General features: G+C 43.3%; 1 protein-coding gene and 1 pseudogene across 2 annotated transcripts; both read right to left on the bottom strand.

Moving 5' to 3' along the window:
* Positions 1-33,285: 33,285 nt before the first annotated feature.
* On the bottom strand, positions 33,286-65,160 carry LOC127191104 (60S ribosomal protein L28-like; annotated as a pseudogene).
* An 8,154-nt stretch (positions 65,161-73,314) lies between these two features.
* Tnr (tenascin R) lies at positions 73,315-263,203 on the bottom strand. 2 transcript variants are annotated; one of them, XM_051147658.1, is made up of 22 exons: positions 263,106-263,203; positions 147,205-147,764; positions 144,957-145,433; positions 138,918-139,181; positions 135,953-136,068; positions 133,405-133,555; positions 129,012-129,281; positions 123,084-123,269; positions 111,982-112,071; positions 110,517-110,780; positions 109,716-109,985; positions 107,957-108,076; positions 106,948-107,094; positions 104,170-104,289; positions 101,302-101,445; positions 100,559-100,689; positions 99,603-99,735; positions 85,322-85,473; positions 83,406-83,502; positions 78,680-78,841; positions 74,387-74,550; positions 73,315-73,710 (listed from the first exon to the last, which is right to left on the bottom strand). In XM_051147658.1, the coding sequence occupies exons 2-22, from the start codon at positions 147,701-147,703 to the stop codon at positions 73,591-73,593; spliced, it is 4,077 nt and encodes a 1,358-aa protein (XP_051003615.1). In that variant the 5' UTR covers positions 147,704-147,764; positions 263,106-263,203; the 3' UTR covers positions 73,315-73,590. The 2 variants fall into 2 exon arrangements, with proteins under 2 accessions (XP_051003615.1, XP_051003616.1); XM_051147659.1 differs by lacking the exons at positions 147,205-147,764; positions 263,106-263,203 and having other exon boundaries at positions 138,918-139,077; positions 144,957-145,037.
* Between the last annotated feature and the right edge of the window lie 25,155 nt (positions 263,204-288,358).

The following is a 288,358-nucleotide window of genomic DNA, read 5'->3' as shown; positions in this document are numbered from 1 at the left end:
CCTGTGTAGACAATGATTTAATTAACAAATGGAGGCAGTTTTATTTCACACTTCATCATTTTTCTCTCTGCTTGCCTTTTATTTCTTTTGTCTTATCATTACTCTCATACTTTCAACAGTCTATTGAATTATCATCGTGGGAAGCCATACCAGTCTTACTTGAGATCTTAAAGGGAGAACAGCTGGATTTTTTTTTTTTTTTTTTTTTTTTTTTTTTTTTTTTGCCACTGAGTACAGTGTTAGCTATAGAGTTTTTTGCAAGTGCTCTTATCAAGTGGGAATAGTGATTCTCTCTTCCCATTTTCCCAAGAATATTGATCATGGTATATGATTTTCTGTGGTCAACAGATGGGTAGATTTTATTGATTATTTTTAAAATTAAAACATAATTATGTACTTTTATTCTAGTCTTTATCATCTTCCAATCTATCCCATGCCACTCTCACTCCCCCCATTGTTCCTGGCATCTTCTTTAATTGTTATTATTACACATGCGCGCGCACACACACACACTCACACACATATGCACAGAAGCACACATGCGCACACACATCATACACAGACACACACACACACACACACACATATATTTAAATAATGCAATAGTATATAAATACAGCCCACTGAGTTAGGTCACTGTTGCTTGCATGCACATGATTTCAGGGATGACCACCTGCTATTGGATAACCAATTTTGAGGACTCCTTCCTGGAGGAAGACTACTTTTCATGTACCCAGGATTCTTTAGATCTTGTAGTTCTTTGTCTAGGAGTGGGGTCCAGTGAGATTTCCCCCTCCAGTGATGGCATGTCTGTGGTACTGTCTTTGTCCTGGTCTTGCTTAGGCAGCCATATTGTTTAAGGACCATGACCATAGGTTCCCTGTCATTTCTAGGAAACACAAAGGCACAATAAGTTTCCTGGTGTTCTGTCTCTTCAAAATTTTCTGCTCTATTTTCCACAATCTTCTCTAACCCTTAGGTGCAGAAGTTGTGCTGTTGACTCCACCATCAGTTTTTCTCCATATTTTGACCGGTTGCGGTTTTCTGTTAACACTCTCGGTTGCAAAGAGAAGTTTCTTCAGTGGGGGTTGGGAGTTACACTTATCTGTAGGTATGAAAATAAATGTTTAGAAGGCAGTTAGGAATTACAGGAGGGCTAAATAAAATGGTAGTTTTATTATTTTTTTAAATGTGGAAGACAGCTTGCTCCCCTGGAATAGTCTACTTGGTTACAGTGTACAGTGGGTTGTTATCTATTTTTGAATTCTATTTTTCCAAGGGCTCTCTGTTTGTATTCATGAGGGACAGTGGTTTGCAGTTTCCCTTTTCTCAGTATTCGTGCTACCTTTATCTGGTGTTGGAATCAGGCTGCAGTGACTTCAGGGAATGAGTTGGGAAAGACTTGCTTCTCTTCTATTTTCTGTGTAGAATTGGTATTGATCTGTTATCAAACACCTGGCACAATTCTCCTGTGAAGTGATATGGACTTGGAAATTTCTCTTTTAGAAAATTTAAAATTACCAACTCAACGTGTTATAATTCCACAGATATGAAACGATCTGCTTAGTGTGGGGTTGGATTTGAAGAGTTGGCTTATTTGTTAAATTTAAGCAGATAGAATTATTTATGAGATTTACTTATGATTTTTAATGTCTAGTGTATCTGTAACAATATTTATTCTATAGTGTCTGGCACTGGCAGTTCATGTCTTTTTTCATTTTTACTTTTGTTGTTGTTGGTACTGGTTTTACTAGAGTTTTGACAGTTTGAAAGAACTAGAATTTTTATTGACTTTTCTATTTTGGTTCCATTAATTTCTGCTGTTAGTCTGATCATGTCCTTCTTCCTCCTCACCTTAGGCTATTTTACCTTTTTTTAAATGGAGTTGTAGAGGTATGACTGAGATTATTGATTTTTTTTAACCTCTTCCCCTTTCCAATGTGTTATCTGTGGTACATAGTACTTGTCAACACTCCTCTTTATGTTTTGATATGTTATATTACATCGTTCATTCATATAAATGCATTAAAACTTTTCCCTTCATTGACCCACCAATTATTTAAAAGGATCTGATTTAAGTTCGTCTGAGTGTTCAGAAAAAAATTTTCCATTACTTTTTCTGTTATTAAAGTTCACTTAGAGACCACTGTGCTAAGAAATTCTGTGTGACTTTAATTCTTTGAAATTTGTTGGGGTTTGCTTTATGGCTCAGGACATAACCTGTATTGTTGTATGTTCTGTACACACTAGGAAAGAGTTTATATTCTGCTTTTGTTGGGTAAAGTGTTTGATCATTGTCAATTAAATTCTGTTGGTTGGTGGTCTAGACGAGCTTATATGTGTTTGGTGATTTTCTGTGAGTTATTTAAACACTATTGAGAGGGATGAATGAACTATATAATTGTAATTACAGGCTTGTCTTTTTTTCCTTAGTCCTATTAGTTTTTGTTTCACATATTTTGTGGCTCTCTTGTTTAGTGAATATATATTTAGGATTGTTCTGTCTTTTCTAGAGAAATCAATCTTTTTTATAACTATGCAGTGCCCTCCTTTGCATCTGAAATTGTTTTTTTTACTCTGTAATCTACTTTATGGGGTATTAACACCACTACCCCGATTTCCAGTTGGTTGATATTAGCAAACCAGACCTTTCCCTATCTTTTACATTTCTTCCAGTGTTGTGAAATTTGGAGTGAGTGTGATTCACTCAGCCCATACTTGAGTTACACTTTCAGTTATCTTTTCCAATATTTGTCTTTTTACTTATGTATTTTGGCTGTTTACACTTAATATAGTTACTGTTAGTGCCTAAGTATGATATTACATTTCTCTTTCTCTCTGTTCTGCTGTAGGGATTTTTCTGTTTTCTTTTCCCTGCCTTCCTGTGAGTTAGTTGAATAGTTTTAGAATTCAATTTTATTTATTTGTTTATCGTTTATTTGAGTACATCACTCTGTTTAGCTATAAAAAAAATAGTTGCTCTAAGAGTCACATTATATACACATCCTCTTATTCACACTTTTATTTTTTGATATTTCATTTATTTGCAATCAACCATATTTGAAAATGCCACATGGAAAAATTCCAGAAATAAATACTTCATACGTTTTAAATTGTATGTTCTTTCCTATATCATGGTGAGATCCTGTGTGTCTTTCTTTGCCATACTCAGAATATGGTATCCTTTCATCTAGTATATTTATGTGGTGTGTGCTTCCTGCTAGTTACTTAGGAGGCTATCAGATTGACTGTTGCTGTACTTTTATGCTTGTAGTCAAGTAACCTTTATCTTGCTCAACATTGGCCCCCAACGCAAGAGTAACGATGCTGACAGTTGCGATGTAATGTCTTCAATGAAAATTATTGACTTAGTAAGGGTATAAAAAAGGTGGCGAGGTAAAGATCTGCAGTAAGAACAAATATTCTGTGAAATATTAAAGAGGGGAAATTTTTGTGCTATCTTTGCTGTTGTGCCTTGAGTTATAAAAGTTATGGCTGAAACACTGCAGAGCTTGGACAAGATGGAGAAGTCGCAGAAGTGTGATCCGATTGTTGGCAATGTGTTTCACCCAAACCCATCATACAAAAACTTCAGAAATGGATTTTCTGAAATGAGGGATACCAAACCACTTAAGGCTTATATGGAATAGTTACACAGAGTCAGAAATAACTTTGGACTGAAAAATGAAAATTAGTGGGAAGCTGTAACTGCCAATGAAAGAGCTGCTGCCATTTCTGGCAATGTTGAAATTAATTAAGGAGAACGACATCATCCAAAGCTAGTCTTTAATTATGATTAAGCTGGATTTCTCCAAAAGAAGATACCCAATAGATCTAAATTCATTAACCTGCAAAAGAGGCACCAGGGAACTGAACTTGGAGGGACAGACTGACAGGGGGTATGTAGCAACACTTCTGGACACAACAAAACCAGATATAGCATGTGGAGGACATCACACACACACACACACACACACACACACACACACACACACACAAGCAAAACAAAGCAAAAAACCCACCAAAGTTATCTTTATGTGGCTTCATAACCAGATGATGTGGGTGATAGACATTTGGCTTATAGGATGATTCTAAAAGTGCTTCATTCTATGGAAAACTACCTAGAAGTCCTTGGAGGAACTGGAGTTTATATTCTTCCTCATAATGGACGCTGCTCTGGGACAGTCTGAATCTGTGCTGTGGAAATGAAAATGCAGAGGTTGTATTTTGCATCTCCAAGCAGAACCTCGTGGATCCATCCCTTAGGTGGGGCACCACTTGGTTATGTCAAGGCTATATATGTCTGCCACAGGAACTTGGGGACATTTGAAACAGACCCCTTGTCTGGACATATTCAGGTCTGGAAAATCATTGACTATTTCCCAACCAATCATGTTCATCAACTTACAATGATCCCAAACCATTGTCATCCTCTTTCTTGACTTCGCACTGTCAGCGTCATCTTGGCTCAGTGATGAAGGACCATTAGGAGCAGATGGACCTCCTTTTGATAAACCATCAGGAGCTCAGCATAGCCTGACACTGCATCACAGCATAGACAACACTACCCACCTTTAAGTCACAGTGGAGCTGTTGTACCATCTCACACCATCACAAGCAGGAGGAGGACAGTACCATAAGGTATCTGGGGAGAGATCACACATACGCAGATTTCCAGAATACTGTGGTAACTGTTCTATTTCATTGTGATTGTTCTTACATTCCTACCATATCTAACTCATAAGTAAAAGTAGATATGTCCCTATAGAGGAAAAATGTGTTGTAAATGGTGCTCAGTCCTATTCACAGTTTCAGACACTGCAGGTCAGAATGGGTCTAGTATTCACACAGTTTACCCAAGCCAGTTAGCTCACCAGTTCGAAGGAAGCATGCATGCGTCACCTTCTCCTTACCCCCTTGCTGATCCCCATGTGGCAATGGTCATCAGCGTCCCCTCCCCCTCCTTCATTTAGAGTCATATCAGAGCAATAATGCTTACTACGACCAACAAAAATAATTTAGAAAATCAACAATGGCAAGAGTGCTTATTCTATTTTTATGTTTTCTGGAAACTTTGAACAGTTCCCCTGCCTTCAGTTATCAGCCCAGTCCCTTGTCTTCAGTTATCAGAGCTTGGTTACCATGGAGCCCTTTGGGTGTGGCCTGTTTGAGGCTACTCAGCTGCTTTTGTCTGTAGGTTTATGTCTCCTTCTGAATTTAAGACATGGCCAGCCAGTATATGTAGTTTTTTTTTATACTCCCTTAGGATCATCATATTTCTCCTTTCTAGTTCCATTGATAAAGAATATTAGCCCTTAGCTGGACATAGTGGCATGTTTTGAACTTGAAAGCTGGTAGATCTCTGTGAGTTTAAGGCCTGCGCAGTGAGTACCAGGTCATCCAAGACTACAAAGTGAGACATTTTTCAAAGAAACAAGCAAATTAAAAATAAATTGCATTTTTTGTTTTAGTCCCACAGGTCTCTACACAATTACTTTTCCTCCCTACTTAATTTTTTTCTATTGCTCAGTTTGAGTAATTTTTGTTGTTCTGTCTTTTCCTTTAATATTTGTTCATTTATTGAACATTTAATTTGACTTATTGTGTTTTTTTCCAAACGTTTATTTGTTTGTTTTGTCTGAGAGGGAGGGGCACAGATGCCGCAGCATATACATAGAAGTCAGGGAACAACCCAATGACTTGGTTCTCTCCTTTGAACCTAGATCACCCGGTTTGACAAGGACCCAATTTAAGTTTTAAGTTCTATGATTTGTTTGATGATTCTTTTTTGATCTTTTATTTCTCTACAGATACTTCCAGGATATTTGTTTGTTCTACGTGTGCTCGTAGTGCCCAAGAGCATTTTCATCGTAGCTATTTTAAAATCCTTGTCAGGCCATTGCAATCTCGCTTTCATCCCAGTGTCAACTTCTACTGATGGTCACTTTTCATTCAGTAGATCTTCTCAGTTGTATGATGAGTGGTTTTTCTATCCAAACCTTAACATTTTCATGGTTTGTTCATTTTTGTTTACTTTGTTTGAATTTTTTTGTTTGCCATTTTTGGTACCAGTGTGGTACCCGCAATAGGGAAACAAAATTATTTTTTGTTGCTACTTTGTAACTGTAATTTTGCTACTGTTATGAATCATAATGTAAATATTTGTGTTTTCTGATCTTAGGTGACCCCTGTGAAAGAATCGTTCAACCCTCAAAGGGTCTTGACCCACAGGTGGAGAACCACTGCCCTGGGGCATTCTCTACTCTCTTACTCCTTGAGTTTTGGGTTCTTCAACAACTCTGCTTTCTTCTCTTCACTTTTTAGTGTGTTATCTTTATTTATGTATGGTCCCCAAGGTCTTTAAGTTGCACTAGATGGGGAAAAGAAGTGTAGGCACATCACCATCACCCTGGAAGGAGAAGGATTGAGTGCAAATGTCTTATTCTAGATCCTAGCCTTTACCTGCAAGTATTTAAAATAAAATTCTTGCATCTAGTTGAATTTCATCTAAAATTTAATTAACATATTTGAGCATTTTGATAAAAATAAAATGATCTTTGGTTTCAGTTCTAGCAGTCAAGTTATCAATAAAAAGTGAGTACCCCTCAAAAAATGGGCACCCCTTAAAATGGGCACCCCTCAAAAATGGGTACCCCTCACTTTACTCATACAAATGTAATGATAATAGGAACTACTTAATGTTGCACAATGTTCTTAACTGCTATCTTTATCTCTTGCAAACATTAAGGTAGCGGTGACTCTTCCTGGGACCTCACCTTAGACTAGAAAGAGAAGAAAACGACACTTCCAAATTCCCTGGGAAACAGTAATCTAGAATGCAAAAACTGTTGCATTTACAAGACAAGGAAGGACTGGACAAGTTAATTTGTCTTTTCCTTACAGCTGACTGCTTCCTTGCGCAGCTTCTCCCCATGGCTAAATGTCAGTGGGCCAGAACCTTCAAACCTTCATGGCATTCAGATGTAGCAGTCTTCTTTTTCAAAGATGTGAGCAAAAGAAGTGAAATGTTTCCCAGGGAGTGTGGAAGAGATTTAGAAGCAAGAGCAGGTCGTCTGACATGAGCACAGTCCTGGGTGGCAGAGGAGGTGTTTGTGAAATGTGTGAGACCTTCTAGTGAATTGGCCCAAGACAGGGTCCCTCTTGCCTGGAGTCTCAAGGTGTTGTTGTTGTTGTTGAGGTTTTTTTTTTTTTTTTTTTTTACTGTTTGAGTTATTCAGCATATTTTTAAAAAGACCTTTCTCATTTATTTTCTTGTAATCTGCTATAAAACCATTAACAATGTAAATGAGGCAAAACTAAATATTTCCACATTTAATCGAGAATTAATACGAGGTAAACACAGCCCAGAGGATGCCGAGAAATGCTTCTGTACAATTTATGATAGGCTCTGAATGGCTGTGCACCACCGGATCTTTGTGTAGGGATTACCATGTGGCAGAAGGGTATTTTTCCCTCTGAATTATTGAGAGAAGTAGACTTTTTTTTTCCTTCATGGTCAATTTCATTTTTCTAACTAGAGTCAAATGCTTGATATGATAATTAAAAATACATCAACTCACCCAGAGCAGTGCAGTTTTGTGTTTAGTTAGATGACAGGATAATTGCCAACCCTTATCTTCAATTTTCAGACTTAAATCTCTTTCCCATTTAGTTTTAATTGACTCTGGGCTTCCATCCATACTTAACTTCGAGTTCATTTGCCGCAATTGTTTTATATGAACGAAATCCTTCTTCCAGTGGATTCAATAAATCTAGGTATCTGATTCATCTATGTTTTTATGGTTAATATTTTAAAATTATAAAGCCAAGCTCTTTGGAATGTGAAGCCTGGGCATAAATGTCTGTTTCAGAATGACGTCACCAGCGACTATGCATTAGCTCCTAGGCATCCATCAACTTATCTAGTCACATTTAAAAATCGCTCCTCGCTTTGAAAAGATTTATAGTTTTATTTTCTGTGCTCTTAAAACTCCTGTTGATTTTTCACAACTCTCATAGCAGTTATTTTTGAACATTTAGGTCTTATCACAATGATTTCTTCTGTTTCCCAAACTGCCAATTAATCGATTTTGGCTTAAGGCTAACTTGCCACCTTTGGCAGTGATGTTGATACAGAGCTAAGCACGGCCGTGTCCATTGGCTACCGAACAGTGATTACAACATTTTCAGGGGTCAGGATAGGGGGTTGGGGAGGAAGTTAGAGACGGCTATAAAAGTTGTATATGAACCGTAGGCTTTTTCAGAGAAATGCAGAGATGCTGGTAGTTTGGTGAGATTGAGAGCTTGCCGTGGTGTGTAGCTTCTTTATGCCTACGACCCCAGGTTAAAACTACCTGGGTTAGACCACGTGGTGGCAGAGGCTTCGAACAGCTATTATGTGGTCACAGTCTGAATTACCTGCATGGTGGTAGTACTGCCATTGTTGCACTTCTGCAGGGAGGGTCCAGATGAGGTCATTGGCCTGTTAACCAGGAATGTAAACCGAGTCTTAGTGCTCAAAAGACAGCAAGGCAGAGCATTCGACCAATGAGTGAGTGGCCTTATAAAGATAAATAAAGGTTTCTTCCTCTGTTTCCTGATGATTAAGAACTAAAGTTATATATATAATAGCAACGTTGAAATAGATGCAACGGGCTGCGTTTAATGTGTATGTCTTTGACAGCTCATGCCAGAGGACTCTGGTCCCATTGCACACCTAGATATGTAAAGCAGGAGAGGAAGGTAAGTGCTGTGAGGGAGGAGTGCAAAGAATTCCTGGGGGAGAACGGGAGACAGAAGCTTTGCTGTTGCACATTAAGGCATGGCCAGCGAGAAATCCCCAGAGTATGTTCTAGAAATGGGACAGCTAGTGTCAGATGTTAGCTTGTTCTCTCTGGGTGAGAAAATGTAACCCATCCTTCATGACCTAAAAACCATCAGTAAAAATTCTGCTAACGTGCAATGCTTGTAAAAATGGTTGCTCTTAGGGGAAGGGGGGAGGGCCAGGTGAAGAAAGCACAACATTATGGAGAGCAGAGAGCAAGAGTTCAGCAAAAGAGGGCAGGAAACTGGAGCCAGAGGTGAGAAAAGAATTCAGGTTCCCTAGCAATTCTCAGAAATCTCAAGGCAGGCATTTGACTTTTTTTTTTCTTTAGGTAATAAAAAGGGGGGTTGTGCCAAAGAGACGCACATTTCGAGGTGCACAATGACCTCCACTAATCCCCAGAGCAACTTTAGTCTGAAGCATCTATCTTTCCAGAGCATTTGTACTCTGCCCCCATGGTTTGTTCTCCTTTGACCCTGAGCACATTGGCACTGACCTTCAGAGCTGGAGAGTGCTGGCCTTCCCTTAGGCTTCTGAGACAGTGACTGCCAGGCATGGAGGGTAGGGGTGAGAGAGTGGACGGTAGGTTGTGAGAGGTGGAGGAGTAGGGTAGTGAGGGGAAAGTGGGAGGGTGGGGGGTAGCGTTGCAGAGCATGCTTTAAATAAAGGTGAGGAGGGAAGAAATTATTGCAACTCTAAGAGTACCATGGAGTCACCTGAAAAGTGTTTATGAAACTTCATTGTAAGTCTCTGACTTGGTCACATCTCATTCCTATGTATAACAATACTGCTTTTATCTGGCAGAGAAGATCTTATTATAGGATGTGGGGGTGGGGATTTGGGATGGGGAGTGAGAGACAGGGGGGAAGGGTTGATCCATGGGTGCTAAGCTGTAGTTCCATGAGAATGGAGAGTCCTTGTGTGTACTGGGGACCATGTGGGTATAGGTAGCAGAAATGTACCTTACATTTCAAAAAGCTAGAAGTGAGGGCTGGAGATTGGTATCTATCTATAAGCTGTTTGAAATATCACACACATACACACACATACACACAAACACACACACAGGCACAGGCACATGCACACACACACAGTAGGCACACATCAGTATAAGACATGATAATTCCCCGTTTTTGTACAATTTTCATTTGTATGTATCAAGTAAAGATAAAGTTAAAAATAATTTATAATCTCAGCACTCAGGAGTCTCAGACAGGAGCATCAGTGAGTTTGAGACCAGCTCAGGCTATGCTGTGAGGCCCTATCTTGAAAGCCAATTAATTTTAATTAATTAAATTAAATTAATTAAATATTCTTAAAATAAAGACTATCCTGAGCTGCGCTGAGCCCTTGCCTCTCACAGGGATGTGGGCTCTGACTGTCAAAGAATATGAAACATGCTTTTGCCCAGCAATGAGATTGGGTGGGGATGGGGGAAGGGAGTGGCACTCTGATGCTTTCTTCTCTCACTTGGTGGCTAGCTGCCCTTGGCCATGTGATTTAGTGTGTGGACTTGCACTGTTTTCATTGAGAATAGGCTGAGCACACCAAAGCTCCCCTGCTTGCTAAGTGTGCCTTATGTGTCTTTAACTCTGCACAGAAATTCCTTCCTGAGGAACTCTTTGGTGCCTATTAAAGGGCCTCTGTGGGAGGTGAGCAGAGAAGGATGATGCAGAGCCACAAAGGGTGGGGCCGGAGGTAGGGCCTATAGACAAATAGACTCACTACTAGTTTAATTTGATCATCTAGACCGACACTCCGAGTCATTTTCTCTAAGAATTTGCTATGAAGTGGACTCTGGAGGTATGGTGGTGTCTCTCTGCAAGGTGAGAAAAGACATACCTTTGACGGATGACCACATCAAGTCTTATGTCTCACTACAGGTCCCTCGAGGGCTGGAGGCATCTGTGGGAGTGTTGGAAAGGGGAAACAGTGTCTGAAGGTGACGGCTGCGTGTTGGGGCATCCTCAGGGAGCCTTTCACCCATAGTGATTCATCTACCCAGCATTTACAGGGTGTACGTGGTGCACTAGGTGTTATGAACACAGATGGAAGAATGCAGACCCCTCAGGGACGGTGTGCACCCCAATCTCTGCCCTGAGTGCTGGTAGATCACGAGTTCTGGCAATGGCTTTTGAAGTTCACATGACTTGGCTCAGTTGCCTCTTCAGTTCATCACCTACTTTGTCCTGTGCTCCTCAGACAGCCTAAGACATGCTGGCCTCTTGGCTGCCATCAGAACCCACCTCCACATGCTCCCTTCAGGGATTTTTGCCAAGAATGGTCTTCCTCATGATCTTCATTTACTCAACTGTTACTTCATTCTGTTCTCTCTAGTTAAGGTGGCAACTGGCCCCCTTCGAATATGCCTCATCTTTATCTTACACTACACTTTCTATCCTATCTTCGCTATCACCTGGTAAAATATAAGAAACATTTCAATCACATGAGGCCCCACTGGAGCACCAGTGACAATGACACTGAATGCATGAATTGGCTGCAGCCAGGTTTTGCAGAGCCATCCCACCGAGCCCCATGTTTCTACAACAGGCCTTCTTTGTCAGCCTGTCCTTGAGCTGAACTATCCCACCCAGCCTTGTATCAGGAAGAGCTGTCAGGTCCTCTAAGTGACCCTGCAGCATAAAGACTTCCCTTCCAGTGTCTGCAGGAAGACCAGAGCAGCCAAGCAGGAGAGGGGACACACGAGCTTGGTGACAGATGTTTCAGGAATGTGATTGTCGCAGCTTTGTCATAACTAAGCAAAGGGACGTTCTTAAGAGGAGTCTGCGTCTTTTGTCTGGGATCCTGTTTGTAGTCTTCTAGATGTGTGACCTGAATCCCACCCATCCATTTCATTTTACTTCTCTTCATTTCTAGACAGATGTGGCCACCATCTGGAATTTCCAGCTATCTGGTTTCCTCGTCTTAATGGCTCAGTAATTCTGCTTCTTCCCTGGGTATCTCTGAAAGTCCCCCTGAACTCCAGACCCTCCCCCAGGCCTTCCCCTGTCAGGTTTAACTCAAACTGCTCTGCTGGCCACCTCTGGCCTTGTTCTAACCATTTCTTTAGAATTCCCTTCAGTTGCTTGGAGAAACCATGGTCTGGGTTTCCCTCAAACAGCTAATTCAGGAACATGTGCATGTGACAATTTTACTGAGGACCTGATGTAACCACAAGAAACTTACAACCTAAAAAAGAAGAGTTTAATCCTTTAGGTTCATCATCCATAAGACATACTCCTTCATGGGGTGGTATTTCTAGTTGGTCACCTCTTTTCTGAGGCCCAGCCTGCTCCATTACTCCAGGACCAGCTTATCTGATCTATTTTCTTCTCATATTGTATTACTGTCTGAAAGGATCTTGTATTATTACTTTGGTTATCACCAATTTCTATCTAGTTACACATATCCATGCCTCCAACAAGACTGCTTCAATCTCTCCAACATATTATAGTTCTAGAGGCTATAATATTATTGTTGACATGTAACAGTTTACTAGTAGACACTGCAGAATGTGTTCGCAAATTCGTTCAAAGGGCCTGATTTGTATGAGTTTTAAGAATCTAAACCAGGTATGGTGATGCATTTCTTTAATCTTAGCACTCAAGAGGCAGAGGCAGGTGGATCTCTGTGAGTTTGGGGCCAGCCTGGTCTACATAGAAAATTTCAGGACATCTAAGACTATATAAAGAGACTGTCTAAGGAAAAAAACAAAACAAAACAAAACAAAAATCCCATACAGAACAATAGCAGCAACAACAAGAACAACAACAACAAAAAAACAGGAATCAAAGCCAACCAAAATAAAAACACACAAAACCTGACATTTTAAAGAACATTTCTCAATGTGTCAACTAATTTAATTCTCCTAATGTTGTATTGGCTATACAAACCATATCTGTAGGATTATGTGTGCTCAGCCAGCCTGGGGTCACCACTGTTGCTTCATTTCAGATACTATGCTAAGCATCTTGGCAGTAGAGAGAAAGAAAGAAAAACCTTTGAGGGGAAAATGGTGCCACAGTCCATCACAGAGCTCCCCTCCATGATAATGCCTTGGGAGACTCACCAATATTTTGGGAACAGATTGGGCACCTAGGAAGTCAGAACCCTAAGCTCCAGGGGACTGGGGCTATCATCCCCTGTAATGCAACAAGTTGTTTCAGAAAGGTTAGACCCAAGGGAACCTGTGGAAGCACAGTGCAGAAAGCAGGTACAGGCTAGAGGGGCCCTGGTAAATATTTGGGGCAGCATAAGCCCCTCCATATCCCTAAGGAAAGGGTGTGCGGTGATGACTGGATGAGGGAGGGGACTCATGGTCAGATTATAACGGAAGTGTGTAAAGGTGTGTTCAATTGTACTGCTCTTTAGGAGTTTGCAGCCACAGCACTTGGCACATACATTCTAGCATCAGGATGAAGCTAAGATGTCAGAGGCCTCCATGGCCCGATGAGGGATTATCAGCGCCAACCTGATAGCCCCTCAGCTGTGACCTCAATACTAACAATGCTTGAAGGGTGATTCCCAAGATCTGGGCCACAGCATGTGACCTTTTTCTCAGTCTTCCTGCCTTCGTGCCCTCCCCGGGGAGGAGGAAACCAGCTGGGTCAAGCCAGCAGACAGTTGAGCCTTTCATGAAGAGACCAGCTCACAAACAGCAGCCACGAGCTACATGTGGGTCACTGCTGCTGTCTAGGAGAGGTTTCTGGAGGGCTAGAGGAGCAGCTGTAAACGCACCAGCCTTCGCGCTTGCTCTCCAGTCTTCTAGTCATAACCATAGAAATTCTGACTAGGTATGGGTGCGATTGCTCCATGATGGAATATTGTCCCTTTTCCCAGGGGAGGTGAACGCACACACATGCACACACAGGCAGGCAGACAGGCACACATGCACAAAACAAAAGGAAACACCAGGCTACAAACAAAAAGTTCCTACATTGTCTTGGAACTAGCAAAATATAAGCCACATTGTCTACTTGAGCCATGGATGGGAAAACAATGCTAGCTCTTGCTCGTCCCTTCTTGCACATTTCACCATGCTCACCTCACATGCTCTTGTGAGGCCTTCTTTTTTGAGAACACCCATCTTATGAAGACTTGAGACCTGATCATGCTAATCATTGTTTTCAATGGAAGGTGTACTCCAATTCAGATGCTTCTGGGCCTCTCCTGCTTATTGGCCCCATGAGTTAGACAGGGACTCCCTAGAAGGTACCTCCTAAGGGAACAGGAAGCAAGTACCACCATCTTGGTCTGAAAGCCAGGCCAAGATGTTGGAGTGAAAGAAGGATGCTACAAGGCCAGTGTCTATAACATAGGTCTGCCTTTGTCCTGGCCTGGTGACCCAGAAGGAGAAGGACTACAAAAATGCATGTGAACTCCACAGGACATCAGGTCTATGGCTTTCTGCCTTAGCCATCCAGAAACACCTCACAATACCGGGTAGGGAAGGAGGCTTCCTCCATCTTTTGTCATAGATACCTAAGTGCCTGGTTGGGGAGGGTGTTGGATGGTGCTGGAAGGAGTAGCTGGTACTAATTCTGGTGTTGGGTAGCACAGGTAGGACTACTTGGGAGGACTCTCAGTCCTCCACTTGGTGGATTTTTGTCAGGTGTGCTTCTCTGACCCTCTATCCACTGGCTTACCACAACTATGCTGGGATGGACTTCACAGAAAATTTGCTGTACATGTTCTTATTTGCTCCTCATAACCTCCCTCAAACTAGAAGGCAGCACAGTGATGCTTTTCAGCACCAAGAGGGATTACATTTGCCAGCTTCAAGGCCACTTCAGTTCTGTCATCCCAGGTTTGGGGGCTTAAAGGCCCACTGTGGGCCATTATGTGGATCTGTTTCTGAAACTGGGAAGTCAAGATGCATACCTGGCCCAGGGGCTCTTCCCTACCCATGGTTTGAAATAGGAAAAAAGACAGACAGTAAATATGGAGAAGAAAATCACCTTTATTACTTCCAGGTACAAAGTCCGAGACACAGCTTATGGTGGAGGAAAAATGGTCCTATTTTATGAGCACAGCATTGGGTAAACCTGCCTGCCTACCTCAAGGTAACATGGCTGGAAATTTTTCCAAGTAAAACTTAGAGTATAAAAATGCAAAAGAAAAACAAAACAAAACAAAACAAAAAGCAAAGGGAAGAAGCAAAACCTGGATGACTGTTTCCAACCAGGAGAGGGCTCAATAGGCAGGATCTTATCTGTAACAACATACTTGAGATGAGCTAATGTCTAAGTGTGTGTGTGTATGTGTGTGTGTGTGTGTGTGACTCTGGCGAGGCCTCCCTCTTAGTCACATCACCTCATGGTGGACTGCAACAGCTGGGTTACGTGTGCAAATGAGAAAGCAAATCATGATGTAGACAGAAAGGCAGAGAAAGACTTGTGTCTCTCTCAGTTAATGGGTAAAGCCACCATGACCAAGGTAGAATATAAAAGAAATAATTTAATTTGAGAGTTCATGGTTCCAGGGAGTTAGAATCCATGACCATCATGGCAGCAGGCAGGAGGCAGCAGGCAGGAGGCAGCAGGCAGGAGGCAGCAGGCAGGAGGCAGCAGGCAGGAGGCAGCAGGTAACAGGCATGGTGGTGGCATTGTACCTGAGAATCTATCTGATCCTCAAGGCCAAGGCAGAGAGAAGGGGAGGGAAGATGGAGAGACAGGGGGAGAGTGGGAATGGTTTGGGCTTTTGAAACTTTGAAGCCCAACTCCCTGTGACTCCTGCAATAAGACCACACCACCTAATTCTTCTCAAACCATTCTATCAATGACAGAACAAGACTTGAAATATGTGAGCCTTTAGGGCCACTCTCCTTCAAACCACCACAGGCTCATAATTCCTTTGGAGGACATGCACACAACAATCCTAAGACCTAACTTGTCAGACATTAGAGACCCACCACCTCAGCAATGCAACACTGAGGACCATGTCTCTAAAAGTCAGACTCTTGGTGACCCAAGAGTTATACAAGGTGTACAGCAGTTTCCCAGAGCCACAGTTTTGCCTTCCATAATTTCAGTTATACACAGTCAGCTGATATATAAAAAATGTTAAATGGAAAATGTCTAAAATAAACAACTCATCAACTAGAAATAACTTATATTTCAGTGTAACTCTCTACTTTATTATTAGCTAGTGTTGTTACTCTCTTACTGTGCCCGATTTGTCAATGCAATGTTTTTGTGGATGTTTATGGTATATGAAAAACATAGTATATGTAGCTATGCTTAGTTTCAGGCATCACTGAGGGTCTAGGAATGGTATTTCCTGCAGATATGGGGGAATGCTGTACAAAAATGTGAGGAGGGAGAAAAAGGAGAGAGGGAGAGAGAGAGAGAGAGAGAGAGAGAGAGAGAGAGAGAGAGAGAGAGAGAGAGAGAGAGAGAGAGAGAAGGAGAGAGGGAGGATTAGTGTAAATAAGTTATCTGAACAAAACTAAATTACACATTTTCATCGTGATGTCAGTCTTTGGATCAGATAGTACTTCATAGGCATATGAAAGCAGCTGTGAACCATTCTCTGAGCTCTGATGCTCCCTAAACATGTAATGTGTGTGTGTGTGTGTGTGTGTGTGTGTGTGTGTGTGTGTGTGTGTGTGTGTGTGTGTGTGTGTGTGTGTGTGTGTGTTGAAACCAAGCCAAAGCTAACACCTGACATTGGTTCTTGATTTAGTAATAAACAAATATCCACCACCATGTGTAGTGACCGGTGTGGTAGGGTACACACAGGAAGTAAAGTGCGGCACTTGTTTTCTGGGAGCTCTAGGTTTGTCTACAGGACTGCAAAGCATAGCGTGATGAGTGCATTCAAGAAGATGTAATCAAAGTGCTCTGATGTTTGCACAGGGCTCTATTCTGGCTGCTCCTTGAGGTTCAGTTTAAATACATTGAGTGAATAGAATTTTGACAAGCAGAGATTTAGAGAAAGATATTCTAGGCTGCATTATATTTGAGATACGTTGGTAAGTCTGGCCTCCCTAACGTTCTCTCTCTCCCTTCCTCCTCCCTCCCTCCCTCTCTCCCATCCCCTCTCTTTTCCCCTCACTCCCTCCCCTCCCTTCTTTTTTCTCTTTGTGAATGTATGTGTGTCAGAGAGTGGTGTGTGTGTGTGTGTTTGTGTGTGTGTGTGTGTGTGTGTGTGTGCGCGCGTGTGCGTGCGCGTGTGTGTTAGGAATAGCAGAAGCCTGTAGGGGCTTTCTGAGGGCTCAAAGGAAAGAAATAAAGAAAGAAAGAAAAAGAGACAGCTCAATTGAGCAAGATAGATTATGGTCACCTTGGGAAAGGCATCTTAGTGCCAGGCTATGGAGTTAGGCCTTCACACAGGAGACAATGGTGGATAACTAACTGCTTTTAAAGAAGGGAGGGGAAGCTTAGATTTTGAGAAATAGTTCTGGCAGTGCATGAAGAATGAACTGAAAGGCAGTCAGAGGCTTGTGAAAGAATCTTGGTTATAGCTGGATGAGGACTGAACCGTTGCAGAGGAGCTGCAAAGGAATGTGAGAGGATTCACTTAGGAGAGGCAGAACCTGATTGCCAGTAACAGGAGTCATTTTGGCTAGGAAGGGAGAAGTCAATTGTGCGTTTACTCACACACCTCTGTTTCAACAGTAACTTCTCTGCTGTGTCGGATGCTGCTTCTGTCTTCTGCTCCCCTCTCGTTTGTTGAAGGCTGAGAGTCGGAGCTTTCATCTCTGTGGGCCTGCAGAGTCAGCTCGACCACGCCAGGATAGTACTTAAATGTCTGTGACAAAGAAGTGACCCCTAGAGCATAGGCTGTGTTATGCAAACTGCAGGAGAGAGGGACTGTTGCTATGTGGTTCTGCCTCACATAGAAGTGAAACTGTGAAGGACATGCCTGAGGCTAGAGAACCCATGTGGGAACCCATGGGAACATGAGAGCAAGATATGGGCAAGCGCCTCACCAGTGCCACCTACCTGCAGATGGAGCCCCACGTGGCCCTGCGGCTGAGGAGGACAGGGAGATGCTCTCTAATCAAGGAGACAGGCAGTTCAGGATTCAGGGTAGTGCAGACTTCACCTGTCACCTAGCCAGGACTTCTGCTTCCTACTGTCATCCCAGTAGTATGCAGAACTTATCATAGGCTATAGGTTTCTATGGTAACCAACAGGGGCACTCCGTTTGACAGAGTGAGGGGCATGGGCTGAGTATTCTTTGCTTTTGTATTTGAGATAGCTCTTCCTTCTTGAAAAGGGAATTCCACATTAAAACTAAAGAGGGTTTAAAAATCCGTACGATTGTCCTACCAACCAAAGCAGCTGGTGACATATTTTTCCCGATTGAAAGGCAGACTGTCCTTTGCATATATGTGTAAGGTGTATCTCTTGCTTATCATGGGAGTGCCACTCTAGACACCATACCATGCTGCACCAATTGCCAAACACATGGTACTTGGTGTTCCATCGGGTTGTTGGAATTCCTGTCTGTATTAATTTGTAGAAGCTTGGATTTTTCCCCAAGCTCTGTCATCTTCCACCAGACCAGGACCCATAGGGAGCCAGATCTATCTCTAACATAGCAGGTGACAAAGAAGGACCTCTACAATCCGGGTACCTATTTCTCCAGTGGCCACACAGTGCCGCTTTGCTGGTCTAGACTGTCTTTACTTCCCTTAAAAAACAAACAAACAAAATAAGACAAAACCCATCAGGCGCGGGCTCCAAGGGAGCAGATCTCCCTAGTCACATGCTCATCCCCAAGCATTGGTGCGGTGGCCCTGCTGTGGTTCCTGTGGCTGTACCGTGAGGCCGTGAGGCTGTTGCTGCTTCATCCCTGAGCTGTCTCAGAACCGGTCCAGCTGTGCAAGCCTCAGGCTCAGTGAGGACCTAGGGCCTTTCTCACAGCTGGTGACTTTGGAATAGTCTGTGGCAGCAGAATACGACCAGGCAGAGTCTTTATTTCCTCAGATGCTTTGTTTCATCGGCTTAATTGGATGAAGGACTCCTGTAACATTAACGAGCTGCACCTTTGCATACGTCTGAGATGGTGTTTCCAGAGACAATTGAGGGACGAAGACCTGTCCTTCAAGCGGGGTGTGTGTGTGTGTGTGTGTGTGTGTGTGTGTGTGTGCTAATCTCCTGTACTGGAATCCTAGTTTTGATGAAGGGGAGTGGGAGCAAGAGCTGAATACCATGTTCCCCTTCTTTGATTATTGATCCGTCATGATGTAAGTACATAAGCCCCTGCTGCCGTGGTCAAGAGCTGGCCACTGGCCCAACTGGTGTGACTTCCCTGCCGATATGAACTGTATGCCGTAAGCTGTTAGACAAAGAAAACCTTTTCTTTCTTCTTTCTTTCTTTTCTCGTTTGTTTTGTTTTTTTTTTTTTTGAAGGTCTTTGGTCATGGTATCAAGAAAAGTAAATAATATGTCTTAGTTACTTTTTGGTTGCTGTGACAAAACACCATGCAAGGCAACTCACAAAAGAAACTAGTTAGCTCGGAGCACACAGTTAGGGTCTATGGCCTTCATGGTGGGAGCATGGCGGCAGGCAGGCATGGTGCTGGAGCAGTATCTGAGAGCTCACGTCTCCATCCACAAGCCCAAGGCAGAGAGCCAGTGTGGCCTTTCTAAAACCTCAAAGCACGACACACACACACACACACACACACACACACACACACACACACACAAACACACACACACAAACACATACACACACAAACACACACACACACAAACACACACCACCCCAGTGATCACACCTCCTAATCATTCTCATTCAGTTTCAATAGCTAAGGAGACCGAGCATTCAAATATGTGAGCTTATAGGGAGCACTTTCATTCAGACCGCTGCATAATCCATGTTCCTTCATTTGCATATTGGGAGAGAACGTATAGAATTCTATGTCCTACTTCCTCCCCAGGCGATTCTGGCTTCCTTCCATGTATTAGTTCTACTTCCTAATCTTTAGAAAGCAGATCTCATAGCAAGTGCTGTGTGTCAGGCTACAGAAAGCTTGATTCCGTTGCTCCTCAAGGAACAAATCAGAAAACCAGCTCTTACGCAAGATGGCGGAGAGGGACCAACCCTGCAGAGAGCTGTACGGATAACTAAAGTTATTGTGTCTGTCCACCTAGGCGGAGACATGGGAGGCAGATTTGAAATGTCAAACACTGCCTCTTGGGGAACTGATGAAGACCCCTGCTTAGCTCTTTGAATCATCCTTTTAAAAAGTGAAATGCTTCCAATTCTCAGAGTGGAGGGCTGGATCAGAATAATGATTTTGTTTATGCAGTTGAGATATTTTCCTTTCAAATACATCCCTCAGCTTATCACTTCTTACCACCCAGGCCCAGGTCACTAGCATCACTCAGCTGGACAATTGCAATTGCCTCTCAGCTATTTTCTCTGCTTCCACACCTTCTCCTCCAGAGAGCCTCATCCTCACACAGCATCCACAGCTAATCAATCACAGTATTTTAGTACCTTTCAGCAGCACACCACAACAAAACTCATGCTCCTTTCTGTGGGTAGGAGGTTCCCTGCATTGACCCTGTGCATGTCTCCAATCTCACCCTCCTCCTCCTTACTCCAACCACACTATTGCTCTTGGTCCTCCCAGATGGTCCTCTTCTCCCTCAGGATCTTTCTACAAGCTTTCCCCTCTGTGTAGAATGTCTCTCCTCCATTTATTTACAGTTTCATCTAGATTTCCCCCCAAAGCCATGATTTTAGAAAGAACTTAAGAAATAGACACTGCTTGCTGCCTTCTATACCCCATCATAATTTACCCTCAGATCTTGCTAATTTCTTCCATTACATTAAACATTTTATACATTATTTTTGGAGACTGAATCTCACTGTACAGTGAAGCTGGCTTTGAACTCTCAATCCTCTTGCCACAACTTTCCAGGGGTTATAGATATGTGTCATCACTCCTGACCCAAATTTTTATATATTGTTGAGTTGTTCCTTTGCATGCTGTTTCTCTTCTGAACATCATCATGTGAGCATGGATGCATATTCTTTTTCTGTGGCAGAGTCCACAGGATTTGTAATGGTGTCTGGGAATGCAGCAAGTGCATTTTGCAAGTATGAATGAACAAATGAATAAGAAAATAAATGAATGAATAGGAGGCTGGTTCCCAAATTTATGGAGATGGAACAAAAGAAGTAAAATTGCCTTTTGTGTTATAGAGTTGGATCTTTCTACTACAGGGCATTTCTAGCATTGTCTGTAGAGAAGACATTAGGTATAAGTATACACACACACACACACACACACACACCAGCAAGGGCATGGGTAAAGAAAGACAGGTAGAATTTTTTGCTATTGAAAGTCATGGACTGGACCCATTCATGGCCAGAATCTCCTCCACCTTTCAATGTTTGCCTTCCTGAAGGGCTAGGTCACTTGTTACCATAGTTTAAGGCAAGTTCTTCAGGAGTAATTTGTTAGTGAGAAACTCATCTGGTGTTCCAATGATCTGTCTCCTTAGGGGAGTTCACCCAGAGCCTCTAACCTTTTAGATTTGAAAATAGAAACAGTTAGCAATCCTAGGAGAGTTTGACAAGATGGCTCTGTTCCCTGTGATATGGACTGGGTTTGTTCTCTCACTCACACTCAGCTGGTACCTATGAGAGGCTGAGATAGCCACAGCTTCACTCACATGGCTGGTTCCTTGTTGCCTTCCGTAAAGCATTCCCACTCCATAGAGCTGAGTGAGCTTCCTCACAGCATGGTAGCCTAAAGGTGGATGAACTTCCTGTGTGGAAGCAGGCTTCTGAGAGGGTCCATTAGCCCAAGCCCTGAGTTCTAATCTTGGCACTACAATTCATTATTTTGGTGACACTGGTCTAATGACATTAGTTCCTGAGGCCAGCCTTTACCCCCACCTCCACCATTAAACAGTGACAATGGCATACAGCCCACAATGTCACCATTTAAAGTGACTCCTGTTTGAGCAGAGAATGAAATCCCAGCTCATTTTGTGCTAGGGTCAGGGACAGGGTACAGTAACTTTTATCCCACTTTCAATGGAGAAGGATATCTGAAATATCTGAAGAAGAATGTGATCTGGGAAAGGTGCTGGGGGAAAAATCACCTTAACATTTCCTAATCCATTTTGTATTGCTTAGGGTGGAATCCACACTAGAAAGTCAAAGAGATCTGAAAGTGTCCCGCATAATGAAGTAATAAAGAAGGATTTTCTTTAGCCCCCGGATCTTTGGGAAAACAGCAGAAGAAAAGCTGTAGAGTGAGAGTGTACAACACCAGGTACACAGCAGCTGTGGGCTAGGACCTAGAAGAAGGGGAGCGGATGTTCTTTATGTGACAGTAAACGTGAGTCTGTTTCCTTCTCTGTTGTCACCATACCTCTAGGAAGAGGTTTTATGTTGGTGATACACGGCGGCCTAAAGAGAAAGGAGCTGCATTTAACCTTTAGCAGAAGAGGAAAGATGGCATTTCAGGAAGAAGGCAGAGAATGGGGCTAAGCCTTGAGAGGACCACAGGAACTTGAAGAACATTTGAACCTACCTTAAAAACACAACTTGCTAGAGAGGTTGGAGAGATGGCTCAGTGGTTAAAGACATTTGTTCTTGCAGAGGATTTGAGTACAATACCCAGCACAGGACAGTGGCTCATTACCATCTGTTTCAGGAGACCCATCACCCTTTTTGGATCTCAGCAGGCATCAGGCACACACGTGGTACACATGTGTACATGTGCGCAACGCACTCATACACATAAAATAAAATTTAAAATCTAAAACAAACCACTTTTTAATTTACTATGTTAGGTTGGCACTCCAATTATTTTGGTGGGGGAAGCTGTCCCCAGGAGGCTGGCAGAATTGGGGCTTTTCCAGAGATATAACTAAAGAAATCTACTTATTTACAGCTGCAAATGTTACTATCTACTGTCATTATTCAGAGTGTAAGTAACTTGTCAAGGGGAATTAATCTTAGCATGGCAACTAGTTTTGGAGCTCGGATTTGCCACACTATGTCTTAAGGTCTCTGCTTTCCCACTACACCACATTTCCTTCAAGTATGGAGTACGTGGTACTAAGAGTTTGTTTAGAGTGTTAAAGTCAACCTGGTGGCAGCTTGCAGCCAAAACAAATGATGACCCACCTTAGGTCAGTCAAAGCAAAGCAGGGGTAATTTTAGGGCTAGCTAAGGATTGACCAAATGTCTTTTTCCTTGATTGTTTTGGGGTCAAGTCTCTAGGCATTAGCAGGCTGTAAAGTCTTTTTCTGTTCCAGTTCTTTAAAAAACCTGTTTATATGCTAATTGTACTCCACCCTCAACCGAGGGTCTATCATCTCTCAAGTAAATAGTGACCATAATGAGAAAAGAAAGCAGAAATGCAAATGAGACACAGCCAGGTACGGGTGAGCAGGAGCCAGCTGAGCAGAACCGTGAATTCCTGCTCAGAGCCACGTTGCCTCAGATTGGAATTCGCACCTTTATTTTTATTTGCACTGGCACAGGAAGCTTTCCGTGCATTAGTAATGACACTGTTAATGTTTTATCAAGTGGAGAAGTCATGGTCACTTTGAAACTCTTCCCTTGGTAGATAGAAGACTTAGAAAGATAGCAGCATGCTCTGAGTTTGAGACAGGCTGTCATCTGTCCTTGTCAAATGTGTTGAGAGTCCCTTGGGGGTGTTAATAAGTTGGTTGGTAAGGCTCAGTCATCTGTGTCCTCAGACAGCAGAACACTTTCAATTCCTCCTCTGCTGTCCCCACCAAACTGCTGGCCCATGTCACACATCCCGTGTGACACCTGCCCAGGAAAACATTACTGTTGTTCTGACTCCCAACTCCACAACCCTCATAGCAGAGCTTTTGTCCCTCCAAGCCACATGGCCCACTTACCCCATGTGTTTTCCTTCTGGTCACTGACATCTGCCCATTTCCTGGTTGTTCCCCTCCCTTCCTTGTTGATTTTGAGACCACCTATGTCAGTTACCATCTTCTTTTATTTAAGACACAATACTGGGGTTTCTTAGCATTTGTCAGACAAGCTCCAACAATGTAATATTCAAATTCTTGGGCAGTGCACTTCCTTTTTGCCCTCTTCCTTTCAGCCCCTGGTTGGGCCTCTCTCCAGATCACAGATTTCTGTCTTTTTTGTCACATCTCTCACAACACTTTGACCTCGTTTGCATTTCTGACTCTTGATCACTCCATTTTCAAAATCCCCTCCTAGAACAATGGTGCTGCTCTTTGCCATCTTTCTGTCCTGAAGACAGGAATGCACTAGAAAAACAGATTCTACAGATTGGCATGTGGAGGAGTTTATGGTCCCCTGTCCTAGCTTGTTCCTTATGCTAGTCAACACGTTTAGAGGTCTATTATGGCCTCAAACGTATGTTCCTCTTGCTTCTGTCTCCCAAGTACATGTGCCACTGTGCCCATCTCTGACAGCTCTTCCTTTTATTTTATTTTTTCAGTGACTCTCAATTCTTGTCTGTTTCTCCAACTTCATGCTCAATCCCTGTTCCATTTCAAGATGTAATAAAGGAAATTAAGTCGATTTTCTTTCCCTGTTTATAAAGTATAAGTAACTGGGGTTATCACTTTTAGTTGCTTACTTGACAGCCAATTACGAAGCTTGTAGGCTCTTGCCTATGCCATCAGGTGTATCACCATTTTTCCAACCTACATGTAGCTGCTTTGTTTCCTTGTCAGGACTTGACTTAAGCTTCTGAGGAAATCTTGACTTCTATTGAAGAACCTGAGAAAAGTGTTTTACTTGCCAAAACAGAGTCCTAAAAAGCTTTGTACTCTTAATCTTTTCTTTTTTTTTTTTTTTCCCCCTTCGAGCCAGGGTTTCTTCGTATAGCCTTGGCTGTCCTGGACTCTCTTTGTAGACCAGGCTGGCCTCAGACTCACAAAGGTCCACCTGCCTCTGCTTCTGGAGTGTTGGAATTAAAGGCGTGCACTGCCACCATGCCCCCATTACTCTTATTCTCTTGATGCTGTTCTGTGTCAACTAGAGCTTCTAGTCTTGATGGGAGTAGATTTGTTGAGGGCATCAGGCATTATGTAATGACCTCTAGTCTTAGCGTTGTAGTTAAGGCTTTGGATTACCCAGTCCCTGTCTATAATCTTTCCATTCTGACTACTTGATATGCTAAAGGACATAGTCTCATTGTTTCACTTCTTTAAGTTATGTTTTATGTTGCTTATGACAAATAGCATTCTAAATGTTGCTGTTCCTCTAGACCCTGATGGAATCCCTCTTCTTCCAGCTCTAGATCTCACTGCTTCCTACCTTCCTGGAGCTTGTTTCATATTCATCTTTCTACATTCTATGTTTTCTACCTCTCCTCCTCTAAGTCTTTGAACTTACTCAACTTGCCTTCACTATTGAAAGCTTCCCTTGAGCTTTACATTTCTAGTTTTCAACAAATGTCTCCTCTCCATTCACTGAGTAAACTTTTCGAGTGGACCTGCTTTCTGACTCTATTTCTTCATTTCATTTTTTTAAAAGTCACCTCAGTTCAGCTTCTCTGGCCAGTGATTATTTTTTAAACCACTACATGAATCAGGATATTTAAATTTTATGTCACTGTACCTCTGCTCCATATGATGCAAATCACCTGACATCTCCAGTCAGCAAACTTTCATGCAGCGACCGTATTCTCGGTTATCCTCAGTGTCTGCAATTCTTCTTTAGGTCTGTTGCAGATAGACATCCTGTCTGCTTTTCTTGTCTCTTAAATTTTGGGGCTGTTCCAGGTGACACTCTTGGTCAAGTTTGCTTCTCATTCTGGTATTCACTTCCCTGGTTTAAATTGCCTCTGCCTGGCTGATTGTGATTTCCAAATTGCAGGCCTTTGGCCTGACTTGCAGGCACTCCGTGGAATGATGTGCAGAAACCTTACAAGAGGGAGTCACTCAGTTTTCTCAAACCTAGCATGGCTTCTGCATCTCTCCCCCAAACCTTTCTTTCTCATAATCCTTAGTTATGTCTGTGGCCCTATTATCTATTAATCACTGCAGAAGACACTTAAGTGAGCGAGGGTCATCCTGAATTTTACCTTTCTTCCTAGTTTCTCATTCAATTTATACCACATGTGATTGGTTTCTCCTCAGAGTTTTCAGTTCTATTCACATCTCTTCATTCCAAAAGCCTCAAAGCTGCCTCTGTGGGCCTTATTACTTGTCTCTTAACCACATAACTTCATTGTCAATTTCTCTATCTCCAGTCTTAAATGTCTCCAGTGCATATTCCATGTAAACAGGGGAATGCTGCTTCTTCATAAGCAAGTTTGATAATGATATATCTTTGACTGAACTATGTCAATCGCTTTCACAGTTCTCTTTCCTGAGGGAGCGAGTGTATATTAATACAGCATGAGTTTTTTGTTTTTGTTTGTTTGTTTGTTTACCAACACAACCCTTTTCCTCTAGTTTGAATATTTGTCTCACAATTCATGTGTTGGAAGTTTAATTCTCAAATTCACACTGCTAGTATTCAGAGGTGGGACCATTGGGAATTAGTTGAAACAAAAGATATTTGTCCTCCTAAATTGATTAATTATTGCATTAGTGGGATATTGTGAAAGTGGGTATCTTATAAAAATGAGTTCTCTCTGGCTTACTTTGTCTGTTTCACTATGAAATGACTTCTGCCATGCTAGAGTAGAGTAATACGGCCCTAGCCAGGTGCTAAACAAATTCTAGCACCATGCAAGAGAGATTATCAGCCTTCAGAATGTCATTGTCCATTTAGCTGAGACCAAATGCAGAACTACGAACTAAATAAAGCCCTATTCTTTATAAATGATTAACTCAGTGGCATTCAGTACAACAATGAAGGAAGACACCTTGCTTGCTTATCCGTGTTCATCTGCTATAACCTTGTCTCATAGTTCATTCTTCAGCAAAAGTAGGTTCTTTTGTTCCCTATGCTTTCCATCTAATTCATTTATCAACACACACACACACACACACACACACACACACACACACACACACACACTACTTGGCCAGTCTAATTCTCCAAGTTGGATGGTGTTTCTTAATTCTATCACAGTTCTCTATTTTTTTTTTTTTTTTTTTTTTTTTTTTTTGAGAGATGTGTTATTACCATCTGGCTGCCAGTTACTAGTCAGGATATATATATAAAATTTAAGTGTGTGTGTGTGTGTGTGTGTGTGTGTGTGTGTGTGTGTGTGTGTGTGTTGGGGGGGTGCATATGAGTTAAGTGTGCATGTGAGTATGTGTATGTGTGTCTTTGAGTGCACGTGCCTGAGGAGGCCAGCAGAGGGCACTAATTCTTCTGGAGCTGAAGTTTCAGAGGGTTCTGAGCTGTCTGATCCGAAAACAGGTCTCAGGTCTTCTGCAAGAGCGACGAGGTAACTTCTAACCACTGACCCATCGCTAGCCTCTCCCTAAGATCTGTGAAGGAATGAGTGGATAGATAAAAATTTCCTCGAGAGAATTCAGGGTCCTGAAATCATCTGTAGTTTGGGTCTTTTTAACCTATGACCTATGGCATGCCTATACAGCTCTGATCCTGTATCAGATACTATATCACATGCTGCCATCACTCATCACTTGGGTTTTGTCCCTTTTCTCATGTGAATGAAAGTTCCTGGTCAAAACATCACTTCACACTGACCCTTCTGCAAGGCTGGTCTACTGCTCATAACATTGATGATTGTGGAGCATTTGTCAAGGACTGCGTTATATTGAATCACCTTTGATTCCCTTCTGAGCTGTTTATTGTCCTCCTCTGTGTAAACACTAACATCTTCGTGACTGTTAGGCAAATCTTTTGAAATGCACAAACATAGCTCCCACCCGAAGAGCTACACGTGCATCCGAGACTACAGCTGAGGTTTCCGTGGTCTTCAGGAACCCACTTATCTGATGTTTCCACCAATGTACTTGAAAGGTGTCTTGAGTTGTTGTCGTTCTGTTATGTTAGAAACTTGATGAAACTGTTAATAAGTTGGAACATGAAATGTAAGATAACTCAAATACGTATTCCCAGACCATGGTCATATCTGGCTTTATGCTGCTTGAGGTAAAAGTGTGTTTTTGTGTTGACATTGCCTTGGGAGCCTAGACAGATTTCTTCACATAGTAGAGATAGCACAAGCAATTGCAATTCTAAAGCTATTTTAGAAAACCAAATGTGTATAAAGAAATTGCTCTATTTATTTTCAGGCCACCTTGGATGTTGTTTTTGGTTGTCTTTTGACTCACTCTCTCTCTCTCTCTCTCTCTCTCTCTCTCTCTCTCTCTCTCTCTCATTACTTATGATTGCAGGATGAGAAGCAATCACTCATTAACAAAGAGAAAATTTTGGATTTGCACAAGACTGCGAGACAAAGCAGTCACTGTAAACTTTGCTTCTTCCTGGACTTCAGGACTTCAGAGTCCCACATTAGGACAGGGTCTTTTCTAGTCTGAGATGGTCCTCCCTCTGTGCTAGTTCCCTTTACCACATACAGCCCCAGAGCTTGCAACACCCAACTGGGACCCTTTCTATACTTCTAAATACATGTGAAAATTTGAGAGTAAATTTAGTTCTGGGCAAAGTGTAGTGCATGGATTCACGTGCCTTGCCTCATGACTCCTCCCATCCTACCTGCCATAAGAAAGAGGAGGATACCTCTTCCAGTAAACCAGTGTCAGAATTTCAGGTAAAGAAGTGGGGAATATATGGGAAAGGGGCCTTTTGTTGGTAAATGACTTCAGGCTACATTAGAAAGCAATTTTCTACTTTTGCATTTATTAGGACAGGGCCATATAAATAGACCATGCATAGAAATTTGTCTCTGAGAAGTAAATATTAAGAGTCTTCTGACTTCTTGCCTATTTCTTAGATTTTCCTAATCATGAAAATTTCTCAAAGCAAACAGAGGTGGGGAAAAAACAGGGGTTTTGTTTGGTTGGTTCAGAAACTTTCAAATGTAGCTGCTCACAAAGTTAAGGCATAGTTTTAAGCTGGAATTGTCAGTGTGTGAGGACAGAGACATGAGGGACACTTGCTAACCAGGGGCAGATGTCTCTTCCCTTTGTTTGTTACAGACACATGCATCACAGCCATGTCTTTGAGGGAGGGCCTCAGAGTCACCCGCTAATGTTTCCATGTGTGCTTTGTCAGGTGGCCTGAGTGTCCCCGTGAGCTGCCCATCTCCTACTCTCTGACACCAAAGTGGAAATGGCCAAGAAGGTACTGCTGTAGGCTCTAGGGCTCCTGGGCCAGGTCCCCTTAGCTACAGGTTAAAAGAGTCAGAAAAAACACTAATGGAGACTTCATAGGTAGAGGCAACAGGTAGAAGAACAGCATCCAAGATACAAAAGGCTGTAGACTTCAGAATGGTGCAATGGGGGAGGGAGCTGGGGTCTGAAAGAGATCTTTCTCTTCCTACACTTATTTCTTTGTCTCATTCCTCTCAAGCAGCATTAGAAATTTCAAAGGTGAAAACATGATGTATTTTGTCTAAGAAATTATTTTGTCTTTGGATATAGGAAGTTATGATGATATAAATGGTCAAAATCTGGATGAGTCATAGGTAATAAACTCCTATATTCCTTATTTATGAGATCCGTGGCCTCTAAAATCGATCATCAAACTCCCCAACTTGTAAAGCAATTGTAATTTAAATCTCAATATTTTAGCTAAGAACTAAAATAAAATCAAGTTGAGACTATTTTAATTCATTCCATTCATGTATTCTAAATAAAATATTAGTACAAAGTGAGCCTAGTTAATAATTAGCCAAGGGCATCTTAAAAGGAAAATGAGACACTAAAGTCAAGCTCTACTGAATTTATTACTTGGAGTTCCTAGTGAGAAAACTGAATCAGGACAAGAAAGGGAATAAAGCTGCAGAAAAAAAAATATGAAGCTATGTTAATAGATTGAGTTTGGCATAGTGGAGTCCTGCTCTCAATCCTAGTGCTTGGAAAACCAAGACAGGAGTATCACAAGTTTCAGGCCAGCCTGGCCTATGCATGAGGCCATAATTTAAAAAATGGCACAGTACATGAGACATGTGAACTTGAAAACCAGATACTGGCATTCTTTGTGTTGGCATAGACCCAGTTACATGAAGTGAAAGCTTGACAAACTAGCTAAGCATGAAAAAAAAAAAAAAAAAAAAAGCCAAGGCTATTTAAGAGTTAAAGTTGTTTAGAGTTCACTAGTCAAGAGACCTGGGGTCTAGTCCATCCTATCCACTCACTGTAGATAAGCTGAGAAATGAGAAGTGAAGTGGCATTTCTGTGACGTCTACTTTCAAGTTTTAAAATCATGTGCATCACCATAGGGCTCTGTTGAATTGTGGATCTTCATCTAGTGGGGCTGTGGATGGCTTGAGGGACTCGAGGGACAGATTCCTAACAGGTCCTTGAGGCTATGCCAGTGTCATTAATCTGTCAATTGTACTGTGGTAGTTACTTTCTGTTGCCATGACTAAAAACACAAGAAAGGCAACTTAAAAGAAGAGATTTATTTTGGCTCCTAGTTTCAGAGGTCATGGTCATGTGGCTACATTGCTTCTTGAGCCAAGGGGGAGGCTGAACATCATGGTGCAAGTGGGTGATAGAGCAGGACAGCTCAGATCACAGTGCATAGGAAAGCACAACAGACAAGATAAACTCCTACTAGGGCATGGTCCCAGTGATCTCCTCTGTCTGAGAGCCTAATGGCCCCTTCAGCTATAACTCCTCAATGTATTAACTCCCTGATCTTCATGTCCCAATCACCTTTCAATGGCACCACCATCCAGGGACAAAGCCTTCAACACATGAGCATGTTTTGAGGATGCTCTACATCCAAACTATACTACACACACTTGGGGTAATAAGGATCCAGATCAGCAGTTCTCAGCCTGTGGGTCCCAACATCTTGGGTGAAGGGATGGTGTGTCGAACAACCCTTTCACAGGAGTCACCCAAGACCATCAGAAAACACACATGTTTACATTTTGATTCATAGCAGTAGCAAAATTACAGTTATGAAGTAACTAAGTAATTTTATGATTGGGGGTCAGCACAACACGAGGAATTGTATTAAAGGGCCACAGCCTTAGGAAGGTAGAGAACCACTGGTCTAGATGATTTCTGTGCTTCTTCCATTTCAATAGTATTTGGTTTAATAGACAAGTAGATAAAACATCGCCCTGTAAGAATGAAGGTAAAGCAATTACAAGAGCGTTGTAGTAATTAAGAAAAAATTAACAGAGATTGAGCATTCCATAAAACAAACCTAACAGTGCCACACCGAGTAAGAGATGTACAACCAAGTCGAAATCAGGGAGCGCATGTTAGTCCAAAGATGTGTCCAGGGAGAGGAAGGCTTAGGGGTGGGGGGTGGGGGTTATTGGGGAGGTGGGAGGAAGATGAACAGTGACTCTGTGAGAACAGCAGTACTTACTGAAGCATCCCTTATACTACAAAGGGACAAAAGAGGCCAGTACACCGTTGTCCCCTTTAGGTTTCCTCAGCTATCCCTGCCTTCATTGTGAGAATACGCTGTCACTGTGTCCTATACCCCTTCCTTCACCATTTGCATCTACAATGCAAAGATAGGTAGGGGTTCCTGGACCTCAGCTATGGTTCCATTTGAAGAGCCACTCGGAGACTGACTCATAGACATCCCAGTGCTGAGTTTAGGATGAGGCACAGAGAGGAGAAGATGTACAACCCAGGCAGTAGTCATATATATATATATATATATATATATATATATATATATATATATAAAACTGAGGGGAGGAAGGAAATGATGAGGGGACCCAGCTAGGTGAGCACTCAGATGGTTTTTAAAACCAGTGATCGTCCCACTTATTGAATGGAATGCTGATTTCAGTTTCATGCCAGTAACTACCTAGTAAGCCAGTTGACGTTAAGGAAAAGCTATGACAAGCATCACTAGCCAATGGGATGAGCTGGCTGAGGTCACCTAGTTGGAGGTGAGTGAGGACTCAGTTCTCCCCATGCTCAGCCACCAGAGCCCCTGTTCTAGTGGCGTGTTCCTAGCACAGCACATGTTTAACCAGACTGAACCGTGCCCCTTTAAATCACACTTTTCATATTTTGTCATGTAATTATTAGATGCTATACTTTACTATTTCATAGTAAGATGCTTAAAAGATAAATGACCTGCTGAATTGGCTGTAGTGACAGTTGTCACTACTGCTAGCACACTTATCCTTTCTTATTTTGTGGTGGATTTTATTTTCCTTCTTCTTGGAATCCATGCTTTTGGTCTTTGTTTTCCCAGGGGCTGGGACCTTTTTTCAGACTCTGTCATGGATCTTGATGATTGGGCTAAAGAAACCGAGACCTGCCAGTAGTTGCTAAGATGAGAGTATGTGGGTAAGTGGGTCTCACAGGACAGGAGGAGACGTTGCTTTACATTTTACAGCATATGTGTTACACAGATAATACCATTTCTTCCACTAGACCTTGTCAACTATAGGTGAGCTAAAGCTGGAAACAGTGGTGACATCTTAGAGTGATGAACAGATGACATTTGACACAATGAGAGTAGCAGAGAAGGGAAGGGGACGGAACCTCAACACGTGAAGATGCCATTGGGGTCGAGCAAGCTCTTCCTCTGAACCTTTATCTAGGGTATCACTTAGAAACGTTTCAGTGATACAGAGCAGTTGGGATTCATTCTGTCACATCAGCATCAAGGATCCAGGGTTGGAATCAATCTCAACTGGAGTCCCAGCTGGCACTGTAACCGCAGGAATGTCATTTGTCTCTGAAAGCTCACTTTTTTAGAAAAGTGGAGATAATGAAATATCCATTTCTCAGGGTGACGTTCCAACACAAATGATATGCCTCAAAGTGTTATCATTCCTGTCATATTTGTCCATGTTATATGCTATGTGAGTAGAGGTGCCACCATCAGGCTCCATAAGCGCTGAGAATACTAGGAAATCTTCCTGGACTTCCAGGAAAATCCCTACATCCCAAGACTTTTGCATTTCCCTTTTTCCTTAGGAGCATGTATGGAAAAGCAAGATGGGTTATACTTTGGTGTGGAGAGTTCCTTAGTAGAATACAAAAGGAATGTCTTTTGATAAGCAAATAGGAATTTGTCAAGTTGCTCCCAGGGCTAGCATTCCAGGGCCTATGTGACTACAAGCAACATGTACTGGCGACAACTCCACTGTCCTTTGCGTAGCTGTGGAGCACTCTACGGACTTCAGGTGAAGGGTCATGGTTCTGAAGTGTGTAAGAGAAACACATCTACGAGGTAGACTTGCACTGTAATATGACAGCCTTAGTTCCCCAAGCAGACCTCTATAAGGCACCTTTATCTATTCCACAGTGTTCATCCTCCCTGGCGCCTTGCATAGGCAACTGTCTTACTTTGAGTTGCTGTGAGAAGTATTATGGGCTGTGTGATTTCTATACAATAGGGATTTTTTTTTTTTTTTTTTTTTTTTTTTGAGGTGATTGAAAGGTCAGCAGACTATAGCTTCTGGGATGTGAGCCTCAGGAGCTCTTGGCAGGGTGGGTCCGTTTCCTCTTCACCACAGGCTTTTGGCTTCGCAGGATGGCCCTGTCCCTGCAGATGACTGCCATTCGCAGATCAGGGCGGTCTTTGTTCTTCCGGACCATGTGCCTGATGCTGCTGAGTGTGGCCTGAGCATCCTTGTTGATGGTGGTCCTCACATAAGAAGTAGCAGGTTTTTGCTGACCAGATCTGTGTTTCATGACCATGATGACTCCTTTGCCATAGGCCGCAGGCTCCACTCCCATAGTCTTGTGGTGAATCAGCCCATTATAGCGGAAGGAGTTGAGGGGCCTTCAGATTATTGGGCTCAGTGCTATAGGTCTGCTTGTTGCTCTTGATCAGGAAAGTGGAGCAGTTCCAAATGACCATCCATTGCAGGTGTGCAGACACGAAGGTGGCTCCTCTCCCTGTGGTGACCAGAGATGGAAAGGGGACACAATAGGGATTTTTATTTGCTTCTTTGTAATTACGCCTAACCTTTGCAAGGTATAATCAGTGAGGAGAGAATGGTTGAGAGATTTTTTTTCCCACCATTTTTCATGCAAACTCAAATTTAAGTTCTTTGGAATAATATAGGTAGTAAATCTATCTTCATTTTCCTTGTATTCTTCTATTCAATCTTGGCAGCCACAGTCAGCAAGAAATCATTAAGACACTTCTCTCGCTCCTTGACATACCTACAGTGGCAACCTTCGCACCCGATGGGTGTCAGATACATCAGACATTCACTTTTTATGGTTTTTAACCATGGCGTCTTCTACATGGAGACACTCCTTCCAGTTAACTGGGATACAGCTATTTTCCTCCCAAAGGGTGCATTTCACAGTATCACCACATGGGGGGGGGGGTTAGAGTTTCAGAGTATGTCTTCAGAGACACTCAAACATTTAGTCCTGTGCAACCACTTCTTCAGTCTCCCCTAAATATGGCGAGGCTTGCTTGGTTTACAGTCACAGTCAGTTTATACCCCTTTCCCATTTTGTTGTAAGAGTGAGGGCCAGAGGAGCAAGGGCCAGAGTTCTATATTTGCATGCATTTGTAGTAGACGTGCGGAATATAAAGATGTTGTGATCCTGAGGAATATGACACCTCCGGAGTCTCTCCTGCCTGTGTGTTGTGAAGGCTCTGGAGAGGACAGCATCCGGCTTAGACTACATAAGGAGGAGGAGAAACCCAGGGGACTCTTGCTTGGCCCAGTTCCATCCCAGAGCTCACTAATTTTATGGAAGGTCAGGAAAGGAGGAGCTGAGCCCATGGACATCTGCCTGAAGTAATATTTTCAAATTGGTCTTTCTCCTCTAGAGAGGTTCATTTTCAAATTTAATTAGCTGGCTAATGATGGTAAATTATCAAAATTAATTGATGAATGCTAAAGTGCTTTGACTATACAAAAAAAAAAAAAAAAAACAAAAAAAAACCACTATACATAATTTCCAGGGTAGTTAATGTCTGATCTAACTTTAAAGGCTAATCTAGGAAAAGATTTTTACAGTAGCAATAATAATACTGTTTTTTTAAAAAAAAATGGTTTGAACAGAAGTCTTCGATTGGCCAGGAACGTTGCCAGAGGGAAGCATCTCAGAGAGCCTCTAGATTCCCACTTAGTGGAAAACTTCTCCTTTTGCCAGAGGCATCCCTGGAGGAAGAAGTCCAGTGAGAAAACTGTTAAGTGTGTCTTTATAATCCAAAAAGTAAGACAGAAAAATAAACAAGCATCTATGGTTATCCAGAAAGATGGGTGCTGTGCTTGGGAGATGCTGAGGGAGACAGATCCAGACGGTAGAGGGAGAACCGCTGGTGAAAGAGGAAGGAGAGTTCCTCAGGCAGAGATGGGCACGGGGGAGATAAGGGAAGTCTGGGCAGATGGAGGACAGGAACACACTATATGTGTGAGCTTTGGCAGTAAAAGAGACAGGGAGACACCAGTGCATTTGGAGAGTATATATTTGTGAGCATTGTTGGGTCACAGGAGGTGTAATTAAAACACTAGGGTGCTGTTCTTTAAAGGAGAAAAAGTGTCTATTAATCTATCTGTTCCCTTTCAAACTCTATCAAAAGGATTATAATGAGAATTTTATGAAGATGTAAGCCATAAGAACAAACAAGCAGAATATAAAACTAATGGTAAGATTTTTAGAAGCTACACACTGGGTTGAAGATGAGAAATTGGCTTAGCAGACTAAAGAAAGCACAGGTCTAATCTTAACATTTTTTTTATTGATTAATTTTCTTCTTTGACAACTTCATACATGTATATAAATGTACTTTCTCCATACACCCTGTCTTGTCTTTCTCCCAACCCTATCAATACTCCCTTGCACATTCCTACAATCTCTTTCCAAAATTCATGACTTTGGTTTTGTTTTGTGACCCATTTAGTAACACTGACTTGAAACAAACCATTGGCGGTCACCAGATGGTATACAACTGAAGAAACTGACTTCTCTCCTTGAACCTATCAAAAAAATAGTTCAGCTGTGTGTATGTATGTGTGTGCATGTGTGTGTGTATGTGTGTGTATGTGTGTATGTGTTTGTGTGTGTGTGTGCGTGTGTGTATGTGTGTATGTGTATATGTGTGTGTATGTGTGTGTGTATGTATGTATGTGTGTACGTGTGTGTATGTGTGTGTGTATGTGTGTATATGTGTGTATGTGTTTGTGTGTGTGTGTGCGTGTGTGTGTATGTGTGTGTTGAGGGGTAGGGTTTCTTGATCCCCTCCTCCATCTCTCTCTGACTACTGAGTAGGCCGAGAGCAGGTATCTGGGGCTGCTTTGAGCTCAAGATCTCCTTGGCTATGTTTTGTCCAGAAGATGGCATTTCCCAGCCATTCTCCCTATCTTCTGACTCTTACATTTTGTCTTTCCCTTCTTCTGCAGTGCTCCTTGAGTGGTCGAAGAGGTGGTATAAATGTCTTGATTAGGGCTGGATACTCATTTCTTACTTTTTTTCAGTACCTCATGCAGCCATGAGTCTCCCCATTAACCACTGTCCAGTGGAATGAGAGGCTTCTCTGACTGAGGCTGAGAGTAGCGTTTGTCTGTGAATATGTACATAAAATATTAGAAGGCAGTTTAGTATTTTGTCATCTTAATTAAAGAACAGTATTACTCCCTGCCCCAGGCTAATGACTTCCTTCAGGTTGGGTGTTTGACCAGGTTTACAGTACCCGGTATGGACTCCTTTCTGAGTGGGTGTCAACTTCAGTCACAGAGTACTTGGTTACCACCCTCATTAAAACAGTAGTGCCACTGTTGCAAAGTAGGCACACATTTCCTGACAGGTTAGTCTTATAGCTTGAAGATTCATTACTTAACCACAAGTTATCTCTTTAAAGATATGCTTATCATCATAGAGGTTGCAAGTTTTAAGGATCCTTATGTTTAAGGACCAAATATACACTTTATAATATCTCCCTACTGATAACAGAATTATTAGGCTACATGGGTAAAGTGATATTTCCCTTTGCTGGATGTTCCAACAGTGCATCAATTTGAGGAAGAGGCCTTAACTTTTGTGACTCAAAGGTCTGTATTTACTTGTTTGTAGACATCAAAATGAATTGGATTTACAGTAATATTCCATCTAGGCATCAAGGCTTAGAGCTTATTCATCTTTGACAAGCAAGAGTCCCTTTGTCTTCTAGGAGTTTCTCCCCTCAAATATTTCTAGGCCTTGCCTCACAGATTTTGTTTGTACATTTCAAATGTTCTCTTGGTCTTTGGGGCTCACCCTAGGGAGGCAGCAGTTTCTCATAGTTGTATTCAGGGCCTCTGCCAGCAGTTCTGTCAGGCAGGGTCATTAGCCAATGTACAACACTGTGCATTCCTCCAGCTGGCCCGTGGCCTCTGGCAGGCTGCTCCCTGAGAATGCCTTTCTCTTCTGACCAGATCTACTGAACTGTTTTTGCATGGCTGAGCCACTGAGTCTCTCCTTTGCCCTATTCCCCATGCCTTCCAGAGTGGTTATCACATCAAGGACCGGTTGCTGGGTGATGTCACATACTACATTCCACTCCTCTGAAACCTTTGCATCTCTGAATCCTAGGCTTTTTTCTAACACCAAGCTCTGTGGATGGGCTCTCAACACACCAGTATTTCACTAGACAGTTTTAAGAACTCTTCTGAGGAGAATCCCTGTCACCTGAATCCTCTCATGATTTATATAGAAGACCCTCCACAAGAATGCTCCCAAACCTTTTAATAGTTTCCAAACAAGTTTCCTGAGTAACTCAGCATACCAAGAACTTTTGAATGAACCTGTGGCCAGCTTGGCCAGTATAGGCAGCAGTTCCTGTTAGTGAGAGGCCAGGATAGGGGGATACATGTACTTAAATGTTGATTGATATAAATAGACTATTTAAAAAAAAAGATTTCTTTATTCTAACATACTGTCTGAGATGAGATGGAATCCATACCCAGCATGGCTGAAATGGCCAAGAACTTGAGACCATATGGGGAAACCGACTACCATTATTCTGCTAAAGCAACATAGCAATAAAGTGTTACTTTTTACAACATACATTTATCTCATAGACTGGTACCTCGCTTGACCCTCATCAGAGGATGACAATGGTAATTAACACAGAACCCACAGCTGGACAACATGAGAGACTTTGGAGCACTCACTCCTACATCAGATGTCTTCATCAAGCCCCTCCCTTCAAGGCCCAGGGACCTAGGCAAAAGAGGAGGCAGAAAGATGATGGCAAGAGCCAGAGGTGGTGGATGATTCCAAGGAAACAATGCCTTCCAGACACAATAGAATGGATACATATATAAACTCATGGAGCCCATAACAGCATGCACAAGACCCACATTGATTCAAACCAAACAAAGTCCCAGTCCTGAAAAGGAGGGGTGGACACAAAGCCCCACCCCTAAGCAGGAAGCTATTTGCAGTTAATGGTTGCTGGAGAGTAGAAAATCATTTGTTCCCAATAAAGTGTTGCTGAGTGTATGAACCACAGTGTGTGTGTATGTGTGTGTGTGTGTGTGTGTATGTGTGTGTGTTTATGTTGGGAGGGATTTATTTTTGTTTGGTTTGTTTTGGTAGTTTTTGTTATACTAGTTTTTTAAAATGTTCCTTTGCTTTGAATTTGTTTTTGTCTTGAGAGACAAAGAACGTGCAGTTGGGTGGATAGGGACATGAGGAGAAGCTGGCAGGAGCTGGGAAGAGCTGGGAGAGGGCAAATAATATCATCAAAATGATATTGTATACATAAAAACTTTTTTGAACAAAATATATTTTAAAAGATTGATTTATGTTTGGCTATATGAATATGTGTCTGTGTGAGTATTCTGCACATGAGTCTGTGGGTGCACATGCTTGTGTGTATTGTACAGAGAGACCAGAGAGGCGTTGGCATTCTCTATTACCCACCCACCCCCTTTTTTTTTTCTTTTTGATCTCCACGTTGAGGCAGGATCTTATCCTTGAACCTAGGGCTTGGATTTTCTTGGGTTGGCTAGAAGCCAGCAAGGCCCAGCGGTCCTCTTGTCTGTCCTCTTTGGAGCTGGACTTATTTACAGGTATTTGCAGGGATGTTCAACTTGTTATATTGGCTCCAAGATCTGGACCCTGGTCTTCATGACTGTGGAGCAAACATTCTCAGCCTCTGAGCTTTCTCTCCAACCCAGATGGTTTTCTCTTAGAATGCTAATGTGCACAGTGTTGCCCAGACATTTGGGGCAGAGGTTTGTGGAAAAGAGTTACAGAAAAACATAGAAAGTTAGTGTCAGAACTTTTCAACTTGATCCATCATCAGTGGTGGCACCACGGCAGATTCTCATGAGCTTGGATTATTAAGTCGCATGCCACTTCATCTGGCTGGAGAGCCTCAGCCATGTGTGGATTTATGTCTGAAATGTTTTGTTCTGCTTCAAGATGTGTACTACACAGACGAGAGAGGTGTATGTCCAGGGGTTGAAGAAACACAGTACAATGTAGTGTGAAATAAAGAAGTTGGGAGGTGAAAACCTATTTCGGAGAAGAGGACATAGGGCACTATTTTGGCTTTCTACACAACTCCGTCTTTGGGACTTTGAGACTCCCTTGTTTTGGTACAGAGCAGTCTCCTTTGTAAGGCCTCAGCATTCCAGCCTTTCTCACAGTTGGACCACAGACATAGGACGCTTGCTGAATCTAGTCCATCGGGTGAATTTTAACTCAGAACATCAGAGTAAATCACAGCTAAGGCTAGCAGACTCCATCTTGGTGAAGGTCCAGGTGACAGTGGTAGCTAGAACTATTTCAGCTTCACTCTGGTCCCCATGAACAAAAAAATACAGTCCCTCATATTGTGTCTCAGAACCCAGACACAAAAACAAGCAAGCAAGCAAGCAAACAAACAAAACAAGAACAACTTAGTACAACGTGCTTGGAAAGGGAGGGAATTCATAATACTCTCATTTCAACAACAACAACAACCAAAAAACAATGACCCTGTTTCCTTGATGGCTCAATCCTGAAAGCATTTCCACTGAACTCTAGATGTCATGTGGACAGAAGAAAAAAATATCATTTATCAAATGATTTTAGAAATTTGGGAAATGTCCTGGGGGAAAAATATGAAGATGGTTTTCATTACTACACAACTTCTGAAGAGTCTTTTGAATGTTAACGCACTCAAAGAGCTTCAAGACAGAGATAAACAAATATATCTTCTCTACTCTGGGAGCACTTCCAGGCATCTCGAGGCACACACGATGCTGCAAAGCGCTGCTTATGCTCTGTCTATCCAAGGCCTCTCCCTAATGGTAAGCACAGAGCCCATGTAGTCTTCTGCCCTGTATTGACTTTGCACAGAAGAATTTCCTCTCCTCTGGGTCCCAATATGTTAATGACTTATTCTCGTCAGGTAGTAGTCCCTACCTGAGCCAGCGGACCATACTTGATACTCCGTCTTTGCTCATGTATAGTCTGATAGATGCTGAGTGTCAAAGCTTAAAATTAAGGTCAGGACCTCCAAATCCTGAAGCGAACTTAATTTATTTGGACATTTCCAACTTACTACACACTCTATTCAACTTTCTATCCACTCCCTAGCTTAAGGGTGAGACCCCTCAGTGTGAATTGACATAGACGCTAAAGAAAGAAAGAAAACCCAATTTTCTTCAAAGGAAGAAGCTGAAACCTGGCCAACTGCAGCAGGGCTCCTCATGCAAATGCAGACCGAGTAGCCTTGCTGCTACCAATTATGCCCAGTGTGGAAGGCCAGGGATTTAGAAAGGCTTAACTCAAGGGAAAGAAAAAGAATGGGTCCTCCATGGAGCATTGGCTGTTAAGGGAGAAATAAAACCTTTTCACTCGATTATTATTTTCCACCTGCTGAGCTGGCCCCGGGAAATATGACACTTACTGATAGCTGTGTTCCAATTGTGCTACGGACCTCTCTGTTGATTGGAACATGGTACTGAAAATGCATTGATAGGAATCTCTGCACGGTATTTACATTTATATTATCAATAGACGATGTTCATATTCAATGAGAACAGGGACTTTTGCTCACTGCTGTACCTTCAGGATGTACAATAGTTACATTATAAATGTTGGCTGAATTAATGAAATCTGTCTGTAGAGAAGAGCTAGTGTGGCTGGGCCCCAGACCGAGGCCGAGTCCCTCTAACCTCCACCAGTCTTCAGTCTGTTTTTGTAGGTGCATGCATGTAAAGGCAGTTCCTGTCCTGTGTTCTTACACTTCCTGGGAAAAGTCAGGCACTGATTTCTGCCTACTTTTACTAAGTAGAGAATCACTCGGACTCTTCTTCAAATTCAGGAAACGGACAGCTCTGTTTTGAGCACTGCAATGGCCAGGCACCTGGAACAACTCTCCTATCAAAACAGCAAAAAAGCTGGTGAATGCATAGGCTTCAAAGTCTTGAGACACGCGTGGATTGGTAAAATATGGCAACAAATGTTTACCAGCTCTTATCTAAGAGAGGACAGGAGCCAAGGCGGGTAAACTGAGGGAGGTTGCTGACACCTTAGACTTATCTTTGATTTTATTTCTTTCTTTTATTCCTCCCTCCCTCTCTCTCCCTCCCTCCCTTCCTCGCTCCCTCTCTTCTTCCTTCCTTCTTTCTTTCTTTTCAGGATAACAACTTTGTGTGGGCAAAAGAAGACACACATACATACACATCACACACACACACACACACACACACACACACACACACACACACGGGGATCCAATGCCTGTTCTAAATGTAAATATGCCCCAGAACTAACACTACTCTTTATCCATTCCAAGCACAAAGTCTGGAGTGGTGGGTTTAAGTGCAAGGCAAATTGTGGGTTAAAAACTGAAAAGCAAGTCTTCTGATAATTAAAAACATCCTCTGGCCTTCATGTGGACATTTAAATCAAGTTCATGTGGCCTGGGCAGTCCAAAATACTTCAAGTCAAGTTTTAAAGTACTCCCAGAATGGCACTATGCTAAACATCTGGTGAAAATAAGCTTATGTTCACCCAAGGCCTTGAAGACTTCTTCTAAGAAGGGGAGCAGTTAACATGCCTTGTTACACCTATAGACAGAAGAAACAAATCTGCACAGACTTTAGGTACCATAATGACCAAGTTTATAACCCAAAATAAATATCATTACCATGTTTAAAGAGGAGCTTAAAATTTCTGTAGGGAACATAAAATTATAATGAGGGACTAAGCAGATTTGAAGAAGAACCAAGTGAAATTTCTAGGAATGAAATTATAATAAAAATTAAAAACTCAAGAGTGCAAATAGACTGAATGTCAGTCAGAGAGAAGTGAGGAGAGGATGGGTGGCTGGGGGGAGTTAGTACAGTAGACTATCCAGAGGCAGCACAGAGACACAAAAAGTCCAAAAACAGAGTGACATGGGACACATAGGAAGAACGCACATCTCCCTGGAGTTCAGTATAGGTGAGAAGGCCACAGGAAAATGTATGAAGAGGTAAGAACTGGGAATTTTTGATAACTGTTGAAGAATAAAATCTTCAGGTTCCAACTTTCTAACACCCTCTAGAAAAGTAATGCATGCACATCCAGGCACATTGTAATGAAATTGTAGGGTGTGGACAACAAAGGAAGTCATAAAAGTCATAGCAAAGGGGTGGGGGTGCAAGACAGATTAGAGGATAAAGCATTCGGATAGAAAGTGGGCTTTCAAAGTTTTAAAATAGAAAATACTGTATTTATTTATTTTGCTGAGAATTTTATATATGAATTACATATGGTACTCCAATCATTTTCCTTCCCTCTCCTCCTTCCAACTTCTCTCATCTCTCACTTCCCTCCTCAAACGCATGGCCTCTTTGTCTTTAATTAATGTTGTTAAACACATGCACATACATTTCATAAATGCAACCTATTGAGTTTATTTACTTTTGCTCCTATGTTTATATGCCAAAGGTTGATCATGTGGGTTTGGATCACCTACCAGGGGGCTTGTCACTGGAGAAGGCGGACTGCAGTTCTTCATCTAGGGGTGGAGTCCTGTGCAATGTCCCCCATCCATTGGCAGCCAAATAGCATTGTCATTGTTCAGGTCTTGCGTTGACTCCCTTCACGTTTCCCAGGTTTGTTTTTTCAGTTTCCCTCTTCATGATGCCTGGGCTCTGCTTCTCTCCCTCACACCCAGCATGTCTCTTTTCAGTCCTAATATCTTCAGTTACACCTAAAGGTGCAGAGCTGGGCTCCGCAAATAAGAAGAAACGTTGGGTATTTGTCTTTCTGGGTCTGTGTTACTTCATTCAATATAATATTTTCTAGTTCTATCCATTTTCCTGCAAATCTCTTGGTTTTATCTTTTCTTAGAGCTGAATAATGTTCCGTTCTGCATATGGAGCCCATTTGTATTATCCGTTCACTGGAGGACATTTAAGTGGTTTCCATTTCCTTGTTCTTGTGAATAGAGCAGCAACAAACAGGAAGTGTGGCTTTGCTGGAGGAAGTGTGTCACTGGAGGTGGGCCTTAAGAGTCTAAAGCCTTAAACTACTTCCAGTCTACCATTTCTGTTTTCTGTTGCAGCCACCATGCCTGCCACTTGATGCTGCTGTGCCTTCCTGTTGTGAGGGACTCTTATCTCTCTGGACTCATAAGCCAAAACAAACTCTGTCTTTTACAAGTTGCTTTGATCAGTGTGTTTTGATCAGAAAACAGTTTTAGCAGAAAAGTAACCAATACAGGGAAATAATGGCTGTTCTGTGCTTCATAGTCAGACTCTGTCTTAATCAAATCAAATCAAATCAAATCAAGTGAAATACAATAGAATTTTAAAATAATGTAAGTTTGGAGAAAGATGAGAATTTGAGTATTAAGAAGTCTGTGTGTTGTCCAGACAAAGGGAGTTCTTTAAATTTATACTTTGATTATTAGTAACATGTAACTAAAAGGAGAAATAAGAACTAGTTATAATTTCCAAAGGAGTAGAAGAGAAAAAAAAAAAAAAACAGTACTAAAAAAATTCTCATTCATTTACAACAAGGTAAAAAACTTGGAGAGAAGGAAACAGAACAAGTAGAACAGAAACAGAAAGCACAAAATAAGTGAGGCTGGAGAGCTTAGTGGTTAAGAACTTGTGCTGTTTATGCTGAGAAGCTGAGTTCATCTGCCAGCACTCAAGTGGAGCAGCTTGCAACCACCTATAGGGCCAGCTTCAGGGCATAAAGGCACTCTCTTCTGGCCCCTGTTGGTGCCTGCACTTGCACGTGTGTGTGTGTGCACATGCAAGCTCACACACGCACACGCACATGCACATGCATGTGCACACACACACACAAAGACATATAGGCATATCATTAAAAATAAATGGATATGCAAATGTAGAATTATGTCAGTAATTTTATTAAATTTAAAATATTAAATGAAGTTATTTAAAAGAGCCAGAACATTTAACAATAAAATACCAAATGAACAAAAAAATACCAAATGAACCTTTGGGTTATATATCCTGAATAATAAAACAGTAATAATAACAATAATAATAATACAAAAGTATGAAATTAACTGAAAATGGACAAGATATATTAATTATTTTTCTCATTTCTATGTCAAAGTACCAGATAAAAAATAACTTAGGGATGAAGGGCCTATTTTTTCTCATAGTTCCAGAGGACAGAGCGCTCACTGGTGGGGAAGGCATGGAGCACAGGCAGCTGGCCACATTGTCAGGAAGCAGACAGTCTCGGATGCTCCTACTCAGCCAGGCTTCTTTCTTCTAGGCCAACAGTTCTCAACCTGTGTGTGGTGACCCCACTGCGGGTTGATGAATGACCCTTTCACAGGGGTCACCTAAGACCATTGGAAAACATAGATATTTACATTATGGTTCATAGCAGTAGCGACATTACAATCATAAAGTAGCAACTAAATAATTTTATGGTTGGGTCACCACAATGTGAAAAACTGTATTAAAGGGTCTCAGCATTAAGAAGGTTGAGAACCACAGCTCTCGGCAGTGTGATCGCCCAGATCACACACACCGGTGCCTCCTACACTTTGAACGGGTCTCCCCACCTTAATTAACCTCACTTAGATAATTTCTCAAAGACATGTCCAGAGACATGGTGGTCCTAGGTGCCACCAAGCTGACGGTCAATATTAACCTCCCCAGATATGGAGAGACACCTCACCGAAGAAAACAAGTAGATGATAAACGATACTTAGCATCCTTGGTCATTAAAGAGCTGCAGATCACAACAAGGTGATTCTACCAGACTCATATTGGCATGTCAAAAATTAGAGAAAACGCCACCGACAAAAAGCTTCTCAGGGTCTCCCCCCAAAAAGAACAAAATAAAACGATGCCCACAATATCGAATGTAGCTAAGACTCAGAGCGACCAGATTCTCGTGTCATGAACTACTGGTTAAAGTAAAACGGTACAGTCATATAGGAGACTAAGGAACCGTTCACGACAGTGTTCTCTATAGTCACCTCACACGAGACAGAGCCAAGATGCCCCCTCAGTAGCGAAGTGGCAAGCAAACTGGTAACCCATGCAGTGGCATGTTAAAATCCGTGATAAAAAGGAGCGAGTTCCCCAGCCATGAAAAGCCAGGGAGAGACTTTACAAACATACTTTGAAGTGAAAGAGGCCAGTCTTAAAAGCCTTTGTACTCTCTTATTACAATTATAGGAAACTCCTATAAAACACAAAACTAGAGACAGTAAGACCAGTGATTCCCGTGGAGGGAAGAGAGGTGACAGAGGAAACACAGAGGGTTTCCCAGGCCAGGGTGACACTCCTGGCGTGATAACTGTGATGGTGGATATGTGACTTGATGGTTTGATTTTTCTTTTTTTAAATCACAAGTCACAGAACATTGCAGCACGGTGAATCTTAGTGCATGCAAATTAAGAAAAAAATCATTTAGGTAATTGGGTGACTCCTAGGGAAACATGCAGACTATGACAACAGGATCTCGGGTTACATCACAATTGTATTTCATTTCATTTGCTTATTAACGGCGGTTTTTGAAACATGTTCTCATGTATCCCAGGCTGATGTCAAACTGATTATGAAGCCAAGGGTGATCTTTAATTTCTGAGTCTCCTGCCCCCATCTCCAAATGCTGAGATTGCAGGGATGTGCTGCCACACCTGCTTTTATGTGGCACTGGGAGTTTAAGTGTTTTTAATTGTTTGACAGTTTCATACATTTATAAAATGAATTTTAGTATTTTTCAATCCTCTCTGTTTCTTTGTCTCCCTCCGGAGTCCTTCATCACACCAAGTGCTCCTCCTAGTTTCATGTATTTGTGTGTGTGTGTGTGTGTGTGTGTGTGTGTGTGTGTGTGTGTGTGTATGCATGTATGTGTGTCTGTGTGTTCCACTGAGTTTAATTAGAGTTCCTTGCCAGATCATGGGTGGAAGGCTACTTTCTGGAGTAAGGGAAACATCTCAGTTGCTAAGCCACGGAAGAAGGTGACACTTCCTTCCCTAACAACCACTAGCTGCCATTAGTCCTCAGGAAGGGCAGGGCCTCACGGGTCCCTCCTTCATCCATCCTGGTGTATTGATGGCACCTGAACCTTTTGTAGAGAATCCGTGAGTGCACTGGCTGTGTCATGCTAAGAAGACATCATTGCTCTTGCTGGTAATGGAAATTAAACCGAGTGCTTTCTGCATACCGGGCAAAACCTTATCGAGTGATACTCTGAGCTCTCATGAATGTATTCCAAGAGGCTTCACTTCAGTGTGTGGTCAAAAAGGTGCAGAGGCAGGCCTAGTTGCTTTGGAAGTGATAATGGCTGTCCAGGCAAATGTAATCGAACACAGGCAATATATACTAGTTAAAAATGCTACCATGCAGGTACAAAGTAGTAATGCACTGTGCGCATACTCTAGAGCAGACTGAGTGCATGGTAGGTGGTAGAGATAAGGTTCTCAGTACTGGAGTTGGGAATTACACTTAAGCAAGGCAAGGAGAATGAGGTGATTCATTAGGAATAGATTGGAGTTAGAAGCATTAGTAGAAATAGACATCTGGCTGAAACTAGATAAAAATGTAAAAATGATACAAGTATTACGGCTGGGAGATGGCTCACCACATAAGAACATGCGCTACTCTTCCACAGGACATGAGTTCAGTTCCAAGCACCAGTGTTAAGTGGTTCACAACTTAACTACAACGCCAGCTTTTGGGCACCCAAGGCCTCTGGTCTCTGTGGGCACCTGAACTCATGTACATAGGTTAGTTCACAAGCTAATCTGCTAGCCTGCTAGCCAATCTGACCTGCCTCTATGTTGCTTAGCAACCTCTGACATCATCATTTGCCACCGGCCACCAGGTGTGTGCCAAAGACACCAGATATAAAAGGACAAACCCCGCCACCTACTCTCTTACCTCTCTCTCTTGCACTCTCTCCAAGGAGTGCCCCCTTTCCCTTTCTCTTTCTCTCTCCTACTGTCTCCTACACTCATGGTCCACTCTGGTCCTAACTCCTCTCCCCTTCCCCCAGATAAACCTGTCTATAATGTATTTGTTGCATGGCATCTCATTCTTAATGCTAGCACATATGTCCCTCTACACACACATACACACACACACAATGAGAGGGAGAGAGATACACATTATATAACTTAAAAGAACTCTTAAAGTGATTACTAATGTGTTACTAAAACATACATGTATTTCTTTGTTAGCTGAAAGTACCAAGAAGAGACACCCCACTAACAATGGAAAAATCTTAGCTTGTTAGTACTATTATCCTAGAGTAGCCATCAAACAATTTGGACAAATGGCTGGTTCTGAGGCTAGGGTAGGAAATATGTAAGATGAGTGTGGAATACCTCCTAGGTCCAGAAAGTGCTCAGAACGTGCTAAACAGGTGGCAAGTGCTCAAACAGCAAAGACACACAAATGAAAGCTCCTCAGCCACATAAGCAGATCAAACTGGTGCAGAGATGAGGGAGAACTCCCAACACCCAAAGATAGAGCAATTTGAGTAAGAAAGTTAAAAGTAATATTGGTTGATAACCCAAAGTACAAAATAAATGCCCACAAGCTTGTAAACATATAAATAAATTATTGAATGAATAAATAGATGAGAGATAAAGGCAATTTTCTCATGCAGAAACATTTCAAATAATTTATATAGCATTTTTCCTTCAGGGAGGTGAGCCATAAATCTTTATTGCCTAAATGCAGTCTGCACACAATGGCTTCCTTTCAAAAAATGTGGTGTGGGTATCGGGGTGGGGGGAAAAGAGTATTGGGAAAACCTGAAGAACACATTTCAGCCAACTGAGTAAGGTCAACATCAATGAATGAAAAAGAACATTTTGCTTCTGTGGTTTTCTGTTTCCAAACAAGCGATCTGATTTTAATTATGAGAAAAGCAGCAGGTAAATCCTGACTCTGAGATACCTTAAAAAGTACATGACTCTTAATCCTGAAAATTGTAAAGACAATCAAAAACAAAGAAAACTAAAAAATTACTACAGCCAACAGGAACCAGAGAAGACATTATGACTCGGTGGGGAGTTGGTTCAGTCGTTAAAGCACTGCTCTGAAATGTAAAGACCTGAGTTCAAGTCATCCTGAATGTATGTTAAAAGCTAGACAAAAGCCAGATGCAGTGCCAGTGTCAAGGAGGGTATGGGGCAGATCCTTGGAGCTCACTGGCCAGACAGTCTAGTATACTTTGGGAGTTCCAGGAAAGTGAGAGAACCTTGTCTCAAAAAGAAAGAAAGAAAGAAACAAACAAACAAAAAACAAAAAAACCAAGGTGACTCGGTTCCTAAGAAACAACACCCAAAGTTGTCCTTTGGCCTCCTCCTCCTACACACACACACACACACACACACACACACACACACACACACACACACACACTGATACACACCCATAGACAGATACAGACAGACACACACAGACAGACACATAGACACAGAGGCACACACATACACACACACACATATACATACAGACAGACAGACACACACACACACATACACACATATACACCCTGAGACACACACAGATAGACAGATACAGACACACAGACAAATACACAGACAGACACACACACTCTCACACACATACAAACTTGCACATGAGTGTGCACTGACAGGATTTGTTGCTGTTGTTGAAAGAGGTGGACACTATTATTAAATGTAATGTGATATTCCAGTTAGTATCTTTTTGTAGAAAATGGAAATCAGGTAAAAACTAAGCCAACATGACATTAATAAATAACAAGAAAGCATCCACATGGCATCAATAATTACAGTAAACATAGTAAGTTCATGTAAGACATTAATAAGGGAAACTGGGTGTGAGACATGTGGAGGCTTTACCACATTTGCAACTTTTCTCTAAACCTAAAGCTTTCAAAATAAAATATACTAATACATTTTCCAAAAGGAAGGAATGTTACAAATGATACAGATAAAAAAAAAAAAAAAAAAAAAGATAGTCCATTTGGAAAAAGTACAAAACCCCAAATATATTTTAGCTACAAAAGAAACATCTAAAATATAATAGTATTGCAAAGGTGAAAAAAAAAAACAACCAAAAAATGAAATATCAGGCAAAATCTAATCAAAAGGAAACTGGTGCATTCATTTTTAAAAATAGAATAGAAAAGCTGAAATTCTGACTGGAGATAAAGGGCTTCACTTCATAAAAACAAACAGTTTTGGGTGGTGGGGAGGGAGAGAGAGAATAGAATTATGCATACCTTAGTAAGAGATTTCTAAATAGTCAAGAAAATGGAATTTCAAGGGGAAATAGACATAACTATAAGTTAAGTTGGTCATTTAATAGCTATTGCCATAATTTACTTACAAGCTGATAATATCAGCAATGGAATATAGGGTTTTTGAACAACATGATGGAAACATTTAAATTTATAGATATATATCATCTTGACCAGAATAGTGTATGCAGTTTAAAAAAATAGAACATTCACCAATAGCAGTTATGGTATAAGCTGTAAAAGCAGGCCTTAAGAAAATTGTTGAGGACAGTCTTTTTTTTTTTTTTTTTTTAAGATAGGGTCTCATTGCACAGGCCTCGACTCACAGAGACCCATCTGACTCCCCTTCTGGAGCACTGGGATTAAAGGCCTGTGCCACCATGCCTGATTAACAAAATCTTAAAAAATATAGAGTGACTCTTTTGAGTGCTCATCAGATAAGACAGAAATCAATAATAAAGGTGATAACCAAAGCATTTGTCATCTAGTTAGAATCAGAAAGTGCTTCTGCCTAATCCAGGTCCTTGTAGAAAGTAGAAAACACTTAGATGAATTGTAATAAAAATACTACAACCCAAAATGTGTGAGGATTGTGTAGCTAAACTTTTTACATAATTAAAAAGAAAGGCTAATCATATAAAATGCCAGCACGCCATTGCGATTTCGTCTCAAGAATACAATACTTTAATGTAGAGAATGTATTGTATTTTTGCTTTGCTAGATGCATGGAGGGAAATTATGTAGTAATCTCAATGGAAGCAGAAAAATATTACCACTTACTTGAACTTTTAGCAATCTACTAGTAAAAAGGAACTTTTAAAATAAAATAAAGAAAATCTTCAACAAGGAAAGAGGCAGAAAAAATATCACTCACAAGAGTCTAACTTCAAAAACTTTTTCTCTGAAGTCAATGATGGGATAAGAGTCAGGTACTGTGCTACACACCAGTAATCCCAGCACTTGGGAGGCAGAGGCAAGTAAGTGGATCGCTGTGAGTTCGAGGCCAGCCTGGTCTACAAAGTGAGTCCAGGACAGCGAAAGGTACACAGAAAAACTCTGTCTCAAAAAACCAAAACTAAAACTAAAAACAAAAAAACAAAAACAAAAAAAAAAAAAAGAAAGAAAGAAAGAAAAAGAAAAACAATAACAAAACAGTGAGATAAGAAGAAACAATGGGAAAGGTCAGTATACATAAAGTAGAATGATGCATACTTATTGACATGTCATAATCAAACCATTTCTGTATATGCTGATCCCAACTAGTGAAAAATGAAATAGCGTAGCAAGTTTTTAACTTTACCCTAAAGCCTAAAAGACTCAGCCAATGAAATATGTGTATATATTTATGTTTGTGTTTGACTTTATATATATATATATACATATACACACACATATATATACATACATATATTATTGATTATATATGTGTGTATGTGACATATAGATAAGGTTAACCAAAACCTAACACTACATTATTCCAAAATATAAATAATATAGAAAGCTCTATAGACTTTCAGCATAAATTGATAAATCAATGAGCTTAGTAACATTGCTAAATAGAAAATTAATATAAAAGGTTCTACTATATTTCTGTATGCCAGCAAGTTAGGAAATAAAAAATTGCACACTAGATTATGTGAAGTACTTTTTAAATAATTTACAATATTATGAAGCACTATGTAAAAGGGAGGAATCCATAAGGCTGTGGGAAATAATAAGTCTGTCATCCAGGGGAAGGATCAAAAATTCAAGGCCTTGAGAAGTCTTCGCATGGGCCATGTCTTAGGGCTGCATTTTTTGCCATGAAACCTTAGATGACATGCCTTCCTCTGGGAAAGGCTTCGCTTGCGGTGGAATGGTGGGTTTCCCAAGATTGTTGTTCCTGGGCTGGAAAGTAAACCCACTCTGTGTGTAGCACCCACCAGGCCAACCGGGCTGAGGAGAGCCAATGTGCAGGCAGCTGCTATGCACGAGTAACAGTGCTGTCATCTCTGCAGGAGCCTTGTGTCTCCTGCCAGCATCGTAGAGCAGAAACACCAAAACTTATTAGCTTGTAAGTAGTGTAAAATCAAATCTCAATCCCAAAAAGTACCCAGCAGTTAATCTAATAAAAGATGTGTAAAATCCCTTAGAAGAAAACTATAACCCTGCACTGGGAGACATTAAAGAAGATAGAATAAGCTGAGAGACGTTTATTGATGGCTGGATCCAACATGGTAAGGAGACCTGTAATTCTTGAGTTAGTGTATAGATTCTATACAATTCCATTACAAATTTTTACAGATAGTTGGTAGATTAGATAACTAATTTGGAAATACACAGTCATAAACAGTCAAACTTATATGAAGAAAAGAATAAGGTGAGAGGTTCTGTCATGTAGCAATTAGTAGTTTTCTTAAAGCCACAATAGTTACAAGGTGTGTTCCTGAGACCAAGGTTGGCAGAAGGGCCACATGAGGAAGGTGACACTGATGGCTTTCCAAATAACTCATAAGAGAATATTGTCCTCAACATATGAGAAGGAATAATGAAGCTATGCTTTATATTTTATGTTGCACTATATGGAATTGTATGCTTCTGTAGGTTAAAACAGGCAAATAGAAGTGATATGTAAGTATTCTCAAAAACAAAAACACAAAACCACAGAAACAACAAAACAAAACAAAACCCCAGGTAGATTAAAAATCCAAAAATGTGACAGGCAAAGCCACAAAGCTGCAGAAGGAGAGTAGATTCATGCTTCATGTTTAAAGCAGGACCAACAAACAATTACTACTTGACTACCCTGAAACGAAGAAATTGTTTTTACTAAAGACACCATAAGGAAGAAAGGCAAACACAAACCACACTGTGAACCTCTGCAATGCACAGGACTGGTAAGCGCTTCTATGCAGATGTACAAAAATAACTTACGTCAACAGCAAGCGACAAGCAACTCAGTAGAAGATGCCTTAATGACTTACTCAGATCTTCCAAATTTGACATATTTTATTATACAGTATCAAGAAGGCACATTCTTAACATCACACTGATCTCATCAGAAAAATTCTTAAGTATTAGGAAGCTGCCAAGCTTACTGTGGCAGATATATGGTTTTCAACATTCTAATTTTCTCCAGAGAGCTCAAATTTTATCACTGGCGACAAAATCAAATACTGTTGATTATTCTCCTTGAAGTGACAGGCTCAGTTGGCTCATTTTTTTTTTTTTTTTACAAAGAAATGTCTGCCCAATACCCAATCTAAAACACCATAGTTTGCCTGTCATTCGTCCCTTCAAGTGAAAATGGTGTTTATTTCAGAAAACACAACTAGCGCAGCTGGCTATTCAGACAATGGCACAGGATTTTCCCCCTGAGATGATTGTTCTGCTTGGGCAGGCCGTAAAGTGCGCTAACAGTCTTCCCATTTGCTCATGCCAAGGGTAAAAGAAGCCTTCTGGGTTCCAGTGCAATAATTTTACTTCTTCATTAAGGTGATTCCCTTTTATTTTCTGTTCAAGACAGGTTCTCTCTAGTATGTAGCTTTCACAGTCCTGAAACTCACTATGTAGAGGTGAACTCACAGAGATCTGCCTGCCTCTGCCTCCAGAGTGCTGGGATTAGAGGCATGCACCACCATGCCAGGCTCAAGGTCATTTAAATAAAACTAATATTTGTATTTTTTTCTTCAAGTAAAGAACACAATCATTTTAAGTTTGTTGTCATTGCCTTGATGCATGCTGAGAGTTCTGCTATTTGACTCACTGTTGCTACAAATGTCAAAGCAGTGACACAGTATCTTAAATTGTTCTAAACATGGTTTGTGGCTTCCTGAAGATGTGGATCTGTGGGGCCTGACAACTGCTGCTTTAGGCAGGTGATTTCCCCAGCATCCACAACATGGTGGTAAGAAAAGGCCCTGCAATCCAAGTGGTTTGTTGTTGTTGTTTTGTTTTGGCTCAATTTTCTGCAGTGGAACGACCCAGAACCATTCTGGTTGACCTGGTAATGTGGACACTTTATTTTTTCAGACAGGGTCTTCTTTTTGAGGCTTGTGAAGTTTAGAACTTGCTTTGTTGACCAGGCTGACCTGGAACAAACAGAGATCTATTTGCCTTTGCCTCTTAAGTGCTGGGATTAAAGGTACCCACTGCCTGGGTAATGCGAGCCTTTTAATGGCACTCTCTTAACAGATCCTATTTGAATATGTGATAGACAGAACTTTAGGGATAAATGTAGTGAGACGAAAAAAATGAGGGGGTGGGTGGGAAGCCATGTTTTAATGTTTCCTTGGCCTCCCTCCTTCCTCTCTTAAAGACTGTGTTAAAATTTTTCCTGGCCAAACGTCATTGGCCTACTTACTATACTACATACTACATTTTATGGGTTAAAATGCTTTTGGTGTTTTAAACTAAATTTGGCCTGAAGATGCCTCAGAATTTTGATTCCTTTTTCAATAAACTGTACCTTAATTTAGAACATGAACTAATCAAATGCTTTCTTCAGAAGGATTCTCCTGCAGGAAGCCTCAGCATTAGCCAATCTGTGCAGTGGAGATTTAGTCAGGCACAGGTGGCTGACTGACCAGACTGCGTCAGAACTCAGCAGAGTCAGACCGCTGCCGGACCAAGCTGTTTCTGATACTCCCTTCTGGTTTGTGCCCAGAAGTCATGCCGCCTGTGTGCAGCGAAGTTCTCGGCACCACATCTGGCTCTGAGAGCTGCCTAATTTGTGAAGTCATTCTTTATCCTAACTCCGTTAAAATAATGTATCTGAACTTCTTCATTTAAAAGTTCCAAATAACAAAATGCCGCAGAAACCGGCTTTAACAAGCAACCAGTAACAACAACAGCAACAACAACAAAAGGTGGGAATGCATTCAAAATCTAGGTCAGAGTTGACGCAGCCATTTAACAAAATAATCTGAGCTCAGCATCTTTCGTGGTTATCTGTTTAGCCTCATGTCATGGTACCAGCTTTGTACGCCTTTGGTTCTAAGGGTTTCCTCAACACACCATAAAATTCACAGGTAACTAGACTTTCATATCTTGAGGCCAACCAAAAGTGTTTGGTGTAATATTCTTGGACCGAATTGGGATATGTGGTCACCACTGAACTGGTAACTGTGGTCCAGAATGGAATTTTGTAGATTGGTGTAGGCTTGGGCAACTGTGCCCCTAGGCCATGTTTGTAAAGGAGGTATGGTCTTTCCTCAAGGGGATTTCTTGGTTTTTAACTGAGGGGGAGGGGGGGATTGCTGCTGGCATCTAGTTGGTAGAACCCAGAGATAATATGAAACATCCTACTGTGCCCAGTACTGCCCATCCTGCTGTCAATAACATTGTGTAGTAACCTCTGTACCATCACAGAGAAACATCTTGTTCAGACTGTCAATAGTGCCAAGAGCGAAAAATGCAATCCCAAAGGAAGATGTGGTATCCATAGAAAAACTGGATAATCCAGAAAAAGGAAGTGGACATGGGGAGGCAAGTACCAAGTCTTCACATGTGTATTTGCCCAGTTCTGGGCCACGGGAAATTCTTTCCTCTGGAAATCCAAGGATCATTTATGTCGTCTCAAATCCCACTTGGGAAAGCATAAATCATTTTTTTTCCTTTTCATTAGAAATATGAAGGGGATTGAATTATTGTTGATTGCCTCTGAATAAATATGACATTATCTAAAGTAAAAGTTTACATAAATGTACCTTAGGCAGACACCAAAGAATTATCATTTCCCCAACTTGGTGTGTATTCTCCAGTTGCCTTGCCTCCCAGTTCTCCACCTAGATATGTAGTAAGCCCACTTCATACACCAAATTTTCTTATAATGCTAGATTATGTGAGATGGAGTGCTCAAAAGATTTTCAGAGGCCTGCATGATACTTTCTAGACAAGGGCGGAAGGGTCCAGACTGCTGGAAATAGCCTCCCAAGCCTCCCAATCCATCCTGTTCTAGACATGGTTATAATATGATCTGAATTCTTGGGTTAAAAAAAGAGGCAAGGACCTTAAAAAAACCTTTTCCTTTTTTTATTTTGACTTCTTTTTGAGTTCTCTTGAACATAGACTCCATTTTCTCTCCCTCCTCACAGACATTGCACTATGAGTTTCACCCACTCTACTTAGATCCCCACATCAGGGTCTCATATGTAGGCCTAGCTGCCTAGGATCTCACTGTGTAGACTGGCTAGCCTTGAACTCATTGAGATCTGCCTGCCTTTCCTTCAGTGCTAGGATTAGAGACCCCAAACTGTCCTTCCTACAGCCCTGAGTGAGCGCCTCGCCTCACCTCTCTCAGCAGCGTTCAACACAGCTTATCTCTTTCTCTGCCTTGGTTCTGTCTCTTCCTGGTTTTCAGACCATCACCTTCCTCTGGATTTCTTCTCGCTTCCCTACCTGTCCCTTTCACATTTTCTTTTTCTCTCCTCAATCTTTTCTTAATGTTGGAGTTCTCGGCCACTAATTTTAATCCCCAGGGTGGCCAGGAAGAAAATATCCCAAAATGCAATAACAGAAACAACAAGCCAATGAAAATGATACATTCATTATTGGAGTGTAGTTCTTCATAGGTGATGGCTTTTGGCAGGTTGGGGGGCCGAGGAGTCAGCTTTACTGAAGGGACAGGCCATGATAGTTTCACACTTCAGAGAGTATATAGATGACACAGATTGAACATTTTCTTTCTTTTCTTTTCCTTTTTGTGTTGTGGGGAAGATCACAAGGTCAGGGGGCAGACATGGGAAGTGAGTGTAATTGGGATGTATGATGTGAAATTCCCAAGGAATCAATAAAAATATCATGTTGGAAAAAAGGAATGAATTAAAAATTTGCTGAGGAAAAAAAGGAAGAGTAAATTAAATGTTTTTCTGAGAAACAAAAAAGAAAGAAATAAAAAGAAAATAATTGTCACAAAGGAAATCAGTAATGAAAACAATGTAAAAGAAGCCAGACTTGGTGGTCCACTACGTCAGTCCTAGAACTTGGGAGGCAAAGGCAGAGGCAGGTGAATTGGTGTGAGTTCAAGGCCAGCCTGGTCTACAGCAGGTGGATTGGTGTGAGTTCAAGGCCAGCCTGGTCTACATAGTGAGTTCCAGGGCAGCCAAGGCTATGTAGAAAGACCCTGTCTCAAAAAAACAAAACAAAAAACAAAGAAACAAAAACCTCAAAAACCCCCCAAAACAAAAACAAACAGAAATGTAAAGAAAAGATGTACAGAAATGTTCATAGGTGATTTCTACCTTACCAGTAGTTTCATTAATTATAAAGAGATAAAACCCTCTAATCAAAGTGAAGAAATGTTATACAACTTTGCTGTTTGTAAAAAAACCAGGTTGAAATTTAAAACATGATCAAAACTAGACTGTGAAAATAATAATGAAGACAGCTGGTATCACTATTCAGCTTTACGATAAGAATTGATATTTTGTATAAAATTTCAGACAAAGAGAAATATTTTATGAGATCAAAAGGTCATTCTATCAAAAAAGTAGAACAACCATAAACACAAATGCAATTATAGTGAGAAATAAAACATCAACAATAGTAGCTGTAGAACTCAGTGCCCTATTTTCAATAGTGGACAGAGCAATGGCAAGAGGATGAAAATGGGAAGAGAAAGCTCTCAAGCATCAAACATGACATGTCTCTATCAGACCTCTATAGAGCAGTCCACCTCACATTAGAAAATTACTCACTAACCTCAAGTGCACATCAGTGGTCTTCAGGTTAGACTACACAACAGCCCCAAGCAATCTTAATGGCTTTAAAGATAATTTGTGTCATAAAACACATTCTCTGTCTGCAGTGTAAGTCAATAACTGTAGAAAATTTAGACGTGTACAGACACTTTAAAGAAACAGGCACAAAGGAAATGAGAAAATACTTTTAATTTGATGACAATGAAGGCACACCATGCCAGAACTTAAGGGATGCAGCGAAATCTATGTGTAGAGGGAAATTTATAGCTGTAAGAAGCAAAGGACTGTGAGGTCCCTTATTCAAAACTGTTAGCACGGTATTGAACCAAGCCCAGGTCTTAGTGAAGCACAAGGCCCTTTTGTGATGTTACAGGTCACAGGCTGGCCCTGCATGTGATGCCTTCACATAGCTGCCTCAGACCTCTCCTTTCAGTTTCATTCCCATACTTGCCGCTGCCATTTGGCCTCTTTCTGGCGTTGTTGAGGCTTGAACCCAGACCCTTACACAAGCTAGGCAAGCACTCTGCCTCTGAGCTGTGTTCCCAGGCACTGCCACACTATCTCTTGCTTATGTAACTAAAGGTGTCTATAGTTGATAATCAAAATGAATTCTTCCTCACCTTATTCCTCCTCCTAGGCTAGGTGGTCAGTGTCTGTTCACTTATGCCCATTTATCTTCTAAACATCCCCTGGGGGAAAAATCTATCTTGCAACTGTACTAAAACCATGAGTCCATGCTATCTAATTTCACAGCTGCACCACGGGAGCATTTCCTCCTGAATCTGTTTATCCCCCACCATTCATGTATCAGAAGAAAATATTTGCATTTGTACCGTGGTCATCTCATTCTCCTGTGTAGGACCCTACTGTGGCTCTCCACCCTTTCAAAAATTGATCAAAATCCATAGCTGGTTGGCAGGGTTCTCTCTGAGTAGCTAGTATCCTCTGTTTCAGATGCATCTCTGCACCCGTCCTCAGCATCAGTGTTCCTGTTTGATTGGCTTTCTACCTATTTTCCCATGCAGTACAATAGACAGGGAGCGTTTCCAGGGTCTTTGCTGATGAGCGAGCGGATGACTACATGGACAGTGGAGGGGGCGGAGGATGAACATTCCAGCCTAGGAGAGTTTAGCTCAGACAAGATGCTGCGCCTGGAGGACATGATTTTCTTTCTTGCCTTGACAGCGCTTTCCTTGGGCACATGTTCTCCGTGAGGCAGCACTCTCTCACGTTCAGTATGTATATCTCAATAGGGAGAACGAAGGCAGAGAGCCTCTATGAGAGCCTCCATGCGTCTGTGTGTCTGTTACAGTGCATGAGAGACCAGCAGAGTGAAAACAATGGACACAGTAAGCCCAAACTGCATCCGTGCCACCTGGATAGGTTCTGTTCTCTCTCTCTCTTTCTCTCTCTCTCGTGTGTGTGTGTGTGTGTGTGTGTGTGTGTGTGTGTATACATACACATATATATGTTAGCACTTAGAGCAGGTAAGTATTTATAGATGATGGTCAAAGATACAGATGAGAAGTGAACCATTACCAAGAAGCAAACCTTGATTTTCAGTGGCTGCTAGCCTTGGACTTCTTTGCAGCACCAGACAGAGTGAGGACTCAGGGTTGGGGTATGTGATAATTGTCTCCTGATCCTAGCCCACTGGAGCAAAGAGAAGGCGAAAGGTGAGTGCCCAGCTCCTGGATCACCCACCGTGAGGTAGAGATGAGAGTGAGGTTCAAGTGTTCTCAGACAGTGTTTGCTTCTACAGGTGGGAAGTTTTGGGTTCATTCAGGTGGGGGGGGCGAGTTGGGAGGGAGTTGGAACACATGTTTTTCCTATGTGAGATTTCTGTGAAAACTGAGGGCAAGACTCTGCTGAGACAGTGGGGCTGGGACCAAGAATGACTTTGTAATTGAAGGTTCTTAAATTTCTGGTCACACTTATGAAGAAGAGGGACTAAAACTCTAAGCTTAGGTCGTGGGATAGGCAGGATGGTACTATCTGTCACTTGAGCAATACAGACATAACTCTAGATGCTCCACCCTGCATGCCAGAAACCCACAGCACCTCAGAAGCCAGCCGGAACCCCTTCCCTAGAAGCTCACAGTTGTGCTAAAGAAGCAAGCACTTTAATAGCTTTCTAATATTGGACCTATCAGGTCTTTCTTATCTGTGAATTTTCGTAAATGCAGAATCACATCTTTGTATGACGAACTATGTTACTGAAGTTTCAGACCATTGCACCACTGTGACAGTGAGAGGGTATTTGTGATTTAAGGCTGATTTTCTCAATTCATGATGACTATGACATCTTTTAATTTCTACTGAATCATCATGTTCTCAGTTATAATAAATGGCTTTTGTAAAATGCTTCCTATAGATTACAATGCTTGCCCTAGCTAAAAGTCTGCAGAGTGTGGGATGGGTGCCTTCATTCATTTTACATGGAGGATACTGTCTCTATTTCAGAGGGTCAGGAGGACCTGCCCCAAACATACAAGTCTGAAGCAGCAGGGGTTTAGCCAGATACTTTTTGACCTTAAGTCCAGTGCTCTTTCCTCTGATGCTCAGGGAATCTCAAGCTAAGCATTTCCGGAATACTTTAGGAATCTACCCTATTTGTTAGCAAAGTTTAAGTTAAGTGTCTTTTAGAAGTCTAAGAAACGATTGATTCAACGCAGTTTATGTAGACTTTTCTGCAATTGGCACAGAGCTCTAGGCTAGATATTGAGATTAGAAGTGGAAGAGTCCAAGGGTTGCCTTCATAGAGTTCACACACGAGAGAACTTTTCTTCCCAACGATTTCTTCCCAACCCTTTCCCAATGCTCTGCAGCCCTTTAAAAATAAAACAAATAATTTCTTTTGCCAAGCTTGTGGTCTTGCCTCTTCAGACTGGCTTGCTCTGGAAAGAAAAAATAAAAAACGTTCTGGAAATCTGGGATCGAGCCTCTGCCAGACCCTGACAGGAGCTGTCCTTCAGCAGCTGTCCGTCTGGACCAAGATACTATGGTAACAGAGAGTAGGGTGAAAGACAGCATACCTATCTCTCATAGCACCAAGATGTGGACCCCCAATTTTCCATGCCTTTAGCTCTGTGGTTATACACACTTCAGCAGAAAAAGACACCATCAGATTCTCTTGGGGCCCCTGTCTGAGTAATTAAGAGAAATTATGGCTATTGCCTTCAGTTCCACTAGCATATCAGTTGTCTCCCAATCACATAAAACCTTTACAGCTAGCTCAATATCATGAAGAGCTGACGTCATAGAGCAAACCTGTAATCCCAGCTGTGGTAGAGGCAGGAGGATCGGCAGTTCAAAGCCAGCCTTGTATACATTGTAGGGTCAAGGCTAGGCTAAGCCTTGTAGTACCTTGTATGAAAACAGATTAGATAGATACATAGATAGATATGGAGGAGGAAAGAAAGAAAGAAAGAAAGAAAGAAAGAAAGAAAGAAAGAAAGAAAGAAAGAAAAACTATGAGAGTTGCTATGGTAACAACTATTTTCCAAAACATATCACTGGACCCAAGTAACCCTGAAGGAATAGCTGGGTCAATGCGAAAGAAAATATCTTAAATTTCTGAAAAATCTGCAAATGAAAATGGTGCCCCTATTCCAGGCCCTACAGTAGTTGCTGAGAGGCTGAGTTGGGAAAAGGGATCAGTGTGGGGAAGAGTCTCTGCCCAAGGCTAAGGGGCAGTGGATTTTCTACCCGAGGCTTAGGGGCAGTGGGTTTTCTGCCCGGGGCTCAGGGACAATGGGTTTTCTGCCTGAGGCTCAGGGGCAGTGGGTTTAAGGGGCAGTGGGTTTTCTGCATGGGCAATGACTTTATTACCCCCTCTCTGATCCATCTCCAAGGGAGATATGGATCCCTCTTCAGGGCCTGCTGCTGGGATACAGACTGTCTTGGGCATCAGAGGCAGGGGATGCACTGGCTTTCCTGGCTAAGCTGAGCAGAAACATAGGTCCCATTCTTAGATAAAACTTTTGAGATTTTAAGAGAGACAGGCAATCTTCCCTTGTAACTTTAGCGCTGAACTTACCACTCATTTTCTTCTTTTAAAGAAACTGCACATTGGAGACTGTGAGTTGTTTGAGAACCTTAAACAATCTCTGCCATTTATTGTTGTCCATCAGGTAAAGCAACGGAGCCAAAGGTCTAATTTACAAGCTACTCTGGGCTTGAAAACCAGTTGATGTCAGGAAAACCACGGTAACTAGAAGGAGCCCAAGTCAAACTCCCTCTGTAGGCACTCCCTTCTAGATCCTGTTCCCAGCCCTGGAATCTAAGCTTGAAGCATAAAAATACCCAGAGTAATCCCCCCCAAAAGGGAGTAAACCAAACCAAACAAAACACAGCTATATACTTTTCAAACATTTATAAGCTATATAAAACAAATTTGATAGAAAGCTAGCAACGTTCCATTGGGGATTGCCCTTTGGGTTCTATGGTGAAATAGCCTGGCTGATGTTTCCTAACATGTTACGTCCACAGAGTCCGGAGTGAAGTTATTTTCTTTCCTTGGTAAATTTTCCTCTTATCAGTGTCTCCCAGTAGAGGGTGATCTGGGGACATTTGGCCATGGCAGATTTTGTTGTTACTACTTAGTGGGATGGTGATGGTCCTGTTGGAGCTTGCTGAGTAGATGCCTGGGATGCTGCTAAACGTCTCACAATGTACAGGACAGTTCCTCATGCCATCCATTCACACACACACACACACACACACACACACATGAACATATATGCATATAAATATGTATATGTGTATATATGTAATGTATGCATGTATGTATATATGTGCACGTGTGTGGATGTATATATATCTGTGGGTATATATGTATATGTATATGTATGATCCATGTGTCAATAGCACTGTTCTATTGAATACCAATTCTCTGATAAGTATGGGCATTTTAAACAGTTATTATTTGAATCTTGTTTTTTTTTTTTTTTTGGAGGGGAGAGGTATGAGTTGCAAATATATCTACTCAAACATTCCAGATTTTAAGTGATTTGTAATGGGGTCTGGGAATGGGCTAGGAAGGCCGAAGTAGCTCTCTGTGGACTTCCTTAACAGTTCCTCCTGGCAATAGGCCCACCCAGTTGCCTTTAAAAACCTGGATTGCTGTTGTTGCCAAGAGTTTCAGGGTAGCTACTCTATGAGTTTTAAGTCATAAACTGTGTTGTGCATGTGTGAGTCCCAGATCAAGCAAGGAACTGCCTGAATCTATATGTCCTGCCCACATTGTCCCCAAGTTCTGTTGTTGTTGTTTTAATCATAGCATTTCCTGTACAGCTAGCAAATTCAATTTTCATAATTGCTACTACCTTTCTGGTAATTTCCATTGTTTCCCAGAAGCCCCCACAGAGCTGATCGTCATAAAGAGCAGACCCAAAGACTTCACACAGCTATGGAGGGACCCTCAGCAGTAATCTCTGATGACAGCAGTTTTTTTTTTTTAATTTAAAGCTTTAAAAGCCATCAACATTAACAAAGTGCCATCGCCTTTCAGGCTCCCTCTTTTCCCTCAGGAGGATGTGGGAATAATCAGTCCTTCGAGAAGGTTCTGTTGGCTTGCAGAGACAAGGACTTCCTTAATTGCCACTTTTCTTAGTGTTTGAAATGTTTGAAATGTGTCTGAGTTTTTAAAAAAGAAATTTCAATATTGAAATGACAACGCTTATCCTAATTAGTTAACTTCTTTCACTGTGTGTCTCTTTCCAGTTCCTCGTGAACACATAAACATAAGTTTGGAGCCTTTGCTCTATTTTATTTGACAAGCTTTGAGTGAGAGGACTTATGTATGTATGGGAGATCTGGATCAGAAAGCGGGGCTCTCAGTAAAAATTAGCAGAAAAGGCAAAAAGAGAGCAAATGTTCAACCTGTAAACCAGTCTGCGAAAACTTTAGACTGTACTATGATGTCCCCATCAGAGGGACATCTATGCCGAGGGAGCCATTCCTGTGTGGTTTGCTACCTGATAACAGTGTGATGCCTGATAGCTTGGCCACACCATGCAGGCTAAACCTTATTTCCACACGTGCATCTATGAGGGTGCAACTGCAGAGCACAGACATGGGTTGGCAGGTTGGGTAGATAGACTGTGTTCTCGCTGTGGGTACCATCTCATCAGCTGAGGATAGGGATGGGACAGAAAAGCTGCAAGAGAAGGACTTTACTTCATGTTTCTTCCTGTTTGTCTGCTGAGCTGAGACCTTGGTGTTTCCCTGACCTTATGCTGGGATTGTCATTGGCGTTCTTGGTTCTTTGGTCGTTAGGCTTGAACTGAACGACACCACTGGCTTTCCTGGGATTCCAGCCTGTAAACAGCAGATCATGAGACTTCTTGACTTCCATGGTCATGTAGACCAGTTCTTGTCTGTTCAGGTCTGTCTGTCTTCCTGTCTTCTATCATCATCACCACAATCTATCACTTGTTAGTTTGGTTTCTTAGGAGAACTCTAACACACTGGTACCAAAGTCTCAACACCTAATATGGACTTAATTGGTATATGGTAAGGGGATAAATGAAAGAATATCTCTTCACTGGAAAAAGAGGGAGAGAGAAAGAGAGGAAGAGACAGAGAGATAGAGAGACAGACACAGAGAGAGAGAGAGAGAGAGAGAGAGAGAGAGAGAGAGAGAGAGAGAGAGAGAGAGAAAAGAAGAAGAAGAAGAAGAAAAAGAAGAAGAAGAAGGAGAGAGAGAGTCTTCAAGAAGGGAAGGATGGTGGATGGGAGGCCTCTTAAAGTCACCAGGAAGTCTCTTGTTTAAGACATGATTTGTTTTTAATTACATGTGTGTGCTTGTGCATGTATACATGTGTGCCTCTGTAGCCCATGGTCTCCATCTATTTAAGGTTAGCATTGGGTTTGCTGTGTAATAGGTATTCATTGAATGTGGATGATGAGTGAAAAAGACCAAGAGACACATTAATTTATATGTTAAAGAGTGCAATGCATATTCATTTTATAATTCCTCGCAAACCTAGGCAACAGGACACATTCTACATATTACAGGAAAGGAGAGACATAGGCCTGGAGGCCTCTCATGTTGTGATGATGTCTTATTGCTGACTGGCAGAAGGACCACTGCTGAAGCACAGGTCCCCAGGGCCACTCAGGGCATTATGGTAGAGAAGATGTTATGGGGTAATTGCACTGATTACTAATGCTGTGAACATTTCTCTTGCTTAATAATCCACTTTTAATTTTACCCGTGGCCGTTTGTAGTTCCCACAACACAGCAATAATTAAATCTGTGTTCAGATGGTTGTAAATGTACCCAGAGGTCTTAAGCAATGGGTGAATTATACCCATTTAAGTTAGAACATAATGCTAGCATTCAGCCCTCTCAGAATAAATACTAATTACTGGAGTTCCTTTAAGTTCCGCTAGATCCCTTTAGAGCCTACTTCTGTTTCCAGACAGCAAGAGAGATGAGGTTCAGATGGCAGACTTTCATCTCAGTGTTGTAGTAACCATTCCTTTGGTATAAAAATCTGAGGCTGGGGTGTCCAGGTGGTGTATTCAAAGCAGAGCCGGGAAACACGGCTGTTTTTAAAGGCCTTCAGTGAATGGCATTCCAGGATTTGGACTGGAGGAAGGATGAGTAGTGTTGCCGAAGTGGTCCACAGGGAAAGGGCTAAGAAAGTGCCCCTACCCCACGTCTGTTCACACAGGGCTCCTGCAGCGGGCTCAGAGGATGGCCCAGAGACGAGAAGAAGCCTGTGACACCAGGGGGAAAAATGGAAGTAATGAACCCTTTTTTCATGGCTTATCTTCTGGAATGTAATTTAATCTCTACTTTCGAGTACTCACTATCTCTCCACTTTAACAAGGGACATGGGGAAAGTTAGCTCTTCCTCGGTGTGGGGATTTTACAATGCTTGGCCTGTGCTATGGCCTTACGCGTTCTCACGTGGTCCCAGGGAGTTAGCTGATATTCGCACTGAGCCTCTCCTGGCTTATCCTCTGCATGCTGCCTCATGCCCCTTGATGTCCCCTCCCCACCCCCTTTGATGACTTGTATTACCTTGGGACCTGGCCATTTTGCCCTCCTGTAGCCTGGCTTCTAAAAATCTTTTCTCTCAAGGGGGCAGAGTTCTTTTGGTTTACTTCCTTTAGCGCAATCTGCTGGTCAGTTACCTTGAGACTTTCTGACTTTGTGGAACTGGATAGGATGAACATCTCTCTTGTTATTCTCTATTTGGGGCTAGTCCCCAGGCTAAGGTCTTGCCTAGTATAAACCAGAGGTTAGAGTTGGTCTTATATGGTACAGTAACAGAAAAATAAAGGGAGAAGACCTTCATGGCCATCAAGTTGAGGAACACTTGGCATGAGAGCCACCATGAGACTGGCTGGTGCTAAGGTGGCTGAACTAGTTCCTACCTGGGGCGATAAGGCCTGGCCAGGGCCTGGCACAGGAGTCTCATCCAGTACCAATAGGTGGCGCCAAAGATTTGGAGATGCGGTTGCCACTCGGTAATCCAGGGCTGATGGAGCAAAGAAGCAGGAAGGTGGCAGGGAGGCAGGCTGGACCACTGTCATGGTGGCTGATCCAGAACACCGAACCATAAATAAAACCAGAGCCTGCCATTCGCCAGTGACTTTTTTCTAAAACAAAGGGTGGGATTAAGAATTCTGAGAAGATGGAGAGAGCAGGTGAGAAAGGGAGAGGGGTGGAAAAAAAAAAAAGGAGGAGGCACAATAGAGAGGAAAGATGGGGCGGTGCAGTGCGAGATGGTAAGGCAGGAGTGGAGTGGACCTGGGACATAGAAAAGGGAGCAGGGACACTAGGAACAAGTACAGCTCACTCAAAAGGGTGATGCAGAGGAAACCTGTGGGTAAACATGAGCTGGTAACTGCTGAAGAGAGAGGACCCAGAGAAAGCAAAAAGGGCCACGCCTTTATAATTACCCAAAAAGATGGAGAAGACACATATCTTTCCTTCAGGATCTTTTATTAACGTATAGAAAATGTGTTTAAAAAAGGAACTATACAGAGGCTAAAAGCAACTGGGACTAAAAATACTAGTTAACAATGGTTAACAAGCAGGTTCCAGTCTTTGAGCTACAGTGCCATGAAAGGATGGGGCAAGCTGGCTTTCCCTGTTCCTCTCTAGCTTTTTATTTTAGTTCATCAGCGTGTACATCGCCTGATGAGCATATGCCGTATAACACTTCTCTTCATCTTTTTCTTCCTTTTGGCCTTTCTTTTAAGTAAGGTCCTTTTCAAGCACAGTGTAGCTACAAAGTCAGTAAATTGGTCTTTGTTATTTTACCTGAAAAGGCTATTAAAGGTTAAAACCACAAATTGAAATTCAGAAGGACTGGAGGATTTGGTGCTTATGATTTTTGAGGGTGACGAGTGAGAGACCACCAGGATAAGCTTCATCTGCTGAGAGCCCCAAGTAGTAAAACCCCTCAGAGTCACAGTGACTTGTTTAGAGCATCCAGGAATTCCTATAGGCTTGAGGGTACGTGTGTGTGTGTGTGTGTGTGTGTGTGTGTGTGTGTGTGTGTGTAAATAAAAGAGGGAAGAGCACGTGTGTCTTAGAAGGAGCAGAGGGCAGGGTGGGAGGATAGACTCTTACAGATTCTGACCCTTGTCTGTAAGTCCCTGCAGTGGCCCTAGACCTTGAAGGGGAATAAGGAAGACAGGAACTAGAATAGAATTACTCCACAGGAGGATGTTTTTGCAGGACAGCAGTGCTTGCTGTATCTACTGTATGGTTGAGGCGCTGCCCAGGAGTTCCCACCGTAAGAGGACCTGAATTCCTACTTGGTGAGTCCTTGTCATTTTAACATAAACTTTCAAGGAGGGGAGAGGGATTCAGTGTTTGAGTTTTTGCCTGAGTTTCTGATATCTTTCTAAATCCTCCGAAGCAGCAAAGTTAGTGAGGATTGTAGCAAATTGTTCTCCCAGGCTTCTTTTTCACAGGGGTGAGAGGGGTAAGGAGCTGGTGAAGGAGGGACTAACTACACAGAAGGTCTCTCCTGCCTTCCTGTAGCTCTAGTCTTTACAAATGTCCTCTGATGTATTCTTTCAGGGCACCCTGGGAGTCTGGGAGGGGGTGTGTGCGAATTTTTCCCTGCACCCTGCTGACTTGATCCTAGAAATTCATAGGATGTTTGCATTTGCTGCTATTTGTAGTTACTTGAACACATGAATAATTCTTCCTCTGCGAAGTTTTACCCTACACATTTAACCCTGTGTTTAATCCTGTGGGTTCTCTTTCCTTGATCCTGGTTCTGTCTCTTGCTCTAGTTTGAGAAAGGGTAGTCTACGTGAGAAAAGAGAGGTTGCTGTGTTGCTCCAGGACTGGGCGGGAGAGTGAGTTTGTTTTCTGGCCCCATTTTCAAAACGTTAAACAGAAAAAAAGAGAGAATTGCTAATAGGGTCCCCTGGAGTATGTAGCAAGAAAAAAAAAAAAAAAAAAGCAAAAATTCACATTTGTTAAAAGAAAAAGAAGAGAATGACAGCGTTAGAAATGCTGTCATGAGAATATTAGCGAGATTCAAGATGGTGGCTACCTGGCCAATGTGACAGTGGCTCTGTGAGCTGGAAAAATCAACGACGCTTATCTTAGACAGAGCCAAGGTGCTCCTCACAAACTGTGTGGCTCCAGACGTGCTACTCAACAACCTGTGCTTCTGCTTCCCTCTTCTGTAAAGTGGTTAAAACATACTCCGGAGTGTGGGGAGGATTCAGTAAAGCAATTGATGTGAAGCGTGAAGCCCTTTGCACAGAATCTGATCAATAGGTGTACACTAAGTACTGGGGTTTTTTTTTTTTTTTTTCAGTCTCCATTAAAAGAGAGACAAAATAAAAAATAATTGTACCGGGCCTACCCTCATTTCTATGTCTAATTGGCCATGTGAATTAGGGCAAGCTGCCTGCCTTTTTCAGCCTTGCTTTTCTTAAGTATGACGTGTCAGGGTCATGTCAGGTCATCTCCAGAATTTTCTTCCACTCCAAAAGGCGTGTTTTTCAGTGTTTGCCTAGGAGACAGGTTTGAGCATATTAGTGTTCAGTGACAAATTGTTTAAAGGCTACATACAGGTTTCTCTGCGGGTTGTAAAGCCACTGACAACAAGAACACAGTTCTTACCACCCCCCCCCCCCATCCACCACCCCTGAGCCCTGATGTGGCCCGGGCTTCCCAAGTATGGTGTGCCTACATCTCGGAGATTCTTGTATATTCTCTTCAGAGACCATGGCAGCAACTAACCAATGACTGTACTCGGGAGAGTGTCCATTATGGGGGCTTTGAAAGGACTAAGTATTTCCAAACCAGAAATTGAGTGTTAGCCCAGCCTCACTGCTCAGATTATAGAGAGATGCTCTATTAAGTTAACAGAGGAGATCTTCCCAACCAGCGCTGTGTTTAATGGAGACTACTGCAACAGACTTTCTACACTGTGAAAGGAAGGAGGATTTCCTGTTTGGAAACAAAGTAACACTGGCCAAAGAATGTAAGGTTTGCCAAGGACATTTGGCCAACAATGTGCTGCAGGTGCAATGAAGTCATGTTTCAGGCGAGGAATGACCTTGGAAAAAGAAATAAGAGATGTTTGAGACGACAAACCAGGCTGTGCTAGGTGGGAAAGGAAAAGTAAGGTTGAGGCAAGATTGGCTGAGCAGCAAAAACAGCCCTTCCGCTTTTTGCTTCTGGGCAATAAGGCCACCATTCTGAGAGGTGGATGTTGGTGCCTTAACTATTAACACTCATGCTGTTTCTGTGTTTCCACCTTGGGGCCGTCTCTAAGGTTTGCTTTTATTTTATAAGACTCCATCAGCTTATTTTATTTAACTTACATTTTTTTCCCTTCTTCCTAGCTATTTTCTCAGAGCTTGAAAAAGACAAAACTGGCTTAACTAAATCCATACTGGATTTGGTTAGGATGAGCCAAAGCCACTCTTTCCAAAGGGACCCAAATCTGCACCGAAACACATAGCCTCTGAAAACAGAAGCCTCCCCTGATCCCAGTGACATCTCTTCCTATCGGAGCTGGAGGAATTTTCATTTGTTCTGCGAGTTCTCATTTTGCCTGGCAGTGCCAAAACGCTGCAATATTATCGGGAGAGATGCATATTGGGAGAGCTGGGCTAGGGAAGAAGCAAAGGCTTAGGGAATCAGTTAGTCAAAGAACTTCAAAAATGTGTTCTGAGGACCCAGCAGTACAATAAAGAGAAGCTACAAGCCACAGCCTAGAAGGCAGCTCTGTCCCCTTTTCCCTAGAAGTGGGGTGGTGGTGGGGAAACCTTTGCTGCTCTGTTATCTGAAGGGAAGTAGACTACCTGGGGAGGATGGATGATAAGCTAAGCTGCAGACCTTAAGGGTCCACCCCAGTCTCTGGGGATCCTAAGCATCTTTGTGTAGCCTGGGCATCATCACTATCCCACCTCCTCTAGGACTGAAACGGAATTATTTGAGCCTTTCAGAGTCCCCTTATGGACATTCTCAGAGTGGACAGTGGGATGTAAGTAGAGGTGGAAAATAATCTCCCTTCTCCCTCTTTAGAGGGAAAGAGAGCAATTCGACTGAATAGGAGTTGGGTGATTAGGAAGCATGGGCTAGAGAAGCCTGCATCCTGGGGAAGCTGCCTCCACCCTTCTGGAAATCATGGGTGAAAGAAAAAGAGAAGCCCGTTCCTCAGGAGCATTTTCAAATGTGGTCGCTGACTGCTCTTTTTCAACCCCTCGGCTGGGTTCATCCACTCTTCTCATAGGTCTCGTTTTTTTTCCTTCTTTAGAGAAAAGGACAAAGAGGAACTCATCACACCCTTCTCAATGGATGCTTTGAAAGTGCTCTTTGAAAAGAGTCTGTAATGACCTCTTGTCCCGCAGTCTAAAGCTCTGTCCTGCTACTAGAGCTCAAGGGTAAAAATGTGTTTAGGACAGTTTGTTTAGGCACCGGGCTCACTGGCAAGGCAACCTTGAGGGCTTCAAGTTTGCCTTTGAAATGAACGTTTGCCTTAGTAGTTTTCTATCTACCAGGAGCTGATCGGCTCTCCAGTAGAAGGCAGTGGAGAGGAGCGAGGCTCACCTCCTTAGAGATAGGGTGTTGGAATGTCTGTGGAAATTTGCTCCGTATTTTTCTGCTGCCATGTTGCTGTTCTTTTACAAAGCAGTCTCCTGTATAAATGGGCTGTGGGTCTTGGTTTGACCTGAGTTTGCTGGAAGCAGGAGAACTAGTCTGTTTCCCGCCCCACTTCCCATAAGCCATTCAGTGCACATCTGGGGGCTGGAGCACCACCTTGTCCCCCTTTATTCATAGGTTGGGTCCAAAGGCCAACACTTTCTACAGTGTTGTCATCCCTAACAGAGCCTTCAAAATTCTACCTTGTGGAAGCAGCCCTAGGAAAAAAGTACATTCAATATGGAAACAATTTTTCTCTGACAGGCCATGCGAAGGAGAAGAGTGGCCTGGCTCTCAACTCTAGGTGCAGCATATCCATGGCAGGTCTCTGGTGAGTGGTGGTTGTTGTGGCGGTTGCTTGAGTTTGCATGTAAGTGTACTTTCTAATTGTCTGCAGTTATACCATCTTCTTGACAGGGCTCACTTCCAGTCACTCCGAGGCTCTTATGGGAATCTCGGGTGATTAGGATGTGTGCTAAGGCTTGCTGCCTGCCTGCCTTCTCAGGGACAAAATTAAGTATGGGAAGGAGCAGATAAAAAAGGAATCAGTTAAGAAGCCCAGTGAAGAACTTAAGTCAGGCAAGTTCAAGATCTTGGGAAGACAGCAGGATACATAGTCTCTTCAAAACATAGAGTTTGGGCGGGGGGTGGGGGGGGTGGGGGGCTCACTGTACTTAACAAAGGGGATCTATAAACCTGTCCACAGAAGGTTGGATCAGCTGATCTTTGAAGTCACTTCCTTACTTTAAAATTCCTTTAAACGAATCTAGGTGCCGCCGCTGATACTATTTATAAAAAATGGTCCACGGGATAAAATAGTTCCTATGAAAGGTGGGTTTGGATTTCCACTGATGTTTCTTGATTTTTCCTGGAACTGATGACATGCAATCTTGTTTCATTTCAGTTCCCTTGATGAGGTGGGCTGTATGGGCACACCCAGGTCCTTGGCGCTGCTTTCACAGACATAATGGCTTCAGCGTCTTTTGGCACTGTTCCCCTCTCTCTCTCTCTCTCTCTCTCTCTCTCTCTCTCTCTCTCTCTCTCTGTGTGTGTGTGTGTGTGTGTGTGTATGTGTCTCTCTGTGTGTATTTGTGTGTAGGGGAAGAATTCTAAATCAATCTCCTTCTTCCTTTCCTTCTTTCCATCCCTTCCCCTAGCTCCTTCACAAGGATTCTGGGTTTTTTTTTTTTTTTTTTTTTTTTTTTTTTTTTTTTTTTTTTCCCTTAATTTCTATGGCCCTCTGAGGCCAACTTTGATTCTGACTTTTCCATCAGAGATTAGCATTATTGGCTATTACCCTGAAGGGCCATTAGGAACCCTCTTGATCTAAACTCTGATTCAGTGGGTGAGGGAACTGAGGTCAAGAGATGTGAACAGCCCATCAGGGCCTTGTGGCTGGCATGGTGGCAGAGGTGGCCCTATGTCACGACTCTCAAATTCCTCACTGAGTGTGCTGACCTCCAATTCTTCATCTTTGGCCTATGTATAGCGAGGCTCCTTCTTTTAGCTGTTTGAAGTCCATGTCAGATTAAGAGATGAAAACTCCACCTGTACTTTCTGGCCTCGAGTGTGTCCATGGATGTGCATCACAAAGATGGAGAAGGCTACAGAAAGTAGCAAGCTAGCTCCATCATCACAACGCTAGGCATGTGATCATCAGCCCAAGGAGACTGTTGCTTCTGGTCCAAAGCTTGGTTACATGGTGTCTGTTTCTGTTACAAGATGCCAGCTCATCTAGTAACTGGTTGGCAAAGGTACAAGATGCCCCAGATGGTAGCCATGGGCCCTGTGGCAGACATACTAGGGCCTTGGGGAAGAGTGAGGACAGGGAGCAAGTGGCTGAGAAACTTGGCACAGTTTGGGCAGATGCTGCAGGGAAGGCTAGTTGGCTTTTGACTTGAGGAGGAAGCTAAAGGTCGTGGCTCCTATAGCCTCTAGTTCTCCGGGGCTTAAAAATCAAATCATGTAGGGTGGAGAGTTCCCTCCTCTTGCCTTTGGAGTTATAAATGTAATTTCCTCTGGCTCTTCTCATTTTTCTTCTTCTCAAAGCAGAATAATAAAGGTAGATGGAAAATGTTTCTCATGATCTCACCTCATTGAGGGGGGTCAGTTCTGTTTACCACAGGACCAAAACAAACAAACAAAAGACCAGATCAAACACTCTATCTCTGTCCAGGGTCATCAGGCAGAGGGTCTTGGAAGGGGTGGCCCATGCAGCCTCTTCCCAGATTCTTATTAAGTCACCTGCACTGAGTAAAGCCTGGCTGGAGACAGAACTAGAGACCTTTACCTAAGACACTGGGGGAAGGAATCTGTGGTAAATCAGACCATAAATGCAAAAGGCAGTACTAAACAAGATCAGTTTCCAGTGGGAACTACAGACTCCCTGTAGGTGCCCTGATTTCCACTCCAGTGCTCTATCAATGCCTGATGCAAACATGCTAGAAACAAAACTTTTCTCCCAGTCTCATCACCAAAGAAAAGTTATTCCATGACAGTGGCTTATGACACGCAGGGGCACAGCTATTGTATGACCCAGGACCAGGAGCAAACAGCTTTGTAACTAGAGTTCTGGTAACTAGAGTTCTGAACAATGCTCGGGTTTGTAGGTGTATTCCATCTAGGGGCTAGAACTAGGGAGGGGGTGGGGCCAGAAGAGAGGCCACTCCTCCTGAAAGTTAAGTGTCAGAATGTGAGACTCTTTAGCCCACTGCAACGAAAGTGGGCTGTTGCATCTGGGTGTGGTGGTGCCTTCCCTCTTGAGAGGTGATTGGCCAAGCTTTCTCGTTGAGGCTTCTCTGGGCTGGTGTGGTCACCTGGCCGTGGTCAGCTGTGACCAGTTCACTATTTATTACTTAGAAGTTGGAAGGTGTCTAGAAGAAGGGTGGAGAAAGGTGTGTGTGTGTGTGTGTGTGTGTGTGTGTGTGTGTGTGTGTGTGTGTGTGTATGTATGTGTGTGTGCGCCCACTGCCATAACAATGTGTATTTCATGGTCTGTTTCTGAATCGTATTTTAAACTCCCCAGTTTTCCTCCTCTGTAGGAAAGGAGGGGGCAATCATGGAGGTCTGGTTAGCAGGGAGCATGGAGGCCGAGGGTCAGGCTCCAAGGCAGCAGAAACTATGAGCAGATGGTACTGGACTGATCCCTGCTTCCTTCAGAGACTCTGAATATGTTGTGAAGCACATTATTGTTGCCCCTCCCCCCTTTGTCTCAGATTATAAAATACAAACAAATGACAGAAAAGATCTTTAGGCTAGTGGCTGGCTGCCCAGTGCTCAGAATTTCAAGGCTCGCCGTTTCCTCCCGGCTGTGAGACGGTGACTGTAGGGCCTCATCTTCATTTCTACAAAGGGGATGGAGAATTCATGGCCTTTCCAATGGTACCAGTTGATCCCCTAAAGTGTGAGAAAGGTGAACATGTCAGATCGCCCCTCCCCCTCAGCAGAGTGCCCAACTTGAAAAGAAAAGAATGATTGGATTGAGAGATCTACTTATGAACTTGACTGTTCTCAGTCAACAGGGAGCTTATGACAGAGTTCCCAGTGTGATGGAGAGTTTGGGTCTCCTTCCAGTGTCCCCTTTACATGGGCTTTGGTCTTTATAAAAGACATGTCATGGGTCATTTCTTATTGCCAGTTTTGCCTTCAGGAGCTTGCCATACTTGGGGACTGTGGTGAATGCCACAATCCCAAATAGGTGGAAGTATTTTGAATAGTGGACTTGTGGACAGCTCATTCATGTTGTAGGGACACAGGTGGTGGTCACCTGGAACAAGTGACCTCTGGGGTTTGCCTGAGTGTGTTCCAGCTGCTTCCCTGTCACCTTGCCCAGACTGTAGACTTGAAGTCTTTTGGGGGAAATAACCCAAATTACTTAGGTTTTTGATCTCTTCCTTTCTGGGCCCCTTGCTAGAGTGTCATTAAGCCTATGGTGAGTTGATGAGCTCCTCCCACAAAAAGCTCCTTGCACGGTCTTTTCTCAGCCTCAGAGTACTTCTTTATTAAAATGTAGAACTAAAGGCCTGACTTCTGTGCTTTCTACCACACTGACCACAGCCAGAACATGGCCTACCTGGCTGTGCCTGGACTCCCCGTACTTCCCATTGAGGTTGGTCCGGTGGCAGTTCTTATACCACCAAGCACCCTTGTATGACATGGCACAGTTGGTGACAGCAACATCGTTGTCTCTATCCTCAGTGGAGAAAGGGCGTCCCTGGTGATAGCTGAGGGAGTCTCCTGCCAAAACAAAAGCAAAAAAAAAACAAAAAAAAAAAAAAAAAAAAAAAAAAATTCAGGAGGCTGACCCATTTGTTGGGGACATTTGGTTTCCACATGGAACTCTGGCTTACCTCCGGGTTCCTTCTGAGCCACAGGGTGGCTATGTTGAGCTTTTCTCTCCATCTTACCTCATGGGGGCTGGGCAGGGACAACTGCTTCCATGTTTCCCACTTTAATCACCATTGAGCTTTTGCTGAGAACTTTACTCAGGCAGCTCCATTTTAATGTTTCTGTCTCATCTAGGCCCGTTGTGTCCCCTGGAGACAGCAAGGAGCCATGATGACTCGGATCATTCCAGCTCTCCATTGGGTAAGTTCATCTTGGCTTTCCCATGTGCGTGCTGGCCCTGATCAGACTGCACCCAATACCCTACACGGAGAACCTGGTTCTGCCCAGGAAGAGGGGCAATAGCAGCCAGAGGGCCAGTCTACAAGAAACAGGGTGACAGGGATGTCATAACTACGTCAAAGGAGAAGTGGGTAGGAAAGCAGGCTGTGGCTTAGAGAGAAGCCATGTTAGATAAGGAGCACACTTCCGGCGCTTAGCGCCAAACCTGTGAGGAGCTCCTGAAAAAGAAGAACTGAGAAACAAGCTTTGTAGGCAAGGGTGAGGACGAACACAGAGAGGCGGTAAAGAGAAAAAAAAAATTAGCTAAATAGGAGAAGAGAGATTACCTGATACTACCAGCTAGGCTGCCTAACACTGTGGTGAGATTTTCCTTCTCAAAGACAAGTGGGGACTGAGTGTTCTGTCACCGGTGTTATGTGGTGGCTCAGGTGAGCTCAGCGTTCAAGGTGAGAGATCAGACCACCATTCACTTAGAACGATTGGTGAAGCTTTGGGTATGACTTGTGGCTAGGGATGCTGGGAAGGGAACTCGCATTGTTTACTGAATGGAAGTGATATTGGATATGGTTAAGGTTGCTTTCCCCTAAGAGAGACATGGTTCTGATTCTATGGTTTCCATGTTATGCCCCTGGTGTCCACTCAGCACCTCCATCCCTGCATCCACTGAACTCAGTCAGGGCCAGTCATCTTAATGGGAAGCCATCACCCCTCAGTCCCTGAGGCAACATGGCTATACTGTTCTTATCTTCCTATAATCTTGAAGGATGCAGATGTTGTACTCATCCAGAGCCAATCCCACCAGCTGAAACACTTTTGCTATCTATTCCTGCTTGAAGAGGGTGGAGAAGATGCTTTACTTCCCCCTCCTAAATATCCCTTTCATCTTCTTTATCCCAAGTCATGCTCATACCTATTACCTTAAAAATTCTCAGATCAACTTTAATCTTCAGCAACCCACTCTTTAGTCATCAGTTCATTGGCTACCTTGTGTCTGCTCATGTTCCTATCACCTCACCTTCTGCAAACTAGATTGTACCCTCCTTATTCTCCACACAATCCTTTCTGGTTTTTACTTTGATGTTGCCAACCAAATGTCTCCGGTATGGTCCCCTTGGCCTTTGTATCCTCCCTCCTCATTCCTGCCTCACATGTTGACCTCACGTATTCAAAACGTGAACTAAGTCCTGGTTTTCTCTCTTGAGCCTCTGTTGAGATTCTTCCTTTTGCAGAGCGCTGACGTTAGGGAGGGCTCTTGTTATCTCCCATCAGGGTTAATGTAGCAGCCACCAGCTGGCCCCTCTGTTCTTCATTCAGATTTCCTGCATCCCGCTTGGGGCTGTCCCAGAGATCATTCTAAAACCCAAATCCCTTGATGCCACTCAGGACTTACAAGGCCTTCCACCATGTAAAGACTAAGTTTCTCCTTCAGTGTCAAGACTTTCCAGAGTTAATCTTCTCTTTCTCCCTCTCCCTTTCCCTTTCTCTGCTCTTCTCTCTCTCCCTCCCTCCCTCCTTCCCTCCCTCCCTCCCTCCCTCCCTCCCTCTTTTCCTTCCTTCCTCCACCCTTTCCCTCCTTTTCTTGCTTTTCTACCCCCATTGCCTCTCTCCCTTTCTACTCCATCTTGCTATGTAGCCCAGGCTAGCTGCAATGCTCAATCCTTCCAACAACCAATTGGCCCAAAGTAGTAACCCATCCAGCATTCCCCTTCCACTGAAGCTAGTGATTTCAGTCAAATAGGCTGCTTTCGGTGATCCTTCTATAAGGATCCTTCTATGAGCATTCTTAACCTAAAAGAGTGCCTTTTGTTGTGCAGAGAGCTACTCCCAGTGTTTTCTTTTTTACACTAGGTGGCTACTCTTACAGAGACAATGTTTTGTGTTCTCTTAGAGGCCTCAAAGCCAGAACAGTGAGAGTGGTTCTGCCCATATTGATGACACAGATTAGAAGTCTCAGTTTGAATCTCAGTAGAGTTCTAATTCGATAGTCTTGGAGGTATTGGGTCTTCAGAGATTAGGGGTGGTCAGAGAAGGGCTGCACTTGGACTGAAGGCCCCGGAGTGGCTGGTCACCAGTGAGGCCAGGGGAAGTGGTAACATCTAGAAGAAATGCCAGGAAAAGGAGGGTGTGGTTTTCTGTCCAGTATGGACTGTATGCAGTTGCCTAGAGATAGGGTAGCTTAAATAAACCCAGGGTTTTACCTACTGAAGATGACCTGAATATGTAAGGAGATTGGTGGATCATCATTCATCTTTGTGACTAATGAATCATCATTAGTGTCTACAAATGACCAGCCAAGCTCTAGGCAGCACTGGCCTCTGCCACAGGGCAGACGTATGCAGTCTATCAGGTCTGCCCTCTGTGGGGTGCAGCAGAGAGACTGGGCTGAGGAAGAGGTTTCAATTAGAGAGGGAGAGATGAAGAGGGGATGCTGAGGGGTGATAGGAGCTGAGGGAGGTGAGCTTGTGTCTCTTCCCATAGGCGAAACATAAAAGGCTTTTCTCTACGCACACTTCTAATTTTAGGGAGTGAATAGTGTCCATTTAGTTTTTGAAATGATTTAGTCTGACATCTTGTTTAATGTCCGTTTCAACCGTGGTTTTGTGCTCAAAGTGTGGCAAATTGGCCCTTTTGTTGGGGCTCTTTGGGCTTCTCTGATTGTCACCATGAATGGATCAACTGTGAACAGTATCAAAGGTAAGTGTGTCTTCTCTTTAGAATGACAATATATGGCCGAGAAAGGAAATAATGGAGCAGATGCAGTAACTGCAAAGGTAACACCTTCATGTTCATTTCAGTTCCAAGAGTCATAGGAAATGCTGCTAAAATTAAACATCAGCATTTAGCTCTAAAATGGGGGAAATGAAATGTCTGCTAACTCCATGTACCAAACAGGAGCATGCCTGGCACAACAGGATTCACGAATGGTACTGTAACAGAGCACATGAGACAAAGGCTAAGGACTAGCTCAGGGGCTGTGTTCTTATGGAACTGGGGTACACAGAGCTAAAATGGGTGGTTGTTCTGCTTGGTAAAAATGTCATAAAAACCAACACTGAGAACCCAACCGCTTATACAGTTCACAGGAGAACAAGAGGTCACATGGCCAGTGAGAGACATTTAAGCAATGACCTCTGTTCTTTCATGGGGTGCTATGGTAATTGATGATGGCTGGGTGAGGGGGGACATCTCAAAGAATGGGGAATCTAGACTGTTTCATTAGTTCAAAGGTCATTTCCCTAGCTGCCATTGCACAGGCAAGGAGATGCCAACTAAGATGAGAAATAGTTCTGCCCTCTCTAAATGGGCATCCGTGCCGGCTAAGTCTACATAAAATGAGCCACCCTTTGCTCTCACATTGCATTCTATTCAAGTAAACTTTACAGACCTACTCATTGTGTTTATAGCAATTTTTCTGACTCCTCTGGAGATTGGGACAGACACCATTATAATCTACCAGATAACATCACTATTATAATTTTTCAGATGACATCACTATTATAATTTTTCAGATGACATCACTACTGTAATTTTACAGATGAGAGAAGCAAAGTCCTAAGAAACAGACCCCAGGTCCCCTGAGTGAACAGGAGGAATAAGAGCCAGGGACCCAGCTTGTCCAAGCCTCCTTCCTGGCTAGCAAACAGTTCATGAACTCCATGACTTCTGCTGCCTCGGCTCGCAGCTCAGGACTGGAACACACACCCACTGCCCATGGGGTCATCCTGGGTCCCACAAGTACCTGCAGTGCCATTGTAGCCTCCTATGCGGAGCTTGTACAGGCTTCTGCCATCCTCCACAGCAAACTTGTCATAGTAGGCAAAGACTGCCTCTTGTCCGTCCCGCATATCCACACGCAGCTCGTAATGGCCCTGGGCTGTTATCCTGTGGATGTTGTCCAGCCCTGTGGAGAAGTACAGACTGTGTACTGAGTGTTGGGCCAGCAGCTTTAGCAATGAGAGAGAAATACGTGCTACGCACAAAGGGTGGGTCACCCGTATTGTTCCGCCCACCACCCTTCTCAGGCGCATGTGGAGCACACCCTGCCAGACTCTGAATCTTCTTCTGTGAGAAGGCCACCCCAGGCTTGCTGAGGAGACCCACCTCAGACAACATTGGAGCCTAACATCTAGTCTTGACCTAGTAACTGTCAAGCTTCAAGGGTCAAGATTCTTGCCCCATTCCCCACAATCTTCTATACCCAGTAATGATAGCAAAAGCTCAAGACGCCTTCAACAGGTGTGATTGATTCTTTTGGTTTGAGTTTTAGGAAGCAACAGATAGAAGAAACATGGGTCAGAACATCCAAGATACCCAGACATAGTAGGATTTCCTAGCAGCCTGCAAAGAGTACTCAGTCCACCTTGCACTGTGCTGCCTTTCCCTTCTGTCCAGGGTTCCTGGGGCCCCCAGAGGTGGGTCAGAGAAATGCAGAGTCCTGGGTTTGCCATAATTGAACTTGCAAATTCCTCATCTTATGATGGTATGAAGCCATCAACATTTGTTAGACACTGCACTTTCCATTTGCGTCTTTCTCTAGGCCAGGGCTATACTTCACCCTACTCTCTCCTTAGGAGGGGGCGGGGCATCAGCTATGAGCACAGCTGCCAGTCAATCATGTGAACACAAGGACAAACAGCCACACTCTGTACGGTAGTGTCGCTAACCTGTAATGTTTGGTGTCTTAAAATACCTTTTTAGTTTATCAATAGTTTCCACCAAAGAAGCACTTATGGAGGAGGTGGACTCCCCTGTCATAAGTTGGGGAGCATCTCTGTTACTTTTTGCCTTTCAAGCCCCAGTCTTTTCTTGTGTCATCCACATGCCATATCTTTATTCACTCCTTTTGCCTCTGCACTGGCCTTCCTTATCTCTCACTCGCTCTATCTCTAAGCATCCCAGGCCTTGGGCCAGGAAATTCTTATAAGGTACAAAATCAAGGGTCCAGGTAGAGCCTAGATACATCTTGGTGATATTTTTTCATATCCATTTTCTCTGTTTTTGACATGTCGCTTAAACTGAGGACTCTGAGATCTCCTGATTTCTATTGTCCAGCAAAGCTAGAGCCTTTTGCTTTGATGTGATGTCATCGGCTATCTGTCTTGGTGTACCCTGACAGGTACAAGGAAATTTAGAGAGGACTCAAACCCCCTTCTTTGTTTTGTGTGGAGAGTTCAGAGAGGGAAGCGGGTGGCCAAGGGCCCAGCTCTTTAGTTTCTTTACCTGCTTAAGATGGAAAACTTTGACATGATTGCGAGCAGAAGGCTGTCAAATGCTCTTTGTGGAGCTGCTGACCTACAGCCTGCCCTTGACTTGTGAGGTTGTGCTGTTTGCCGGCGGTATTGTGCCTGGGTGCTCTTAAGCAGCTAGGGAACCCAGCCCCTTGCTAGAAATGTTGCGCCTCACTCACTAGGAGCCTTTTCAATGGTTAATTTCCCCTGACCGAATGAGAGTCACTCCTTCCTTCTCTTCACGCCTTGGTGCAGACTCTGTCAATGACTATGGTGGAGGTTCAGAAGTCTAGCCTCCATGCCCAATGGGGAATAGTTCAAAGGAGCAATTCATGTGCCAGACCGTCTCTTGGACTCAGTCTAAAGGGAGTCTTCAGTCAACATTCAGTGATATGATTTTCCTGGATCTCGCCTGGTTCTTTCAATTCTTGTCTCAGATATTTCAATTCAGTAACTCACATGAACAAGAATTTATCCCAGCAAATAACTGGAACGAGAGTCCCCATTTTAGGATCTGGTCCTAGATAACCTGACTTGGAACATGAGCGGTGGGGTCCTAAGGTTAATGGCCGTCAAGTATTGCTCACCAGCCGCACAGCCTCAGACCTTGCCTCTGGTAGCAAACCCTCATACCGCGGTTAGCCTTCATTCTCACTGTGACTGGATTTAGAGGCATCCTTGGACATACACCTCTGGATCGCTCTGTGATCTAGATCAGACTAACTGTGGTGGGAAGACCCACCCTGAGTGTGGGCTGGATACTCACTTGGGATGAGACACTGGACTGTATAGAGAGGAGAAGGGGGCTGGGTTCTAGCACTAGTCCCCCCTCTGCCTTCTGTTCCAGATGCGATGTGACCAACTGCTTCCTGATTCTGCTGCCATGATAGCCTGGGTCCTCACACTAGGAGCCAAAATAAACCCTCCTTTCTTTAAAGTTGCTTCTGTTGCTTGCTTTGTTGCAGCAGTAGGGAAAAGAACAACACACCTCATAGCTATTTACCTCACATCATGACTTTGCTTTCCAACCTTGAGTTCTAGAACCTGCTTCTCCATCAGCCTAGTGACCATACTTCCTCCCTCTCTCACTTGCTCCTCTTTGCTTGGAGGGGTTGCCGCCCTGTCCCTCCAGTCTGTATGCTTCAAAAGGATTCCTGCAGTCCTCCTGTCCATCCCTCCTTTTTTCCCTTCTCCTGATCTTTCAGTGTCTTGGCTCTCTTCCTTTTCTGATACCTGGGGCTTTCTCATCAGTTAGTCTGTGTGAAAGGGCATCGCTGATGATATGAGAACAAGGCACTAAATAACCTTGAACAGAGAAGGATAGTTCCACATTCTAGTTCAGCTTTTCTTAAAAGAGGAAAGGGAAACTGTATAGCCCTGACCCTGATCTTAACTCCCAGTCTCGGCTTCATTCTAGCATTTCACAGTCGGTTGAACACAGAACACTTTCTGATCATCACTTCCAGCAGCAGCAGCAATAGACTTGGTGTTCCTGAATGTAACTGTCATTTAATCATATTAATGTTGCTTTCTTTTCGCTTTTCATTTTTGAATGCTACTTTTACTTTTGAGGCATCTTTTTATTTATGGCACACAACAGCTAGCTTTCCATTTTGACAATGGATAAAGGTTCTTTAAGACATATATTTAATTAAATAGAAAGTGATATATAGAACACTTAAGTGCTGAATGGTTCATATGTTTCACAAAAGTGACAGAAGCTGTGAACCTGGCACACAGTGGCTTAGGTTTTTGTAGACATGAGTCTTGACTACTTATGTCTGCATTGATTCATGTGTATTACTGACTCCCAAGCTGTTTAAAAATGTTTGAAACTAAATCACATTTTCCTGCTTGTTTGAGTTCTCTCTCAAAGTGCTTATATGGCTCTTACCATACATTTTTATTTCCTATGTTGGCAAATAAAGGTCTGGGTATCTAATATAAACTCAATAAATTCTTATCAATAATTGATATCTACACTTGAGGTAAATATATCTGAGGCAGTCTTAGGTAGTGATGTTTAAAGATGAATGATGAGATCCTAACCCCCAAGAAACATATAATAAAGACTAGATAGATGAAGTAAAACAGATACCATGATTGAGGCCATATCGGAAAACACAGCCAATTATCCCACAGGCAGTGAATGAAAGAGTCAGTATGGCTTTTATGGCTTTTATGGAAGAAGAGGTGTTTAATGGGCCTTTGAATATAAGTAGGTAGACACCAAGGTGTCAGGAGAAGGAGTGTTTCTTGCAGAGGAAACCTCAGTGGTTTGAAGGTGGGTGCCGGGGAAGTGGGATGAAGGAAGGGACTTGGTGGTAGAGAGAAGGAACCAGAAGAAGAGTAGGAAGTTCATAAGGAGCCTGGCCTTTACTGGGTGGTGATGGGAGTCATTGAAAGGCTTTGCCAAGTTGTGTTACCCTTCACTCAGATTCAGGGTATGAGGAAGGTCATTCTTGTGGCCATTTGGACATGGGGTGGTACTGGAGGCAGGGATCCCATTTGAAAGGCTGTTGCTACCAAGGGAAGACAGTAAGGCTTGAACAAGAATGTGGCAGGAGAGGGGAAGATAAGAGTGCAAGTATCCGACACTATTATCTGTCTGATTCTCCCTTTGCCTCTCTTTATCAACCATTAGGAAAATCTTACAGAGAACTGTGGGCATTCACACACTGACGACCCAGCATCAGCACCATCAATCTGGCTTGGGCGTGTTTATCCTCCTATACCCGCCTAAACCTCCATTTAAACTCCCTGCTGTGTCACACCTAGGAAATCACCCTTAATGCCACTCTCATTTCCCCTTTTCTCTCCCAAGTCAGATAATAACACTCTCCCAAGAACCCAGCAGAGTCTCATTTCTCTCTTGACCTGCAGGCTGGCTAGCTGGTTGCTTAGCTTCCAAGGGGGAGCCAGCCTGCCCATTGCTTCCCATGCCCTATTCCCTACCAGGCAGATCCCTGCGTTTGTACTTGCCTCATGTCAAGATCCATCAGCATAAAAGACTATTAATGAGGATGGGAAGAGACAGAGCAAAGAGGAAAACACCACAGTCAGATAAAAACAGATCAATAGTGGAGCCAAACAGAGCAAGAGGCACAAAAGCAATTCGCAAGCTGTCAACTTCTCAATGGACACAGACTTCTGACAATGCTGGACAGACACAGAAAGGAGAGAGATGGACGGAAACTCAGGGCAGCCTGTCCAGAGAAAACATAAAGCGGATGTTACCTAGCCAAAACTCATCCTCCAGATTCCCAAAGCCAACACGGTAGTCAGCCCATTTCCGGAAAAAATCAGTTTGGCCATTTTGCCGCCTCTGGAACACCTGTGAAGAGAAGGAGAAAGAGAGAGGAGATACTCTGAACAACAAGAATAAATAAGTGATAAATGAGTGTCACTGGGTTCTGTATCGGCTAGGATCAGGACCACTTCAGAAGGGAGCTTAACATGTCCATGGCAGATTTTGCAGGGGATGCTCAGAGAGCCCTTTTTCTTGAAGTGCTGACGCCTCTGACAAACAGGCTGGGGGTGTGATATAGCAACACTAATTTGCACCCCTGCAGTACAGAAAAGATTCAGGATACATATCAAGCTCCAAATAGTCAGGGGAAATGGGCTAGATTCTCAAATTAATCTCTTCGCATCACAGACAGTTGTAGGAAGCGTTTCTCACCAAAGGATTGGGACCAACTTCAAATCATCTACTCACTGTCATCATCTTATTGCCTGCAAAGCAATTGCATATCATTCACTTTCCAAGCTGTTTAAGTGCTAATTTCATTTAACCTCCAATACATCAGCCTTGGCTTCAATTTCCAATTATGCTTTAAGAAGGAGGCACAAATATGTCAGAAACATAAAAGGAAATGTCTCCCAAGAGTGTTATGAGTGCAGTCACCATTTAACTCTTTAGAACCTTCCCGTTTTGGATCACAAATGCTCCAGTGCTCTACCTGAGCTGCGCTAGGAAGGGTGCATGCGGGAGGGTACGCGGGGCTGAGTTTCCATTCATGTTGGTTCAACCCCTGTTGCTTGCTTCAGAGCCAGCCTCAGGAGCTCACTCAAGTGCACAGTGGCGAGCACCTCCAGGCTACCCTATTTCTTCTGCTCTGTACTATCCTATCCGGTATGAGGGGAGGTGGTGTCAGCAAGCAGTGTCTCTCTCCCAACCACTGTTGTTTCCTGAAGGCTATGACAGTTCTGGGGAAGAACTAGGGGTCCAGGACAAGAGGGAGACACAAGCAGCTCCTGTGCACTAGAGGGCCAACCACATTCTGTCCCAGAGCTAATCAACTATATGCTGCTCTCTAAGATAAGGAAACTAAGTGCCTCATCCTGCGGAGCTCAAGGGCGCGCATAGGGTGGCTGCTTCCTCGTCTCTTCATTTTAGCTGCAGACCTTGGCAAGCAGGATCATCCACAAGCCTGCTTCCTTCTCCCACCCCCTCCCCCAGCACCTCTTGCATTCACTCTGTTTGCGGAAGGAGCCTGAGGCAAGGCAGTCATCTATCTCACAGCCCTTCTTTGGGCTAGGTCATTACTTCCTTCATGTCTGTCCTGGTTAGTTTTTACTGTCAACTTGACCCAACACACAGTCACCTTGGGTGAGGAAACCTCAACTGAAGAACTGCCTCCTCTAGACTGGCCTGTGGCCATGGCTATGAAGAATTGCTTTGACTGAAGTGGGAGGGCCCAGCTCAGTGAATACAGCATCCTAGGCCCAAGGGAGTGGGTCTGGGCTATATAAGGAAGGTGACTGAGCTTAACCCAGTGAGTGAGGCAGTAAGTAGGATCCCTCTATACTTTCTGCTTTAGTTTCTGTTTGAGTTCCAGCCCTGACATTCCTCAGCGATGCACTATGACCTGAAAGTATAAGCCAAACAAACAAACAAACAAACATATTTTCCTCCTCTATGTTGCTTTTGGTCATGGTGTTTATCATAGCAACAGGATGAAAGTAAAAATATGTGGCCAATCCTTTCTCTGCTTGGGAGTGGGCTACTGACTAAGGGCCTTGAAGGCAGTGAAGAGGCCAAGATCCAAATGAAAGAGGTTGATAAAAGGACAGCTCAAAGGATGGTGTCACTGCACTCCACAGGGGCCCTGTCAGGTAGCCTAGAAGATATGCCCACAGCATGTACTTACAATCCAGCCGCCCCCTTCTGTGGTCATGTCACAGTATACTTGCAACTTGCGCCTTAGCTCCCCATTGAGGAAGATGGTGTAAACTCCACTAAGAGTGTCTCCATTCATCAAATGCTGCGTGCAGTCTTGAGGATGAGAGAACACCCGGCCCCCTGCAAAAGAAGAGCAGTTGAAAATTTTATATTTATTTATTTACTATGTGCACGTGTGCACCACGTGCCAGCATTCAGGCCGTAGCATCCATCTGGAGTCAGAGGATAACCTGGGGGAGCCAGTTCTTTCTTTCCACCATTGGGTCCTGAAAATAAAACTCAGATTGCTAAGATTGGGCGGTAAGTGCCTTTTACCTGCTGGCCAGCTCATCAGCCCCAAAGCAATTTTTCATAATGGTTCTTTTTTTTTTTTTTCCTATTATGCACAAGAATTTTTGGGTCTGAGGAAGTTTTAAAGAGTCTCGTGGTTGGTCCTTCATCGTGAGGTGTTAGAGGTTCTCAGTGAATTCAGACAGTGTGTGGTTGTGAAACCTGAATTCACGTTGGACTCACGGGTCTGAGGACCAAGGGTCTGGATTCTCTGCTTACCTATTTGCTTGACTATAAGCTGAAGGCCTTGAGCAGCCACGTTTCTCATCAGTAAAATGGGGTAATAAGGACCCTCCCACCCCCTACCCTTGCAGCACGAAGGTGAGTTAATTTGTGGTAGTTTAGAGGTGGACCAATGAACCACTAAAGGGGCCTTTGAATGAAGCCGCAAGGCAGCCATTACGGAAGGTCCAAAGGAGCTGAGCTTTAGCACAGAGATGAATGTCTATCCCCTGTACAAAGCAATCTCTCGATTGCACTAAACAATCAAATGGCCATGTTTTACAGTTCAGTTTTAACTCAAGGAAAGGACAGGCGAAGTAAATTGCAGCTCATCTTTCAGAAGGAACAGCCCAATCTGTAAAACAATACCTAATTAGCTGTAGGAGAAGCTTAAATCCTGAAGCGCTTTGCTCTGAGATAAGTGTTGTGCTTATCAGGCAGCCTGCGAGCAGTCTACCAGAGAGACTTTGCTGAGAGGGCAAGTTAAAGGCACAGCCTGCCATGTGAGGTGAGGTGGCTGGAATGTTCTGGACAGGCTGGCTTCCGGGTCAATGAAGAACAAGATGAGATAATACAACCGAGCTGGACGCAAGGGAAGCAAGACCACAGGTGTTAGCTACCACAGCGCCTCCTGGTGGTAGTGCTCATACACCGCACACGTGACACCCAGCCACTTGGAAAGGCAGGACAGTGAACCATTTAGACAAAGAATGTCACAAAAGGAAGATGACACTTGAACATTGCTGAGAGCCCCCTTACATGTTATCTGTAACGCATTCCTTACTAGGAAGCAGCTTCTGAAGTGTTATAGTCTTCATTCAATGCTCCCACTCCCACCCCCCCACTCCCTCTCCCATCCTACCACCAGATCCAGAGATGTATTAACACTGAGGACTTTATTCTAGATTGCTGCCACAGATCTACCAAAGTGGTTTTGGTGAAACAAGACACTTCAAGCAGAGTCACACCAAAGATTTGTGGTGTTTCTATAAAACCCATACTTTACGAGGCATACTTGTGTTTCTACTTAATTTTTGTGCGAAACTTTAGTGGAAGGCAAGTCAGTATAGACCTGAGACTTATTATTAACAGAGAAAGAAAATGCTCAGAAAGATTACGTGACTAGCTTATTCGGGTGGCTTGAATTAAAGCTTTCAGCGCCCAGTTGAGTGTGCTCTAAAATCTAACAAAAGAAGAAATGCAAGCACGGGTGGGAAGATGACTCAGTGCTTAGGAGCATTTGCTGCTCTTGCAGAGGACCCAAGGGTGGGTTCCAGCACCCACAGCAGATGGCTCACAAAACGCTGTAATTCCAGCTCCAGGGGATCAGACACCCTCTTCTGATCTTTGTGGGCACTTGCATCCATGTGGTATACACACACAGACATAGACACATACACAAATAAAAATATGAAATCTTAAAAAAAAAAAGCCCAAACCTTAAAAACATACCCTATGCTCTAGTTTGTTGAGGGTCTTTATCTATCCAAGGAGCGATCGGTTTCTGCATTTAACATACAAGCATATAACCCTCCTGGTGTTAAGGTTAAGCCAGAAAGCACTATGTTCAAATTAAACATTTTCCCTTCAAAACTGACTTTTGTAGTAGCTTCAGAAAGGCTATTGCGTTTTATTTCCAGCATGTCCTAGACCTCCTGATAGCTCTCATCTCACCTATCCCTGAGTGTTAATTTCATTTCAGGGGACAGGTGTGAGTGACTTCTGTCCCCTCTCTGGGTTGCTTTGGGGACTCTGTTGTCTAGGCTGTTCTTGACCCTGGTCTCTGGAGCAGCTGGCGTGCCTGCCTGCCTTTCCTCTTCTCCCCTCTCACTGCCTGTGGTCTCCAGCTCAGTGCTGCTTTGTGCACTCTTTCTCCCAAAGGAAGAGATCTTTTTAAACCAGCCCAGCTTCTTAGGGAGCTAGAACTCTCCATTTCTCAGTACTCCATGGGTTCCCCCACAAAAATCTTTCCCCAAACTCAGCACACTAATCTCATTCAAATACACATATAAACCCAAACCGACCCTGAGAGTGGAAAAGTAAGCAATTTTATATAAGTTCATTCGCCTTCGTTGATAATAACGGAAGCTTATGTTGTAGATACTTTTAGAGGGTTCAGATCCATTCTTAGTTATTCCAAAGTTAGACATAATGTAAGCGCATGTAATAAGCTGAGATGACTTGCTCTGGGGATGGGGAATTTTAAGTTTCTAAGAAGCTGTCATAGAAGAGGCATTCACTTATTTTTAAAGTTGGAAGATAAGAATAAGACTAACTGAAGGGATAAGTGTCTAAGAAGTGTCAAAGATGGATGGGATAAAGGTCTCAGATGATGCGTGTGAGAGGGAGGACCATATGCCCCACTTTCTGAGCTCCCATTGTAAGCTGGCAGGTAGAGGCACTGTCCAAATGTGTAGAAGGCTGATGCATGTTTGCTGGGTGCACTTGCCTTACCCTTGACAAATTACAAGGCCATCTGGTTGTTAATAGATTCAATTTGATGTAATTTAGTCTATGGCATTAGTGCAAAGGCAATCAAGAAGCATCTTGCTTTTATAGACTATCAGAAGCAGCAACTTGGGCTTTTCCTTCCCCGGGAACTTGGAGAAGACATGGCAGGAAGCGTCTCTCCATCCTGCTCCAGCCTTCAAAGCATCTCAAGTTTGTCTCAGACTCACTAGTCCTTGAGCTACATACTAGCTCTTTTATTCTGATGAGAGAGAACAAGTCGAGAGTTCTCAAGTCACGGACTTTATTATCATTCAGATTCCTGTGTTCCATCCTAGATCTACCAGGGCACAATCTCGAGCAGGGAGACATGCTCAGGGGTCGGTATCTTACCAACGTGCTTCAGATAGAGCTCTTTGGAGTTTACATTTTTCTCTCCTCAGAAGCCAAGAGGTGGAAATGGTAAATGAGATGGTGCCTTCGAGGCCACTTGGCCAGCTCTCCCAGCTACTTTGGAAGTATTGGGTTTTGGCTCAGCTAACAATCATAAAAACTCTCCCGTGTTCTAATTGACTTGTTATATACAAGCTAAACTTCAAATGTTTTTAAGATCATGATCAGGGCCAGTCACAGGCACCCTCAACTATTAAATAGCATGGCATTTAATCTAACCAGAGATCTACCTTTACCCCCATAACTCATCATCCTAATAATTCTTCAGACCAAGCATATACCTAGGAGGCTCTTCTTCCTTTTTATGCAGTAACATGAGCCTGGCTGGATAAGGTAGCATTTTTACTTAAAAGCACAAGCTATGGTTATTGCCAAGTTAGAGGGAAAGCAGAGCCAAGTGATTGGTACACTGAAATGTCTCATGGTTAAGAATTTCTAGGTGTAATTGTGAGATCTGAAGGCCCAGGGCATTCACCGGAAGAATTGCTCAGAAATTGGTTTGTGTTGGGCATCAGAGGTTAAATGCTGAGTGGAGAGTAGCTCTCTTCATGACACACAGGGCAATCAGATGGCTCTGTGCCGGTGGCGAGTGAAAGAGGCTTCTCTGTCCCTTCTAGCCCTCACTTGATTTGTGTCCTTGGGGGAAGTCTTTAAAATGGTCATATTTAATAGCTCTAGAGAACCTCTGCCTGCTGTCCACTCTGATGGGCTCAGCATAATAGCTCTAGAGAGCCTCTGCCTGCTGTCCACTCTGATGGGCTCAGCATCCGAATGAAGGCTGTGACATCAGCGTGTTCCTCAGAGAACAGCCACAGCAGGCATCTGAGTAAAAGCAGAACAAAGTATGTTTCTCCACAGAACCGTTCGACATGTTAAAATTAATGCCCATATTTGCAAAGTAACTGATAAGACTTTAGGGTGCAGCCCGAATCTGTGGACAGAGTGTAGTCAGCAGTCAGCCCATGTGAGCTTAACCTATCACTTCAACTTCCTCAGAGAATCTTCAAGTTTGCCAGCTTGTTTTCTTGTTATTCACTTAACAAACATATGGGAAATGTCTCTTGATTTCTAAATCCCAGGCTAAGAGATGGGAATACACAGAAGGAGAAAAGACATGTTTCAGTTGCCTCGTGGTCTTGTGGGAGAAACAAACAAATGTGGTCTCAAGTGCTCAGTGCCCTGGGACAGAGGATAGAAGGGCATCAACATGGCTGTGCAGTGAAGCTGGGGCCTGGGAAGAGGGGTTCTAGAATGGAGTAGAGGTTGGCAAGTGCTAAACAGAAGAAAGCCTTCTCGCTTCAGGAACTGGCAGACGTCAGCCATGAGCTGGTAGAGAAGGCTATTCCAGGCACGTGGAACAGCCCAGGCCATTTGGCAAACTGAAGATTTAGCTAACAGACAAAATGAGCACTGGGTTGGATGGGTGTGACAACAGGGAGTGAATCGTGCTGTGTAAGAAAAGAGGCCTACCGAAGGCGACAGACGCCCTTCTCTATCTTTGCAGACATAGCATTTCTTGAAATGAATACATTTCTTTCGGGAGTGGAGGTGATGCATCCACCCTTTGAATGAAGTTTTTATATAAAGCCTCAACCCCTCCAGTGTGAGACAACCATTGTTGGAACTATCCAGATTGTATCATGTAAGCCAATATAATAAGTCTTTTGTTATTAAAAACCATAGGGACAGGCATCTGACTTGTTTTCCACCACTTTCTCCTTAGCTTTTAGAGCAGAGCCTGACACAAAGTAGGCACCCCATCAATGTTTGTTAGATGCTAGTACCATAGGGGATGCTAACATCCCTCCCCTATGATAATAACAGGGCACAAAATCAGATTTTCTGAAAACATTTGCGATGGCACAATTGAAAATGTGCCAAACAAATCCTCTGACTAGCGATATATAAGATCTTTCTGAAGCGTTTATAAGATCATCATAGAGCAGTGGTTCCCAACCTTCCTACCCAATGTGGCAATTCTTTAATACAAGTTCCTCATGTTGTATCGGATACCCCCCCCCCAACCATAAAATTGGTTTTGTTGATACTTAGTAACTGTGGTTTTGGTATCATGATGAATTATAATGCAAATATTGGGTAGGCAGAATATCTGATGGGTGACCCCTGTGAAAAGATCATACAACCCCGCAAGGGGTCACAACTTCAGGTTGAGAACCAATGTCCTATAACCTACAGTCTATAGCAGTGCTGTTCAATAAGACTCACTTCTTCCCAAAGCGGTGGCCACATATCTCCATCCTGGTCAGTGGTACAATAAATAGGTTTAGCAACCCATTTGAAAGGCACCATTCCTTGAACACTACCATCTCCTAGAGGTCACCCACAGTGAAGTAATGTAATACACCGAGCATAATGACTATTTTTCAAAGCTTACTGTGTAGCCAAACAAACAAACAAACAAACAAACAAACAAACAAAACCCCCAGACCCACGTCAAAAAGACTCCCCAGGCTCAGGTGGCTTCACTAGTGAGAACAGACTGGGAATTTGAAGACAGATTCTCCTCAGTTTTATACCATCTCTCTTTTAGGAAAGAGAAGAGGCAAAATCAAGTCAATTTGTCAAACTTCTCAGCAAGGCCAGAATTATTTTTATCAAAACAAACAATCAGACAAAAACAGTACAAAAAAAGATAGCACAGGCTGGATGATAGTTTTGAAATCTATTCTCCCTTCTCTGTTTTGCCACAGAGAACTCATCGCCTGGTACCAGTTTCATCTGTAGTTGGTCTTTCTTGACCACATGGACCAGAAGGAGGGTCTGATAACCCTAGGGGAGAATTGGCTTAAGGGATGGAGTGTCCTGTGCACTGACAAGCAAAAGCTATGAAAAAAGATCACTGATTATCTAGTACAGTTTATTAGGACAGAATTTTAATTAGATATGCTAACTTGATTTAAAGTTAGAAAAAATATCAACACCATGAGAAAAAATAAGAAATTAAAACCCAGCAGAAATATTAGACTTGGATAATAGGGTTTAAAGTAACAGTATAATAGATAAAACAGATAAGGGATTTAGGTATAGTTAAAAATATGAATAAGGAATTGGAGTATCTGACTGAGGCCATATTTTAGAAAATAAGAGGTAATAATGCAGAAAACTACTCTTAGTAGTTGGGGTACACTACACACTTTCTACCATCTAGTTAATGGAAGTCCTGAAAAGAAAAAAAGACACAAACAGGAAGAAATGCTTAAATGAATAATAAAGACAAATGCATAAGAAGTACAGATAAAATGCTGCCGATTTAAAAGCCTCATTGAGTGTCAAACTGGAGAAAAAAAAGATAAATGAACTCTTAGATAGAGTGAACCGTGGACTGTCAAAAGGAAATAAGAATACAAGACAGGGAAGATGGCTCAGTGGGTCAAGTGTGTGCCACGTAAGCACCAGGACGTAGCAACCATGTCTTCACATGTCTGTAATCTTGGCACTGCTGAGGCAGAGCCAGGCAGGTCCTGGAAGCTCACTGGCCAGCCTTCCCAGCCAAACTGGCAAGCTCTTCAGTGGGAAACCCTGTCTCAAAAAAAAAAAAAAAAAGGTTGGAGAGTAATTAAAGGAAACACCTCTGGCCTTGACATGAATATATGTGCATGTACACCTGTGTGCACATAGGTACACCCCCCCCACACACACAGAGAAAAATATTCTAGAGAATTCCAGACAGAAAACTTCAGTCACCTACAGAACAAAATCTGACTGATGCTTGACTTCTTGAAGGCAACACAGCATAGGAAAAGACAATAGAAGCATCCAGGAGGCAGAGGCAGGTAGATTTCTATGAGTTTGGAGTCAGCCATGGCTACACAGTGACTTCCAAGAGAGTCCGGCTATATAGTGAGAGCCTGTGTCTCAGAAAACAAATACAAAACAAAACAAAACAAAGCTGCAGTAAGACTAAATGCTGGCGAGAGTTTTGTTTGTTTGTTTTAAATGAAGTTGGTAGAACATTGAAACATAAAAATATAAACAAGAAAAATGTATAGGCTAATTTTTTTATGATTATAAATGTCAAATAGAGTCAACTAAGTCTCAATTATTAAAAACTCATATTCAAGTGAAATTTTTTCATCGATAGTAAATACACATACTTTTAAAAAGCCACCAATGTGAGTCATGCCCTCAGTAAGCAGAAGCAAAAAATCCCCCACAACTTACCAAACTACCACTTGATAAATTTCATTGCAAAAACTCCTAACTTGAATTAGAAGAAAATTCCATAACTTACATCTGTGCTATGAAACACACATTTTTGTTTGTTTATGGCTGACCAATAACATATTTTCTTTATTTTAGAAAACAATGACAGTGTTAAAGAGGGCTGTGAATGAGGAGTTGATGAGGGTTGTGCATTTAATTGTGTGCTCTTCAAGCATGTTCAAGCATGATCAAGCATGTTCAAGCATGCTCAAGGTTCACTAACCTCACCATCACCAACATCTTTGAAGGTTCTAGTTAGTGTGGAGTACAGAATTGAAACTGTTATTCATAAATGACACTGAAATACCCAACATATTTGAGTGTGTGTATTCATGGTCATGCCTGGGTATGCAGAAGCCGGAAGTCAGTGTCTGGTGTCTAACTCTGTTACTCTCCACCTTGTTTTTTGTGGTAGGGTCTTTCCCTGAACCTGAACTCCTCTCCTCAGCTACACTGCTGGCTGGGCAACACCCTGGGATGCTCCTTTGCTGCCTCCCTAGTGATGGGATACAGGCTTGGGTTGCCATTTTCTATGCCCACCAATGGCTTGGGTGCTTGGGATTAGAACTCAGATCGTCAGAGGTGCACAGCAAGCAGCACTTTACTTTCACTATTTTCCCAGCTCCATATTTACCTAAAATATTAATAGAAACAATAGATAATTACAATTAGTAGGAAAGTCAGCAGGATTGCCAGATACTGGATCAATATATAAAATCAATAGTATTTTTCTGCATCAGCAATAATCAACTAGAAAATATATTTTTAATTAGATACAAGTCACAAAGCAATAAAAATAATAAAACCTCCAGAAATCAACCATGCACACAGGAATGCTGCGGGCAAAATTTTAACATTGTGAGAAACATAAGGACTATTTAAATAAATGAAGATATAGTCTACACATTTTAGAAGGTTTAACTTACTATCATTAAAGATGTCAGTTCTTCTCAAATTAACTTATAAGTTCATTGCAATTCTAATCTAAATTTCATTTGGAGACTTCATCCCTAAATGGGATAATTCAGATGACATGACACCTATGGAAAATTAAATGTCATCAAGTAGCTAAGTGAACCTTGAAAACGGGAGCCAAGGAAACTTGTCTTACCATGTGTAAATGTATTAAAATTAACTCTAGATATAAACACACAATGTAGGCTTTGAGGGGGAAAACCAGATGATCAGAGATGGAGTAAAATAGATAACTCAGAGTTTAGAGACAGATTTTGTGAACTTAATATACAGGAAAGTGTCACAAATCAATGAACAGATGGCTTACTTAGTGCACGATGCTGGTGAAAATAGTTCACTATATAAAGAAAAATGAAACAGTATCCCAGCTGCATGCCACATATGAAACAGATGAGGTGTGATAATAAATCACAAAGTGACCAGAAGAATAGCTTTGGGTCTACTGATAGGAAAAGCCTTCTTAGTAATGATGTTAGAGGCTCAAGTAATGCTGGGTAATACTATCAGGAACACTGCCAGGAAAATAAGCAAATGTCATGAACAGGTAATTTACAACAACAACAACAACAACAACAACAACAAGAAACAACGCAAAAGTCTAACAAACAGGGGGAGAGATGTTTAAAAATTCAAACTTAATGTTACTTAACAGATTCATCAAAAGTAATGAGACACCAATTATACTTATCAGACTGTCAAAAATTTTAAGGCTGGACCAGGGGCATCCCCGTGTGTCCAGTAAGTACTTAAACCACACAAGCTCACCCCCTGTACCTGACACTTCTAGGTATGCAACCTTTGCATGCTTCACTGGTCCATAGAATGATGCATTGAGGGTACATAAAGGAGCAGCATTTGGGATTGCGAAAGGCTGGAGACAGTCCGATGCCTGTCTTTGAGGGAGTAGGCAGGCATATGTGATGGGCACACGTCAAGTAATATTTTACAGTAATTAGGTGTAAAAGACAGATGAATCTAAAAGTGCCCAAACATAAAAATTTGTAATGAGTTATATAATCCAAAACACCTTACACCCATTTAAATCATTCATAACCAAAACAATTCTTTATGAATACGTTTTTCAAAGGCAGGAACAAGAGCCTCCCCATGCGACATGTAGGAATGGTTGTACAGGAAAGACAGAAAAAGACCTGGAGTAAAGATGGCTATCTCCTTCCCCTGCCCCCCTGGTCTGTCTGTCTGTCTGTCTGTGTGCCTCTCCCAACCTCTCTCTCCTGCTTGCCATCCTTCTTTCATTTCTCAGAGAAACAAAACATCAAACTGCTTCTAAGTGGTGGAGCTGTGGGAATGCGCCCTCCTCCCCCGGCTTCCCTTTCCAACAGAAATCCTGGGAACCATGTGTTTTTGTCAAATCCACTATTCATTGCTTTGGAGTCTAGAATTTGCCAATTTTCATTCGTTATTTTTTTTTTTTTTTTAAACAGCCCCCAACACTGAATTTTATGTCAGAGGAGACCATAGTGTTTTCCTGGAGAGCATCACAGAACAGCCTGACCTGGAAGGGAGATAGCAGGAGGCAAAGGCAATAAAAAGAATAAAAATACAAAAACAAAATAAACAGAACAGCGACCTGTTCTCATTACTCATCTCTAGCTACCTCTTCGCTTAACCTCAAGGTCGAGACAACCGTTTTATAGCGTTCACTGTCTCTACGGCTGAGCTTTAGCATGAGTCTTGTTTGCCTTTTAGAGTATTAAAAGAGACAGTGAAACCTGCCTCTCCCCAGATCGTTTCACCAGGTCCCTGTGGCTCTGCGGGGAATATTTGTTTCCTCATTTAAATTCATGTCTCTAAAAGACAAGTAGACCTTGGATGAAATTTCAGGAGACAGCAAATTATAAATAATGTATCCATATTTTTTTCCTCTCCCATACCACTTGTATATGATTCCCCCCGGAGTCTTGTGCAAACACCAGAGACAGGAGGACAGGAAGCTATTACCATGATGGAAAGATTGGAGCGGGCTTGTGTTGTGTGCTATGAACATGAAAACAGGCATCTTCATCAAAGGAGGTTTCGAGGCCAGCTCTTTTCTTTTCTGTCTTTCTTTTTTTGTTTTATTTTCAAGACAGGGTTTCTCTGTGTTAGCCTTGGCTGTCCTGGAATTGCTTTGTAGGCCAGGCTGGCCTTGAACTCACAGCAATCCGCCTGCCTCTGCCTCCTGAATGCTGGGATTAAAGGCACGCACCATCATGCCCAGCCTGCTCTTTTCTATAATAATGATGTTGGGGATGAGCTGGGAGGAGTAGAGGAATGGAAAAATATAATCAGGATATATTATGTGAGAAAAAAAATCTATTTTCAATAAATAGAAAAATAAAAAGAATGTTATTATCACTATTATTATTACTAATTATTATTGGCATCTCAACTCTTTACCAGACAATTAAATAAACATTTGCTTGAGTGTGTCCTTTATCTTTGGTCATCCTAGAACAGGGTGAGTGTTTGTCACTCATGGTGACCACTTTGAAGCCAAACTATAAACTATTGTCCATCAGAGAAGGCACAGAAAACACTCACACCCTTAGTGTACACCCTCAGAGTAAGATGCTGGCAAGTGGAAAATGCAGATACTGTCAATTAAGTTGAAAGGGATGCTAGTGGCAAAAAGGGAATTAGCCTCTAACACCTTCAGCCTCGGTGTACCATCGTGTAACTCTCAGTGTTCCCCAGACTTCCTAAGCAGGATTAACTCATGCTCGTGGGGGCCAGACAGGCCACCTTTGAATCTTGAATCAGGTGAAGATATTCTACTTTTCATTTTGGCTGCTTTCCCTTCCCCAACCCCACCTTTAGGAAGTCAATGCCCTTGTTCTCTTCTTTGATAAAATGTCCTCTTGGCAGAGGCAGAAAGGATAGTGCACAGGGACTCTGGCAGGAAGTAAGCAATTAGTAACTGGACAGTGACAATGCAGCCCAGGAAGATTTATACTGCGGTGGCAGGCAGAACCTAAAATGAGAGAGAGAGAGAGACTTTGACTTTTACAGTCTGCAAGCTGCACCTCTTTGTAGCATCCCTTCATAGGATATTAAGACTCATCTTCCTCTTCTTTGGTTCGGTTTCGAGAGAGACCACCCCTTCTGCACTCTGGAGCTGAGATTTGACTCTCAGTTCATCTGTGAGGTCTGTATATAGCAGCCTTTGTACACGGGATTCTGGCAGGCATTATTTCTTGCCCCCGAAATTTTTACTCAGCATCTAGTTGTCTCAGTGGGTTCTGATAAATCTCCAAAACAAAGCCAGCAGGGCTTGGGATGCATCAGTGACTTAAATTTCAGCTTTCATTAAAAACTGCAACAACTCGCAAACGTGGATACTTCTTTGCTACATATCAGAGGCTGGTGGTGAGTCCCTTGCTGGTACCCTACCTAAACCCTGCATGGAGTGAGCACATCACGTGGTATCTGTATTCATTGCATAATTGTTGGGCTGTTCAGTTTCCTTCCTTCCTTCCTTCCTTCCTTCCTTCCTTCCTTCCTTCCTTCCTTCCTTCCTTCCTCCCTCTCTCTCTTCCTCCCTCCCTCCTTTCCTCCCTGCACTGCCCATCAAACCAAGCCCCTAGCCAGCCTCGTCTCCAGATTTCCATCTAAGTTGTTAGTTATCGTCGCATTTAACCTCCTAAAGCCCTGGCTTAGATCTGGAGTCCTACCTCCAAACTTTCGCATCTAAGACAAGGCAGTGATAGTCACAGAAACCATTGTACTTCTCTGTCCAGAGAGACCCAGAAAGGGGATGCGGCTGCATTAACCACAGAAGCTTCAGACATTTGACACACTACTCATTGCTGCCAGCTGTGACATCAGCAGGATGGGAATGAAACGCTCACACAACACAGAGCATTTTGGTGACGAGATGGTTCCTTTAGCCCTATAAACATGCAAAGCAAGAGCTCTGGGCGTCTGTTAGCTGTGTTCTTTCTACGGTGAAGAAGACTTAATTCAGCAGAAAACTCACCCCAACAGGTTTTTAAGTGCTGGCTTCATTATTGGACCCTTTAATTAGTGTATGAACGTGCAGGGCTGAGTTTTGAACAAGAGAAAACACCTTAGTGCTTAATAAAGTATCTTTGAAACAGCAAGATAAACTTCAGCCTCAGAAGAAACATCACGTGAGGCACGCCATGCATTCTTGTCTTGGCTGTGTGATCACAGTTTATTTTATTTTCCCATTAAATATTTGTTTTTGACTAATGAACTCGCTGAAGACCCTTTTTAAAGTATTGAAAAAGCTTTTTTTTTTTTTTTTTAAGAAAGGGACTCGTTCATTATTTCACTACACAGCAGGGACTTTGAAGTGTTTGATCAATGCTTTGTCATCCAGAGTGACTATATTGAGAGAAGGATGGGGGGGCAGGGCTTTCTGTTGCTGAAGGATATGGGGGGGTTCAGGGCTTTCTGTTGCTGAAGAATACGGGGGCAGGGCTTTCTATGTTGCTTCTTTTGAGGTGGGAGGGCAGTCTCTGGGACATGGAGGAGGACCCAGTCAATCTGATACTCTGAGGATGCAGGAAATCTGTGTTTAGAGGTGAAGGATATGCTCATATTAGCCCCATTGATAGACACGTTCTCATCACCAAAATGTGAAAGGCAAAATTTTGGGCTGGGTGGGTAACTGCGCATCACAAACTATGGCAAGATTCCATGGAGGTCCAGAAAGGACTATCAACAGTTCTGATTCTGGGCTGGCCTATCTGGGGTCAAATATCAGCGTTGTATTTAAAAGGTATAGGATCTTGGATGCGTTATCTCATTTCTATTGTACCGTACTTTCCTTGCCTGTAAAAAAAAAAAAAAAAAAATAGAGGTAGTAGTCTATAGAACAGAGGCTGTTGTGAGGGGAAAATTAAATACTGTTAAATAATGCATGCAATGTATTTAGGACAATGCTTGCCAAAAAGCCATGTAAATTTTTGATTTCCAAAAGTCTTCTCCTTTTAAAATGCATTCTATTAAGCCAAATTGCCTACATGCCATTTTTTTTATCTGTCTGTTAGTCTGTCTCCCTCCTTCCCTCCCTTCCTTCATTCTTTTGTGGTACTGAGGATTGAACCTGGGATCATATACATGCTAAGTAAATGCTCTGTAACTTAGCTATGTGATAGCCTTGTTTCCTGCCCTTTAAATCATATTATCAGTAGTTGTAAAGATTGAGTGAGATTCTGGATATACAAAAATACTTTGTGAGGGTCTATGAGGGTTTAGTACTGAAGGTCTCTTCTGCCACATGTGCTGGAGGTGTTGCTGAGGACAGGATCAGGGGAAGGAGAGAGGTTTTTTTTTTTTGTTTTGTTTTTCTTTTCTAGAAAATCACGAAGGAATTTGGAGTAAGAAGCAGCCTGATGTCTCTATTTGGTGCATTTAGTTGGTCCATATGGACCACGGATTTGGGTTGATGCTTCTATGATAACTGCAGTGATAGGGATTTCCTGGCAGGGCCTTGAGGAAGGGGAAGGAAGAGAAAGGAAGTTGAATGTTTCTATAGGTTCTTTGCAAGCCAAGGCTCAGCAGCAGTGCTGATGAGACAGGTGTCACACAGGGAGAAGAAGGCATCAAAGTGACTCCAAGTCCCTCACCTGTGGTGAAGACAGTGGAGGTGAGGCTGCTCCGTGTGGCATCCTGGGCTGCCTGCAGGAGCACTGTGTAGTCTGTGTTCTCCGACAGGCCCTCCAGTCGGATCCAGGTGTCCTCAGCATCCACAATCAGCTCCTGCAGAGAGCCAGAGTAAAGGAGGAGGGTGGAGGGAACAGCCAACTTGCAACATGGGACAGGTGGGAAGCTGGGTCAGCAATGCTGTCCTCTCCAACTGCCCAGAGGCAGGGAGGGCAGCTCCCATGCGAGGTTTAGACCAGCTCCTATCTCACAAATGCACACGGGATAAATTTAGGTACCAGGATTATTGAACCAGTCGCTTCTGACTGCACTGGGCTTGTTGTAGAGTAGAAGGAGCCGAGGAAGCAGAATCCTAGGCCTCCCTACCACCACCAAATAGAACCGTTTTAGTATGTTTGTCCTCTAGATTTGACTTCTGCATATGACTTTCTCTTTTAAAAAGGATCCCACAGCAAGGGAAGATTTGCTAACTAGCACTCTAGAGGATTGTTTAGACCGATGACATAAAACCACAATTTATCTCCATACTGTAGGCTATATAGATGCTGCTGCTATAATGCTTATCAAGGCATAAAAGCCTCTCAGGTTTACTATCTGGCTTGTGTTCGTTTGGCCCTGTGAGTGAGAAATCATTCTGATAGCACTGATAATACCAGAAACCCCACCACACCTAGTGATGCTGCAAGGTAGACTGCCCTCAGTGTGGGTAGAGAGCAATAGCAAAGCCTCAACTTGGATATTTACTGGCTTGCAAACCTGGGCCCTCTCCTTAATGGCAAGCTGTGTGTCCAGGATCTGAAGCCTCCCTGGTTGCCTGTGAATTGATCCCTTCTCCATCCCGGCAATTTCTGTGTGTCATTCCACTGGTCAGCTTACACATGGAAGAAATGGGTTTCCCCCCTTTACATCCAATTCTTACCTTGCGGCTTCCGTCTGTGGACTTGTATGTCAAGACATAGTTTTCGATCGCTGCTCTGGGCGGCTGCCAGGAGATCAGTGCGCTTTGCCTGGTGACTTCACTGGCTGTCAGGTTGGCAGGAGGGTCCAGGACTGCCAAGAAGAGAAAAATACAGGGGCGTCCTTACCTCTCCAGCGCTTCCTTGTTTCATTTTAGGCATGGTAATCTCGTTCACAGAGCAGCTCGCATGCTGGCTCTAGTTCTCGCTTGGATGGGTGCATAAAAGGTGCTATTATCCTCCTTCGAAGCTGCGCCCCCCCAAGCCAAACATGCTAGATCATGGCATATTGCAATATAATTCTTTATGCTTAAGGCCCTTAGAACTGGTTATTATTTAACCACTGTCTGCTTGAATTTGAAGCAGTCTTGTATCTTAACTCGTTTTAATGTTCCTCTGGTCACGATTTCACCCAGAAGCTCCCCACTGCCATACCTGGATTTCTAATATTGCTCAGCACTTCTTGTACCAGATACAGTTTTAGTACCAGACCTTCTTTCTTGTCTGGCTCTGCTATTGTCACATAGATCTCGGGTGTGGAAACCAAAGTGCTCATTAGTGGACCGATACAGGGACCACATTCAGCTGAACATGTTCAGATCACCGAAATCTGTAGCTCAGTATCTACTCCATTTATAAGAAAGCATCATGATTAGGTCCCACATAATCCTCCATGGAGGCCAGCCGTGCAGGAGCCTGTACTCACGGGTGGAGAAGTTGGTGGCGATGGTGCCACTCACAAGAGGGCCACTGGTGGCGTACATGGTAACTGTATAGTGGGTGCTAGGAAGCAGGTCAACGAGCTGGAATTCTTCGCTGACTCCATCAACCAGGATAGTCTCTCCAGCAACTGAAATTGGATACATACATAAGGAAAGAGCTACCACGTCTAAAGGCGGTCCACCTGGATTTGGTACCAGAGACTTCTGGGAAAACCACACAGGGTGGAATTTATCACTCTACACGAGGATCCTCTTTTATCTTTTCTTTTTATTCTTCAGAAAATGTATTCTGTATATGGAGGCTGACTAGTGTCCCTACTTTCTCCTCAGGCCTCTGTGATCAGAGTATGAGGGGTCCTTGCTCATCTGGCTGTTTCCTTCTGTCCACTCTTCTCCATCAAGTGTTCCCTCCCCGAGACGGAAAATTCAGCCTACTTCTCATTACATTTATATGACAGTTCTAAAGTTCCCATAGTCATAACTGCTTCTCCCTGGACCAGAAAGTTTGTCAGGATCTTTGCTGAAATGTAAAGCTTGAGAGAGAACTGAGAACAGGGATTGGTATCACCGATGACTACGATAAGCAGGGTCAGTCTGATTCCTCCACGCCTTAGGACAGCAATGTATCATTGCTATTGCGTGCTGAATTTACAAATAATCAGTGACTTTATCACCACCCCTTCGGTTGATTATTTTGTCCCATGAGCAGAATTTTGCCTTTATTTCTGTCATCTTTTGCCTTGGTTGAATTTTGGACCATAGTTTCAGTTCATTAAAAATATTTTTAATGTGGATTCAATCAATCACAGTTTTGTTTTATATACAAATTTTGTAAGCATGTCTTCTTGGGACTCATTCAAGCTGTTAGTAAAACTGTTCATTAGATCAGAGCCAAGCCCTCTTTTAGACAATTGGAATATTCCTGAATCATTCAGCGTTTAACAAAGTTTATTAGGCACATCTCCAAACTAGGTCAGACCTGATGTTTCCAGTTTGCTGGGATCTAAGGCAAATGTGACAAGATATCTGAGGATGTTAACACAATCTAAAACTCTTTGGGAGAGTATATAATGACTATATTTTTGCTATCCTACCTTGTGATATCGTGCCATCCATGACTGTTCTAGTGTACTAACCCATGGCAGTTCCCAAATGCTCATCTCTCTCCAAATGCAGAGAGGTTACAAGTTTTCCTTAGAATTTTGGCGTTTTTACTTTTTCTCAGATTTTTCTCTCTTTCCCCCCTCATTGTCCCAGTTCTAAGTTAGGGTGCCCCGTTGGGTGTGCCTCACTATGCTCTGCCTTTCATATTTCATGCCCCAGTTCATGCCAAGCTGTATCTCCTTCTCTGCCTCATCACCAGAAGTGAGTCCCACGAAGGTAAAAACTCATGCTTTGCTTTCTGAATTTCTCTAGGTTTAGCGAGGACATGGCCCATGGGAGGTTATCAAAAGCAGCTGCCGAATGAACGGGTGTGGATGGAAAGGATGGAGCTCTGTACCTTGGCACTGTGAGCAGGTGTGCATGGCTGCCTTAGGGGAACCAGCGAAACTTTGTCAAAAAAAAAAAAAAAAAATATATATATATGGCTGCAGCTAAGACCCAAAAGACAGGGTCTTTTCTAGGTTGACTCTTGGGAGAGAATTTCCTGGTGGAGAAAATGGCACATGGGAAATGCATAGAAGCTCTCAAGGCTTAAAAAAAAGCGTAACAAGGAATGCTGATTTGAGACATGCTGGATCACGATATACACACAGAGGGACAATAGGAGTTGAGATGGGCTGTGCAAGAACACTGAGGGGTTAGGATGTGTCCATAGTATTCTTCTTTCAGGAGGATTGTGCAATCAGCTATGCTCCTATCAATCCAAACTCATGGTTTATCAATGTACTTTTCCTTCCTAAGTAAAGATAAAATGATATTCAGTTTTCTAATGCCTATCTGAAATCCAAATGTGCTAACAGAGTTGCAAAACCAAACCAAACCAAAATCAACAAGGAGGCTTTGTGAACCTGCCGGTACATAGTCATGACTAATGCCTTTTCCATTTTGTTTGATAGCCTCTGTTAGTTTTCATTTCTCCAAACTTTTGATGATATGTTTTTCTTTGTGGCTTGCGGAATTGGCTTTCTCTTCCATCTCTGAAAGTTAAGACGTCTGCCTGCCTTCTGTTCTCTGGTATCTTTGTTCCCCAGATCCCTGAATATAACCCACACAAAAAATTCTGTGATCACATGTTTAATTTTGGCCAAGAAACAATCCCCCTAAGCCTAGATATTTGGAATATGCTTCTGTTTTGCTTTAAGCATCTCTATTCAACTTCAATAGTGTAAGGCAGATGAGCCTGCTGAGAACTGCACTGATATTCAGATCGTTGCATTGATTCAAACTTTGGGGCTGGATGTGGGTAGGGAAGACCAGTACAACAGAAACATTGCTTAACGGTCCTAAATCTGTGCTCACCTGTGATCTGCTCCAAGTTTGATCCTATGACGTTAGTAGTTTTCCTGCTTTGGAAATATCTAGAAAATTCTTCTTTCTTATCTGTAGCCCTTTGGTGAAAATCTTCACCCACTTTTGAGTTGTGTCTTTAGTGTTAGCTGTGATTTTACGTTTGTTCTTGGAGGCTCAATTTCCTTGAAACTTTCAGACTGAGCTTTTGCGATTCTCATCATCAGTTGTTTAGAGGAGTTGAGCGATAGCTTTAGGTCTTTATAGAGTTCAGGGGCTATATAACTTCCCCAACCTAAGGTAATTTCTGGTTTGATTTTTCAGATGGGGAAAAAAAATGAATCACTCCTTCACTTCCATGCTGGTTCCAGCTCCCACCACCCCAACCTACAGACACTCACTTGCAAAGTGTGTGAGGACAATGACATAGTTCTCCACTTCACCCAAGGGTGCTCGCCACTGCAGCAGGGCTTCTGTGGGGGTGATGTTGGTAGCAATCAGACCCACGGGGCTATCCATGGCTACAAAAGAACAGGTTAAAGAAAGCTGAACTGCAGGTACCACAAAACATCAGAATTTTCCCATGTGGTGCACGTATGTCACTGTGCTGGAATGAAGACTGATTGTTTTTCTACCTATTAGGTTCCATTGATCCCTTTCTTTCCTTCTGTCTTTCAAAATATCAGCTTTCCTCACAATTGTCCTAAGTACTTCTTTTAAATTAATTCATTAACTTATTTTGTGTAGAATTCTTTGACGGGTTCAATGGGAAGTGGAAAATTCAAAATACTCTGTTGTATTGTAGATATGCCAATGTAAATGGCATGAAGAACCTATAGGAAAAAAAATGTATGATTCTTTAGTTACTGAGATAATCCTACTTTCTGGCCCACACGTTGTATCACACATGCAAGCTTGAGCTTTGCAGAAATATCTCTGCTTGGGAACTTCAGGAAATATGGTGCAAGTGCAGGAGCCCCGGCACCAATAACTTGGCCCACAGAGTCATTTCCATTTTCTGAATTCTTACAGCACCACTCACATGCTTCCCTGTGGGCTGTGTTTGGGGCATCCTTTTTTGTTGCATAGAGAGACAAGGAGATTTGTACAAGTTTGGGGAAACCAAGATTGCCTGGCAAGGGAAGAAAGCTTGCTGGTGAATAGATTATGATTTTACTCGCCCATGCTGTAACTCTTAGATTTACTTATGTGCTTCCTTTTCGTAAAGTTGGAATTTATTTATAACATGGATGTTATTACAACAGTTTGAGATTTAGCTCATCCTGAGTTATATAATTCGTATTTGGGAACCAGGATCCACTGTTGGTCTATGCTTGTTCTTTAATTAAGTCAGCAGTATTTGGTGATTTTCTTTTCTCTAGCTCCTCTTTTTGCTTATATTCCTCATCCCAAAGTAACAATAATTAAAAAAAAATACCCTTTGCCATGTAATGTTTTGGACTTTATCTATAATCTGTGCTTTCAAAAAATGTCTTCAAATTCAGCTCTTATTAGAGTATGGTTGGTGGTTTCTGGGGTGTGTATGGACTCTTGGGGGAGTTCTCAGTTCCACACATTTTAATATTATTGTGATGACTTTAAAACAACAAATGAAGACACTTATAACACACCATAGTTGCTGAAAGTCATCAGAACTATTCTGGCTGACTTGTAGGGCAGCAGAGCGTCTTGGTGTGCTGCTGAATTTCTGCTTTTGAGATGTCTGCTGCCTGAGGCTGAGAATCCCGGGAGTTAGCTTTTGGCCTGAATCACAGCACTCTTGGCAACAAGATGTTCTTGAAATCCATTTTGTGATTTTTCAATGACAGAATGTGGCAGAATTTTCAGGAAGGCAGGAAAGGGCTCTCTTGGCTCAATGGGCATTATATTTATTAACCAGATGCTTTAATGATCACAGATAAATAGAGCCATTAGAGCCAGACTGACAAAACACAGCTAGTGCATCTACCCTCACAGAACCAGAGGGAAGGACACTAGGAGAGGTTAGAAATACCCTGTGCTGTCCTGTGAAAGGTACTTTTTTATGCTTCTGAAAGATGTTTTTGCCACGGTGTGAAGAGTTGCTGTTTTGGCTCCTGTGAGAATATCTACAAAGCAGCGAGGAATTCTTAGTCACATCTCCCTCCTTCCAGAAACACCATCTCCAGGGAATTTGAGCAGCATTTGGAAATCCAGGTGCTCTCTTAATGAGGCAGGCTGGATGTTTTCCTATGTGTAGTGGAAACTATGGTTTAACTAGAAGGTCTGCTCTCGAGGTTGAGGATAGAAACTAGTGGTTGTGCCTTCTAGTGACATCTATAGGAAATCTTTGCTAATTCTACAAGGTACACTTGCTTAAGGACCAGAGCGGGAAGGCTCGTGAAGCTGCTGAAATGAGAGTCCTATCTTTGGCCTTATCCAAAGAGCTGGTTTTCTGAAGAAGGCGTGGAAGGGGGAATTTCTCTTCTCCACCTCCCGTATTTCAAGCTCGTCTTTCTTCACCACCTCCCTTCCTTTTAGAGCTCCTTCTGTGAAGGGACTTGAGGACACAGAGGACATTCAAATCCAATTAGACGGCTGATAGGAGAAGCAGGACTACATGGTGTTTCTGCTGGCAGCTAGGGATGCTACGAGGGCTCAACCTCACCTCCACTACCTATGAGCAGGTGAAGGATTTGGGGGCCTTTTCCCTGGAGCAAAGGCCACAAAGCTATTGGGTGACCATGTATGATGAATAATCCCACCCCCCAGTTTCTCATAACTCAAATAACATCTCTTTCTGAGGTTCACTGACTCCCTCCACCGCCCCGCCCCACCCCAAGTCTTAAAGAGATCCTATGTTTCAAATGTTCAGGGTGGGATCTGTCTCTGTCATGTATCTTTGAAAGGGTACTCTTCACAGTGGAAGTTCCAGGAGAATTCCTAACCTGAACCAGCAAGACTCCCCAAATGTGACTCACTAAACTCCTATTATTAGACAGAACAGTCTGTGGGGAAAGAAACCACAAATTGTCCTGCAGGACACAGTGAGTCACAGGAGCCAAGGAATGGCATCTCAGGCCCTGGAACCAGTCAGTATCCACTGTATGTGCTGGAATGATTTCACCCTGCTTCCCGTGCTTGTGTCAAGCCCACTGCTCATGTCCTGACCTGGCACTCAACAAGGGAGCCATGTTTACCCGTGTGCACCAGGGTGCAGATGCGCTCACTCTCCTCCCTGCCCCGCACGCTGTTGAGGCTTATTTCATATTCAGTAGCTGGATACAGCCTGGAGATGATGAACTCTGTTACAGTGCTGGGTACCACGGAACTGTCCAGCCGTCCCACTGAGGAAGAACAAAGCCCATCATTAAAAGTTCAATAGCTCTCTCATCAGTAGGCCCATGGCTCAGTGTACACTGGGACAGTGGGTCATGAAGCACAGATGGATGTGGGATCAGCACGCAATAGGGAAGGGAGGGCAGCTAAATGACTCATAAAATGGTAATGGTGGGGCTTGAATAAATCTTATATGCTGGCCTCACGCTTTCATTTTATGGGCTTTTGAGAACAAAAGCAAACAAACTATGTATTGTGTAGGTTTCTGTCAGACTGGTATTCTCTGAGGTGACCATATCAAGGTATTATAATGGGCAGAGCTGCAAAAAGTGATCTATGCAGCCCAGAGAAAGGTAGCCTGGAAACTGTCCTGTCCCTGGCTGGAAGTGAGCATTCCCTCCACTTTGTTAACAGTGCCTCATGCACCAGCTAGAACTGGCAGTATGCAGGCAAGGTCTCAGCCAGCTTCTCTGACTCATACATTGGCTACAGTGGCAGAATTAGGATCACATCACTGTGGTTCCCTCCAGGGCTCCATCTGGCTCTGCTGGGTCATTGTCCATATCCTGGATTCTAGTCTTAGACTTTATGCTCAGGATAGTGTATGCAGCCCTGGCTCTTGGCAACGTCTCCTAGAGTTCACTGTTACTCATTGTGCAGCCTAGCTAATGGTGTCCAGTTGCTTCTACTGGTTTGAGAGGAGTTGGTGAATTCTTGGTTTCTCTGTTGTTCTTCATGGACATACTCTCATATTGAGAGAATATGCTACACAGAGGGGTCAATGCCCTGTAGTTGTGATAGTGCCTCCATAGTCATCTCTACCCAGCTTCAAATATCATTTATGTTTGAGAAATAAAATAATATCATTACCTTGTGTGGGTCGATATGATACTCGGTAGTAATCAAACGGTGCAACAGGAGGGCTCCAGGAAACCGTCAGTGAATCCTTAGTCACATTGCTAATGGTGATGTTTTTGGGGGGATCAATTCCTACAAAGGTCAGGGAGTTGGGGAGAAAAGACAGAAGCACAGTTTGAAAATTGAATATCTGTTCCTAGGTATTGTTGTTGTTGATCCATTAGTGTCCCATAGGCAGAATAATTAATTGGGCATCCCTAGGATGATGGGCAGTGTGATGTCACTGTAACACTGTAGCTATGGCCAAAGCCAGTTGTGAACATTCTAACAACAGGAAACTAAGTTGGCAAGAACTGTGCTTCTGTGCAACAATTACTACCTAGCTAGACCAACTAGAAACTTCCTTTTAAGTCCATGTATTTTGTTTCAAATAGAGAATTACGTAGTTATCTTCTCTAAGGGAAACTTCTTTTAGAAACACTCAACTTGGTTGAAGAGAGGGAATAGGACAGAGCCTACCATAGATGTCCTTTGAAAGACTCTACCCAGCAAGGGATTGTAGCAGATTCTGAGACTCAAAGCCAAACTTTAGGCAGAGCACAATGAGTCTCATAGAAGAGTGGGGATGGAAGATGGGCTAGAAGGACCCAACGGGATAGGAGCTCCACAAGGAGACCAATGGAGCCAATAAATCTGGGCCCAGGGGGACCTGTAGAGATGGATGTACCAAGGACCATACATAGAAGAGAACTAGACCTCCTGTTCAGATGTAGTCGATAGGTAGATCATTCTCCATGTGGGTCCCCTAATATGGGGATCAAAGGCTACCTCTTACATAGACTCTGGTGCTCACTCATTAGCACCAAGAAGATGCAGGCAGTCCTGATAAGACTTGATAGGCTGGGGTCAGTTGGTAGGGGAGAAAGGAGGGGGAAGAGGGAAGTAGGTTGGGACCGGGAGGCAACCAAGGAGGGGGCATAATTGGAATGTAAAGTGAATAAATAGAAATAACTAAATAAATTTATGTATAAAAAGACTCAACTCCACTACTGTCCCTTAGTTTTTAGCAGCCACCTTTGGTTTATTTTGGGGAAACTGGCTATTAACTGTGGAGAGATTTTAGAGCACAAATTTCAAACAAAAATCTTTGCTAAGTTATATTTTGTTTATGGTGCATACTTAAATTGTGGGGTTGAGTCAGTTGATTGTTTCGTGTACTTTTCCAGCTGTGAGTTCTTGTCAGTATGTAGGGAACTACCTAAACACAGGTATGCATGGGTCATATTTGGGATTGCGTTTGCAAATGATCAAGTGCAAATGACCCAATTCATCTCAGAGTGCTATGTTTTCCAAACAATGTGCAAACCAACTCTAGCCTCTGAGTGCCAGGTCACTATATGATTCATGCTAGCTCTGTGTTGGTTCTGAGAAAGAATATAGAGATGGCTCTCCAGAATAAAAACCTCATCTTTTCATCCAGAAGAATTTCCCTGGAGACAAGCTTTTTTCCAGGGCTTTTTTTCTAGACTGGTAGATCTAGAACCAATGCATTCAAGACTTGAGCTCTCAAACATTGGGTCTCTCCTATTTTTCAAATGGGAATTTCTCATCATATGTCTCTTATGCATCCCTGGCAGAAGTAGCTGCTTGAAATTAATTCACATTAGCCATGGACTCAGTGTGCTATTTGTTGAATGTTTCTCTTTTCAGATTGCATTGCTTTGTTAAAGGCTGCAGCGAGAACCCACTTCACCGACTTTTACATCCTCACCTGTAGTGATGGAACCCACTATGGGCTCAGAGGTTACTGTCCCATGGACAGCTACAAGGTTCACTATATATTCAGTGGCTGGCTGTAGACCCATCAGGACAGCATGCCTCTTGGTGGCATCCAAGCGGACCTCCATCATCTCCTCCTCCTCATCCCTGGGGCTGTAGTTCAGAATGAGTCTGTCTGCTGGGGGAGATGGGTCACTCCAGGTGATGTTGACACTGGAGGAGGTCACATGAGAGAAGTGCAAATGGGAGATAGGGCGGAAGCCTGCAAAATAGAGCAGATTGGTAACAGGCCGTTGGACAGAAGAGATCCTTGACTTCCTTCTATGCTAACAAGGGCTACACTTTCACCTGCTGGCTGACAGTCCTACCTCCTCACACTCCAGTCTGGCCTAATCTACTCTTTCCAAGCCATATACCGAACAGTCAAGTCTTATACAATTAGAATATCTGTGAAATATTCGTAATAGTGATCCAGGATTTAAAGACTTCTAACTTGGAAATGTGTGACCTAGAACTTTAGTGTTCTCACTGATTGAATGCAGGAAGAGCAAGATAGACAGATTGACTCCTGTGTTTAGCCTGTAAAAAATCCTACATAAAATTTCATATCCTAGCTCACGCCTTCTCTTTACTCCCAAACACTTTTGTTTTCATGCATATGTTAGTTTTTTCCTCTTTCCCCCTACATATCTCTTTTAGTTTTCTCTTTTGGAAGCTTGGGTCATCTGAAATATTTCTCACTTTAAGATCTATTTATTCCCGAGTATCACTGAGATGTCTGCTCCCCTGGTACCTGTGAAGGCATCCACCGTGGACTCCAGGCTCTGCTGTCGACCCCTCTCAGCAGTGATGGAGATGATGTATTCTGCTCCAGGCTCTAGATCTGTCAGTGTATGTGAAGTCCTGTCCCTAGGCACAGTGACTTCTGAAGAGATCCCAGAAGATGGGGTAAAAGTAATTCGGTAGTGATCAATGGGACCACTGGCCTTGGTCCAGATGAGAGAGATAGAGGTCTCTGAGGACGCTGTTACCATGAGATCTTGGGGACTGTCAAGTTCTGTGGATTAAAATAAGTTACAGGCATTCATTCATTCATTTTTTTTCATTGTCTTGTTAGACTAGACATGTCTTGAACTCATTATGTATGCAAGGGTGACATTGAAGATCCCCTCGCCTCTGTTTTCCAAGTGTGACATTACAGGCATGTACCATGTCACTTGGCCATTGGCCTCTTTCACACTGACTCCTTAGGATAGCCATCAGTTTTTGGACTACCCTGTGTGTCTCTAGGCTGGCAGTGTGTCATGAGCCTGTTGGCCACGAGCTTGTCATGGCTGATACTCTTCTTGCATTTTGTTAAGCAGCTTCCTTTTGAAAGAAGGCCAGTGATATGGTAAGCAGGTGGACAATCTGCAGGAAGGCGTTATTAGCAGCGACATCACTGGAATACACCCATCACTGGGATATATCTAGCTGCTGATACACTTGTTTTGCTCCTCCTCCCTCGGTAAACCAGTCAGGGAATAAGAGGAGCCAGTACCATGTAGATAAGGCGTTCATGGCAGCTGAGTTTCCCATCTTCCCCTCCCTTACTTGGAAATTATATGGCTTATCCTAACCACATGTGTACAGGTCTGAGGACTAATGGGGACTCTTGTTAATATGTGCCCTCAAGCAGTTTGTTTATGCTAGGTTGAACCTTAGGGACAGGCATTGATCCAACACCCACCCACCTCCAATCCCTGCCCAGCCCAACATGCTTATATCTAAGCTTTCTAGAGTGACTTTGAAACTTCCCAAGGACTTAGAACACAAACGGTTGGATCCAGAGCAGTAAGAACTGTATGTGGACTTTTTCTGCTGCCCTGGGATTGTATATGATGTTTCCAAGTCTAGACCTTCATTCCAGTGGCCCTTTTGAGTGCTTCTGTGATGTAGACAGAGGTAGACACTCTACCTGCTATGACACAGTTTAGATAGAAATGCAGTCTGCTATGGCATCAGCCTGTTGGGGAGTTTTAACATCTGCTCTACACAGTCCTTCAGACTGTGGATGAAATACAGCTCCGTGGTGAATAGGTTGGGACTTTAGATGCCAGGTCAGGCATATGGTAGATGCTGTCACTGGGCAGTAGTTAATCAATGGGGTCTTGTTCACTGGGAGGGTTGCCCAGTGGCGATGCTGATAATGCAAGCCTTCACACCTCCTCAATCTTACATGCTTGCAGCCTAGTCATCTACATCGTTCTTCTACTCACCAGTCCTGGCATTCATGGTAGCGGGAATGCTTTGTTTTGAGTTCATGACCGCAGATATTCCAACTCCATATTCTGTACCTGGCACCAGGTCTGTATGTAGATGCAGAAACAAACATTATTCTGTGTGTGCACGCATGCACACATGTATGTACACACGGGTGTATGAAATGAGGAAGATTGAAAGGAGAGAAGAAAATGATCACAGATTCCTGTTCCAGTTTTGTTTAGTCCCCCTTCGGTTTGCTCCTAACTTTACCTATTAGGAAATCCCAATTTTGCTACTTTGGAAAATCCATATGAAACCAGTAGGATGAACTGGCCAATGCCGTGTGGTTTCTTGTTATGGGCCTCAGAAAGGCAGTGAGAGAGGCCATCTCTCTCAGTATCCTCGGGAAGAATGGTCATGTCTATAATGTTTGCCTGTGGATGTTGTGTCTCAGGTTGGCTAAAACAGAGATGTGGTTCCATGCTTAAACTGTGAGGTGTGAAGAGAATACAATCAATAGGGCAGTGTCGCCATGAGCCTGAAAGAGTTTCTTGACCGTGTGTATGAGGGCTATATTACATATTTTACAAATAGGTCCTGAGGATTTTGGGGTTAGTTCTAGAAGGCCATACTGTGTAGACTTTTCCTTTGAACATGGAACTGTCAGGCTTTTTAACATAGATTTGTGCAGAAGTCCAGTAATTGGGAAGCCACCCTCCCCCCAAGCAAGGCAGTAATTCAGTCCAGGGTATTTAAACTATGGATCAATTTACAGTGGTTTCTGGTGGACTCTGAGAGTTTGGAGGAAATTCAAATTTAAAGGGTATAAGTCTCACAGGAAATCCCTTGGGAGTTCATTAAGGAGGCTCACTGACAGGTTCCTAGTACATCTAGAATCCTCTGGAGTCTTTCTCTCCAGTGTTCCACATTCATTCTCAGATCAGCTGGATTGATTGATGTAATAGTTTCCTGTTGCTGCTGTGACAAATTACCACAATTTAGTAGCTCACAACAATACAAATGAGTAATCCTCTAACTCTGGAGGTCTGGAATCTAAGGTGGCTCAGCAAGATTGCTGATTCCTTCTGTCGGTCCCAAGGGAGGACCTTTTTCTTCCTCTTTTTAGCTTCTAGAGGCTGCATGCATTTCTTGCCCCCTGTTTCTTAATTTACCATCAAAGCCTGAAGTTTAACATTACCAGGCCCCTTTCTCTCCCGTTTATCTTGCATTCCATTGTCATATCTACTTTGACTTTGACCTCCTTGCATCCAATGTATAGGAGTCAAGGTCAGCAAGTTAGACCCACCTGGGTAGGGCAGAACAATTTCCCCATCTCAATATCTTTAACCATGTGAGCAAAGCCCTTTTATTCAAAACTACAGAAGGCGACATATTCACAAATGCTAGGGACTAGAATGTGGATATCTTTGGGGACCGTTATACTTCTACTGTAACTGGCTTCAAACTTATCCTCACTTATTAAGAATTATATTATAGAAAAACACAACCATCTAATTGCCACCCCTGGGGGCCTCCTCCAATGCTCAGGCCAGGTCCTTCCAGCAGGCTTATTATGAGGCCTGCCTGAACTCCTGAGAGTTGTGGATTGTAGGACTGTCTTGCATTTGTGTAACATTGTGCTTTTTAAGCACCAGTGTTCTTGGAGCTTCATCACAGTCCCATGAAGGTGGGTGGGCAGTCTGCTATCCATCCTTATTAATTGCCTGTGGCTGCTGTCATCAACTCCTACAAACTGGAGGCTTAACACAACAGAAACATTCTTTCACAGTCCAGATGTCAAGAACAGGGCCATACTGCTTCCAAGGGCTTTAAGGGATCCTGCCTTGCCCCTTCCTGGCTTCTGGTGGCAATTCTCTTTCCCTGGCTTGCAACAGTGTGGCTACAATCTCTGCCTGTTCTGTCTTGTGACATTCCTTCTCTTTGTGTGTTTCCTAATCTTAAAAGGACACCAGTCACCCTATGAGCATATACAGGGGGAGGAGGTCACAGTCATAGGGGAAGGGAGTAAGAAGAAAATAGGAGGGAGGGAGAAATGGGAGGATATAAAGGATGGGATAACAATTGAGATGTAATATGAATAAATTAATAAAATATATTTTAAAAAGGACACTAGTCATGCTGGATTAGAGTTTAAGATGAACCCATTTTAAATATTGTATTTAATTTTTATTTATATGCATTGGTGTGAGGGTGTCAGATCTTGGAGTTACAAAGGGTTGTGAGCTGCCACGTGGGTGCTGGGAATTGAACCTGGGTCCTTTGAAAGAGTAGGCAGTGCTCTCAACCATTGAGCCATCTCTCCAGCCCCCATGAACCCATTTTAAACTGGTCACATAACTACAGACCCTTTCCCCAAATACCATCATTCAACCTAGTGTAACATGTATAAATAAATGAGAAGTCGAGGCAATGGGAATGAATCTGTGACCAGTTTCTCCTGCCCTGGATACCTCTGGTCCTCTGGGCTAGTGTGGCTTCCCTAGGGTAACACAAATGATTTTTATAGGGAATGCATTGAGTAGCCGCTCAATAAGCAAAGGCTCTCCTTAACCATGGGGGATGTTGGATGGAAAGCAGAAGGTTCCAGCCTGTTCCTAGCTTTAGTTTACTCCGTGATTATAGCAGCATCCACCTGGCCTTACCCATCGGTCTCCCTGGAAGGAATAGCATTGAGCCCTATCTGGGCATCATTTCCCCACCTCACATCAGCTCGTCCCTTCTCTAACCCTTACTTGGTTCTCTCCCAAGGCTGCCAACCTAAGACGATGTAAAGTATGGAGTACGGTAGGCTCTGGAGTATGGTGTACATGTGATGTCCAGGCCTGGCTGTCTTCCACGTGTGTAACTTTGATTCCTTGACATCTTTAAACCTCGGTTTCTGTCGAATGGGGACAATAGGTTTAGATGTCAGAGGGTCACTGTAAGGACACAATCAATGTTCTGTGTACACTCCCTTGTCTATCTTGATTGTGGTTAATATTAAATTACCAAGTACTGAGAAGTATGGGAGGATTTTTTTTTAAAAAATATCTTTCCTGTAGGTGGTCCTATCATTATCAAAAAGTGCCTGGACAGGCCCATGTTGGTTTTAGGTATACTTTTTGTTGATTTGATGAAGCTTGGCCCCTGCCTCTAATGCAAATGAATGATCCAGGACATTAGTGAGGATTTCCCCCTGGCTGGTCTCAGTAACCGTCTCTAGACTGAGTGGGTGATTTCAATGCACACAGACGTATTTAAAACACACATCTATCACCATCAATGTATCTCCTGGTTGGAGAAATCAGGTTACCTTTGGGGCACAAAGGCAATGGATGGAGACCTTCACTTGCCTGTAATGAAGTTTGAAATTTTCCCAACATAGGCAAAGGGTGACAGATCAAGGGAGTAAGGCAGAAATTATATGTTGCCAAATGGATCTAGTATGTAATGTTTCCATCCAAGTTTCTTATTTATGAAGCTTAAATGAAACGTTCAATAATTTACAACAGAATTGCTTTCTCCCAGAAAATAGCTGAAGTCAAGGCACTCTTCCCAGGCTTTCTGTCTAGGGGACAGGGATGTGGACTCTCACAGGCCTGTGCCTGCTGCTCCCTTTGATTTTCAGCAGTGTTCTTCCTGCATTACAAGTGAATGGTCGCTCATTGCCAGCAGGTAAAGAGCAATTCTGGGGGAGAAGAAAATGTGTATCTGAAGCATATCTGGTGCACTTCTCTCTCAGCACACAGAGCCTACTGATGAATTTTTCACTTTAAAGACCCTATTGCTCTCTATCAACGCTCCCTTTTATTTTTCCACCCAACCCTTGCAAGTGGGAACATATAAAGGGCTTTGTTCCTTTTCTTAACAAAAGCTCAGAAATGCATCCCATAGGACATCACTGCTCTCCATCCCTTATAGAGAGTCCTTTGTTCAGCTTGAGGGCTGACACTTCCCTAAACTCTTTCACTATATACCCATTCTTCTCTGAATCCCTAAAGCACACGGCTCATCCACTCTGCAGGTATTACCAAGGGTCCCCTTTGTGTTAGCCACAGGCTGTGGGGCCGTGGATACGAAGTGACATGACAAGACACCACCTTGTCCTTTTGAGGGTCACAAATGCATCTATCCTGGAAAAGTAAATTAATTACTTATTGAGTGCCTGTGCTATGCCAAACACTGAGTTGCAAGTAATAGGTGATATATAAAAATAATAAAAAGAAAGGAGAAAAAGAAGAAAGACAAGGTTAAAACAAGGACTTTGAGTGTGGTGGTGAAGAGGACAGTGCTATTGCATCTTTTATACGGACCCACTCGTGGCCTTATTAACTCCCATGCAGTTCGGCTCATGAACAAATATGGGCTCAGAGAAGTCTAACTCTTGAACACAAACCTAGCACAGGACAAAGCTAGGTTTAGAACCCAATTCTTGTGCTTTCTGGTATCTGTCCCTAAGAGTTATACAAGTTGGCTTTGGGGACTGGTGAGAACAAACTGGAATCTGAGAGTCATTTATGACAATGCTGTGTGCTGCTAACTAGAGTGGCTTCAGAGGGTGGACTCATCTTGGTCGTAGCAGACAGAGAAAGGGTGTGGGCTGGGCCTTGAAATCTGGAGAAAGATAGTGGAAAAAGGAGAGTAGAGCCTTCCTGTGGCTAGGAGTGGGCATGGAAAGCGCCAGTGGGGTTGTGAAGGCTGGAGGGTAGTGGGCGTGAGCCAGCGTTCTCAGCTGTGCTTTAAGGACTGCATGATGGTAGAGTAACTTGCTTGCCCCTGCTAAGGAAACCTACACTTGCAGCTACTAGTGGGGAATCACGGAGGTGATGGAGGAGGCCCAAGGAGCTGTCATCTGTCAGCAAAAAACATCAGCAAGTCTATGGCGTTTGTAAGCTTGATTGGCTTTGGGTGGACATGAGTTACTGTAGACCTTTTCCATCCCTAAATGCCTGGGTCTATCTCCCACAACAAGCCTGTGAGGCTCCAGGCTGCCCGACGGGACCAGGGGCTTAGTTAGTCCCAGTTCACTGATTGCTTTCAGAGAAAGCGACAAAGTAAAAACCCTTCCCTTAAGGGGCGTCCAGTCATTGTCTTACTTAATTTTGACAGCATTGTCAAGTCATATCTGGCCAAATAATGTATGAAAACAAAACCAGACGCCGTGTCCCAGCACAGCGGAATTCCTCAGTGGTAGAATTCTGAGGCAGAGATGTCACAGGTGGAGAGAGGCCTGGAGGTAGAGGACCTTCTGTATGTCCTGAAATCACACCTCTTGGGCACTGGCCTGCTTTTTAGCTAGATGGAGAGCCAAGCTCCCTGGCATCGCCCTCCCATATTGAGTCAGGCTTTCAAGGACCTCACTCTGCCTCAGGGGATATAGATGAGGTTAAAATGCTCCATCTTGACCTTAAAGCCATATTTAAAAAGAGAATAACAGTAAGCAGCATTCCATCAGATGAAACTTCCTTGTTGCCAGTGACGTTAATGGGAGCATGGCTCTCACCCCGGTCTTATAGTGATACCCGACTTCTGGTTCTCTGCTGTAAATAAGTGCTCCCTTTTGAAGGAGCCAAGGAAGAAGCAGGCATTCTGATCTCTCTTCTTCTGGCATCTCTTGCCCTGGACTTCTCGCACACGTTAAGTGGTCCGGATCTACAGTTCTCTGTGGAAGGAGGTGTGTGCTTCTGTTTCTGCAGCATATTCCATACCTTTTGGTTCCCTGACAGGTCACACTCTTTAAAGGGTGCTTTACCAAAGTGGCCACTTGGGGTCACTATGACCTTGCCCAAAGGAGTCTGAACTTTGTCTGGTCCAGGCCCCTAGAACCTTAGCCCATACCTCTCCCAATCAGAAGTGTCCAAGGCCTAGCACTGATGCTGGTGTTTGTACCAGCACTGCAGTGGGATGCAGTCAGGGTGGAGTGGACATAAATGCCCTGGTCAGTGTTGATTGATAGCCGTCCTCCCTTTGAAGTCTCATATTCCTTCATGGGAAGTCTCCCCGTGAGTAGTATATCTGCATATACTCTTGGAGAGCCTACTTTCCCATCTCTGGACCCACATCTGGTCCCCAAGAAAGAAATGATGGGGTAAGTAGATGTCCCCCATCCAATATTTCTCACCAGTCAGAAGCTGTGAAGGAGGCTAGCCATACCAATGGGGCATGCTTGCAGATGCCAGCTATATGTGTGCGCACATGTATGAATGTAAATGTGTGTTTGTGTATATATGTGCATATGTAGCATGAGTGTGTATGTGAGCCTATGTAGTTGTGTGTTATTTGTGTATATGAAGGTATGTGAGTGCAGATGGTGTGCCAATGGTATGTGAAGATACACATGTGAGTGTGTAACTGTGTGTACTTGTGTGAGCATGTGAGTTTGGATGTCTATGTATTGGTGAATGTTACTGCAGTTGAGAGTCTGAATGTGTAAGTGTGTATGTATACATATAAGCATCTGTGAGTGTTGCTGCTTGTGAGTATGAGTGTGAGTATATGCACAGTTATGTGAGTTCATCTGTGTATGTGTGGCATGTATGTGTATATTTGCATTTGAGTGTGTGTGAACACATATATGCATATGTGAGTTGTGGCATGTGTGGCTGGGTGTAACTCTACCTTTCCTACAGCTTATGTTATGGCACAATGTCTATAGGCTCTAGGTCTTCCTTATTGATAGATGCTCTGATTATCAGCTTGCCAATTGTAGATCGAAGTACAGGTATGGGGAAGCAGCTGACTAGGAAATAAATTGTGGGAAACCATGGAGACTAGCCCCTTTCACTTTGTCTCCTGGTCATAGGTATCCTCAAATGTCCAGGAGGAAGAGAGAAGGCTGGGGAGGATGTACAGATGGTCAGGAGCTTATTTCTTTGTGGCTGAGCGTGCATTTCTGGCCCTTCTGAGGATAGGGCAGAGAAGTCACCTCAGACACAATGATCAGAGCACTGATGATGATGGTGGTGGTGGTATTGTTGCATAGTCTCTACCAGGAAGATAGTCCTTTGACCTCATTCAGTTCAAAACCTAGAATCTCCTTCTGTTCCTCCCTTTACGAGGAGTCCTCCATATGGCTCACTGTCAGGGAGCAGAATTATGCCATCAGCCTTTGTTTTCATAGTACCAGGTTCTAGCCTGGAGGGGCCTTGACGCACTTGTAAATCCGTGGTGCTTTGGGACCCTGTGGAGGCTCCAGGCATGGAACAGTGACCAAGCAGACACCACAGAAACTCAGAGGCTGAGCTAAAAGAAATCTTAACATTTAAGATGCAGAAGCCACCCAAGCAAAGGAAAGCAAAAACCACTGCAGACACAGAGTCTGTTGTTTGGAAACAAATTTGTGCCCCAGATGGAATTCTTTGGGCATTGTTTTACAGAGAGTAATGTGGTAACGTCTGGGATTCTAGACCTGTGTCAAAATTTTGCATTGTAAAGAACAAAGCTTGTGGAAGAGGACTGGTTGGTGTGTGCTTGCTGTGGGCCTTTTAAATGACTCAGAATCCCCAAAGCCAAGAAGGGCCTATGTTTCACTGCAAGAGTCAATGGTAGCCTCAGAGACAAGAGCTTCTGTCAAGAATAGTAAGTACAGGAACCACTGCCTCTAATTGTACTAATTGCCTGTGAAAGTAAAGGTCTAAAGGTGTGCCATAGAAAGACGGGGCTGCAATTGGTCTAGGGCTGAACATTGTGGAGGGCAAAAGTGAAAATCCAATGGCTAACGTGCTGTCAGTGTGTCCCAGGCTCCAACTTCAGCACTTACACATGATGGTACATATGGCTTTATTTAGTCCTCTTGACAGCTCTGTGGTAGACAGTGAGAAACCGATGCACAGAAAACGTAGGAGACCTGGTCAAAGAGCAAACTTGTGAAGCTGAACGCCTTAACTCTTAGTGGGTGACATCAAAATCCATGCTCTAAAGGAGTGCTTTCTGTCTGCCACTGCGTGTGTCCATGGGTCTACAAACTTCCTAAAGCTCTGTAGGTGGTGACTCAGTGGGTCAGGCAGAAGGGGCCTCTAACATTTCCCCAGTGACACCTCTGCTACTGGGGCCCACATTCACTTAGGGTTGGTCAAAAGAGGTCAACCTAAATGAGCCATCAGTGGACAGACCTCTGCATCCCCTTTCTCCTCCACTATCATCACCTACTTACAGTCCCCTGTTGGCAGCCCAACCTCAAACTCATTAAATATGACTCTCTGTAAGAGCCAGAGGGGCCAGGGGATACCAAGATAACAAGGCCTTCTAAACCAACATGATCAAAGCTCATATGAACTCACAGAGACTGATGCAGCATGCACAGGGCCTACACATTTCCACACTAAGTCTCCGCATATATACTGGAACTTCCAGTTTAGTGTTTTTATGGGGTTCCTGAATGCCTTCTCTTGAGTTCTTTTGTGCCTTCTTTTGGGTTCTTTTCCACCTGTTTGTCTTGTCCAACTCTGGTGGGATAGTGTTTGTTTTATCTTATTCTGATATGTTATATTTTATTATTTAAAAATATATATATGACTCTCACAATGGCTTTATGAGGTGAGAACTGTCACTTACAAATCAAGAAATAGAGGCTTGGAAAGGGGTTCAACTGACCCAGGCACATGGAACGTGACCAGGCTGGGTCCAAGTCAAATAAGAGTTATCTGGAGACCCACCCAGGCCATAGAAGCTGGGAAAGCTTCTCTTCAGCGTCCAAGCAGGGCAATGAGTGAGAAGATATAATTATTTAGAACTCGGGCCAATCATTTCCCCATTTTCCCTTCTTTCCTTCCTGAGCCTTTCTTTCCCAAGAGACTGTAGTAAGAGAGCAGCGATCCTTGGAACCAGTTTCAGCAAAGGAATGTACCTCGTGTTTGGCTTTCTTACATGCCTATAATCCCTCCTTAAATCATGCAGTGGTTTGTCTTTATAAATCTCCCCAGCAGTAAACTTCCTAGGACAATTATGAGAGATTCATATTACACACACACACACACACACACACAAACAAGCATACATGTGTATAATACATATATATGTAATATATATGCATGACTCAAACACAAAATATATACCGATTTGAGTCCATTACTCAATAATAAGTGTCCCATTCCCTTGCAGGTCTTTGGTTACTTAAATTTGGACTGTCCTTTACATTTTACTTCTTTAGTGGCCACCCAGAAGCTGCTCTGAGTCACCATGTCTCAGACCATGCTAGTGTTGTGACCTTGTACAAGTTTCCAGCGCCTCTGAGCCTCAGCTTTCTCATCTATGCAATGGGGGAGTTCACAGCTACAGACATGTAAGACTGGAATCAATGAACACAGAGTCTTCTCTTTCTTTTCCTCCTGAAAGCGGTGAGTAAGGCCCAGGCTATGATTGCTTTTCTGTGCTTTTATAGTGTAGCTTCTATCCAAACAACTAGCCACCGTTTTAATAAAATTGTTACTTGCCGAATCAGCCTGTAGCTATAGGCAGAGAGGTGCTGTTTCCTCCCGTACCGCTTGGTTTTGTTCTTGCTGCTGTTGTTGAGGGGATTTTTTTTTTTTTTTAAATCAGTGTTACCATCTCTCTGAAAGGCCTTTGCACTCCCTTGCTGCTCCTTCCTTGTCCACTTCCCTCCTGTTATCTCCCAGCTCTTTGCTGTGTTTCCGGCTGTGTGTCTCTTAGAAAAGGGTGTTCTTTAATGTTTACCTTAACTTGCCTCACTTGGCAAGGAGGTCTGGGACTTCAGCTCAGGAGGAAAACAGCTTCCATCATGTGCTCTTGTTTACTATTCTAATTCTTGCTGAGTCCCTGGACTAGTAGGACAGCAAATGCTTTTGCAAACCAAGGCACAAGTTAAGTGAAGTCTGTGGGCTCATGGGCAGCCCCTGGCCCAAGAAGCACTTTGTGCCATTCACCCTTCGTATGAAACCCACATGGCACACTTCAGACACCCCCCTTTTGTGAGGTCCAGCAGGTATATTTTCTTGGATGGCTGTGCTGTGGGATCAGCCAGGAGTCACGACTGAGTTACCACCTCCACAACCCTAGGCAGGCACTATAGTGATCTAGGGTACTGCCTTAATCCATGATCCTTGTCTTCTTCTTTGACATCACTAACAGACTCCTGGCCAGTCTATCTTATCTCTGACGCTTGCCTGGACATACCTACTCATTGCACTGCCTTGCTTAAAATCCCTTACCCAGCATGATGCAGCTATGTACAGTTTATAATTCATGAAGCTGAAGCAGGAAGACCATGAGCTGGAGACCAGCATAGGCTATACAGGAAGACCCTGTTTCAGAAAGTAAGTAAGTAAATGCATACATACATAAAATCCCTCAATGGTGTATTTCTCTTCTCCAGCATAGCTCAAACTCTTTATAGGATATAGACTTTATAGGATATAGGCCAGACTTCCACTTTAAGTTTTTACAGCTTCATTCATTAACTTAGTCATTCATTTATCCAAAAAAGTAATAATCCAGGATCTAGAATGTTGGCAGGCATTTTGCTAAACCGTGAATTCAATGGTGAACAAAGACAAATGTGGGATGACTTTTATGGAGCTTCAGGTGTAGGGACACGTGTAGGAGGACAGTGCAGAAAGGTCTGTTGAACCTTGTTCCTCATCAGGTGACACATAAACTCTGGTGCTGAAAGAGAATTGGGCATGGGCTAAGCACTGAGAATGCCCTGGAGCAGGAAAAACAGTGTGTTTGAGGAAATGTGGGCTGCAGACCTGAGGGCCTGGAGCACAGGGACCACTGGGCATGAAGAGGAAGCAGCCTGGGGGAAGTAGAGGAAAACAGGCCAGGCTTGGGGGCTGTTCACCCTGAAGGCAATACTAGATGCCTAGAATGTTGGCATAATAAAATAATGTACCTTGAGAAATTATCCAATGTTGCAGGGAAGAAGAGTAGATTAAATTGGCCTTAAGAATGCAGGACTTGTTGCCATGGTTAAAGGACGATATGGCAGTGGTGTAGAATGGTCGATAGCTACAGTCTAAAGTTGAAGATGCGTTAGTTAGATACTTAACATATGAAATCAGTAGGATTTGTTGGTAGAATAGTCTGAAGTAAATAAGTTGAGGAGAGAGCTGTGAGCATATACATTCAACAACTAACCCAAGAGACCGGTCTTACTTACCTGTGAGGGTAGTCCTAGTGGTTGGACCAATGCCCTTGGGAACCAGCACTTCATGGTACTGCTCACCAGCGAGGGTGCTGTACACAACCTTGTACTCTTGGGCTTCTGCCTCGCTGTTATCCCATTCCAGGTCAAGACTAGTTGCTGTGCGGGAACCCACGCGCAAATTCTTGGGAGCATCAATCTCTAAAAATAAGCAAACATCACCATCATTGCATGTAATTCCATACATTTGTGGTGCGTCTTGAATTTAGTAATCTTTGAGGTGAGAGCCCACACCTCCTGACCCTCAGTCTCAAAGCTGAGTGAAGTTTGAAGATGCTGTTTCCCCTTTTGGTTCCACCATGACAGCTCCTTGGGTGGACCAAGTGATTTGGAGTTAGACTTCAAAGAGTTCTACGTTTCCTCTATATCATCTGAGAATTGAAGTAGCATTGTAGAGACTCGAAAAGGCTCTGATTAATATCAGAAGTTTAAGAGCAAGGCAAAAGATAATCAAGTTGGAGAAAAAAGGGGAGAAAACAAAGGATAACCCCAAGTGGTTAAATGGAATAGAAACGGCGGATTCAGTTTTCTTGCACATATACAGCTGAAAGGCATGCAAGCTGGATGTGAATATGGGTACAACACGATGGGAAGAGTGTGGGCTTCGGAGTCAGGCGTCAGGGTGAATCAATTCTGACACCCACAGTAATGGGGACACAGACAATTCTTTCAAGCTCTTAGGACTAAACGGCCTTCTCCTGGGAAGGGGAAAACAATCCAAGTTTTCGCACAGATCAGATGGTGCATGTGAAGTGCACCAGGTACACATGTAGGGGTCCACGCTTGCATGGATGGCTTATCTCTGATGGGTTTCCTCGACCCGGCGGTTCGGCACCTAAATGCATGCTGACTATTGGCATTTCCTCCTATAATCTCTGGGAGCTACTTCTCTCCCCCAGGACAGAGCACCTCCTTAGACTCATTTGAGGACTGGTATAAGATCTTGTAGTGTAAGAAAGTGTCATCTTGAAAATCTGTCACATAAAAAGACCAAAATAGTTTCAGTCCTTGGGACTTGAATTTAACATTGGAATGGTCCAGTTATTTGTTCAGAGTAGACTGGGGCAACCTGCCAATGCCAGGCAAGTAGCCCACCCTCTGTTTGTTCCTGGAAAAGAGGAGACTGCTGCGAAACCACTCGAAAACAGAGGCCTCTGTTTTGTGATGGAAACTGGGTGTAGGTGTTGGGGATCTCGAGCAGATGGGTGTCTTTGCAGCTTATTTATTTATTTTGAGAAATTGGTCCTCTTTCGGCATGTGTTATCATACTGGATAATGCTCACTCTTGATATATTGTACGTTATTTCTCCAGGAGTTGGATGGATGGAGGAGCATGAGGGGCAGACACGTGTGAGGCGGATCTCATACAGGAAGAAAGACCTGGCAAAGTCTGTGGCCTGAACAGAGTTGGGATTGTGTGAGTGAGTAACTTTTCTTTTTGCTGTGATAAAACACCTGACGAAAGCAACCAGGGGAAAGAAGGGGTTGGTCTGGGTCACAGTTGGTTCCTGGGTACAGAGTATGAGACAACTGGTTACTTTGTATCCATCTACAACCAGAAAGGAGAGAGAGATGAAGATGGATGCTGATGATCAGCTTGCTTTCTTCTTTTGATGCTTTCCACATGAGCACACAGAGTTTATCCCACCCCAGTTAACCCCATCGAGAAACTCCTTCATACGCTTGCCCGGAAGTGTGTCTCCTAGGTGGTTCTAAACTCTGTCAAGTTGACGAATATTAACCACTGCAGAGGTAAAGGCAATTAATCAGGTTAAGGTAAGGACTTTTGCCTATACTTGAGGAAATCACTAAGATAGCATTTCCTTTTTTATAAGGACATAGAGTGCAATCTAATGGTCATTGGCCCTGTACTCTATGGGAAGAGGACAGGGCTTGATCTGAAATGAATAGTGCTTCTAATCTCAATAATTATAGAAGAGCTCATTCCTAGAATGAGGGCTTGGACAGTGAGTCTCACAACTGGGCTGAGATGAAGGCAATGCTCTCTCTGGGTCTAGCAAGAACAGCTGGAGGACATCTGTGTAGGAGGGGGACTGTGTAGGTCTCTGAAACATGCCAGCAAGGACAGATGGCTAATGGAGCCTTTCTGCAGGGGCTTGGGCCTGTGAACTCTAGTACTAGCCTAGCTAGTCTCAAGAATATTAGATCAGATTTTTCTCTGTTTGAAACTTCCGGTTGCTCCATGCTAAATGCTCCTTAATTGCAACAGTGGGGGTCTGGCTGGGCACTGGGTGAGCAGACCTTTTTAAACACGTGTACTCTTTTAGTAATTCTTGAGACATACATCAAGCTAATTTGTATTACAGGGTCTTTGAACCAGCTGTTGTTTGCCTGGAATGTTCTCTAGCTCTCACATGACTTAGGTCATGCAGTTCTTAGAATGCCTCTTTCTCAGAGGGGTAAATTCAATCCAATGGGCCATTCCTTCTGCCTTACTCATTGCACTTCCTATCTCAGAACTCATGATTGAAATGATCTCTCATTTTTCTTTTCCCTTGGTCACCCAGTCCTTCACACACTAGGATGCCATTCATGTGAAATGGGCTTTTATCTGTTTCCTCTATAGCCTATGTGCCCAGAACAGTGCTTGTGGCCCCAGAGGGTGTTCAAAAAGTACATGGTAAGTAACTGAATGTGTATCATCCACGTCCCTCCAGGCCTTTCGAAATAGTTCATTAAATATGTTAGCTGTGGGAGTTGAGATTGCCTGAGGTGAGGTGGTGCGGGGAACGGAACAGCTGTGACAAAGGCAGCCAGCCTTGCAAATACGAGAAGCCACTCTGCTCTCCATACCAGCATCTTGGCTGAGGTGTCAAGGGGCTTCCAGGTCGAGCTTGTGAAATAACTTGTTGGAGAATCTGAGAATGGAGTCACCAGCGAGGAGGGGTCGGGGAATGAAACTTTTGCTCGGATGTTGGCTTTTGTTACCTGGGACAGCCCAGGCTGGGTTCTGAGCAAGAAAGCAATGCAGGTGCTTGACAGGGTGGTTTTCTTCTGAGAGCTGTGAGGGAGTCTGTGACATGTCTCTCAACATCTTGTGATATTTTAGTCATCTTGGGTAGCCCCTGACTCATTTCTGCTTTCATCTCCATATGACATTTTCCTGTGTGCATGGCTGTCTGTGTCCTGGTTGCCTCCTTTGACAAGGACACAGTTGTTGAATTAAGAGCCTGATTTGCCCATTTGCGAGGACCCTATTTCCAAATAAGGCCGAGTTCAAACATATGGGGGGGGGGCAGGGCTTTAGCATCTTTTCGAACCATATGAAGCACTAAGCACAGGTGTCAGTCATGCAGGTCAAAGGCACTGGTGCCTAAGTCCTTTAAGAAAGCTGCTCAGAGTGAAGTCCTCCATGGTGGGGAAACTGTCCCCAGAGTCTCCACGAGGCGGCTGAAGTGGGAGGTGACTCCAGGTTTTCTTGTCTGGCTTCCTTCTAATTACTGGCCTCTGTGCTTCTACCAGGCTTCTTCTTTTCAGGGCAGCTCTAAGACCCAGACTAACATCCTACTCACCATGCAGGATGCAAATCTCAGTTTTAATTGCCTGTGCAATTAGTGCGCTCCTAGTGTCGAAGCCATCACCTGGAAAAACACTTTGCTTAATTTGAATTTAAGCGGAATTCTGGAAATGACTCAGGGCCCTACCGTGAGGGTCTGCATATCCTTTCATCATTCACCTGGTATTTGCCAACTCTGAACTTGGAGAATCTGTCTGCAAAGCTATTTGTCTCTTTCCACCCCTACTTTTCTCTCTCCTCTGGGAGCCTAAGGAAGCAGGCATGGGTCTGAAGCACAGACTGAAGGCTGCTGCGTGGAAAAGCAGCCACCTAGCAGCTGCCAATTCACTAGGCAAGCTGAGAATCCTGCTGCAGTGAACTGAAACTCAGGGGGAGCTCCCTCAGAGGAGGCGGGAGGTAATTGTCTTGATTGGAATTTTCCTGGGCTACCAGCCAGCGCGGCTCCATGTTGCCGACTTGAGCATCAAGAACTCACTTTTCATCCTTCTGCTTGAGAGCCCCCTTCTTTTTTCTTGTGTCTTCAAACTCCTTATCGGAACAGAGCACAAAGAAACCACTTCCAAATACAAACTATCCTGAAATTAAGAGAATTGTGCCCAACATGGGGCCCACAGAAGATACCAACAGCCTGAGCAAGTCACGTTGTCTATGAGATGTGTATGCATGTGTGCGTGTACACAGGTATGTGTGTGGATTGGAGGTTGACTATGAGTTTCTCAGACCAAGAATGGCTAGTACAGGACCATGCTTCCTCATGTTCTTACATGAACATTTTTGCCTAAGTGGGAGAGAAAGGAAGAGAAGTGAAAATATTTGATTGCTTTTTCTAAGAAGATCACCTAGTCTTTGAGAGAATCTTAAGATGTGTTTAACTGAAAACAGCCCACTGGCTATACTCCAGGCAAGGCAGTGGAGTCTGGTACGAAGGATGAGAGGGGAACTTCAAGAGTGCCTGGCAGACTGTACCCTGCCTCCTGAAGCTTACCAGAACACATCCTTGTTTTTTTGTAAAGGGAATGCTCACCAGCATCTATACTTGCTTGCTTCTATGGGAGGCCCTCACCATCCAACTTCCCCATGGCTTCCCCATGGGCAGACGAACCCATGTCTTCCCCAGCCATTCATTTTGCACATCTGACTAGCTGTAGCACTAAGCCATCGGCTGCAAGTGAGGTCATATTTTGGGGGTGTGTATATCTTGGTATTTTGCCTTACTCATCAAGAACTGAAAGCCTAGCTAGAGATGGTGTGCTAGTTATTGCACGTTCTTGGAGCCTTTGACTCACTCCATCCTGAAGCGGCTTCTCAAGTTACAATGCAAAGTAGGGCATGTAGGTTAGCGCTTCTTCAGAAGACAATGGTTCTTAGATCTTCTAGACATTATCAGTTTCCTTTGATCCTTGGAACAACTTGGAACTGACAGAAAACATTCCTCATCATGGAAGCTCCCCAAAGAAGAGAGGCCAAGGCCAGCATTCTAGATTAATAGAAACTCAGTCCCTAACCTGATCACAGGCCCTTGCTTCCTTGAGGATGGCCTATTGTTCTTAACAATTGGCTGATCAGGCTTCTGGGCTCTGAATCAGGAAGTTAGTTACTCTGAGCCCTGGCTTTTTGATTGTTGATAAAGCTCTTTGAGCAAGCTCTTTACAAAGCTCTCTTGCACACACACACACACACACACACACACACACACACACACACACACACACACATATATGTGATTTAGCTCAGCTTCCTATTCATGGCCATGTCTGTGGTTTATATTCTACTACTTGGCCTTATTGCTAGAGGTTACAAGTGGCAGAATGACTCGGACTTCAGTTGGAAGGTTTGCCGATGACTTTGCGGGTTGAGCTTTGTACAAGGCTGAGAGGTGTTCATGGTAATGAAGCCACTTCAGGCTTAGAGAATTTCTACTGTTTCCAGTAAATGGCAATAAAGTGTCTTAAGAAACAGATACTTTCTCTAAATGCTCACAGATTTACCATTTAGGCCAACAGTACGGATGTTCAGATGTCTTCGGGACAAACTTGTCACTTCAGAAAGGAGAAATTGGAGACTCATAGAAGGAAGTTATATTAAGTCATGGATCTGACTCGCAGTTAGGATGAGAATCCAGCTCCCCTTTACTTGGGGGTATTATTCTTTTTTAACGCTGGAGTATAATTCCCAGCAGGTGTCCCCCAAACCTGTAACTTCCTTCTTGTAACCTCTGCACTAACATGGCTGCCTAGCATGTATCGTCTCATTTTTTTTTTTTTTTTTTTTTTTATGTCCTCTGCCTATGACAACATCATCATGCTGCCTTCCAACCCTGGTCCTTTTCCCCACCGCAGTCTCACCTGTTGTAAATTGGGTGCTTGTGGCATCACTTTCGTTGGTTCCTCGGACTGCACTGATAGACAGCTCATAGCGGGAGCCAGGTCTAAGGGCTTGCACTGAGTACTGGCTTAGGGGAGGCTGCAGCCGGAAGGTTGTCTTCCCGCCTTCCCCACCCACCAGGCCATATTTCAAGAGAATGAAATCGACTTTGGCTCGAGGTGGGGTCCACTCCACAAAGGCAACAGTGTCAGAGACGTCTCGAACCAGGATCTGTGTGGGCCCGTCAATGACTGCATGAGAAATAGAAAGTGATGTTTGATACAGAAACAAACTTTCTTTGGCGTCTGTTTACCCCTTCCCTTCTTAACAATAGCTTGTTCGGTGGGATGGGTTTTCTCACCCCACTGTACAGATGGGGAATATGTGATCTGAAAGAGGGAGTCTCTTCCTTGAGCACACATTTGTTGATACCATGGCGACCGACAATCAGTTCTGGAGCTTGACCTCTTTCGCCATTCATTGACTATAGGTTTTAGGTGCTAGCATCTCCCAGTGTGAGTAGGGGAAGGACACACTAGTAAGCTTGGATGACTCTGACCTATGTATCTCAGAGGTGATGCCACAAGAGGAGAGGAGAAACTTCTGACCCATGCCTGGTGCCCAGCTCCTGCCTTCCCTCAGCCCAGATGAGAGCTCTGTGAGATAATGGAGACGAATGAGACCCAGCCTTGGTTGCCAAAGGTCTCGTCATGGTCATGAGCATTCAGAAGTTATTCCTATCTAGCTTTGTTTGGCCTGGCCAATTAGCCTGGCATTTGCATGTGTGGCAGTGAAGCATGCCGTTCGCGAAAACGTGCTCATCCAAATGAAAAGGCCTCCACTCGAGTTGTTTCGGTGGGTCATTTTCCCCCACAAGTGCCTACGTGTTTCTGAACCCGAGGACACTGGATGCAAAGGCTTCCTCGGGTTCTCTGGCATTCGAGGCTGCCTCTAGAGTTAGCTTGTGTAGAGCCAGGGCTGGTGTGGTGGTTCTCTACCACATGTACAGGGAGCTAGGGAACATTAGATGTTGGAGCTGAGGAACAGAGAACTGAAGAAGGAAAGAGGGAGGGGAAGGAGGCATAGGTTTATAGACAAGCAGAAGTGAGCGACCCAGTGAGTTTATGGAAAGATACAAAAAGTAACTTAATATCTGATATCCCATTTAATGGCTTAAATCTTTTATGAGGCTCAGATTTATTTCTGGTCCTGGGCTTCTAGGAAACAGCTTAGGTCCTTTCTGCACATTTTCTTTTGCTTCAGTTAGTTTAAGTAACATTCCATAGATTCCTCTGGACTCTTGGCCTAAGAGTTGCTTTTAGGTCAGTACACACTGGACCACTTTCTGCTCTGTCTCCAGCAAGGATGCCCCCACCAGAACTACCGCAGGCTAAGCTCCAGTTCCCTACTTTCATCCCATTGCTGTTTCCTATTAAGCAGCTTAGGGCTTTCATTCTAGTATCAGCTAAAATGAAAATCACTAGATCACTTTGGTGCTTGCCTGGTTTGGAGTTAAAGAGAAATTCTAGTTTTCATTCTTGAGCTAATCATGTGTTTAAACAGAAACCATCCACGTGGTTTCTTCGCCATAGCTTTAGGTGACTCAGACCTTTGTTATTTCACTTAATTCAATTACAGCGTGGCTAGATGCCCTCCTAGGTAGAGACTAAGTTCTATATGTGAAACACAGTAAACACTCAATGAGTGCTGAGTGAATTAAATGAATGGATGAGCCTCTTCATCCAGGAGAACAGGGGTGGGAGGGCATTTCTTTGAACTGGAATTTTTTTTTTTTTAAGTGGGGAGTGGGGTGGGAAATGCATCAGGGAAAACCAGATAACCACATAAAGCTTTTGTCCTTCAACTCTTTAGATCCAAAAACTCTAATCATAATGGATTGGCCATATTTGAATGTGATTATGTAGCACAGAGGGCGTTAGCTGCAGGAGGTCTTGTATTTGCATTCATAAAATGGCCTGCCTGGAAAAAGCCAGTCTGAGTGCAGATGAGGACTCAGAGCTTCACAGGAGGGGGTTGGTGTAGGTCAGACCTCAGCAGAAGGAAATAATCAAATGATTGTTTCCTAAAAGCAGCAGCCAGGGACTGGGAGCCAGCCATCTTCCCTGCTGCACTTGGATTCTGCCCTTTGTTGGTCAATTAATTGGTCTTAATGTCCTGCTCCAATCAAGGCTGAGGCAGCTTGCTTTCAATTGCAGTACTAATTTCTAAACAAATAGAGATCCTTTCAAAAAATGGAAGGCATATGTTACTTTTCTTTTTTTTTTTTCTTCTTTTCTACATTCTTCTTATAACTTAATACATCATGCAAAGCCATTAGGTAGGACTTCTTTTCTTAATTGAAAGCTGCCTAGCTTTCCCATGGATTTCTAAATCGGGAGCTTTTAATTTTAATTTTAAGGAACTCTCAAAATGTACTTCAAATATTATTTTAAAAATCAGTTTGGAGATAAGACTGAGACAGGGTTGGATTGCTTCTTTAAGTGTCCTCAATACTCTGGAAAGGAATTACTCAACTGGAATGCTCTCTTTCCACTTCCAAACCATCTTTACTTTCCAGCCTTTTACCTGCTAATGCTTTCTTTCTTTCTTTCTTTTTCTTTTTCTTTTTTTTTAATGTCAGTCATAGGACTGGCCTGGGGACACTTCATATAAGAAGTGAATAATCGATGCCTGTTAGCAAATGTCCAGCCTTGAGAATCCAGCATACAGATTTGTACCCATAACACTCTGGAGAGTCCTCCAGAGTACCACTGTTTGCCTCCTTGTGTTTTCTTCTGAAGCACACTTGATTAAACAGTGCTTTTCCAAGCCTCCTCATCCCCATAGTGAAACTTTGTTTTTCAGGTTAAAGAATCTTGGGCTGGTGAGATTGCTCAGAGGTCAAGAACACTGGTTGCTCTTCCAGAGGTCTTGAGTTCAATTCCCAGCAATTACATGGTGCCTCACAACCATCTATAAAGGGATCTGATGCCCTCTTCTGGTATGCAGGTGTACTTGCAGACAGATCGCTCATGTTAAAAGAAATATATAAGTAAATACATTAAAAAAAAAAAAAAAAAAAAAAAAGAAAAGAAAAAGAAAAGGGGAAAGGAAAAAAAAATCTTAAATGGATGTACAAAATAGGAAGCAGATCAAAGTTGAACTTCCCTGGATGGCAGTTTGGGAGAGAAGTAATTAGAGGTGCGGATCTCCCCTGGATCCTGACCTTGAGACATGGGCCTGGCACCCTGATGCAGCAAAGCAACATAAGCTAATGCCATAATAGTTTTTGTTTTCTTTTTTTAAGTTTACCATTTTTTAGACTGAACCTAAGTCTCAGAACCTGATGCTGTCAGTGTGGGTACAAATGTCTAAGTTTGAGCCATTAGTTCACAACATGGTTCCATTGCATAATGCTGGTGCACCCTTTCCTACCCAAAGCAGCCTTTTGTTCTGGACTTAAGACTGGTTTTCTGGGCATCGATTTCTGCTTATGAAAAAGAAAACTGTATTAATAGTCATCTATCTTCTTTTTTGCTAACAGAAAGTCGCTTAAGCTCTACATCTCAGCTTCCCCATCGACAAACAAGAGGCAAAAACTAATAGCAGGTGCTACTTATCCCTTCTGAGGAACTCTCAAGAGTCACACACAGGTGTATCACAGTTGCTAAGTTACAGCACCGAAGTCGAACATCCTCTGTCAGCTAGGAGGACAATAAAGCAAACTACGACGTGGTTAATGAATTGATCTTGAAAATATAATGAGCCTGGATTAGATAAACTGTGGACGCAAAAAGAATAATCAACTTGAGCCATCACCTTGGTCAGTGGCTCAGCTCTGCCTCCTGGTTTCAAGTAGTCTGCCCCCTACTGCTCCTGCTTCTAGCACGTTTTGTGTATATGTATATACATCAAGTGTTAACCACTCATTAGTATAGTGCTAATTACATTGTATGCTGTATTTCATTTAATCTTCCTTTCAATTCAATAGAGAAGGCATTATAAAACAGATCGAGTTTTGTAAAGGTTTAGCTGAATGTCTCCAAGTCGTACAGTGGGTAAGAATGAGTTGGCGCTTGCTGGTTTCAAAGTTTATGACAATAGGAGATTGATGAATGAAGCTTCTTAATGAGTGAGATTAGTAAAAACACACTGGGACTATCAGTAGAGAGTTTCCTGCACGAAACAGTCTCTCAGGTTTCTATGCTTGCAAGGGTGAGCACTAAAAAGTATGATCTGCTAAGCATCTGGTAGAGTGTGTACGTTTCCACATTCCTATATCATTTCTGCTCTCTGAGAAATCCTGGAGTCGTTTCCACCCATCCACTACTGGCAGTTCTCTGGGCAGCAATGGGAAGAGCTGGAGGCACTTACCAGTGGAGACGCTGGCAGAGGTAGGAGGGCTCCGGGCTTGTTCCTTTAGAGCCACAACATTCACAATGTATTCCTCCCCAGGTTTCAGTCCTGTCTGGTTAAAGGAGGTAACATCGCTGGGGAGCTGAGCAATCACCCCTCCTTCATTGTTCTGGAGTGTGGGGCAGAACAGAGAAATGAGAAGAGTCACTGGGAAAGAAATTTGGTGAGAGGAAGAGAAAGGGGGCAGTTGCTAATTGTACACACTGGAAATTACAAAGTGGACTATATCTGTTCCCTATGCTTGGCCCAGAAACATTTCCAACAGTCTCAAGAAGAACCAACTGTCAAGAACATTTCTTTGGCCTCTCCTGAATTTACTGAGTTTGCAAATAAAAACTAGTTATATAGTGATGCAGATTGACCCTTGTCAAAGATTTAATGTTTTATGGTCACAATCCATGTCCATCAGATTTGTTGGCACCTATTGTGATGAGTATGCCTTTAGCTGTTTATAATAATTCACTTCCTTGTATGTGCATATACATGAATATATATATATAATATATATATATTATATATATTCCAATCTAAGGTATTACTGGATTTGTTTTAAAACCCAGAACTATTGTCTCCCTTTTTTTTCTCATAGTGCTACCTTGGTTGCCAATCTGTTATTGTCATGTTTTCCCTTCACTCACACCATGAAGTATAAAGAAATAGAAAAGAAACAAAGAAAGAACTAGAAATAAGGTGAAAGAAAGGAGATGAATGGGTGAAAAAGGAAATGTGAAAAAGCGACTTGATGATGTTGGGTTCAGAATAATTGTCAGTTTTGATCTATCCATTATCTTTATGTAGATATACATACATGTATGTATTTATTTCTTCCTATCTATCTATCTATCTATCTATCTATCTATCTATCTATCTATCTATCTATCTTTGTATCTATCTATGTATCTCTCTCTCTCTACTATACTATCTGTCTAATGTCTATCTATCCACTGGCCTACCTCTGTACTTATCTACTTCTTCCTCTTCTTCTTCTTCTTCTTTTTTTTTTTTTTACTTATTTACTTCTATCCTTCTATTTCTAATGTGTACTTTGGAAGTAGCAGAGACAGAGGGCCTTTTTGTAACCCTGTCATTCTTATATGTTCTTCAGTCTCTATTTATGTCACTTGGGTGCTCCATATATAACTTATAGCCATGCTCTTATAAATCAATGTGATAAATGCTCCCTTTCCGTGGCTTCAACTTATACATTACAACATCTGTTCCATGCAGCCATGTGTTTGATCTTGGCTGGCCCTGACTAGCTTGTCTCTCATTCAAAGTTTTATATAATATATGTAGAGCAGGAGAACTTGACAGGTTTTTTTCTACCTGAGCAGCAGGATGACATGATTTTTCCTGCCTTGTTATAAACCCAGTTGCCTGCTATTCTTTATTGGCCATTTAACTCAGATAAGACATATTCTAACAGATTTGTATAGAACATCTGTTTAGGTGTATTTAGGTTGCTGTGACATGACTATATCCACACAGGAGTGTGGGAGCTCCAGAGAAAAGCCTGAGACTCAGGATTTTTGTCTTAAACCTGGCAGACGATGTCACTTAAGATCCCTGAGTCTTGGTCTCCACAGACTAAACAAAGCTAAATGTAAAATGAAGGCTCATACTCCCTTTGCTTGAAGGTCTTTTGTAGCTACAACAGTCATGGCTGCAGGAATTTTGGAGTGAAAGAACAGTAAAACCACAGTCTTGTTAGCCAAAAATGTGTCAGCTGTCATTAAGTCTGATGAATGACCCAAAAAATGCTTTTTGATGGTGAAGGATGAAGACAGAGGGAAGGAGTGCACTGTGCTCCATATCCATAAGTGATGCTGAGGGAGACTATGAATGGAGCCAACAAATGCCGGAGACTGGAGCAGCTCTGGCCAGTCACAGACAGTTCTGGGATTCATAAAATAAAACACCGCTTTAAAGACCAGCGAGGACTCTTAGGATACTTTTAACTCACAAGTTATAATAATTAATTTGCCTAAGGAAAAAGGAAAAATCTTGCCCAATGGATTATAAATTCATTTTCACTAATTCAGTAAAGCCAAGGTTATGTTTTACAGTGCTAACCTTCAGAGACCAAGGCCCACAAGCTAAGCTTGTCTGCAGTTATCTGTGGGCTGACTGTGTGACTGGTTCTATTTGGTGGTTCTTTTATGCTAATGGGAAGGACTCAACTCATTGAAGGCTTGGTTTGCAGGCTCACTAGAAGCTCAGCTCTCCAAACCCTGATGTTCCCTCTGCAGACAGCTGGATCTTGGCTCTATTTCCTTTGTGCCCTATCATCCAAGACCTGGAGCTGAGCTCAGGTTGGATTCGTTAGTCTTCTGGCCTATGTGAGAACAGTGTCCTATGGGCCAGACCCTCACAACATGTCCTGTGTCTGCGGTAGCTTTGGCAATTACATCGTATAGTATCTTCTTTGCTGCCCCAAATCTAAACGGAGGGTAGGAAAATAGCAAATTATGCTTGTTTCAGTGAGTTGGTAGTTGAGTTAAGTTACCTTTGGGATGAAGCTGATCTCCCACCCATCGAAGGAGAATGAGAAGGGTTCCCACTGCACCTCCACGGTGGTCTCTGTGATCGTCTTGAACTGTAGCCCTTGAGGAGTGGAGAGATCTGGAACACAGCAATGTGGGTGGCAATGTCATGGCCATCCCTGGCAGGGGTAGAGATCACTTCTTGGTGTCCTGGGTGAGGAGAGGTGTGGTGGGCAACCCTAATCCTGCTGCAGACAGTCTCAGTGACAGGGCCAGCACACTGCCGTGGGGCCCTGGTGCTCAGTGTGGGTGAATACATGAGCCAACTTAACAAATGTAATCGTTAGTTTTGTCCTTTTCACTTATTCCATGACAGAAAATGTTAATGTTAAATTTTTTTGAAATGATGTTTTCTTTTCCTTCCTCATGTGGTAGAACCTGGCACTGAGTAAAAATCCTTTCTCAGAGGACTCAAATGCTACCTTTAGATACCATGCAGGACTCCTGGGAGTCCAGATAGGATCTGATACCAGTGTTCCTATTTCATACCCAGGAAAAGGGAGGCACAGAGGAGGATAGCTGGAGATGTGGGATAAGTCAGCTCCAGAGTGAAACTGGATGCTTTTCTTGAATACCTGTGTGCAGTGAACATATTGAGACTCAAACTACTATGCCTTGGGTGGTATGAATTTGCTACTTTATGCACATGAAGGAAACACAGGCATATATAGAGTGCTCTCACGCCTTCTTCTATAAACTCCATCCTTTCTTCTCTTGCTCAATTTTGCCTCACTTATCTAGTTTAGCTTTGTTCTTAATTTCTCTCTCTTTCTCTCCATTCCTTCCCCTACCACACACACATACACAGGTTCAGTGAGGTGGACGTATGCTTTGTCCTGATGACACTCCAGTCACCAGCCCTGAAATACCACAGTGTGACTTTTCACAATTCTCTAGGAAGCCTGCTCCCGTGTTACTGTTGCTTCTCAGGCTACTCCCACTGGAAAAGGACAGATTCCCCACCTCCCACCCCCGTGGAGAAACTTCCTTGGTGGGAAGGCAGCACTGACTCTGAAGCCACTTGAAGGAAAGTCAGGGGAGTTTACAAGACTTTGTCTTTGTCACCTAGGAGCTAGCTCGAGGGGATGCACAGAATTGGCACAACAAATTGCCGTTGGAAATGGAACCCGCCCTGAGACATGGTTGTGGGAGGGGGAGGAGCCCTCTGGGATAGGCCAGGCACTCCAGGGGGTGACTCATCCCCCAGCACAGCGGGAAAGGCAGCAGATGGTGACCTGCCTCCACACAATCACTGCAGATATTTAAAACTACTTCTCAGGCACCAGATTTTCTTTTAAGGGTCAGATATAATCAGAGATAACTATAGGCACATTTAACACACTCAGCGTTTGTGAAAGGGTCCAATATTATCACAAGACTTCAGTCACCCGCAAGTGAGGCAAGGTGACTTCTTAAGTCTGTGTCCCTCCCTGTTTTTGCATCTTTCAAATCTCAGATTTTGGCCTCTTGGAGGTCCTCAAGGCCAACTCTTTTTTAACTTGACATTTCCTTTTCCTGAATGTTCTCAGCGTTTGTTATCCAAATGCCATTTGTCATTTGAGACCTACATAGAATGGGCTCAAAGCTCTCATTCCCTCCTCGGTCATAAGTTCTCTTTACAGACCCAATGGGCTTTCTGAATTCCGAGGGTCTCTGTTTCCATGGTCACAATTCTTGTTTTAGCCTCTTGTCACTGCTAGGCTGTACCTTTCAGCCCTCATCTTTCAGATGTCCTCATTGTGGAATCTAGTTAGCATAGCCCCTTACGTCGCTACCTGTATGAGGGATACAGGCATCTGTGGTACAGGTTTTGCACTACATCTGAGGCAGCAAGAATGCCTGCTGCCCAGCTACTGGAAATGTCTTTCACAGAGTTGGGTACCTTAGTTTTGGAAAGTTGAAAGTAATACAGACTCTTTGTAAGCAATATAATAACTCAGAAGTATGCAAAGAAAAGAAATAGCATTTTCTTTCTCCTTGCTTTATTTTTGGGCAGATTCAATGTTAACACTTAGTAAGTTATCTCTTATATTTTTCTTTCTTGCTTCTTTGTTTATTTTTTGGTTTTGAGACAGGGTTTCTTTGTGTAACAGAGCCTTGGCTGTCCTGGACTTGCTGTGTAGACCAGGCTGGCCTTGAACTCATACATATCCACGTGCCTCTGTCTCCTGAATGCTGGGATTAAAGGCATGCACCACCACCCCTGGCATTTCTTGTAGTTTTCTATGATGAACTAAACATATACAGAACATAGATACAGATCCAGAGAAGGTCCTCCTTGTGATAAAGAAATAATAAAAAACTTTCCAGAAATTATGAATCACAGACACCATTCAGCTTGCTTTGTGTCTATGTCTTCACTCTCACTTTCCACATTGTAGTTTTCTAAATTATCTTCTAGAACTTCAACTTGTATTACTAAAGCGATTATTAGGATTTCTAAAATAAAAGGTCATAAAGAAATTATGCCACTTCTTCACTAGAAATAGATGTCATCAGCTCTGGCTTAAAATAATGTGGTTATTCTTGTTTTATCCTCACTCTGCTTAGCGCTCACCACTTGTAATATATTGCCCTTGTTTATTACACTTCAAAGCTCCTAGTTTTGATTCTCTAACTGGATCAAGTCTCACACTGCCCTTGACTTCCAGCACAGGCCAGTTTATAGCAAATCAGTGCTGAGTAATTAAAATATGTTTTGTTTTAGAATTTACAGACATTATCTGACTTTGGAAGCTCTTGTAATCAGAAGCCCCTGTTTCATAGTGGGCCAATTTTTAAATCAGTCACATCTGAAGCCCTTGCCCCCAAGAACAAAACTGTTGCAGGCATCCCTCAAGAATTAAGAAAAGACACTACTATCATGAATGCCCATGGTCTCATGTAGGAGAAAATAAAAATGAAGCAGGACGGGGAAATGGTACGTACGAGTGGCCACCTTGGCAGTGATGGGAAGGCTGAGGATGTTGCTAATGACAGCATAGACGCTGATGTTGTAGGTGAGACCTGGCTCCAGCTCCGTGATGCTGACACCACTCCAATCTCCAGGCACGCGCTGTTGGAGCTGAAGGCCCCCCAGGGCCGTCGGCTGGTAAGAGATCACATATTCCGTCACTGCCATCGGCCCGTCCCATTCCAGCTCAATGGACCTGTCGCTGATACCAGCCACTCGCAAGTCCTCTGGAGGGGCAACTACCAGGAGGCAATACATAGATAGCGTAAGCTCAGAGGATTGCCTTTCCCAGCCTGGACTCAACTTTCTTGCTCACATTTCATCCCCTAATTCCTTATCTGGAGAACCGTGGCTTGGTTCTCTACTGAAAAATGCCAAGTTCCACAGGCCATAAAGGAGATGATGGAGGAGCTGATCTCTACTGTCTTGTGAAGGCTGACTGCCAAATTTTCAGGCATTCTTCCTGACTGTTCACAGGTATTGCCATTGTTAAAGGGGAAATACTGTGAAATGGTAATTAGGCAAATTGCATCTAAAAGGTAATTCTTTAAGACCCATCACTTTAATAATAATTTCACTGCATTTTATCATTAACCATGCCTTTTAGGTGATTTTGGTGTGTTCCATCTCTGGTAGAAGTACTACATAGTTGCATTCTGTTCCCAACTCCATGATTACTAATGTCACACAAGTAGCTTGAAACAGGCCATGGAGCTGTTTATACCATGGAAATTTGCAAAAGCTACAAATAAGAGCTTACTTGTTTGTTTTCCTTCAGAGAACCAGTTGTTGGATTTTTCATAGCACACCACCGGCTAAACACTTTGGCGGTTTAATAAATTGCTGCCGTCAGACTGTCCTGACAGCCAGTTCTGGTTTAGCAAGTGGAAATAAAGACTAATTCCTGTTTTTCTTACAAATTATATGAAGCCAAAATAGCATGTCCTATATCTCATGGCCTAATGAAAATGCTCAGTATCCTTTATGATAACATTCGCCCCTTTAAAAGGATGGCATTTAAGCCCTGAAGCAGATATAACTGTTTCAAACTAATTTTCATCAGCCTTGACCTTGGAGAGGTTGACCAGAAAGTGTTCTTGAGTGCTTTGCTTTTCTTACTTGCCGAGCTTTGCAAATGCTGTTCAGAGTTGCCAAAGGTTAAACCATATTGAAATAGCCTCTCTTGTGGAGCTCCCCTGGGAGGTAAGGATTCACCGTAGGATGGACATCAAATCATTGAACCTTTAAGACTAATTAGAAAGCTAACTCTAGTGTTTATAATTGGACCTGCTCATAGATTACAGCAAAGATCAAGCCAAGATTTAAGTGATCGTAATTAACTTCCATGTTTGTATGTGGTGGAGGTTCCCATTGGGTTAAGAGTTGTCATTGGTTTTGAATTTCTCTCTGGGTTATCTCACACTTTCACCTTTACAAACAAACAGGGCCAGGCCAGGTGCTTTTCACAGGGACATGAGAGGCGGAGGAGAATGCTTGCCTCCTTGTGCTCACACAGGAAACCTCAAGTTTTTGGCTAAGAGAACCAAGGAGCCCTTTAACTGATCTAAGATTCATGAGAAAGAATAATATCATAGGCCTATAACACTATATTATAGTAGTCATATTTACTTTTGCCCCAAACCATTCTCTGCATAAAACAGTTGAGAAAACAAAGTTTCTTCGGAATGAAGAGGGGAAACCTTATCTGAAACAGGAAGTCTATACTTTCTTATTACTTAATTAATTTATTTATTTTTGTTCTCACAACGTAGCCCAGGCTATTCTGGAACATATAATCCTCCAGCCTCACCCCATTCCCCTAATTGCTGAGATTATAGTTCTGCACCATTATTCCCACACATGCCTTAAAATTTACTCTAAACAAACTTTCAGCAAATCCTCTTGGCATGAGCCACCACAACTGGCCGAAACAAACTTTCAAAACAAAAAAATGTGTAAATAAAATTTAATTAAACTCTTAAATGCACTGTTTATGCCTCTGACATTATAAATGCTAAAGTGAACTAACTGAGAACCTGCCACTGTTTGGCTTTTTTTATTTTTATTTTTTATTTTTTGGTATTTTTTATGTACCAGGCAAAATGGTCATCACTTTACTCTGGGTTATCCTGTTTCAGCCTCTACTAGGAAACTGAGGTACATAGAAAGCAAACACAGAAGCGAGAATTTGAACCCTGGGTACAATGACTAGAGAAGATGTCAACATTTCAATTATAAAGTATGTCAGATATACCAACCATTTAATGAATTTAAAAAAATTCCTTTTTAGCAGCCTGGGCAGGTGATTAAGATAGGTAGAGTAATCTAACATCCCAGGAGAGGGCTGAGTGGAGGGATGTGTCAAAATCCAGATACCGAGGCACAGTAGAACCACCTCTCAAACTCTGGAGTGTCTACTTACTACACATTGCATGCACTGTCTTCTTTTGTTTATGCACAGCCCTTCTAGGAGTGTAAAGAAGTGCCATGAGAAACAGTCCAAATGACTTAGACTTCTGTTCAACAGAGTTTTTTTTTTTCACACTGCCTCCGGTGAGTCAATACCTTTACTCTGAGACTTACTGACAGACCTCTTCCTGTCAGAGGCAGAAGCGGTCATTCCAAATTCCAAGTCACTGGCAACTCTTGGGGCCTGTGGGACTAGACATTAGTGGGTGATCTATGCAGGGCATTTGAAATCTTAAAGCAAAGAAGAGACGCAGAGAAATTGTCGCCCTCATCGTCTTAGGCAGTTAGCATTGCCTTCGCATCGGCCTGAGAGAACAGTGTCTGCTGTTTTCTGTGTCAGAAGTACTCTGGGGAATTATAGGCCAATGAAGGTGACAGCAGTCACTACCAAACAAACAACACTGAACTATAAAACAAGCTACAAAAGCAATGCATGCAGTGGCTGTGTGGTGAGTGCCAAGCAGTTGCAGTCTAACTCTCTTTGCAGCTTTCATTTTGAGACTTGTGGAAAAGCAAAGGGTTAGAAAGGAAGAGCCTGGCTGGAGGATCCAGGCCTGTTTATTTAAAAAGCAGCCTTGCCATTTCCTTTTCAGATTTTGCATCACCCAGCGAGCACTCTGGGAGGCAGTTCCAGGCTGTGTTTTTGCTCCATAGAATAAGTGATTCCAAGAGCCAGAGGTCAGGCAGCTTGTCTCAACAGAGCTGAACAATGGTGTTGATAAATCCCCACACATCTCACTGAATCCCAGGGAACCTTGTCCTGCTCACTCGTAGAGAGCTTTCAACAGCTCACTCACCAGCTCCTGCATTAACCACCATCATGGTAAAGACTCTAGGTGTTTCACAAAGGACTCTAGGTATTTCTCATAGAAACAACAACAACAAAATAAAACCCATTTTCTGGCCTCAGTGTTTATGTCAAAAGGCTGCTTGTGTGTTTGATGACAATGCTTTTATTTTTCAACTCTGTTTAGTTTAGCATCTCAAAGAGGTTTAGAGACTAGGAGTTGGTGGATGGGCAAAGTTCTCATTCTTACTCTGTTCTTAATGAGTTGTTGGTTCTGGGTAAAACCTGTATCTGACTGCTTCTTTTCAAATCTGTAACAGAAGAAGCTCAAAGCAGCTTTTTTCTAAACTTTGTTTTAAGTACACGGACTTACAAACTTATAAGCTTGTATTATCTTTACATGGGCAGAGGACAAGGTAGAAAGACTCATTGGCATACAATGTGCAAAGATCAAGGCTGGGAGTCAACTGTGATGGCCTTGCTGTCAACTAGTCAATTGTCCGGATGCTGGGTGACAGGGGACCTTGTAATGAAATCTACACGGTGGGCACCTATTCTCCATGTCCTGCTAAAGAAAAATAGTGACCTACAAGGAAATCTACTTCGTGACTGTCCATGTTTTCACCTTTCTGACACTTCTGCCCTCTGTCTCCGTGCACTCCTGGGAGCTGTCTTGTGTATGCCTGGCCAAAAATGTCAAACAGTGAGTAAATAGGCCCCACTCCTATGTGCTCTTCACAAGGAGCTAGCAAAGTAGCACTTTAGATAATGGCGTGCATCCCTTTCTGGAAGAGACCTGTGGCATTTGGTTTTAAAGGCAGGCATTAAGAGGAGCACCTTCTGCATTGAGAGGTGGCTCCAGGGTTGCTATAGAAACAGATGGAGATTATGCAACTGTCTTCCATCATGGGCTTTGAACCAGTAAAGAAAATTTATCTGGGTTTACAGAAGTCTTCCCCAAACAGCACAGAGTGGTTATGTCAGAGGTAGTACGGATGCTTGCTTTGGACTTGACCCAGATGTCACCGTATGAACAGCTGCTGAATCTTGCCCGATGCAATCAAGGCATGGCATCTCCAGTTCAGTTTGAACACGGCATCAGATCAATTTTGTTTTCTCTTACAAATAGATCTGAGCCTGTGGAAATACATGTCTAGAACATGACAAGAATATGCAGATTCTCAGACTTGGTTGTATTAGGGAGCACGTGTGCTGTAGACCAGCATTAAAACAGCTTGACACAAGGTGACCCTTGGCGTCCTCTGGCTGGGACCTCTGGGGGCCTCCTACTCGTGATAAGAACAAAGCTAAGCTTTGGGTTTGCAGCAATTGGCCTAGTGAGTGCTTCAGACCCAGGACCAGACCAGACCAGACTGAGGGCTAACTTCTTGCTTTAGTTTTGACGTGGAATATTTGGTCTAATGACTATACTTTTAGAAAGGAATTTCAATTCGGTAAACAGAATTGAAAGGCTAGATTAAGTAAGTGAATATAGGAGAAATGTAACTTAGAAAAAAATTTTAAAAAGCTATTTCTTCCTAAGAAGTGAGCTCTTGTCCCCTCTTTGTTGCCATTAACCCAGTATAAGGGTTTAATTTGAAGCCACATGTGCAGATGCTGAATAACAGAAAGCCATGGTAGCTAGCTTCCTAGGATTTGTCCCTTAGAAATTGCTAGAATTGTTCAATTAGTAAATTTTAAAATGCTATTTTTTATTTGTTCAAAACATTCCCAGGAGGTATTCTGAGCTCATAACAGAAAGGATCAGTTACTTAATCTATACTTGTAACAGCACAAACATATAAGCAATAGTCACTGATTTAGTTGGAAGAGGAGGAACAATAGAAAAACAATGGGAATAATGATTTTGGGGAAAAACATAAAAATCACCACCAGCCCCATGAAATACTGCCATCTCCCTCTCTGCTAGATTTAGGCTTTTGAACAGCATGGCGGGACACAACTGTTCTGTCATTTTCTACAACGTATGCTGCATATGGTTGGTTCCTGTTTGTGCTATAATCATCTGGAACAAAATGAATCATATCTGTTTAATATTCTATACTACTTGTTAGAATGTCAGATTCTTAGTAATTTCATAAATTAATCTGATCCTGCAATCTGTAAGCTAACCAGATAAACAGAGAACTGGAGCCATCCTCCCTCAAGCAATGATGTAACATGTTGAGATACAGTAATGGGCGAGGGAGAGACTTTTAAGCAAGGTACAGCTCATGGACTCTCGTTTGTTAAAGACCAACCTTATCCAGCGTGTTCCCACGACCTTTTTCTGCTTGCTGCGAATTGAACACTGTTTGTGTATGTCCCTCTAGGCTTCAACAGTTAAAATGTAATGCCTATTCTGAGTTATTAAAAGGAGTCAAAACTTGATCTGATGAGATAGAGTCATTGGGAAGTGATTCACACTAGCTAGGTCATCAGATTGGACCCTGTGATTGAAGCCTAGCAGCTCAATAAGAAGATGTCACATGATGCCTTGTACTACTTTGACACTCTGCCGGCAAGAAGGCTATTGCTGGACATAGCCGCTCCAACTTGAACTTCCAAACTATGATACTAAATAAACCTCTTTATAACTCACCTCACTGTTTTTGTGTTATTTGAGCTAATAGACCAGCCATCCTGCCTTAAGGACAGTAGAATTTAACTGGGAATTATTTTACACATCCTCCCACTCACCCCCGAATCATTCCTCCCCAGCCAACTGGAGCTAGCCCCAGAGTGTTCCCCTTCCTACCTGCTGAGCAGTCAGGGCCTTCGTAACCCTCCTCACAGATGCAGAGTCCCTCCTGGCAGTGTCCTCGCCCACTACAGGCATTCAGACATCGTCGCTGGCTGCAGTCCTCACCAGCATAGCCCTCTTGGCACAGGCAGGTACCATTGGCGCACTGCCCCTTCCCTGAACAGTCCCCAGGGCAGCGCAGCTCCCCGCAGTCCTCGCCTGTGTAAGGCTCCTCACAGACACACTCCCCATCCACACAGAGCCCTCGGGAACTGCAGTCTGTTGGGCACCGAAGCTCAGAACAGTCATCTCCGCTGTATTCGCTGTCACAAATGCACTGGCCATCGACACACACACCTCGACTGGAGCAGCCCAGTGGGCAGTAGGGCTCTGAGCAGTTCTTGCCAAACCAGCCTTCGTTGCAGATGCAGCCACAGGACTCGAAGCTAAAGTTGCCATGGCCGCTGCAGTGAGGAACATAATCCAGTTGTCCTAGAACGGCCAAGGAGAAGGTCAAAGGGCAGTGGTGGCCTCTCATAAATGGTACTGGGGAGGGGTGAGCAGAAACCTATGGTCACCCCTTGATCACCCTGGTGCTGCCGAGAATGCACTACAACATAGTTTAGTGCAAATTCAATGTGATAAATATTTTCTCCCATTGCAGTGGTCTATGCCTCATACAGCACTGTGGGTAAAGATGGATAGGATCTGGGCCATTTTCCTAAGACAGATCACCTTCAAAATATCTTAGATTAGGTTGCCTAGAAGTTACTTATTAAAAACTGTTTCCACAAGAAACTCACTATAGTGGTTTGGGTGGGTGGGGGGATCAGGAAGGAATGTGGCTGAGCCAGAGTGTGGTTATGCATTGTTCCAGGAAGAGTGACTCAGGTTCCTGCAGAGGTAAGCACTTACACCCAAGATGCTTGTTCCTTGTCATCCAGGGCCTGAACTACATGAGTCTGAGGGATCCTTTGGATGGTGAAAGCGGGGTACGAGGCTGGCTGGGGGCAGCTAATGGTACATGCTGCTTATATGATGTTTGGTTGGACCCATGCTCTCATCAGACTAGGTGAGTTAATAGCTAATAGCTGCTTATTGCTCTAGTATGTCACTATTTGTAGATGAGGAAGGAAAAGCATGGGCTATAGGGCTTGCTTAAGTCACAAGCCAGAAGCAGCAGAGCAGATACGAACTCAAAGTCTGGCTCTGATGTCTTGATCACATCGTATAGTGAGGAGCAGATGTACAGAGACAGAAGCTAATCTACTGATCAATCAGCCTTTTGGAAAAAGGATACTCTGTGTGTGTGTGTCTGTGTGTGTGTGTGGTGTGTGTATGTGTACGTGTGTGTGTGTGTGTGTGTCTGTGTGTGTGTGGTGTGTATGTGTATGGGTGTGTGTGGTGTGTGTAAGTGTGTATGTGTATGGATGTGTGGTGTGTGTGTGTGTAGTGTGTGTGTGGTGTGTGTATGTGTATGTGTGTGTGTGTGTGTGTGTGGTGTGTATGTGTATGGGTGTGTGTGTGTGTATGTGTATGGATGTGTGGTGTGTGTGTGTGTAGTGTGTGTGTGTGGTGTGTGTATGTGTATGTGTGTGTGTGTGTGTGTGTGTGGTGTGTATGTGTATGGGTGTGTGTGTGTGTGTATGTGTATGGATGTGTGGTGTGTGTGTGTGTAGTGTGTGTGTGTGGTGTGTGTATGCGTGGTGTGTGTGTGTGTGGTGTATGTGTGTGTGTGCGTGTGTTCACAGAGTGGATCAGGATAAACCTTCCATCCTGCTTGAGAAGGTGGGGACAGGTCCTCTGAGACTCTAATGACTGCCATTTACTCGGGTGGGAGAAAGGGCTGTGCGTGAATGAACAGGGCACCACATTCTCTCTTCAGTCAGGTTAACATGAACAGATATCAACTCAACAGCCTGTGAAAACCAAAGATGAATGAAGACAGACATCAAATTCCCTGCCTGCCATCAAAGTTGCTGTGCTGAGCCGATGCACCATTACCTGACTCATGCCCCCAAAATCAGGTTAATATATTTCGAACTGGCTAAGCGATGTTGAGAATCCCTGAACCAAATCCCCAGGGGATGGCTGCAGTTAGATCTTACAGATGACACATTAACCGGGAGCTATGTACTAGGCATGTTTTTTCTTTGACCCTGTGAAGAGATGCTGGGGTTTTCTTCCTCTCATCCCACCTCCCTCTTGGCTCAGCTCTCTCGTTATCCACCTGGGACCAAGCTGCAAGTTCTTCAGACTCTACCTGTGGCGGCGCTTTCCTGACAGCAGTTGGTGCTGCACTGGTCTCGCAGCAACGACACCTCCCTCTCCAGCATCTCGATCCGGCTCAGCAGTTCCTGAAGCACCTGGGCAGAGCTTGCACATGAGCAGGCTTTTTTGGGGAGGTTGATCCTGTGGGTGAACGTGACCTGACTTTCATGGTCTGAGGTTTGGCCTGTGTATTCTGCCAGGGTGTCATCTTCGGCACTCACTTCCTGCTCGGCTGAGGCCTCCAGCCCCGAGGAGCAGAGGCTTTCCAGTGGTACGTTGATGTTATATACATGGTTGAAGACCATAGGCTGTTCCTTGCTGGATGTGTTGTAGCTGGAAGCCCCTCCTTCCTCCTCCACAGTTTGTCTCTGGACCCTTTCTGTGGTCACCTCCAGCCGGCACTCAGAAGGCTTGAGCATGGATCCCAACAGGATCAGGTTTACACCAATGAGCATGTTCTTCAAGACTACTGTTTCTCCATCAGTCCCCATCTTCTCAGCCAGAGCTTGGTTCAAGAGCTCGCTGTAGTAGTCAGCACGGAGTTACAGGAATCTGCAAGAGAACACAAGGCTTCCGATGACCTCTGAAACCTGTACCTGGGCACCATGGCTCTCTGTAAAGCTAGAGCACACATAGGCAGAAGTTCTCTGGGGCTGAGAAGGAAATTGGGAAGAGGCATGATTTTAAGTCAGAAAGCTGGGCCTTTGTTCTCTCAAAGACTGGATTCTCTGTAATAGACAGCACTTCTACATAATGGTATTGCTATGGCTTGAATTTCAAATGGTCCCCTCCCGAAGCTTCGTTGAAAGTTGAAGGGTATTTGAGAATTGGATCGTGAAGGATCATAATCTATTGACTTCATCAGTAGATTAATACACTGATGGATGCATACATTCACAGCATTACATGGTTGGAAAGAGCAGGGCACTACTTTGAAATTTGTGATGGTTTGAATAAGAATGGCCCCATACTCTCATATATTTAGTCATCAGGGCATGGTACTATTTGAAAACATTGGAAGGGTTAGGAAGAGTGGCCTTGTTGGAAGAAGTGTGTCACTGGGGGTGGGCTTTGAGGTTTCGAAAGTCTATGCCAGGCTCAGAGTCTCTCTGTCTCTCTTACCCTCTTCTGCTCTGCCTATGGATCAAGATGTAGTGGTCAACTACTGCTCCAGCACCTACTTGCCTGCCATCATATTCCCTGCTATGATGATAATGAACTAAGCCTCTAAAACTATAAGCAAGCCCCCAACTAAATTCTTTCTTGCATAACAGTTGCCTTGGCCATGGTGTCTCTTCACCATGACATAGAACAGTGACTAAGACAGGGCTGTACCACGTCTCCAAGACATTTCTGCCTTGTCTTGGCTTCCCAGCCACCATGAAGTAAGCAGCTTTGCTCTGCCTCATCCGTCTGCCATGATGGACTGAACCCTTTGGAATGAGACAGAAATGTCCTTCCTTTTTCAAGTTGTATTTTCTGGTCTTTTGTCACAGCACTGAGATGTCAGGCTAACATAGTCATTTAGGCACAGGATACAGTCATCTGTCTCCATAGTGTGCAAGAAATATCTAGAACAGGAGTGGAGGCTCTGTGGATAGCATCTTCCACTGAGGAGAGCTCAAAGCTTCTCTTTACTTCTAAATGAGGATTAGGATTAGGTGGACAGTAGAAACTTTGGGGCACTCCCATGCATCCTCAAATAGTTATGAAGGGACCAAAATGTCCATGTCAAATAACTTATCCATCCCTTAAGCTCACCTATTCAAATACAGGTTGACTTTACAATAACCAACCAGCCAAATAATGACATTCCAGGCAGTTTGTGATTGTTAATTATCCTTGGGTACATTTGTGATTTATCTAGGACGTTGTGAGCCGAGCTTTGTTTTAATCTTCTCATTAGTATAGTCCCTGAGTTCTGTGACCACAGGGTGCCTTTCTTCCGAGGTCCTGTTTAAATTGCTAAAATAATGAATTAGCTCCTCTGTTGGCTACCTAGTCACCAAGAACCATGCAGTGTAATAAATCCACAGGAATAAAAATCAGTTTTACAAAAAGATATATTTCCTTTCTATTCCCTGTGTAAAAGAAAAAAGAGACTTAGATACTTTGGTTCTCAAGTAAAGTCAGAACTACTAAGAAGATTAAGGAGTTAGGAGCCAAGTAGCTGAAACTCTGAGCCTGAGAAGATGGTGGTGAATGTCAGTTACTTCTCCGTTGTTGTGCACAGGGCATAGATGGTGCTTAGCATGCACACATGATCTTATTCGACCCCTAGGAGATTCTTAGGATGATACTTATCTTATAGCCTAGAAGGATTGAGATGTGAAAACTGGCAAGACCGATCCCACACCTGCGTTCTTAACTATGCTTCAATGTCTTTTTAAAAACAAGTGTTCAAACTTGGCACACATTTTTATTGCTAGTATATGGGAAGTAGAGGCAGGAGGATTAGGAGTTCAAGGCTAGACTCCCCTGCATAGCACCCTGCATAGCAAGTTTAAGATCAGCCTGGGATACGTGAGACTTCCCCCGCCTCCCCCTCGTTTGTTTTTTTAAGAAAATGTTCAAGTTCATTTTTTCCCTTTGTTGTTTATGGAAATAGTATATTCTAGAACTTTCTAAGGAATACTAAAGTTAGAAATTTTGCCTGGGCGTGGTTCACTGCTTCTGCTTTTTCTCCCATGAAGCATTCTTCTCTTATAATTCCTTCCTGTCCTGTCCTCCACATTCTTCTGTGAGTCCCATCTTGTAGTACTTACCATGCTAGGCCATGAGTCCCTGTGCCTGATTTTCCTACATGGCTTGATAAGTTGATTTGAGTCAGACCATGTCTTATCTGCATCATATGGCTGTATGTTTAGGACGTGAAAGCACTCAGTATTTAGTTGTTGGATGGATGGGTGGGCAGATGCATGAAAGAATGAATAAATCGATTTAATGAGTAAATGATCAGTGAGCAAAAGGTTGAACCATTCTCCAATTCATTTAATCTCTCTCCATTAACCCTAAGTTACTTACTGTTCTGTTCAATTTCAACTCTGGGCAATGTCTAAGACTTCATTGAATTAGGAATAACCGGTATTAGTGACTAGCATAGAAATCATATCTTATTACTCAGCTCTTATGTTATACATTTTATTATTTTTAGTCTCTGTTTCTAATATGGAAAGGAAGCAGGGCAGACCAGAGCTCCTGAGACTGCCAGACGGTCTGGGCTCAAACCTCATCCCCATAAATATTTATCTATGGGAAGACCACTTAACCTCTCTTTCAGCTTTGCTATCTGTAGAGTGGAGATAAATAATGGTCCCAACTTTATAAGATTAGAGTGATGGTTCTACCATTGTCTATATAATTCTTATTCAGTACCTAACATTGGCTTAAATAAATAAATACTGTTTTCAGGCCATTTGCTTCTTCTCCTATTTAAAGACTAACCTGAATTTTCAGAGGCATGTAAAATGCCTTACTAGTTGGCATCAGGAAAGCCCAACACATAGTTTATCCTTGAGCAATGATGAAGTCTCAGAAATGCTGTGGGAGATGCCAATCCTTTGGTTACATCTAGATAAAGTAAATCTACCTTCGGGATACATGGACTGACATGTCTAAACTAAATTGATCCCATAGCTATAAGTGCTACCCAAACCCCTCTAATCTTTGGCCACACTTGTCCTCCCATTTTTAGTTACTCCAGACATGACATCCTTGGATGTCATGTCTGTGCTTCTGTCATGACAAACTGTCAAAGTGGCTCTGTCACAAGGCCTTGCTATCTTTCTTAATTACCCAATTCATGTTGCTGAATAATATTTTCCCATGGAGATTGTGAAATTGTTACATAATACTCTAGCTTTTTTTTTTTTTTTTTTTTTGCCAATTGTGGATAGGAAATAAATAAAAGAATTAATGATATTATAAATAAAAAGAAGAACCAATGGTAGGGAAATTGTGAGGAAGAAAGATGCTAGATTCTGTGTATAGGTCCAAAACAACCAGTACAATTTGTAGAAAAAGGGGAAGTTAGAGTTTTGTATGAAAAAATGGTCAATATTTTAGTCAATAAGTAAGCTTATGTAGGTAGCTCAGCTGTGCAATTTTTGTAAGCCCAAATCTATTTTTAAATTTAGGCTTTATTAATTTAAATACAGAATGAAAAATAAACAAGGGGCTTGTCTGCCCTTACTGCACCAATAATTGATCATTTCTAGGTGATCATCATGTTGAAAGAATGCAAATCTCGTCATTTGAGGGAGAAAAAGTTAGCATTTTGTTCAGAAAGGTAAGAACATGGGAAATTCATATGTTATTTTATCACTTATTCATTTGACAGATATTTATTGAGTTGCTATTAGATCCTTGCCCTGTGTTTATGAAATTACATCCATATGTATGGGATTGGAAGAGTGGCTTGTAAGGAATCATGTAAGTAAATGCCAAACTTAGTATTATATATAGAAATAAATTACTTGATACTTGTCACATGATACCTGTGTCTGTATTAGTTTCAGTCAGGAAGAGATAGCCATTGTGGAGAGAAAAAAAATTGATGAAAGGAGTTTTTGAGTTAAGAGTTCACAGTCATATTTATAGACTAGTATCTGGAAAGACTTTTCTGATCAGACCACGGCTGAGAAGATACTTGACACAACTGTAGCAGAGTGTTCAGCAAAAGAAAGGAGATGTGCAGCCCAAACATTGGGAAACAGCAAATGCAGGGGCAGGATTAGATCTCAGGATGTCTGGGGTGAGGTGAGGTGAGGGAGAGGGTATGGAGAGGCTCTGTAAAACATGAACAGGCTTTGTTTGCCCTTCCCTGCAGATAATGGTCACTGTTATCAAATGTTTCCCACGTCACACATTTGTTATGACCTGACCCCATTCCTTGACAAACTCCCAGCTTCAGAGAGGTGAAAAACACAAGCATGATGACCATGAAGGAGCATGCAAGGTGTCTAGAAAGGAAGGTTACAGGGCAGCCCTGTAGCAGGCAGAGTGACCCCAAGAAGGTTGGGACTCTTGGTGCTGTTTGCCAGATATTTCTGGTCTGGCTTTCAGGCACATATTCAGACTTGATTTTCTACCCTTCCTTTGGATATATGAGAGCACATCTCTTGTTCTTGCCATTAGAGGAAATGGTCAGTGTCCCTTCCAGGCTGAGTCATCCAGTTACTCAGAGGGCACATGCTCAGAGATTTTCCCTTCTGTGATGACAGGCTGTGTGTAAGATGATGGCAGTTCTGTCACTCTGGGTCAATAAGGGATTGCATGAAACAGAGACCTTTTCTCCTGTCTAATTGCAACATATCTTTTAGTTTTTGAAGCACATCTTTTGGGAATGATTTTTTTCTCACACATAACTTAGTGTAGCCAGCAATAACATGGGCATGGATCTTAATAGATTACTCTCTAGGTTTAGAGAGAAGAGAAAGAGAAGAGAAGAGGAAGAAAAGAAGAGGAAGAAAAGAGGAAGAGAGATGAAGAGGAAGATGGAGAAGAAGAAGAAGTTGAAGTTCATCCTAGAACTATATTTGCTGAAACTGATATTCGGAATATGATTAGTTCAATGAGTATGTTAAAAGGGCTGCCTGGTGCTAAGGGATCAGACCTTTACATGGTTCAAGGGCACAAGAGGCGGTTCCCATGTGTAAACAATAGCTTTCCTATTAGGGTGAGCTAGTGTCTGTTGATAGCAGGCAGTACATGCCTGGTCACTGGAGGTATCCAGGTATAGGTCAAATACTCCTTTGTGAGAATGCTGAAGAAGGGTTTTCATTCATCAGAGGAGACTAAACAGGACTAAAGTCAATGTTAAACATTTTCCTGGCATTTTACAAGCTCATAGTTTTAGTGGGTTTTCCAGAATCTGCCCATTACCACAATCATGCCTGTTTCTCAGAGATTTCTCAGAACAAAATCCCATAAATGGCAGCTTAAAACAGCAGCACTTCAAAATCAAGTTATCCTCAAGGTTGTCTCTTCTCCAGAGCGCTGAGGGACTCCGTTCACACCTCTCCCTGAGCATCAGCTAATGACCTGCACACCTTAGCATTTCTTACCTAGTAGATATATCAGCACCACCCATCCACCTGCATACCAGAGCCTTCACAAGGCCATCTGAGATGCATGCCAGACTGAGACCCCAACCTACCCCAGCTTGACCTTATCTTAATGTAGCTAACTGTATCTTTAATGAGCTTACTTCCAACTAGGGCCACATTTGGAGATGTTGTTGGCTAGGGATTCAACCTAGACACAATGAGAGGACAAGACTCAACCTACAAAAAATACCAATAGTAATTGGAACAAGCTATGTATCTGTCTTGTGCTACTTAATTTATTCTTGCAATAAGATTTGTAAGCTAGAGGGAAGTGATATTTAGGCTATTTGATATTTATTTATGGCTTGAGTATGGCTTGGGGGAAATAACCAATCAGAAGGGGGTATCCACACATGAAAACAAGACGTCTATCACTCTTGTTTGCTATGGACAACAGGTAAACTCCTATGGTGATTTTCTCTTTTTATTTCTTTTTTTTTTTTTAATTGAGAAAATGAGTATCAGAAAAGGCCAAGTAACTTGACCATGATTGAATGGCTAATGAATAGAGGAGCTGGTGCTGGCCTCAGCTTTTGCTGACCAGAGCCTGGGCCTTCACTGCTGTTCTATCACCAGCTTTAATTAGCGGCCACATACTGTTCTCATGAAAAGACTCGAGGCTCTTATATTATCAATACTCTCTTCTCTCAGGTTCAGATTTAGGGCTTCTTGACAGCCGTGACTTTTAGTTTAATGTTTTCTCCACAAATCCAGGCTGTTTCCTTAGAAATTGCTTCAGTCTCTCCTCCTTGGGGGAAAGCTTTTCTGATGGCTTTTGATTTATAAGTGCCCAGCCTCCACTTTGTCCCAAGCAGCAGGGAAAAAATGTCTACCAGTAAACGCGCTACTAGATGAGAGACAGAGAGCCAGCTTTTAGACCTGCCCTTCCTGGGAAGAGCCTGGCTCAGCCAGCTGTTACAGAGAGCAAGACCTGGCTTCCTTCTGTACTATGAACCTCCTCACACAAGCCACAGTTGACCAGACCACTGGTAGTCTGCTTCCCTCTTTTCTTTTCCTAGACAAGGTTTTTCTGTGTAGCCTTGGCTGTCCTGGACTCTTTGTAGACCAGGCTAGCCTTGAACTCACATCAATCTACCTTACCTCCCTGAGTGCTGGGATTAAAGGCGTGTGCCACAAGACCCAGATGTCTGCTTCCCTCTTAAGCTGCTCTTCTAGAATGAGGCAGAATGGGGCCAGGGGACGAAGGATGAAGGATCTAGCCAAGGTCGGCTCTAGCAGAAGAGGGCAGAAACAAGGGCATATGAAGTGCCTGCTCACCAAATATGCCCTTAGCTTTTTCCAAATGTATGTCAATAATTGTTTCAAAGTGGCTTTTCTTCCTATGTCCCTGAAAACTTCCCTTCCCTGCCTTCATTCTCCACTTCTGTCTCCTACTCCTTATTGTTACCAGGAATGCTGGCCATTATGTGGGAGGTTATTTTTGTCCACATTTTCAATAATGGTGGTGGGCAGAGTTTTGTAAAATTTTCCAGGAAGACCCAGCCTATTGCAGTGTGCCTGAGAATGCTGCATTAGCCAGATTTGTCTTCTTTCGAGATGCCTCACCTGCTCTGAAAACAATGCCCTGCCTTCGGTGTAAAGTGGTGGGCACCTATGGAAGCCAGATGCACCATCTCTCCTTTTTAAAGATGACTTTCTTCCTTATTTCTTTATATATGTCAGATGGTGGTCAAACAAATGAGCAAGAGTCTAAAACTGGAACCCAGAGGGTTAGTTCATGATATGGACCAGTGGTAGGAGGCAGGATGCTGTGGTCTGAATGTTTGCATCCTCCTTGTACACACAAAGTTAATGTTGAAAGCTTCACAGCCAAAGAGGTGGTATTTGGGGGTCATAGGGCATAGTTCCCATAAGTAGGACCGGGGATCTTATAACAGACCCTCTTGAAAAAGACCTCTTAGCTCTTCCACATGCAAAGACATGGCTGAAGGGCACCTCATAGGAGCCAGGGAATGGACTCATAGACTCAGGATTGGCCAACACCTTGGTCTCTGCTTCCTGGCCCCTAGAATGGGATGAAATACATTTCTGTTGATTATAAACTACTCAATCCATGACAGTATTTCACTGTAGCTGCCTAGTAGATTCAAGCAGTGGGAAAGGATGGAAAATCAGAGGAAGAAGGCAAAGGAGGGAAGACAGGAAAGGAATTAGGAAGGTACCTGGTTAGCAAGAGAAACAGGCAGGAATCGTATAGGTAGGATGAGAAAACACAAACCCGAGGAGTAGATAATACACCCAGGTTCAATGAGACACTAACAGTTGTGAGCATGATAGATAGCCAATGACCCGACAAATGAGAGTGCGACAGAGTTGCAGTAATTCGATAGATTGATACTCAAGAAATCATGTGCTTCTATTGATTCATACCCTCGGCTCCCGCTTCCTTATCAATATAATTATCATGGCCAGTCCTAGAGGTGTCTTCGGGCAATTTGTATGAGGTGGATAAAGGGATCGTCCTTAAGGCTGATGTAGTGCCGAGTTAATGAGGTACTCACTTGTCTCCAGGGAGGTCTCCAGGGAGGCCAAGTCACCCTGCCTGGGTCCAAGCCTCTTCTGCTAACTAAAGTCCCTGCCCCTCCCTCACACCCTTCTCTGGATTCATTTCTTCACACTGAAAAGATCTCTGAAGGTTATAGAAAAAATATTCTATGTGTCATCAGCTTTCACAGACACGGTGAAGGAAGGGAAAGAATTGGTCACAGAAGCAGGGACGAGGTTAGGGACAGGGGTGGAGGAAAGATGGAGAGACACACAAAGGGGAATAGATGCAGCCAGGAGCCAGCAGGCCTCTGGCTTTTCCCCACTTCTTTTTCTTTTTCCTTGGTCAGAGGTGATGGTGGGCAGAGGGACCTCAGGGTGAAAACAGGAGAGTATATGGGTTGTTGGGTAGGGAGAGGCCACTCCCCCAGGGGTGGGTAGCTAGTGCTCTTGCTTAGATTTTCTAGGTCCTGCCAAACTTACTCTCCACTTAATCCCTAGGGGTGATTTATAAACCAGGATCATATCTGTGGGAAAATGACACTTTTTGTGCTTTGCCACCCCGTGCTGCCCCCCCCCCAAGTTAGAATTAGTTTAAAAATAGTCCCCTCTCTGCCGCTGGGATGCTCTGTCACTCGGGAAAGAGGGTAATTATGAAAGACGAGGGTGTAATGTGATTACAGCCGGCCCCATTGTGTCAGTGGAGGCAGAGCTGGGCTGCTGGGAGAAGGCAGAACTGGCTGTCTCCATCAGCATTGGGCCTTTATTGGGTCTGTCAGATTTCTGAAAAGAACCCGAGGGCAGAAAACTCCGAGCAGACAGGACTCCATGGCTGGTCAGGGGCTGACAGAAGGACGAGGAGTAAAGTAAGATGATACACTGGGTCTGGCTGGGGTGTTACCATGACCCCCCCCCCCGACTCCTCAGTGCCCCTAATAATGTGCACTTTGATGTGTCCACAGGTAGGAATCTGTAGGAAGAGTCTTTAGTTCAGCATGTGATGGGTCCACCTTCATTTTGTGAGCATGCGTCTAGAGCCCAGTATGTACTAGGCTTCGTGTCAGCAAGGATTACAGGTGCTACTGTGGCTGGGAGGGGAATCTGGCTGCTGCTCTTGTCCTCTGGCTCCATCTTGTTCTATCTGAGAGAACTCTAATTGCCTTGACCTCCCTGAGCAGCTGCTTCTTCATCTGAAAAATGGGGTCTTGAATAGCAGTCAAGGGAATGGTACAGAGAGAGATCAAAACCTCCAGACCGCAAGTGAGGGGGAGGCCATGCAGGTTTGAACCCCTGCTTCAAAACACAAATGGCAGGGCTGTGCAAAACCTACTACTGGGGACACATTTCTTACTGGCCACTTTGGCAGACAGAAAGACTTGCTTGGTAATTTCAGCTTCAGACTTTTATGATGTATGATCTCAGGGTTTTTGTGACTTTGGGGGGTGCCATAGATATCCTATTTAGGTGAGAATTTATTCAATCTTGTAGACTCTGGAGAACTCGTAACATCTGTGGAGCAATTCTGACAATTCTATATTATATAAGGCCCCATTTGATGATCACTGCAGCTGATAGGATCATCCCTGTGACGCTTAAGTCTGGGGGTGCTTTGCATAGTTGCCCACAGTAACTTAGAGCCAACTGAAAGTCCTGGGCCATATTTCAGGTTCTTAATTGAGTAAGAGAGGTACAGCTTCCCTCCCCTACCACTGCCCTCACCCTTTAGAAATAGGTAGGGCATACATAATGAATTGCTAATTAATCTTAACCATTTTGGTCAAATGTTCTTTCAGGATCCTGACCTTTCTCTATCATTAATGACTATTTTCCATCTGTGTTTCTTCGGCTTGGAGAACAGCATGTCACCGTTTGCTGTTCAATTATTCTTCTTGAAGACTCATATTACCTTTCATCTTTCTCTTCTCTCCATTTAATAAACTGCAAAGGAAGTTCTACTGCAGGAAATATTGCCAGCCAGCCTGCGTCCCAAACATGGTTTCTGTTTCCTGTCCAAGATTCCTCTTGAAACAGATAGAGCAATTGTTTTAGAATATAAGACACAGTCTCTGCCCTCGAGGAAGTCATAATCTAGTTGAGGTCACCAGATACATACGAGCCTAAAGATCAAGACGAGGCACTGTGTTTTAGTGTAGTAAATGGAAGGTCATTTATTTTAAGTTTGATAAGCATCCTATAGCAAGTAGAGATCAGTGTGGGAGAAGACTTCTGGAAGCAGTGGTACCTCAGTCCAGATGTAAGGGTTGTAAATAGGAGTGGTGAAATATGTAGGGCAAAATGGTAGTGTAAGCAGAAATAATTAGAGCCCCAAGACTAAATGCAAGAAAGTCTAGTCTCCAGAGGGATCAGCTTCTGTCTTCATAAAGGCCTAAGATCCAGTGCATGTGTGTCTGCATGTGCCTATCAAAAAAAGGGCCAGCCATATATTAGTGCTATTTCCAGAGCCTTGTATACATGGATAGAGGGTCTTGGAGGCCAGTTTGGGATTGCGACTTTTAATTATTATAAATGTAACTATAGTAATTAAATGCTTGATTTTTAAGACAGCAAAATACTTTAGAAAAACAAGTTTTAGGAAAAGGTACCTTTAAAAATGATGTCTACCCATATACAGAATACCACATGAATCCATCTGCTGGAAAATGACCCAGTGACAAGCTCACATATCAAGTTCACACTGTTTCCAATTATATGGAATAGCTATATTGGAGTTGATCTTTCTAGTAGGAACCAAATAATTATACTCACTTTGGCTTGCCATTAATATCTTCAGATGAGTTGACTGTTGGCGGTGGCAACTTATTAAAGTTTGACTGTAGTGGACTATGGGAGTTATTGACTTCATTGTGCAAATTATATCTTTTAAAGCATGAAATAGCACCATTCTGACCCAGAGACTACAAGCAGGTGAAGTATGTCTTCTAGTGCATGAAATAACATAATCATTTTCTACTTGAAATTTGAAGAAGCTCTGAGAGTAGTGGTGTATAGCGCACAACTTGCTTAATTAAATTTAGTTATATGCTGGTTGCGTGCCAGAGACTGTGCAAGGATCCATCAGAGAAGTGTCAGGTAGCCACCTGTGTATATGGAAGAAATGTATATTTACAGAGCAAGGATAAACAGCAGACCATGGTGGGTACCATGTCAGAGACACAGAAAATTCTTCAAGGAGCAGGAGATAGCCTCTGACTCACTGTAAGACTATCTCTAGAAAGGCTAATGGGAAAGGTGACCTTTGACCTGGGGCTTGAAGAATACTAAAAATTTCAAGAGGCAGGGGCAATGAAAGGCAGATGAAATGAGAGGAGCAGAGAAGGAGGAAGACTATACCATGGTTGCTAGGTTTGTGGGATATTTGGAGCGTCTGTTTTCAGGGGTGAAGGGTACAAAGGTGTCAGATCGCCTTGGTTGGTATTGTTTACTCAGCCATAAAAAGAACAAAATCGTGTTATCTGTAGGAAAATGAGTGGAAATGGAGATCATCAGAGATCGTCGAGTTTAGTGAGTCAAGTCAGTCTCACAAATACTCTCTCTGCTATGCAGAAGATGGAGAGGACAGAATGAAGAACAAAGGGGACACTGCTAGGAGCAGGGAAAGGGAAGGAAATATGCGGATGACAGGGACAAGAGAGTAGCCGAGGGCAAATACAGTCAAGCTGTACGGAACTTTGAAAATGTCCTAGTGAAACCCCTTTGTACAGGTTATATGTGCTAACCAAAATACATCTTTAAGATAAGCAACAAATAAATAAATGACTTCTGTGTCGGGCCTGGTGAATCACTGACATTTTTTTTATAAAGAGCCTGACATGGTTAAGAAATCCAGTGACATTTGTACTTAGACTTGGCCCCAAAGATGAATTCCAAACTGTAGAAGGATTTTAAAAAATTGCAGTTACTTAATTTGTAAGGTTCAGAATTAGCCTTCCTCATTATTTTAGGGAGTGGTTTTCTAAGGTGCGTGATTTCCTTAATTCCTTTTCTCCCACTCACTTTCTGATAAAAAGCATTTTGATCTCCAGTAAGGTACAGCGCGTCATCGTTGGTCGTTATAGTTAAAAGGGGGCACCTGAGGAATTCAAATGCTATTTTTTATTAGTTGTTAAATCCTAAGTATGTATAGTACAATATTGGGTTTCTAAATGTGTTTGATCTGAATGAAGACAAGAATTGGCCATTTAGCTTTGAGGAACCGCCTTGCTGACAAGCTAAAAACACATAGCATGGAGTGAGTTCTGAGTGTAGCTGGGCCGCTGAGGCCTTGGTAAGTGAGGGCTGTCCAGAGGGCTCAGAGAGTTCATGTGTGATGGAGTAGGGTACAAAAATTAATTGCTCACTGCAAGGATGCAGAATGTGTCAAATTATTGGGACTTTTACTTCAAGTAACTTCATATCCAAGTGCCTTCCCCCAGCACTCTCCTTCCTTCCCAGCCTTCGCTGTACTCCACTATACCTGAGCCCTGTCTATAGTCTTAGAGACATCCCGTTGCTCAGCCATGCCTTCTCTTCATCTTTAAACTCTCTCCTTCCTTTTCCCAGAGCTTTCTAGCATGCCAAGAGGGAGCCCTGCCCAGCAGGAGCTCAGTGAGCAGGTGGTATGGTCCTTTTTCAGGGAGGCCACCTAGAGTTGGCTGTATCCTTAAAATGAAGGGTACAGTGCTTTCCTCTATACAACTGTTCCTCTGATTTCTTGCTCAATTCCCTTGCCCCTTTGGGGACTTGCAGATGGTGACAGCTCAGCTTTTGTCAGCCACAGACCTGGATCCTGTGCTGCCAGTGACCAGCTGTGGATGTCCAGAACTTGGTTTTCTGGGAAGGGCTTTTAAACCCAGATGTTTCTTCCTAGCTCAGTTTTGCTAAAAACTCATTTCCCCCATGTCTCTTCCCTTCCTGTGTTAGTCAAATGCCAAAGTAATACCAGACAATACTGGCAATAAATTAATGCCTTCTGAAAACCTATTTGGAAACAGGTAGGCCTTAAACCATAAATAACCATGACATTTTCATTTTAACAACAGCCTTCAACTAACCTAACAGTGGACATGGTTCAGTGTGGCTTCACGTTGTAGCAGAGCAAGATTCATGGGCTGTAAAAGGTCCCAACATTTTCCCTCACATTGATCTTTCTCCCTTTGAAAACCATTAAAATGAGTCAGAGTAGGAGAACACCTGGCATTTGTAGAACTCGTTAAGAGTTTTCAAGATGTTTTCCTATACTTCAGCTTGGCTGCTCCTTCTACCAGTTCTGTGTAGAATGCAGAGTAAGTGCACCACAGATGAGTAAGGGAGCCATGCTCCTAGAGTCACAAAACAGCTGAAGAAGGTGCGCTTTCTAGGGTACTCTCTGTTACTTCTAAGAAATTCACCATCTGAGAAGAAATGTAGCCCCCGTCTTTTATGAAGTTGTTTCTTTTACAGGGAGACTAGAAAAATAAATATGCAAGGCCATGGTATTTGATTTTACATTTCAGCAGCCAAGTATCTTCTATATTAAAAAAAAAAATCTCAACAACTTCAGACTTCACTTTCTCCACTGTCAGGGCACTTAGGAGCTTGAATGCACAGGTGGCTCAGGTAGAGGTGGGGAGAAGGCTCATTAATGTGGACTCTAAGTCCCAGGCATAGGGGTACCTGGACAGCAAGAGGGGCTTAAGCTGCTAGGCCCAGGTACATCTGCCAGAGCCAGGACAACCTTGGCTTCCAGCAGCCCGTCCCTCCCCCCAAGGAATTGCAGGTTTCCTTAGCAACAACTCAAAGCATGCCTTCTTCTTGGATGTTTGCAACAGGGAAAAGCTATCCTTTAGATCCTTGTGTGCATTGTCAAACAGGATTCACACTGGGAAATCACTGGAATGGTGTTCCCTCTGCTGAGCAAGGCATCCTGCTTGATTCACTAAGTGGAAAGCCCAGAGAAGGTGAGCTATTTCCCAAAATGGCTCTGACAATTTTCTATGCCTTATTTATCAGGGGCTGTATTTGAAGATAATTATGAAATAGGCCGTGCGTGATGTGTCCTTAGATTACTCCGGATATCACACCTCCATTTGCCTAGATCTACAAATGTCCTTAGGATGATCCAAGCTTTTTATTTGCAAGATAAATCTACAGTATTAAGTTCGCAATAAATATTTATTGCTTTTTTGCTAAAATAATAAAATCGCTGGGCATTTCCTAGAAGACTGGAGCCCCCGGAGTAGGAGCTGGCTTTGCATTTGATTTAAGAAGGGAAAATCCTTAGCACCTTCCAGGAAAACCTATCAGACAGAAAGAATTGCTGATAAAAAGTCTGTGAATTCGATCCTCCTGCAATGCTCATGAAGAACTACACTAGGAGGGCCGGGATGGCTTTCTTTGACTGATACATGCATAGCGTTAGCATACCTGCCTCTAGATCTCTTAGCAACCACTGACATCATCATGGCCCTCTACCAGCTGTGTGCTTTGGGCCCAAGACGTTAAAGGACAAACCCACCTCATCTCTCTTTCTCTCTTAGTCTGTCTGTCTGTCTGTCTGTCTGTCTGTCTGTCTCTGTTTCTCCCCTGGGTTGCTCCTTCCCCTCTTCCCTCTCTCCCATCTCCCTTTCTACAATTTAACAGCTGGAGAAACTGAGGCACTGGGAGATTAAATGATTTGCCTACAGAATCACACAGCCCTTAGATGTGGGTACCAAGATCCCAACACCATACTCCTAAGTCTTTGCATCTCCTGTAATGCTTTAGTAGGCTGGGAAGCGTTCTTTTAATAAAAGAAAAAAATTGTGACAATCATTTCCTTTTCTGAATTCCAGCGGAACTTGTTGCTACACTTATCATAGCAGCTATCTGCAGACTTGTTTGTTTCCCTTGAAGAAAAGCTCCCGCGAGGGCAGGGCCATAAACGAGGTATCTTTTATCGCAGCATCTGGCACAGCACCTTAAGTCTGATGCGTAGTGTCCCCCTCCCACTCCCTTATACACAGTGTACATGATATATTTTCAGTCAGACTTACCTACTGGGGTATCCTAACTATTCTCATCAATTTGTCTTCCTGCTTCTAAAGTTTCTAAAGTGCTCCTCTCTGCACTGATAAGGAGGGGTTGGGGGAGAGTGGTGTGGAGTGTGGGCAACCTGAGATGAGCAGGGCACATCGTCCCACTAGCCATCACCTCTGTGGACTGTCAGGGTGAGACAAGTCCTCTAGACCCTGGTCCAGCCTCTCTCACTGATAGCTCCAGGATTACAGGTCTTCCTCCCTTACTTTTGTTTTGATTGCTGCTGCCAGCCACATTGTGGCTTATTATTGACCTTGGTAACTGCCAGACTGCCCACACCTTGTAATCGTCTTTACCCATCAGGTGTCCATCTTCACTGAAAGGCTCATGTCTCTGATTACTCAATCCTGTCAGTCTCTGTAGATTTACTTGCTTCTTCTCAGAAATGAAGGAGTGATCTCTGTCTTCTTGGCCCTTGCATTTGATGGGGGCAGTTATTTGCTAGATGGTTGTAGATGGGTCCCTCCAAGGGGCCACTTTAGGGAGATTCTAGAGAGACATCTGGTGGACAGGACATTGTGCTTTGGAGACCCAGTGTCTCTATCTTCTGTCATTTCCGTACACTGGTTTCATGAGCTTGGGCAGTCATGTAAATACTTTGCATCTCAGTTTCCTTATCTGTGAAGTGGGAATTACGTTATAGGGAGTCAAAGCATATGAAAGTATTTATCACATGAACCATGATGTGGCATGTAATTGACTATAAGGTGAGATCAGCTGTTACCAGATGAAAATAAGAGTGTGGATTCTCCATTGATTTACACACCATAGGTCCATTCTGGGACATCCAGCTGTGGACTCATCTTTTCTCCTCACTCTCTCAACATCAGCATTAGAGAATGTACTAAATTAATCATCATGTTGAGCAGAACTGCAGATATTTGGGTAACTTTGTGTGATGAATCCCTTGATGCTGTGCTGTTTGTGCCAATGCTTCCTGACCCACAAGTAAGGGAACACAGTTTCATGAAGATGGTTGACAACCCTCAGGAACAGTCAACTTTCTTTTCTAAGTGGGACTGATTAGGGTGTAAATCTCTTAGGAATTCCAAGGATTCCTACGTTATTCATTGGTTGTTTGTGGGCTCTGTGATTCCTGAAATGGGCCTTTAAAGAAGGCACAAAGCACCAGCAGTTGACACTACTCACCCAGCTATAGCAGGTGCATGTAAGGCTTTAGAGGGAGGCAGCAGCATTCTGTGCCATGACTTTGCCCTGAGCTGGCTGAGAGAGTGTGATGCTAAGGAGGACTGAGGGGGGTAATGTGCTGTGGTTGGAATGTGACCACCTAGAGTTCATATTTTGAAACTTAATCCCCACATTAGCATGGAAGTAGGGCTATGGGGAGGTTTAGTATTAGATGAAGTCATAGCATTTGGGCTCCCGTGATGGCAGTGGTGGCTTTTTAAGAAAAGGAAGAGATGTGGGGATAACATGCTTCCCGAGACACCCGTGTGATGACACAGCAAGAGGCCCGCAGCAAATGCCAGCAGATGCCTGTTATCTGCTCTCAGCCTTCCTAGGCACCATCGCTATTAGCCAAGTAAACTTTTAGTCTCATCTTGAGTTCTTTTTTATAGCAACAGAAAATGGCATGATACAACAATGGAGCAAATCCAAAGGTGATGCCAGGATCAATTAATATTTACGGAGCTGCATTAGACTCCCAAAGATCAGAACTAAAAGAAGAGGTAGAATTCCCAAGTCAAGGGTTTAAGGTATGTGAATGCCAGTTAAACACTGTGGGCCTTGGCGGGGGGGGTCAGAATCCTGGCACCAATAATATAGAGTTAAATCAGTGTGCCTATGTTGTTAAAGGAAAAAGTCTGATTAGAAAAACAATATATATTCATTGTAGAATAACAGAAGCATATAGAAAAGGCTGTATCTTTTTGGTACGCTGGCCCAGTCAAAGAAACTAAGTTTGGTTTCTTTCCTTATTTTACTGAGTTTATTTTCATAATTGAAATTGTGCCCTTTTGGCAATTGGTCCTTTAAAGTAAAAGGTTCTTTGGGCTTGCTATCTTTATGGAAGCACTGCCTAGTGACTATAGGCTTAGGTAGGGTTAGAAGGCAGGCTTAATTCTGACCTGGGTTTACATCAGCAGCCATGCTGAGCCAAGAGCCCAGCCGGTCAGACAGAAGCTTGGCCTGGTTAGGCAGCAGTGGAGAGCTGCACAGATCACTGTGGATTTTCCATTTTCCCTGTCTGGCAGCATGCATGTGTGTGTGCGTGCATGTGTGTAGCATGCGTGCACGCGTGTACACACACACACACACACACACACACACACACACGCATTCACACCAGTTATAAACCTTTGGCATATATTGGTAAAGTAGCAAGCTTTTCTACATTTCTCCTTATTGAGATAAATATGTATAGAATTATGTTAAATCCATAGCTGTGCTATGCAACCCAATATATAGGTCCAATTGAAATAATGCACCAGGTGTGTTAGAGAAAAGCACTCTAGAAGATAAGATATATTATTTTTTAGGATGCTGTCCTTTCTGACCAACCTGAGATGCAGTATTCAGCCAGTTGAACCTGGGGGTCTGCAGAAGAGACATTCAGCAGTGATGGAAACTGCAGCCAGGGGCCAGTGGAAATGAAGAAAGAAAGTCCTTGGGCTTCCATTATCCACATGGACCATGGGCTTCCACAGAGAAGATATGGTTTGAAGTGACTTAGAAAGGGATGTGGCCATGTGTAAGTGAGGTAGGAACTGCTCATTAAGATGGAAGATCTTGTGCTCAGAAAGATCTTCATGTACAATTTTAGAAAGGAAGAAGTCAAGCTATCATTAGTCACAGTTGATATGATAGTATACAGAAGTGAGCACAAATTTTCTATCAGGGAACTCCTACAGCTGATAAACACCTTCAGCAGAGTGACTGGATACAAAATCAACTAAAAATGGGCTAAGAAAGAAATTAGGACAACATCACCCTTCACAACAGCCACAAAAACATAAAGTATCTTGGTGTAACTCTAACCAAGCAAGTGAAAGTCTTGTATGAAAAAAAAACTTCAAGCCTCTGAAGAAAAAAATTGAAGAAGATATCAGAAGATGGAAAGGTCTCCCATGCTTATGGATCAGGAGAATTAACATAATAAAAATGACCACCTACCAAAAGCAATCTATAGATTCAAAGCAATTCCCATAAAAATGCCAATACAATTCCTTACAGATCTTGAAAGATCCATTCTCAGCGTCATATGGAAAAACAAAAAAATCCACAATAGCTAAGACAATCCTGTACAATAAAAAAAATCTTCTGGAGGTATCTCCATCTCTGATCTCAAGCTGTACTATAGAGCAACAGTAATAAAAAAGTGCATGGTACTGGCATAGAATTAGGCTGGTTGATCAACAGAATTGTATCAAATACCCAGAAATAAACCTACACACCTACAGACACTTTTTGGCTTTTTGACAAAGAAGCCAAAACCATACAATGGGAAAAAAGATAGCCTCTTCAACAAATGGTACTGCTCTAACTAGAGGTCTACATGTATAAAAGCATAAATAGATTCATATTTATCACCCTGTACAAAACTCAAGTCCAAGTGGATCAAGGACCTTAACATAAAACCAGAAACACTAAAGTGGGGAAGAGAGTTGAACTCTCTGGCACAGGAGACAACTTGCAGAACAGAACAGCAACAGCTCAGGCTCTAAGATCAATAATTAATAAATGGGACCACATGAAACTGAAAAGTTTTTTAAATCAAAGGACATTGTCATTAAAATAAAATGACAGCCTACAATCTGGGAAAGATCTTCATATATGTATATGAATTCAAGAAATTAAAGACTAACAAACCAAATAATCCAATTAAAATACAGGGTAGAGAACTAAACAGAGAATTCTGTTTAGAAGAATATTGCATGGCCAAGAAGCACTTAAAGAAATGCTCAAAGTCCTTAGCTATCAGGGAAATGCAAATCAAAATGACTCTGAGATTCCATCTTATACCTATCAGAATGGCTAAAATAAAAAAAAAACTCAAGTGGCAGCTGGTAAGGATGTAGAGAAAGAGGAACACTCCTCCATTGCTGGGGGGAGTACAAACTTGTATAACCATTTTGGAAATCAATCTGGTGCTTTCTCAGAAAATTGGGACCAGCTCTACCTCAAGACTCAGCAATACCACTCCTGGGCATATAGCCAAAAGATGCTCTACCATAAAACAAGGCCATTTTCTTAACTATGTTCATAGTGGTGGTATTCATAATAGCCAGAAACTGGAAATAACCCCGATACCCCTCAACTGAAGAATGGATAAAGAAACTGTGGTACATCTACACAATGGAATACTATGCAGCTATCAAAAACAAGGACATCTTGAAATTTGCAGGAAATGGGTGGAGCTGGAAAAGATTATCCTGAATGAAATAACCCAGACCCAGAAGGACATGCATGGTGTATACTCACTTATAAGTGGATATTAGCCACATGATATAGGAGAACCATATTACAATCCACAGAGCCAAAAGAGAATCTTAGGGAGGATGCTTGATTCTCATTCAGAAGGGCAAATAGAATAGACATTGGAAGTTGTTGAAGAGAGGGAACAGGTCTGAAGCCTACCATAGAGGTCCTCTGAAAGACTCCACCCAGCAGGGGATTGAAGCAGAAGCTGAGTCTCACAGCCAAACTTTGGGCAGAGGGCAGGGAGTCTTATGAAAGAGTGGGGGGGTAGAAGGACCCAGAGTGGACAGGGGACCACAAGAAGACCAACAGAGCCAACAAATGTGGGCCCAGGGTGCCCGGCAGAGACTGAAACACCAAACAAGGACCATGCATGGGGAGGACCGAGGCCCCCTGCTCAGCTGTAGCCAATAGAAAGCTCAGTCTCCATGGGAGTACCCTAATAAGGGGAGCAGGGGCTGTCCCTGCTATGGACTCTGTTGATCACTTACCAGGCCACAGAGGAAGAGGATACAGGCAGTTCTGATGAGACTTGATGGGCTGGGGTCAGTTGATGGGGGAGAAGGGCTCACCTTCTCTGAGTACTAGGGGAAGGACACAGGAGGGAAGAGGGTGCAGGGGGGCCCTGGAAGAGATGAGGGAGAGGGATAATATTGGGCTATAAAGTGAAGAAATTTAAAAAATAAGTTTAAAAATTTTTAAAAAGAAAAGAAATGAAATATAAAGAGCTATACTAAAAAACAAAACAAAACAAACAAACAAATAAATAAATTTAAATTAAAAAAATACTTGAAGTAAGAGACAAGGCACTGCCATGGCTGAGAGGGTTGGGGATTGCATAGGCCTGACATCTAGTCAAATGTGCTGGGTGCATAGCTATGAGCAAATGTTGCAATTTTGGATTCTCAGTTTCCTCATCTCCAACATGGAAGTAGTCACAGCATTGATCTCACTTGGTTATTTCAACCATCTAATACATGATGGATATTAAGCATTTATACAAATAGTGTACCACAAAATATGCACTCTTAAAACTGCTGGAGCTCAGCTGGCAAGGTCCTTTCAGGTGGTCTGTCGGGCTCAAGCTGAATGGAGCTTTTGCTAACAGGTGCGGTCAAAACAAACATCTTGGGTCATTCACGATCACGGGAACAGAAGCAGCTTCTGGAAAAGCCTGTGATGTCAGCTCCTGAAGAAGTGTCCTTACAGACTATTAAAATGTACCCCCGCGACAATAATGGAAGCTAGGAGCAATGAGCCGTGCTTGTCTTCTCTCTCCCCATGCACTTCCTCTGTGCTTGAATTGGTAAAGTCTAGTATTTCCTCAGCATCCGTATAGACTTGTGGCTAGAAACAGAAAGCTTCCACTGTTAACTTTTCCAAGGCAATGCTGAGAGCAAGAAAGTGTCACAGTGCAGGAGGCCAAGACTTCGGTGGCCTTGCATCAACAGGGTAAGGTCGGAACCACTGCTTTCGATGGCCCCGGCTCCTGCCCGGGGAAGGCAGGGGTTATTTAATCATGGATTAGCAGAATGTTGCCAGGTCCTACATCAGTCATGAACAGGATCTTTGACTCTCCAACAGAAGCTGCCTTAGGACTCTGCTGCATTCAGTGAGATCCAACTTCCGGAAAGGTGCAGCCACCTCATTTTTCTAATAAAATTACCCCAAGGGACAGAGAATTTGGTCATGAAATTGAGAATAATCTGCAGAGGAATGCTTCCTGCCATGCCGGAATGAGCTGAAGGAAGAAAAGCATCCCCATATATAAAGCCAATAGCCGAAGGTCTAATTAGCCCTTGAGATGCTCACTGGGCATCTTGATGCTGGCGTGTGGTGTTTGCTCACAGAGTCATCTCCCAGGGCTCCAGCAGGTGGACGTTGGTGCTATAGCTGCTTCCTGAGCCAGCCTCTGTACTTTCGTGATTCATAGATGAATCAGAAGATAGAAAAGAGCAGCTCTGATGCTATTTAGTGCAAGCCCAGGGGAAGGTGGACAGTTTCCATGAGCTGAACTTGAAAGCTACAGCCATCAGACTAGCTTTTCTTTCACTCTCCCTAGTCAGACAAATCATAGCCTTCTGGTGTCAAGTGAGAATGCCCTGATGTAAGGAAGGCCTGACACATCACAGATCATTTAGAAAACAGATGCTCAAACTCCTTCACTCTATTGGTTGTAAAAATGCACTCTCTTTCTAATATGCTAACACATTGGTAATAACTGATAAATATTATATATACATATGTATTATTAATTGAACCCAAAGTCTTACCTTAATTATATATCATAATTCAATTTTCATATATTTATTCTGTCCTTCTTTAAAAATATAATTTTTAGTTCACTAAATTGATTTTATGATTCTTGGATATATCACACAATCTTAAAATCTTTTCTTTAGAGGAATGCTGTCCAATAAACATATCGTCTAAACCACTGAATATGAGCCACATAAGCAACTTTCAATTGTCTAGAAGCCACACCAAATGCATAAAAATGAACAGGTGCAATTTATTTTGATAATATATTTTACATTGCTATAATATTTTATATAGTTAGTATAATATGTTTTGGTACAGAGTACATATAAATATGACCAGTGTGATATTCTTCTTCTGTTGCATTCTAAATCTTTGGAACCTGGTGGGTGTCTTACTGCACTTAGAGCAAGGACTTGCCAGACCTTAAGTGTCCAATAGTCCTGGAGGGTCTGTGGGTGTGTTATGAATCAGGATGGCTGTAGCAGACACTTTGGGAAGATGAGCCAAGCAGTATGAGGTATTGGCAACATGTGTTTTCTTTCTTTCCTTTTTAAAAAGCTGAGTTTCCCAGGCACCTCTGCCCTGGCACCAAGAAATGCATTACAGCAGAATAGATGTCGGATTAGTGTCTATATCTACAAGTAGACACCCTGCCTGTTGTTTGTCCTTAGAAAATAGCATAGGGAAAGGCTAAGAAAAGGGCATTCTTCCTTTACAAGTAAACCTCAAAATGTATAAGGGAGCAAATACTTTTAGGCAGTAATTGTGCCCTAATAGCAAATCAATGAGTTGGCATCTAAGGTTTTAAAAATTATAGTGTGTGTGTGTCTATGTGTGTGTGTGCGCGCGTGCATGCACACACACACATTTTCTCACACCACAGCATGCTTGAGAAGTTAAGAGGCCAACTTGCAGAAGTCAGTTCTCTCCTACTACAAGGATCAAGGGGATTAAACTCAGGTCTTCAATCTTGGTTGCAAGTGCCTTTACTCAATGATCCATCTCACTGGCTCCCTGCAGGATTTTTTTTCAAGGTATCTTTTCCTCCCTGCCAGGAGCTTAATTTGGCCAGCAGTTGCCTCTCTTTTATTAGCCTTTTTTTTTTTTTTACACCTCTCTTTGTTGTGGATTAGCTCACAGAGTATTCCTGTATGTCCGTGCTGGCCAGTACAAGTAGGTACAAGTATGGAGGACATGACTAGGAGAATTGATGGAACTAGTGTGGCTGGGTTTCAAATGCTGCTACGATTATTATTGTTGATGATGACAAGACTCACAGCTGATATTTACATCAGCCTTTAAAATTAAAACTTGCTTACAAATACATCATCTGGTTTAATTTTCCGAGCAGTCCTGGGAGTTGACATTGTTACCATCATCTTCGTATTATGTTGAGGAAACTAAGGCTCCAGGTGGTTAAGTAAATTGCTCAAGAGTGTACATTTGCTTAAATCAGCAAATAGTGTTTGAACACATATCAGGAACAACATTTCATGGCGGTCATATAACAGGAGATTAATTTAAAGCTTTTGTTTAAAGTGTAAACTCAGATACATCTCTTCTGTCAGAATTTCAAGACTTTTCTTCCATCATTTGCTGCATTTCATGTGTGTGTAGAGATGTTCACTACACCTTTAGTTTATTCTTGATTTGTCTCTTATAGCATCCGACATTAGCTATTTAAGCAACTAATTGGCTACCCAGAAACAGAATGTATTGTTTTCCATATTTACCAACTTATATTAAACTCATCTTAGTTCCTGGAAATGAACAACTCTCCTCTCGATTTTGAGTGATCTCTATACTGGTAGAACTAAAACAGAAAGCTGAAACTGGCCTTTTATAAGTTCTCCCCTTTAGTTTTCCAAATTGAGTCCTTCAAATTATTTTTCATGATGCCATAGAACTCTCTATAGCACTAGCTCTTAAATTGAAGCTAAGCAAAGAAGCAAACAAATAAAAACAAAACAAAAAATAAATAAATAAAAGAAGTGCCTGAAGGAGGTTTCTTAGGTACAGTAACCTTTAGAATCTAGTAAGTCAGCAGAGTTCAATAGATTTCTTTTTAGAAAATTTCAGAGTTCCTAGTATATAAACATGATTTGTGAATCAGCAATATAGATGAAGATGTAAATGCAGGCTTAGAATGGAGATGTAGATGAAGACACAGATTATAAATATAGAGACATGGGAGGTGACAAGCACATAGTTAGTGCTTACATGGGTAGACTCAGGGTTTGCCTTTGTCATGAGCCCTGAACCTGGCAGTTGATGGTTGCATGAATATTCCTGCACCAATTTCTTCTCCTATGAAATGGACGTTAAGAATGGGATTGCACAATAGACACAGACTTCAACTCATGGAATTAGAGAGTAGTGTGTGGGGGCTGCTTTAGGAGATAAAGAAACTATTGCATTCTAGTCGTAGTGATGTGGTGTTGTAGTGGCCCCGTGTTTGCTCTCCTGCACAGCATAAGTATCACCTTCTCGGAGGGTTGGTGCTTTTTCTTTGTGCCTGGAGAATGCTGTGTTTTTCATCCCCCAAATCCTTCAAATATTTTCTCAATTTCCTTTTCATTGTCTTTGGATAAAGTTTCTTTATATCTATCATATGCTGAAGAAGGCCCACTGAAATGATATTAGTTGGAGAAAAAAAAAATGAAAACTGGAGTAAAAGTTTCTTTCATATCATGCCACAAGAAAAAAAATGCTGTTTTGTAAGAGAAGAAAAATTTCATTTTAATTCTACTCAGCATTGTGAAGTCTCTCTGGGGTCCAATTTGAGAATCCTTATTTTGCAGGTATATATTTGGGCTGAGGGAAATGTTTGACCTCATCATCTACTTTTTCTCATCAGAGTACCTATTTCAAGAGTGAAGTTCCCATAAGGCCTACATCCTGTATATTCATTTGCATGACATTTAGCATGGGCATTCTCCAAACTGTTCTTCAGTTAGAGACGGCATCAAATGGACCTTTAGGGAAGAGAAAATTGGCGAGGAGAAGCATCAGAATATGAAACTCTTCCTTGGATATTTTATTTTTGCACAGGTTTGGTATTTTAAAAGATATTTACGTTTGCATCTCAAAACTGTGTGGTGCTGAGAGATAATAGACATTTTCTTCTGTGTTTAACAAGAATTATTAATTTCCTACCATGTACAGAGAGCAATGCATTTGGTGTTGACGATAATGCAAAACAGATCTGAGAACACGGGCTGTTCTATGTGAGCTTAAATTCCAAGCTGCTACTATGGATAGCACACTGTTTTTATCCTCTCCTCCTCTTCCTACTGTGGAGAGTTGAACTAGCATTGTTTCAGGAGTAGGGGTTCTAGAAAGGGCCAGAGTCAAAGTCATCTCACTGCAGTGGGCATCTGTCTTAGTTAGGTTTCTATTGCTGCTATAAAACATTATGACTTAAAGCAATTTGGGGAAGAATGAGTTTATTTGGCCCTCCTACATTAATCATTAATGAAGAAATTGCCCTACAGGCTTGCCTACACCTAATCTTATGGAGGCATTTTTTCAATTAAGATTTCTTCTTTCCAGATATGCCTAGGTTTGTGTCAACTGACAAAAAACAACCAGTACTGCATCTTTCCCTCTGCACTCCCAGGAAAGCTTCCTCTGGTTATAGCTTCTCTTTCAGTGGGGCCATATCTTAGGCAGAAGAGGAGGAACCAATGCTTCTGGAAGAGTCACCCAGGACAGCCATGACCATTATGGTGATTTTCTGTTTTCTTAAATCCAGGACACAAAGCTGAGGAAAACAAATGGTTGCCTCTGTAAAAGGTGATTACTCCATAGGTAACTAGTAAGAAGACTGGCTAGTCCCAACTGTCACAGGAGTCCACTATCCTCTTGTTCTTTCTGTAAGCTATGGATGGTGGTGACAACATGTGTGTCTCCATCAAGTCTTGAAATATCATTGCTACAACTGGCAAGATTGAAGAAAGAATTGTAGGGAAGAAATGGAGGATCCTATGGGAAGAGATGGAGAGGCGATTTGGTTGCTGAGTGGGGGACTTAAAGTAAGAGCTGCATGTCATAGGTGGAAGGCGTAGCATAGGGAATCCTGTTGCAGAGGCTGGTCTGGGAGGAGTCACTTAACTTGGCAGCAATGTCAACATATGAGATGCACCTGACCTTATGGTAAAGGTCTCTGAGTATTGATCTGGTGAAAACTGATTGTCAAAGTGTACCAAAGATAGAGGAATATGGATTCCAATTTTTTGGCATTATAGGAGAAGAACTAGGGATACTTTTAATTTATAAGGAGAAGCAGGGAGCCCCACAACTGGGAAAACACAAGGAAAAACAAAGAGCCCTAGAAAAAGAAAGCAAAATGCATCCATAAAGCAAACATCCTTCATAAAGGAAGTGCCTGGCATTTCAGGTAACCTAAAATGTCTCAGTTACACGCTCCTTCCTCTTTTCTGTTAGCATTCTCTTTATTTCTCCACCTTTTCTTATTCCCTATTGTCTTTTCTACTCTTCTTTAGTCCTTTCCTCCTTGTATTTATTCTCTTTTCCTTTTCTCCTATTTTTTCTTTTCCTTTTCTCCATTTTCTAAGGGCTCACGTCTCCTGTGTTTGCTACCATCATCTTTATTTCTATAATGATATAGTGCACAATATAGTTATGTCAATGAGCCTCCCTCATGTCCTCTGTTCCTCACCTGATTGTGGGATAATTGGAGCCAAGGCTGCAAACTCATCTCATCTTTCCCTGTGGACATTCACACATAATACGTGGGGACATTCATTGCCATTTCTTACTAGGAGTGGCCAGGTGATCAAAACAGGGGCAGTGATATGCAAGTGTATTTGAGAACATGAGTACATTACACGTGTAAGGTGCTGACCTGCTGAGGTTTGCATCCACTTTGCTCTTTTGCTGCCCTTCCTCCTTCTGTTGACCTGTGCCCTTAGCATGATGTCTGGAAGAATAGGAGCCATCTTGGCCTCCCAAAGGAATTATAAGTGGAAATTACACACCAACAAGACCGGAGAGAAGACAGTAAAAGCTTGAGCTCACAACAATACTGTGTGTCCACCATATCAACCCTGGCCTGGTTCTGTCTAGACTTCTTTGCATAAGAAATAAGTAAATTACCCAATTGAGAAATGGGGCTTGGAACTAAACAGAGAATTCTCAACAGAGGAGTATCAAATGGCTGAGAAACACTTAAAGAAATGCTCAACCTCCTTAGTCATCAGGGAAATGCAAATCAAAACAACTCTGAGATTCCATCTTACACCCATCAGAATGGCTAAGATCAAAAATTCAAGCGACACCACATGCTGGCGAGGATGTGGGGAGAGAGGAACACTCCTTCATTGCTGGTGGGAATGCAAACTAGTACAGCCACTTTGGAAATCTATCTGGTGCTATCTCAGAAAAATGGGAATAGGGCTTCCTCAAGACCCAGCTATTCCACTCCTTGGAATATACCCAGAAGATGCTCCAGCACACAACAAGAAAATTTGCTCAACCATGTTCATAGCAGCCTTATTCATAATAGCCAGAACATGGAAACAGCCTAAGTGTCCCTCAGTAGAAGAGTGGATAAAGAAACTGTGGTACATATACACTATGGAATACTACTCAGCTATTAAAAACAAGGAATTCCCGAAATTTGTGGATAAATGGATTGAGCTAGAAATGATCATAATGAGTGAGTTAACCCAGAAGCAGAAAGAATCAAATGGTATATACTCATACTAGCCCAAGGGGCATGTCCCACGAAAGCCTTCACTTACCAGGAAACTGGGACGGAGGGGAAGGCATCCTATTGGGACTCTAAATGAGAGACGCATGGGAGAACAGCAAAATAAAAGGATCCAGAGGGTCCTAGAAATCTACAAGTAGAACAATATGATAGGCAGATTTGGGCCCAGGGGTCCTGCTCAAACTAAGGCACCAGCCAAGGACAATACAGGAGGTAAACTTTAAACCCCTTCCCAGATCGAGCCAATGGTCAGAATATTCTCCACAGTTGAGTGGAGAGTGTGATACGACTTTCTCACGTACTCTGGTGCCTCACATTTGACCATGTCCCCTGGAGGGGGAGACCTGGTGGCACTCAGAGGAAGGACAGCAAGTAGCCAAGAAGAGACTTGATACCCTATGAGAATATATAGGGGGACGTAATCCCCCTCAGGAACAGTCATAGGGGAGGGGAATAATGGGAAAATGGGGGGGGAGGAATGGGAGGATACAAGGGATGGGATAAACATTGAGATGTAACAAGAATAAATTAATAATAATAAAAAAGAAATAAGTAAATTTCAATATCGTATAGGCCATTGCTATTTCCACTTTATGTAGATGAATTCAGAGCCCAGTGCTCCACTAACCTCATAATAAATACTTCACAGACTTCATTATTCCATCTCTATCATTTATTCTTCCATCTTTGCTATAAAGGAGAATGTGAAACTTTGAGGGCTGCCTGAGCTCCGCCATATGAGATTGCACATCAGAAGCAATTTTGACTCTTTTCTGCATCCGACATCCCTTCATAGGATCAGGTGTGGGACTTTGGGGGCTTGCGAGCTGTAGCAGCTGAGAGCCCCAGCCTCAGAGTCTCCTACAGACGTGGTGTATGGAGAAGGAAAGGCAATCTGTCTGGGCTGTCAGCTACTGTCCAGGAGTCTAGGCAAGGCAACAATTTATTAGATGCCTTTGACACCGAGTGTAAGGGAAGGCTTCATCAAACAGATTTTGCTGGCTGTGTTGTATGTACGTTCACAAAGTAATTTACAGTTCCCTTGGAAACACAGAAGAGTTTGGGTCTAAATTTAGCGTGTTCATTCTGAGCCAATGTAATGAGCTCAAAGAATATTCAAAATGAAGAAATGTGGGACAATTTAATCTATAAACTTCAAGCTTAGCTGTTGGGTCACCAAGACCATAGCTGCTCCATTAGAAGGCCACTAAAAAGGCCCTGGGGGAAGTGACCGCTCCTCTGCCTGCCCCTGGGGCTCTGGTTCTTGAAGGATTACTGTTTTCGTTTTCTCCTTTGTCTTTTCAGTTGTGTGAGGCCCTGTGCCATCTGTCTTCTGGTAAATTTTCTCGCAAAATGTCTCAGTGTGTGGTCCCAAGGAACCAGCATGTGAAGCTCTCAGGGTGTACTCAGATCATATATTTAAAATCCAGCAACACGCTGGCTTCCCAAGGAAAGCTCAGGGAGCTTACCGGGTGAGACACATCCATTTCCGGATGCTAGGTATAGTCAGAGTACCTTCTAGAAGCAAAGGCTCCTGGTAAGCTCCACCTTTTATGATGACAACATGTGGGCTGACAACTGACCAAGGAAACTCTGGTTATTTTCTTGGACCAAATAATCGATTATCTCCTGCCTCCGGGGAATCTTGCATCCATCCCCATGTGCCTCCCAGCTACCATCCATAGTGCCATGGAGGAGACCTGACCAGCATCAGACTCCATTCCTCCCACAGTGTAGCTGGGAGCCTCTGCTGAACTATTAAATGGTAACCTTTCTGCCATTTCCCTAGCAGTTAGCAGACCACTTCCACTTATTCCACTTACTGTAGAATCAAAGGGCATACTGACACTTAAGAGACTTGATGGGTAAGGAGGAACTAGCAAAGAAGAATAAGAAGAGGCACATGCTGAGGTGAGAGGAGAATCTAGAGAATAGATTCTAATGTCAACATGAAGAGGACGGCAAATCCATTTTAAGTTAAGAGCTGTAAACAGGTCCAGTAGGATGGACCTCTGAGAACTGATCACTGGGCATGGCAGTGTGGAGGACATGAATGACTTCAGAGCAGAGGAAAATAGATGAGGCAGGATATCTTCTAGACTGAGGTCCTGAGGGAGGGTGGAGCTAGTATTCAAGTAGGTCTGCTTTCCAAGAAAAGCCAAGTCTCTGGAGGGGAGGGGAGAGGGAGGACACAGCTGTGAAAGAAAGCTGGCTGGTAGATGAGTTGGCGGGAATGGCAGAATCACTCTTGTGGTTACTCTTCTTTCTCTAAGAAGCGGGCTGAGGATGAAGGTGACTGCACATGTTGTATTAGTTACTTTCCTTATTGTGATAAGCAATACCTGACAGAAGCAACTTAAGAAAGGATTTGCTTTGGTTCATACTCTGAGGCAAGGAAGGCATGGAATCAAGAGTTGGGACAGCAAGAGTTTGAGGCAGTTGAATGGGATTTCTATTCTGAGTTAAGTATCTCTGGATTCCCCCCTACAGATATCATCAGAGGTATGCATGCCTTCTGGATGGAACCCATACTGACTTTGAACTTGCTATGTGGCCAGGGGTAATCTTGAACCTATGATCTCCTTGCCTTAAGCTCCAGAGTGCTAGAACCACAGGCAACATATGCCACTATGCTTGGTTAATATGGTGCTAAGGATCAAACCTAGGGCTTCCCTGAGACACACTCCAGCCCCACATGGAGAAGCCACATGTAATTTATTCATCTTTGAGTTATTTTGGTTTCTCCAGTAATTAGGATGGTGCCTGAAACATGACTGTTATTAACACAGGTTGGTAAGTGAGTGAACTGAGGCTCTGAGAAGCGACTCAACATTAGGGTTATTTATCCTCATATTTTCTGGAAAACGTAACCTCTTTCTTACTTTGAGCTGCTTGTGAACTAATCTAGGTCAGCCTCAGCCTTCAGCGAATGTGTATCCTCTCAGCTTTCTACCATCCATTTTCTTCTGTTCTGAAGTCACTTAGGACTTTTACATTTCTGAAACTTCTGTTTAGTTCTCAGTCCTCCCCTCATTAGGTTTATTCTGTACGCACATGCCCTACACACAACAGTGAATGTTTGTACCCCATGTGCACAATTTAAAAATTACACCAATCTAAAGATTGTGGGAGTCCAGGGTTCTACAGGAGACCCATGGAAGGTTTGGAGTGGCCAGGGGGTAGGGGGGCCTCCAAGTTTCCCCTTTAGCTGTTTGGGGAAAACACTGCTGCAGTCTAGTCCTAAGATTGTCTGGGTACAGCCATGCTCTCTTCTTCTTTTCTTAAGAATTCACCCTCTCTTCTCCTATAATACTTGATTATATTGTTGAGATTAAAAAAAAAAAAAAATACAAGGAAAGGCTTTAAAAAATGAACTAAACCAAAACAAAAAGCCTTAAACTTGAAGCAGTAGGGATTCAACAAGCAAAAAAAGGAGTGTGAATTACTAAACAGAACTGTCCAGTGACGAAGCAGCATGGTGCATTTTACATTTGGAAGTCTTCCCAGCCAGAATCTAGCTGCATTGGGGACAGAGGGGCAGAGCGGCATCTGTTAGTAGGTTTGCCAGGCTGCGGCTTCACTGCACGGTGACTGCATACTCATCATCTGAGTTGGGGAAGTGGGGGGTTAGGGGGTGGGGTGGGGCATTTCTTGGAAGGGTGCAGATGGGCAGCATGGTCAGTCTGAGTTTGCTTCATCTGCCTCTTCTTTTACATATGGCTTTCTCTTGTTTCCCCAAGTCTCCCCCCCCCCCCACCCCGCCCTTTTCCTGTATCCATTTTCAAACAGTTTGTAGGCATCACTGTGGGGAAAAAAAGCTGCAGGACATGTAAAATAGCCTCATAAATTAGGACAAGATGACTCCCATTAGTTTGGCTTAGCATAGTTGGAGACTCAGGCAAAAGCGAGAAGAAAATAAGTTAGAATGTGGAGCCCTGGGGTCACGTCTGAAGAGGTGCTCTAAGATGGATCAGAAAAGAGGTGAGTTTGAACACCTGTTCTGGGACCTAGGGCTCTCAAGTTATATCCCGTGGATCATTGGACACTGAGAGTGAGAGCATGGTTTTAGGGCTGACTCAGGGGGTAAGAAGAAAGTATGCAATAATCCCTGCAAATCACAACAAACTGCATTGCCCCCTCCCACCCATCGAGACAGATGCACACAGAGTGACAAGAGGAAAGAAGAGAAAGCTTTCACCCACATCACCTTGGCGGGCCTCAGCCATTAGTCATTCTGTTTTCAAGCATTAAACTGCAATAAATATGAAAAGTCCTGTCAACTGCCCCAGACCATATTTATTCAAATCAGCCAGAACAGGTTTCTAAAAGCAAATGCCAACATATTAGAAAGATCCAAGGAGTCTGCAAAAACGTCCAGAGGCAACTCCCAAATAAGTTATTATCCTTAAAGACAATGCCTGTGCCTCCAGGTACTGCAGGTCTACGTATGGTGGATATTCACGGCAAGTTTGCCACACCCTTCCTGGGCCTCAGTGCTAGGTTGGTTTTAGAAGGCTGTAGTGAGTGAAAGTGGGTTGCAAAGATAGTAACATATTCACCCATGTATATTTACAACACATTCCTGCGGGCAACTTGTAGCTCAATGGAACATTTACTCTGTAGTATAATTTTTCAATAATATTACATGCATTAATAAAGGTAATTTAGAAGAAGCCCCCATAAAGTCATTTGACATTTTTTTTTTTTTTTGGCAATTGCCAGAGTAATAAAATGCCTTTGCATTACGCTGCGATAGGAGCCCTGTGTCCTTTTGCTTGATTAAGTGAAGTCCCCTCAGCGTTTACAGCCACACATTTGTGTGTCACTTTATTGCTGCCTTATTTTAATTTGAGCTATGCATTTTCTGACTCTGGATGGCTCTACCCTGTGAGCTTTGGAGAAGAATGCGGTTCTCGGGTACAGCAGAAAGGTCAGGGCCATGGACACATGGTTTTACTCTGTCAAGTGCTTGCCACATTTATCACATCCGCAGGCTTCTGGGCCAACCAGACTCTTCTGTTAATGGTTCGACAATGTTTCCTGGTCATCATCTGTGTGCTAAGCATTGTGGTAGGACTGTGGGGGAAATTCAAAGGCAAAGTCTGGGATAATTTTTTTTTTTTTTTTTTAAGTGTAGCTAAGAGGCCAGTAGGGGATGAGACTTCCAGTGTATCCTTCAACTCCCCTCCATGACGACATTTGTGATAAGGAGCCAAGGAGGACGGTTTTAGCCTCAGAATGTGGGGAGAAAAGAAGGGAACAGGAAGAAGGGGGACTCATGAAAACGATGACAATGAAATGGTGTGAAGGGATTGAGAAGAGACGAGAGCAGAAGGATGCATTCTGCAGTGCATTGCTCTTTGCCTTGAGATGTGATTCTCTTTGTGACTTCAGGTCCTTCAGATAATGTTGCTGACTGACAAGCGTTTTGTTTAGGGGTTGATCTTCTTCTGGGGAGGGTCTCTGCAGAGAGGGGTGCGGGAGCAGGGTGTGTCTCTGGACAGCCTGAGCTGGAAGCATGGTTTCCACAGAGCTGTAAGCCAACAGGGGAACCCAAGCTTGAGGGTCTGTGTGCACTAAATCTACTTCTTTTAGGATTAAGAGATTCCATCCGGCTTCTGGGTTATACCAGACTCAGGGACTGGAAAGTGAAAACCATCATCAAAACGAAAACCCATGGTACACAGAATGGGACGGAGCGATAGCGTGAGAGATCCGTCTCTGGCTGGTTGGAAGCAGGAGGAGCCCCTCTAAGTAAGGCAGGTTGTCTAACGGGTGCTTGAGTTCTTGCCTATGCAGTCTGAGACCTTCGAGGGAAGATGGAAGATTTTAATAGGGTTCTTAGAAGGTTTGGGTCTGACGAGGAGAATGGGTGAGAGACGTACACAAATAGATACTATGGGAGTACAACACATATGACTGGCTCCCTCATCGAGCCTTTACCTTCTGGTCTGAGAGCAAAATTTCCAGAGATCCATCTCTGCAGAATGAGCTCTGACTCAAACCTGTCTTCCCCAGACCACAGCCAGGAAATGACAGAAAACATGAATCATCCATGCACTCAACCAGTAGAGGGCAGGGAGCAGTGTTTTTATCACCAGGATTACCATGGTAAGTAAAAGAGACAGCTTCTGTCATCCTGCCCCCGGGGAGACACAGCGGCCTAACATGCAGATGTACAACCAAACAGCTCGACATGGTAATCAGCGCCCTGGGGGACATTAACAGGATGCTGAGATGATGGTGAAGCAGGCAGAAGCTACTAAAGGAAACGTGGTCATAGGGAAACCCTCCCCTAGGTGATGTTTAAACCCGGACATGACAAACGTGAACGTTAAACAGAAGAGAAGCGATGGCCCAGAGAGAGGGGAAAGCATGTGTAAAGGTGCTTGCTGCATTAGACCCCCTTTGAAGACTCGGGGAGAACAGCCTTAATGAAGCACTGTTAGGAAGGCACCAGGAAACATGTGTCCCAGATACAGGAAGAGCTGGACCAGATCATTTAGGGCACTAGACACCAAAGGAAGACCTTCGTTTCTATTACGACCGTGGTACAAATCTAACAAAAGTGTCTGAGCAGCTAGTAAACTTGCTCAAGGCAGTATTGGCTTCTAGGTTTCCCTGTGCAAAGGTTTTCAATAATAACTTCCTACTACTTCACAGGCATGTGCAGGCTACAGCCATGTGTGCTGCACATGATGGTCTGGCCCTACTCAGGTTTACTCGCTGCAGGTTCCCAGCAGCCAACAGATGGGTAATAACATTTAGTCGTCGTCGGCTGGTAATTACAGTGTATATTTAAAGAAGAAATAACTACATTTCCTGCTTCAAGCTCTCTCTTATGAAATGGAGAACCAATATCTCCCAAATTATATAGCAGAGATGCGATCCACAGTTCCAAGTACTGATAGAAAACTCCCCGAGGTTAATAATTCATGCATGACCTGTGATTGCAGTTGTACGGTTTTATCTGTTTTCATTAGATGTTCTCTTTTATTGAGTTTTCACAGTGTACACTGGTAGCCTGGATGTGCCCCTGTTTGAAATAAGCTTTTGCTTTTGAAATGTTCTGGACTATATAATTTCATTTCAACCATTATGGGGAGCACATGGTTCCTGTGTGTCTGGCTTTGTAAATTGCTTCACACTGCTGTTTAAGGCTGTGGTTTGGAGATCAATTCCAAACCTTCTAGGTCCAAAGAGTCTTGGGTCTCTCTTATGGGTCCATCTGTCCCTCCCCAAGCCCTGACCCCTGCTTCTCAATAAAAGCTACCTTTTGAGAAGAGAGTTTTGAACTCAGAACTCTGCCAGGAGACACCATACACACTTCAAAATGAATTATATCCCTGTTCTGTGTACTGCAGGAGGAAAATGGCATACGGCATGATGTCAGCCCCCACAGAGCTGTGTGCAGGGTCTGGCCTACCTTGGTCACTTTATTGCTTGTGGTATTTTTCCCTCCATAAAATGCCTGCTAGTTTAGCTTCCTAACATTCCTCATGTAAGAGATACTTTGTAGCTGTTGGTGGGTCATCTTGTGTCCTTTCCTATCTGATCTTAAAACTGATTCAAATGATATTAAGGAATACACACATATTTTGTGTATATCTATGACTATACATCTGTACATACATACATACATACATACATACATACATACATACATACATACATACATACCAATTATTACTAGTAGCTCTCTGGGTTTTTATTATTCCTGTCACTTATATTTTCTGAGTTTCGCAATGTACATGAGTTATTTGTCTAATAATAATAAAAAGCAAAGGATGATTTTCTCATTTTGATGCCTAGATCAAGGGAATTGGTAGTTATGGTACGCCAGAGAAAGGGGAGAAAAGATGAACACCAGAATAGACTGCCAAGGCTGGGAAATGGCTTAGTGAGTGGTTAAGGTGCTTGTGTGCAGCATGGGGACCTAAGTTGTGGTCCCCAGTGCCCATGTAGAGGGTCTGATGTGTTGATATGTGTCTGTAATCCCAGTGTGGGAGGTGGAGACAGAGAACCATGGGGGAATCACTAGCCAGTCAATCTAGCCAACTGGTGAACTCCAGGATCAATGAGAGACTTTGTCTCAAAGGGTAAGGAGGGAGGAATGGAGAGGATACCCAGCTATAACCTCTGTCTTCCACAAGGTGCACCCCACACACATGACAGCCTATAGGGCCCTTCAACTTCAAGACAAGCAGAATGTGAGTCCCTAGGATATTCATGGCATCAGGTGCTATTTGTCTATGTGCATTTATGCATACATGCATGTATGTATAAGTGTGGGGGTGTCTCTGTGTATAAGTGTGTGTGTGTGTCTGTGTAGGTGTGTGTATGTCCTTGTGTGTATAAGTGTGTGTGTGTATGTCCCTGTGTGTATACGTGTGTGTTTCTGTGTAGGTGTGTGTATATCCCTGTGTGTATAAGTGTGTGTGTGTGTGTGTGTGTGTGTATGTCCCTGTGTGTATAAGTGTGTGTGTGTGTGTATGTCCCTGTGTGTATAAGTGTGTGTGTGTGTGTCCCTGTGTGTATAAGTGTGTGTGTGTGTGTGTGTGTGTGTGCAGTGCCTGTACTGCAGAGCCTCAGAACCCTCTCAAGTGTCTCCCCAAGATGCAAACCCCAAGACAGGACCCATCATCAGGAATTTTTCACATTTACCTTGGATTCTTATTTTCTGGAGGAGATAAGGGACAATACAGGGTGAAGATAGGAGGTGATGGGGCGAGGAAGGGAGAGCTCTGGTTTGTCTCCGAGACCAGCAGTGAATCTGTCTCCCCCTTGTCCTGCTCTTTCCTCAGCTGCTCTGCAAACTGTCCATCTCTTCACCAGCCTTCTTATCTTACCCTGGCTTCTTTTGAGGAGGGGGGGGGGCGGTACATGACTCTTACGTCACCCATGGATTTTCCTTCCCACACTCTGACAGGTGTGGCTTAGTAACCTTCATCTCTCTAGCATCTTACAGAAACAGTTGTTTCCATTTTAGCTCATGGCATCAAAGGTACCACTGTGGCCACTCGGCTCCATTTCTGAGCTTGTGATGAGGTAAAGTATCATGGTGCTACTGGCATGTGAAGAAGGAGGCTGTTGACCTCAGGGTGGGCAGGAAGTAGACAGGGGAGGGGCTGAGAAGCAGCTCCAACCTTGCAAAGTATGCTGCTTCCTGGAACTACTTCCTCCTCCTGGGATCTGCCTCCTGGAGTTCTCACAACCTTTCATACTGCCATCACCTGGGAACCAAGTATTACCATGTCAGTCTACGGGAGGGTATTTCATATTCAAACCTTAACGAAAGGAAACCTCCAGTCTCTTGCTTATTTTTTCTTTTTAATGTTATTTTATTTTTACAGGTATGTGCAGACTATAGCCATGTATGCTGCTGCTGTTGCTGGCCTGGCATACACCTATGCACCTTTGTGTGTGTGTGTGTGTGTGTGTGTGTGTGTGTGTGTGTGTGTGTGTGTGTGTTTTATGTGCATGCTCTTGTAGAGGTCAGAGGTCAGTCTTGGGTATCATTCCTCAGGAGCCATCTACCTTATATTTTTCGATAAGGACCTGAGGGTCACCGATTCAGCTACGCTGGCCAGCCAGGGAGCCCTGGATGCCCTTGTCAATGCCCGGTGCTGGGGTTAGAAGCATGTGGTAACCACGCCAGCTTGAGATTGAATTCAGGTCTTCAGAGTTGCCCAGCAAGTGCTCTATCCCTCCACTCTCAGATCTTATAAACAAGTCAAGCTTTTGGGAATCAGAAAACATTTCCTCAATTAAACAGCAAGCCAAAAAGCATAAATTCTTTTGGGAATCAAAAGCAGGAGTCTTCAAGCCTATTACCCATGTTGTACCTTTCACAACACCTCTTTTGCTGTCATCATTCTAGCTCTTTTTTTTTTTTTTTTTTTTTTTTTTTTTTTTTTTTTTTTTTAGTTATTTATTGTAATTTTAAAAACTCTCCCTACTTGTGGACAAAGAATGATTTCTGGGGCAAAGAAGGCATTTTTTTTTTTTTTTTTTTTTTTTTTTTTTTTTTTGTCTCTGTGCAATCAGGGTGGTGCGCAGAGCTCAGGGGAAAATTCCTCAGTTATTATCACCAAATTTTATTCTAACACATGTAATGTGGAGCCAATTATGTATCTATCGTGTAAGCTTGTTATAAGGATTTAATGAGGGAATCCAGGAGAAACACTTAACACACAGGCTGGGCAGTATGTGGTAAGGGCGCAGTATATGTTGCCAATTACAACAGGTATTAGTACCCTTGGTGCTGCTCTGCGGCTTCTTGCTATCCACGGGGGTGGGGGAGTGGGGGGGTGGGGAGCAGCCTCCTCCAGGATTCAGCCAGGCCTGTCCTGGCAACCCACACCCTCCTCTTAGCAGAGGGGGTTTAGATGTTTCTCCAGAGCTCCAGTGACCACTGTTGCTCTCCAGAAGCCATAAAGAAAGCTGAAGACTCATGCCTTCCTATGTGAGAAGCAGAAAAGGTACTTCTAGGTTCAAGGTTCCTCATGTTCAACTGCTGATGCCTGGAATAGGAGCAGGCATAGGAACTTGGGAAAGAAGTAGAGTATGGCTCTAAGCTAGTAGGATTTCTTCTACACCAAGAAAGGACTGGCCGGTCACTGAAGCAACAGTAGGCAGCCCAGGAAATACCACAGCTGCTTGGACACACTTCAGATATTTTTGAGGCCAGGGAAGACCTGGCTTCAATGCCTGACGGTCATTTTTACAAGCCCCTGACTTCTGACTCAGTGATCCGCTTGCCAATGTAGCTACTTAAGTGATAACAGATCATGGAAGGTTGTACAAAGTCTACCCTTGACTTCAACAGAAAGGACCAAATGGAGCTGTCGAAAACACTGGAGAGCTGCCTGCCCAAGCAGCTTGACCCTATTCCATTTGCAGACCTCTACTGAACCAGCCAGAGGAACCTGTATCTTCCCAGCGAGCTTTGCTGCTCCACCCCTGCCCCCGCCACATACATATACACAAACACACATATATGTACGTACACACACTCACTCTCACACACATATCTATACCCCCAGCAATGTCTACAGAGTACTGCCTCACTTGGGATATTGCATGGAAATCTAATACTTCAGGATTCTCTCTCTCTCTCTCCTTCTTTCCTATAGCCTCAGCAAGTGTCAGGATTCTTGAATATATTGGGTGGTTCTGCCGACCAGTTAGAAGAAATTTACATTTTGTGCTGGGTCAGCATTAAATGAGCCCTGAAAACTAGATACTCGTGGTGGCCACATCTCCCTGAAAAGACATTTGTGAAGATGAAGTTGCCTGGTGGAGAAAAACAACACAGCCATAAGGAAATAGTGCAGCTTCCCTCATATGACAGGGGGAGCGGGGGCTGTCCTCTGCTGTGTAGCCCACTGGATGCCCACTGAACTGGGCTGACTTTGTGAAGAGATCGTTCACCTGGGTCACAGGAGACAATGGGATTTCATTTCCTTGTATTTGAGATCTGCTTGCCAGGGCGTCTCTCCTTCGTGTTTCCTTCTTTGTAGCCCCAGAAGCCTCGTACTTTCTGCTTATACAAATCAGCCTCAGCTGCAGCCTCACAGCGTCCCGAGTTGCTTTCTGAGTACCTGCACATCCACCCGCACAGGCTCCCTGTCGAACCAAATCTCTATTTTCTTCCCCTGCCCGCTTCCTCCTGAAGCCCCTTTCCCAGGCCTCCAAGCTGAGAACTTTCACCTACATCATAATGGTGAGAAAGTTAGCTCCTTCCCTCTCTCGCCCAGCTCAAGCATCTCTGAGACAAACCTTGGTCCACCAAGGGGACCCTCTGCCTCACATGAAACCAGAGAGGGACAGTGATTTCCCAGCCTTAGGATTTGGTAACACGTACAGCAGGGTCCTTGGCAGGACTTCATAACCTTTGTTTATCTGTCCCTCTCCCATCTGATACTCACCCCTTTCTCCAAGACACGGTGGACCATCTTCTCACAGTTCCCTGCAGCAGTGAGCTGACCGTTAGGCTCCCCTAAGGCAGAGCCTAGACATCACCTCTTTCAGAGAGACCACTCTCCCAGGAGAAGTGACCTTTCAACTTTGGGTTAAGGTCTTTATTCTGGGCTCCCATTGCAGCTCATGGGACAGCCTGTAGCTTCTAGCATGGATCACTCCAGACTGGCTTATACATCCCATTCTCTTAGCCTTCCGAACATCAGCATCTAAATAATGAAGTCCGTCTTTAACCTCTGTAGCTGGCATGACTGGCACGAAGTCGGTACTTAGCATGCTTTTGTTTGATGAGTGAACACCTGACGTTCATCCTGTATGGGGACCTGACTTTGCCTAAGCGAGTGAGAGGGACAGAGCCAGGAAGGCCCAGGACTTCTCTCGGAAGGGGCTCATGAACATTCAGGGAGGCCTGGAGACTCGTCTGCTGCATGGGAATCTGAAAGCATGGCTGGCCACTTGATCCTATGGCAAAAAGCTGTTAGCATCCACTGGCTTTTCATAAATTTACAAATGCTCGTTTTAGTAGGGGGAGGATTACTTTTTCTATTCTTCTCCGCCCCCCCCCCCCCCACTACACACAAACAATATTTTCCCTTTAGCTTAGAGTCCTGAAGTATACGTTCAACTATGAGCTGCTGGGAGTGAGGACTGGGGCAGCCCTGGAAGCTTTTCTTCCTGCTTCTCCCTTCATAGATCTTTGCCTCTTTGGGCTGAATCTGACCGCCATCACCAAGGCTAGGAATCTCTGAGGCAGGAGGAGCCATCTAGATCTTGCCTTTTCAGAAACTGAAGCCCAAAGACTTTGAAAGCCATCTCAAGATCCCATAGGAAGTAAAAGAGGTAATCCAGAGGGTGTTCAGTCTCCAGATCTGACTCGACCACACTACATTGTTGCTAGAAAGGGGAGGCCTGGTTGTGCCTCTCCTGGAGAGGGGGGAGGGGAAGTTGTCACCATGGCACTATGATGGAGAGGGCATTTCCCAATAGGCTACCCCAGCCTAAGAGCAGACTCTGGAACTGCTGAGCATTATACAGGGGCTGACATTCTCCTAACCGTTCATGGGACTCACCTCGGCAGGGGGCAGAGCTATCTGTTGCCAGCTTGGCAGGACTGTTGCTCTTATTGATGAAAGAGAAATCAAGCCTAGCCTGAAAAATGACATTGTGTTGTGAATGTTGGAGAGACACAGACTAATGGCCACTCTCCTCTCGTTCTGCATTATTATGTGGCACAGTGACTTAGGTTGCACCTCAAAAAAGAATTGCTCTGGCCGTGCCCAGCCAGATCTTATCTGCCATCTCTACATCTTCTGAGAATACAACACGACATAGTTAGGAGTGGACATGTGGCTTGGATGTTATCATATCAGGTGTGCCTTGCCATGCCATATGTTTATGTGTCCCAGGATTCCACTGGAAGGCAGCCAGAAAGGCGCCAGGTGATACAGAGGCACACGTGCCAACATTACGCACTCTAAGTCATCACGCACCCTATGTCATCACTCACTCTTTGTTATCATGCATTCTGTGTCATTATGCACCTTATGTCATCACATACTCTATGTTATCACACACCCTATGCCATCACACACCCTATGTCATCACACACCCTTTGTCATCACACACCCTATGTCATCACACACCCTATGTCACCATGCACTCTATGTCATTACACACCCTATGTCATCACACACCCTATGTCATCACACACCCTATGTCATCACACACTCTATGTCATCACACACTCTATGTCATCACGCACTCTATGTCATCACGCGCTCTATGTCATCACACACTCTATGTCATCACACACTCTATGTCATCATCCACTCTATGTCATCACACACTCTTTGTCATCATGCATTCTTTGTCATCACTCACTATGTCATCCCACACTCTTTGTCATCACACAGTATGTCATCTGCACCCTATGTCATCATGCACTTTATTTCTTCTTACACCCTATGTCACCTTTCTAACAGCTCCTTTGGTGGGTAGTGGGGATCTTGAAACTCTTATATTCTGTTATGTTTCTGCTCAGAGGAGTGAAATCAGATGTCCAGACTTTCCTCATTTAGGAAACTTCTCATGTGCCGGGGATTCCTCTGTTCTGCTATTCAAGTCTGCTTCATGGGCTAGCAGAACATGGAAACACAACCAACAGCACTGATGTCATCTAACAGTAGAGTGGTGACCTTGTGTGTCCATGAAGTAACTGTAGCTTGGATGGCCAAAGCCCTCTGAGGAAATGTTTTAGCAGAAACCTGGATAAGAAGAGGAGCCGGCCTTGCTCTGGGTGGGGATAAAAGTTTCTAGGCAGAAGGAGGAGCAAGGGCAGAAGCTATCATGAGGATGTGTTAGAGTGTTTGTGGACAGGGCAGAGGATGCTGTGGTTGGGGTCTGGTAAGTGAGGGGTGGGTGGGTAGGAAAGAAAGGGAGGTGGGATGTATAGGCCTTAATGTACTCTTGGCAGTAAGTTTTACAGAGCTTTTGTAGGTGAGGAGTGACTGGGACTGGTTTGTAATTTTTAAAGATGACCCTGTACACCACCATTTGTACATACAACAACCAATGGTGGAAACAGCCCACATGTCAATTGACACATAAAACATGGTACATGCTCCCATATGGAGGAACCATGTGGTTATTACGTTGAGTGAAATGATCCAATCACAGAAAGGGTTCAGGAGTTTCTGTTTATTGAATAAAGACACTGGGTTTGACATGATGAAAATGTCTTGATATACATGGTAGTGATGGTTGCCACACAATGAGAATGCATGGAATACCAGCCAATCATAATGGCTAAGTGACAAACTTTATGGTAAATATGTTTTACTAGAATAGAGTGAACAAAACAAAATGAAGGAAAAACAGAGTTGCTCATGGTTTCTGTGGAAATCCATATAGAAGAGCAAGGTACCCCCAAGCCTACCTAACAAACCAACCGACTGAGTGAGAAGAGATGGTAGTTTCCACTACTGAAGGAGAAGAGAGAGAGAGAGAGAGAGAGAGAGAGAGAGAGAGAGAGAGAGAGAGAGAGAGATAGGAGGGAAGAGAAAGAGAGGCAGGGAGAGAAAAAAAAAGGAGGATATAACTCAGATTTATAAAAAGAGTTGCTAGAATGGGCCATAAATACCCTATAGTCCTTATGCAGGTGACTGTGGAATATTTTGAAAATAAAACATAACTAGACTTAAGGATGGGTCAGGATGGGGCCTGAGGGAAGGAGAGAAACATCCAGTCCATTTCTTGAACAGTCCAGAGTGGGAAGATGACGATCAAGCTGCAGAACATCAGTTATTAAATAATAAAGTACCAAAGAGGAGATGAACTCTGGGCCACACAGATAACTGGTAACATCATCCTTTTCTTTTTTCTTTTCTTGATATTATACGGAGTTTATTAAATGAGCATGGGGAGAGAAGGAAGAAGGTACCCCAGAAAGAAAGAAAAAGACAGAGACAGAATGGAGAAAGAGAGAAGAGGAGAATAAGAGAGAGGAGAGGTAGATGAGAGAGAGGTAAGAGAGAGAGAGAGAGAGGTGGGAGAGGACATCATCTTCTTGATTGGTAGTTTTGTTTTGTTTTTTAAGTTAGGATGAAACTATTTTCATTTGAATAGCCATATCTAACCTGTATGAAAAGAGGAGGATTGGCAGGGTGAAATTCCAGAGACAGAAACTGTTTCACTGTGCTTAGGCTTTTTATTATCCACACAGGGGAAGGAAGGTCGTACCTAAGCCTGGTGTTGCTGAAGCCACCTGACTGCTGCTCAGTTTCTCCTAAATGAATCGAGATATATGTCTATTGGGATTGGAGATAGGAGCAAGAACATGTCTTTAAGTTAAAAGGGTTTAAGCGAGTGGAGCTTTACCCAAATGTCTTCCCCCAAACTCCTCTTCTCACAATGTAGGACATGGCATTCAGGTTATAAGCAGGAGTCAGAAGTCACTCAGGAGCTACTGGCCATACCGCGTTCATTACTTCATTCATGGTGTGACAGTTTCTGGTCCCCAGAGCAGGTGTGCCCAACAAGGTGAAAGACATGACTTGAGGCTGAGTATCGGTTCCAACATGCTTATTGGTAGAACTTGGAAAAGTAACCAATACAGTGGGAACTATGGGATTTTTAAAAGTGTGGGTGCAAATTCATTGGCCCTCTCCTTTTGAGTGGTGAGGTGGATGTCCCCTCTGCTCGAGTCTAGATAGTCTTGAGAGACTTTCACCAGCACAGTATTGTGTGAGTGCGGCTGTACGGCAGCCAAGGCTTAGTAGTAAAGTTCAGGAAATACCTTATTCACTGAGCCCCTACATAAGCCACCATGCTAGAGAAGTGACACATAAACACCCCCGGTGAGGACAGTTGAATCATCTCAGCACGAGGACCGCTCACACATTTAAGAAGCCATCTCAGAAATAATCTGCCAGCCCTGGTTTCCAGGTCTCCTGTCATTTTTACTAGCCAGATGTCCATTATGTCTTCAAAGCTCCATCCAAATTCCCAACCCATAAATTCTATGTGGGGAAATGGAATGGCTGGCATTGCACTCCCTAGGTTTGTTAGCAGGATGGGGTCAGTGTTACATTTCTTAGGATTACTGTGCGTTTTAAGTGGAAAGTGAAGAACATTACACAGCATCCAGATGATTTTATGGCCACCATGAACAGGAGTTTCTCCATTTAAAAGAGAGAGTCTTACTGTCTAGCAGAAGTTGACATGCTGACTAATGACTAAATACGATGTGTAAACATAATAGATTTAGAAACAAAATACTCAGGATATCAGTCAAGGCGTCTGTTAATTTTGTAAGGATTTGGGGTTGTGGAGCTGTGCCAATGATGATACCAGAAGGAAGAAATACTTAAAACAGATACTCAAAGTTCAGTAGTTGTCACCAGCTGGCAAGAGGAAAGAGTGGAGCGAGGTTATAGAGACTAAAGGGACAATCTGAGCATGACAAAGGGTGTCTGAGGTAGCTCATTACTCCCATTGAGGCTCCTGGTGAGGGTCTACCAGACACAGTAGTGGACTCCCAGGGGTGTCTCATGTAGACACCACAACATGATGTTGTCATATACAAATGTGTTGAGACTTACTCATAGCCATCCTTGGATACATGTGTCCCACAGGCTGCTAGTTGGACAAGCATAAGCCAAAGCAAGTCACAGAGAGTTGAAGTTATCTCTGTTCTAACTCCCAGAGTTCCCATCTTGCTCAAATAAAGGCCAATGTCCTAAATGTGATCTCAGAGTCAGGAGAAAATATATAATTTAGCAGTCAAATGGAGAGATTCTGAAAGTGAGCAGGGACACTATTGATGCTACTTCCAGGAGAACAGGCTTACTGTGGGCTTGACCTGGACTATCAAGAAGTATGATCATCCTCCTGGTACCAGCTCTTTGCCCTGTAGCGTCTCTTTAGTCACACCTCCTCCCACTTCATCTCATATGCTCAGCTGCACTCACAACCCATGATGCCTTGCTGATGATTTTCTCACCTCAGCTTTTGCAGCTCTGGGTTCTTTTGCCTGGAATTATCTGGCCCTGGTAGGTCATGTGACTTGTTCTCTCACTTCCTTATTAACTTTAGTGTTGCTCATTTGCTGGCCCACTCTGTATAAAGTGAACTCTCCCAATGGTTTTCTCTTCCTTGATTTGGTTTTCTTTATGGCACATACTACCTTCTTCTATGCCCTACAACTTATTATTTATTTGGTGCCTAGTTTTCTTTCCCTCTGCTAGAGTGAAAGCTCAAGAATGGCAGAGATTTTCAACTGTTTCAGTTGCTTTTTCCCCCTGAGTGCTCACAGCCATGTCAGAGTAGATGCTTAATAGAATGTCTATGTAATAGTAGTTCATGGTGTCATGGTCTCCCTAGTGAAACAGTCCAACACTGAATACTTCAAGTAATTGGGTTTAAGTGTATAAAGGAATGGTTTGCATGTTTGCATGAGAGCTTTTTTTTTATGTTAGTAGCTCTTGAAAACAGCCAAGAGCCATGTCTAAAAAGAAAATGTATGGCCCATGTTCAGCACAGTTTGCTCTTATAAACTTTCCTTTCACATCTCTTAGTATCATAAATTATTATAGCTGGAAGAAATCAACTCTAAAATTCTATGATTCTAAGTGACAAGCTCTATTATATCTTTAAGAAATTGAGATGATATATTTCCTGGATAGCAAAGAAAACTGGAGGTCAAGGTAATAAGGGGAAACTGAGGATTTGGACAATTTATGAGCCAATTTCTTGGGCTGGCAGACTATTGGGATTTCTCCCAATTGCTGTGGGGGGTATTTCAATCCTGCTGCTAGCTGCTAGAATAATACTTCTTCCATTTCTTTAGCTCCCCACTAAAGTCTACAGATTTTGATAGATAAATTGTCAGCAGTCCTTCCCATTTCTGAGGCATTAAGCGTAAATCCTGTTAAGGTTCTTCATATATTAAAAAATAAAACATCTATTAACTTTTCCTCTGTTGGTGCTATCAGAGTTAAATGAATTTTTAACACTTGGGCAGAGCAGCAGGAGAGAAACATAGCTCCAGAGGTTGCAGACTGCTGGGTGGTGATGGAGGCCTGGCCTGCCTGTGGCCTGCACGAGTCCACATCATACAGCTACATTGGGGGGACTTTGTGCTCATAGACAGCTAAAGGATGGTAGTGGCCTTCCTGACTTTGCCTTGGCCCAGATACAAGTGTATTGCTGGCTAAGACTTTAAGTTTTGCTGAGTGAGCTGACTTGCTAAACCAGTCTGCCTGCTTTGTCATCACTGGGTCACATGACATTCATATTCCTAGATCTGCCCCAGAATTCACCTTCTGTGCCCAGCGGAAAAGCTATGAGAGCAAGGGCTTTACAATCCGAGCTGTAATCAAGCCTGTTTTCATCACTTAAAAACTAGCGGCCCTCAAGGAGAAAAACAGAGGAAAAAAGAAGTACTCTCTACTGAACAAGTTATTTTTATCTTGGTCAAAGGACACAGAGATGTTTTTCTATGTGTATACAAAATATCTAATAGTACATCAATTATACATTTATAATCATTATTATATAAGAAAGAAGGATTTTCCTTACTTAATCCCCTCCCTGCAGTTCAATGTTATTCTCCCACTTTTCAGGTGCAGATGCAATGATTCAGAGATGAAAATTGATTTAATAAAAGCCATGTAAGTAGCAAGTGACAGTTATTATTTAAGTTATATTTGAATCCAGATCCAAAGTACACTTGATCATGAGGCTATACTAAAAACTATTTCAAATCTCTAAGTGTTCCATCTTGAAAGCAGAGAACTTATAGCTCCTTCCCAGGCTCTACATGATAATTTTGTTTTCCTTTTTTTTATTATTAATTTATTCATATTACATCTCAGTTGTTAGCCCATCCCTTGTATCCTCCCATTCCTCCCTCCCTCCCGCTTCCTCCCCTATTCCCCTCCCCTATATCTGTGACTGAGGGGGAACTTCTCCCCCTGTATATGCTCATAGGGTATCGAGTCTCTTCTTGGTGACCTTTTATCCTTCCTCTGAGTGCCATCAGGCGTCCCCATCCAAGGGACATGGTCAAATATGGGGCACCAGAGTTTGTGTGAAAGTCAGATCTCCTTCTCCACTTAACGGTGGAGAATGTCCTGTCCATCGGCTAGTCTGGGTAGGGGTGCGAAGTTTACTGCCTACATTTTCCTTGGCTGGTGCCATAGTTTGAGGAGGACCCCAGGGCCCAGACCCGCCTGTAGTTTTCCAGGACCCTCTGGATCCTTCTATTTTCTTATTCTCCCAGGCTTCTCACACCTAAAGTCTCAATAGGATGTCCTCCCCTCTGACCCACTTTCCTGCTAGGTAAAGTTTTTCATGGGGACGTACCCCTTGGACTAGTGTCTCGATATAAGTGAGTATATACCATTTAACTCTTTCTGCTGCTGGGTGAACTCATTCATTATGATAATTTCTAATTCAATCCATTTGTCCACAAATTTCAGAAATTCCTTGTTTTTAATAGCTGAGTAGTATTCCATAGTGTAAATGTACCACAGTTTCTTTATCCATTCTTCTACTGAGGGACACTTAGGCTGTTTCCATGTTCTGGCTATTATGAATAAGGCAGCTATGAACATGGTTGAGCATATGTTCCTGTTGTGTGGTAATGCATCTTCTGGGTGTATTCCAAGGAGTGGAATAGCTGGGTCTTGAGGAAGCCCTATCCCCATTTTTCTGAGAAAGGGCCAGATAGATTTCCAAAGTAGTTGTACTAGTTTGCATTCCCACCAGCAATGATAATTAAAGAATATAAAGTATGTGAAATGTTTATCATAGCACCTGAAATAGCTCAGTAATTGTAGACCGTTATAGTAGTCCTTCTTTCTTGCAAGACCTGAGAAGATGTTTGTGCTTATATCACCGACTTTTGCACATGTACTGTGACCACAACATGTGACACAATACTTCAAGGAGAAAAGAATTGCTTTGTCTTATTTTTCAGTGCATCATGATAAAGAAGGCATGGCAGAGCAGTTCCATTCATATTAAAAAGGTGTAGCAGAGACTGTTTACATTGTGGTAGACCAGAAGGCAGAACAAACAACAGGAACCAGGGATGTGTTTAACCTCTAAAGACGCACCCCTAGTGACCTACTTCTTTTAGCTAGGCCCTATACCCTGGGTCCTATACATAGACTTCAAAATAATGACACTACTTGAGGAACAAGCATTGAAAACAGGAGACTGCTTATGAGCATAAACAGACAGTTAGAAAAAGGCAGTTTGACCCTGAGCCAATTTAGTTAAACAACAGTAATAAGTTTCTCCCTTGGGCCCATGGCTTTTCCATGCATGAATTATTGACCAGGTGTTGATGGTGAAATGGACATCAAATATAAGTAGATGGTGATTGGCTGCTTCTGTAACAATTGTGCCACCATTACACAAGGGGATATATGTTGCCTTGCAGGTTAGTATTGTAGTTGATACAGTCCACAGCTAAGTAAGACAAATTAAAGTTGTAACATTGCTTAATCTAATGTCTCAACTATTTTAGGTGCTTGTGTGCCACGTGTTTTGAGGAGAAAATACCATGCATCTGTTCATTGATCTAGCCATCCATTCATTTGTTTAACTTATATTTATTTTAAGGGTATGAAATGGAAGAAAGATAAAGGGATGTACCCTACTCTGAAGAGTGTTCCGATGTGGCTGGGGTGCCTAACCCACCTAAACTAAATAACAACTAGGGAAATAACCACTCCAACTCCAACGAACCGGCTTTGAACAGGGTATCGCCAAGCTCTAGAGGTATGGATCTGAGTTATAACTGGCATCTAAAACAAGCAGGATTTGGATTTTAGGAGAAAGTGATTGAGATATCTAGTACTTCAGTTGAGAAAGCATTTCTTGTACCAGCAGGCAGATCATCCCTCAGAAATGGAGCTTTCATTGTCTAACTTCTACTCTGACAGACATAAATCAGACAGAAATTAAGAACAGAGGTTCTTTTGGAGCTCTGATATGAGGTAGGAACAGTGTGCCTTCTTTTAAAAGGTGTGTCGTATTGAAAGTTCTTGTAAACAATTTCTCCCTGCCAGAATACACATAAAACACAGTCATAGCCACCACTACACTACAGGACAGCAAGCGAGTTCTGTCTCACCTTCACCATACTCAATGCTATTATCACTACCTCCACCTCCACCGCCACTACCACCTCTACTATTCTGATCTCATTACCATCATTACTTCCACCATTTCCAATGCCATCATTATTGCCTATAGCACTACTGACATCTCAGATACCACCATTTACACCACCGTTTCCACAAGGCAAAACTAACTTTCAGCCTATATGATTACGAAGATTCATGGTCATCATTTTAAGGCAAATACCAATCCAAATTGAGTAAAAGACATCCCCTTTTCTCTATTCTGACTATGACCTCTAAAAGATGTGACTCTTCCCCACCTTGTAATTTGTTAAAATGTATGTTACGGTAATAAAATACTCAAGCAAGTTGTTTGCCTAACTCTAATTCAGGGTTCCCATCTCCTTGAATGCATGTGGAAGAGAAACCTAACTATTCAAATTCCAGGAGATGGGATAAGCTGCAAGTTGTAGCCACTGACAGGGAGCCTGAGGATGCCTGTTTCACAGGATTTCTTGTCTTCTCTACTCAAGCAACAGGCAGGGGTGACTTTAAGCCCTCACAGGGGCTACTGTTGCATGAATAATGCCCAGAAAGATCCTATAAATGGTTCCTTTCATCTTCTATTGAAATGAAAGAACAAGAGAGAGAATGAGAGAATAGAAATGAATTGTATTCCTGTTGCAGAGAGTTCATTTGATAAATAATGCATATAGAGTTTGCAGTAATAACTGCTCTTTCTCGATTCAGCATGTGCGAGTAGGTTTTGACATATACTCTCTGTATTTCTAACAGACGGTTACTGACTGGTGCCTGGACTGGCATCATGAAAGGCAAGGCAGACTGTTAACATTTGCTGTAGTGTTAGAAAGGTTAACCTGGCTTTTCCCTTGAGCTGGAGGCAGGGTGTTTTTGCCTTGCAGAGGAAGTATGGAGTGGAGGAGAGGATGGAGAGAGAACTTGCTTTGCTCTGGGTTCCTAGGAATGGGTGGCAGGATAACGTGTGTACCCCAGGTAGAGAGACCAGGATACCCCACAAGTGCAGCATAGCTGTGTTTTGAAGGCTTTGATCTTGCCTTTCTGTTCCTTGGTATCAAAGATAATCCAAGTGACCCCCGTGGACTCTGAGAAGAGTACAGAGATATGAGTCTGAGCTTTCCTGGAAGAAGGATTGCTCCAAAAGCCATGGGAAGTTCCTGGCCTGCCTATGGTTATTGGAGAACTTGCCGGTCTCTGTGATTGTCTTTCCAGTGAGGCCCTGGCTTTCAAGGGAACAGTACTGGGCTCGTGTGCAACTGGTGGTATTAATACTCATCTGTCACTTTGCACTTTGGCCTTGAAGGCAGTGAGAACACTTTATGTTTTATGGTACCTCATTTGGTCATCACAATAATGAGGCAGGAATTCCTATCCCATTTGATAGATATGGGAACTGAGCTTCGGCAGGCTTGGCGACTTGTCCATGTGGCAGAACAGTAACAGGAAAGGTTCATTCAAACTGAATTTAAGTTAGTTTTTCAGACTCTAGGTTAGTACTTTCATTTCTCTAAGTTGCTACTCTAGAGACATTTCCACAGAGCCCTGTGGTTGCTTGTGAAGAGTAAGGGCAGTATACACCCCAGGGGTTCAGATAAATACAGACTCCATTTGGTGCACACATGGACATGCACACATACACACACACACGCACACACACACATATATTCACACAGATGTGTACAAATTGAACCTAGATGCAGATGTGTGTTGCACATATCCACACTTGTACATGCATGCATGTACATACACATGGATGCGCATTGCCATGGCTGAAGTCAGAGGCATCCCAGCAGGGAGGGTTTCTGCTATTTAGTATGTTTTCATTTGCTTCCGTGGGAAAAAAAATAATTCAAAGCCTTGAGAACCACTTTCTCCCTGGTCCCCATGTGGATGGGAGGAGCAAACCAGGAGCCCTGGCAAATGATTTCCACATTGCTAGCATCTGCAATTTTGGAGACTCGTGATACAGGGCTTCCTTTAGCTGCTGACCCCTCATTGGGGTTCATAGCAGTCAGTGGTTACAATTTGCAGGGACTAAGATTTATAGTGCGCAGTGTCCAGGAAGATGTAATTTACCTCACAGGAGGACAGCTTTTGCTCCCAGGAAATGTTTTACCTCCCCTGACTCACCTTTAAATTTAAGGAATCGCTCTGAGAGGTGAGAAGCTGTCTGAAATTTTAAATATTAGATTCACTTCCCCAAAGATTAGGTAACATTAATGTCAGAACCGAATCATGTTTCTATCAAAGTCCCCACTCAAATAGCCTGCCAGAACTTTCCAGGAAGCCATGGAGAACAAAGCTTCCATATCCATCTTCTGTTTTCCTTCCTGTCTTCTCATCATTTATTTTGATTTCTCTCTGAAACATCTCTTGGGAAATCTTACTTTTTTATGTTTTAGGATGTTTACTGCTCCTCATAATTTTCTTTTCTGTCAAGTTCTTTGTTTTCCTTTTCAGTTATAGCCTTTCCTCCTACCTGCATGAATTGTTAATGGCCTCTTTCTGATAGTCTCATATTTCAGCCAATTATTTTGTCCTTTTGGTGCATTGGTTTTTTTTTTTTTTTTTCATCCTCTCCTTTGCATTTCCCGTTCCATCCTTTCTAGGAGGTTGTTGCAGGCAGAATGACCACTTGGGACTGAAGTGCACATTAGTCTGACCCAGACTGTCATGTATCACAGGCTGCATGACCTTGACAAGATATATGTTCAAGAAACCCTTACTGCAATATCAGAAATTTGAGGTTACTATAGCTACAGTGTAGAGATGCACTGAGAATCAAATGAGATCCTGCTCGGAGCACCTGTCCTCAGACTTGACACATGACAGGTAGTCAAAGAATGTCCAGATGTCCTTGTCAGTGTCACCAAAATTCACACTCATTCGTCATCCTGGGCCATGGAGTAGGCTATATGGGCTAACCGGGTTTCATGGGACAGTCAGTTCCAAACTTGCTATAGGAAGACGATCGCTAACAAGACAGCCTTGATTTGGTGCTGACTGAAGAAAACACAGCGGCCACTTAAGCGATGAAGGAAGCGAGGAGGCAAGCAAGGGGTCACTCTGCTCGTGCTCTGTGTGCACACTGCAATCGTCTTGATAACGGGGAAGGGGAATGAAATCAAAATATGCTCCTTGGTTCATACAAGCTTTCATAGCCTGGGAGATAAAGATGTACTCATCCATGAAAGCTGGGTGTTAGACACACACCATCATTATGCACAATTTAATAATATACACAGGATTCTCCCAGTTCTTCTTTGGCGGCAGCCGACGCTCTGAGAGCTGATCTTGTTAATTTTGTGTATTTGAATTCTGCAGTAAAACAAGCAGTCTCAATATTTGGGTTCACTGGGAACCAGTTCTGGAATTGTAATGATGATTAAATGTAGGAATGCCTCGGTTGCCTTAAAACTCAATTAACTCACACTGACAGGGTGAGTTTGAGGATATGCAAATCATGCCACCCCTACCAGGGACAGGAACATACCATGATTTCCACCTCCACCCCAAATAACAATGGCAACAGGATAAGAACAGCTGGTCAGACAGCATAGGCAGTGGTTAAAGGGGTGGTAGGGGAGGGACAGAGATTGTACTCGCCCTGGTAGCTTTTTTACTTAATTAATAATTTGCTTTGCCAACAAAGCCATCTATCTTTTCTGGCATAGCGATAAATTATGGCTTGGAAATTACCTCTACAGGATGTAGGACTGGGTTGTTGTGTGTTTATTTGAGAAAGAAACAGGCCAATGATAACTTTCTAGAAGCTGGGAGCCAGGGCAGAAGGGCTTCCTTCTTTGAATGGCACCATGGGTGGGGTGCTCTGCCTTAAAAGATTCTGTGTCTGCTTCCACCTACAGACCTCTCATCTGAGGGAAGGGCTCCTGCGCCACCTCCTTGGTGTGCATACGGCGCTTTTTGTTTTAATTTAAAAACTGGAGCATCCTCTTTGCTACACCATCAGTTTTTCTTCTCTCAAAACACATGCTTGACCAAAGTGAAAGCACAGACCACTCCAGTCTGTCCAACCATTCAATGCACCATCAAAGAGCAGAGCTATTCCTGTTCTCTTGCGTGGATGCCCTCATTACATCGACTTTTGTTCTCATGCTAGATTCCCTCTTGATCTCAAAATAGTTGCCAGAGTTCAAGTTATCACTTTCCCTAGCAATATCAAAGTTTATAAGTAGGGTAAGAGTGAGGTTTTTTATTTTATTTTAATATCAATTTAAAAATAAAAAAGTTCCCTAAAGCTGCCCTAAAGCTTACTGAACAAACAGGGCCACGTGCCCATTTCCATGGTAGTTACCTACAAAGGAGAACAGAGACATCATGGTAGCTTTAGATGTCTTTATTTCTATCAGGGGCCAGAGTGTGACCCAGCTTCCCAGTAAACTGTCATTAGCTAATTGAACCAAATCAAGATTCTATGGCAAAGAAGACATGAAGGGTGATTGGTAGATACTCCTAGGCTATGTGGTGTCCAGGGGAGTTGGCAATCTAAGCAGAGTACATGGGAGTTGGAAGACAAGGGGCTATGATTTGTGTTCCCTGTTCCAACCTGTCTTTGAGAGCCTTGAATCTGAGCCACTGACATGCTGTCAGAAAGAATATTCAGGAATAACATGGACGTGTTACTCCAAACTAGTTGTTAGTCTCTTGATTCAAACACTGCTAATCATTTCTTCCCCAAATCTAAGTCACAAATCTCTTCTTCCCAGCACTTAACAGAAAGCCCTTGAACTTGAAAGAGAGATTCATGAAGGAATGGAATTATCTGGTAACAGGGCAAACCCCCCAACTGATTGGAACTCAGTGCTTGAGAGTGAGGGCCACATCTATTTTCCCACCAGGTTAAATGGAAAGAGAGGTTAACCTTTGTCCTAGAAGCCACAGGGCTTCAGAAATCCAATATCCAGAATTAAAGTATTGAACACATTGTGAACAATCTCAAAGAAGGACAAGGGGCCCACTAACAAAGACCATGGCTACACCAGGGCTAGGAGACATTGGCAGGTCTAAGGAAGCTGAAAGACTAAGGGAGAGGAGGTAGAGAAGCAGCAGGAGCCGTACTCAGTCCTTTGCTTCATTGTGCTCAGAAGCTGGTAAGAGAAGCATCGATAATCTCCAGGTCTGTGTTCCAGGTGTCATCTGCCACCATGGGAGACAGAGGAGGAGTCACTGGTGCTAGGGTGGAGGTCTTGTAACTCAGGAACACACAGCTGCTAACTTCTCAAAACCTGGCTGGAGCCAGCCATGTCAATGGCCACCTGTAATCTCAGCACTCAGAAGACTGAGGCAGAAGGATCATGAGTTCCTGACAGCCTGGCTATGTAGTGAAACTCTGTCTCAAACATCCTAAAGCAAAACAAACTGTATTGTGTTTGATTAAAAAAAGTTTTAGCTTTATTAATTAATCATTATAAGAACTTGGGCATACATATGTCCATCTTTTAGCCTTAGGTTTCTGACCTATCAAATAGGAAGAATGAGACTGATGCTCCTAAGTTAGTTAAGAGGATAAAGAAATAACCCTTATAATCTGCGGATGCAGCAGTAATCTATTATTCATGCTTGATATGTGCCAGCTAGAATGCTGTAACAATTAGTGGCACAAAATGAGACCCAATGTCACATTCCTTATTAAGGAAATTTTAAAACATGAATTAATCAGAAAGCTGGTAAGTGTCCATATTTACTTTTGAATGGTTCTTTTATAGGTATTTGCTTGGTGTTGGGGAGGCCCACATTCAGCTCTGTCAGGGTTCCTAGGTTCAAGCCTCTAGTGGCTAGCATGCAGTACATGACTCAGGAACATAAAAGAAACGAGACAGAAAAGTATAGAATGAGGAAGTTATGGAAGAGCATCACTTTGCTCTCATCTTCACTTGTCATTGGCTCAGTCTAAGCTCTAGAGCCAAAATGGCTCCCCAACCTTCACATCAATGTAACAATCTGCCAACGTTGTCTTCCTCAAGTCTCATTCCTCTGACAAATGCCTGCGTCATCACGGTCAGACCCAAGGTAATGCGGAAAAGTGTGAAATAGCTAGTTCTCTCCTCACCCTCAGGTTTGTTGTTTGGGTTTTGTTGTTTTCTCGAGACAGGGTTTTCTGTGTAGACCAGGCTGTGTAGACCAGGTTGGCCTCAAACTCACAATGATCCACCTGCCTCTGCCTCCCTGAGTGCTGAAATTAAAGGTGTGCACCATCATGCCCAGCTACTTAGGGTTGTTTTTGTACTCCAACTCTACTTTGCCGGTTGGAACTTTGGCTCTGCCAACCTTGACCTTTTTGTTTCTAGTCTCTCAAACTTACTGTGGAGAAGCAGCCTTCCTGCTTTTGTGTGAGGTCTTTCTTTGCTAAAGCTCCTACTTACTGCATGTGGGTCTCACTAACTCTTATGAACCTCTATTTTGAACCTCAGGCAATCATGTGAACTAAATATTATGAAACTCATTTTATAGGCAGAGAAACTGAGGCTCAGTCTCATGTATCTGGGAACCAAATGAGGTTTTCTGGCTTTTGTCTTCATATTCTCATCATTCTTTTGCACCAGAGAGACAGAAACTTGGCTCCAAGAGTCCCAGGAAGACCTTAGGAAGATTCTCCACCCCTAAGTAGGTCGAAAGGCCTGCTTTCTCAGTTGGCTCCTTAATACTGTCTCAGCTGGGCAAATGTTCCCTCTTCTCATCTCCCAGGGTGATCTACAGGTTGTTCCCTGGGCCTTCCTGGGCTTGTTCTTGCATTCCTCCCAAAGGCTAACATCCTCGCTCTGAACCTTTGTCCTAACCTAGGCCTTTCCATCCATCTTGGGTGGGCAATGTCTCCACCATCTCTCTAATGTGAGAACTCCATACCACTTATCTTAGATAAGTTACTCATGTTTCTTCCCCGACTTCCCAAGGTCTGCTACTCATTGGAAGGACCACTTGGTGTTGTCTCACACTATGAAGGACGTGTTCATCTTTATGATTCTATTAGGCCCTGTGACTGCATCTATACCTTACCCTTCCCACCTGACATGTTCCACACCAGCAAAGAAACTAACTTGTTCAGGAAGTCTGGAATTCGGGTTCCCATCTCCTTTAGGGCTCCCAGTGGTACTGCTACACTCCACAGTTGAGCCATGACATGGGCCCAAGCCTCCCTGGCCCTTGCTCTCTGAAGCATAATTACCTTGTAGCAGGGGTGGAAGAAATTCAGCCTTTACCTCTGAATCTCAGAAGAAGGAGGCTGGGATTCCAGGGTCTGGCAAATGATTAATAGGTCTGGCATATTAGGTTCGACCCATCAGGGCAACATTAAATGTGATTTATGAGTTGGTTTTAATTGAGATTTTACTGAATTATTATTCCCTGCACAGGGCAAACCTAGACCCATGCTCATAAGTGGCCTAGGAGTTCTGTCACGGGAGTTAGGCAAATGTGGTCTCTTCAAATGGAGTCAAACATCCACGTTTCCTCCATACAGGACCAGATGAAGCCTCTTGCTTTCCCTGTCCTGTTCCTCCATAACATCATCACCAAGTGTCAGCTTTGGAAGGGCAAGAAATCAAATCCTTTGTTTCTACTAATGCCTTGAATTCAAGTTCAACATATTGACCTGGTTTACCAAAACAGGGAACTCAGTGGAGTTCAGATGTAAGTGATTTCTTGGGGGAGTTTCCATTCCAAAGGGGACAGAAAAACTAAGCAACACTCCGACAAGCAACATCCCTAAGCAGCGGGGATTTCAGCCTACTGGAGGAGTATTTGATGAGTTTATAAACAGGAAGACAGAGACAGACAACGAATGAGCTTTTGCAGGTGTAAGGTGAGGCCACCATGAAATTGGAAATGTCAGAAGACATGCTGGGTACTACTGACAGTCACACAGCTATTCTGAAGGGACAGTAGCTGTAAAGCAGGTAAAGAAAAGGGAATATGTGGGAATTTTCTCTCCACCACCACAAGGCTGCTCCCTGACCTATAAGTGGGAGAATTAGGCTTAAACAGCACTTATTGAAATTTGAACTGCAATGGGCAAAGAAAATTACGCATTAATATATAAAGCCCTGCATTTCCTGTAATGTGAATGCCAGTGAAAAATGGATTCATGCCTGCCTCATAGAGAGAAGCTTGCCTTTAAAGTACTAACATAAATGTGTCCTTAGGGAGAGCGGGAACGGCACATTAGATAGAAGTTTGCAATGAGATATGGAAGCAGAGGCAGCTTGGGCTCAGCTCCGTTCTGGCAGATATGCAGAACTCAGATAGTTTCCAGGGTTCAGAAATGACTAGAGAGGCACAGGTTGTTCTGATATGGGTGCATATAAGAGACACCTTCTCCTCTGGGATCTTCTGGAGGTATGAAAATGAGAGAAGTAGGAGGTACAATGTAAGGGACAGGCATAAGCTGAAAGTATAGATGTGGCTTTGAACTTCTGTCCCATCTTCAAGCAATTCACTCTCTGTAAGCTTGAATTTTCTCTGTTGTATATAAATGGAGACAATAATATTTTCCCCAACGAGTTCTTTTGAGACTTAATACAGATAAAGCACCTGGTACATGTGCATATTAGTTTATTTATTTCCACCATTACACATTTCTTCAAGGAGATATACCCATTTAGTAGATAATAATCAAGTTCCTATTATTTGTAACATGACCTCTGACCCCAAGAGGAAAAGGATATCATGGTAGATATAGCAACAGTGGCATTCAGGGGGATACTATGGAAACACTGAGATGGAGCCAATCCAATCTGAGGACATAGGAAGAAGGCTGGCAGTAAGAGGTACAATCAGTCCGAAATTCATGCATGAGTTGGTCAGACAGGGGCCCTCTAGGAAGGGCCATGCCTACAGAAGGGCACAGTGTTGAGCATGAGAAGAACATCTGTATTGATGTGCGACAAAAGCTTCTGTGAGGCTGGAGCAAGAGATGGAGTCAGGGAAGAGGGGAGAAGGACAACTTGGTCAGCAGAGATCATGGAGGCCTTATGCAAAAGATAGTTGGGTGCTTTTTGAGTCATGAAAGAGAACCCTTGAAGGACTTTCAGCCACAAACGTGATCATGACACTGGCAGTATGTAGAAGTCAGCCTTGGGGAGACTGTGGCCGAGTGACTAGGTATAGGCTATTGCAGTAGAACAGTCCAGAGAGAGTTGGTGAAAGTCAGAATACTGTTGGTGACAGGATGGAGAGGAGGGTGGGGACTCCACAGACATTCAGAAGGGACAAGGAGCAGAATGTAGATCCAAGGGGAGAGTCCCGGCGATACTCAGTTCAGAGATTTCCCACCAGCTGCAATAAAGAATTCCAGAACAGGAGCTCTGGAGGAAGAAGATACTGAGCATAGCTGAGGGCTTATGGAGTCTGATTGACCTATGCAGCTGCTGGTTGGAAATGCCCAGTGAGTGTGGGACCATACAGTGCTGGATAAATGCAACTAGAACTCTGTGAGGTGACCTCAGGGCTTCAAATCAAAGAAGACATAGTCTGTGTCCTTAAAGAGACTACTGTCTTGCCAGGATGCAGACATCTGAATGAAAATGGGAGGCCTCATGTTGTCCTGAGAACCCAACTCAAAGGGAAGCTACTGACAGATGGTGGGGTTGGCAGAGGCTCAGAGCATAGGAGTGTTTTGAATAGGACCCTCCCAGAGTGAGTAGAAATTCACCAAGCTGGGAACCAATGGATGGGAAGATTCATAAAGTTTTGCAGAAATCCTACTGTGGACATGAAGTTGTGGCTATGGTAGGAACATAGGTGGGTGCACAAGATGACAGTATGAACATGGTCTAGAATTAAAGGGCAGATGGAAGGCAAGTGAAGGAGCTGAGGCATGACTGTAGAGAGAACACGATCTGTCTAATAGTCTTAAAAATGAAAGCCTTAGGTTCATGAATTGAGATATATTTGTTTGGGATCAGTGTAGACTGGGATTGAAGTTAAGACACACCAGGGCTAAAGCATAGAGACTGGCCTAGTGACTACTTAGTGATCCAAGCAAGGGATGACACATGGCAGAATCATCTGCTGCAGGATAGAAAGACCGTGTGCAACAACTAAAGAAAGCATGCATTGACCGTTGATCGAGGAGAGTATAGATGGAGGTGGAATGGCTGGGAGATGTCCAACCAAGATGGTAGTGTGATCCATTTGAAAGAAAACTATGAGGAGCAATGCATTTGGAGAGGTAGGATTGCAAAAGGTGAGTTTTATGCCGCATGGCTTGCATCCTTGGAGACATCTAGTTATAAGCATCCGGCCTGTGGATCTGCAACTTGGAAAGAAGCTCAGACCTAAGAGACCACAGCATAAATTCCTGGGAACAGGCTAGACCATTAAAAAAAATGTATATAGAGTGAGAAGAAAAGATGGCAGAAGATGAAGCAGGGATGAAGCCATCAACACAGAAAGGGCAAGCAGAGGAAGACAGAACCGAGAGGTCAAAAGAGAGCACACACAAAGGGACTTTATAGAAGTCAGTATAAGAACGTGCCTTCTCTGGATGCCCTTGGTATGCTCAGGCCTCCTGTGCTTTGCAGTGAGTCCATGACCTGTCTCTCCATTAGCTGCTGCGTCCTGACGGCTGGTGGCCATTGCTTCTGTTGCTTGAAAAGGTTGTACAGGGCCGGGAACAAGATGAGAGCTTAGTGATTCTGGTTGGTCACTGAATAAGAGCTTCTGCCACCAGATGCAGCCAGATAAAATGAGGAGGGGTGGCTGGATGTGGCTTTGCAGTCTCAACACGGTGGTGGGAGATTTATGCTGTCAGGAAAAGGAGGCTGCTGCTCCAGTTGGACATTTCTGAATCACACAGCGAAGACAGAAAGACAATAGATACACCACAATAAGTAAAACAGAAGAACTGTCTCTCACATCCCAGAACTGGCTAATGGATCATTCTGAGTAATGAACACATTTATGTGTTCCTGCTTCTCTTCATATTGTGCAAATCTTTGTTTGGGTTCTTGACAGCCCTGGTGGATGTCTCAGTCCATGTTTGTTGCAATATTCCTAATTTGCATTATGTGTTGATTTGTAACGATAGGAGATACAGGTAGTCTGGGAGAAGTGGCACCTTCAAAGGAGCAGGTAGGAGCACTCTGAGTTCCATCCTGAGTCTTATATCTAACACTCACCAGCACAGGTTTAGCTGGTGGCAAACCAGCACTGGGGGAGGCTGCTGTGGCAATCTCTAGTCTTGTCTCCACATTGAGGATGTGTGGGCATGTTAAAACAGGATGAAGAGACAGAGAAGATAGAGAATATGGTAGTGATGGGAAAGGTGACTGCTTTAAAATAAGCAGTGGTCCTGGAAGACACTGTTTGAGCAGGATTAGCTCTTAGCACTTAAACCCTACTCACTCCTCTAGAGTTGTTATATTGCAGCCGGCAGGAATCCTAGCGAGGATTGTCTGATTGACTGTTGGAAGACAAGCCACAACTCCATCTCGGGTTGTATAAACCCCGGGAACACAATTTTTTCATCCAGCCTCTTTTCTCAGGGGCCAAGTTCCATTTTCCTCTTACTTTCATTACATTTCAGATTTCTGTTCTTGGCCACATGGTAACCCCCCCCCCCCCCGCCCACCCCCCAACAACACCACACACACACACACACACACACACCACACACACAGAGAGAGAGAGAGAGAGGACAGAGGAGAGAGAGAGAGGGGGAGAGGAGAGAGAGAGGAGGAGAGAGGAGGAGAGGAGAGAGAGGAGCGAGGAGAGGGAGAGAGGAGGAGAGGAGAGAGAGAGAGAGAGAGAAAGCTCACCAACAGACCTCCCAATTTGCTTCAGCCCTCATCCTGAATCAGTGCTAGTTCCCTTCATGGGAAAATGCTATCTAGAGATGAGCTATTGCTAAGATATGGAAGAACACATATCTCTTCTGGGGAATGGACTTTCCAGGTTGGACAAAGCAAGAGTACACAGGTGGTGACTTTTAAGTGGTGGAGGAAGGAAAGAGGAGTCTGTAGAGTATTGAACAAAGGTGTAAAAAGCCTTGGAAAGGGTATTTGATTGGCTTCTACCCCTTGCCTGATTCTACCACCAACCCTACTGGGTAGCCATAGTGATGCTGGAGGGATGTGGCTGAGGGGTTTTGCCTTTGATTCTGCTTCCCTTTTATGTGTGAGCAGCTAACAGAGTGAGAAACTGTGCTCTTTAATGTACAGTCTACCTGGAAAGATCAATGGCAGCTTAACATGCATTTCTGTCTAATATTCACGTTGGCAGGTCTTTGTAATAAAAATGCTGGTTTTAATGAAGTGTATTAAAACGAGGAAATTCATAGCCCGCCTGTATGCTTTCATCACTAGGGCCCCCCCTTGAGCTGTCACAGTACAAGCCAGTCTGTGGAAGTGAAAAAGAAGTATGCCATTTTAGGAATCACAAATGAAAAAATCTTGCCTATTTCTGAAAAGATCTATGTTACTAGCGGACATATTTCAATGTTTCTACAAGATGATGGTTTTTCAGAGATGTGTGATGGGGGACAACTGAGTCAAGTGGGTGTGAACAATGGGGAAAATATATCAGTTAAGGGTTGATCTTTTCCCCCCAAATTTATGTGAACGTCCTAATCCTGAGGACCTTGGCATGTAACCATTTTTTGGATGAAAAGGCTACAAAGTGGTGAGTAACTTAAAATAAGGCCTCTAGTGTGGGTGCTAATACGTTGTGACTGATGTCCTTATGAGAGGAAGGCAGTAGAAGGCTCAAAAGTCCCAGGGTATGTTTTCATAGAGAAAGACATTCATGTGAGGAAGCAACAAGATGGAGGCCATCTGCAAATTACAGAAACATGCTGCCATAGAAATGAGCCCTGGGGTCATCTTTATCTTGGATTTAATCTCTAAAGCTGTAAGAAAATGAATTTCTGTTGTTTAAATTATCAAGTCTGTAGTCATTTGTTATAGCAACAAATTACCAAAAGATGCAAAGTTTGAGAACTGGAAAGAAGGATTCTGAATTCATTCTTTGGGGGTTGAAATTGTGTGGAAGGATAGTCTGTAGCTAGGTTTGTCCTAAGGTAAGGTTTGTGAGGATATCTGGGAACTTCTAGAAGGTAGAGAACGAGGTTGGTATCTTTAAATGCCAAAAATGATGCCACTGACAAGAAAGATATCTTAAATCAGGCTGTATGGGGAACTGTGCTTACAACCACAGGCCAGGCGTCTCACAAGAAGAGGGGCTCAGATGCTCTGTGCCGAATGTGTGAGTCAGCCGAGAGGCTGCATAGCATAGTGACTGGAGACCCAGACACCAGAACCCTGGCTCTACCTTGGAACAACCATTACCTTCTCTGGCCTTAGGTTTTTCACTGTTCAGTGGGAGGAGACGCAGTACCTGCCCCATGGACCAGTGCAAGGATTAAATTAGTTATGCTTTCTAAGTAAGCAGAGCAAGAAAATCTTGCTAGTCACTCTGAAATAGAATTGAGAGGCCCTGGTTTAGTTCTATTGCTGTGAAGAGACCACATGACCATGACAACACTTATAAAGGGCAACATTTAACTGGGGCTGGCTTACAGTCTCCGAGGTTTAGTTCCATGGCGGCATGCAGGCAGACATGGTACTGGAGAAGGAGCCGGGGGGTTCTACATCTTGATCTGCAGGCAGCAGGAAGTGAACTGACTCACTTCCTCCAACAAGACCATAACTACCCCAACAAAGCATCACCTCCTAATAGTGCCACTCCCTCTGGGCCTCTGGTGGGGGGGTCACTTTATTCAAACTACCGCAGTTCCCCAAAATGCTCCCATTCCTATCTGGGATCGGAAAAGGAGTGTGTTTCTACCCAACTTAGTCTTCACTGACCAGTAAACTTCAGGAGAATCTGAGACATAATGAGGACTTTGAACTCATCTAAAGATTAAATCAGCAATTCCTCCAGGGTATCTAGGTGTCCCTAAACCTCTATCGTCCCGTAGTAAAATGGCATTTTAAGGAACAAGCTATCTCTTTTTAAAAGGGGAGGGGGCACTAAAGTCAATGGTGTAAAGATGTCTGTTATGGGAAAAGAGTCAGACGGGAGGACCACATGCAGCCCAAAGTAAGACTCCTGCATATGTCACACTAACTCAGCCCAATGGCCAGGAATTTGTCAACACACCTATGTCTGCTGACCCACTGTTTTATGTTCACTTAAGTCCTTGCCTGGGGCAATGGGGACAGCAATCAGTAATCCTGACAACTATATAACTGTCTCCCAGAGCCTGGAGCAGCATGGGATGTGTATGGCCACTGCATAGGGTGATCTCAGGAGAACAGTCAGTTCACAATCTACACAATGATCGCCTAAAGCCCAGAAGGGCCAAGTAGATGATGTGTGTCCAATGTGTTTCTAGTTCTCAGCACTCCCCCACCCCCCCCAAACCAGGCTTCTTTTTTGCTGCTGGGAGGAACGGTGATAGGCTGTAGGTTGCTCTGATGACCCTCAGCCCATCTCTGCTTCCTCTGAGAACTTGACCCACAGTTTCCCCTGACTTATTCCTGCTCAGGGACCTCCAACACCTGCCTCAGAGGGCTGCCCTTTCCTCCTTAGGTCTCTAACACCCTCAGCAGTCTCTACTCCACAGTCCTTCCTAGACTTGTTGGGAAGTGGACTAATTTACCTGCCAACTGACTTTGCAAAAGCATTAGAGGGCAGTGACAGCTCTGTGTACAGCTTGGCTTCTGTAAGGTAATAAAAGCATTACCTGACACGTTCTGTATACCCTAAATGGTGGTCCTTTCTGTAAGCTCAGGATGGGGGTAAGGGCAGCAAACTCACAACAGTTGGTCTTCAGAGACCAACAAGAGTACCAGGCAGGCATCTGCTCTCTGGGCCTAGGAATAAATTGCAGCTTCTATAACAGAATTGTACATAATTCTTTCCCCTAAATGTGTCTTAAGTGGAGTATAACGGGAAGGTAGAACTTCATGGCAAAAAAGAGCTGAGAGAATGGCTTTTAAACGTTTCTGTATTTTGGCAATACACTATCAAAATATAAGTGGGGAAAAAAACCTGCTAGGATAAATGAGATAATAATAACCATGGATTATTCTTAGTTGCTGGGAGAAAAAGCACCATATAGATCTGAGGTGTTATTATTATGCATATAATATATATATAGACACTGTATATTCATTCACAGTGAAGCTCACATATGTCATTCCTACTAATAACATTTTCTTCCCAGCTTCCGTGTAAGAGGAGATATGCCATTTTCATATGTTCTGCAGATACTCGGAGGAACCTGATTAGAATATTTTTGCTGATGAAATTTCCTGGGTTGTAACATTTATCTTTTTGAAGAGCTTGCTTTCCGTAACCTCACATGGAGTGTTGTGCTTTTTACCTCTCATTATGATGCCATCTACATGCAGATTTTTGTGTCAACTTCTTATCTCAAGCGTTAGCCAGCTTCTTGTCATTTGTATTGTTTATAAAGAGCTGGGCATACATAGTATTTTGCTGGTGCACGGGGGACCCAGCTCCCTGGCCTGTGGCGTACGCCATCTAATGAAAACAGACAGGTCCAGCACACTGGAAATCATACAAATATAAAACCCAGAAAGAGGTTTTGCGTTTGGGAATCAAGCAAGGCCAGCTAGGGCTTAGAGATATAAAAGCACAGGAAAATATTTGGAAGAAAATTAGACTGGGGGAAGGAATATACACACACCACACTCTGGTCCGTTCTTATGCAATGACAGAGATGGGGGTACTTTTTTTTTTTTTTTACACATTCCCTGCCCCCTCCATCTCAGAGTGCTTCACTCTTCCTGCAAAGCTTTCCAGCATCTTGATTGATCATCCACAGAAATGGGGATAGGCCGTTAATGTGTAGATTTCTGCAAAGCAAGTGTTTAATCTCCAGCTGGCCTCCTCTGCCACCCAGCATGCTTCCTGGTGGCTGGCTGTCTCTGCTGGCACTTGTGGGGTGTTCAAGGAATGCTAATGCGCTTCAGTATTACTGACAGCAAAGCGGCATAATAGGAGGATTAGAGGGGGGCATGTATTTCATCCTCAAACTAAAAATAACCCTTTTGGAGTTGTGTGTGATGGCTTCCCTGGATTTTGCACTTCCCTGGCATTTCTCTGTAGGGTGGGTAATTGGATGCTCCCGGTTTAATTTATATACACAGGCCTACACAGTTTTTAGGTGAGAAAACTTGCACTCCAACTTCCAATACGTGTGCACACATTGTCCAGATGGAGCCATGTTAGAATGAGAGGGAGAGAGAAAAAAAAAAAAAAAAAAAAAAAAAGGAGTGGGGGCGGGGGAGTGAAGCAAAGCAATGCAGGTGGATAAATTTAGAAGAAAAGCAGAGTGCAGCTGAGAGAGAAAACAGCATCCTCTCCAAACACTGACTTGTGATCTGGCCTTGGGCAAATCACTGATGTCCTCTGCGCTTCAGTTTTTCTGCCTAATTATGTACTTCATAAACACCCAGTTGTTTCTTAGACTATAGCGGAAGGGTAGAGCGGTTCCTTCCTGGTGACACCTGCTGAGTGGGCTCCTCTCACCCACAAAGTAGTATTCCCAGGGAAAGCCTAGCTGCTCTAGTCTATACCTAGATGGTCAGGCTACTCCTACAGGGGGCGCTCTAAGTAGTTAGACCGGACCTCGGCTTCTGCTCCTCCCTAGGGATTTTAATCCTAGTCACCTAGCACCCAGATCTGTTCTCTTAGACTCCGTGATCACCTACTGCACAGGGGTCTTCTGGTAGACAGACTTCTTCAGGCTTCAGCCTGGCCCTGCACACTGCCCTTGATTCCCAGATAAGACAAGAGCACTGCTCCTGACTAGTGTTTGCTGCCTCAAATGAGCAAGAGTCTGGAATGCAGTTTTCTCCAGGCCTCCTGAAGCCTTTTTATCTGGATATGGGCCGACTGACCCTCAAAGGCTCATGTGTGGCAGTCCTGAGGCAGGGCCTGATGGGATGTCATTTAACCATGGGCACCACCCTTAGAAGAAATTGCAGTCATTCCTAAAGTAAGGCCACCCTAAGTGCTTGACCAGCACACACTGCTGTGACACATTCAAGACGGCATCATGCTCTTTAGACTTCCCAGAACCATAAGCCAAATAAACGTCTTTGTAAAGTTATAAGGTTTCAGTATTTTAGTATAGCTACACAAAATGGATTAAGACATCTGCTATGCCTTGTGACTAGAGGGTTTGTTGAAACATTCCCAGCTGCTGTGAATAGATGCACCTTTCCAGTCACTTCTGAGCCAAACTGTAAGGCACGCTCATTTTGGAAGCTACAGTAACTATTGATGCATATCCCACAGTCCCCGTGGATTTGGTTCTGGTGACATTCTAGACAGATATTGTGTTGCTCTTATCTTTATGTTCTTCTTCTTCTTCATCATCATCATCATCATCATCATCATCATCATCATCATCATCAACATCAGAAGTTCTGGTGATGATAGCAGCCAGTAGAACGTGTGGAGGAAGGACAGGCAGACGTGGGTACAGGTGCTCATCTGCTCATGTGTGTTAAAGTCCCGTAAGGCCCTTCCCTCAGCTTCTCCACAGTGGCCTCAGATTGACAGTGACCTGGAGGACTCCCACTCATGTCTGGACCAGTCTGCAAATCATTCTCCTGCTTCATGAGTGGAAATTGAAGTGCCCTCAGGGCTGTGTCCATGAATGAAGTTGAGACATCAGTACCAGCAACCACCCCTGGAGAACACAGTGAGTAGAGGGAAGGGCTGGACATGGATGGTCCGGCGTGTGGAAGCTGAGCTACTGCCACAGCCCCCACGGCCTCCATAGAGTGTGCTCTACCTCTAGGTCACAGCATTAGACTAATGCTTACATGGCACCTAGCCCCATGCTGAGTGTGGCACACGGCATCACAGAACTCGATGCCAGCGAACCCACAGAAGGTTTTAGGGAGGACTTGAGAGAGGTCATGAAGCTCATTGAGGGGTTCCCGGCAATCCACTGATTTATGAAAAACTAGACAAAGAGAGCTTGCTGGACTCCAGAGTAAGGAAATGCTGAGGGATGGAACAGAGAATTACCCCATGTGGTCAGTAGACATTGTGTATGTATGGATTGCTATATCACCTAAAGTGTGCAGTTATTGCTTCTTAATTCAAAATTAAAGCCAACTAAAAATAATAAAAAAAAATCATTCTGGTAAATGAATTTGAACTCAGAGCTCATTTGTAAAACACCTAAATACTGTCTGGTGTCCCTCTTTTCTCCAGATGTCTAGTATTCCAATTTATCATTTTTCACCTCTTTGAGCCTCATTGTCCGCATTGTCTTGTGCTCTGACAAGAAAAGCCTTAGACCATTTCTAATAGGATGCTTCCTATTGGTATAATAAAACAATCTCTGCTATAGTGCTAATGACTGCTAAGGAATATTCTTTCTTAAGCTGAAAATCCTCTGTTCTGTCATTGAGGACTGACTGCCTTACCACCAAGGAGAAAGGGATTTGGCATTTGCAGGCATTGTGTTGGGGCCATTGAAAGGGAAATAAGGAATTTGGGGAGAAAAGAGTGAGGAATTCCTTCTTGCCTCCTTTGAATACACCATCTCTGTCTTATACTGTAAGTCCTTGATAAAAAAAAAAAAATCGACTGAATAGATGAACCAATGGCCAAAAGTCTGTTTAAGAATGTGGCAGTACCCTAAGAAGAGACTTGATACCCTATGAGCATATACAGGGGGAGGAAGTCCCCCTCAGTCACAGTCATAGGGGAAGGGAGTAAGGGGAAAATGGGAGGGAAGGAGGAATGGGAGGATACAAGGGAGGGGATAACCATTGAGATGTAATATGAAAAAAAAAAAAAAAAAAAAAAAAAAAAAAAAGAATATGGCAGTACTGGGCCTGGACAGTAGGGGTTGCTATTCACATTTTCCCATACCCGAGGTAATGCCTGGAACTTTGGGAATTCTGCTACAGTAAAGGATGATTCTAAGATGAACATCAGCGTGCTGTCTCCCTCATTAACCCTATTCAGAGGGGTTTGCAAGCACAGACGAGCAATTGCTCTCTGTGGCTTAGAGAGAAGGCTGAAGGTTTCCTCAGGCCTCAGATGACCGGTATATAGAGGACACACAAAGCAAATGAGATACAATTCAGTATATGGGTAAGGCAAGAGCCTGCTTATGGGTAGCTCCAAGGGAGAGGTTGGTGTCCGAGTAAGGTGGACAGTGGCTATAGGCTACATGTTCTTTGGCAGATCTTTCTAATGGGAGCACAGCTAAATGAGAACATTCTAAGCCACCTCGAAGTTTCAGCCCCCTGCTATGGTGGCTCAGGCAGAAATCAATGAGCCCAGATTAATTCATAGCATTTGCTAGGAGCAAGCAAGCTTTTCAATCTTAAAAGTACTGTCCTGGTGTTCCTGTTGGGAGCAAGGCCATGTCTGTCTTATGCGGCATTCCTTTGTATCAGGGCCAACTGACCTGTCTGCCACAGTTTGCATCCCAACCCTTCTCCACTCCAGGGTATCCAGCTGCACAGGAAAGAGCCAAACAAAACAAAACAAACCAACCAAACAAACAAACAAAACATGGCGGTTTCAGCATCACACACCAACACTGAGGGGCTTGTGGGTCATCATACCCATTGTGAGCTCTTTAAGGCCAACAACCATCTTTCTTCCTGTCTGCCCTTGGCGTCCAGTGCTTGGCAAAAGAGCAGACATCCACACATATCCGACTAATGAGTGAATTTATAAATGAAGTGCAGTGGGGTGTCCTATGGTAATCTAAATGAGCTAAGATGAACAAATTAAAAGTGGCCTGGTAGTCAACTGTCATGTTACTTATTTCTCACGAATAGAGGAAAGCTGAGGGAGTGGAAACAGCTTTCCTCACACTGCCTCGGTGGCCTTTGCTCTGAGGGCTCGAAGCAATGAAACCTTCATTCCTGCTGAACGTAACAAGCCACAGTGAGTTTTATTCCTGTTTGTTTTTGCCTCGTGCATGCACAACAGGGGACCTTTAATGGCCATCCAACTTGTGCCTTATTAAATTTAGAAAGATAAAACGAATTGCACGAACCATAAGCTTATACGCTGCTGTAGGCTAATGAGGAAAATGCTGATTAAAGTTTACTCAGCAAAGAACAGCTGCACTGTACCTCAAGCCTGTGAAAAGAAGAGCACGCTGAGAAGACAAAGCAAGGACAGGGGTGTCTAGGCTTGCACCTAGCACTTACTAGCTGAATGTATGAATGAATGAACTATCTAGGAACCAGGCAACAAATGAAGGGCTCAAATGCCTCTGCCCCCTCATAGTTGATTATAAAGCCAAACTCAGTGAAAGTTCCCTAAGACATGATAAATTATGGGGCTAGCACCCAGGTAGCCCAAAGCTGGCCACTCTCTGTTGGCCTGTACATGTGCAAACACAGCCAAGAGAGGTACAAGGGACTAAACCAATGGCGACTTTCCATGCCAGACTCTGTTGAGAAAACCTTGCACTCTGTTTCACAGATCACAATTTGTTCTCTCCATGTGAGAAGAGAAAGGAAACAGTTGCTCTGAACCTAGTCAAGGTTTGCCTGCTACTCAGCTAACTTGGGGCTCATTTCACATGTGCCCCCAAGCATTTAGTAAACACTTTGTAGAGGGAAGAGGCTATGTGTAATTATGGCTCTCAAAGGCGTTGCAATCCACTGAAGAAGAGGCATATCAGATGTAAAAATAAAATAGCCCTGGTGACTGTTACCTGAGAGCCTGCAGGGAAGCGATACTTGACTGAGCTTGCTTCCGTGAGAGGTTCCTGGGAAAGAGACTTTAAGAAGTTAACAGAGAGAAGGTGGAGGCTGGCCTGAGTCTTGGATGAGTTCAAAGCATAGGTCAAGGGTACTGTAAGAATGGGGTGGGGCAGGGTTACCCCAAAGAGAGCCCTGCAACGGGAGGTCCACTTGGAAATGAGTAGAGGTCCTTCCACAGGCTCGCACATCAGTGTGGCTACCATACAGCAGGGTGAGTAGGTGATGGGTAAATATACCAAGCTAGAGGGAGAAGGTTGTAGGCTGTCATTTAGAGTCCATCTGGTAGGACTTCATGGGAAAGGTAGATGCTATTGGCTTTGACTCTCTGTATCCAGATGAACAAAGGAGAGATACTGAAGTCTGAATGAGGAAAAGCTTAGTTTAAGGGTCAAGGCAGCTCAATATGGTAGTCTGGTCTTTGTCACTCACTATGTGTCTCTGAAGCTATTGGCTCCTGGCCCTGCCTTTGGCTGCCTAGTCCACTCCACCTACTGCTGTTGTTGTCTACACAACACACATGGCTGTCCAGGGTTCTTCTGCAGGTTCCCAAAGCTCCATCCCATCTAAACCTTTTCCCCATCTAATACCCTCCTGTGCTACTCCAGTTGGCCTGTGAGTCCTCAGAGGAGTGGTTCTCAACCTTCGTAATGCTGCGACTCTTTAAAACAGTTCCTCACGGTGTGCTGAACCCCAACCATAAAATTACTTTCATTGCTACTTCATAACTGTAGTTTTGCAACTGTTATGAATTGTAATGCAAATATCTATGTTTTCTAATGTCTTAGGAGACCCCTATGAAAGGGTCATTCAACCCCCTCTCCTGCAAAGGGGTCATGACTCACAGGTTGAGAACTATTTATTGCCCTAAAAGGGCCATGCCCATTTTGTTCAAATGAACATAAAAGATGCCCAACAAATAAAACATAGTATTCAAATGAATGGATGGGTGGACAAATATGGAAAGTCTCCTCTCCTCAAGGCTTTGCTTACCTGTTGGTCAAATGAAAACAACCTCAATGCTTCCTTTATAATCAGGAAACTTTCTATACCAACTAAAACCTACAGGCATACCATTTATCCTCCATTTTGCCATAGGCACCCTTTCTACCCACTTCTCTTCTGTTTTTACTCTCTCTGTTTTCTGATGGCGCAGAGTCCCTCCGGATAGTGTGTTATCCTAATTTTTTTCTCTTTTGTGGGTTTTCTAGCTGGTGATTTCCCTCCCCTGCCTCTCTACTCCCTCTCCTGTTTCAGTCCCACCCTTCCCCCACCCTTCCACACTCCCACATCCCTACCCCACCCCACCCCATCCCCGCCTGTGTCCTCCTTCCTACCTGCCCTAGCACTTGCTCTCCCTCTTGCTCTCATACTTCTCTGCTTTCTTTCTGTTTAGTCTTCCTTCCCTTCCTCAATTGTTTCTATCTTAATGGCATTTCCACTAACCTCATTTCCTGCTTGGCCTTTTGCTCCAGGCACTTGGTTCTAACTGACCTCCAGACTCTGTGCTCCATTTATCTGGGACAGAACAAATTGGCGATGATAATGGCGTTGGTACTGTTTCATCAGATAAAGGCATAGAGATGTAGAGGGTGTCTTTGAAGGTACTGGCAGGTCAGCAGGAAGGAAGGGGGGGACACCACTCAGTTCATCACAGAGAGTTCGCTGCTCTGCGAGGAAGCTTCAGAGGGTTTGTGAGCATATGATGAGCATCTGGAACTGTTCCTTCCAGAAAAATAATATATCAGGAGGCAGAAAAATAATTATGTTTCCCTCAATGATCCCAGCAAAGATGTTTGCTCTCCTAAAGGACCTCAAGGCACTCATAAAACTAGGAAAACTAAGTTAAGTGCTTTTTATTAAACCATTAAGAGATTTTATTCAGCTAAGACAAATGTCTTCAGTGAAGGATACAGAGTTTGATAGTATAGAAAATACCCAGATGAAAACTTGTCTGAATAAATTAGATGGGTACATTTGGCATTCAGGGCTCTAAGTGTCTGATTTCCTCCTTCAGTTTCAACCTGCTAACCAAAGCATATTCTCACTGGCTTGGAGCTGAGTGGGTTGCAGATAGGGGAGGTCTGGACACCACTGGAGGTAACACCAATTATAAATGGCATTGGGGATAAGATGTCAGTAGCTAGGAACTCATTTTCTTTCTTTGAGAGCTCCAGTCTCACAGATCCACCTAACCTTTAGGGCCCGAGGAGCAGGACAAGCAGGACCTAGAGCCTTGAAGAGAAGGCAGGCTTGGGGAGGGCAGTCAGAATAGGAAAACTCACAGCCATGATGGGGCCTTCATATCTCTGCATGGCTGCCAAGATCCCACCATCCTTGCTGGCTCCATTCCAAGCCCCATCTCACCACTCTGTTTCCAAGGTGGAAAAGGAACTGCTTATGAGAATCTTGTGTGCCCAGGGCTTTAGTGCAATGATGTTTATGTATAAGGAATAAAACTGCGCCGGGCAGGCACTGTGAGCTTGCAGCAGCTCACACTTACTAATAGTAATAGCTAACATTTATTGGGTATTTACCATGTACCAGGCACCATGCCAAGCATTTTACACACACACACACACACACACACACACACACACTTTATTTTGTCCTCACCGAAGTTGTACGAGGGACATACTATCATGTACGATACACATCGTGGCTATCCTTTTGATGGAAGCCAGATTTAGTGGGATGCTTTACACTACTCAAGGCCACTCTGAAGCACTCTAATAGCCTTCTAGGATCTTCCCCTGAGGGTGCTGTCTGCCTTCTTTTGGGGGAACTTCCCTTTCTCTTTCTTTCCACCTTCTTATCCACATGGCTACTGTGTGTGTGTGTGTGTGTGTGTGTGTGTGTGTGTGTGTGAGAGAGAGAGAGAGAGAGAGAGAGAGAGAGAGAGAGAGAGAGAGAGAGAGAGAGAGAGAGAGAGAATGACTCTCCACCTTCCCACCACTGAGGAAAATAGCAAGATTAGACTAACATTCTAATAGCAAGATCAGGCTGAAGTCATAACAGGTACAAGTTGGAGACTGATGGCAGCCATACTTAACTGTCACGTAACCTGAAAGGTGAGGACTTTACTCTCCCATGATGGAGTTGAAAAGGAGTCACATATTCAGTCTACTCTGATAGCTTTCAAGCCCTAGTTGCTGAAGAAGTTCTACGATTTCCTTTGAAAATTTAAAAAATTACACATCTATTTCTTTGCTTACCTGTCTGTCTGTCTGTCTGTCTATTTATTTATTATTTATTTACTTGCATGTGTGTATGTGTGCACATATACACAATTGTGTGTGTGTGTGTGTGAACATTTTTGAGAGTCAGTTCTTTCCTACCATATAGGTCCCAGGGATTGAATTCAAGTCTACAGTCTTGGTGGCAAGCACGAGCCCTCTTGCTAGACCCCAGAAACCTTGTTTATTATTCTGGGCTCCACTAGGCAGCAAATGGAGTACTTCTAAGAAAGACTCTTCTCTATTTCTGCTGCCTCTGGTTGTTCTTTTAGGAAACTTAGGGAATTCATACACGGTCTTTGTAGCCTGATCACTTAATCTTAGCCAGAGCTCTGTTTAGTCACAGGGTAGGACATCAAGAAAGCTGCTCATTCTTTCATGCCTCAACTTTGTGTGAAAAATGGGGATGACCGTTTTATTTCCTACCAAAAATTCTGTGGGACTGTTGTTCAAGTAAAGCACATAGCATTGTTTACCCATGATAAGTTTCCAACTGAAAAACTGTGCTTTCTTTCTTTTTAAATATCTCTTTAAATAGTTTTGTTATTTCTCCTGATCATATATAGAATCCCAGGATTTAGATTACAACTCTCTGTGGCTCACAGGATTCTGAGTTTATCATTTATATGCCTAGATATGCTCCACCCTGAAAAGGGATGACTTGTTGGGCATGCGTGTAGATGGCCGTGAATGTGCCCATTGTAAGCCCTGGGGGAGAGTGCCAAGCTGTTCCCCAGCAGGCTTTGGATGATTCCCAAACTAAGAGTTAACGATATCTTCAGGAGACTTCACTGAGCTGACTGCCATTCTGTGTGAACTGTGAGGTGAGGTGCAAGAAAGCAGAGAGGCAGATTGATTTTTAAGAGGCTGAACCTCCACTCTGTTGTAAGGAGCAGGCAGCAAATGAGAGCTCTATAAACCCTGGGAACATGTGGTGCATCACTGCGAATGGCACTTGGCAATGGATTAGGCATCCAGAAAGAGTACTTTGCAGAACAAAGATATTTTTATATGATGTCAGATTCTGGAAATTCCCAGGACTATTTTTTTTCTATGAGCAAAGTTAGATGGGAAGGAAGGTGGAGGATGAAATTAAATTTCTTAAAAGGATCGCCATCGAGGATTAAATACTGGTCGGAAGAGGGGCTAGGAGGCAGATATGATTTGGGAGCGCAGTGAGGGGCAGCAGAGGGGAATAGATTCAACGCAACCCTGCCCAGTTTCTCTGCTGGGCTGGGAAATTGATTTAAGCAGAGCTGGGCAGGGATCTTCAGAGGCTCTGCAGCCTTTGCTGGTAAGTTGTTCAGAGCTGCTATTGGGCCCAGCTTCTAATGCATCCCCTCCCCCAGAAAGTCAACTAGATCAGTGCCCTAAGTGTGGATCCCCAGCTACCACCAAAGTCTGGTGCACATGCCACTCAAAGAAAAGCAATAGGGTGAAATTCTAAGACTCGTTCACCACCCCCAAAAGCTGGTGGATCAAATGAGGGATGGAGAATGAAAAGGGAATGTGGTTGGCAGTTCCAAGAAGCACGGATCAGGCAAGGGTTGTAGGGTTGTTGATTGTTATAATTTAAGTCTGAAATGCCCCCTACCCCCCATAATTCACAAACTAAAGAATTGGTTCCTACCCCCATGGCATTATTAGGCGGTAGTGACACCTTTAGAGGGTGGGGCCTGGTTGAAGAATGTTAGGTCATTAAGGAATAATTGAAGGGGGAATTAAGAGCCCAAGTCCTTTTCTGTCTGTTTCTTGGCTGCCACAGAGTGGGAATCGTCCCCTGTCACATGTTTATGCCATCTTATCACAGGTTCACAGCAGAAACCTTTAAAATTAGGAAATAAAATAATGCCCCCCCCCGCCCAGTTACTTGATCATATCAGGCATTTTTCTCATAGTAATAAGATGAATAACACAATGAGAAAGAATAGTCACAAACATTTTTAGAAAAGGCCTAAAATGATGGAGAATGTGGGAGAAAGGAATAAAAATCCTGACATAAAAAACCCATATGTTTACATTTATAGACTTTGAACCTGCAGGTAAATGTAAACTCTCTCATAGGGTAAGTCACAGTGAATGTATCCTGAAACATAGAGCTGTGAGTCATTTGCTGGCAAGTTTACAATATTTCACCCATCCCTTTGATGCCATGAAGATAGAAAAAGGTGATTTTATTATCCCTGCCAACTAGGTGGGCACATTGGGCTGCATCTGTAAAACTTAACAGTTTAACATCACCCAGTCCAAAGAAGGAACAGAGCTCAGAGCCATTTCATGTGACTGCAGGTAGTCTGCCACCTTGTGCAAAGAATAGCTATTCTATCCCCCAGATGGAGGTTATGTGTTGTCACAACTGGAAGAGCTGGAAAGTTCTGTGGTCACCTCCATTGTTGGCGCAAAGTCTTTGGTCATCCCAACTCTGTTTAACTCATGACTGCTAGCTCATGATAAACTGCATCTAGACATTGACTAATGAAGGCTTAATTGAGGTGTGGGGATGGTACCTTTCTGAGGAAATGAAGGAATGTCATCTCTGTGATCTAATTGCCCTGCAAATATGGCGTCAGTAAAGCTCAAGACATTGTTGTTCATCATCCGGTATTGGAAACACTGATGGGGATGGCAATGGCAGGCATCTGCACTTGTATTCCTCAAAAAGTTGAAATTCATATATATGCATGTATGTATATGTATGTATCTGGGTATATGTACATGTCAACTTCAACTAAAATAAGTAGGCATTTTCATTCCATAGTATATGCATTTCTTATAAACATAAAAAATTCAAATATTAATTTGTTTCTTCTTCCTTTCACAAGACCCTGCCAGCGTTTCACCTTTTGACTTTTTTTTACCTACTTCCCAAGTGAGGAAGACTGAGCTATGATGATTTATTCATTTTCACACATAAGAAAATAGAGCCCCAGAGCAGAAAAGCAATTCTCTCTCTCAGGATCATACCAGTTAGTGGGAGCATCCAGACCTCTGAGTTTAAATAATGCACTTTCTACTGTAGCACAGGCATCTATGTAATTATGTCCAAATTACAGGCCTAGTCTTTTAAACTAAAAACTTCTCATTGGTTGGTTCCATGAATTATTAAAAGGTTTTGTAAAGAAAGGCCACTCATTGTGAGCTTAGAGCCATTGGTGGTAATCAAATGAGAGGCGCTAACCCAAGCCTCCTAGGAGCCATTTCCATAACCAGCTTTGTTATCTTCTTCATTGAACATCAGATTTCATCTAATTTTGGAATTTAAGAAAAAGGAAGAAAGGAAACATTTTTCCAGTCTCCCTCCCGCCCCCGCAAGCCCCGGTTTCTGGAGGAGGCTCCAATTTGCTCAGTCTGTCATGTTCAGATGCTGTGTTGCTACTTTCTTTTCAAGGAGTCATCTGGTGGTCAGATTGCGTAGGTGGTTCTGCAGCTGGGCTGAAGTTGCTCCCATACAGCTGTGCACATCTGGCACGCAGGTGTGCTTTCTGATAGGCTGGCTTGTTTGCCGATTGATTTCTCTGAGGATGGATACAGAACAATCGCCCAGTGTGTAAGAGGAGGTTGTCCTTTATGGGGTGTTACCTTATGTCTAAGCATCCTCCTGACAAAGGCACTTTGGAGAAAGATGATATAGATATGCACCTAAACTAAGCGAGAGATCCCAGGGTTCTCATCCTCAAAGGCAGGTTAGGTATGTGGCTGAGCATGAGTTTGGAATGTTAGTGATGGAAAGTCACATTCATGAATATTTATGAGTTAAATAACATGATGGATTGGGAATACTTGCAAAAGCCATATCCAGGCACAGTGATGCAGGAATGTAACCCTACAGCTCAGGAGGTTCAGGCAGGAGGATCATGAGTTCCAGGTTATCCTTGGTCATACGGCAAGACCTTGTCTCAAAAAAAAAAAAAAATGTCCTCTGTTAGTAAGTTGGGGATCTTGGGAATGAGGATGAAACAAAAGACATACTGGGTTAGAGATTTTTATAGTAGAGTGATTGTTATACCAAATTCATTGAAAACTTTATGTAATTTTGAAAATTTCCATAATAAAATGTTCAAAACAAAATCTGCTCCTACATATGGACCCCCACAAGTATGACTGAGATTTTAAGGCTCTTGTTAACTCCAGGTCCTGAGTGGTGGTTAAGGTGTGGAAGGCATCCATGTGGTAAGTAGAACAAGAGGTGGGCGGGGTCCCCAGAGGAAGGGAGAGGAGCAGAAAGAGAAGGGGCCTGACACACATTGCCTGGCGTATGCAAATCTCTCCAGTTATAAGGCAGCTGCCTTTTTTCATGTATGGATAGCTTCTCTCTTTCTACAGTCCCCTCCCCCTATGAAGTGTGAGGTCACATGGAGACTAGAAATAGAACCAGAAAGGAGGCTTGTAGACATCACAGTATACTGAAGTCACATTCTGTCAGAGAGCCAAGGAATAACCCAGGGAATAACCCAAGATAGTGGACAAGGTGAAGAGACACAGACAGATGACAAGACAATCATCAAACAAAGGACATCAAGCATCTCTAGAAGAAGGGTCCATCTCCTGAGGCACAGATTTACATGAGCCACCTATTTGTCACAGATCAGGTGAGGGGTGTGTACCTCAGGCCATTAGAAGAAATCCTTATGCCTCCCTGGCACTTTCTGGGAACAGCTGGCTCTGTCCCACACCCACAGAGGAGGCCACCCAGCTCTCTCTTAATAGCTTTGATGAAAATAGCAATCGGTCTCGTTCCAGTCAGGGCAGCCCCTCCAGGATCCTTCCCAAACAGAAAACATTTCAAACTGAGACTTCAAATGATCCTTCCTAGTGCCTGTGGATGCCCAGGGTCAGCTTTCCTCCCTCCCCGCGACAGCTGCTACAGTTCCCAAAAGAGCCCGAGCCTGGGCAATGAGGTGAGAGAGCCTTAGCTGATTTCCAGAGATTCCGTATGGCAGCGTGGCCACAAATAGCCATGCCGACTCGAGCAAGACGCCCACTCCTCCAAGATGCTCTGTGGACCTCAGTCAGACACAGTTCTGTTCTCTCCCTCCATCTGACATCAGCCACAGAGACTCTCTCCACTCAGAGTTCTTACACCCCTCTTTTTAGATGCCTGCCTCCAGCCTGCTTTCCTTTGGCAGCTGCCCAGACTGCTTCGTTCTCTTGCTTACTGGTTATGTGTCGTGTCCCCTCCCTAGCTGTCTGGTCAGTATCTTACTATCCTGCTGGCCAGGGTCACCTGGTCTATCCTCTCTTTCCCTCCTCTTCTCTCCAGCCCACCTTCTCTTTCCTGAACACAGCTGGGCTCTCACGGGACACGGCTATTTGGGCTATAGTTCTATGGGCACAGGTGGCTCCGGCAGATGTGAGTTCTTTCCATTCATGTGGGTAAACAGTCAATACTATATTAAAATATTCATCACCAAGGTCTCTGTCTGAATGTTAATCTAGGGTGGGAGCTGATTCACAGTCCACAGCACTGGCCCCCGGACAGAGCCTGACAGTGATGATGTAACTCTGTGGTGGCAGAGTGGTCAGGAAAGGTCAGCCCCGAGAGGGGAAAGCATTGATTTTTGCATTTGCTCTGGGGGTGATACATGGTGGGGCTTTCAGGCCGGAGAAAGTGCTGTCTGCCAGGGAGGTCGTGTCTTTGGAGGAGCCACTGCACTGGTCGATGCCTGACGGTGGGCTTGGACCGACTGTAGAACAAGCAGATATCTGACACCGGGCTCCTCGATGCCTGTTTATCACTTTTCTTTTTATATGTCTGGCTATGTGCTGAATGCTAAGAAGTCTCCCCAGTTCCTCAAACATGAACTAGTGATCCATTTGCTCCTCCATGTTAAGATACATGCCACGTGTGCTCTGTTTGGACTGCTAAAACCCAAGCATCCCAGCAGAGCCTGAATGATACCAGAAAGCGAAATGCAGACTCTTTCCAAGGAGAGATTGCTGGGGGAAGGTGGAATATGCTGTTCTCGATGCCTAAAATAATTCAACACTAGAAAACATGTGGGTTGACTATGAGAATGTGGCTTTCTTTCTTTCTTTTCTTTTCTTTCTTTTTTGTTTGTTTGTTTGTTTTTGTTTGTTTTTTTGGCTCTTTCTTACGACGAGTTCAAATCTCTCATATTTAAGAGGAATTAAAAATAAGAGAAATGTGCAAATGTGGTACTCTGGGGAAACATCCTTCCTGACCTTTAGTCTGCTCATAGCTCACATGCTGCTTTGGAATATATGTGTGAATCATGGATACTTATCCCTATCACTGCCTCTTACCTCCAGCAGTTGTCCACACCCCTCCAGTGCCTGCAAGGTGAACACACCACACCAGGCAAGGATGAAGAGGTGGGTTTCCCTTCCTAGTCTCAAGACTTCACAGACCAGTGCAGAAAGGATGCAGATATCTCATGAGTTAGTCAGTGCAATGGGTTCTGGGAACCCAGAGGAAGAAGGACAGCATCTCATAGAACAGGCAGAGTTGGGAGAGATTTCTGCGCTCCTTGAAAGCAAAGAGCTCTGTAACCATCATCTCACTGCTGGACGGTGCCTGGCTCCTGGCAAGGGCTCATTGGACGGTTATTGAATGAAAGAATGAAGGTGTCCTTAGGGCATGAATGACAGATGGACCTTGCCGTCCAGGTGCTGAGACTTACTGAGGGAGCAAAATATCAATGACGGCAATGAGGGTGAACTTCCTCATTCACATTCCCCAAATTCCATATACTCCCACTCTATCCCATATTTGCATATCCAAGCAACCATACAATCTTTACTGAGTGTCAGCTCATTGTCTGCCTCTCTGTCTGGATGATAGAAGAGTACATTGGTAACAGTCTACAAGCAGACACCCTTCTCACGTCTTCCATGAGATTTACAAGGGTGGCTAGCTAGACAGACATATGGAGAGAGAGAGAGAGAGAGAGAGTAGTAATAAATCATGGCCTCATGGATGATGCGGTGAGCTGGGACCTACATCTGACATTTTGTACAGACAATAACATCTAGTCCCATACTCACAAACAGTACCTATTGTTAAAACAAACAAACAAAAAAGTCGTTCAGGAAGAGGTACAGGATTCAGAAGTCTTACCTCATATATAAATAATATATCATGTCACATCTCCACATCATGCCGCTTTGCTGCATGGAGAGGGGCCAGAGAGGGGGAGAGAGAGAGAGAGAGAAAGCGAGAGAGAAAGAGAAAGAGAAAGAGAGAAAGCGAAAGAGAAAGAGAGAAAGAAAGAGAAAGAGAAAGGGAAAGAGAGAGAGAGATTCTTAAAACATGCTTTTGGCTGATGTTAACATCCTAGACTCTTCAAGGCGTTTCAGAATTGATGTTGGCAATCTGTGTTGTTTTTCTATAGCGAAGTTCATGTTCTTGTATTTTCCTGATATTAAAATAGAAAGGCGCATCGCTCTTATTTTCTGAGTGCCTGATTTGCAGACTCTCAAACCTGGTGGTTCAGTGTCTGCAATTTTAGCACTACAGACAGCATCCATGCTAGCGAGCGCTGCAGGAGCCAAACTCATCTCGCTTGTTTAAATACCTTTCACCAGGTATTCCCTCACTCCTCCTTGTTGTCCCACCCTGCCAATCTGTGTTGATGTGCCACATATGTCTCTCTAATAACTTGGTAAGTGCTTGGCACACACATGGCTCCTTTTTCCTTGGCATAAGTGAAAATTGAAACACTGGTTGGCACATATTCTTCTTGGTGACTTGGGGCTGCCATATGCAGGAGCTTCTTTGAAAGAAGCTTCCGTGTAATGAAGTCTCTTGATTTCTGTCTTGCTGGGATCTGGGAATATTTAAAACATCCGGGCCAAGGAAGCTGTCAGTATTGATCGGCTGCCCACTCCATGTCAGATGCAGAGCAAGCCCATGTCAGACTCAGCTGCTCCACCACCTGTGAAATACTCTGCGGCTTAGACCAACCATCATTTTACACACAAGAAACGGAGACAAGGAATATGAATGGACTAGTCCAAAGCCTCCCAGCTAGGAAGGGAAGTAGAGGGCCTATATTCAAACCTTTGAACTTTTTATCATTGGCATCTGTATGGCTATGGTTTAGAATCCACTCCCAAACATGTACGAATGTTAACACTTACAGTCCTTACCATAGCCCTGTGAGGGTGCTGCTCTCTAACTAGAGCTATCTAATAAGGGGAGTGAGACACAAACGGGTTAAATAACTTGTTCTATTCATTGAGAAGATAAACAGCCACAACCAAAACCATATCCACAGCCACAGCCACAGCCACAGCCACAGCCACAGCCACAGCCACAGTCCTCTGACACAGTCCTTATTCAGCACCTGGACTTCAAGTCACACTTGCACAGGCCAAGAGCCTTGGAGTGAGGACTCTGCCTGAACAAAGCTCACCAAGAGGTAACAACATTCACCCATTTGTCTTTCCCTGAATTTTTGATTACGATACTAATTGCACAGCTAGTCATTGTTTCGGTTCTCCTTTTAAGAGTCCTTCAGGGGGAAGCCAGTACTTAAACTTTAATTTTCCAGAACACATACTTTATGACTGTCCTCTGCTCTTCACCTAGATAGATCTCAGGGCTCAGTCTCGGGGTGTGTAAACAGCAAGCACCAACTTCCGGGGATGGCGTGTGCCTGTATCTGCCCCACTTTCCCCTCTCTTGCCATCAATTATAGCAAATGCCATTAATTTGGAAGGCAAGGGAGCAGAAAGAATGGATTTTGAATTAACTAGTTCAGATAATCTGATATTTGCACTGCAGCATGACAGGGTACCCAGTTAGCCAGAGAACAACAATTGCTTCTGCTTGTAGATCATCTTGGATAAACCGATATCTGTGTGACAAGGTTTCACTGTAAAAGACAAGCAAGTTTTGGCATTTGTCTTTCAGTGAGGCTTGGAGCTTGGATCCTGATGCCTGGTGTGGCTGCTATGTCACCCCTCTATTGTACCATCATGTAAGAGGACTGGTCTTCTACTTTATGCAGAAACACAAGCTTCTGGGGCTCTCTGTAGCACAGATCCCTCTCCTAGACCCCAGTCAGTAGTATTAGTAAGTTCTTGGATTCCCCCAGGGATCCTGTCAGGTAGTAATCAGGAGGGCTTGCACAACCCAGATCCTGCTCAAGTTTTGTAGGATGTTTTTATCACAGAAATGGAGGGCTATTCATTAAAAACCCATGCTATATTTCTGTAGCATGAACTGCTGCTATGAGTAGCTGTTATGCCATGGGCTACATTTTCCCAGCCTCCCAGCATCTAAGTTACAGTCTCATAGACAGCAGATGAGTCTGAGTGATTCATGTTACTCCTAGGCCAAGGAACGCATGCTGTTACGTGAGAAAAATCTCCAAAGAGAAATACTCATCCAGGACTTATAAGAGAGGATGCTCCTACTGTGGGGCTCCTGTTTGTTTCCATAGCTCATGGTACCCTCATTTGTGTGGCTGCTCCAATCTTCCTTCTTGCTGAATGTATGTTTCCCTTTCCTTTGGCAGGCAGGGAAGCTCTTTGCCCTTATTTTGAAAGGAGGCAGAGAAGGGATATTGTATCAGAAAACAGTGCCACTGAAGGAGTGTATAGACGGAGGACTATCGGGAAGGCAGCGGGAGGAGATTCAAGTCTGACTCCATGAAGGTAATGCCCCAAGTAGTAACTTACGTAAACTGCTTCTCTGGTGGGACCAATTACCATGCAGCACATGGAGCTATTAGTATCATCATCCATCAGTAATATGTGCCATGTTAACGTGGTTGTAAGTTGCCTTTGATGGTAGCATTAAACTCTGTTTGCTCAGCCTTCTGTTGCTCATATTCAGGGAACCACACTTTATATAACAAGGTCATTTGATCATAATTAAAGAGTAAAACAATAACAGAGGAATACGTTAACTGGAAGCAAAACCTGTGGAAGTCGACAGGCTACAAAGCACTTGTCTTGGTTCCACAAATTTAGCTGGTATCGTGTGTGTGTGTGTGTGTGTGTGTGCGCGCGCGTGCGTGCGTGCGTGTGTGTGCGTGTGTGCGTGTGTGCGCGTGTGTGCGTGTGTGTGTGTGTGTGTGTGTGTATGTGTGTGTGTGTGTGTTGGATATTGTGCATGCTAAGCAAGTATGCTACCATTGAGCTACAGCCTAGCCCCTGCTTTGTTTTTATCATTGTTTTTCCCTTCCCAAACACATAAAGAAATAGAAAAACTATTCCTTCAGAATGGAAACTGGCAGAGGCACCATCCTCCCCTCCAATTAAAAAAGAACAAAGGAAAGCTTGCCTCATGTGTAATAATACTAATTACAGTAACAATAATTGACATTTTGAAGATTTAATATGGGCCTAGCTTAGCACTAAAGACTTCATTTGTCAAATATGGGAAGTAAAGCTAGGCGTTCTGTGAAGGGGAGTGAGCGCTGACTGTCCTCCTGATGCTCCTTCATCTCCTGCCTTTGTTCCCTTTGCTTTGCCTGCTAAACTTATACCTTATGGATATTTCTGTGTTTTCCACCTCTGTTCACCTTCCTCCATCCACTTTCCTTCTAGGAGCCCTTGGTCTAACAAGTATGGTGTGCCTCACTGAATGCATGTCAGGGGAATCTGCAGGTCTTCCTCGTGGCTCTTGGGAGGAGAAATGACTGATGAAGCAAGTCACACCCATCACAGTGTTCTTCATTATAGCCCTGCTATGGCTTCAGTGGCCTGGTGTGCCCACCAAGTCCTCTTAGAGCATGGGAACACAGCTCCTGGGAAGAGTGAAGGAAGAACCTGCATTTCGTTGTGGGTTTTAGTAACAGAAAGAACACCTGTGCTGTCTTCTATTTTCCTATCACATTCCCTCTGACCCCATTCCCAGTCAGTTATGTGTCACAGAGCCACCATGACCATATTTTTAGAATAAGACTGAACTGGCTTGACAAGTACAAATTGGTGATACACAGTAGAATACTTGAAAGTGAAAGTGCCCCAGAAAATACAGTGTCCATGACCATCATATGGTTACCCTCCCAGAAGATTTTGACATTTCATGTGACTCACAGAATGGTCCTCCTTTCCTGCCACCCCACAGTGATGATTCTTCCTCCGTAAAAGCCCTGCACTTTACACAGAAATGGCGACACCAACCAAGTGAGAATGACAGTCCTAGTGGTGGAAATCATGGCTGCTTCCTCACCATCCAGGGGGCTGTAGGAGACATGAATGGATAGCCTCTCTCTCTCTCTCTCTCTCTCGCTCTCTCTCTCTCTCTCTCTCTCTCTCTCTCTCTGCATTTCTAGATATTGCATATTATACCCAAGAAGTTGCACGTAAGCAATTGGCTTGCCAGGAGAGAAAGCTACAGAGTGGAGCTCAGCCTTTTCAAGGCATATTCCTCTATTTTTTTGGTACAGATGTAGAATTTCTATGTGGATTCAGGGTCTGAGAGGACTTGTGAAGCCCAGTGACTCTGACCTAACTGTGGCCCCAGAAACCCCAGAGCCCTGTAGTAGGCCCAGGTACATAGCATTTATGTGTTGACTCAAAAGGATGTTGAGAGGAAGTCATGTGGACAGTCAAAGGCCAAGACTCAACTGTTGGCTGAGTGACCTTGGGGACAAGTGTGTATTTGACTTCTGCATGTCTGCCCTGACTCAGCCAGAGCTTGGTTTTAGAAGCAGAACTGGATGCTGCTTCTGAGCTCAGCTTTGGGGCTGAAAATAAATTAGGACAAGAGGGCTTCATGCAGGGAGGCAGCAGGACAAGGAATGTGGCATGCCCTAGAAACGCCTGATTAAGATCAGGTCATAGGAGGGGCGTCATCCTGTTCAAAGGGGCAGGCTGGAAGAAGCATGGGGCAGAAGCATGGCTAACCCTTTGCTTGGCATTCTCCTTTTAGCAGTTCTGCTTTTAGCTAAATGTAGTCTTGGCAATGAAATATCCAGCCCTAATGGATGAGGCAGGAAAGCTGGACCAGGCTAGGCAGCAAATGGGCTTGTGTCAGTGTGTGCAGCAGATTTCAATGTGGCCTCAGCATACCCTCCTCATGGAATATACACCTTCCATAACTTCAGCCTCTGGAGCCTGACAGGGAAGTTGTGATATGCTAAGCTACCACCCCTGGGATTCTATTGCACTATAGGTCAAAGGGATTTGGTAAATGTATTTAAGACTCCTAATCAGTTGACTTTGACTTAATCCAAAGAGGAATTATTTTAGAGCTCTGATTTAATCAAGTGAATGTTTAACAGGGAGTAAAGTATCAGGCATATGCTCCTGCTGGGTTAGAAAAAAGTAAATGACTCAACTATATGTAACAATAATAACAACAACAGCAATAATTAAAAAAAAAATCAGCTGTGTAACAAATGAACAGATGTGGCCACATAGCTAGGGCCTAGAAGGTAGGATCCAGAAGCTTGGTCAACAACCAGCAAGAAAACAGAGATTCAGTTCTTTAGACACAAGGAACTAAATGCTGCCAACAATCTGGATGAACTTGGAAGAAGACTCTGAGCATCAGAGGATGACTTGATTCAGCCAAAACATTAATGAAAGCTTTGTGAGGCTCTGAGTAGAGGACCAGTGGTGCCACATCCAGACTCCTGGCTTATAGCAACCATGGCATAGTAACTGCGTTTGTGTAAGCCACCAGTTTTGTTGGGATTTGTCATATAACTATAGAAAGCTGATCCAGCTAAGTGCTACAAGCTGGTGGCATCTGGGACCTCTTTCTTCTCTTCTTAGCTTCTTCCCTTTTTTTCCCTGCTCCTTTCTCTCTCCTTTTCTCATATACCCATAGTGCAGCAGCCCGTCCACCTATGTATTTATTTTTTCAGTTATGTTCAACATAGCAATGTACTGCACAGAGGTGTAAGACACAGTGACCAGGCCACATTTCACTAGGGGGTTACAAACAAGATTCAGTGTGACAGATGCTATGACAAACAATGACAGGGCAGACTGGGGATGGGGTGGGGGGTGGAACACAACACATTTTGGGGCAGTAGAGAGGCTTCTCAGTGGAAGAAATTCTCTTTTGATTCTTCAAGTAGAGGTCAGGGACAACATCAGGATCACCTGATCAATTTATTCAGGGGTAGGGGGTCTAATTTAAATGTGAGGAGATACGAAATAGGCATTAAGATTCCAAAAGGCTCTATGGGGGGGGGGGCGGGGATCATAATTGCAGCAATGTTTGGGAACTGCTGATGTAATGAAGCTAGGGTGCTTTGCTGAAACCCCTCTTTCGGGGTAGACACATTGAGCATCTGTGTTGAGGATATTGGCTGATGGAGGCTTTAAGACTGTACCCATAATGAGACTACGCTGGCCTATAGTGTGCTTGGTCTTCTCTCTACTGCTGTACCAAAGTACCTGATGTAACAACCAAAAGGAGACAGGATATACCTTGGCTCACGGTTTCAGGGTTTGCAGTCCATAGTTAGCCGGCCCCATTGATATGACTGTGTGGTGAGGAAGAACATCATATGACTAAGAGTTGGTGCCTGGGAAAGCAGTTCATCTCATGGCAGCCAAGAAGTGAAAAGATAAAAGGCCAAGGGCAAGATACAGCCTCCCCACCAACCCCTACCTCCTGGTTTCTACTGCCTCCCAATAACGTATCAAATCATAAATTCACCCGTGGATTAATCCACAGATGAAGCTAGAGGGCATGTAATTCAATCCCTTTCTAGCAGCCCAGCAGCTGGCCACAGCCCCCACATTCAACATCTGAGCTTTCGGGTGACATTTCATATTAAAATCAAAACAAAGAGGAACTTCCTTCACGCGAGCTCCCCTTCCCAGATGTTTGCAGGATACAAAGGGCCAGCCCATTACCACAGTTTGAGAGAGTTCCTATGTATCACTCTTGTCCCAGAGTGCCCTGAGGGGTCAGTTGAGGCCTCAGTTAAAACTGTATTGAGTCAGGTTCTCCCATGAGTCATCTCGTCTTCCTCACCCTGTGACAGGCTCGCCTCCAAGAGTTCTCCCCAATAAATCTTTCAGACACAGCTCCCTGGCTCTGAATATGTTTTCAGGAAAATTAGTCTAAAGCAAAAACAAGAGTTAGAACAACAAAAGATGACGTGAGAGGCTTGTGAAGAGAATGGCTCAGGTACATGTCTAGATGAGAGCAAGGCTGCTGAGCTGAAGAGGAGCCAAGTCAATCAGTGGGCTACACATCTGGAGGGTAGAAAGGGGCAAAAATCATGGAGGGCATCACCACATACCCTCTTCCTAAAGTGTCCAAGGCTGCAGGCTGGATTGGATCTATGGAGCCAGCCAATGCTATCCTAGAATCTTCTCCCCCAGGAGTTCCACAGGTCTAAGTAGTAGAGCAGGATGTAAATGCCAGGAGAAAAGCCCTGAAACATAGCCAGCACGTGCTCATCTTAGAGCAGCTGCCACCTGCGAGAGCTAGTGAAAGCAAAATGCTTTCTACTGCAGCTTTGCATGAGTAGACCTGGGTTCTCATGAACCACTCTGAGGCATTGCTGCAGAGGACTGACGGAGCTGCTGGGCCATAGCTGGAGGAAGGGGAGGCATTTGCAGATAGAAAGCCTAGCTGAAAGGCCCTGAAAGACCTATTCAACAGCAATAATCCCTAAGGATGGATCTCAACCAAGGACAGGGCTTATATCTCAGTACTTGGAGTGTGAGGAACCGGCAAGCCCGTGTTCTTTTTCAGTAATGGATTGTAATAGCACTATTCATACAAAAGAAATCAACATAATTTTAGAGTATTATATTATCATATATTACCTATAAATTAGGTAATATGCATGAGAGTACTTGGGAAATGAAAAACTCTATGGAGATGTGAGGTATTATGTCTTCTTCTCTGGTATTTACGTAAATGAGCAGATAGGAACGACAAAGCCCCGGAAACTGTAAATCCCTGAACAAATAAGAAGCCGCATAATTAGGTATTTTACAAGGTACCTTGAGCCTGAGGCAGGCAGGCCCTGGCTTCCATTCTGCAAGGGCAGTTTCACTGGCAGATTGAGCACTGCGTGCAGAGCAAGTGGGCTGACATCTCACGACGCTCCATTCACGGAGCCCTAGAATAACAATATTCTAGCTGAGCAATTTGCAGAGAGCAAATTAAGGAGAATAAAACTCCTGTAATAGACCCTGGGAGGAGGGAAGACACAAGGAGGAAGCAGCAAGCAGGCAGAGACTTTTCGGCAATGCTTGTCTTCTACAGTAATCTCTCGCCCTGTACAAAAAGACTTCAGAGAAGTGGATGGAGGCAGCACGGTGTCCTGTGGAATGTCTTTCTGTGTATGTTCATGAAGGGTTCTAGGCTCCAAAGTCCTCCACAGGCTAGCTTTAATAGTGGGCACTGTGATAGGTGAGGCGATGGGAGTGTACTAAGAGGGACTGATGTCTAGTGACTCCAAATGCTATACTGCTTTGCCTATGCTAAGGCTGGCCCTGTGGAAAACTGGGATTTGAAGGAATTCCCCTTTTCTAGGGTGAAAAATTCTCTCTTGAGTTGAACTGTTGAGGTGGTGTCTTTCTCTTGTGTGCCCCTATCTCTCTTCCTTTCTTTTGCCATATCAGATGCATTCTGGGCTGAGTATGGCCTTGACCTTCTAATCCTCTTCCTCCAGAGTGTGGGGATTACAAATCTGTGCCACCGTATCTGGTTTGCAGGCTTCTGGGAATCAAGGATAGGTCATTACTTTCTGGATAAACACTCTACCAACCGGGATACATATCCAGTCCTAAGTGGAATCAGTAATGCTTCATCTTATAATGACTGTAGATGTCACTTTTCATCCAGCCAGTGTTGGACAAGGGTGGTTTTTCCAGGCCCTGTGCTCGTTATTTAGTAAACGTCATCTCTAATCTCAACAATACCACAGGGTGGCCAAGGTTAGCATCTAATGGACAGATTAGATGTAAACCAAGTCTTTGGGAGGGTGGCTGGTTTCACTCAAATAGTGGAAGCAGACTGGCAATGAAAACAGCATACCGGTACCTACCACCATCTTCTGCTCCATAGAAGGTCATACACTTCGCCCTTTATCCTCAGTATCATCCGAGGTCCTTCCATTGTCCCCTGGGGTACTTGTTTCTGCCTACTAAGGCCATGGCTGCTGGTCTTTGTGTCTACTCAGTATCTAACCCATGCCTTAACCTGCCAGCAGATACCTTTTGCCCATACAGACCAGTTATTTACCTGGGGTGAGTGAATCAGGTTGCTCATCATGGGGCCCATGCTTCCGTAATGAAAGGCTTAGCTAGGATTGCTCTCCACACCTCAGAAATGTGAGGTCAACCCAGTTATGGGCTAACTTGGGCCACCCCAAGACTTCATATGTGGGAGCCCTAGCTGCCAACTCTTCAGAAAGCAACTGTTTGGAGGCAGAATCTGCTAAAGAGGAGGTTAGGCTGTAACCCAATAGGACATGTGTCTTTACAAGAAGAAATGTGGATGGAGCCACACCCAGGGGAAGGCTTAGAAGACAGCATAGGAGGGAGATAGCTTTCAGTAAGCCAAGGAGAAAGGCTGGAAAATATCCTTTCCTCACAACCATTAGAAGGCATAAGCTCTGAGGTCACTGCTAGTGTTTAAGGCCAGCCATGTTTCTTTATCAGGATAGTCCTGGCAAGGAATGCAAGTATTAGTGCCCACTGCTCTTCCAACTGTGCTCTCCAGTCTTCTTGTCCTTCCTATTAACCTTGAGTTTGCTCCTAACTCCACAGGCAGGGGGGCATTGCTGGTTAACTGTGAAAGGCAGCTGAGCAAAATACCCCACATAGAGGCAGTGAAAGTAGGTGGTGACGTAGCCCACAAAGGTTGTGGATTAGCCCTCTTCCTCTTCTAGGGGGTTGTGGCTATTTCCACTAGGTAGCACACCAGGACTGCCCTTATTCTATCAGGGTGGGAGAACAGGCATTTCGGCAGCCCCTGGGCTGATGGGAGAAGCTCAGCTCCTGTGGAGATAGTCCTCACGCCTGCTCTGTTACCTCATCCATGAACACTATACTGTGGAGATGTGCCTGTCTGGGGATCTTGGCTCTGCCTTTAATTGTGTGAACTCGGGTGAGCCCCCTTGACCTCTTGGACCCACTTCCCTGCTATGTGACTAGCCCGACTGTGAAGAACTGAGTGATAGATGGAATGAACGATAGACTTCACGGCTGTCTGCTAGGTGAGCTGGGAAGGGAATGGGGTTTTAGGCGGAGGATCCAATGCAGGAATGCTGGGTCAGAGAACTCCATGGTGATGTTCTGAGTAGGTTTCAGACTCTCCACAAAGTTCACAAAGTGCCCCTGGGTAAAACTGGTTCAGAGGCAAATAATGTTTCTTCCATATTTTTCTTACAAACCGATTGTGGTCTTCCACAGCAGTTTTGTGGTTCTATGTATGAGGCCATATTATAAATACTTAGTTGGCTCGTTGGCTCCTACTTGTCAATCAAATGCCCCATCCCATTCAGATCCTGAAGTTCTAACCCCCAGTAACTCAGGATAGAACTTTTTTTTTTTTTAGATAAGTCCAATAAATAAATAAATAAATATTGAGTCACATGATGTTATTCAGCCATCATGGTTCTAATCTGGTCACCCTACCATCCTTAGATGAGACCAGGGCACATGGTGAGAACACACACACACACACACCACACATACACACACACACACACCACACATACACACACACACACACACACACACACACACACACACACCATGTGAAGGGGCAGCAAGGAGGTAGCTATGTACAAGCCCAAGAGGAAACCTCAGAGAAAATCAAACCTGCCAACACCCCAACCTAGGATTTCCAGCAGTCAGAATGATGTGAATTTAGCTTCTGTGTTTGAAGTCACCTGGTGCGTAGTAATTTGCTGTGGCATCCCAAGGAATGGAATATAATCCTTGAGACTAACAGTGAGGTAGGAAATATTTTCAGCCCCACTTTTATTCATTCACTTTCTGGACATATTTTCTAGCTCTCACTCTGGCTCAGGGCTGGGTTTCTGTATTGAGGACAAGCCGGGCACAGCCTATGCCCCGTAGAGCATTGAAGGCAGGTGGCCTTAACAGAGGTCAGGACTGGCAAGCAGATTATCTCAGGACAGATGCAGGGCAGTGGGGACTGTGTGGCTCACTGGGCTCCAGTTGGGCCAATGGCAGAGAAGCAGAGTCTGAGCTAGGTCAATAAATCTTCTGTTAGGTGCACAGTCCTTGTCTGTGCTCCTTAGGTAAGGAGAGGCAGGAGCCAGCAGCTGGGTGTGGGAAGGGCTGGCATCTGGGGATACCAGCCAAGGGAGACAGATGCAGTGGTGCAAACTGGCTCAGGCTGCCTGCAAATCCTGATTTGCATTATCCTCCAAATGTTTGCCTAGCGGCCAAATGGAATAAGGAGCTTCCTTCTTTATACCTCCACAGACATGAGATTCTCCAAGTCACCATCAGTTATCTTTCTAATTTAGGACCACAGTGACTTATAGCTGAATGTAACTTCAGATCTCAGTTTTAGCTGCTACGGCATCCATTTCCCTAGAGAGACTGTGTTCCCTCCAGTCATCCCTCACCCATTCTTTTGTAAGTCACTTCTCACCCCTACTCCTGTAAGTAAGTAAGGGAACTCCAGGCTTCCTGTGCTATCTGAATCTGTAGGCAGACTTCCCCTGCTTCTCTGTTAACTTCCTGTCTGATCCTTTCGTTTTTTCTATCACCATCTGCTCCAGCGACTTCTCCTGGGGAGACATGAACAGGTGTCAATTACCTGCAGATAGGGGACCAACCATAGACCAACGAGTTGATCCTATCCGAGTCTAACCTGGTAAACCTAGTTTATTTAGGCTCCATAAGAAGGGTAAGGGCGAGGGATTGCTTACAGCAAATTGGGTGTGTCTCAAAGACAGATGTGCACCAAGAAGTCCACCTCAGCATGGGTAATGAGTCATGAAAGCATTATGCCTGGAGTGCTCCCCACAACGTGCAACCAGTTCTCTCCAGTGTCCTCCTCCCAGCAATCCTTTACTGCTTTTATAGCTTTCGGGGAGACTGTGAGTCCTGTAACTTCCTGAGCTTCCTGTACTTTGTGAGTTTTGTTAGCCCTCACCTCCTCCAGAAGTGGATGTTTAAATTCAGAGGAAAGAGCTGCGCAGTGCCATCCCTCCTACTGACACAGCCTCTGCCCTGCACCCACCTCTGTGATAGTCCTTAGCCTCAAATGCTTTCTGCATCCACCAAGCATAACGAGCTCCTACTCATTCTTCAATACCCACTTCTTTCTCTTTGTGTTCCTACAGCACTGGGGGAATACTTACATTAAATGCTTGTCAGTGTGCATAGCTTCCAGTGTATTTGCACATCTCTATTCACAACCAGCCTAGTGGGCACAGACTATTTAATTTACTCTCTATCCCAGTACCTAGCACACCAGTGGTGAGAAGTGAATGCCTATTTTACTATTTCTATCATTTTCTTCTTTTATAGTTCTTGTGTTTCTAGTATATACATACTCTATGGTCTTGCTCCCTTTCAAAGAGACTATCTTGAAACATGAAGACTCGGATATCTATGTTTTCCTCTCTGTTGTCATCTCCGATTCTTAAAGGCCAAGTATTACGTTGCAAACCACTCATGTTGGAGAGGGTTGGGCTTTGCATTCTACTCTCCTTCAGGCAATCTGTCTTTATTAGCATTTCTGATTCCATTTTCCTTGCTTGTAAGCTCCTCTACACCTACCCAAGGCCTTCTTATTCCATGGAGGTCATGGCAACCTTGCCACTCAAAGTGTGGTCCTTGACCAGCAGTGTCAGTACCACTTGGAAGCTTATGCTAAGTACAGAGGTTCAGGACCTACTCAGCCTGATTGGACCACAGCCCAGACTTCATAGGCTCTCCAGGTGGTGTGCCTGGATTTGAAATGCTCTGCCAGAGAGCCGAGTTCTTCAGAACTCTTCCTATGAATGTTCAGACAACAAATACCCTAAGGGCCTGCTTTATACTATCTTTCCCACAGCTGTTAACTCTACTGTTACAGCACACAAAAGCAGCTGTAGACAACAGGTAATCAAATTTGTGTGACCGTGAGTCAAAACAATTTTGTTGAACAAAATTGGGCTGGACACTCTGGCTGTCATCTCCTGAAGCTGCCTTAAGTAGATAGTTTGGCTGCTGTGGTGGGCAACTTTTAGGAGAGTCCCTAAATGGTCTCATCGCTCAGTATTTATACTCTTGCATAATTCCTTTCCCTGGAGTGAGGACTGGGTTAACTGCCTCCCTTATAATGAGTAGATTTTGACAGAGGGATGGGGTATCAGTTCTAAGATTGGGCATAAACATGCTGAGGCTTTTGTCTTAGCTATCATCTATCTATCATCTATCTATCTATCATCTATCTATCCATCTATCTATCATCTACCTATCTATCTACCTATCAATCTACCTATAATTTATCTATCTATCTATCTATCACCTACCTATCTATCAATCTATCTACAATCTATGTATTATCTATCTATCAATCAATCTATAATCTATCACCTATCCATCGATAATCTATCATCTATCTATCTATCTATCTATCTATCTATCTATCTATCTATCATCTACCTATCTATCTACCTATCAATCTACCTATAATTTATCTATCTATCTATCTATCACCTACCTATCTATCAATCTATCTACAATCTATGTATTATCTATCTATCAATCAATCTATAATCTATCACCTATCCATCGATAATCTATCATCTATCTATCTATCTATCTATCTATCTATCATCTACCTATCTATCTACCTATCAATCTACCTATAATTTATCTATCTATCTATCTATCTATCTATCACCTACCTATCTACCTATCTATCAATCTATCTACAATCTATGTATTATCTATCAATCAATCTATAATCTATCACCTATCTATCGATAATCTATCATCTATCTATCTATCTATCTATCTATCTATCTATCTATCTATCTATAATCTATCATTTATCTCTAATCTAACTATCGACTATCTGTCTATCATCTATTTACCAATCACCTATCTCTCTATCTATCATCTATCTCTCTATCTATCATGTATCTATTTATTTTTATCATGTATCTCATTCTTCCTCTCTCCTACTTTCTCACTGATAACTGTGGTACAAGCCTATTAGTTAGCTGCCAAGCAGGATTTGTGGAGAGGCTTAAGGAGCAGGAACTGAGGCTTTTCTTATGCCTTGGAAGTGAGTGTGGAGATGGATCCTGTCAGATCCTGAGATGACTACACCCCCATATAACATCCTTCAAGGGACCCTCAGGTGTTTCCAGATTTCTACTGTGACATAGTAGGTGAGTATTGTTTTAAACCATTCACTTTAGGATACTGTTTACGACTTGATATTACTTCATAATGGATAATAACAAGCACTCTAAGATGTTCCCTGGGTGCTCTACCTTCATACGTATATAGCACTCTATTAGTGAGCGAGCGAGTACATAAGTAGAAAGCATTTATGTAGTTATGTTTCTCTTCCTTCCCTGAGAATTAGATTACAAATTCTTTGTAGCAGATACTATATCTTTAAAGTGAGCTGGAATATGAATGAATTAATAAAAAATGATATTTAAAAAAATAAAATGAGCTGGTAAGGCTAGGGATATGGCTTAGGGAATAAATGATCAGTGCTCAGGCATGAGGCACTGAATTCAGATCCCATAGAGAAATAGGCGTGGCAGAGAATATCTGCAATTTCAGCATTGGGGGAGCGGGGTAGAGCCAGGAGGGTCTCTTACAGAGATGGAGAAGGAATTAAAGAAGAAATCTTGACATCAGCCTCTCACATCCACATGGTTGAGCACACCTGTTCTCCACACATGGGCACAGCTGCACGCACAAACACACACACACACACACACACACACACACACACACACACACACACACATTCTCTCTCTCTCTCTCTCTCTCTCCTCCCAAATCAAAACAAAACACAGGTGCTGTCCACAGAGTTTACTGAATGAACACACAATTTTCTATTGCAAATCAGGAGCCACTGCTTTATATGTTGGGGAGGTTGCTCTGGTCCTTGTATGCCCACTTGTCTCTGCACGTGCCTGAGGAAGTATTATTTCCCCCTTCTGTCAGTCATATTATTATTTAATAATTGTTTTTATCCAAACATATGAGCACTTTTTAAATTATCTGGTAAGATTACTAAAGCTGAGCTAGCTCTACAGCTGATCTCCTCCTCTTTGTGATTCCCTAGATGGGAGAAAATCGTCTCAGGATGGCACAGTCTGTTCCTAGGTTCCCCCTGAGAAAAGGGTAATCCACTGTATTCTTTAGCTTTGAGGTGTTTTTGCTCTTTCATTTTTCCCCTGCCTTCGGATTTTGTCGGCTTTTATCTCCCCTCATTATTTCACAGTTGCCTGGGCATCTGAAGAACTTCTTTCCTCTGTCCTTCCACGCTTGTTTTCAAGAGTTTGTTCATAGTACTTCCAAAATGCCTCACATCTCATGATTGACCCTAGGGTGACAAAAAGCCAGATACAGATGGCAGACTTCTAGGAAGAAATTGTTTCTAGTTGACTCTGTGACTTGACGAAACAGTAAACCAGGGGTAGTAGCAGCTTACACTACCTGATGTTGGCTTGGAAGGCAAGCATCTGAACTCTGCATGGCTAATAGAGAATAGGCGCTCTGCATGGCCTAGAGTACTGGTTCAAGGACCACTGCAGAGTATATTCTCAAATTCCCTTCTTTTTCCTGTGGTTAGAACTAAAGTTTCCAAACAATAGAGCAACAAAAACAGGTGTTATTGTGCCTCTTTCTGTCTCTGACTCTCTCTCTCTCTCTCTGTCCGTATAGTTCCATAAAAATGTCACATACACACACATACACATATACATGTGTATATGTGCATATGTGTGTATATATGTTGCATACATATGTATATGCATGGCATACATTTGTACACACACACACACACACACACACACACACACACACACACACACATATACATATATTTTTTTCTCCCTCCTGAATCCAGGTTATTTTGTCTCCAAATTAATAGCCTCATCTTTTACACTTTTGGTTGTGAGCCTAGTCTTTAACAACTGCACCATCTTTCTAGCCCTAGCCTCATCTTTTAAGTGAACTTGATCTTAGGCTGTGAACACTTGTACCCAAAAGAAAAACAAAAACTAAACGAGATACCACAAGTTACTTTCAATATCTGTAAAAGTTGATGGGAGTCTAGCTCAGTGGTAGAATACTTGCCTAGCATGTACAAGGCCCTGCATTTGATTCTTCAGTATCTGAAAAACAAACAAACAAACTCATGAAGGTATACGTGTTATTTTATTGTGACCTATAACCAGATTACTTGGTCGTGAGGTGACCATGATCTTGCACACCATGGCTGTCAGCATCATCACTATTGCTTCAAGTCCTCATTCAGGACAGGTTTCATCATTCCAGGTTAGTAGACACATAAAGCAGGGAATAAGTATAATCAAATATAGCTGCCACAGTGATATTTCTAACACTGTTAGAAAGCTCTTATTTGGATCTACAAATTACGCATTCAAGGCTATATACAAAGAAAATGAGTTGGCATCTATATGTTAATCAGCTACCCATGACTATTCTTAAAAACCCAAGAAAATAAGCAGACAGGGAGAAGTCTGCTGTGTGGCATAGTCTTAGACACTCCAGCCCATGACTGACTGGCTGCACTGACTGTGTGTCTGTGATGAGGCAGGGCACCATAGTAGAGCCATGTGGTAGTACGAAACTGCTCACCTCATGGCCAGCATATGAAAGAGAAATGCAGAAGTAAGTTCTAATAGTCCCCCAACAGGGCATGCCCCCAGATGTCATGGGGACACCATCCCTAGCATCTAATGGTTTCTCCATCTCCTGTAGTGACTACGCGGCCTAAATACCATGTGGACCTTTAGGGGGACATTCCAGGTCCAACTCTAGCAATCTGGAATTTTAGAGCAAAGCAACATCATTTAATAATTTAAAATTTATTATATAAGTGTAATCATTTGTACACATTTTCTTTAAAGGCCAAGTAATAAATTAATGAAAATATATATGCCTCAGTTTCCCTCTGAAGGGAAATTAAAATACCTCCGATTATTTAAGATTTTGATTTCTGATTCAGTTTCTGATGGCTAGCCGAAGTCTGAAAATATTAAGGGGAGAGTTTCATAAACCAACATGCATCATTTTGAGCAGCATGAGGAAGTCGCACTCTGTTCAGATCCATCTAATCCAGGACGTGAATGAATCATCATCCCTTTGCCCAGAGTGTCCAAGCTGCAGAAGCTGCCCTCTAAGTTAGTTATTTATTAGTGGCCTACAATCAGTTCAGCTGTTGTGGTAGCAGGGTGTTTGTTTTGAAGTTACCCTTACTGTCTTAATAACAGCCCTTATGTGCAAGAGTAGTAATAAAATGTTGGGATATCAAAGTATAAAATATGGGGTTAGACTAATTCCAGTCCTCTGTGGCAATGTTTCAGGACACACAGCAATAAAGCATCTAGGGCTTGCTACTATTTGCGGTTTGAGACATTCATAGGCATTCTTGGAAATCTTGCATACCACCTACCATACACACTCACACACCAACAGGAAGGGATCACTGCCCTAATAATCTTAGAACTGGCAGATTATTTTTCTGGGAAGCTGATAAAGGATTTTTATAGTATATACCGATTTATTTGGTAGTTTGCAGAAAGTCACAATGTCAACTATATATACATTGTAAACTGAGCTTTTTTTTTTTTTTTTAACATATGTTTTGTTAAACAATCCTCCCGTCATCAAATGCTTCAAACTCCTACTGCAGATAGAATCAGTGTGTGGGCCAGTAGGGCCTTTGGAGTCAGGCCTTCCTGGCCCCCTCAGCAGCTGTTTCTTCAGAACAACTCCCAGGGCCCAATGCAGTAAAGACATAATAAAACAAATCTCAACACTGTCAGAATAGGAGCACATGCACAGCAAATTCATTTAAATAAAGCATGTCAAATACTTGCTTCAGTTGAAATTTATAAAATGCCATTTCATTACCCTGTGTTTTCATTTATGCCAGACGACTGTCATGCCAAAACTATTTTTTATTATTGCAGAAGTCAGAAAACACATTTTAGAATAAGATATTATCATGATAAAGGTATTTGAGCCTTGCAATATTGCTTTTACAGCGGAATGAAGGATTGTAAAGTCTTATTTATTACAATTAAAATAGACACTCATGAAGGATCCATATCTTCCTCTCCCTGTGATTATTTAGGACAGGTACCAGTCAGCACCTTTGAGAAGTAACACTCCTTGTTACTACGACTCAGCCACATCTTGTAGGGAGAGGCATGGGTCTGACCAGACAGAACGCCAAGAGGAAGGAGGTCTAGAGGATAATTTTATCTGTGAGCTGTGAAGGCATGCTCCTAACTCTTAGTATAGATTTCCCACCAAATCTCTGGGAATTCTTTCTTCCTGGGACCCATAGTGAAGCTATGGTGGTCCTTCCTTCCCAGAAGGCACTGAAAATCTCAATTTAGAGACTGTCTCTTGGCATCATTTCTTGGTAATTGCTGCCCTCTCATTAGGCATATGTTGACATCACTTCAGTGGGGCAATGACTCTCATTTTTTCCTAAGTACACAAACACTTGGGAAGCCACTCAGAATCAGGTACAGTAACAGGAACTGTATACGGCTATAGGAGTGATGGGATGCAATCTTGAGCCTAGAAGGGCTTACAGTTTGGGAGGCTGGCATTCACTAAAAACACAACACTTCCAACACATGTACATTTGGCATCCACTTCTAGAAAAGACCTTTTATTTCAAAGAATTGTTTCACTTAAGGGAGAAGCACGTGGCCGGCCCCTGAGCTCTCATAGAAGGAGTGAACTCACTTAGGAGGAGAAGCACCCTCTTGATAGAAATGAACATCTCTGGAGCTTTTGAATAGATCAAAAAGGGTCAATCTCAAGGATTCCACTAAAAATTTGTATTCGTTCCACAGAAAGCTTAAACATGGGCCTGCTAAGATGGTTCAGCAGGCAAAGGCACCTGTCTCCAAGCCTGAGGACCTGAGTTAGTGCCCCAGGACTCACATGGCAGAAGGAAAGAATCAATTCACACAAACTGTCCACTGACTTCCACATCTGTGCTACACTGTTGACACCCAAATAAGCACAAAATATAACAATTTGTTTTAACATTTTGAAAGCTTTATCAGACATTCAAAAAAAAATCACAATTTTCAAATTTAGACCTGTAATTCTCTGTATATCCACCAAATATATGGTGATTTCCCTGAGAAGTGTTTACCCTCAAATGGAGGGTTGGAGGCCCAGAAGGACAAATAGTTCATGTTCTTACTCCTATGAAGTTCAAAACGTTGATCTCATAGAAGAGACTAGAACCAGATGACAGTAGAAGCTAAGAAAGGGGAAGAGGGTGGGAGGTGGAACAGATAAAAGGTGTCAAGCTACAGTCATGTAGGAAGAATAAATGAAACCCAGCGTTCCACAAACTGCCAGGGTGATTACAGCAATTTGTTATGTATTTTATTTTCTACAAAAGCACAAGAGACGAGTTCAACAGTTCAAGCATTCAGAAATAAGTGCGTAAGAAGAGAGAAATGCCAGCAAGCATGATTTGATCATTCCACTTTGTTTATGGGCATTAAACTATCACACTGCGCCCTATAAATATGTATAATTATTATGTGCCAATTAAAAACAAAATGGAGGGGTGGATCTTGTGACTCCAAGTCCCTGGACCTGGTGGGTGCAGTTGATATGACTTAGGCCAGTCAGATTCTCTGTCCTGTTATACATTTGGAACTGTGATTTAAAAAAGCATTGAACTGTCTGTCTGTCTGTCTGTCTGTCTGTCTGTCTGTCTGTCAGAACACACATACCTTTGTGTTGTGCTTCAGTTCTCTTGTCTTCTGCTCCCATATACAGGAGAACACAGAAAATATAGCAGCAGTCAAAAGAAGCTGAAATGAGAGGTGGGAAACCACATTGCCAGCTGTCTGGAAGCATTCTAGTTTCTGGGACAGGTACCTTCCTTCAATGTGCATTTTGCCTTTTAAAATGCCCCTGGATTCTGCCAGACCACTCTCTATTCCATGCAAACAGTTCAAGCTGGTATCTGTAATGGTGATCAAAAGAGTCTAGTCTAGTGAACACTTAGGCAAAACCCCACCTAAATGACCCTCAGACACATTAACCTTTCCTTATGCACATGCTGTAGAGTTTCAGGTTGGATTTGCTGCCAGCTTACACCCATAGGCTGGGATCCAGGTACGTATACTCCACCACACAATCTTAAGCTATTCTGATGAGTTTCCAGGTTCCAGACCTGCTGGAACACTCACTACCCTTGTCACTGATGGTCAACTCTGCCATATGTGCTACAGCACTTTGCGCCCAACTCCCCTGCCATATACTTGGTATTTACAAGGGGAACCCTGGATTCTTCTTACTCCTGGTGTTTTTCATCCACCTACACTCAGCTCTGACAACTGTGACTTTCCCTTGGCTCCTGGTCTGATTTTGAGTTTAGAATGAGAAACTGTGTATAGGGCAGCTCCCTTCCTTTTGGAAGCCAGACTGTCCACAGAAGGCAGGCATGTGTTCTCGGGTACACTAGAAACCCTTCCACATGGGCTCTATCCCTGGCCGTGGGGCATGGAAGGGAGTCCTTCCTCAACCTAGGGTAACCATCACTGGTTGAGAAGAGGTCTTCTTCATTAGACTCTTCAGTGTTAGAGCTACATGAAAACTCACATTACCAAGTAGTTTATCAAGATGGAATCAAGTTCCCAACTGGGACCATGCCCTGTCATATACATGTTTGTTCAGAACTTTGGCAAGGAAAAAAGATGCTATCTATGCAATTCCTTTTATAAGATATTTCCACAATTGTACACATGCTTTTAGGTAAGACAACTGCCCAGAATCTGGTCTACATACCATAAAATAATGAATGTGTATTGTCTGCAGCCCCCAGATCTGTGGCCATGTGTTATGGTATCCAGATGAGTTAATACAGACATTCCTCCATGGCAACACTGTCTCTAAACCTGAACTACCTCAGCCAGATGAAAGGATTCATGGATAAGAGTGTGCTTGGTTAAGATGTACGGTATTCCTTGATGATAAATTCTAAAGTTTTAAATGCCAAGCCTACCAGAGTGAGTGAACAGGATGGACTAATGCTTGAGCGGGCTTGATTTTAAGTTAAGTGGGCATGACTAGCACATTGTTAAAAACTCAAACCTGATTAACTCTCTGATGAAGCACGGCATGACAAATGCCAGGCGACCACAGTACGGCAAGAGCCAAATGCAGTGTACAGAGTTAGCTCCCATGCAGCTGGAAGCCTGGGCTCCAGAAAAGCAACCCAGGGTCACCATGGGTTGGTGCTAACAGAGCTAACAGTCGTTTCCCGTGCAGGGAAGAATCCTACCCATGCTGCAGGGCCGTTTATATTCACCGAGGAGCATAAGGCTAAAGATGCCGTGATGCTTTCAGTAGCTGTCGGGAGACCTACTTTTTCTGGGCTAAGTCTCCCCTCACTGAATTTCAGGTATATGATAAAGAAACTTCAGACATTTCTGCCCTGAGTTGGAGAATGGACGTGTGGCTCCTAGAATTCATATAAGTCCTGCAATTGGGTTCTCTCATCTATTGAGTCATGACTTTGTTTATTCCATCATTGGCTCTTCCATTCATCATGTATTTATTATGCATCTACTGCATTCTCAGCACCAAAGACGTATGGGTAAAGACGTATGGGTAAATGCTAGGCAGCCTCATTCTCAAGGAGCTGTCAGTGTGTTTAGAGAGAAAGACTTATGTTGCAAAGGTTACAGCACCAAGTGTTCAGATCAATACTAGAGTTCTGTGCCTCAGGTGCCCAGGAACCCGGGAGGAAAGTCCTAACTCAACCCAAAAATAGGGTGGGGGTAGGGGTCAGAGGAGAGGGGGCAGTGTTTAAGATCACCTGGAACAGGTGAGAATTAGGTTCAAACAGGCATGCAAGGGGTAAGAGGGTAGTTTTGTGAGAGAAGGCAGCTACCCAGGCTTGGATGAGCCATGGGTATACTCCATTAAGAGACTGCTATGAAATCAGTCTGGAAAGATTAAGCAGAAGCCTCACTCCAAATTGTTGTGTGTGACTTGTTAGAACATCAAGGGTGCTGAATATGAAGGAGACTGGAGAGAGCTAAGTGGGATGGCATGGTCATAGGTGAGTTTCTGAAAGCTTCCTTGGTGACTGCGAGCAGAGCATCCTAGTGGCAGGGGTACCCCCTGGAGGTCTATACAGAGGGAAAAGAACTCAGGGTCTGAAGGGGGCTGCAGACACAAATGTGCTTTTAAAGGAAAGACTTGCCACGGGAATAAACTAACATTCCATGTTGGAGCGAGCGTTCCAAAGTTCCTTCAGCTTACGTTATTCATTAGGAAGTGGCAGCCAAGTGTGGAGTGCTGAGCATCCCTAGCGGTAGCCACAATACATTCTTGTGGCTCCTAAAGAGTTCTCATCACTGAGAAGGGATGAACGCTAGATTATGCTTAACATGCATTTTATATTATTGCTGTGCATTGTGGTTACAGGGCTGGCTCCCACTTTTTTATTCAGAGGCATTTATTCAGAAAATCTCTTCTTAGAATTTGAGTTCATTCTTCATTAATTCAGTGGCAGCTTTCCGTAGCCCAGTGATTGAATTACCTAATAGCACCTGCCTGAAATGATTAACGTGAGAGGAAGCCACGGGGTTGTAGTTGATATAAATGATTTGTTTCCTCAAGTTGTAATTTTATTAAAGGGGGACCCGGCGAACCACCCTGACAAATAGAGGCGAGGTCCTGGCTTCCAGGAAGTACCTGGGAGGTTAATGAGCAATTAGCGACTAACAAATGACAACTCGGCTCAGGGGAAAGGTTCTATTTCTTAAGCGATAGGTCAATATCACTGAGAAAATAACAAGTTTAAAACAGAGCTGAATGGTCCACATCCCATAAAAGGGGTGATAAGGAAAGAAAGAGTGACCTTGAATGTGAGCCCACTCTCAAGAGAGGCTCCTCAGTGGATCAGTTCATACTGACTTAGTTAATTCTCAGTGGAGAAGTCAGGTACATTTCTGGCTTTCTCTAAGGCAAAGTGGCACCACCAGGGCCTGGAATTTTCTCCTTAAGTAATAATGGCACCGTTCTAGAACCTTCTGGGAAGCTGAGGATGTGAGAAGGAGTAGAGGTTAGAAGGATGAGGAAGACTTAGGCCATGGGCTGTTGAAAATTATTCTAGTGTTTCAGGAATGGAAAGGACAGTTTTATCCGTGACACATCGTTAAGCAATGATCTCCTCCTTTGAATAGTTTTGACTGACACCTGTGTACAACTTCTTCAGTTAAGGGCAGAAATGAGCTGCACTTCCTGAAACATAAATTGAATATTGCTATGGTTTTGACACTTCTTAATCATTGAGTATCTGAAAGAGCAAACTGATATATCTGAAGACTGGTAAGGCGAGACTTTCAAATATAGCCTGAAGACACCAACCTTTCCCCCGCCATAATCCACATCCATCCTTATAATTAGACTGTGAATCCCTATTTGGGCATGTTCCTTCCTACGCCCATGACATAGATTTCAGTTCCTGTACTGCTTCATTCTTCTAGTCTGGAAAAAATAGGATTCCTGTGCTAACTTTTACCATTTGGTATTTTTAAAATCATTTGCTGCTGGAAAACTGCATAATCCAATTGTGTGATTCCTCACCGGGCAGAAGACCTTGTATGCAGGTTGAGAGGGAGGGGCGGGCAGGCAGAGGATAATCAAATCCTACTGTTAAGGGAGAGTCACTCAGAGTGAGATTTGATGTGTTTCCAGGAAATACGCTTTCCTCACCACTTCTCTAACCTTATAGGGAATAGAGGTTGACACTTAGTAGAAAAATAGTAACTTTTCATAGCAAGTTTTAAAGATGCAGGATCAGACCCTCCATGAGATGGGACCTGGGAGTCTGAATTTTTGTAGTATCTTTCCCAGTGGTTTTGATGCTGTTGGATCCAGAGGCAGGAAATGTCTTGCACATCTCCTCGGGTAGGTGATAGATCTGTTGAATGTCTCTGATTCCTTCCTAAGCCCTGTATCTTAGTCGTGTCTCCTGAATTCCTGATATGTTCTGGGGTCATTATGTGTAGATAGTTGACCTTTGTTCATGCTCCTAGGTAGTATTAGTTTTGGTAGTTCCCTGGTTCCTTCCTGGAGCTCAAAACAGAAGAAAGAAACACAAGCACAAGCTGGCACAGATGCTCTTCCTCATCAAAGAACTTAGTCAACCACCGAGCCCTGGAGAAATGAACAATTGCTGCCCTACTTGGAGTGTTAGTGGTGTGTGTGTGTGTGTGTGTGTGTGTGTGTGTGTGTGTGTGTGTGTGTATGTGTTACATGTGCCTGTGTTTGTGTGTGTCTATGAGTAGATAGATGATGGACTAATAGATAAATGATAGGTAAATTGTTAATAAATAGTAGATAGAAAAAATATATGGAGAGAGAGAGAAATGAAAGAGAGAGACAGAGAGAGAGAGAGAGAGAGAGAGAGAGAGAGAGAGAGAGAGAGAGAAGATACAAATAGTCCCTCCATCCATTCATTTTTCCTTTTTCCAGGAAACTCACAATTTCCAGAATTGTTTACACATCTGCTTACAGAAGTACTATATATGAGCTAGTGTGTTATCATTCCAATGTTAATAGCAAAATTTAGGCTGTAAATTCAACTTGACGTTTCAGCCAGGTCTGTTTACCACAGAGTAGCTTTGTATGTATTACATGCTTGTTATAAGCAAGAGCAGCTGTGTGAAGCCTAAGGATCCACAGGGCTGTTGCCTAGTAAACTCTCTCAGACACCTCACCTCACGCATGAGACCTACATGAGGGTCCACATGCATTCACCCCTCAAGCCCTACTCTCCTTTGCTCTCTCCCACTCTTGCTCCAAATGCCATCACAAGCTCTTGATGTTCTTGTAGCCACCAATTTTTTTCCATTAACATCATTATCTTTTTCCAGGGTCCATTAGAACTTCTCATGTAATGAGAATTTGGGGTGTAGCTGGTCATTATTTCCCTAGCCACCCACAGCTCCACATTCTGCATACCGTTCTCACCTGCGTCACATAGTTTCTCTTATTTCCATTAAGATGATCATCTTTCCCCCAAACTCTACAGCCATCACCTCATTACAACTCCATTACCTTTTAGCGTCATCTACATTACAACTCCATTACCTTTCACACGGCCACCATTACCTCTCTTATCACCCCCTCTACATTTCGGGTGCCCTCGCCATCTCCTTTACAGCCACCAGCTTTCCAATTACAGGTCCATTATCTTTATCATTACCTCAGTTACAATCATAATTGCTCCCATAACAATCTTAACACCTTTATCCACCCTTCTACAATGCAAGACCCTGGCCACCTTTGATAAAGCTCTAGGCATTCTCATTCTACACCAGACATGTACCTCCACATCTCCATTAGCATTAGAAGTCCTTTCCTTTCCTTCATCAAATGACCCATGATAATGTTAACTGCAGAAGACCTGCCACTTTCCACCGTAATTCCACCAGCGCCGTTGTTACTCTTCTTTACAGCTCACTCCTCCGATCTTCTCTTTCCACACCAAACAGCAATGATCCTCATCTTAAAGGCCTCTCACCTGAACAGGCCTCTAATGCAGTGGCCTGACTCAAGTATATCTAACTGCCAATGTCTTCTTTGTTTTTTAAAATATCACACCTTGTTTCTGTAGAGGGCTTAGGGATTCATGCATACCCCAGGTGGAGTCAGTTCTCTCCTTCCACTGTACAGATCTGAGGGATTGGACTAAGATCGTCAAACTTGGTAGCAAATCCCTTTACCTATGACCCACCTTGTTGGATCTTCAGAGTCTTCCTAAAAGCAATCAGGACTGACCTTTTCTAGTATTCTCATGTGGTGAGGGAGGGAGAGATGACCATCATTGCATTGCTTTTTTTTATAACTCCTTAAATTGCAAGGTCCTAATGGACTAGCTCTCAGTTTCTCCCAGGAGCACTTAGCATGTGGCCAGAGTTAGTATTCAAGTGAGCACAGCTCACTCAATAAGTGCATGCATCACCATTCCTCCTGTATCCTCACACTCACCATCAATTTTTGTTGCATTGATCACATCAAACTCTCATCAATACACTCTATCATTGTGTTACACCCTAGGATGAATGCATCTGGTCTTCCACTCCCAGATCATCATCTCAAGAATTATACTTCCTTGGGCTCCATTATATCCTGTGCTGAGGCTTGACTCAGGGGGATAGGCTACTTCCTATACTGTCCTGCTTCCCTTCCAGAACAGAATTCCTCTTCCATGAGGAATCAGGGGCACTTTCCCACAAGATATGTCATGATCACTCTCCTAACAATTTATTCTTGCAAAGTGGTAAGTACACACTAAGCTGACTGTGACAAGAGTCAAATGACAAAGAGCAGCCTCCTTTCCATGTTGGTGTCTGACTACATGATATTCAAGGCAGAGCTTATGAGAAGAGCTCTGAACAGAGACTTCCTGGGTATAATTTCCTGATCTTCCACTTCCTGGCTTATTCCTTTGTTTCCTAAGCTGTAAATGGAAATAATAACAGCATCTACTACTACTATTGATTGTCAGGTGGTAAAAATGAGCGAATATTTGGCTATGAGTGTCAGCATCTGTTTTGATCTGCTGCTGAGTGAAGCTGCTCAGAGGATAGCTATGATAGGCTCCCGTCTGCAAGAATAGTGAGTCTTGTGGAAAAGTGGGGAGGGGGAAGGATAGAAGGTCCTGGAGGGGACAGTAGCTGCACAAGAAGACCAACAGAGCCATCTAACCAGAGGGTCTTACAAAAACTGATGCACCAACCAAGGACCATGTATGGATTGGACCTAAGCCCCTCTGCAGATGTAGCTGATGGGCAGCTCAGGCTTCATGTGGGTCCCCTAGTAAGGGGAGGGGGCCTATCTGTGACATAGATTCTGTTGCCTGCTTTTCAATCACTTCCCCCAGCAGGGCTACCTCACCAGGCCACAGGGGAAGAGGATGTGCTCAGTCTGCTTCTATTTGATGTACTTGGATGGGTTGGTGGGAGTAGATGGGTTCCCCTTTTCTGAGGAGTAGGGGGAAGGGGGGTAGGGGAAAGAGGGAGGGAGGCTGGGACCTGGAGGAGAGTAGGGAGGGGGCTATGATTGGGATACAAAGTGATAAATGAACAAACAAACAAACAAATAAGTTTTAAATGAGTGAATAAAGTAACCCAAACAACATTTATCACAGGGAAAATATTAACAAACTATAATTTCTTTGAACTGAAATGATTGTTAAAGTTCTAGACTGAACATTCAATGTGCCTGAAATTCTGGAAGCAGTCTATCAGAGTTCTCATCGTTATAGTTCTTAAATCATTTCCCAACTTTAGGGCTCTCAGCTGACTCAGCAGGAGAATGTAGCAGCCCCTTGGCCCATGGCCACAGTTATTCTGCACTGCCAGAGAACTCTGGGAGTTTTCCTCCCCGGGCCTGATGAAAACTTTCTGTGGCTGTGTCTGACTTTGCTGCACAAACATTGACTCAGCCCACTGCCTGGCAAAGCCTCACAGATAGCCCTGCCCTGCTCTCACTCTCCTCCTCTTTCTGGCTGCTGGCTGAAGTGATGCTAGGCCTTCTCAGGTGGCCCTTGAATATGGTCAACAAAATCTTAGAATCAGTCATGGCTCCTTAAGGAGCTTTGCTCTTCTCTGTCTCTGTCTCTGTCTCTGTCTCTGTCTCTGTCTCTGTCTCTGTCTCTGTCTCTGTCTCTGTCTCTCTCTCTCTCTCTCTCTCTCTGTCTGTCTCTCTCTCTCTCTCCTGCCCCCTCTTCTCCCCAGCCCCCACTCCCTCACTGCTCACTGACTAGATTTTCTACCTGGTAGCTATCCAGACCAGCCACCAAATTATATCCAAGTATATTGCTTACCCTTAACTCTGCATTTTCTGGAGGAGTATGTCCTAAAATTATCTTCTCTTCTTCTATCATTTCACCATCTCCAGTCTGTATAATCCTCTTCCAGTGGCTCTTAGACAACAGAAAAAATATCTACTAAAACCATCAGTAGTCCAGTATGGAGAAACAAGTATCCCTGGGTATACTGGCTCTGAAAGAAGAACCTGGCACGGTCAACCTTGACAACAATGTATCTCAAATGGCAGGTGACACTGTGCAACCAGTGTTATTGCTTTTCTAAAATTTGAGTGAGGGTGATGGTGAAGTGGGGTTAATTTTGGGAACAGGGAAATTTCATAACATCATTTACAGTGTACTTCAGGTAGCCATAGAATTTTCTAGTATGTTGTCCATCTAGTGTATTCCCCATAATTTACTACTCACTCCATTAGTTGCAAAGGTTTACAGATCCTTCTACTGGCAAAGGCTGTTGAGGATCTTCTATGGGCTCTTTACATCCAACTGCTAGAGAATCCAGGGGGTCAGTGTCAGTCTGGTTACATTAAGTGTAATAATAAGTCAAACTCAGAAAGACAGGGACCACACCTCACCTACGTGTAGAAGCTGAAAGGTTATGTCACTGTAGAGAGTGGAATAGTGCTTTGCGCAGCCCAGGTAAGGTGTATGGGAGGCAGATTGCTAGAGGACGCTATGGGCACAGAGGTTCAGTTAGATGAGAGGAATAATTCCTAACGGTCTGTAGCATAGTAGGGTGACTATGGTTCACAAGCATTAATTAAATGTTTCAAAATTGCTAGAAGAAGGATTCTTAAAACTCGCAAGACAGAGAAATGATAAATGACTGAGGTGATAGGTACACCAATTATGTTACTCTGGATTTCATAAATATGTACAATTACTATGTGTCAGAATTTTTTTTTTTTTTTTTTTTTTTTTTTTTTTTTTGTCTTTAAGGTGTAAGGCTGTCAGGGCAAAAACACTCTCTTTAAGCAGACCTTGGAAAGGCTTCACCACTATGCCATCACAGAGACAGGGCCAAAGACATGACTGGGATCCTAGAGCTATTTCCTGCCCTACAGTGTTGGTCTTTGACCAAACTAGACCCATGGTTAGCATAGGTGTCCATGGAGACAAAAAACAGCTATGTTGATTATCTGTAATTACTGCATCATCATCACACCCTGCCTTTTCTCTCTGTTCCCTTCTCCTTCTTTCTTTCTAGTCTCCCTCCCGCCTCCTCCAAAGCTCCAGGTGCTAGGCTCACATGCTCTTCCTGAATACACATCAGCTATGCAGTCAAGGCTGACTGCTCAAGCTCTGTTCTGAAGTTTTCTTTGGTTATCAGCTCCGAACATCCTCTGATACTTGTCCTGTTTGAGCTTCTAGCCCAGAAATATAGACAGTACTGAATATTCTGCCAAGTGCAGTGATGGTCTGTCTTTTGGGTTTAGAATTGCTCCCTTGACCAAATTCCAAAATCTCCACAAACAGGACTCATGATCTGTACCCCATCCTGTGGCCTTTATATTCCATACAAAAATTGCTCCCAAAACTTGCTAACTTCATCTTTTACCCTTTTCTCCCATTTACCCTCGTTTATCTTGTTTTTCGCTTTATCTACTTTCCTCCACCATGTTCTCCTCATCTCTGCTGCCTACATGTCACAGGCCAGTGGTACTCAGCTACTGGTTACACATGGTAGATGTGGGCCAGCCTTGGGAGATTTCTGATTCATGTTTCCTGGAGGGAGCTAGGGTTTGCATTTGAGTGACAATGTAGATGGTACATTAGACAAAGTTGGCTTTGGTTTGGCATGAGGGGATGAAGAGATAGGAAAGAGATGTAGAGATGAGAGGGAGTATGGATGGGGAGGCAGACAGGAGGTCAATAGAGTTCACACATACAGGAACTCAATCATAAAACTGTAAGTACCAATTATCTCCTTACATAATATTTTTGAAACTACAACATAGGTATTTTCATCTAGGGCAAAGCATGGATAATTTAAACTTGCTTTGATGACATACATGCCCAAAGATAATTTTACATGCTCTTTTTCAACACAGGCACAAGTTCTGCTTTTGATCAGTTCTGATCCGTATGTTACAAGGCAATTTCAGTACATACTTAGCTGTATCAATTTGTATCTGTGCACTGACCTTCGGGACTCTGCTCCTGGTTCAGTGTGCCCTGTGATTCTGACTGTTCAGGCAATGTTATTTTTAATGTTTCTCTGAAACCTGGAGAGCTGCAAAGTTAGGCATTCATGGATAATAAAAGTAGTGAGGAAAATAAAATTTTTTATCAGCTTGTTTACACAATTATGTAAATGATGAGCACTTATACATGGCTGATTCCTCAATTATTCATGGTTAGAAGCTCTTGAAAATTCAATTCAACTAAATAACCTTTCTTTCAGTGCTCATGGTGAGCGAGGTACTGTGATTTAAAAAGGGGGAGACAACGATACAATTTGATCAGGAACATTACAGAAATGCACAATAAGTGTAATACAAGTCGAGTAAGCTCGATGAGAATCGTGCAACACATGCCTCAAGGTTTCAGAACGGGAGACACACCACGGATTCTGGTACATTTGTGGAGGATGGAGGAGGTCAGTCTAGAACCCTCATTCACGTACAGTGCTGTGTTGGAGTCAGGTCCCATCTCCTCCTGACTGAACTGTTACACCAGCTTTCTGCTTCGTGGCCCCTCGCATTGCTGCTCCACAGTGACCATTTTCAAGGCAATCTGATTGTGCTACGCCTTAGCACATAGTTTCTGCACCCTCAGTCCACCCTGTCTGCCTACCATGCACACAGTGCCCATGACATTTCATGTTAGCTGGACCCCAGGGACTTCACTTGACTTTCCTATGCTGTTTCTTCCACCTACATGGGTCCTCTCTTCTTTCTTTTGCTCCTCGTCCCTCATATATCTGGAGAACTCCTGTCCAACCTTTTCAGCTCCTTTCCAGAAGACACAGCTGCTGAGTTTTAACCCACCTTTATATTGTTCTCATCCCCACCTCTCTATTTATCCTACTACTTTATTTATGATTTGGGACAGAGGCTAGGCATCCTTACATTCCATACAGTGTGCCCTGCATGTGATCAGGATGCACACTGGTCATGGCACATGCTGTTTACTAAATATCTTTCTGCCAGGGCACATTGGATTCCCTGCTTGGGTGAGTAGGCCATCTCTTTTGTCCACAGGATTAAATACTGAGCAATGTTGTATGCAAATGTAAAACTCTCTTCCACAGAGTTTAAGAGGAGGCAACAGAGGTTCAATGGAGCAAGAGAAAGCTACTTTTATTTGTTTAAATGGAGGCAAGTCTTCTCTAAGATGAGAAAAAATAGCTTATGAAAAAAGCATATATATATATATATATATATATATATATATATATATATATATATATATGAAAAGAGACATTGGAACAGAACAGTAGATGTATCTATCAGACTTTGGGTTTAGGGGAAGAGTGAGCCTTTGCAAGAAGGAAGGCTGATTTCTCTGCATACAGAGACACGGGACCAAACAAGGCACGGAGGAGAGGCCAAAATGAAACAAAGCCTTTGTACATAGCCTAAGGCTTGGCAAGGGCAGGCAAACCCATAGACCTAATAGCATTGACTTTTTCACAGCCACAAATGTTGAGAGAAAGCCGCAAACACAACACTAGCAAAGTACTTTAAGGAGAAGTGACCTTTCCGGCAATATTCTCTCCATGAAGGTGCATCCCAACTGGACAAGTGCTTACCTTCTCAAAGGCGCAGGCTGCACATAGGGGCGAAGACCCCTGACACTCCTTTTATAGTTCTCCACATCAAACAGCCTTTGAGCCCTTACTGACTGCAGTTTGAGATAGAATCAAACATGATCCTGGGGCTGAACTCTACTGAGCTTCTGCAATCCCCAAAGCTAAAGCAAGCCATGCCTATGCAGCTGTCGTGTCAGATTCTGGCTGCAGCACAATGCATCCCAAACTACCCAATGATGTGTGCGTGAAGGTTGGCTTGAACTGGGAACTCGTAGGGCCAGAACAGTAGGACAGGTTTGTCAATCATACTCTCTTGGCCTCAGCTTCCTCTCCATCTCCTGCCTGTCTCCTGGGGATGCCTAGCCTGGCCTGAGAATCAACAGTAGGGAAGACAGCCCCACTTGTTTGTTTGCTTGTAATATCTTTACCTCAGCACCAGAGCATTCCTTTATGCTTACTTTTGATCTTTTTTTTCTTCTTGTTTCCCATTCTGTTCTTACCTTTCCCCCAAAATTACAGAATGTTAAATTGGAAAGCTATACATATTTATTTGATCAGTGCATCTGTCTTTGCTGGAAATGAGTCCACATATGACTTACAGAGGGAACTAATATACATAGGCCACAGAAAACCATCCCTTATCACTTTCTGTTGTTTCTACCCAAACTCGGGTATTACTGACACTAATGAACTAAATAAATAAAGTAGTAGTTGCTCAAAAGCACTGTTTCCTGAACTCAAGGTTTCCGGAAGGTGTGGGGACACTGAGAGGCTTTCCTGTAGATTATAGAACATGAAGGACAGAGCTCTCCTTGGGCTCTTGGTCACCAACCTAACTTTCCTTGAAAATATAGGATCATCAGGACCATCAACATAGAACCCAAGTTCCTTAGAGATGAAAGGGCCCTGATGGAGACAAACAAAGCCACTCTCGGGCTGCAGTGAACCTGGGAAGAAGGCAAAATGCTTGAAAACGCGTCTGCCATCCAGAGCAGCCACAAAGCAGGGAGCTCAGTTCCCCAAATATCACATTTGTCTCCATTTGGCAAGAAGCTGAAAGCCTATCTGGGGCCATTTAAGTTCTAATGTTATTAAGGGCTCGTCTAATCAGCACTTAAAATAAGCTGCTCACAAATGCATTGGGACTGAGGAGGAAGAAAGAGAAGCAAACTGATCCAGGCAGCTCAACCCAGCCTGGTGAGCTTACCTTGGACCAAACTGCCAAACCATGGAGTTACCTAGCTGTCCTCCTTTTTGGTAACATCTGCAATTCTATATCACGCAGCATTCACAAAAAAGATATTTGTAAGTGCGGGGGAGAGAAAGTTAATCTGCATAAGCCATGTTCTCCTGAGAGGTCCACCATGCACCTGTGACAACATGTGACAAGGCTTAGCAAGGAAAGATGAGCTGGCTTCTATGCCTGGGGGTGGCTTTCAGACATAACTGACAGAGAATGGTTGAGTCTGAGAATTACCCTGAGCCAATTTCTGCAGCCTTCTGAGAAGTCCTACCTTCAGGGGACCCAGCAGAACTCTCCATCCTTGTCCTGGGCCCCTGACAGTAGTTATCTGCCTTGTGGGTGCTTCTCCCTCCCATCTTGGTTTTGACTTTTCCTGGGACCAGGAGCTTCTACCAGCCCTAAACCGAGATGGATCCTGATCCTGGCGTGGATATGGCTGTCATGGAATCTGGCTTTATCCTTTGGGTTCTCTTTAAACAGCAGACTCACCTAGACTCATCTAGCCCATGTTGTTTTGGGCTGTGCACTCATTTTCAAGGGTAAGCCTGAAGCCAGGGGCCTAAATACTGGAATGATGCTGTTTCCAAATGTGACAGTGACATGTGTCCTCAGTATTGTCTTCTCTTGCTGCTCATCTTGGCCAAAGTACTTATTTTCCCGCCTTAGGGTCTCACTCATGAACCTGGAGCCATCTTTCATCCTTTTAATCCCTTGAGCAAGAGCTTCAGCTCGCAGGGCTGGGTGGAGGTATGGGGTACTCTAACCACCTTAAGGTTTTTCTCACATCCCAAGCAATCTTATTAAGTCATTTATTCAGCATCTAGGCAGAGAAGGGTGAAAGTACCCTGGGTCTTCTGCTGGCATCGGATGCTTAGAAGTCAGCTCACAAATCAAGTGCTTTTATCTGAGGAAGTCTTTTAGATGAGAGTTTTAATCTTTCCCCAACTCAAGTGGTTTGCCATGTACAGAAATGTTTTCTCTGAGTAGAGTGCAAGTAAGTGAGACCATCGCCATCTAAACACGCTCTGTGACAGGTAGCCCTCACCACTGCCTAGCTGATCCAACCTGTTCTAGTTCTGTATGGTTGCAGAAATTTTGTTCTCACTCAGCTGGTAGCCTTGAAACCTCAAACTCACCAGCTCACCCTGAAATGCTAATGGCTGACAGGGTTTTTTTTTTTTTTTTTTTTTTTTTTTTTGATACTTTGTAGTCAAATGACCCTAAGTGAGACAGGGTGCTGCTGAGGACAATCTGGGAAGATTGTGATGTGGAGCTTCAGATGAGACTTGTACTGTGTCTGCTGTAGGATGCTAGGAAGGATACTGAGTACAAGGCAAGGACACAATGAGGCGCAGGAAGAAAATGAGTTTTTCCTCGACAGACTTTACAACTGTGTAAACAAATAGTGCAGAAAGGGCTGGTGGGTATATCATCATTGCTTTGCACAATAATAATAATAAAACCCACCCAGACACACCTGTTTGTAAAGTTCTCAATTCAGTGAATAAGGTTTGAGTGCCATGCAAGTTACTGAGGGAGTGAAATATTCATTGCGCCTGTCAGCTCAGCACCCTCAGAGCCTTTCTTCTCGACCATTTTTTAGAGGTTATTATTTCAACCCCAAATTTTTTCAGACATATATATGTGGTAGGAAAAAGGAATTAGGAAAGCTTTTAAATTAAAAGAAATAAAACGACAGGTTTTTCCTCCAGCCGTATAAATAGTTATGGATAGAGATAAAGAGATGGATATTTTTTCATAATACTTTATTAGGGGTTTTGGAACTCTGGAATTTTTAGAGTCAGCCTGGTGAATAATTTAGCATTGATTCATGCAGGCCCTGTGCAGGCACTCTGGGCTGGGAATCAAGTCTAGCTTTCTTGGAGGGACGGAGTGCACCGAGACACTTTTATTACCAGCCACATCATGAAATGCATTTCAGAACTATTTTATGAGTAGCCAAAATCTTAGTACCTGGTTTCTCGAGTGATCTCAGGGACCGTGTGACGCCCAGAGGAGCTGATGCTATTGGCCAGCTCATTTCTCGGAGCGTATCCCCAAGGCTGTTGTTTCAGTGACAAAGGGTCTCGGTCCCGGGGAATAGGCAATTCCTACTGAAAGGCTTAAAGTGGCCATTGGCATGGCGGTTAGTAATAGGCCCACAGCACACAGTACCTTCGTGATGCCGTCCTCGCTGATGTTCTCTCTTGACCGCGCGCTCTTTGATTCTAACTCCAGAACAGCTCTGTCCTCTGAATTGTTGCAGACACCTGCAACAGGAAGGAATATGTAGCTTTACAGTGAGAACCTCGGTTTCTGTTTTCTCTCCTCTTACTGTGCTCTCTCCAGAGTTTTATTTATTTATTTTATTAATTCTTTTGATTAAGTTTCACAACCTTGTGATAAAATGATAAATATCTAAGGTAAAAATGACGTAGAATCATCGTAGATTCAGAAATATGTTTTACATAACACATTCAATAACTTTAAAAGTGTTTGTGACAAGATTTGGATGATCTGATTGCAACAGATGTTTGTCACTTCCTCCAAGAAGCCTCCCATTCCAACTCCTGCAAACCAGAGTCCCCTTTATCCCCTCAGTGTCTTCAGCATGTTGAGTACTCCTTCATGATGAAATTAGCATTTGGCGGAGTCTCTTTATCTGTTGACTTTTCACTTCAGGCTCTCAAGGACCTTCCTGACTCTCCACAAGGTCAGCATCTTTATCCTCCTCCTGCTTTATTTGGATCATGTCCAAGCACAATACTAACAAAGGGGAGCTCAATAGGTAATGAATAAATGCATGCAGAATAACCGTCTCTGGATAGAAACACCATCACCCTAAAGCATGACCAGCTACTGTAAGTAGAAGCCCCTGTGCAAGCATACTGCCAGCCTTTTTAATCAGGGGCCCTGTGTAGAACTTGGACGGGGCTCCCTCTACACAGTTCCTAAAGATCTGCCAATGCAGTTGGTGGCTCGATAATTATGCCTTCAAGGACTTCCTGTTCACAAATGCTACTAAGCCTTCTCCAAAAGGGACACTAAGCCTTAGGGATCTCATTTATAGATGCCTAAAGACGATGCATTTGCAAAACTGGTTGGAATCTAAAGGAGGAGGCTGCAAGCATTCTGCTAAGGCCTAGGCGTCTTCTCTAAACTGTCCCTGGATGCAGTTGCCTTGCCGGGAGGCCTTCCTGGAACCCCAGAGAGGTAGGAAGGGCAGAGGTCACCGTGTTCTAGAAGGGCTGGTTGCATCAGTCTCTGCTGAATACTCTGGCTGCCTGGAGAGGGAGGCTGCCAGTACTGTGGGGCTGCACCTTCAGAGTAAAGTGGTTCTCAGCAGCTTTGCTGCTGGCAGAGACAGAGGTTATAGAGCATATATACAATAGGTATTTTCCTCTTCCAATTAGGATGTAGCTGCTCACCAAAAGGGAGAACTGCAGGTAATTTGGGAGGAAATTTGGATACAGCAAATGGAAGCTTCTGTGCAAGCGTATTGTCAGCCTTCTTAATCAGGGGCCCCGTGCAGAACTTGGACGGGGCCTCCCCCTACACAGTAGCCATCCTAAGTTTTCACTTCACTTAAGGAGCAGATAGCTCTAATATTAAACAATCTCTCCATCCTTCCTTCTCCTTTTTTGACTACCTGTTGCCTTCTTCCCTTCCCTCTATAGGTGAGGTGGTGACTTCACTCTCAGAGAGCTGGTCCAATGTCGTTTGAACCAACCAAGTAAATGTTACTGAGAGTGTTGGTAACATCCCCTTCTCTTCAGTTCACTTAACTCCAAAAATCTGCAACATGCTACTCTAGCAAAACATGGGCACAGTCATCAATTCATTCAACCAGCATGTTTATCACGTTTCAAATCTTAAAATGATAAGGCTGACATGTACATATCGTAATAAAGGAATCGTTATAAAGATGCCCACGGGAAATATGTCATTTCTCCCCATCTTGGTTCTCGAATAGAGTGGCTCTATCCTTCCACTTTGTTTTCACTTCCCAAGAAACAGATTGAGCTGGGACAGAAGGAAGCAGAAAGGACCGGGCGGGTGCTCTGGTGCTTCCTTACTTTGGGAAGAAGCCTTTGGAGCCCTTGTGGATCAGTTTTGCATGAGTGCTGCTGGGAGGTGGTGGTGCAGGGTAGGGGTGGGGAGGGGATGGACACAACTTGTGAGAAGAAATTCTTTATGGCTTAGAGGGGGAATTCTTGGGCCCCTTTCCCCAGTATCTGTGGGGGGAATTCCTCAGCTGGGTGGTTTCTCATAGTACTAGCAGTGGACACCCTCCCTCCCTCTTGCTCATTTAAGTCTAATTATGAGTATGCCACAGGTACACAGAGTGTTTTGTTTGCAGCCTTTCTAAAACACTGTTCAACTTGCTTTGATTAAACAAACAACCACCACCATTATCCCCATCTAGTTTATTTACACATACACACACGGGTTTTTAACAGAATACATGTTAATAAAATGTCAAGGCAATCCTTTCATTCTCCATGACGTGGCTGTCCTGCTTCTCCTTCCCTGAACACTGCATCTTTAACCTCCGCGTTGACTGCATGGAGTATATCCTTATAGACTTTCTTTCACAGTATACCCACATGAGACATATGTGAGTGTGGATGTGTGAGACTGTTTACTTTTGTGGTCACCGGTGGAGCCTGCGAGACATGTACAGCATGAAGAACTGAACACAGCCCCTGCTGTCAAGGAGTTGTCACCTGTGGCACCAGGCAGTTGTAACACGGTAAGGTAATTTCCTTTTCAAGGCACAAGGAAAATGACCCAAATACAGGGAGAGTTAATCTAGAAGGTTAGAACTAATACATTGGGCACCAGGAGTTTAGTACATTGCTCTTCCTCTAACCAGTTTTTAAAAAGCGTGTTTTTAAGCTATGGGCTGAGGAAGGGTGAAATTGCATTTGAGACAGTATATGCCAATTCTCCTGAAATCATAACTACATTTACTCTGTCAGAATGCAGCTCATCATGAACCCAACATTCCAACCCTTGTGATTTAACAGCTATTAGCTCATGAATGGGTCCAATTAATTTGATAAACCATTGTACAGCTCTAAGTTATAACATAAAGGACTTATCTTAAGGCAGACTTCCATATAGCTGGGGACAAGGAGAACTGCTATGACAGGTAGTGAAGATGGTGAATCATAACATAGGTACATATTCCTGTGGCAAGTCTCAGAGGCTTAGCTGAGGTAAATGTTACGCCAAGGTCCATGTTGTCAAAATACTCTCAACTTTCCCACTTCTAGAGGGCCCAGCGGGGTGAAGGGCACCAGAGATATAGCCAAAGGTCAAAGGGTAGAGCACCTGATTGGGCAGCTTCAGCAAACCAGTATGTATGGGATGTTTGCATCTGCTCATTCACAAAATTCACCTGTATCCTCTTTGATGCCCAGGATTTTCTAATGTCAGCTTGTAATAGTTCATCTTTGAGGGGGGAAAAATCTAAGAAGTATTTCCAGAAAACATGCGGTATCTGTTCCTTCCTCATCAAATGCTGACCTTCTTGTACTGAAAGTGAGCTCAGCGACCCAAGGGGCTTGGCTCAGTCTTTGTAGTGTGGGCTCCCTGTTCCTGACCGACCAGGCAGGATCTAAGCATCTGCACAGTACAGGGAGCACTACCCAAGAGGCCATGCTGACTTCAGTCATAGACTTCTCAAAGCCTGGAGCGTGTCTCCCCTATGGCTTAGGTGAAACATGGGCAGAAGAAAGGCACCTGCCAGCCCAGGAGCAGGAATAAAACACGGCTGAGACCTTAGATGTCACAGCAGTGGTTTGTGTTAGTATTCAGGATAAACTTTGAACTTGACTGGCATGGATTTACGTGCTGCTAACTGCTGTTGACGTATCAGTAATGGCCATTGATTCCAAGGATGCTGACGGGCTCTAGACAAAATCACCCAGTACCTGAAAGCATAATCAATCCTTTTTTTTTTTTCTTTCAGTTTTTCCAGCAGTTGGTTGCCGAACAATGGACCAGGTTGTGAATGATCAACAATTTGTGCTTAGTCATCCATCTGACAAAATGGGAACCCTAGGCAGCTGTTGGTGAACTGACTCATAGTCTCTGTCTCCCAAAGTTTCCTCCCAAGAGGAACCTTAAATGCCTTACTCCTTCAGACTCCTGCTTTCAGACACAGACCTGTCAATGTTCCTTAAGAGGAATTCTCTGACCCACTGGTATTGGCAAAATTATGATTCGGTGGGGGGTGGGGGCAGGATGTATAAGTTGGTGAATTCTCAACTTTGTATCTACTTATATGCAAAAATCAGCTCAAAGCCTGTGACTAAAGCTGCTAGCATTTATTGTCTAGTAGCTCCTGTGGGTCCATTGAGACTTCAAAAGGGCTTTGTAGGCATGGTCTGCCCTAGGACCCTCCTGATGCTCTGGTGAGCCCTCCGTCACCAGAAGACCTGCTCAAGATACTCTATTTCCAGCGTTTTTCAATTGTTAGTTGTCAGACTGGTTCTCAGTTCCTACCCCATGGGTGTCTCAAGAGTTGGTGGAAAAACCCCACAACATGGTGATTGCTCACTCCAGGGTGAGCAGTCTAAGGGAGAAGAGGTTGGGAGTCACGGTGTCTTTTGTGACTACTCTTATCATCCCTGCAACATTCTAACACACACATCAGACCCTTTTATGTGGAAAAAGCCGGTACAAGGATATAAGTACCAGATTGCAAAGATCAGCCGGGGGACCCTTGAAAGCTAGCTACCACAAATGCTTTTGGCTTTGTCCATAATCATGAACGTGCAGTGAATGTGCAGAACAAGCCATTTTTATAAACAAAAGACAGAGAGCAGAAAACTGGGCTCAAATCTTATTCCTTGCCAGACACACACTTATGGAAAAGAAAGGCACTTAAAGCCTGTGTGATGGCTAATCTTGATGGTTAATTGGATGGGTTTTAGGATCACTGTGGAAATGCACTTCTAGGGGTGCCTATGAAGGGGGTTCCAAAGAGGTTTAACTGAATGGGTAGACCCACCTTGAATGTGGGCAGCACTGTCTCATGGGTTAAGGTCTTGGACTGGAATAAAAGAAGAAATCAAGCTGAGCGCCGGCGGTCCTCTCACTCCGCTACCTAACTGCAGATTTAATATCACCAGCTACTTCACGGCCCTGACAGCATGCCTTCCTAGCCATGAGGGCCTGTGCTCCCAAGCTGTGAGAGGAAACCCTTTCTCCTTTGAGTTGCTTTTGTCAGGTATTTTTCCACCGTAAAGAAAAAAAAAAAAAAAAAAAAAAAAAGAGGAATTAATGTAGCCTTTACTCCCTTTCTTAATCTGTGAAGTGGGTATAGCAATAGTCCCTTGCAGGACTGCAGCCAAGATCTACTGCATGCATGTAAAAGACTTAGCTAGTGTAGAGCAGAAGGCAGAGCCTCAAACCTTGTCAGTTCCTGCCCCTTCTCACTTCTTTCCTCTCTGCTATGCCCTTAGACCGGATGATACAGCTAAAGGCATCTCACCCATAGTGGGCCTTCTCCTCCTCCCACCCTCTACCAGGCAGGCTAAGCCAAGGAGGAACTCAATCTGGAATATTTAGGTTTCTCTTATCTCTGATGAAGATTTTCTGTGGCCTAATAAAGTGAGGAAGTATAAAAGACACTTCAGTTCTTTCATATCTTAATTAGCAATTAATTAAGCAGAGGTAGTGTTGTTCAGAATTCCTGACAGGCAGGCTTCGTAATTATCTTTTGTAATTATTACTAGTGGAAAATATGGATGAGGGTTCAGATTTTCCCAGAAATCTCAGGTTTAATTGAATGCCTTGGTGGAAAAGAAAGTGAACAGGCTGCCCTTTCCACATTGTTTTATTAAAAATATTTTGAAATGTGGTGTCTTGCACTTAGGAGCTTGGCTGGCCTGTCATCTCTAGCTGTGACCTTTATCTAGGCTTAGAGGAAGCGAGGTGTGTCACTTCAGAGTCACAGGGTCCCTCTAGGAAAGCACACAGTTACGTTTTGATGAATCTGCTGTCAGTGTTTCATTAACGCATCCTAGGAGAGGGCGTTCCTTTAAGAACTAAGCTGGGGAAAAGCAGAGAGGTGTTTTGCGACTTGCTCTAGTGGTCTGCTGGGTTCCTGGTGGTCCCATCTGGGGGGAACATTAAGCCCTCGGCTGAGAGTGGTGACCGGACACACTTCTGCTCCCTCAGGAGGATGTCCAAGCCCTCCAAGCCCAGCAGCTGGCTCATAGGGATGTGGAAAGTTGGGGGTCTGACTTCCTCTGTGCTCTGAACTTATACAGTGGGGTCTCTACAGATGTTAACAGTGGCTGGACAAGCCAAAGGAAGCCTCTTGTTTTACAAGTTGACCTGGGATCACTGAACACATGCAAAACTACCTTCCTGCTCCAGAGGAAGGCTGCAAGATTGTCATAGAAAAATCGCCTCGGATGGAATGAGAGACCATCCCTAGCCACACGTCTGTGTTGATATAAACTGCCTTGTTATCATTATTCTAAGTGGGTCGCTGGGATGAGTCTTCACTGTGCTACGGGCGTCAGGAACCTGATCTGAATATCTGTCAGGTTTGAAGCAGAGTCACTTGTTTTCCTTCATCAAGTGGGCAGTTTCCAGTATTCACAATTCACAGTCCAGACCTGAGGGTATTTATTAGATCTAACGAGAGATTTGCGATCAATAGGACGGCATGGACTATATTAGCAGGGCTGGAAATCAGCGAGCCATCTGAGCGCCTAAGGCAACAGAGCTGAGCTGTCAAGGGCAGAACCCCTTCTCCTTTGGGACTTCTAGTGACTCTGACTTCTAGTCATGGTCTGTGCAGCTGGATCAGTATCTCTTGTGATCTGACATCCTTCTGTAGATGGCTGCCACACAATGGTCCTCGATGGATCAGACTCAGTAAAGCCCATAGCCTAACTATGCCAGTGTTAGGTGTAGCTCTTGGTTGATATTTTAAAACCTCAACCCACCCTCCCAAGAAGCGACATTTCTTAAGATTTCTTTGTTTATATTTTTATTTTAGTAAAGACAAAAAATATTGCTTAAAAGTTTAGAAATCATGGTTATGATGTGTTTTTTTTATCAACCCAGACAGCAATAGGTTTTTGCTCAGAGTCTATGAACTTATCTGAGAAAAGGCTACATCTTTATTTTTTACCAATTTCTAGGGAAAATTTAGCAGTATCTCTAATTTTGAATTAGGCGACAAGTCACAGTGTTATTAAGAACAGCTATAATGTTGTCACCAATACATAGAAATTGTAGACTTTTTTATATCTCATTACAGTTGTAGATATGTTGAAATATTGTTTAAGCTTATTACTACTTCAAAATTATAGCAGTTATTAGGCTTGCCAGTAGATCTTATTATTTACTATGTTAATAAAGAAACACGTATATTACTATACCACAAATTTGGTTTTTCAGCAGTTTGATAACTATATTTCAATAAAATGCAATTTCCTCTGCAATCCCATAAACATATATATATATATATATATGTGTGTGTGTGTGTGTGTGTGTGTGTGTGTGTATATACACACACACACACACACATATATTCCTCTTTCTTGCTCTTCCTAAAAAGGGATTCATAGCTTCACCAGGTACCAAGTTCCCAATATGAAAAAGGTTAAGGGCCCCTGGCTTAAGAGAGCAGAGAGGAAACTGGCTTTGTTGACACTGCCATGGTCAAGGCCATGACTTTCTGTGCATTGTCCTGCTGAATTCCCACTAAGAGACTGTAAGGAAGCTACCCTTATTAGCCACTGTTATACTGAATGTGTCTCCCAGAAGTTCTTGTGCTGTAAACCTGGTCCCCAATTTCCTGTTAGTGGTGTCGGGCTTTGTGTGTGGAGGTAATCAGGATCAAATGAGATCACAAGTGTGAGATTCTCATGACAATATTGATGGCTTCGTAAGTGAATGGAAAAAGGCTCCACTGCTGTGTGTCACCCTCCACCATGTTATGATGAAGGCCCACATTTCAGTTGCCCATCAGATACAACACCACGGTGGAGTACCCAGCCTCTGGAACCATGAGCTAGCTAAACCAAATAAGTGATTCCAGACTCTTACATCTTATTATAGAAACAGAACATGAGTTAAGATGTCTCCATTTTTCTAATCAGGAAATTTAGAAACAAAGAATTAAAGTAAGTTTTTCAAGGTTATTTAGCTGTGAAGGAGCAGAGCTGGGCTAAGAGCGCAGGCCGGCAGAAGTCCAGATGACATCTTTGTCCTTCCTTCAGCTCTGCAGATGAGTCAATATTTAATGTACTAATTCATTAGTGTTTCTATGTAGCCGAGCTATCTACTGTTGCCTGGAAGTCTGACGGGGTTGCCCTTGACCTTGGCAGCTAGGGTATGAATGCTTCAAGGGCAGGGTTCAATATTGGTCCTATCTGTCTGTCTGTCTATCTGTCTGTCTGTCTGTCTGTCTGTCTGTCTTGGCTTATCAGTCCAAAGACCCAAAATAGTGGAATTAAAGAATAATGCTCCAAGCTTTAAAGTGAGTAGCAAATACTATAGAATTCTGACCTCTGAAAGCACCTCTGTCCCCTAACTCACACTGAGAATCCCAGCCATCTTGGGTCCTTGGCCAACTAGTACGTTCATACAAGGCATATGTCCCACTATCCAGAATTTCCCATCCCCCTTTCCATTCTCCCCTCTGCTTACAGCTTCTCTGCATCTGAAGGGGTCAGAACGTTTCAGGGTCTAAAACCTAACAGAGACAAATCCTTCATTACCAGAAGCTTCCAGTGCACAGTTGTTAAAGTGATCACCAAAGCTGGATTACAATACTGGAAGAGCACCCCTTGGAGAGCATTTAACTGGGGCCTAATTGCATTTGCTAGCCATCAATCACTGTGGTAATCTCCTGTCTGAAGACATGTGCTTCCCTATGAGAGACTCCATGAAAGGAAGCCCAGAGGAGAAAGAGAGCCCAGGTCTCCTCTTCAGTATAGGCCCTGTCTTGCCACCACAGCGGGGTGGGTCTTTTTTTTTCCCTTAGGCTCTAGAATACTCCTGCCTTACCCAGCATTGCCTGCCAAATGTGTGACTTCGGGTTAGAGCCAGAACATATTGTTTCTGATGGTGGCTATCTGGCCCACCTCATACATAGCCAAATTCTTCTCAAAGGACCCAACTAGAGGTGAAACCAAATGGTAGGTCCAGGAATCCCGTCTTCTCAGAGCAAGTCCAATTTTAATTTGCTGGATACTTTGATCTCCCTTGGATCTGCCATTAAGGGAGGATCAACTGCCAGAGTAATAAACAATAAACTCCCCAAGCATTTGATGAACTCTCCACAGGGCTTTATGGAACAATGAGCCAAAACCTTGCTACTTCTCCATCCAACAACATGAGGTGTGGGTGGGTGGGGGTTAGGGGGAGAACTGGACTTGAAGAAGGCACAAACTGTAGTGACTTCCTCTCCCTCATCAGGGTTTTCCAAGAATCAGACAGTTGCCTGTTTCCATAACCTATGAGCTAGAAGGGAGCAGATAGAGAGAGTAGCCCAGTCAGACACAAAGGGAATTCAACTAAAAATTAAGTGTGAACCTTCAAGAGACCCTATTGCCCTTTTAAGTAGGATGATTCTTTCTTGGGTGAAATTCATGAAGGTCAAGATTTGGGAAGGTTGGATGGTAAAAAGATTTGAGTCAAGAGGCTAGAGAGATGGCTTAGTGGTTAAAAATGACTTGCTCATCTTCCAGAAGACCTAGGTTTTGTTCCCAGCACCCACATAACAGACCAGAACTACCTGTAACTCCAGTTCCAGGTAATCCAACATCCTCTTCTGGCCACCACAGGCACCAGGCACTCAGATGGCATGCACACAGACATAGAGGTAAAATATTCATAAACATAAAAAATAGTATCTTTAAGAAATTCGAGCCAAGGCAAATATGAGGAAGGGAGCCAATCCAGAAGTAAGGAGTTTTGTGTACAGGAGCATCCCAGGAAGGTAAACTTAAGACCAGAACAACAAAAACAGAGCCTACTGTACTACGACCAGCTCTGAGGTATCTGCTCAGACACTGTTCTTGTTGGAGATAGTCAGGAGAGACACAGGATTAGGACAGAGTGTATAGGCAAGTATGGGATGATTATTCACAAGCCACTGTTTTTTAAGACTACAAAGGCTTAAGTAGAGTCTCAGTCTTGGCAGGACCTGTGTTCAGATCAGAAAGTCCCCTGTGTATGTAAGGAGGTTGAAGATGCTTCTCTTGTAACCTGTAAATGTGGAAGTGAAGTATTTTGATTTAGTCTGAGGGGCAAGGATGGTGTGTTAGCAGGAAGGGAACAGTGGAAATGAAATTTATTTGCTTAAGTCAGCATCTGGTTCTACAAAATAAATAAGTAAATAAATAAAAGTTCTGAGCTGTGAATTCTTGGGTTCTGGTATGATCCAATGTGTCAACTGGCCCCGTGTTTTAGAGTGTGCACCAGGGTAGCTCAGTTTGATCTCCTTCCCTGTCCTCCGTCCTTTGCATCATGTCCCTTGCCAAAGATTTCACAACAAAGCATCTCTAGATATGCATCGCCAAATAGCCCCACACTGAGGGGTTGAGACTACCACTGGTTAATCCTGCTCTTTTCCTGGCCCCACAGCATGGTAGCTGATCTCCCAGTTCTATGTGAAAAGACATGAGACCACAGCTTGGGAATCTTCCCCAAGCCTGAGAGTTCAGACATGAGCAGTTGCTAAGCAGTGGGTTTTTGTTTTCAGGTTTTTTTTTTTGTGTGTGTGTGTGTGTGTGTGTGTATGTGTATGTGTGTGTGTGTTTGTGTGTGTGTGTGTGTGTGTGTGTGTGTACTTTTAGCAGTTTCACATTCCAACACTGATGCTTAAATTGACATTTCATGTTGAGATCCTTGAAGGCGTCAAGGGATTTTTGCATCCTTGTCTTTTGAGTGAAGGCCTGATGTTGGGGCAGCAGAAACTTGAGAAAGACCTGGGGTAAGTTCAGAAACTATATCTACTTGGCATTCACACTGCAAGCCTTTACTCTCACTCTTCACCAGGAAATGGAAAGCGAAAGAAAAACAAAACAACTTAGCAGCAACAAAGAACTTCTGCATTGATCACTTAATATCTGTAAGAACTAAACTGCTAGAAATACATAGATGAATGATAAAGGACTTCTGCCCTAGCAGGAGAATGTGACTGTCACAGGATATGACGGACACACAGCCATGTGGACATAGGGTTATTTCCACATGGCTTCTGTACCAAGAATTTAACAGAGATGCAAATAGAATTTCCCAGAAACCCAAGCATAGAGACTGAGGAGGTTGCTGGGCAGTGCTGGGCTCAGAAATGGTCAAGGCCCATTCAGACTGGCAAGTTCCTGAAAATACCCTCAGAAAGCAGCCAGACTATAGGGACTTTGTATTTTTCCTTGGGATTTGTTTTTTAAGAGTAAGGTTAAATGGAAAAGAAATCCTCTCATATTTACATCGATGAAGTTCTAAAGAGACTTCACAGAGCCTTTTGGGAATATTTCGAACTAAGAAGGAATATTCTAAGGCCAACTGATTGCTTATAAAGAATCATTGGAGAGTCTTCACAAAGCCAACAGAGTCCTCTTATTTTCAAACTCACATTCTAAAATTTATATCTTTGTATTACTGTCATTCCCACAGATGTTTGCCTTTTAAACAAATTCTTAAGTCATTGACCATATAGTGTGAATCTACCTTGTCTATTATTATATGGGACACCAAGACAGGTGAGCGATTTAAGGTCTGACATGGGCAGCAAGGTGCTAGAAGGAGTGTGGTGAGGTCACCGAAGCAGAGAAAGACAGCAACTAAGTAGTTTGCTGTTCTAGAAAAGAGATGCCAGCTGGCAAATCTGACCTTGGTGTAGAGTGGAGGGGGTGCTGACACGGTGTTGGGCTTCTGTGTTTTACGTTTGCAGTCAGACCTCTTACAGCTGCAGCAATCCCCTCATCAGCTGGCCCTTCGCTGATGATTCTGACAAGGCTGCTCTGATAAAAGAGGCCTTTCCTAACCTCTTGCATTCATTCAGTGGTCAGGCTGAGGAGTAAGAATCTCAGGTAGGCTACACCCCCCACCCTTGCCGTGAAGCACAGGTCGCTCTCTACAGGTACCACTGAGCACATCCCCGACAGCCCCCCTTCTCCCCCCCACACACAAACCAATCACCAACAGAACCTTCTAGATTCATCTGGCACCAAGATTTCATTCCAGGGCCTGAGTGATGGTGCTGGTCCCCATTGGAAGCCAGATGTACCTGAATCTGGAGATTGTGGGAAGAAAGAAAAAACTTCAACTTCCTTCACTGATCAGGATCCTGTTAAGAAAGATTCTCAGTTCCAGGGAGCTGACAGCCAGCGGGGGTGGGGGGTGGAAAAGAGCCTCCCAAATCTGAATGCCGTCAGAGTTACGGAACTGTCCCAGCAGCTGTGTTCACCGTGACCTAGATCTGCGTGCCATCAGGGTTACAGCCCTGTCCCACTTACGGATGCCCTGGCCTACAGCTGCGTACTTCAATGTCTTTGAAAGCAAAGAAGTACTTCACAGACCCAAGAGAAAGAGAGGGAGGGCACAGAGGATACCTGCCTACTGTACAACCCATCATTTTCTTCACGTAGTCCACAGCCCCTGGCCCGGAAGTAGTCCACCAGGGGTAGGGGCAGACGCTACCTTCTTTTGGCCCAGCTCCTGCCACTACTTTCTGCCCGCTTTCTAGTCCATTGTCCGTGCTGCTCCCACCAGGGCTTTCCCAAAGCAAAGCTGCTCAGGTAATTCCTCTTCTTAAATCTCTCACTGTTTAAGGTGTGCCCGCAGCCTCTTATATCCAGCCCCTTTACGTTCTTGCCCTCCCCTCTCCCTGCCCACTCTCCCCTGCCTCTGCTCTGCACTCCCGCCATGCTCATGCTCATCACGTGCACATGCCCAATCTTATGAATGCTCTCTTTGGACCTCTGCATCTGTTGTTCCATCTGCCTAGAAATACCTACCTAGTGGGCGTTTCTCCTCCTCGTGGAAGAACCTGCCAGTCAAGAGATGGGTTAGATGCCATCTCTTCTACCTCCCTTCCCTGGCTCATAAGTTCTAACAAATTAGCCTTTTCAAGGTATGTTACCATAGCTCAGTGTAAGCCAGCGCAGCCTAGCTCCCGGCTCTGTCAGTAAATAGCAAACTAGAACATGAACCGTCAGAGTTCCCAGGAGGCTCCCCATCCCTACAGCTTAGAGAACTCAATTCATGGCGCCAAGGGGAAAATGTCCACATTAAATACTGCTGTGTGCTGCTAGAAACTGTGTGCCGAGCAAAAACAAATAAGTGATTAAGTAATGGCAGGCAAGTATTTCACTGAGAATCCTATCCAAATAAAATAACAGGAAAAGTGCCTTTCAGTACTGATTAACCGCAGCTGAGAATTAAAGATCATTTGTAACAAATCATTACAGTCAACTGATTAAAAATGAATGAGTTTGTACAGAGAACCATTACTGAATCTCGGTCTAAAAAAAGGCAGCTGAAGCCCATGAACATGGGCCTCTTTAACCTATGTGCATTGCAAGAGGCCCATTTACTGACACCTAATGTAGAGACAGATCATGAATCAGGTCCAAATTCTGCTCGGGGTTCAAACCCCATGCTCCCATGCCTGGCTGAGTGAGACTTCTCTATTTGCCTGAGAAATTGGGGATAACCACTGCTGACATTTGACCTCTATTGGCTTACAGAAATGGTAAGGTCAAGTTAAAATTTATCAACATAAGACTGTTATGGAGTTGATGGAAACTCAAAGATGATTTACAAACTTCAGAAATGATCCCTGAAAATATAGTCTTCTGAAGATGATTTACAAATGCAGGGAACTTCGGAAATTCCTCCCCCTCCCCCCACCCCAAGCACTGGAATGAGGGGGAGACAACTGAGGTTTGGTGCTGAGTATGGTGCTCAACCTGGCACCATATTTAGGACAAATTCCAGGAACTAAGAGCAAAGTCACTCCTTAGGACCAATTGTTATAGGCCCTCCCTTTTCTTGTGTATCTCTCCACAGGACACTATGCCTCACCTTGCTGGCAGTGTTCCTGTGGACTGACAATAGATCCAGAGGTGGCCATGCATGGGAGGATACAATGAAACCATCTGTACCCCTAAGGCCACCATCCAACCCCCCACGCCCCTGCATCTGACCCCTTACCTGTCTGAGGAAACTTTCTAGTCTGAGAGACTCCTAGTAAATGCATCCTTCATGTTTTAGTAAATGGATGGACAGAATAGTGAGGAGCCAAAGTCCTCCATCCCTCTGCCCCTTGGCAGCGTCCTGACAGAGGACGAGCCGTTCTGCACCCAATCCCTCTCAGACATGGTGTCGACACAATCACTTTCCATTTCTCAATTAGATAAAAAAACAATGATGGACAATTTCTTCATAGTTACAAATGCCTTTGATAAAACAGCTAGCTTATTTGCATTAAAACATGTCTACACGGCATTTACCCGAGCCTACCAAATGATCATACACATTACCCAGGGTCCTGTACTTCTAAAGAGCCCATGCTAGGATTGTTGCTGTTTTGCTTTTGCTGTTTTGAAGTTTTACTAATGTGTGCTTGGGTAGTCCACATTTTCACTTTGCACTTAGCCCTGCAATGTTAACTATTGGCTCTGATAAAGATAGAGAGGAAAAGAAACAGTGAGAAAAACTAAAATGGAGGCTGAGAGAATGGCAGATGTCTCCAAGAAAGAGACAGAAAAGGCTTGAGGGTGACTGGTGGGAGTCATTTGGGAAAGCCAGAGGGCAGAGAATATAGCCTCAAAGGAGCCCTTTAAGCCGTAGAGACAGATTCTAGGAAAGGGATGCTTGCTAAGGAATCCTTAGAGGCTAGACCTGTCAGATTCAGCCCATCAGAGCTGTACGGTGCTGTGGACATGAAAGCAAGATTGTCTTCTAAGACCATGTCTCCCAAAGCCAGCCAGTAGCCAGGGAAGGAAAGTAACAACAAGCAAATTTGGCCATTGTCTTAATGTGATAGACTGCATTAGGTCATTCATTTGTTTATTCCTCCCCTCAACAAACATTGTTTGAATATCTAATGTGTGCATTCTATGTTAAATTCTGGGCAATTTCAAAAAGCCTAATGAATCAGTCTGTGCTCTGGGGAACTCATAATCTATATGAGAGAAAGGCACATTAGTAATAATGTAATGTGGTTGCTGTCACACATTGTGGAATGGGGACAGGATTGGGGAAGGTTTTTTGTTTGTTTGTTTGTTTGTTTGTTTTTTAATAAAAGATGCCTTTACTGGATTTTGAATGGAAAACAGGAGTTCACTGAGTAAAGAAAATGAGAAGAGATCAGTGTAAAGAAATGCATAGGAATAAGAAACATCATGCCTTATTTTGATGAAAAGTCCATGCAGCTGACAGGCAGGAAAGTGTGGTGTGAAGACATATAGGATCTGGATATGAAGAACCTTCAGTGTCACATCATGGAGTCTGATTTTGACGGCAGGCAAATAGGAGAGCCTAGGTAGTTTCTATGACAGAGAGGAGGTGAGGTTAACCGGGCTATTAATCTTTTGCTGCTGCAAAGATGGACCCTCATGATGAATAACTAAAACATACTAGCCAGTTGGAAAATAGCTAATTACTAAAATTCAAGCAAGGGTTAGTGCTATAATTTGGACCAAAAATGTCCTCCAAAGGTAGAGGTAGGTGTGTGTGTGTGTGTGTGTGTGTGTGTGTGTGTGTGTGTGTGTGTGTGTGCGCGCGCGCGCGCGCGCGCGCGCGCGAGTGCATTTGTGTGCCTGGCTTCCAGATTATCGCCATTGGGAGGTCGCAGAAACCTTAAGAGGTAAGGGACTGGCTGGAAGTCTTTAAGTTTCTGGGAACATGCCTACCAAGGATATTTTGGGGATCCTACTCTCTTTCTTGCTCTTTTTCCTTTTCCATGAGGTGAGTAATTCCACCCCCCGCCATGTCCATTTATATATGAGGCCATGCAAGGCTGTAGCAATAGAAGCAACTAGTTACAGCCTATAACCTCCAAGACTATGAGCCAAATAACCCTTTTATCTTCGTAAGTATGTTGCAATAGTCTTAGACACATTTTAAAGTCCTAGGGAGTCAAATAACCAATAGTAAGAGAGTAGGGTAGAGACTAGAGTTTTGCATTAAGGGCAGTGAACTGTATTGACACAATGAAATCGGTGAGGTGAAGAACAACAGTTCTTGTATTTCTGACATAGACCTTTGGGTTAATAAGGAGAATAAATGACTAGGAAGGCCAGACAATGAATTAAATTTTGAGCATATGAATTTCAGGAAGCTTGGGAGGGAACACCATTTAAGAAGTATTAGTAGATGGAGTGTGATGACCCAATGATAGAAGCTAAGAGTAGAAGATTGGAGAGGTAGAAGAGCACCCGTGGGTGTTATTTGTTTCTGTCATTTCCTGTCCTTCCCGGATGGCAAGTGGGAGGAATGTACTTCTTTGGTCACTTGATCTCAGGCTTGGGCACATGACCTGGAGTGGCCTTATGCAGTGTGAGCAAATGTAGCTTTTGATATAGTTCTGCAGGGGTTTCAGGGGCTGCTGTATAATCTCTTTCTTCCTGGTTTTTTTTTTCTTTCATCTAAAATCACCAAATAGGGGTGGGTGGGGGGAAGGAGGAGCAGAGCTATAGCTAGCTTTCAGCTGATGTGGGAGTTGAGCTTAAAGGAAAACCTTCATTGTCATAAGCCACTGAGATTTGAGGATTATTGTTTAAGCATAACAAAAGATGAATGCTACAAACAGAAAAAAAGCACCTCCCAGCAATGAGAGAAACATTTTCAGAAAAAGCAAGTGGTCAAATAGGGTCAAAAATGACAGAGAAGCAATTAGCTTTAGCAATAGAAAGGCCATTGGTGATCTTAAGGAGAACAATGCTAGTGGTGTATTGGGCGCTAAAGCCAGATTACCAGGGATTGAGGCATGAATGAGAGGTGAGGAGGTGGAGGTTGTTGTAGAGATTGTTTACATTATGAAACTGATGCTGGAGAGAAGAAAATAGAAAGAAGCAAGTTGACATACAGATAAAATAGAAGGACTCTTTTATTCAGGGCAGGAGGCATTTGAAACTATAGATTGATGAAGAAGACTAGATGAAGATGGAAGGATAAACACTGTAAATATTGAGGTCATTTGCCTGAAAATACTTATCTGATTCCCTAATGATAGTTAAAAACAATACACAGTTTAGATAGTTCTGTATGCTCAGCACTGCTCTGGTTTACTTTTGTGTACTAATTTAACCTTTAAAGCAACTCTGAAGTATTGGCATTAGGATTTCCATTATATAGATGAGTACACTGAGGCTAAAGAGTATCTGATTAATTCATCCATGCTCACACAGCTAATGAGTAACAGAGTCTTGATTCTAATAGAGCCAGGATTCAAATAGAAATCATACAACCTCAGACCGCAGGTCTCCAATATATTATAACCCCCACAAACTCACACATATGAAAAGAAGCTGAGCCTTCAGGCTCCAACCCTGTCTGGGAAGATGTTGGAGCACTAATGGGATTTATATACCATGAACAGAGGATATGGCAGGGAAATGTTCTGGAATGTGCAAGGAGAAAGTTATGCTTTTGGGGGGGACAGTGGAATTGGAACTGAGCATGGAACCTTCCATTTGAGGTACCAGGTTGATTTGCTGACAGTCTGTCCTCAGCTTCATTGAGATGTGAGGGATAATGAAATGAAGAGGAGAGAACTAGAACACAAAGAAGATACAAGAACCAAAGAATCAAAGCATGGAGAAGGGAAGGAAGCCTTACTAACTTTTGTAGAACATTTATACTTATGTGTGCCAATGACTGTTCAGTAGGTAACCCAGGGCTCAGAGAGAGAGGGAGAGGGAGAGGGAGAGGGAGAGGGAGAGGGAGAGAGAGAGAGAGAGGGAGAGAGAGAGAGAGAGAGAGAGAGAGAGAGAGAGAGAGAGAGAGAGAGAGAGAGAGAGAGAGAGAGAAAAGAGAGAGACTCCACCCTTTCCCAGAGGAGTTCCTCTATACTAAGAAAAATGCTTTGACATTAGGGTGAGGTTGTATGGTCTGTGTGACTGGCTAAGGGGAATCAAGTCACAGAAGGTCAGAACTTGCTCTCCATCGAGGAAGAAGTAAAATTGCCAACAATTGCTATCTCAAAGATTTTCATTCTTTCCTCTACCTCTTTATATCAAGATATGGCTCATGGGATGCAAACTCCCTTCCAACTAAAGGTAGAGAGGCCATGGGCGCTTCAGTTGCTTGATAGAATTTATAGCCAGAGACATCTAATACCATCCACACAGACAAGTGCCCAAACTTGCATGCCTTTCAGGAGGGGGGTATTTCAAAACATAAGGGGCCTTTTATCACTACTGAGTCCATGGGACAGTTGTGAATAGTCACATCACCTTCTGTAGCCTGAGCATTCAGAAGACGCTCTGGACTGGAGAGCATCCCCCTGGCATCTTTTGCAGTCTAAAGACTTCCCTCTACTGTGGGTACACATGTGTAGGCTCAGGGAAAGGAGCCCGTCTCCATAGATGGTGTTGACTCAAGTAGAGCTAGGGTCATACACTCCAGCAAGTAGGCTGAGGCTCAGCTCTAGCCTGAGTCTATTTTATTTCCAGATAATTTTCTTGGGTAGCCCTGGACTTGAATAAACAATTGGGAGCACTGCACAGTGTGTTTGCTGCTCTTTTTCCCTTCTTTTGTACTTTATACTTTGAATTCTCAGCTCATCCCAGCTCCGCATTTAAGAGACACCACTGTCCAAACAGAGATGCAACCAACATTAGTGGGGTTCTTGCTCTCCCAGGCAGTTGCTGGGCTCCCTAAAAGTTGCTCAGTAGAGTGCTGACCCAGGGATTCCAGCTATAGCTCCTTCAGGCAGCTCTAACACTAGCATCTCCTTCCCTGTGCACTCAGCTGAAAATTTTCACCTGAGTCTTATGCAAGCCACATTTCATGCAGGTCACACCCATTCTCCTTGGAGGAGTCTATAGGTCTGTCCTTCCTCCCTCACAATCTTGAGCCTACCTGATCTTTAATTTTTCCTTAATTAACTGCTAGCTCACTCCAGATTCCTACGTGCCAGGCAGAGGAAAAGTACAGCCGGGACTCAGTGGTAAGGAAAGATCTTCGGGGAAATGAGAGCGGCGGTGACACTTGCAGGATGAATAGATGCTCTGTGACATTTACATTAAGAAATGAGAAGTGATCTGAACAGAAGGGTAATGTGTACAAAGACACCAGAGTGTGACTTCACAGAGTAGCTCCCAGGACAAGCCAGGCCAGTGGGGTTAAGACTTAGATGGCAGGCCAATAGGAAGCTTCCATTCAGGCAGGATCACAGATGGGCACTGATTCATATTCATGACAGACTAAGTGAGCCACACAGCAGTTATAACAGAAGTCCTTACCTAGAGACCCTAGCATTTCCACACCGGTGGTTTTTCACAGATGAGGAAGTCCAGAGACCTTCCCTAGGAGTGAAAGCCAAATATGAAACAGTGTAAGGTGTGCCCTGCTGCTATCCAGCAGAAGCAAGAAAACATGTCTCCCTGAATTGCTTCCAGAGATTGCACATGTTACTGCTTTACTCATGTCCAGTTGGCTATAGTGAGAAAGACACCAGCATGAGAAAGATATTGAAATCAGACTGTTTCTCCCACGCCAATCTTCCCTCCATGCCTGCCTCCCCCTTTCTTGCTTTCCTCCCCTTTAAGACAAAGTGGTGTATGGAGTTTCCTCCCCTTTTCTTCCCTTTTTCTTCCCTTCTCCTGGCTACTTGCCAGTGGCTCACCCATTGCTTTTACTCTAAGTTAAAAAAAAATTGTTTTAAACATTAGGGCAGGCTAGGAGGGACTCTGTAAGGGAGCACTCAACGGTGAAGGTTAAGAGACATGAAGCTAATGAACTAAAGAATATCGGTTACATCTCACTTGATTACACTCAGAAAATGTAAAACCATCTTCTAGTCGTGACTGGCCATTTATCTGCTGGACTGCTTGGAGCGATACCCCCACTCGCATTTATCTCCTGCCTTCAGGTTCCAGTCAAGGTTTCTAGAAATTAGTGATTCATCATCAAACACAACAACTACCACTGAGACCTGCCAAATCAGGATAAATCACTGTGTCCCTGCACCAAGGTGTTGTCTCTCACTGGTAATATCTTCATGCAGCTGCCTGGTATGGTAGTATATGACACCTGTGTATAGCAAGAGCCGCAAATGCATCTAAGCTGGGTGTCAGGACCACTGAGGGCATACAAAGCCGTGCTGTCCGAAGCTGATTTCTAGGCTTCTCGAAATCCCATGGCTTTGGAAGGGAAGATGTAAGAGCCTGCTTAGGTTATGCACTGGTCTCATGGGTACATTTGGGTGAAAGAGTTTTAAAAAAAAAAGAAATCTCATTTTTCATGAACTTTTAAATAAATGGAGTATCATTGTCATTGCAAACCAAGTTTGTCGTAATGTCCAGAATACTGATTTAAAAAAAAAAAAAAAAAAAAACAACTGAAATGCAACAACAGTAACAATACAGTAACATTAGTCAGGAGAGAGATGCAATTAAACATAGTGGGTCAAAGAGCCACAGTGAGCTTTATTCCTTTCTGAAGATTGCTGTGCCACAATAGCTCAATTTCTAAGATTCCCTGAGATTTCGCCTTTCCTGATGTGCATGCTATGTGTAGTCTCTGTAGCTATGGACTTGTGGCTTTGTTCCTGTGGTGAGGTCATGTTACATGATGTGCTTGTAATTAGCATAGGAAGGGCCTATTTGACTCACAAGGGTCCTTCGATAGCAGAGAGTTTTCTTTGGCTGGTTGTAGAGCACAAAGTCAGGCAGCTATGAAGCGTTTGAGCAACTTGATATGAGAGGGTTTTTGTGGATGAGTCTAAGTGGTCAATATGAAGAGATTTTCCAATAGCTAGAATGGCATTGGGGACCGTGGCCTTATAATTGCCGCATGAAGAATTCTGCAGCAACTTGAAAAAGCTTAGAAGTGGATCTTTCCCAGTTAAGTCTTCAGATGAGGGCATGGCTTGTCAATTGTACAGTCTCAGCCTGCTGAGTTCTTGAGCTAAGGACAGTTAAAAGACACTAGACTCCTAACTCAAAAAGAGGATATCAAATCTGTATTGTTTTAAGTTGCTAGGCTTCTGGTGACCCACTATGACACAATAGAAAATGAATGCGTTCTTCATAGGGAAGAAAGGCTTACATGTTTATGGAGATAGTTCTAAAGAGAGGGGTTCTATCAGTATTTTTCAAGAAGGGAAGCAGGTTGCATAGGTTGCCTGTTTAGAAGAGTGACAAAGTATACACAGAAGAGGAAGTTCCAAAGCAGCAATCTCTTTTATGACTGGGGGACCCCTCTGAAGCTAGACACAAGTGCCTCTGAAGGATGGAGTGCAAATGTCACTGCCAACAGAAAGACAGGGTAAAAGTCTCCAATTCTCCCACCGTCACATCCATGAAACACCAAAGGTTTGTTCTCTGGGCATGCTGCACCAGATAGTCTGTGGCTTGAGGACACCTGTTTCAGACGGCATCAGACATGAAGAGAATAATGGAAACAGGGGGGCCATGTAAAATTCATATGCTGAACTATGGCACTCTTCCCCCAGCACAGGACTTTGTCCTAGGAAGAATGCTCAGACTGCTCTTTGGAAAATGGCTGGCACTGCATCTTCCCACCTCCTCCTGTTGGGGTGATCATTTTTTGTGCACTGTATAAAGATTGTTCTTTTTATTATTCAAATGCTGATTTCTGTACCATCAGAGGCAGAGAGCTGATTACTGGTTGGGCTTTGGTATTGTCACTTTTATGAAGCACCTGTTGCCTCAGTATTTTGTAAACACTGTTTTCCATCACCTATTGATTGGCTAAATAAAGAGCGGAAAGGCCAATAGTTGAGGTAAGAGAGGGAGGTAGGACTTCAGCAGAGACAGGGATTCTGAGAAGGAAGCTCAGGTGAGGGGTTGCCAGCCAGACAAGGAGGAAAAGCAGAAGCCTGGACTAGAGACTAAGATGGACAGGTCACAAGGCAGGATGTAGACCAGGCCAGTATTGTCAAAATAACCAAGAATCTTCCCAGCCATAAGATTATAGTAATATAAAAGGTCTCTGTGTCATTATTCAGGGGCAGGGAGTCTCAAAGAAAACCCTGTTTTACCTCCCCACTATCTGTGTACACACATGTGCACAGAGAGCAGTAATGAGCTCTTTTATATTACTCATAGTTTAAGTATGAACAGAGAAAAATCAGACTCTTGAGGTCTTGTGTAGAAAAGATAAAAATAAATAAAGAAACGAGTTGGAACAGAAGATTCAGGAAATGGTGGGGGGAGTAAATGATAAATAACATTTAGTAGGAAGTTATTTACAAAGGGACTATTCAAAAACCAAGAAAATACTCTTGAGTACTAAAGATTAAGGTATCCAAAAAAGCTTTAAAACATAAAGAATGTATAAAACATAAGAGTGAGGCAATCTTCCCCGAAGAGATATACAAAATATGGAAAACAGGAAAGAAAAGATGAGAAAATTAGATGATCCATCCATGGAAACTCAACTTCTGACTAATGGGAGAGGGAAAAGGAGAAGGGGTAGAAAAGAGCTACAAGGAAAATAGAGGAATGAACATTATTTTTTAAAAAATATATAACAGAGTGCAGTTGTACGCACATGATTTTAAACCAAGTAATGGAGAGGCAGATGTAGACAGAGCTCTTTGAGTTCTGGGTCTGCTATGGCTATGTAGTGAGCTCCTGTCACACAGACACACAGACACAGAGAAGGGTAGAGACATACACACACAAATAACACAAACAATAAACAAAAAACCAAACAAATAAATAAATATGTAAGATAATATTCTTATATTGAAGTGGTGATGTCATATTTTAAATGGGCTTACTTAGTGCCCAGCACAATAAGGAAAACTGAGGTTCAGATCAAGGCACATTGTCATAAAATTTAAGAAGATCATGGATAAAGAAATCTAAAGGTACCTTTTTATTTTTATTTTGTTTTTGTTTTTCAAGACAGGGTTTCTCTGTGTGGCCTTGGCTGTCCTGGACTCACTTTGTACACCCAGGCTGGCCTCGAACTCAGCAATCTGCATCCCTCTGCCTCCCAGAGTGCTGGGATTAAAGGCATGTGCCACCACGCCTGGCTGAGATATCTTTTTTAAGGCAGGTAATATACGAGATATAGGAAATCAGGCTGCGTCCATAAGATCATGAGGTCTTAGTTCAATCTGCAATACTGCCAAAACAAAAACACAGAAATCAGGATGGCCCTAGACCTTCAACAGAACACGGGATTGTAAAAGACAATGAAGGATTGTCCTCAAAATTTAGGATACAATAATTTTCAAGGTGAACTTTTATATCCAGCCAAACTACCAATCAAGTATAATGAATCACTGCATTTTTAAATATCTAAGATCTTACTTTCAAGCAATTTGCCTTGGATGTAACACTTCCCAGGAAGCTCGTGGAGGATGTATGCCACAAGACAAAGGAAATAGGCCAAAGCGGAGAGGGTGACATTTGGGTCTAGGAAACAGGGTCATATTGCTAAGGAAATGAATTACTGAGCTAAAGGTGAAAGAAGTTCCAGAATGATTGGGGTGCCACAGATATAAACCATCGACCAACTGACAAGACAGGAAGGTGGGCTTTCAGAAGAACATATCTAACTAAAAATTCAGAATTGATACATTGCTTACGGTGTTTGGCAGTTTTCATGTTTTATAGGTATGTCAGAGTTTGTTAATATTGTAATTAAGAACCAAGAAAGTAAGTAGAGGATAAATTGAACTCTAGGGACATCCAAAAAGTTGTACAAAAGAAGAAACATGATCACTGTAGCATACACACCTTTGTAATAAATAAAAGTTATAAAGGCAAAATAGTAAAAATAAGAAATATAAATTAGTTATAATTTTGATAAACTATATTGGAAGGATGAGGAAGAAAGTGTGCATTGTGGGAACATAGGTGGTAGAGTAATGGTTACCAGAGATAAAGCCTTACCTTCCCCAGCTGTAAATAAACATTATTGTAATATGATAATTTGAGTTTATAATATTATTTTAAAATAGAAGCAGTTTCAAAAACAGCAGTTTACATACATTATAAATTTTTATTTTGGTCAATGTTAAAATAAGTGGCAAATAGTGTTTGTTTCCATATGAAGGTAGGTTTTCAGGCCTAGGGATGAATGGGTCTAGGGATTGCTGTTTTGTGAGGAACCCTGTGACTCTGTGCGACTTTGTGAGGAGCTCTGTAACTCTCTGTGACTTTCTAAATGCCTGGTCAGCAATTAGGAAACCACAGAATAAAAACTGACATGGCACCTTGACATTAAGAATGCTTCTCAGCTATCTCATGCTTGGGGTGGAAGGTGGAAAAGTATTATTTCTCATAAATCTAGCCTGGCTATAATCCAAGCTCTTATTCATGTACTTATGCCCCTGGTTCCTTCTATTAACCCTGTGGAGTTATGAATGACATGGTTTGTCTGTGTAGTGCTGAGATATACCTGACTTTACATCTCCTGTCAGTCAACACTAGACAGTTGCCTGTGCATACACAAGAACTTATTTGATCCTCAGAGCACCTGTGCATAATAATCAGAGCAAAAAAAAAAATAGTATGTGAACAAGGAAATTGGATTCAGAGGGTTTGTGTGATCTTTTCTTTGTCACACAATGAGCCTAGGCTCCTGGTTGCTATTTTATGGAACAATTGAAGCTGTGTATCTAAAGCAAGGGAAACTACTATAGACTGTATTTCTGCGGCTACATTATCCATTTGAGATATTGAGGCATTAATTTCTTTATCTTCTGTCTTTCTACTCTATAAATTCTTTCCTTGCTCTTTCCAATCCACATCTTATTCCTATTCTAACTCTTTGGGTCTGATCCCTGCCCCTTCAGGCTCTCATATTGCTGCCTCTGGACTTATTTCTTGGCTTGAGGAATTGGAACACTTGAAGTACTGAAACTGAGCAAATGAATCATTATTGTGGCATGGTCTGCTAGTTAGAGATAGCTGCCACCATAGTCTGCACATAGCCTTGGAGTTTAGATTGGACATAGAAGACCTAAGTAAAGTTTGAGGTCCCATACCATGATATACGATCTACTCAGCTCTCAACTCACCCTGCATTTTTGTCCCACAAACCCAGGGACCTAGCCACACCCAATAAAGCCACAAAAGTGGATTCCTCATTCCAGTTTACTCTTGATTTATTCAAGGCTAATAAGAGAATAGTGAGAGAAACAAGATGGACAGAGTGAATAGAAGGGAAAGGAACCTCCCATCCCCAGGTATCTGAGTTCACGTCCACTGTAAATGTAGCTCAGGCACACT

The sequence above is a fragment of the Acomys russatus genome, chromosome 6 (genome assembly GCF_903995435.1).
Source record: "Acomys russatus chromosome 6, mAcoRus1.1, whole genome shotgun sequence".
Taxonomy (NCBI): domain Eukaryota; kingdom Metazoa; phylum Chordata; class Mammalia; order Rodentia; family Muridae; genus Acomys; species Acomys russatus.
This window is presented reverse-complemented; position numbering and strand designations above follow the sequence as displayed.

What these genes read in the sequence shown, in the direction of transcription:
- Tnr (XM_051147658.1), bottom strand. Translation starts at nt 147,703, where the DNA reads ATGGGGACTGATGGAGAAACAGTAGTCTTGAAGAACATGCTCATTGGT. An exon ending in CGCCACCAACTTCTCCACCC is followed by an intron (nt 100,690 to 101,301) that starts GTGAGTACAGGC and finishes TCTTCTTGGCAG; the next exon opens with TCCTGGACCCTCCTGCCAAC. An exon ending in CCACAGACGGAAGCCGCAAG is followed by an intron (nt 99,736 to 100,558) that starts GTAAGAATTGGA and finishes GGCTCTCTGCAG; the next exon opens with GAGCTGATTGTGGATGCTGA.